Here is a 265,113-nt window from a genome sequence, read left to right on the forward strand (position 1 = left end):
GTGATCTCCGGTGCCAATGCATTCAAGAGTACTTCCTACTTTCTCTTCTATTAAGTTTAGTGTAACTGGATTTATGTTGAGGTCTTTGATCCATTTGGACTTGAGTTTTGTGCATGGTGACAGATATGGATCTATTTGTAATCTTTTACAAGTTGACATCCAGTTATGCCAGCACCATTTGTTGAAGATACTTTCTTTTTTTCATTGTATAGTTTTGGCTTCTTTATCAAAAATCCAGTGTTCATAAGTGTGTGGATTAATGTCAGGGTCTTCAATTCGATTCCATTGGTCTGTATGTCGATTTTTATGCCAGTACCAAGCTGTTTTTATTACTATAGTTCTATAGTAGAGCTTGAGATCAGGGGTGGTGATACATACCTCCAGAGGTTGCTTTACAGGATTCTTTTAGCTACCCTGGGTCTTTTGTTTTTCCATATGAAGTTGAATATTGTTCTTTCCAAGTCTGTGAAGAATTGTGTTGGGGTTTTGATGGGGATTGCATTGAATCTGTAGATTGCTTTTGGTAAGATTGCCATTTTCACCTTTTTTTTTTTTTGGTTTTTTTTTTTTTTTTTTTTTTTTTTTTTTGAGACAGGGTTTCTCTGTAGCTTTGGAGCCTGTCCTCAGGCTGTCCTCGAACTCACAGAGATCCGCCTGCCTCTGCCTCCCGAGTGCTGGGATTACAGGTGTGCATTTTCTTATGTCTTCTTCAATTTCTTTCTTTAGAGACTTAAAGTTCTTACCAAACAGGTCCTTCACTTGTTTAGTTAGTGTTATCCCAAGGTATTTTATATTATTTGTGGCTATTGTAAAGGGTGATGTTTCTCTGATTTCTTTCTCATCCCTTTTACCATTTGTGTATAGGAGGGCTACTGATTTTTTTGAGTTGATCTTGTATCCTGCCACTTTTCTGAAGGAGTTTATCAGCTGTAGGAGTTCCCTGGTAGAATTTTTTGGGTCACTTATGTATACTAACGATCATATCATCTGCAAATAGTGAAAGTTTAACTTCTTCCTTTCCAATTTGTATCCCCTTGATCTCCTTTTGTTGTCTTATTGCTCTAGCTAGAACTTCAAGTACTATATTGAATAAGCATGGAGAGAGTGGACAGCCTTGTCTTGTTCCTGGTTTTAGTGGAATTTCTTTGAGTTTCTCTCTGTTTAATTTGATGGTGGCTGTTGGCTTGCTGTAAACTGCCTTTATTATGTTTAGGAATGTTCCTTGTATTCCTGATCTCTCTAAGACCTTTATCATGAAGGGGTGTTGGATTTTGTCCAAGGCTTTTTCAGCATCTAATGAGATGATCATGTGTTTTTTTTTTTTTCTTTCAGTTTGTTTATATGGTGTATTACATTGACAGATTTTTGTATGTTGAACCATCCTTGCATCCCTGGAATAAAACCCACTTGGTCATGGTGGATAATTTTTTGGATGTGTTCTTGCATTCAGTTTGCCAATATTTTGTTGAGTATTTTTCCATCAATGTTCATGAGGGAGATCGGTCTGTAGTTCTCTTTCTTTGTTGCATCTTTGGGTGGTTTGAGTATCAGGGTAACTGTAGCCACATAAAGAGTTTGGTAATGTTCCTTCTGTTTCTATTGTGTGGAACAATTTGAAGAGTATTGGAATTAGTTCTTTTTTGAAAATCTGGTAGAATTCTGCACTGAAACCATCTGGTCCTGGGCTTTTTTTTTTTTTTTTTTTTTTTTTTTTTTTTTTTTTTGGTTGGGAGACTTTTAATGACTATTTCTATTTCTTTAGGAGTTACTGGTCTATTTAAATAGTTTATCTGGTCTTGATTTAACTTTGGTATGTGGTATCTATTCAGAAAATTGTCCATTTCTTCCAGATTTTCCAATTTTGTGCAGTACAGGTTTTTGAAGTATGACCTGTTGATTCTCTGGATTTCCTCGTTGTCTGTTGTTATGTCTCCCTTTTCACTTCTGATTTTGTTAATTTGGGTGTTCTCTCTTTGCCTTTTGGTTAATTTGGCTAGGGATTTGTCTGTCTTGCTGAATTTTTCAAAGAACCAATTCTTTGTTTCATTGATTCTTTGTATTGTTCTCAATTTGATAATTTTCTGGCATCTATTCCTCCTGGGTGACTTTGCTTCTTCCTGTTCAAGGGCTTTCATGTGTGCTGTCAAGTCACTAGTGTGAGATTTCTCCAACTTCTTTATGTGTGCATTTAGAGCTATGAATTTCCCTCTTAGCACTGCTTTCACAGTGTCCCATAATTTTGGGTGTGTTGTACTTTCATTTTCATTGAATTCTAGGAAATTTTTAATTTCTTTCTTTATTTCTTCCTTGACCTTGTTTAGGGTGGGCATTATTCAGTTTCCATGAGATTGTAGGCTTTCTATAGTTTTTGTTGTTGTTGAAGTCTAACTTTAAGGCACGGTCGTCCAATAAGATACAGGAGGTTATTCCAATGTTTTTGTATCTGTTGAGATTTGCTTTGTGACCAAGCATATGGTCAATTTTAGAGAAGGTTCCATGGGGTGCTGAGAAGAAGGTATATTCTTTTGTGTTAAGATGGAATGTTCTGTAGATAAGTCTTAAGTCCATTTGAGTCATAACATCTGTTAGGTCCTTTATTTCTTTGTTAAGTTTCAGTCTGGTAGATCTGTCTTTTGGTGAGAGTGGAGTGTTGAAATCTCCTACTACTAGTGTGTAGGGTTTGATGTGTGATTTAAGCTTTAGTAATGTTTCCTTTATAAATGTGGGTGCCTTTGTATTTGGGGCATAAATGTTCAGAATCAAGACTTCATCTTGGTGGATTTTTCCTGTGATAAATATGTAATGTCCATCCTGATCTCTTTCCATTGATTTTGGTTTGAAGTCTATTTTATTAGATATTAGGATAGCTACACCAGCTTGCTTCTTAAGTCCATTTGCTTGGAAAGCCTTTTCCCAGCCCTTTACTCTGAGGTAGTGTCTGCCTTTGAAGTTGAGGTGTGTTTCTTTTTATTTTTTCCTGGTCAGTATTTAATTAAAGCTTACTCCAAATGGCTCAAAATTGTGGAACTGGATTTTCTCTTGGTTTTGTACAACAGTGGGAGAGAGGCCTTGGTAGGTTTGAGCCAAAGTGCCCCATGGTGGGTGAGGAGGACACACCATGCAGACATAGTGAGCAGCAGCCAAGGGGGCACGGGGGAAAGTCACTCACACCATGCAGAAATGGCACCCACATGGAAAGTTTCATTGGGAGAAAGAGAGAGAGAGAGAGAAGAAGAAGAAGAAGAAGAAGAAGAGGAGGAGGAGGAGGAGGAGGAGGAGAAAGAGACAAGGGAAGAAAGGAAGGAGGTATGCACTACCTTATGGTAAGAGAGGGAGGGAGAAAGAGAGAAGAGGGAGGGTTTTATTTTTTTTTATTTATTTATTTTTCGAGACAGGGTTTCTCTGTGTAGCTTTGCGCCTTTCCTGGAACTCACTCTGTAGCCCAGGCTGGCCTGGAACTCACAGAGATCTGCCTGGCTCTGCCTTCCAAGTGCTGGGATTAAAGGTGTATGCCACGACCACCTGGCTATTTTTTTTCTTAAAAGGGACTTTACATAGGAGGATGTTGTCAGGATGCTGGGCAGGCCAGGGGCGGGTCTGAATGCTGACTTTCCTCCCTTTTGATTAGTATAAAAAGGTGAGTTATGGATAGCAAGTGTAGGGGGGATGAGGGTGCCAAATTCTCGAGACTGCTTCCTGCTGATTTGGGGACAAAGTGGGGAGGGGCCAGTTGGGAGTCTGGGTCACATACAGCAGGAGGTATGAGTGAAGAAGCATTCAGTTAGCTCTCATCCTGGACACCCCTTGAGGGAGCTGAGAAGGCAGGTTGCTAGGAAAAAAAATAGATTGCTATCACTGGCCTCATGAGTGGGGCTAGCCATGGGAAGAGTGATAACTGCCAGGAAAAATGGGACGGAGACGTGCCCTGGTTGTACAGAACAGGCAAGGGTGAATGAGTGAGACATGAGAGCACATATGTCCTTCATTGGGACATCTTGGAAGACCAGGTTCCAGTGGCTGAGTGGTGCCCACTTGAGACTGAAGAGGTGGTACCAGCCGTGAAGTCCCAGGAGCTTGGGGAAATGGCATGCTAAATCGAGGATGTGTTCCAGGAGTACAGGAGCTGTCACATCTGCTGTTTCTCTGGAGATGGGAAATGCCTCTAACCATCCAGTATTCACCCGGTTGTAGATGTGTTTCTTGTATGCAGCAGAAGGATGGATCCTGTTTTTGTGTCCATTCTGTTAGCCTGTGTCTTTATATAGGTAAGTTGAGACCATTGATATTGATGGATATTTATGACCAGTGATTGTTAATTCCTGTTATTTTTTTGTGGTAGTATTGTGTTGTCCTTCTTTGGTATTTGTTGGTGTAGGATTATCTATTGCCTGAGTTTTCATGGGTGTGTGTAACCTCCTTAGGTTGGATTTTTCCTTCTAGTGCTTTCTGTAAGGCTGGATTTATGGAAAGATATTGTTTAAATCTGGTTTTATCATGGAATATTTTTTTACTCCATCTATGGTGATTGAGAGTTTTGCTGGGTATAATAGTCTGGGTTGGCATCGATGGTCTCTTAGTGTCTGCATAACATTTGTCTAAGACCTTCTGGCTTTCATAGTCTCTATTGAGAAGTCTGGTGTTATTCTGATGAGTTTGCCTTTATATGTTATTTGGTCTTTTTCCTTTGCGGCTCTTAATATTTTTTTGTTTGTTTTTTGTTTTTCTGTATGTTTAGTGTTTTGATTATGTGGCTAGGGGACTTTTTTTTTAAATCCAGTCTATTCGGTGTTCTATAAGCTTCTTGTATCTTGATAGGAATTTCTTTCTTTATGTTAGGAAAGTTTTCTTCTATGATTTTTTTTTTTTTTTTTTTTTTTTGCAGGGGAGCTGAGGATCGAACTCTGGGCCTTGCGCTTGCTAGGCAAGCGCTCTATCACTGAGCTAAATCCCCAGCCCCTTCTTCTGTGATTTTGTTGAATGTATTTTCTGTGTCTTTGAGTTGGTATTCTTCTCCTTCTTCTATCCCTATTATTCTTAAGATTGGTCTTTTCATGGTGTCCCAAATTTCTTGGATGTTTTGTGTTATGACTTTTTTGGCTTAAGTGTTTTGACTGACAAATCTATTTTCTCTATTGTGTCTTCAACGTCAGAGATTCTCTGTTCCATCTCTCGAATTCGGTTGGTTATGCTTGCATCTGTAGTTCCTGTTTGTTTGGTCAGAATTTCTATTTCCAGCATTCCCTCAGCTTGTGTTTCTTTATTGTCTCAATTTCAATTTTCAAATTTTGAACTGTTTCCTTCATCTGTTTAATTACTTTTTCCAATTTTTTGTTCGTTTTTTCTTCCATTTCTTTAAGGGAATTATTTTTCATTTCCTCTTTAAGGGCCTCTATCATCATCTTTTTTTTTTTTTTTTTTTTTTTGGTTTGGTTTTTGAGACAGGGTTTCTCTGTAGCTTTGCGGCTTTCCTGGAACTCACTTTGTAGCCCAGGCTGGCCTCAAACTCACAGAGATCCTCCTGCCTCTGCCTCCCGAGTACTGGGATTAAAGGCGTGCGCCACCACCTCCCAGCCTCTATCATCTTCTTAAAGTCATTTTTAGGATTGATTTCTTCTGTTTCTTCTGCCTTGGTATGTTCGGGTCTTGCAGGTGTAGAATCACTAGGTTGTGATGTTGTCATATAGGTCTTCATGTTGTTGCCTGTGTTTTTGCACTGGCGTCTACTCATCTCTTCCTCTGCTCGGTGCAGGCAGTGTCTGTGTCTGAAGGTGCCTCTCTTGTTCTAATTGATAGTCTTGGTCCACTAGGAGTTCTTGGTCAAATCAGTGTTGTTGGGCTCTGTTTCTCTGGGAGCAGCTTAGTCCAATAGGTGTTAGTGGGTTCTGTCTCTGGGAGCAGTTGTTCCCAATTGGTGCAGGGTGGGCTTATGGCTCCAGTGGTTGTTGGGTTCATAGGGGTTGGGGTTTTGTTTTTTGTTTTTTGTTTTTGTTTTTGTTTTTTGGAGGGGGAGCATGGAAAGGTAGCTTGTCTGGTCCCTGGGACTCCAGTGGTTGGGGCCTAAGGGCTAGAGACCCTGGTCTTCTGGTCCAGAGATGGGGGCTTACATGTTCCCAGTCAGTGTAGGGTGGGCTTGTGATTCTGGTGATCTGGTTTGGTGGCTGGGCCACAACTTCCAAGTTGTTGGGTTTCCCAGGATCGGGAGCTGGGCCCTGGGTTGGCCTTGGGCAGAATGTTCAGTCCAGTCTGGTCAAGTCCCACGGAGACGGCTCCTTCCTTGAGTGCTTGTTTTTATTTTTCAAGACAGGGTTTCTCTGTGTATCCATGGCTGTCCTGTAACTCACTCTATAGACTAGGCTGGCCTCGAACTCAGAGATCACCTACCTCTGCTTCCCAAGTGCTGGGATTAAAGGTGTTCGCAACCAACATCTGAATCATTTCACCTCTTAAAAAATCATTTACATAAAAAGGGGGGTTGAGGTGGGATTTATGCCCCTCCCCTTTAAAATGTTTCTAGAGCTACAAACAAACACTTGCATTACAAAATAGTTGATAAAATATTCCTCCGCATTGTCCAAGGGAGACAGGGCACACTTCAGCCACAATGCCTGGTTAGTCGAACCTGATGCCTGGTTAGTCAAACCTGGCTTCTCTTCCACTTCAGAGGCTGACTCATTTTCAGGCTCTGTTTCCTGTAGGCAGATCTTCTGAAGCTTCCTCCAACCTCTTTTCCCTTTGGCCCCCTCTTTCCTTTCGTTAGCACAGTTTTGTCCTGTGGCCTTTTTGGCTTTGAATTCACCTGGGCAGGGGTGGGTAGGAGGTGTTTCCTTGATTGTTAATAGATGGAGGATGGCCGGGCAGTGGTGGCGCACACCTTTAATCCTAGCACTTGGGAGGCAGAGGCAGGCGGGTTTGTGAGTTCTAGGCCAGCCTGGTCTACAGAGCCAGTTCCAGGACAGCTAGGGCTACACAGAGAAACTCTGTCTCGAAAAACAAACAAACAAAAAACAGATGGAGGATGGCCCAACCCACTGTGAGCAATGTTATCCCTGGGCAGGTGGCCCTGGGCAGCAGAAGAAAAGGAACTGAGTAAGCCTGGGGAGCAGCGCTCCTCCATAGCCTCTGCTTCAGTTCCTGCCTTGGTCATAGACTAACCTGGAGCCAGGTAATCCTTTTCCTCCTCCACGTTGCTTCTGCTTGGGAGTCTATTGTTAACAGAAAGCAACCTAGAGTACTTAGTGTTCGTCTGAATGAGCACCAAATGGGTGCGGTAATCATGCAGGCCAGAAGAGGCCATAAGGTCCTCTGGAATCGAAGTCTCAGACTGTTGTGAGAAGCCATGTTGGTGCCAGGAACCAAACCCAGGTCCTCTGTGAGAGCATCAAGTGATCTTAACTGCAGAGCCATCTCCTCAGACTTTTTTTTCCTTAAGAATTTTCAAATGTAAGCCACCCCAATTAAATGTTTTCCTTTATAAGAAAAACAAATTTTTTTCTGGGTGTTGGTGGCCCATGCCTTTAATCCCAGCGCTCAGGTGGCAGAGCCAGGTGGATCTCTGTGAGTTTGAGGCCAGCCTGGTCTACAGAGTGAGATCCAGGACAGGCTCCAAAACTACACAGAGAAACCCTGTCTCAAAAAAACAAAAAAAAAAAAAAAAAAAGGGTGGGGTGGGGTGAGGTGGGGATTTAGCTCAGTGGTAGAGCGCTTGCCTAGCAAGTGCAAAGCCCTGGGTTCAGTCCCCAGCTCTGGGGTGGAAATAAATAAATAAATAAACAAACAAACAAATAAATAAATAGATAGATAGATAAAAGATTTTTCTTTAACTAGCTGTTGACCAAATTAACAGTTTCTCTGTATAATAGCCTTGGCTGTCCTGGAACTCACTCTGTAGACCAGGCTGTCCTCAAACTCACAGAGATCCGCCTGCCTCTGTCCCACCACCACCCAGCAACATTTTTTTTTCTTTTTAAGAGTGGGAGATTTTGTCCCAATTATGGAAATACATCTCAGAGGAAATACATATGAATGAAAAGGGAATGCTGATTGGGAACCTAGAGATCCAGTATTACTTTAGCTGGCAGGGCTCAAGTTTCCTGACTCCTGAAAACTAGGACCCACAAGTTTGCCTGGGAATCAGCGGCATCATGTGCCTTTTGGTTCCAGTTATGTTGGTTGGTTAGACCAAGACCCAAAATCTTACTGGGAATTGGAGTAGCATCTTTCCCCAGTTCAGAAGATATATTTTTGTCAGGGACAGTTTCCTAACCAGCAAAGGTCAGGACTCACAAATTGCCCTGCCAAGGATTGTGCCTATGGGGAACCATACTGACCCAAGATTTCCTCAGAGGCCTTCATGAAAGGACAAAGGGAACTTTAGCTCTGTGTCCTTGTCCAACAATGGACTTGGCAGGACCAATCTGACCCTGGAGCTAGTGTCTTGTACAGTCAAGGTTGTGGCTTCTGAGACCAACTCTTCCCTCTAGGCTATGGTTATCATTCCTTAGGCAGCTGTGTCTGACGTAACCCCTGGTCTCTTTGTCAACATTGTCTAACTCAGCTCTCTGCTGACGCTGGCCATCTTCCCCTGCAAACAGTATGTATGATAACGTGCTTCTTAATAAGCTTGCTTGGTCATCAGCTATGGAAGACCTCCTGGTCCAAGCTATTGCTTTAGTTTTATTTTTTTGTCTTTTTTATTTTTCGTCCCAAATCCTTCCTCCACTCAACACCTCTTCATTGGTGACCCTCATTCCTACTGGTTTGGGGCACATGCCTTTTTTAAATTTCTTTAATATTATAAAGGGAAGGTTGTCTTTGGATATGGTATTTTTTTTTCCCCATAAGAATCTGGAGTAGTGTCAAGCATGATGTCATACATGTTTTACCACAGAATTTAGGCAGTCAGATCTCTGTGAGTTTGAGGCCATCCTAGTCTACATAGCAAATTCCAGGCCAGCCAGAGCTACACAGAGAAACCCTGTCTTGCAAAAGCAAAAGCAAAAGCAAGCAAGCAAGAAAAAAAGAAAGGAAGGAAGGAAGGAAGGAAGGAAGGAAGGAAGGAAGGAAGGAAGAAAGAAAGGGAAGAATCTGGAATGGGGGCTGGAGAGGGGGCTCAGTGGTTAAGAACACTTGCTGCTTTGCCTGGGGACTAGGGTTCAGTTCTCAGCACCCACACTGGGTAGCTCACAACCATCTGCAACTCTAGCTCCAGGGGATCTGATATATCTGGCCTCTTTGTGCACCTGCACACACATGGATACACACACATACAATTCAAAACAATACAAGTAAATATTAAAAAATAATAATAATCTGGAGTGATAAAGACAAAACCCAAAAAGAGTCATTTACCCTGGTTACAATGTGTTGGAGACACATGACTACAGGGGAATCTGCAGAACCAAGCTGGTACATTATGTAAAAAACAAAAAAACAAACAAACAAAAAAAAAACTGCCTCAAAAGCAGAAAGCCCACCATGAAGGTCTGGTATTACCTCCTTAGTCTGATATAAGAAATGCATTGAGGGGCTGGAGAGGCGCAGAGGCAGGTGGATCCCAAGTTCTAGGCCAGCCAGGACTACACTGAGAAACCTCGTCTTAAAAAAAATAGATAAAAATAAAATTTTATTATGGAAAAATTTAATGTTTAAAAAGTAAAGAGAATAAACTGGGTGGTGGTGCCACACACCTTTAATCCCAGCACTCGGGAGGCAGAGGCAGGCGGATCTCTGTGAGTTTGAGGCCAGCCTGGTCTACAGAGTGAGTTCTAGGACAGTCAGAGCTACACAGAGAAACCTTGTCTTGAAAAACAAAAGAAAACAACAAAACAAAAAAGAGAATAGTGTAATTTAATCTAATATGGCTACCACTCAGAATAACTAATTATATGATTAATTTATTTCATCCACATCCTAATCACCTCTACCTGGATGAGAGCAGCCCAAGACATCGTGATGTATGATTACTGTGTTTGCGTATGTTTGTTATGAAATGACCCTTCTTACATGACAGTGTGTTATTTTTATGAAAATCTCAATGCTTCATTAGCACATATTAATTGCATGTAATAATGGATAGAGAACTATGACATCTTCATACATGTAGATGGCTTTTTACCATAGTCACGCCTTGCCCTCTCTTGCCCTCCCACTGCTATCCTCTCCTTCCCAATCAGTCCCCTTCCACTTCTGTGTGTGTGGCCCCGTGAGTTACTGGTGTTTCTTGCAGGAGCACCGCTGGGGCTATTCGCAGGAGCATGGGTACTTACAGTGGTGAATACTGCTGACGAGAACGTCACCCTTCCCGGGGTGGGGGCCCCTGACTAATTCTTCATTCACCTTTTGACAAGGTCTCACATAAAGCCTAGGCTGGCCTTGAACTTCAGAGCAGACTGCCTCCCTTCTGAGTGCTGGGATTACAGGCTTGCACGCCATGCTGGTTTAGACATTTATATGACGCCAAGAGTCAAACCCAGGGCCTTGTGCGTCCTAGGTCAGAGCGCTATCGACTGAGCTGCATCTCCACACTTTTGTTTGTTTGAAGATTATATCTCTTAAAACCCAAGTTGGCCTTGAACTCTGGATCCTCCTGTGGCCACCTTCCAGGTGCTGTAATTATGGGGGTGTACCGTCATACCTGGCTGCCACTGTCCTGTCACAGGTTTGTTAGCGGCGTTTGCACGTGTCTTCCCTGGGCTTTGTCTCTGCTCCTTTGATGCACATCGACTGTTACTTGCTTGTTTCCAGTCTGTATTCCCTCGCCACTGCCACAGTCTTTATTAGTGGAGCTGAGGTTATTAATCTCCGTCCTTTATGCTTCTCCTTTAATGAGTATTCTAGGTCTTCTGCCTTTCCACATAAGCTCTAGAATTAGTCAATAGCCAAAGTATACTTTTCTGGGTCAATCTGTAGGGTATGTGAAGAACAGTACTGAATCCTCCTACCCATGAACATGGAATATCTTTCCATTGCCATTTACGTTAGGACTTAAGTGTAAGTGGAGAGATCACTGGTCAAGGGAAGGAATCCAATTAATAATTTATCCAAATACTGTGTTTTTATAATAATGAGGTGGTAGGACTAAAAAGAAACTTCTAGATATTTCTCTTTCCTTATGCATCAAAAGTTAGGTTCGGGTTGAGGATTTAGCTTAGTGGTGAGCGCTTGCCTAGGTTCGGTCCTCAGCTCCAAAAAAAAAAAAAAAGTTAGGTTCATGCTTAAAAATATGGGGATGATACAAGAGTCCACAGAGGTGCATGTGTGTGTGTGTGTGTGTGTGTGTGTGTGTGTGTGTGTGTGTGTGTGTAAATTTATGAAGGGGTGCGATGGAAAAACAGACTCACTAATATAAAGCAAGGTAGACAGACATGCTGCTGACCCAGCTTCTGTTCTCCTCAAAGTTGATGGGGACCAACTGCAAGCCACTTTCCGATGCCTGAGCCAGTCTCCTCACCCAAAGAGAGCGAGCTACCCTTTTCTCTCACCTATTGATTGACTGGAATGAATTCCTACAAAGATGAGGATGTTCTTTCTTTGTTTCTTTTCTTTCTTTCCTTTGTTTGCTTGTTTGTTTTTCTGTTTTTGTTTTTGTTTTTTGTTTTTTCAAGACAGGGTTTCTCTGTGTAGCTTTGTGCCTGTAGTGGATCTTGCTCTGTAGACTAGGCTGGCCTCGAACTCAGAGATTAACCTGCCTCCACCTCCCGAGTGCTGGGGTTAAAGGTGGGGCTTCTTTCTAAAACTGGATTACCACATTCTCTTTGTCTGTGAAACAGCCTAAATTATCAGAAATTATTAATGCAGAATTTTAAGTCCTCAAGTTTATCTGCCAATCTTAGTCTTTAATTTTATAGAATAAAGAGGTTTCTCTGAAAAACATCCTTCAGCTACTTAAGGCCAGTGAGAAGGCCTGTGTCTCTCTCTCCTTTTTTTCTGTTGTTGTTTTTTCAAGACAGTTTCTCGGTGTAGCCTTGGCTGTCCTGTCAGTGTGTAGACCAGTGCTAGGATTAAAGGCCCTCACAACCACGGCCCAGCTCATTCTTTGTTTTATAGACAGGGCCTGACTATGACTCTAAGGCTGGCCTGACCTAGGCTCCTCAGCCTTCTAAGTACTGCGAATCAGCTGTAAATCATCTTCTCCATACTCCACAGAAAAACAGGGCTCTGTGGAAAGGAAATGTTTCAAAAAGCCTGTAAGAAAGGTAGTATTCTAATATAGACTAAGCCAAACCCAGCTGTATTCTCCAATATTGGTAATTTATGGATGAACTTAAACCCTCATTTAAGCCAATCTAACTTTTTAAGGACAGTATCACTTGGTGTTCTAAATTCTAGACTAATCTTCTCCCGAAGAGCTCAGATTTGCCCCATGCCGGCTTCTCTGTGATCTCTGTTATCTCCTATATTCTACTACTCTGTCAAAGTCACCAAAAGCTCTCACTCGTTACCGGAATAATCCCACAAGGCAAGTGGCTCGCCTGTCCTCCATTTCTCTACATTCTACTTTGCATCATATATTTGGTGAGGCAGAGGGCGAAGGGAAAGGGAGAGATTTTGTTGTTATTGTTTTTTTTTCTTTTTATTTATTTATTTATTATTTATTTATTTATTTTTGGTTTTTTCGAGACAGGGTTTCTCTGTAGCTTTGGAGCCTGTCCTGGACTAGCTCTGTAGACCAGGCTGGCCTCGAACTCACAGAGATCCACCTGCCTCTGCCTCCCGAGTACCGCCCGGCTTTTTAAAAATATTTTTTAAGATTTATTTATTTATTATGTATACAGCATGTATGACTGCAGGCCAGAAGAGGGCGCCAGATCTCATTACAGATGGTTGTGAGCCACCATGTGGTTGCTGGGAATTGAACTCAGGATCTCTGGAAGAGCAGCCAGTGCTCTTAACCTCTGAACCATCTCTCCAGCCCCGTTGTTGTTTTTCTTTTCTTTTTTTTTTTTTTCCAGAGCTGAGGATCAAACCCAGGGCCTTGCGCTTGCTAGGCAAGCACTCTACCACCAAGCTAAATCCCCAGCCCCGTTGTTGTTTTTCTTAATACACAAGCTAGAATCTTTCAAAAGGGAAACCTCAGCTGAGAAGGTGCTGCCATCAGATTGGCCTGTGGTGAGTCTTTTTTTTTTTTTCCAGTTTTTCAAGACAGGGTTTCTCTGTATAGTTTTGGTGCCTGTCCTGGATCTCTCTCTGTAGACCAGGTTGGCCTCGAACTCACAGAGATCCACCTGGCTCTGCCTCCCAAGTGCTGGGATTAAAGGTGTGCGCCCCCACCTGGCCCTGTGTTGAGTTTTGATGTAGGAGAGCCCAGCTCCCTGTGGCAGCTGTCCTGGGTTATATAAAAAGCAGATGAACAAGCCAAGGGGAGCAAACCAGTAAGCTGCACTCCTCCACAGTTCCTGCTGTGAGTTCCTGCCCTCTCTTCCCCTCCTGAGCCGCTGCAACTGTGAGCTGAAACAAACCCTTTCTTCCCCAAGTTCCTTCTGGTCATGATGTCTGTCTCAGCAATGGAAAGCAAACCAGACCAGACTTGTGCCAGGTTCGTGGGGTATTGCTGTGACAGACGTGACTATATTGTTTTGGGGGAGAATCCTAGGACTTTGGAACTTTGGGACGAAAGGAAATGTCTTGAGTGCTCAGAACATAACCAGCTATGGTAGGAGCCTGGCAAATAGGAAACAATGGAGGCCTGGCCAAATGAAGTTTCAGAGCAAAGCAAAGAGCTGAGGCTCGAACCCAGGGCCTTGCGCTTGCTAGGCAAGTGCTCTACCACTGAGCTAAATCCCCAACCCGAAGCAAAGATTATGAGGGCTGTTACTTGATGTTTTGAATTATGGATATGTAGTTTCTGGCCAGCTGGGATTGAAGAACCAAATCAGCTTTGACCAACAAGAGACCAGCGCCACTGAGGCAAAATCTTCTGGGAAGTTTCTTCCGAGTCGGCACACAGAAGCTGTGGTCCAGGAAGGTCAACGCCGCATCTCAAGCTAACAGCCGAACTTATGAGTGTGTAAGAGTCACCCAGATGGCACTGGTTTTGAAGGCATGAAGGGGTCATGGAGAGCAGCTCAGGTTTGGTGCTGTGTGACAGGGCCGGAGTCCCAGAAGAGGTGCCAGGAGTGGCTATTGGTGAAGGTGCAACCTCAGTTACAGCAGAGAAAGCAGGATATTGTAGATACCGGTGCCTGGGATGACTCCCAGGAAAAGAGCTGCTGTGGAGTGGAACTGGCCTGAGCCTATGAAACGCTGTGTTTGCTGTGGAGGGCAGAGGAGTGGGGCTGCCCAAGCCCTCCGGAGCCCAGAAGATTGTGACCCAGACATTGGCCACTGGGTTTGCTTGTTTGTTTGTTTGGAGGGGGGGTTCTTGTTTGGGGTCTCTGCTTCAGTTCCTGCCACTAGATTTCTGCCTTGAGTTCCTTCTCAGACCTCCCTTCATGATGGACTACAACTGTAAAGCTGAAATAAAACTTTTCTTAACCAATAGAGAACAATATATCGGGGTTGGGGACTTAGCTCAGTGGTAGAGTGCTTGCCTAGCAAGTGCAAGGCCCTGGGTTCAATCCTCAGCTCCACAAAAAAATAAAAATTAAAAAAAAAAAAAGAGAATATATCACAGCAATAGGGAGCAAACTATTGCATACAGCATGTGTGCCTGCATGTATATGTTTGCATTTATGAGCACATATGTGCAGCTATGCACACACATGTGGAAGCCAGAGACTAACGATGGATATCTTCCTTGATGACTATATTTCTAATGATTTATTTCTTACTTCTAGGATTTCATCTAAACTTTCTGCTAAGGACTTACCTGTCTATGTCACCCCATCACTCCCTGTCTTCACACAGTATCATGAAGTCAGTTTCTTCACTGAGGTCAAGATTGGTCTAGCTTTATGCCTCTTAACCTCAGTGATCCCCTCAGACAACCTCTCAGGTCAGGCAATCGTCTTAGTTAGGGTTTCTACTGCTGTGAAGAAACACCATGACCAGGGAAACTCTTATTTAAAAAAAAAAAAAAAAAAAAAAAAAACATTTAATTGGGGTGGCTCGCTTACAGTTCAGAGGTTCAGTCCATTATCATCATTGTGGGAAGCATGGCAGTGTGCAGGCAGACATGGTGCTGGAGGAATAGCTGAGAGTCCTACATCTTGCAGGCAACAGGAAGTCAACTGAGACACTGGCTGGTATCCTGAGCATAGGAAACCTAAAAGCCCACCCCCAAAGTGACACACTTCCTCCAACAAGGCCATGCCCACTCCAGCAAAGCCACACCTCCTAACAGTGCCAATCCCTATGAGACTATGGGGGCCAATTACATCCAAACCACCACAGCAATGAATATCTATCTCCCCTGTCTTGGTAAATGATAGAAACCCTGAGCTGTCTCTTCTATCTGGGATGATTTGCTGGGGATGACTGATAGATAAATAAAGTGCTGATTGGCCAGTCACCAGGCAGGAAGTATAGGCGGGACAAGGAGAGAGGAGAATTCTGGGAAGTGAAAGGCTGAGGCAGAGAGACCACCGTCATGAGAAGCATGATGTAAGATACTGGTAAACCACGAGCCATGTGGCAAGGTATAGATTGATAGAAATGGGTTATTTTACGATATAAGAACTGGATAGCAAGGAGCCTGCCACGCCCATACAGTTTATAATAATATAAGTCTCTGTGTGTTAGCTTGAGTCCAAGCTGCTGTGGGACTGGCGGGTGAGAGAGATTTGTCCTAACCGTGGGCCAGGCAGGACCAGGAAAACTTCAGCTACAATGGTTGGTTTTAATATCAGCTTAATATATGTGGGAAGCCCCACCCCAAATGTGGGTGGCACCTTCAAGTATGGGCTCAGATTTTAAAAGGTAATGAATGGCAAGAGGAAGATTATTCAACCTTTGGTAGCTTGGCTTTTCTCCTTCGTGGAGTTGATTTCTCCAGCTGCTGCTGCTGCTGCTGCTGCTGCTGCTGCTGCTGCTGCTGCTGATTCCTTCACAGATATCAGAACCCACACTTCCAGGCTGCCATCATTGACTAAGACAAGCAGCTCTCCAAGAACCCTCCAGGGTTGTGATGTCAGACTGGGACACTCAGCCTCAAGGCATGAGCAACTACTGGATTTGCAGCCTCCCAGATTTGAAGCAGCCCAGATGTTACTATTTCAATGTAAACTGGCTTAATAAATTCTTCACATGTATGTCTCTACCATATTGGTTCTGTTCCTCTTGAGAACACTAATATACATGATATGCAGTCCCAGTGCCTTGTGCAATGATTTACACTCAGTGGGTGCCTATTAGAAATATGTAGACTAGTCATATGTAGAATATACATGCTTAGGGGCTAGGAGTATTACTCAGCGGCATGGCATGTTTAGCATGCAGAAGGCACTGGGTTCAATTCCTGAGTACACACACACACAGAATATAATGGCCAGATTCCACCAACAGCCTAGGAGAGGAGAGAAAAGAAAACACACACAGTATCTGTGTTCCACAGTTCATTTATGGAATTGGGGCAGGTGATTTAACAACAGATTATAGCATAAGGCTGGGAAAGAACCATTGTTGCTTTCCCTCTGGGGACCCAGTTGTGACAGGGATGCTTCCAAGTTTTCTAAAATAGCCATCTGTTGTTGGGCAAGCTGGGTCTGGAGCTGGAGGTTGGCAGACATACATTCTAGGAGTCCTAGGCATTCCTTGGGCTTCTGGCCAGCGCCTGGGAAGAGTGATGGAGATGGGAAGGGACACAGGGAAGAGGCTTTGTCATTGCAGTGAGGTTGGAAGGAGTCCCTAAGAACACTAATCCTCCTCCCAGGAACAACCCAACCGGACTCACTTCCGCTCAGCACTCACCTCCCCAGAGGCTGACCTGCCAATTTTGTTTAAATTTGAAACCAATATTGCAACTCACTCCCCCCTTTTTTACTGTGCTTGTAGTATTTATGGTCATCTGGCACACTCAGTCATAGCTCATGTCTGGCTAAGTTCTCTGCTTGAGTTGTGCTCCAGGAAGGCAAGGACTTCCGTCTACATTAGTATCCCAACATCTAGAGAAGCCACTGTTCAGAGGTATTCAAAACACATTTAAAAAGCCGGGCAGTGGTGGTGCTCGCCTTTAATCCCAGCACTCAGGAGGCAGAGGCAGGCAGATCTGTGTGAGTTTTAGGTCAGCCTGGTTTGCAGAGTGAGTTCCAGGACAGCCAGGGCTACACAGAGAAACCCTGTCACAAAAAAAAAAAAAAAAAAGAAAGAAAGAAAGAAACTGAAGAAGCTGGCATCGTGGCACACACCTCCTAGCATGGTGGTGCCTAGCTCCTAGTATTTGGAGGTAGAGGTAGGTGGATCTCTCTGAATTCAAGGCCAGCCTGATCCACACAGTGACGTTTCAGGGCAGGCAGAGCTGCAGAGTGAGGCCCAGTCTTAAAAAGAAAACAATAAACTTTGGGGACTGGAAAGATGATTCAGTGGGTAAAAGCACTGGCTGTTCTTGCAGAGAACCGGGGTTCAGCTCCTAGAACTCACAAAGTGGCTAACAACTGCCTGCAACTCCACTTATGGGGATTCCATGTCCTCCTCTGGCCTCTACAGGCATTAATATGCATGCAGTGCACAGACATGCGTATGGGCAAAACACTCATACATATAAAATATGTCTTAAGCTATGACAAAAAAAAAAAAACCTGATTAATCCAGGTGGTGGGACACACCTTTAGTCCCAGAGCTCTGGAGGCAGAGGCAGGTAGAACTCTGTGAGTTTAGGCCAACTTGGTCTATAGAGTGAGATCCAGGACAGCCAAGGCTACACAAGGAAACCCTGTCTTGGAAATACATACATACAGACAGACAGACATACAACTTAAGATGTCTGTCTGTTTGTGGAGGGTTTTAGGTTTATTTATTATTTTATGGGTATGGGTGCTCTGCCTTCGTGTTTGTCTGTGTACCATGTTCAGTCAGTGCCCGTGGAGGCTAACAGAGGGTGATAGATTTGGAACCAGAGTGACAAAATGGTTGTTAGCTGCCATGTAGCGTCTGGGGATTGAAGCCCATCTTCCCAAACAGTGGCCAATGCTCTTAACCTTTGAGGTACCTCTCCAGCCCTGAGGATGGCCTTCTTGAGCCCACTCTCTCCACCTTTCAAGGGCTGGCCTACAGGTATGGATCACATCTGGCTCCCGGGCTCTTTTAAAAATGGGTTGTTGTTCCTGTCTTTAATTACTTATTTGTTTGTTTGTTTTTCATTTTATGAGTGTTTGACTGCAGGTCAGAAGAGGGCTTTGAACTTCTTAGTACTGGAGTTATGGATGGTTGTGAGCCACCCTGCAAGAGCTGGATCCTGAACCCAGGTTCACTGCAAGAACAGTAAGTGCTCTTTTCTGGTTTGTTTGGTTTGGGTTTATTTATTTGGTTGGTTTTTAAGACAGAGTTTCTTTGTATAGCGTTGTTCAGTCTGGCCTTGAACTCAGAGATCTGCCTGCCTCTGCCTCCGGAGTGCTGAGATTAAAGGCTTTAGACATCACCATCCAGTTTGTTTTTAAGACAGGGTCTCAGCCAGGTAGTGGTGGCACATGCCTGTGATCCCAGCACTCAGGCAGGCAGATCTCTGTGAGTTTGAGGCCCACCTGGCCTACAGAGCAAGTTCCAGGACAGCCAGTTACACAGAGAAACCCTGTCTCAAAAAGAACAAACAAACAAAAAAACAAGGTCTCACTATGTAGCCTTGGCTGGCCTGGAACTTAATATGTATACCAGGCTGGCCTCGAACTTTCAGACACCCACTTAAATCTTTGAAAATTTTATTTGAGCCAGGTATGGTGCTGTACATCAGTAATCCTAGTGCTTGGGATGATGAGTCAGGAGGCAAGTGTGAGGGATACACAGTGAGTTCCAGGCTATAGAGCAACTCAAAACAACAAACTTTAAAAAAAAATAAAAAATAAAAAACTGAGACAGGGTCTCATATAGCCCATGTTGGCCTTGAGCACTCTATGTAGCTGAGGGTAAATTTGAACTCGTAATCCTTCTGCCTCCACATTCCCAGTGCTGGGATCACAAGCATAAGCCACTGTACCCCATTTGTGTGGTTCTGGGCCTTGTGCACACCAGGTAAGAACTCTATCAGCTCAGCTATATTCCCAGCCTAAGAAGGCATTGTGTTTTGTGGTTGGTTTCTGTTTGTTTGTTTTGCTGCGTGGGTAAAACCTAAGTCTCTTTCAGAGACCTGAATCACCTCTGTTGTCTAACTCTAACCATTCTTGGTGATCAGCTTACTTTTTAAATGTTTTCAACTACATTGTCCATAGGCGGCTTAGTTAACCTCAATAATTATACTGTCTGCATTTGGGGATAATGGCTAGCTAGAGTTGAATTCCCCGTAAGTATTCAACTATCCACTGACTTCCCTAGGAGAAGAAGAAGGAGAGAAACTCAAGGAAGTGGAGTCCAAGCTAACAGTCACTATCTCCTTCCCTGGGTCCCTTTTATTTTTATTTTTTTTATTTTTTATTTTTTTTTCTGGAGCTGAGGACCGAACCCAGGGCCTTATGCTTGCTAGGCAAGCACTCTACCACTGAGCTAAATCCCCAACCCCCCTGGGTCCCTTTTAATTCTCAGGAGCAGCAAGCAGAAAGACTGTGGTCTCACCCCTGCCCAGTTGAGTCACAGAGCTAACAAACGTAAAAAGAACAGGAATTGGTAAAACTGGGGAAGAAAATGAAATCAACAGAACCAAACAATCAACAAGTTACTCCAAAAGTGAAACCAGGCAACAGGGGTGTTCTGACAGGAGTTAGCACTGCCCTGAGGGAAGCTTAAGCTACTTTGCACCTGCTCTCCTGGCTGGGTCTACTTGGGAAGCCTTCCCCCCAAGACTTACCTGAAGGCAGTTTTGTTGTCTGGATGTTCAAGAAAGTGGCTGGCAGGGAATTTGCTTGAAGATTAATATAACTGGGGGAGGGTTTTGCTGGACAAAGATACACAGCATCATTATCTTCCTCTTTGGCTGAAAACGAGGTGACTAAATCAACATTCATTTTAACAAGGGTTAGCCTGCCCTCCCTGCCCTCTTTCTCCTCCTTTAATTGTAAGATAATGACCCAGGCTGGCCTTGACCCCAAGACCCTCCTGCCTTGGCCTCGAAAACATGGGACTGCAGGTTGAGACTGTCTTTCTGATTAAATCACTGCGCCTGGTCTATGAAAGCAGACACCAGGTACTACCCAAGTAGCAGTAAGATATACAAAGAGAAGATACAGAAAACAGAAATCAGCGGTGGCGCATGCCTTTAATCCCGGCACTCGGGAAGCAGAGGCAGGCAGATCTCTGTGAGTTCAAGGCCAGTCTTGGCTACAGAGTGAGTTCTAGGCAAGGCTCCAATACGACACAGAGGAACCACCCCCCACCCCTGTCTCTAAATAAATAAATAAATACAACAACAACAACAAAATCGGTGAGAGTCACAAGAACCCAAGCTGGCAGGAGGGAAGTCTAAGTCACGTGCTTGATAAGCACAGCATGCTCACCCCTCCACTAGACACTGAGAAGTACACAAAAGACACGTACAACAGCTCCTTAGCTGTTCAGCACCAACTCAGGGAGACAAATTGAATCAAGTGAAACGTTATCTTCAGGCACAATGGTGCACTTCTATAATCCCAGTATCTAGGAGGTGGAGGCAAGAGGATCAGCAGTTCAAGGTCAACCTCTGCTACACAATAAACTCAAGACCAGCCTGGGTATACAGACTCTCTCTGAACAACTAAAAGAATCTGGTGAGCCGAGCGGTGGTGGCTCATGCCTGTAATCCCAGCACTGGGGAGGCAGAGGCAGGTGGAACTCTGTGAGTTCGAGGCCAGCCTGGTCTACAGAGCTAATCCAGGACAGGCCCCAAAGCTACAGAGAAACCCTGTCTTGAAAAAAAAAAAAAAAAGAATCTGGTGAAACAACACAAGGTATAATGAGTCTTCAAACCTGGGTAAACTCGGGAGGCAGAGGCAAGCAATCTCTGTGAGTTCAAGGCCGGTCTGGTCTACAAAGCAAGTTCCAGGACAGCCAGGGCTACACAGAGAAACCCTGTCTTGGAAAACAAAAACCAAACCAAAGCAAAACAAAATACCTAGGTAAAAGTGAGGTTTTTATTGGGGTTATGGGAGAGCATACCCCGCTAAGGCCAAATATGTAAACAAATGTAAAAGTAAGGGTTTAAAGGGGTAGGGAGAGATTATAACGAACACCTGTTTAAGAAGGGCTCTCTAACAGGCCAAGCGTGGCAAACATGGCTGCGACAGGCTTTGCCTTTTACCCTTGCTTGCTTGCTAAACCGTTAGATTACATTCCTAAAGCTATTCCCTTATTTGGCCATTGACTCATTCCTGAGACTAAACACCAAGGTTCAGCAATCAAAATCCATTATTTGGCTACACTGGCTAACATGTCCAATCAGGACTTATTAACTCACCCTAGGACAGACTTCCCCCTCTTCTCCTGAAAAGCCCACTCCTTCAAAACAAACAAAACAACCCAAATGCCTGCTGCTTGCTGCTTGCTGCTTGCTGCTTGCTTTGGCCCAAACAGAGACAGCCTCCCCTCACTTGCTTTTCCCTCTGGGGTAATAAATCTTTATGCTAAGAACTTGGTGACTGGGTGTGTTCTGAGCCAATTCTGAGGGCCCCGGAGTCCTTGCAGAAGCTTCGACAACTCGGAGGAAAGCTTTGAAGGAGCAGAGTAGGAAAGGGAATAACATGAATGTGGGTAAAAAGGCAAGTCTAAGGCTGGAGGGGAGAAACCCTGGGAAACTGGCCAAGTCAGGACAGGAGGAGGCAGAGCCAGAGAAGGGGGCGCTCATCACTGACATAAAGATGGGCCAGAGAAGCCTCTCTGAGTAACCAAATCTGAGAGATTTAAGCTTTCTCTTAATGTAATAACCCTCAACCTTTAAGGTTAGGAAGTTGAGTAAACGAGCTTTGGGCTCATGCCTTTAATCCTAACATCCAGGAGGCAGAGGCCAGCAGGGCTCTCTAAGCACTGGAGCCCTTCCCAGCCTGGTCTACATATCGAGTTCCAGGCCAACTGAACCATATAGTGAGATCCTGTCTTAAAAAGAATAGGAATTGATTGCTAACACTTAAAATTCATATTTCATGGAGTGGAGACACGGCTCAGCAGTTAAGAGAGCACGCTGCTCTTCCGAGGACCTGAGTTGGGTTCCCAGCACCACTTCAGGCAGTCACAACCACCTGTAACTCCAGCTCCAGGTGATCTACACAGCAAGTTCTAGGCCAGCCAAGGCTACACGATGAGACCCTGTCTCAAAAAAAAAAAAAAAAAAAAAAAAAAAAGAAAAGAAAAGAAAAATGGGCTGAAGAGATGGCTCAGAGGTTAAGAACACTGGCTGTTCTTCCAGAGGTCCTGAGTTCAATTCCCAGCACCCATATGGTGGCTCATAACCATCTGTAATGAGATCTGGCTCCCTCTTCTGGCCTGTAGGGATAAATGCAAGCAGAACACTGTATACATAATAAATAAATCTTTTTTAAAAAGATCAAATTGTCCTTTTCATTATACATATTAAATACGAAGAGTTGCACATGTTAAAGTTTTTTGTTTTTCTGAGACAATCTTGCTTTGTAACCAAGCTTGGTACTTTCTATGTACCCTATGGTACCTTTGAACTCAGGACAATCTTCCTGCATCAGCCTCCCAAGTGCTTCTAAGAGTGAGCCACATCTAGCTCCAGAAGAGATTCTAAAACTGGTTACTATGCTATCTTTGGCAAAAACAGTCAAATCAAAAGGAACAACTGACTTTGAGGAACTCCTAATGTTTCACCACAGACATTGGTCCTTCTTATCTACTGAGTAATTGTCACTCTGGGACATTATTCTTTCTCCAGATCCCAGCTGTACTGGTGAGTCAGGCCTCCAGCTTCTCGACACCTCACTTTCTCAGCACTGTGATGACAAGATGGTAAGCACATGAAAAGTAGGTTGAAACCCTGTCACAGGAAAAAGATAAAAGAAAAAGGAGGGGGGGATTGGGGATTTAGCTCAGTGGTAGAGCGCTTGCCTAGCAAATGCAAGGCCCTGGGTTCAATCCTCAGCTCCAAAAGAAAAAAGAAAAAAATGAGTTGGGCCAAAGTCATGTCACAGACAACAAACAGACAATGATGATGTGTCAAAGCCTTCTTAGGTAGACATAGTAGCATGCCCACCTACAATTGAAACACTTGGAAGGCAGTTCTGGGCTAACCTGGTCTACATAGTAAGACTGTCTCAAAAAAAAGGAAGGAAGGAAGGAAGGAAGGAAGGAAGGAAGGAAGGAAAGCAAAGCAAAGCAGAAGGAGACCCACTCTCTTTAGTTGCTGTATACTGGGAGGACATACAGCTGGGCCTAGTGGAGGCCACTGTACTTGGCCAGTATACCATGAGAAGTGGGTACAAGCAAGACTAGCAGCAAGAGAGGAGGAGGACAGACAGACAGATGCCCAGGTTCAGTCCCAGCTCTCCGTGTGGTGATACTTTGTAAAATGTGATTTTATTTGTATATTAATAAAGTTGCCTTGGGGTCGGAGCAAGCCATAGCAGAAGCTGGGCAGTGGTGGTGCACGCCTTTAATCCCAGCATTTGGGAGGCAGAGCTAGGCAGATCTCTGTGTGTTCAAGGACACAGCCAGCATGGCAGACACACACCTTTAATCTCAATACCAACCATAGAAGACCTGGAGGTCTGTACAGACAGGCAGTGACGAGGAGGTCATGTGGCTGGGTTTACAACCAATGAGAAGGCAGAACAGAAAGTCTATATAAAAGAAAGGACACAGGAAGTAGCTCTCTTGCGGAGAGTAAAGACAGAGCAGCAGTGAAGGGTAAGGCTCTCAGCTCCTGCTCTAACCTCTTGGCTTTTAACTCTGCAATTGGCTCTGTGCTTCTTATTAACAAGACGGTTCCATCTGCAGCTCCAGCTTCTGCAGCTCCAGAGCTCTTGCACAACTGCACAAGCTCCTAAATTACCTTGTGTGAAAGGCAGCTCCACTTGGGGTCTGTCATCTGATCTAATCGCGTTTTAGATGAACTAGAGGTTCTGGGGTGAAGTAGGAAATCAAACAGAAATGCCTGTAAGAACAAGCGGCGGCACTACATTTGCACGGAAAGTCAAATTGTTAGCCAGACACTAAAAGGGGGAAAAGCTTTAAAAAAAAAAAAAAAAAAGCGGGGGGGGGGGGGGGGGGGGTTTGGGGATTTAGCTCAGTGGTAGAGCGCTTGCCTAGCAAGCACAAGGCCCTGGGTTTGATCCTCAGCTAAAAAAAAAAAAAAACAAAAAACAAAAAGCCAGTGGTGGTGGTGGTGGCGGCAGCGCACACCTTTAATCGCAGCACTTGGAAGGCAGAGGCAAGTGGTTCTCTGAGTTCAAGTTCTCTGGTCTACATAGCGAGTTCCAGGACAGCCAGAGCTACACAGAGTAACCCTGTCTTGAAATTCCCCTCCTCCCCACCAAGAAAGAAAGAAAAGAAAAAAGAAAAATAAGTTAGCTCCCTATAGCAAAAGAGAAAGAAAGAAAATTGGACCTCCAAGCAATTCCTCAAGCATCTGAAAGATAAAAGGTGGCAGAGCAGAGAGAAGGGCGATGAATGGCGGGCAGAAAAGCTGGGACAGGAGAGGCCGGATGGAGGTAGGGGCCAGTAGCCTAGCACTCACGAAGCCCTGGGTTGATCCCCAGAACCACATAAAATAGGGAAAGTGGCACACGCATGCAATCCCAGTATTTGAGAGGTGGGAGAGGAGGTCAGAGCTCCTTGAATCCTTGGCTACATTTGAAGGCAACGCCACAAGGTGACAGGGCTGTGGAGGGAAGGGGACGTCGAGGAAGCAAGAGCAGCATGGTTGAGGATGGAGTTAGCAAAGCCAACACTACTGACTGAGACCCTCTCTGACAAAGAAGGAAGAGGGAATGGCAAGATGGTTCCGAAGCTACTGGAACCAAGCCTGAGAACGTGAGTTCAATCTCCAGAACCCGCATGGTAGCAGAGAACCAGCTCTGGCAAACTGGCCTCTGACAAGCATACACACACAATGGCACACACTCACTAGCTCTGGAATGCGCACATGAATAACATGTATGTAGTGTAAAAGGATCACGAAAGGATAGGGCTGGCAGTTTAGCTCAGTGGCAGAGCTTTTGCCTAACCTGTGGAAGACTCTGGGTTTGATCCCCAGCACTGAGGGGAGAAAAGACAGGAAAATTAATAACTCACTTATGTATACAGGTGTAGCATTGCTAAGTGCCTACAATGTGTCAGTGGAGCTTGGGAAATGAAGAATTACCTCGGACAGGGTCAAAGGATAAAGAAGAGTCCTCTTGGGTTGGGGATTCAGCTCAGTGGTAGAGCGCTTGCCTAGCAAGCACAAGGCCCTGGGTTCGATCCTCAGCTAAAGGAAAAAAAATAGAATACAAGAAGAGTCCTCTTTTCATGAAACAAACCTGGGGGCAGAGGTGTGACAAGTGTAGGAAAGTTTTCCCCCCTTTTGGAGGCAGGGTTTCACGCAGCTGGCCTTGTGCTTTAACCCTCCTGCCTTCACTGCCCATGTGCCAGGATTACGGGTGTGTGCCACAATCTGCCAAGAAAGATGCCTTCTTCTTGTCCATTTTTCAGAGTGCCTATAAGTCATTTTCACATATGCATACCAAGCTTGGCAATGTCCACACGTCACTGATCTATAAGATGGGAGTCTGCTCTGCTCTGTCAGCTGCCCTTTTTGTTTGTTTTGTTGTTTTTATGTATGGTTATTTTCCAGACAGGGTTTCTCTGTGTGGCCTTGGAGCCTGTCCTGGAACTCATTCTGTAGACCAGGCTGGCCTCGAACTCAGAGATCCGCTTACCTCTGCCTTCCGAGTGCTGGGATTAAAGGCGTGCACCACCACCACCACCACCACCACCACCACCACCACCACCACGTGGCTTACTGCTCTTTTTTTAATCAATCTTTATTTTTTTTATGTCTCTGAGTGTTTCGCCTGAATGTATGCATGTGTGGTATATCATTCCTAGTGCCCTTGAAGGTCAAAGGAGAGGGCCAGAGCCCCTAGAACTGGAATTACAGACCACTGCCAGCTACCATGTGGGTGTTGGATCCTCAATGCTGGGCCTCTGGCCATCTCTCTGATACAAGGTATTGAGATATAGTCCTGGCTGGCCTGGAACTCACTTCGTGTCCTAGGCAGGCTTTGAACCTGTGACCATCTTCTTGCCTCTGCTTCTCACGTGCTGGGACTACAGATATGCAATAACACACACAAAAAAAACACTGCTTTTTTGAGACAGGGCTATGCAACTCAGGCTGCCCTGGATTTTGCAGCAATCTTCAGACTTCTGAGGGCTGGGTTTATAGGTGAAGGTCACCCTGTCTAGCCTCTAATACATGTGTATGTATCATACATATACACACATATATATTTCTTTTGTGTGTTTGTGTATGTACATGTGTGTAGAAGCCAGAGGTCTACATCAGGTATCTTCCTCAATTGCTTTCCACTTTTTTTGTTGTTTTTGTTTTTTGAGACAGGGTTTCTCTGTAGCTTTGGAGGCTGTCCTGGAACTCGCTTTGTAGACCAGGCTGGCCTCGAACTCACAGAGATCCACCTGCCTCTGCCTCCCAAGTGCTGGGATTACAGGCGTGCGCCACCACCGCCAGGCTCCACTTATTTTTATTTATTTTTTAATTTTATGTGTATGGGTGCTTTGCTTGCATGCACACGCATTGTCCATGGAGGTCAGATGAGGGCACTGGATCCTCTGGAACTGGAGTTTACAGACAGTTGTGAGCTGTCATGTGAGTGATGGGAATTCAACCTGTGAACTCTGGAAGAGCAACCAGTGCTCTTAACCATTGAGCCATGTATCCAGTCCCCTCTGCTTTAATTTCTTGGTATTTGTTGGTGGGGGCAGGGTCTTTCTATGTAGCTCTGAGTGTCCTGGAACTCACCATGTAGACCAGCTTGGCCACAAAGCCACAGGGATGCATCTGTATCTGCTTCCTGAGTGCTGGGACTGCGGTCCATTGGCCACCACACCCAGCCTTACTTTATGTGTCTGAGACAGTCTCTCACCAAATCTGGAGCTTATCAATTCAGCTAGGCTGTCTGGCCAGTGAGCTCCAGGAGTCCTATGTACTCTGTACCCCATCTCCACAAGTACTGCAGTTACGGACATATGACACCACACCTGGCTTTTTATATGGCTATGGGGATCCAAACTCAGGTCATGTTTGCACAGCAAGGACTTTATTATCCTCGGAGCCATCTCCCCAGGCCCTCTGCTATCTTTTATAGTGATCCTAAGGAGTAGGTGGTATTAGTAGCATTGTACTTGAGGAGTCCCATGTCAGGAGAATTTGGTCAGGATTGCACAACTATCACATGGCAGGGCTGGAATTATACCTGGGTCCCTAGACTGCAAAGTTCTCTACTTACTGCTGCTCTAGAAACCCTAGAAAAAGAACTCACCAAAGCCAGGTGCAGAGACCATGGCAATCCTCTCAGCAGCTGGGAGGCTGGGCCAGGGCTACTGAAGTTGGAGGCCAGGTTGGACTATAATAGCAAGATTCTCAAAAAAGAAAAGAATGCTGGGTAGTGGGCGTGCACACCTTTAATCCCAACACTCAGGAGGCCGAGGCAGGTGAATGTCTGTGAGTTCAGGGCCAGCCTGGGCTACAGAGTGAGTTCCACAACAGCTAGGTCTACAGAGAAACCCTGTCTCAAAGAACAAACAAACAAAACAGCTGGATGCAGTGGGTCATGCCTGTAATCCCAGCAGTTGGGATGTGGGATGCTCTGGCAAAAGAGTTGCCTAAATTTAAGGACAGACTAGGCTATATGGTGAGTTCCAAGCCAGCTACGGTAGTAAAGTGAGACCTGTCTCCTCCTTCACCCAAAAAACCCCACAAGTACTTTCCACATAACCAAGTAACAGACAAAGCATACACAAAAGCAGAGTCATTTCTGCAAACGCTGAGAAATAGAGAGAGCTGGTTTCTGAGGAAGGGGATGCAGGGCCGAGGACACACCTTTGTCATTAGCAGGATTACTAGTGTGCTGCTCCATCTCAGCAGCAGCAGGTATCGTGCCTGGGAAAGAATCACAGCAACACATGATCAAACAAGATTGCTGTTCCTAAGCTCGACCCAGCAGACTCAAATTGGCTACAGCTGCTCTAATTTTGGGAAGCAGAAGTATAACAGTGTATACCATCTTGGGACTGGAGAGCTGGCTTAGAGGTTAAGAGCATTGTCTATTCTTCCAGATGGTCCTGAGTGCAATTTCCAGCAACCACATGGTGCCCTCTCTTGGTGTGTAAGCATTCATGAAGGCAGAACACTGTATACATAATAAAATAAATCTTTTTTTTTTTTTTTTAAGATTTATTTATTTTGTATACAGTGTTGTCTGTAAGTATGCCTACAGGCCAGAAGAGGGCACCAGATCTCATTACTAGTGGTTGTGAGCCATCACGTGGTTGCTGGGAATTGAACTCAGGACCTCTGGAAGAACAACCAGTGCTCTTAACTGCTGAGCCATCTCTCCAGCCCAAAATAAATCTTAAAAATACAGTGTACATCATCTCATAGTTAATATGGGTGGCTGATTTTTTAAAACTATATCATTAGTTGTATGTATGTCTGGGTGTGCATATGTGAGCTGGAGTTACAGGGGCCTGTGAGCAGCCAGACATCAGTGCTGGGAACTGAACTGAGGTTCTCTGCAAGAGCAGTATACCCTCGTAACCACTCCTGGATATATGTAGTCCAGGCTAACTGAAGCCATCAATATCGCTGTGGTCCTGACGCAGCCTCAGGAGTTCATTACAGGAGTGTGCTACCACACCAGGCAAGTAACTGTGCTTAACTTGATCTGTTTGTTTGTTTGTTTTTTGTTTTTCGAGACAGGGTTCTCTGTGTAGCTTTGCGCCTTTCCTGGAACTCACTCTGTAGACCAGCTGGCCTCGAACTCACAGAGATCCGCCTGGCTCTGCCTCCCGAGTGCTGGGATTACAGGGGTGCGCCACCACCCCCGGCAACTTGATCCTTTTTTACAGTTCCCTACAGCGGACTAATTTGTGTTACTGCTTTTCATTGGAGAAGACAGAACATACCAAATCCAAACTTTAAATCTATCACAAACACATCATGAATCTCCACGTCTTCTAAGTGTTTAACTTCTAGAGTCTTCCCCCACCCACCCACCACATGTGGGGTGCTGTGGCAAGAGGGTTGTCTCCAATTTGAGGCCAGCCCGGTCTCCATGGGGAGTTCCAGGCCAATCACGGGACTCTAGCTCCTTCCTCTGTCTCTAACGAGTTAGAAGATGGGTGGGCAGGATGAGGTGGAAAAAAAAGGCTCAAAACACTACAAGAAACACTCGCGCTAAGACAGGCTATTCGGGGGAAGTGTGAGCGATCCTCCTTCATTCCGGTCTCCCCCTCCCCCTGGTTTTTTTGAGACAGGGTTTCTCTGTGTAGCTTTGCGCCTTTCCTGGAACTCACTCTGTAGCCCAGGCTGGCCTCGAACTCACAGAGATCCACCTGCTTCTGCCTCCCGAGTGCTGGGATTAAAGGCGTGCGCCACCACTGCCTGGCCCTTCATTCCGTCTTACTGCCTAAAATGAAAAGTATTTTTTCTAAGAAGTTAAAAAAAAAAAAAAATGGCTGGAGAGATGGCTCAGTAGTCAAGAGCACCAACTGCTCTTCCAGAGATCCTGAGTTCAATTCCCAGCACCCACATGGTGGCTCACAACCATCTGCAATGAGATCTGGCGCCCTCTCCTGTCTGCATCCTAAATAAATAAATCTTTAAAGAAAAAAAAAAAAAAAATTAGGACTGGCGAGAAAACTCAACAGCTAAGAGCACTAGCTGGCGCTGAAGAGGACTCGGGATCAGTTACCAGCACTCACATGGCAGTTCACAACCATCCTAAACTCTAGTTCCAGGGGATCGGAGTCTCTTCTGGTGTGCCAGGCACGCATATGTGCACATACATAAGTGTAGGCAAAACAATCATAGGCAAAAAAATATTTAAAAATGAGTACATCTGAAAAACACGATTTTTCTTTTCTTTCTAAGAAAAACAGCGAGTCTAGCGGAGGTAAACCACAACTCCCAGGGTGCTCCGGGGCCGACAAGGGCCGTTGCCGCCCCGCCCCGCCCCGTAAGACGACAGCTTCCACTACTTCCACCCCGCCCTGCCTCGACCCTTCCGGCCACGGCCGCCATCCCGAACCTCCATTCCTCCCGGCTGCTAAAGCTGGAATGAAAAGTGGAAAACTGTCCTGCCTTTCTTGACCTTCACGGTCGGGCGAGAACCGATGAACAAAATAAGTTTCGTGACCTCACCTGCAGCACTAATCCAAAGCCTCAACCCCAGCACCCACCCTGTAGTTGGTACGCATGCGCTGTAGAGAGCCAGCGCCTCCTCCTCCTCCTCCTCCTCCTCCTCCCGCTAGTCCTCCACCACCACCCCCCTCCCCGCTCCCGCCTCGTGCCTAGGCGCTTGCGCAGACATTCTGTCCGCACGCGGCCGGGAGCGGCCACACTAGTGCGCAGGCGCCTGCGTCTCCCAGGCCCCCTCATCCGTGCCCTCTCCATCTAACTTGCCTTACCTTTCTTGCGTAGAGGGCGGGGCTCGCACTGTCGATTGGTCTATGTTCGTGCCAATCAATGAGAGGGGCTTCGTGATTGGCGGCACTTGGGAGGGCAGCAGGTTTCTGTGTCAGTCCTGAGGAGGTAGCGTTTTCTTCGCTGCTCTTCTCTCCAGAAGGTTCTGCCGGATCCCCCAGCTCTGGGTGCTCGGCTCTGCTTCGTGCCGCCATGATGGGCCACCGTCCAGTGCTCGTGCTCAGTGAGTTCAGGGAGGCGGTGGTTCCCTCCGCTCCCTCCTCCCCACGCTGGCCGATGTTGCCCAGCCCCGTCCCGCCGTGACTCGGGCCCCCTCGCACCTTCCCATCGCCTTTTCGTCTTGGAAGCGCCTTCTCTGGTTTTCCTCTCCTGCCGTCTCCCGACTTCCCGCTCTCGGGGTCGCCGGCGCTCCGTTCTTCGGCCGCCACCCTCCACGCCCCCCGGCCCCTTCCAGCGCGGTTTCCGGCGTGTAGTTAGGCCTGGCTTCGTGTCTGCGTGGCCCGCCCCTTGGCGGCGTGACTTAGGGCAAATCGCTTGATTCTGCGGTAGCGTCGGTGTTGGGAGGCTGGTGTCGTTTTCCTTTGAGAACCGTGAGTTAAGTTGGTCCGGTAAAGCTGCCTTTGCCGGCGATCGCGGTAGCCTCTTGTCATTGGGCGACCCTCGTTCTGAAAGGACACCCCTGCCTTCCTTTCCCGTGTGGGGAAGGCCGTTCGTCTCTTGTAGAGAGCGCCCGTTCCCTGCCCGTTACGGGGCTATTACAGTGAGGATAACTCGGCCAGACAGACGTAGTGAATAGAAAAACGAGAAGGGGTTCGGGGGCACCCCCACCCCCAAGAGGCAGAATAAGGAGTCCATCCTTGTCTGCTCCAGTAGTCTCCTTCGAGACAAGTTTCCTGACTGGCCCCCAGGCTTTCTCGTCTTTTTCTTATTCTAGCCTGAGATTCCTTGGGAATTGAATTTTCTTTGGGTACATTGTGTTTGGTAGGTTTGCTTTTTTCTGTTTTTATGGGTTTGCGTGTTTTTGCCTGCATGTATGTCTGTGTACCGCATCTGTGACTCAGGCCTGTGGAGGCCAGAAGAGAGCATCACATCCCCCTGGAAGTGAGGTTACGGGCAGTTGTGAGCCACCATGGGGGGCTGGGAATCGAACCTGGATCCTGGCAGAGAAACCATCTTTCCAGCCTCACAATCAGGCTTTCTTGGTCACTAGTCTTTGAGACGCTGTGGCTCCTCTTCCCAGGGGATTGTGAGGGGCATGCACTTGCCTCATTTTTTCTCTCCTACTATTGAGAAAAAAAAATCACTATCCCACTGACTGAGACCCATTCAGGGAACTTTAGGACATGAATCCGTGCTGGAAATAGGTGAGCCTACAAGAAAAGTATTGATCAGGATTCTGAAGTTGAAGTATTTCACGCCATCTCTTAGTGTACCAGGGGCTAAAACAGGAAAGTTTTACATGGGAGTACATGTAAGTAGTTTTGGGGATTTTTGTTTTGCTTTTTAATTTTCTTCATTTCATGTGTGTTTTGCCTGCATGTGTGCCTGCAGACACTATAAGAGGGCATCAGATCCCCTGGAACCGTAGTTGGTTGTGAGCTGCCCTGTTAGTGCTGGAAAGTGAACCAGGGTCCTCTGCAAGAGCCTCCATGCTTTTAACTACTGAGCCATCTTTCCAGCCTCTAAATGTGTTTTTTGAGACGAGGTCTCACTTTGTAGCTCTGGCTGGCCTGGAACTCACTTCATAGACCAGGCTGGCTTTGAATTCACAGAAATCCATCTGTCTTTACAGGGCTGGGATTAAAGGCATGTGCTACTATGCCTAGCCCTAAAGTTTCCTGAGGTATAATTGACAACTGGTTATCAAACAAGGAAACCTTAGTATTATTTTATTTTCAAAAGTTGTTAAATAGGATTGGTGGGATGGCCCAGCAGTAAAAAGGCACCTGTCACCAAGCCTAATAACCGGAGGTCTGTTTTGTTGTTGTTTGTTGCCTCCAACTCAGAGAGTCTCCTGACTGCCCCGAAGTGCTGAAATTAAAGGCATGCTTCCCACACCTGGCAGACATGTGGTAGAAAGAGAAGTAACTCCGAAAGTTGTTTTCTGACCTCCACACTTGTGCACATGACATACACATACATACACAGATTTTTAAAATGAAATGTTTTCTTTTAATTGGGAAATAAATTGCTTGTGTATACTGGTCTATTGACATTTTTTTTTTTTTTTTAATCTGTTCTAGGTCAGAATACAAAGCGTGAATCTGGAAGAAAAGTTCAATCCGGAAATATCAATGCTGCTAAGGTAGCACACATTTTAAGTGTTTATAGAAGTTTGTTCTGGCTGACTCCCTAATTCTGTATTTGTAGATGTAAGCTTCTTATGGGTCTGTGCTTCAGAGTATACAATTAAGCAAAGGAAAAAAAATACCTTGATAGTGGTATGAGGAAGGAGGTTTGTTTTGCCTGCAAGCATGTCTGTATGTGTACCATGTGCATTCCTGGTGCACAAGAAGGCTAGAAGAGGTGGTCAGGTCCCCTGAAACTGTTATGAGCATTACCATGGGAGTGCTAGAACTTGGACCCGGGTCCTCTGGAAGAGCATCTCTCTAGGCCTGCTGCCCTTGAGCTCATAGAGATCTGCTTGCCTCTGTCTCCCACAAGTAAATACCTTCTGAGTGAGTGATATAAGACTTGATTTCAGGTGGCCTGAAGGCCACTGCCAGTGACAGTGTTAAGGCTGGACTCTTAGGACATTAAAACTGTAGTAGGTTGTGCCAGCGTGCGTGCGTGCATGCGTGCGTGCAAAGTCATTTATTGCTGTGTGTGAAGTAGTTACCATCCTAAGTGTCACTGTTAAAACACTGACTCTGACTGGAGAGTTGGCTCAGCACTTAAGAGCATTTGCTCTTATAGAAGAAAGATTTGGTTCTGCTAATTCAGATGGTAGCTCACAACCTCCTGTAACTCTGGTTTCAGGGGATCCAACGTGCTCTTCAGACCTCTGTGGCCATGAGGCATGCATCCAATACACAAACATATGTGTATGCAGGCAAAACACTCATACCTATTAAAAATAAATGTTTAAAGCGCTGGCTTTGAACTGGGCATGGTGGAGCATGCCTTTAATCCCACCACTTGAGAAGCAGAAGCATCTCTGAATTCAAGGCCAGCCAGAGCTACTAGTGAGACCCTGTTGAAAACAAAGACACTGGTTCTGTCTGTTCTCCAAAACACAGTTTTCTGATTATACTTCTTGTTTTGTGTTTCCTTACCAACAGACAATTGCAGACATCATCCGGACATGTTTGGGACCTAAATCTATGATGAAGGTTGGACTATCTTTTATTGGAACTCTGGACTCCAGGTTCTCCTTTTTTGTTATCTATAACACTTTCGCTTTTTCTTAGATGCTTTTGGACCCAATGGGAGGCATCGTGATGACCAATGATGGCAATGCCATTCTTCGAGAGGTGTGTGTGGTTTTGTTTTTTCTCACCTCCTTTTCTAACAGTTTTATAAATACCAAGAGCCTGTTCAGACACGTGTAGATAGCCTTGGCATGGGGTTGTATGCCTCGAATACCAGCACTCTAGAGGCTGAAGTAAAAGTAGGGTCAAGGTCAGCCTAGGTTATAGAGGCAAGAGGTTATACCTCTTGTCTCTGAACTCCAAGGGCTATCAAGGCATGACGGCAGTGTATATGTAACCTCAGTATTTAGGGGATAAAGGTAGGAGGATTGGGAGTTTGAGATCAGTCTGGGGAGTTCAAGGCTTTTGCGTGCTGGGACTATAGATAAGGGCCATTATGCCTGGCTAGTCTAGTATGGTTGGCTTAAAAACAGAAACTCCAGATGTGTTGTATACCTGTTGTCCCAGCATTCAGGAACTGAGGCAAAAGAATTGATAGTTAGAAAACAGCCTGGGCTGTGTATCAGTAACTTGTCTCACAAACAAAACCAGAAGCCTAGGAGATGTACCTCTGTATCCTCTGTATTAGAGTACATCTGTCTCTTGCGGAAGGTCTTAGATTCAGTTCTCAGCTCCAAAAAAGGAGGAGTAGGGAAGCACAACACTTCATTTCCCATGGACTGAGGCTGTGAGTATGAAATCGAGGTATCAGTGGGGCCTGAAGAATAAGGAAGAGTCCCTTATCACTCCTAGCTTTTAATAGTATTTCTTGTTCTTTGCTTTGTAAATTCAGGATCTCTGTTTCTGCGTGTGCTGTTAGAATTCTTGTGTTTCCCATATGTGTTAAAAGAATGATGGGGAGGTTGGGGATTTAGCTCAATGGTAGAGTGCTTACCTAGCAAGCGCCAGGCCCTGGGTTCGATCCTCAGCTCAAAAAAAAAAAAAAAAAAAAGAATGATGGGACTCACCTTAAACCAGTGTGACATTGTTTTAATTTGAATACTTATACAAAGACCGACTTCCATGTAAAGCCACATTCACAGGTCTAAGGCTTTTGTGTCTATCTTCAGAGGACACAATTCATCCATTGTGGTGCTTGCAGTACTAAGCTGAAGAAACTGTTCTATCCTCAAGAAGTTTTAACAGTTGAGTTCTCAGTGACACTTTTTCCTGCAAAAGGAGGACTTGGAAAAGTGATCTGCTTAAGATATTGGAGGGGCAGGCACTGTGTGTCTGTGTACCTGCCCATGGACCAAAAGAGGATATAGAGTCTTGTAGAACATTGGAGCTCAGCCTTTCTAATAACCCTTTACAGTTCTTCATGTTGTGGTGACCCCCAACCATAAAATTTTTTTCATAATTTTGCTGCTTCTTAACTGTAATTTTGCCACTGTTATGAATCATAATGTGGATATCTGATATGCAACCCTGTGAAAGGGGATGAGACTCAGGTTGAAAACTGCTGTAGTTGAAAACTGAGGTAGTTTCAGGTGGTTGTGAGCCCTAACACTGGTGCTCTAGCCCTCGAGTTCTTGTTTTTTGAGACAGGGTCTCAACTATGTAGCCTTGGCTGACCTGGGGCTTGCTATGTATGGGTGGCCTTGAACTAGATTTTAGAGTGATCTACTAACCTTTGCTTGTCACTTTTGGGATTAAAAACATGAGCTAACACACCTGGCCTGGGGCTGTTTTTAATTTTAAAGATACAGTAAAACAAAGGAGGAAGGCAGTCTGTATGGAAATAGTTTAAGAGGTAGGGCCAAACTGAGAGGTCTTTGAGAGCTGGGAAGATGGTTCACTTGCTGCCACGCCTGATGACCTGAGTTTAGTCCCCACCATCCACATGGTAGAAAGAGACAGCCAGTTACCACAAGTTGTCCTCTGTCTTCTACGGGTACAAAGATAAATAAGTCTTTGGATTTTTTGTTATTGTTGGGGTTTTGTTTTGTTATGTTTTTGTTTTAGGTCATTCAGTGGTCTTGGTTCATTTTTCTTTCAGATTCAAGTCCAGCATCCAGCAGCCAAGTCCATGATTGAAATTAGCAGGACCCAGGATGAAGAAGTTGGAGATGGGACCACATCAGTAATTATCCTTGGTAAGAGGAAGGTGGGAGGTTGAAAAAGGAAGTTAGAAATAAAGTATGTTGTATGTAGAGGGGTGTGGGTGATTCAGCAACTCAAAGTTGGCTTTTGGTGCTGGTGTTAGTGAGCTCAGCATCTGTGCTGTGTTTTTAGTGCCAGCAGTTTAGCCATATCCTAAGGTACTGAGTTAGTTCTTATATTATAGCATATGTTTAATTAGATTAAAAAGAGACGGGTAAGCCCATAGGATCAGTCTGATAATTTAAAATATGTCTAATAAATGTTTTCTTTATAAATTGGTATCTAGAAAATGTAAATTTTGGAACAGTATTAACAGCCAAATACATATTGTAGTGAGAATCTGTTTTAGAAAAATATCTTTTAGAAGCATGAGGAAATTAAATTGCTTTCATCTCCTGGTACTTTCAAATGCATTACCATGATGCCTGTGTCCTTTATGCAGCAGGAGAAATGCTGTCTGTGGCCGAGCACTTTCTAGAGCAGCAGATGCACCCAACCGTGGTGATCAGTGCTTACCGAATGGCACTGGATGATATGATCAGCACTCTGAAGAAAATCAGGTATGGAGACAGGACTGGGGGTGGATAGTGTGGGAGACTTGACTGATCTGTTCTTATGCACACACATATCACACACACAAAGACAGTCATCACCTGTGCCTGTGATCCAGTAGAGGAAGGTGGAGACAGGAGGGTTCCTGGGGCTTAGTCTGTTGGAACTGGCAAACTCTGGGTTCATTGAAAGACCAAAGTCTTTAAATAATGATGTGGAGGGTGTTTGAGATGACATGAGGTGTTGATCTCTGTTCTTTACACACACCACATGCACATACCAAGAGAAAAATAATTTTAGGTATATGCTATGTTAGTAGCTGCCATGGAAATTTTGTTGTTTTTTGACACAGGATTTCTCTGTGTAACAGCCATGGCTATTCTGGAACTCATTTTGTAGACCAAGGCTGGCTTTGAACTCACAGAGATCTGCCTGCCTCTGCCTCCCAAGTGCTGGGAAATGTATTTTAGATAGGCCTGTCTTCCTAGATACTAGAATCTACTAAGGAGCATAAGGAGTGAGATGTTCAGTTGTTCAAGATTTACTGTTAAACTATCCTACTATTATACATGAGTACAGCTAATGCAGTGCTCTGTGCTGTGAAGAAAGCAGCCACCAGTTCTCCATTAAATGAAGAGGACCACACCTGGAAATGCTGCTTGAATGTAGAGAACTACTTATTAGTTTATATTTGCTTTGTGCTAATGGTGCATTGAATGAAGTATAAAAGTACATGCTTTTGCTGGGTGGTCATGGTGTACGACTTTATTCCCAGCACTCAGGAGGTAGAGGCAGGTGGATCTCTGAATTCAAGGCCAGCCTGGTCTACAGAGTGAATTCCAGGACAGCCAGGGCTGTTACACAGAGAAACCCTGTCTGAGTGGGTGAGTGAGTACATGCTTTTAATCCCAGCACTTAGGATTCAAAGAGAGACTCTTTCTCAAAAAATACAAAAACAAAGCCAGGTGTGGTATCACATGGGAAGCAGAGGAAGGTGGATCTCTGTTAGTTCAAGACCAGCCTGGTTTACATAGTGAGTTCCAGAACAGCCAGAGCTACATAGTGAGAACTTGTCTCAAAAAAACAAAACAAAAACAGGTAGCAGTGGTATATGTCTTCAGTCCCCGCATTCGGGGGCAGAGGAAGGTGAATCTCAAAGCCAGCTCTAGGACAGCCAGGACTACGAGAGAAACTATCTCCAAAGAAATAACAATAAAACCAAAAACTCGTAACAAAAAAGTGTATGATTTCTAACCCTCACTTAATTTGGAGATTTTAGTTACAAAATGATAGGATTCATAAAACACAGTATTATGAGGGCTGGAGAGATGGCTCAGAGGTTAAGAGCACCGGCTGCTCTTCAAGAGGTCCTGAGTTCATTTCCCAGCAACCACATGGTGGCTCACAACCACCTGTAATGAGTTCTGGTGCCCTCTTCTGGCCTGCAGGGATACGTGTAGACAGAACACTGTATACAATCAATTTAAAAAAAAAAAAAAAAAAGATGAGAAAAAAAAACAGTATTATAAAAAATTATTATTTGGGTAGGTTTTTGTTTGGTTTTTGAAGAAAATCTCATTGGTTAACCTTGGCTGGCTTCTTGAGTGCTGGGAATAAAGGAATCTGCCACCACACTTGCCATAAATGAAATTTTTATTGTTGCTTAAAGTAAAACCAAGGAGCTGGAGAGATTGCTCTTTCAGAGGACTCGAGTTTGGTTCCCAGCACCCATGTCAGGAGGGTTATAACCATCTGTAACTCTAGGTCTCCTTGCTGCCTCATGTGCCTGTGCTTACTTGCGTGTGCATGCACACACAAAAAAAATGCCTTGTGAATGTGTGTGTGTGTCTGTCTGTCTGTCTTTGTCTGTCTTTTTCTCCCAGACAAGGTCTCCCAGGTCTCCTTGGCTGGACTTGTTGCTGCTCCCCCTGCCTTTTATCCACCACCCACACTTTTATTATTTTTAATTTAATTTTATTTTTTTAATTTTATTTATTTATTTATTTATTGGTTTTTTGAGGCAGGGTTTCTCTGTAGCTTTGGAGGCTATCCTGGAACTCACTTTGTAGACCAGGCTGGCTTCGAACTCACAGAGATCCACCTGTCTCTGCCTCCCAAGTGCTGTGATTACAGGTGTGCGCCGCCGCCGCCACCACCACTGCCTGGCTTTTTTTTTTTTTTTTTTTTTTTTTTTTGCACCCACACTTTTAATCCTAGCACTTGGGAGGCAGAGGCAGGTGTATCTCTGTGTTCCAGGCCAGCCTGGTCTACAAAGCTAGTCCAGGACAGGCTCAAGAAAACCATAGAGAAACCCTGTCTCAAACCCCTTCCCCCCCAGAAAAGTATTTCATCCTTTTACAGCTTGTGTTCCATTGTGCCCTCACTAAGGACTCTTCCCCTCCCCCCTTTTAATCATTCTTTAGATTTTTAAGGAGCCGATTGTTTTCATTATGTCTGCATGTGCGTATGAGTGCAGGTATCAGAGGAGACCAGAGGTGTTGAATCGCCCAGAGCTAGAGTTACAGATGGTTCTGTGCTGCCTGATCTGGCAGCTGAGAACTGGACTCAAGTCCTCTAGAAGAACAGCAAGTGCTCTTAACTGCTTAGCCATCTCTCTCTATCCTCCCACCTTTAGATTGATTGATTGATTATGTATGCATCATGTATGCCTGCAGGCCAGAAAAGAGCACCTGATCTCATCACAGGTGGTTGTGAGCCACCATGTGGTTGCTGGGAATTAAACTGAGGACCTCTGGAAGAGCAGTCAGTGCTCTTAACCTCTGAGCCATGTCTCCAGCCCCTAGATTTATTTTTGGGAGTTATAAAACATGGGGTTTGGGGTGTGTTGTAGTGTTAGCCAAGCACTGTATCGCTGACTTTCATCTCCAGCCCCAGAAGCTATTGTTTTGAGACATGGGCTCGAGGTAGCCTAGGTTAGCCTGGAACTTACCTATATAGCACTGAAGAAATTGAACTTCTGATCGCCTGTGTCAGCCTCCTAAGTGCTATTACAGGCATTCACCACACCTGGATTTTGCAATGCTTGGGTTTGAACCTGGGACTATTAATTTTTTGAGACTAGGATCTGTGTTTCTCAGACTCCTGACCCTCTTACATCCCAAGTGCTGGGTTTATAACCTACTTCAGAGATCTGCCTGCATCCCTGGCTACTTCAGAAAACTTTTATCAAGCAGTAACTGCCTGTCTAGAACACTTAGATAATGTTTTTGGAAGCTGTTGTCTCCTCCCTAGAATCTCTGATAATTGTATATCACAATACATGCCTTATAACATATTTTAGGAACTTTAGCAATATATGAAAGCTGAGCAAGATCTCGTCACGTTATTATTGTGTGTATAATATGAGTGGGAGTGTGTATGTTCTACAGAAGTTCCCTCATTCTGTCTCTTGCCTTGTAGTTATACTGTCTGTATACTTGTAGTTATACTCTCTGAGGTCCTGTGTTAAACATTTTATGGTGACTGCTGAAACCATAAAAATGAAACTGTGTCACCTGGGTCTCTTTCTCCAGTACCCCTGTTGATGTCAATAACCGTGATGTAATGCTGAACATCATCAATAGCTCTATTACTACAAAAGTCATCAGTCGGTGGTCCTCTTTGGCATGCAATATAGCCCTAGATGCTGTCAAAACGGTGCAGTTTGAAGAGAATGGCCGAAAGGAAATTGACATCAAGAAGTATGCAAGAGTGGAAAAGGTAAGCTTGAGAGTTAACTATCTGGATGATTACTCCACTTCAGAGGAGGGTGTCTCTAGTTAGAACTAGAAAGGAGAACTGGACTGACTGAGAGTCTGGAAAAGGAAAACCTAAGAGAGTGTCAAGGAAGAATTCGTGAAATCATTTTTGTTGGCTTCCCTGCCTTCTGTACACAGGTTTACAAAGGGTAAGGAAATGCTTTGGTGTGTCCTTATTTGTGTGTGTGGCTATCGATTAGTCACCGGTGAGGATATAAACTTTACAAGTGCTGGAGAAACGGCTCAGCAGTTAAGAGCACTGACATGCAGAGGACCCGTGTGTGATTCCACATCCACATGGTGTCTTCCACCATCCTGAACTCCAGTTCTAGAGGACATGACTCCTCTTTTGCCCTCTGAGGGCACCAGACACACATACTGCACATACACAGAGTGACTGTCACCAGTGGCTGTCTCCTGACAGAAAAGCCAAGACTCTGATGTTCATTCAGTCCACTAGACTGGTGGTCTCATTTGGTCCTCCATCTACTTGGAACCCCAGAGAAAAGGGCTCCGATCCTCAGCATCAGGACAGATGAGCTTGCCGGTGAGCGTGAGAGCAAGCAAGCCCCAAAGCTGCCTTCTTCCACATCCTCTTTTTATGTTGGCTGCCACCAGAGATGTGACCCAGATTTAGAGTGGGTCTTTTCTACCTCAAATGATCCAATCAAGAAAATTCAGCCGGGCGGTGGTGGCGCACACCTTTAATCCCACACTCGGGAGGCAGAGGCAGGTGGATCTCTGTGAGTTGGAGGCCAACCTGGGCTACCAAGTGAGTTCCAGGACAGGCTCCAAAGCTACACAGAAAAACCCTGTTTCAAAAAACCAAACAAACAAACAAGAAAAATCCTTCATAGGTGTGCCAGCTACTTGGGTTTTAGTTGATTCCAGATGTCAAGTTGACAGTCAAGAAATAAAATTTGCAAAAAAAAATACTATCTAACAAATGCTAATAAAACAACACGAAAATATTCATACATTTAAGATCAAATTGTAAGTGCAGTAGCTAGTATACTAGCTTAGAGCCAGCAGATGGAGTCCAAGTCTAAAAATGTGGGAATATCCTAATGAAGATCCTTTCAGATCTTTTGTCAAGACAGTGAATTTCTATGGGTCTTAGCCATCCTTCAAGTTCAAGTGTCATGGCCCAAGATTAGCATACCTTCTAGAACCAAACATAGCTTCAGCCAGGCTTAGTGGCAAGCAGCTCCAATCTCAGCATTTGGTGGATCCACATAGTGGATCTCGGTGAGTTCCAGGACAGCCAGAGAGACTCTTTCTCAAAAGAGCACAAACAAAAACAAGAACATGCTCGCAGCCATTTCACCGTATTCCTCAAGGACCTGGGACTCACTGTGTATCTCAGGCTGGCCTGTCACTGTCTCTGCACTCAGTATTTGTTTTTGAGCTTCATGGAGGAAAGATACCCTGGAATCCTGAAATGGTCATTTGGGAAGGAAGTGTATATGGAGGTGGAGCTGAGGTTTGTGTGTGTTGTTAAGGCTTGGACCCAGGAAAGCAAGTAATGTGTGGTGCGCCCTAGTCCCAGTAAACTCCTTGGTTGTGTAGTAAAGTAAATCTTCTTTGGCTCAGATCCCTGGGGGCATCATTGAAGACTCGTGTGTCCTTCGTGGAGTCATGATTAACAAGGATGTGACCCATCCACGCATGCGCCGCTATATCAAGAACCCTCGTATTGTGCTACTGGATTCTTCTCTGGAGTACAAGAAAGGAGAAAGCCAGGTAAGATTCCCAGCCTTGTGGGGCTTTTTGTTTTTCTGAGACAAGTTCTCTTTACATAGGTCTGGTGTCCTGACACCTGTATTGTAGACCGGGCTGGCCTCAGACTAACAGATCCAGTCATCTGCCTGTCTCCCAAGTACTGGGATGAAAGTGTGTGCGCCACCACCCTGGCCTCCCAGTCTTGTTTTTTAAAGTGGATTCTTGACTACTCATGTAGAAAAGCAACAGTAAAGTTGTGTGCTGACTGCCATTTATTGTCCTTCACACTTGTTACCGCTGCGTTTTCACAGTAGTCCTTGAAAATAGTTCTATATTGCTTTGTTTTTCCAAGGAAGGAATCTGAAGCCCAGAGTTGAGGGGGAATAGTGACACTCTTCCCCCCCACCCCCCCCCCCCAAAAAGTCAATGAGATGAGTGAGGCAGGAAGATCACTTGGTTCAAGACCAACCCAGACAATGTATTTATTCACTTTTCTCTGTATTTGGCTTTGGTTAGGTTTTTGTTGTTTTATGGATTGGGTTAGGAAGGTTTAGACTGTGTTACTGTAGCCTGGGTGGTCTAGAACTTGCTATGTGGGTGGACTGGTAATCTCTGCTTGCCTTGACCTCCTTCCCCCGCCCCTTTTGTTTTGGTTTTGGTTTGGTTTTTCCAGAGAGGGTTTCTAGCCCTGGCTGGCCTCGAACTCACAGGGATCCGCCTGCCTCTGCCTCCCAAGTGCTGGGATTAAAGTGTGCCACCACCCATCGTCCATGACCCACCTCTTCTAATATATCAGGAGCACCTAAAGTCTGTGTTCTTTTTGGTTTTTCAAGACAGGGCTTCTCTGTAGCTCTTGGAGACTGTCCTGGACTAGCTCTGTAGATCCACCTGCCTCTGCCTCCCAAGTGGTGGGATTACAGGCGTGCGCCACCACCGCCTGGCACAAGTCTGTGTTCTTTAACTTACTGCTAAAAGGGCTTTGCAGAGTATAGGGGCTAGTGGGTCTTATTTAAAAATGATTGGAAGACTGGAGAGATGGCTCAGAGCTTAAGAGTGCCTCTTACCAGAGGTCCTGAGTTCAATTCCCAGCACCCACATGGTGGCTCACAGCCATCTGCAATGAGATCTGGTGCCCTCTTCTGTATACATAATAAATAAATAAATAATTTTAAAAATGATTGGAAATAATCATGTTAACTCAGGGAAATGGTTGCTTACACCTGTAGTCCCAGCACTTAGGCTGAGAATGAGATTGGCTTGGGTAGAGAAAGTAAGGCCTTGTCCCAAAAACCCAAAGGTGGGGCAGAGGAATTAAGACCTAAAAGTTATTCGGGCACACTGTTAATAAAGTTACACCTGGTTTGGACGTTCAGATTCCTGATTTCTGGGATCCATGTGAAGGTGGAGGAAGCACAGTAGTTAGGGTGACACTAATTCAAAGTGACACCGATTTCACTGGTCTGGGGTTTTGAAGTTATTTAACGTCTATTGTTTGTGTGCGTGGACGTGCATGCGGAGGTTTAGAGAACGTCCTGTGTCTGTGAGAGCAGTCCAGAAGAGGCTGTTGGAGCGCATGGGCTGGAATTAGAGACAGCTGTGAGCAGGACCTGCTCTTGACTTCCGAGCCATCTCTCCAGCTTTAGCTCTTGCCTTCATTCATAGACTGACATTGAGATCACACGAGAGGAGGATTTCACGCGGATTCTGCAGATGGAAGAAGAGTACATCCAGCAGCTGTGTGATGACATTATCCAGCTGAAGCCTGACGTGGTCATCACAGAGAAGGGCATCTCAGGTGGGGCTCCCTCTGCCTCTCAGATCTGCCTTTGAGGTAGAAGAGGGTGGGTGGGCTTTGTTTGGGTTTGTCCCTCAGGTTGGCAGAGACACATCATGTGCTATATGAATACTTTAGGGATAAAACCAGTTTGGATTCCAGAGTTTGGGCGTCTGGCTGATACTTCTCCACTTGACTTTCAGATTTAGCTCAGCACTACCTCATGCGGGCCAACGTCACAGCCATTCGCAGAGTCCGGAAGACAGACAATAATCGCATTGCTAGGTAAGTAAGCCCGCTAAAGGCAATATTTCTTTGCCTTTTTTTGGGGGGGGGGGGCTTTAAGACAGGGTTTCTCTGTGTAGCTTTGCGCCTTTCCTGGAACTCACTTTGTAGACCAGGCTGGCCTCGAACAGAACCTCCTGGCTCTGTCTCCCGAGTGCTGGGATTAAAGGTGTGCACCACCACCACCAGGCTTCCTTTTTTTTTTAAGCTGCATAGTAGTTACTGCCTGAAATGGTACAAGGATATGATAACTGCTTGTCAAAAGTTATGTTCTCTCAGCCAGTGAGATGGCTCAGTGGTAAAATAATGTCTTTGTTGATGGATTTTGGTTCGATGGCCTGTGACTCCTTCTGAAGACCAGTCTGACTTTGAATTTGCAGTAATCCTCCTTTCTCTCCCCAGTTTTAGGCTCACAGGTGTCTGCTCCCACTCAGGGCTGGTAACCTGTGTTAACTGGCTCTGAATATAGCAGAAGGATTAGTTTTCTGCTAGTGAGTGAAGCTGAATTTCAGTAGTTGTTTCTTCACTGATGTCTGCATTCAAGATATCTTAACTTCATTTCTTGCCATAGTGATATCTGCCCGGTAATTCCAGCACTCAGCAAATGTAGGAGAGTCAAGAATTCAAAGTGATCTTTACAAGCCACTCTTGGCTATGTGACACCCTATCTCTATTTATTTGTTTATTTATTTTAAGATTTTTTTTAAATTTATTATGTATACAGTGTTCTGCCTGCATGTGTCCCTGCAGACCAGAAGAGGGCACCAGATCTCATTACAGATAGTTGTGAGTCACCATGTGGTTGCTGGGAATTGAACTCAGGACCTCTGGAAGAGCAAGCAGTGCTCTTCGCCTCTGAGCTATCTCTCCAGCCCCTCAAAATTTTTAATGTGTCTGTGTGAGTCTAGGTGACCAAGGGGGACAGAAGACCGCATCTGTCCCCTGGAGTTGGAGTTAACAGGCAGTTGTTAGATAATGTATAGGGACTGGGAATGGGACTAGGTCTGGAAGAACTCTTAACCATTGAGCTGTCTTTCTAGCTAGTCTTCCATCTTTTACAGCTGGCCATGGTAATGCACATTTGGAGGCAAAGATGGGCTATTTGAGTTTGAGGCCATCCTGGTCTACATAGTGAGTTCTAGGCCAGAAACTGTGTCAAAAAAGTACTTTAACAAGTCTTTCTCTGTCCCACCAGCTCCCAAATAATGACACAGAGACTTCTTATTAATTATATTTAAAAAGTTTGTTTCTAGCTACTTGTTACTAACTACTAAGGCTTGTTTCTAACTACTTCTTATAACTTAAATTAAATCTACATTTTGCCACCTTGCTTGCGGTTGTTAGCTCTCCTCCTGCACATACTGCTTGTTCTGCACATCCTGGCATCTCTTGTGAGTGCTTAGATTCATCCTCTTCCTCTCACTTCCCTCTGAAGTCCCTCCTAGTCTTCCTGCTTAGCTGTTGGCCATTTAGCTTTTTATTAAACCAATCACAGTGACACATCTTTACACAGTGTAAACAAATACCAACAAAAAGAAAAACATGGTGGCCTCTCCCTCCCCAAATTTTACCCCAGCTGTGCATGCCCTCACTGTATACTCTGGAGTAAATTCTATAATCAGCTGATTACGACCCTAACAATTCAATGTAAGAAGATGAGAGAGAGAGAGAATGAATGAATAAACGAATGAATGAATGTGTATGTGGTTTTCCGAGACAGAGTTTCTCTGTGTAGCTCTAGATGTCCTAGAACTTGATTTGTAAACCAGGCTGACCTCAAATTTAGAGATCTGCCTGCCTCTGTCTCTGGTAGGATTAAAGGTGTGAGCTAACAACCCTATTTATAGGCATTCAGACTCAACTGAATTAAATCTAGAACTCATCATTGTTTGATACATATAATATGTACATGTTAGATGTGTGTGGAATTCATTTGTCGATTGGATCCAGCTGTGCCTGGTTGTACTTGTAACTGGTTGCCATGTGTATGTATAATTTTATTATTAAAGCCTTATTAGTCTAAGAAACTTGGCCTGTGTTCATTTAAAATCTTTTCCATTTGTCAGTCCAAACCACTTTAGTGATTTAGTAATATATTTTATTCTAATCTCTAACCACTGATTGTAGACTACTAGATGGCTAAAAGCATCTGAAATCATATCGTCTCTATCTTCTCCACCAATAGAGCCTGTGGAGCACGGATAGTCAGCCGACCAGAGGAACTGAGAGAAGAAGATGTTGGTACAGGTGCAGGCCTATTGGAAATCAAGAAAATTGGAGATGAGTACTTCACATTCATCACTGAGTGCAAAGACCCAAAGGCCTGCACCATTCTTCTTAGAGGAGCCAGCAAGGAGATACTGTCGGTGAGTGATCCTTGATGTGAGCAAGGAAAGGACATTGTTTCATCCTAGTTTTGTGAGCTTCTCACCAAGTAGCAAACTTAATAAGTCAACTTTAAAAGAAAAAATATTTCAGCAGGGTTTTTTGTTTGTTTGTTTGTTTGGGGGGGGGGGTTCAAGACAGGTTTCTCTGTGTAGCTTTGGCCTATCCTAGAACTCACTCTGTAGCCCAGGCTAGACTCAAATTCACAAGAGAGCTACCTGCCTCCACCTCCCGAGTGCTGGGGTTAAAGGCATGCGCCACCACCGCCGTCTTCAGCAGTTTTTTATTTTGATCCATGATCCTTTGGCCTATGGCTGCATGTCTGAATAAATGTGAAGAGCAGAACCACTCCCTTGATGGTGAGAAGGGGTTCGGGCCCTAGCACCACATAAACCGGGCATGGAGGGGGAGCAGAAGGATGGCTCCCTCCTTCTGCATACAGAATGTGAGGCCAGCCTCATCTTAAGGGCTGGAGGGAGGGAATGAGACAGGCATAGTCTAGAAACAAACTAGCTGGAGGCCTAGTGTGGTACCTCGTGGCTGTGATCCCAGCTGAGGCAGAAGGATCAGTGCAAGTTTGGAAGTGTGAGGCCCTGTCTTGTCTTTTTTAAATGAAAACACAAGTTGGACATAGTGGCAAATACCTTTAATCTCAGCACTTGACAGGCAGAGGCAGGTGGGTCTCTGTGAGTTGAAGGCCAGCCTGGTCCATGAAGCAAGTTTCAAGACAGCCAGAGCTGTTACACAGAGAAACCCTGTCTTGAAAAAAACAATAAATAAAAACAGGCCAGATGTGGTGGTGAATGCTTCTAAGCCCAGCACTCCAGAGGCAGAGACAGGTGGATCTCTGAGTTTGAAGGAAGCCTGGTCTACGAGTTCCAGGCCAGCCAAGACTGCAGAGTAAGACCCTGTCTCAAAACAAAATGAGCTGGAGAGAGGCTTAGTGGTTGAGAGCACTTACTGCTCTTCCAGGGGATCCTCTGGCCTTCAAGGGCACCAGACACACAGTACACATAAACTCCTGTGGACACACATATACACAAGATAAGCAGATCTTAGAAACAAGAGAATAGAAATGACGAGCTGGAGAGATGGCTCAGAGGTTAAGAGCACCGACTGCTCTTCCAGAGGTCCTGAGTTCAATTCCCAGCAACCACATGGTGGCTCACAACCACATGTAATGAGATCTGGTGCCCTCTTCTGGCCAACAGGGATATGTGCAGGCAGAACAGTATATACATAATAATAAATAAATAAATCTATAAAAAAGAGAGAGACTAGAAATGACAGCTGGCTATGGTGGCACAGTCCTTTAATCCCAGCACTCAGGAAGCAGAAGCAGGTGGCTCTCTGGGTTTGTTCAAGGCAGCACGGGTGACATGGGCCCTGTCTGCAACCAGAAGATTCCTACTTAATGGATCAGTGGCTATGAATACCCTTACCACCCTGTGCGGGGTGGGGGGTGTCCCTTTAGCTGGCCTTGAACTTGCTGTGTAGCTGAGGATAACTAACATTCTGGTCCTCCAGCCTTCCTTGCTCTGGTGAAAGGATTATAGGCATGTTACAACACATTGTTTATGTCATACTAAGGGTGCTTTATACCTGCTAGGCTAGCATTCTACCAACTGAGTTACATTCCTAGTTTACGGGTGGTGTGTGCTGTGTGTGTGTGTGTGTGTGTGTGTGTGTGTGTGTGTGTGTGTGTGTGAGAGAGAGAGAGAGAGAGAGAGAGAGAGAGAATATTGCACTTGCGGAGTTCAGTGTGGACTCATACTTGTGGCAGCCCTGCCTCAGCCTCCATTATGCTGTTAAGAGAGTTGAGACACCGACTGGGCATTATAGCTCTTCCTTCCCTTTCCTCCATGTTATGTTTGTTTTTCATGTATGTCGCTGGGCGTATTTCATGGCACTATTATAGAAGTAGACAATTTGGGGAGTCCCAGAAATCAAACTTGGGTGGTCAGGCTTGTTGGCAAGAGCCTTGAGCCAGTAAGCTGTTTCTGCAGCCCCTCCTTAATTAGTTCTAAATTGAAACTATAACCCCATCCCTAGTCTCAGGGGGAGTAACTAACTTTCCCAAGAAACATAATTGGTAAGCAGTAGACAGTTTGCAGTGCACTATGCAGTCTCCTGAAGGATGCAACTAGGGAGTGCGGGATGAGATGCAGATTGTTTCTCTGGTTCAGTACATAAAAACCTAACCTCATAGTTGAGGTGTGCCACCCCTTAATCCTCTTGTAGGCCCCTCCTGTGCTCACATTCTTGAGTTATGCCTTCTAAGAACAGAACTTGTGCCCTTCACCAGTAGGAGTCACAAGGATTGTCCATTGGACACTCCTTTGTGGTTTACTAAAAACTAGTTAGGCAGGAAATAGTTTGATGCTTCTTGATTTCTCCATGAATTATTGAGCTGACTATACCATTTCTCTCCTTCCCCAAGGAAGTAGAACGCAACCTCCAGGATGCCATGCAAGTGTGCCGAAATGTTCTTCTGGACCCTCAGTTGGTGCCTGGTGGTGGAGCCTCAGAGATGGCTGTGGCCCATGCCTTGACAGAAAAATCTAAGGCCATGACTGGCGTGGAACAATGGCCATATAGAGCTGTAGCCCAAGCTTTAGAGGTCATCCCTCGTACCTTGATCCAGAACTGTGGGGCCAGTACCATTCGTCTACTTACCTCCCTTCGGGTGAGTTCTTTCCTATGCTCATACCTTGCCAAGGTAAGGCAAGCCGTGTTTGGCCTAAGGAGATGTTTTTGTTTCCTGCCAGTCTGTGTAAGCACACATATGCTTGTACTCATGCACACATTCACATGGGTGTGGGTTGTATGTAGGCCAGAGTCCACCTTAGGTGTCCTCAGCAGGGCTATCTTACAGCTCGTTCCTTTAAAATCTCAGTCTCCGCCTTGTTTGCTGGTTGTTTCCTGGCGCTAGCTCACTCCATTGTATTCCCTTACTTGTGTTTGTTCCACCTGCAGGCCAAGCACACACAGGAGAGTTGTGAGACCTGGGGTGTGAACGGTGAGACTGGTGCCCTGGTGGACATGAAAGAGCTGGGTATATGGGAGCCGTTGGCTGTGAAGCTGCAGACGTACAAAACCGCAGTGGAGGTAAGACACCTGGGGTGTTCGTGTGCTGTTTCTGTCCTGACAACCAGCTGCTGTGCTTTGTCTGGGCCTTAAAAGGCAAAGTATCCCCCAAGGAATTCCATTTCCCTGCTTACCTTTAGCTTATACAAAAATAGTGTAATGGGGCACAAGCAATATCCCTTGCTCAGGGAGGTTGGCATTGTTCATTCAAGACTCTGGAAGGGAAGATTCCAGATAAAATGGTAATTCTGTGGGAGGAGATACAGCTAAAAGAAAGCACTGTTTTTCCCTTCTCTTCTGACCTCTTTGGACTATTTTTCTCTTAGACTGCAGTTCTGCTTCTGCGGATTGATGACATTGTCTCTGGCCACAAGAAGAAGGGTGATGACCAGAGCCGGCAAAGCAGTGCTCCAGATGCTGGCCAGGAGTGAGTGGTGAGCAAGGTGACTTCAATGTGCAGAACCAGCAGTCTCCCCTTTCCTGAGCCAGAGTTCCAGGAACACTGTGGACATCTTTGTTTGCAAAGGATCAAGTTGAGGGGCAGTCCCCAGTCTGTCCCATCTCAGTTTCCAAAACGCACTGACATTTATCTCTTCTCTATTGTAAGCTTTCCATTTAGTCTGCTTCCAATGATTAAATCTAAGTCATTTGAGATGGTTGTCATGTGTTTTTGTCAATCTTGGGGCACATCTCTACCTCCCAGCAATGCAAGAGGAAGCAGAAAATCTTACTAGGGACAACGAAAATGAATTGAGATCGCTACCTTTTGGGGTGGGGGATGGTTGCTTGGTTGTTCTTTTGTTTTGTTTTTTGAGACAGGTTCTTTGTGTAACAGCCCTGGCTGTCCTAGAACTCACTCTAGACAAGGTTGGCCTCGAACTCACAGATCCACCTGCCTCTGCCTCCCAAGTGCTGGGATTAAAGGAAGGTGCCACCACCCACCAGCTGGGTGGGTTTTTTTTTTAAGCACATATGTCTTGAGGCATGCCTTGTAGCTCATTCCAAATGCTATGAAGTTGATGTGCACACTAACCATCAAAGCTACATAGCAAGTAGACCAGCCTGTACTACACTCTAAGACAAAATCTGCTGAACCAGTAACATTGTTCAGTGGGCAGAAACGCTTGCCACTAAAGAATGACATCTGTTCAGTCCCCAGATACCATAGTGGGTGGCAGAAGAGAGGTGGTTCCCAAAAACTGTCCATTGAACTCCACATGCACAGTGAAACATGCCGGGACCCAACCCCAGCAGTTAACAGGTCCTGAGAGGATGGAAGGAGTTGGTGAAGGAAGGGGTGAGCCAGGCATGATGGTTGGGAGAATCTTGCAGCCAGAGTGCTGCTTTATTAATACAGAATTTAGTAAGCAGAAATAGATTCATGTTCTTCCAAAACATAGGTCATATATAAGTATTGTTTTTGGACATGTGTTTCATTTCCTCTTACCCATCTTTTTTTTTTCTTTTTGGTTTTTCGAGACAGGGTTTCTCTATGTAGCTTTGCGCCTTTTTCCTGGAACTCACTTGGTAGCCCAGGCTGGCCTCTGTACTCACAAGAGATCCACCTGGCTCTGCCTTCCAGTGCTAGGATTAAAGGCGTGCGCCACCACCGCCCGGCTTCTTACCCATCTTTTAATCGTCATTGATAAACTGACATTAACTCCATAACCCAATTTTTAAGAATTAGAGGTGCTGGGCAGTGGTGGTGCCTGCCTTTAATCCCAGCACTGGGAGGCAGAGCCAGACGGATCTCTTGTGAGTTCAGAGGCCAGCCTGGGCTACCAAGTGAGTTCCAGGAAAAAGGCGCAAAGCTACACAGAGAAACCCTGTCTTGAAAAGCAAAAAAAAAAAAAAGAGGCATATGACAGCTTGTTCTCAGGCTTGTAGCTCTGGGTGCTTCAAGGATGCTAGACCAAAACAATTTACAAGGCAGCCCAGGCAGACTGCCGTGTCCCAAGCAGTGACCACAGTGCCAAGAAAGTCCTCAGGCCAAAGCTGCTGCAGTTACTCAAATTCTGACCTGAGGTTTTTATATCTTTATAGAAGTTGTCTATATGTCTAATCCTGGCATTCTGTTCTTTGGTCGAATTACACCATAGTGGCTCTGCTTGTGCTAACTTTTTGAAGAAAGGTCCCGACATCTCATTCTTTTATCATCTTTCCATTCCATACTTTGCTCATCAATATAAGTCTCTGTCTAGGGCAGAGGCGACTTCAGCTAATCTAACTTTGTTGCTGTACATGCCATGTAATTGCCTGAGTGTACAGTGGGAAGAGGTTTGCAATCTGAACTGTGGCCAACTCCTCTAGCCCACTGAATCTTGTTGACTGTTTAAGTTTACTTTGTTTTGGTTATCTTGTTCCTGAGTAAGTAAGTACAGGGACAGTTGTTTCAAAAATGTCTCATGGGGCTGGAGAGATGGCTCAGAGGTTAAGAGCACTGACTGCTCTTCCAGAGGTCGAGTTCAATTCCCAGCACCCACATGGTGGCTCACAACAATCTGTAATGAGATCTGGCACCCTCTTCTGGTCTGCAGGCAAAACATGCAGTATACATAATAAATAAATAAATCTTTAAAAGAAAATGTCTCATAGCCTCATAAAGAGACCTCTGCCTTTTTTGTGTGTGTCACAACCTCCAAGGCATAAAGAAGACCTTCAAGTAGATAAGAATATCTCCCTAAAAGCGGGAGGGGCAGTATGTACAGGACTTTCCTGGGGAAGCTTAGAAGCAGTACTCTTGGGAGAAGGCATAAATGATCCATAAGAAATTTCCCATCAATCCAATATCCTCAAATTGTACAAATATTAAAAATGCCCCAAGTATGTAACAGGTGGAGATAAAAACCAAAGGTGACATGGCAGCCATCATGTGGCTCAGCTCTGCTGGATCTTTGTCAAGCAGCTGTGCTGGCTTTATGACTTCTCCCTGCCTATCATATTCAGATGTGACTGACCTGCATTTACAGACATCACATTAATTAAAAAAGCCAGACATGGTGACCCAGCATTCAGGAAGCTGAGATAGAATGTTGCAGAATATTCCTTTACACTGTGTGAAGATGTGTCACTGTGACTCGTTTAATAAAGAGCAGAATGGTCAATAGCTAGGCTGGAAGGAGTTAGGTGCTTCTGGGAACAGAGAGGTCTCGGGAAGAAGAAAGGCTGGGTCGCCAGCCAGATACAGAGACAGCAGCATGAGCAGTACAGAGAGATGGAACAAGCCACATAACAACACAGATTAAAATAAATGGGTTGTGCCAGGTGGTGGTGGTTGCTGCGGTGGCAGCGCACCTCTTTAATCCCAGCACTCAGGAAGCAGAGGCAGGTGGATCTCTGTGAGCTAGAGGCCAGCCTGGTCTACAAAGTGAGTTTCAGTACAGCCAAGACAGGTAGAGAAACCCTGTCTCAAAAAACCAAAAAAATTAAATAAATGAGTTAACTTATAAGAGCTAGTGGGACAAGCCTAAACTAAGATCAAGCTTTCAAATTTAAATAAGTCTCCATGTCTTTATTTGGACTTAATACAACAGGAATCTTCCGGGTCTAAGGCCAGTCTAGACTACAGAGTGATGCCCTGTCTCAGTGCATAAGAGCTTGCTGCTCTCCAAGAGGAAGCAAGTTCAATTCCTAGCATCACACTGGGTGGCTTATAGCTAACTCAAGCTCCAGGGTAAAGTCCCTTGTTTATCCTCAGATATGCCCACACATGTGGCATGCACACATAAATAAAAACAAAGCCGGCGGTGGTGGTACACACCTTTAATCCCAGCACTCGGGAGGCAGATCCAGGCGGATCTCTGTGATTTCGAGGCCAGCCTGTGGTCTACAGAGTGAAATCCAGGACAGGTACCAAAACAACAATAACAAATAACAATAACAAAACAAAACAAAATAATCTTTAAAACAGGAGATCCTACAGAGCGGTGGTGGTACATGCTGTTAATCCCAGGACTCGGGAGGAAGAAGCAAGAGGATCTTTGAGTTCAAGGCCAGCCAAAGTGACTTCCAGGATAGCCAGAACTGCACAGAGTAACCCCCCAAACCAAACCAAAAACCTTGCTACCAGATTGGGGTATAACTAGCATTCTCAAGTAGGTGGGGTTTTTTTGTTTTTGTTTTTTTTAAACAACGTGTTCTATGTAGCACTGGCAAACCAGAACATTTGGTTCAAATTTGTCTAACAGTTAAGTTGGGGCTGGAGAGATGGTCATGGTCCAGTGGTTAGGAGAAGAGCACTTTTGCTCTTCCAAGGGATCCAGGTTTGTATAGTGAGTTCCAGGATAGCCAGGGCTATGTAGAAAGACCCTGTCTCAAACAAAACAAAACAAAATTAAGCAAAAAGAGCATGCCTTTAGCACATGTTTTGATAAATTGTACTGTTCTCGTAGATTATTATCTGTGGTAACTTCATAATAAAATAGCTCTTCCAGTGAGAAACCTTCGTACTTGGAAATCTAATAAATACTTAATCAAAAAACCCTCTGGGATGTTTTCATTATGTGGTGTGTGTGTATGTGTGTGTGTGTGTGTGTGTGTGTGTGTGTGTGTGTGTGTGTGTGCAAACTTTCAGAAGTTAGTTCTCTCCCACCATGTGGGTCCTTGGGGTTGAACTCAGGTCATCCAACTTGTTTGTCAAGTGCATTTACCTGCTGAGCCAGCTCACAAGCCCCAGAACTTGAATTTCTGGTCTCCTGTCTACCTCTTGAGGGTTGGGATTACAGGCTGGCTTGGACCACCATATCCTGTTTTTATATGGTGCTGGAGAATAAACCCAGGACTTTATGCATGCTATTTAGCCCTTCTAGGTTGTTTTTTTTGTTGTTGTTGTTTTAAAGATTTATTTATTAGCTGGGTGGTAGTGGAACACACCTGTAATCCCAGCACTCGGGAGGCAGAGGCAGGCGGATCTCTGTGAGTTTGAAGCCAGCCTGGTCTACAGAGTGAGATCCAGGAAAGGTGCAAAGCTACACAGAGAAACCCTGTCTTCAGGGGAAAAAAAAAAGATTTATTTATTTATTATGTGTACAGTGTTCTGTTTGCATGTATGCCTGCAGACCAGAGGAGGGCACCAGATCTCATTGCAGATGGTTGTGAGCCACCGTGTGGGTGCTGGGAATTGAACTCAGGATCTCTGGAAGAACAGTCAGTGCTCTTAACCTCCGAGCCATCTCTCCAGCCTCCCACTCCCCTCCTTTTTTTAAAGGTAGTTCTTCATTCTACCTGTAATCCAGGCTGGTCTCAAACTCATGGTGGCACTCTAACCTCAAGACTTCCAAAAGCTGGGGTTACAGAAGCAAGCCACCACTCCAGGCTTTTTTCTGTTTTTTGAGACTACCATACCTGAGAATTCTTTAATTATAATAATAATAATTATTATTATTATTATTATTATTATTATTATTTATTATTACACATTTTATCTTATTCATTTTTTGAAGTCAATGAGTGACAACGCATACCCAAAAATGCATGTGTAAGTCAGGGTATGGCTTTTGGGAATTATTTTTCTCCTTTCATTATTTGGTCCTAGATAGCCAACTCATGTCAAACTTGGGGCAAGCACCTTTTACCCACTGAGTCATCTTGCTGGCCCCCAAAGATTCTTTTTTTTTTCTCTGTGTAGCTTTGTGCCTTTCCTGGAACTCATTCTGTAGCCCAGGCTGGCCTCAAACTCACAGAGATCCGCCTGCCTCTATCTCCCAAGTGCTGGGATTAAAGGCGTGTGCCGCCACCACCCAGCCCCCCAAGGGTTCTTGTTTTGTCTTGTTTTCTGAGACGGGTTTCTCTGTGTATTCTTGGCTGTCCTGGATCAGGCTGTAGAAGAGGCTGGTCTTGAACTCCAGAGATCCTCCTGCCTCTGCTTCCTGCGAGCTGAGATTAAAGGTGTGAGCTACCCTACCACCACCCCCTACCGCCCCCCCCCACCTCCCCAAGGGCTCCTTTAAATCAATCTAATACAACAGTTCCTCTTTACAGAGTAGTTAATGTACAGGTTCCATATGGAATTTACGTCTGGGCATACTCACCACATGGATGGGACTGCAGGGTGTCTGAGGAGAGGCAGGAGTGTGTTTGCACAGCTGGTCTGGAATGCTTTGCAGGCCAACCTGTTAAAGATAACGTACCTACCTTCGGCCTTCCTGATGCTACTCCAACTTGTGTTGACATCTGCGTTAAAGGACGCGGTCTCTTTAAGAACTGGGTTGGTGGCCCGCCCCCTAAAGGGATCAGGAGGAAGGGACTCCTGTGACTGAGGCTCTTCTGCGGATCAGGAGGAAGGGAGTCTTGTGACTGAGGCTCTTCCGCGGAGTTAAAGTTGGTGCAGCTGGATGTGCCGCAGTTGGGGACCTCACTGGGGCTGGGTTCCCTGTGGCCCCACCCCATGGCTCCTTTTGAGTCTTGTGTGTTCAGCTCCATTTGGCATGCTGGGAGAAGAGACCCGCCAGGTAAGGGATCTGGAAATAAAGTAATTGATGATTCCAGAAATACAACCTGTCCACGATGACTGGAATCTGGGGCGACCGACGGGTGGAGGCTAGCGAGGAATCAACCCAGAGAGTGAGCATGGAGCTATGAATGATGGGAAGGATTGTGAAGAGAGCACACGTGACTGGTGATGTCAACCACGGCTCAGCTAGTGTAGTTCAGGAACAGGCAAGTTTGAGGATTTAAAAAGCTTTCTCAGGCCTGAGCTTTGATCTCACCAGGGTCAGGGTAATCCTGAATCTACCCTGTTTCTTCTCAACCCTACATCTGCCCCTGATTCCTTGAGGCCCTCAATTTCCACACATCCTCTTGCCTGGTCCTCAAAGGCCCTTGCATTGCCCAGGACCTGCTGCTTTGCCTGTGATCATCCCTGATCTTGTACTCTCCACCCCACTACCCCATGTTCCAGGTGTCTATGGAGGTTATTTCTGGCTGGCCAACTCCCCAGAACCTGCTTCATATCCGGGCAGTGGGCACCAACTCTACCCTGCACTATGTATGGAGTACCCTAGGGCCTCCAGCTGTGGTGCTGGTGGCCACCAACACCACTCAGAGTGTCCTGAGTGTCAACTGGAGTCTCCTGCTGTCTCCTGATCCTGAGGGAGGTCTGATGGTGCTCCCCAAGGACAGCATCCAGTTTTCGTCTGCTCTTGTCTTCACCAGGGTGAGGGGGGCTGGAAGAGCTCAGAGAGAAGAGCCCAGGGACGGAGTTCATCTACCCCAAGGGAGAGGGGAGGGTTTAGGACAGGGTGGGTGAAGTGGGTGCAATTTGGGGTGGGTTGAGCGAAAGCAATATGCAAGAGAAAGCCAGAGGGAGGCAAGCCCCATTCCACTTCACCCTGTCCCCAGCTGCTTGAGTTTGACAGCACCAGGGTGCCCAAGGGGGCAGCCCAGCCCTCAGGAAAACCATACCCTCCGTACTCCTTGGCTGAGTTCTCCTGGAATGATATCAACAACTCACTGGACCTTGCCACTCTGAGCGCCATTTTTCAAGGCCATCCTGTAGATGACCCTGCTGGAGCATTTGCCAATGGCAGCCTGGCCTTCAAGGTGAGGCTGTGGGTAAGAAACTCAAAAGGCTGATTTAGGGGCTGGAGAGATGGCTCAGCATTTAGCTGGAGAGATGGCTGAGCGTTTAAGAACACTGGCTGTTCTTCCAGAGGTCCTGAGTTCAATTCCCAGCAACCACATGGTGGCTCACAACCATCTGTAATGAGATCTGGTGCCCTCTTCTGGCTGCAATCATGCATGTAGGCAGAATACTGGGTACATAATAAATAAATAAATCTTTAAAAAAAAACAAAAAGGCTGATTTATGCTGGGCGGTGGTGGTGCACTTCTTTAATCCCAGCACTCGGGAGGCAGAGCCAGGAGGATCTCTGTGAGTTCAAGACCAGCCTGGTCTACAGAGCAAGATCTAGGGCAGGCACCAAAACTACACAGAGAAGGTTGGGGATTTAGCTCAGTGGTAGAGCACTTGCCTAGCAAGTACAGGGCCCTGGGTTCGATCCTCAGCTAAAAAAAAAAACTTCACAGAGAAACCCTGTCTTGAAAAACCAAAAAAATGCTGGGCGGTTGTGGTGCACGCCTTTAATCTCAGCATTAGGGAGGCAGAGCCAGGCGGATCTCTGTGAGTTTGAGGCCAACCTGGTATCCAAAGTGAGTTCCAGGAAAAGCACAAAGCTACACAGAGAAACCCTGTCTTGAAAAACAAAAAAAAAAAAAACAAAAAACCAAAAAAAAAAAAAAAAAAAAAGCTGATTTATGAGGATGGGAAGAATGGGAGTGTCCTTCAAGCTCTGATCTCCCCACATGGCTTTCTCCTTCCCAGGTCCAGGCCTTTTCTGGATCTGGCCGACCTGCCCAGCCCCCTCGTCTCCTGCACACAGCGGATGTCTGCCAGCTAGAAGTTACCCTGGCTGGAGCTTCTCCACGTGGAAACCACTCCCTATTTGGCCTAGAGGTAGCCACCTTGGGTATTGGCCCTGACTGCCCCACAGTCCAAGAGCTGCATTCCATCGATGATGAGTATGCACCCGCTGTCTTCCAGGTCAGGTTTCCAGTGGGAGGTAGATGGGTGGGATCCTGTTAGCATCCCAGAAAATCAACCAACCATTTATTAGTTTTCAAAAAGATTTGTCAAAAAGATTTGTTATTGTGTATGTGTGTTTGTGTGTGTGTGTATAAGTTCCTGCGGGAGGCAGGAAGAGGGCATCAGATACCCTGGAGCTGGAATCACAAATGGTTGTGAGCCTCCTGACATGGGTGCTGGAAACTGAATTTGGGTTTTCTCAAGAGCAGCAAACTCGCCGGGCAGTGGTGGCTCTCGCCTGTAATCCCAGCACTTGGGAGGCAGAGGCAGGTGGATCTCTGAGGCCAGCCTGGTCTACAAAGCGAGTTCCAGGACCAGGCTCCAAAGCTACAGAGAAACCCTGTCTCGAAAAAAAACAAAAACAAAAACAAAAAAAAAGAGCAGCAAACTCTCCGTCACTGAGCCGCCATGCCGGCTGCCTCCACTATCCACCCATTTTTTAAAGGGTTTTGTTTGTTTGTTGTTTTGTTTTGTTTACGATAGAGTCTCCCACGATAGCCCTGACTGGCCTTGAACTCTTGAACTCACAGAGTTCTGCCTCCTGAGAGCTGGGATTAGATGCATGCACCACCACATGCACCACCACACGCAGACCCTCATTTATTATTTTAACACTTTCTCTGGCTCCAGACAGTGCTTCATGATCTTCAGAAGGGGTGCTCCTTAACCTGGGGCCCAGAAGGAGCAAGGGCAGAGCGGCAAGGCTCTGTTCGGAGCTTAGTACCGGACGCTCTTACTGGCTTGGACTGCTAGTGGCATGCAGCTGGGAGAGGTGGGGAAACAGAGGCTGGCCCGGGTTGGTCCATCTCACCCTGCCTCCTTCGCCTCTCTCCAGCTGGACCAGTTGTTGTGGGGCTCCTCACCATCTGGCTTCATGCAATGGCGACCAGTGGCTTTCTCGCAGAAGCAGCGGGGCCTAGACTCAGCCCTCTCCTGCCAGTCTTCCTCCCTTCACCCCACCTTGGCGTATCCTCTCCCTCAGTCACCTATTGTCCAAGCGTTCTTTGGGTCCCCAAACAACTTCTGTACCTTCAATCTGACATTTGGGGATCCCACAGGCCCTGGCTACTGGGACCAACACTACCTCTCCTGGTAAGAACCAAGGATTTGGGGAGGTCACAGTGGAGGAGGGCTGAGCCCCTCAGCCTTCCTTCTTAAGCTTGTTTACCTCGTGTTTGTTTGTTGTTTTAAACCTTCTTGCTCTAGGTCAATGCTTCTGGGAGTGGGCATGCCTCCAGTGGATAACTTATCTCCACTAGTCCTTGGAATCATGGCAGTGGCCCTGGGAACCCCAGGGCTCATGTTGCTGGGGGGAGGCCTGTTTCTGCTGCTGTGCCAGAAGCAGCATCCCGAGTACCAGTCCCTAAACTGAAACCCATCCTCCAGAGGGAAGGGCAGGACCACATCCGCCTTGCTGAGCCTCACACTGTCGGAAGGTAGAGGGTCAGTGTTGCGGTCTGCTTTTCTGCAGAATCTCAGAAGCCAGCCTCAACTGCTGGGGCTCCCTGGGTCATGTCCTTCCTACCCTAGGGAGAGGCTGGAATTACTGGTAAGAGGAAGGGCCCTACTGGAGTTTCCCCTTCTGTCATGTACCACTCCCCTTCCCCGTGGATAAAACTTGAAGGTCTGCAATGAGAATGACTGCTTGGCTGCCCTAAGGGGCGTGAAATAGATATTTTTTTCCATTAAAGATTCAAATTTCTTATTTTTAAATGAGATTTATGTATTTTATTATATGTGAGTGTTTTGTCTGCATGTGTGTGTGTGTGTGTGTGTGTGTGTGTGTGTGTGTTACCTGTGGAGGTCAGAAGAGGGCACTAGATCCCCTGGATGGATGGTTGTGAACCACCATATGGGCAATGGGAATTGAATGCCAGAGCAACAAATGGTCTTAACACTGAGCCATCCATCTCTCCAGCCCAGACCATGTTCCTCTTCTTCCCTCCCTCCCTCCCTCTGTCTCTGAGACAGCATTTCTCTGTGTAGCCCTGGCACTCACTCTGTAGACCAGGCTGGCTTCAAACTCAGAGATCCGCCTGCCTCTGCCTCCTGAGTGCTGGGAAAGGCGTGCACCACCATGCTTGGCTGGTTTCAGCAAATGGGAAGACTGAGAGATAGGCTTGGAAGGCAATTTCTATTCGAGGACACATTTTCTCACCAATCCTAGTGGTTTCTCACCAAGGCTCTTGAGAACCATCCTCCACCCCTTGAACTTGATGCTTAGGAGGTGACTTGTGTCTTGAGGGTGTTGGGAGTTAGCAGGAAGAAAGAGCCGTGGGAGGCTGGCAGTGATTTATTACATACTCACACATAGAAGTGGGCAAACAGTCTCTCTGCCATCCCAGCCACTACATGTGAATACATACACACTTCTTCCAGAGGTTTCACCTCTGCACCCCACCTTTTTTATTTTTTATTTTTATTTTTTTTATTATTTTTCCCACCTTTTTAATAATGGACTTCTTGGAAGTTTGAAAAGTGGAAGGTTACAGGGACCCATGTAGGCTGGGAGAGGGAAGACAACAGAGATAACAGTCTTGACTGAGGCAAAAAAGCCTTGAAGCCAGTAGAGCGGTAGAGAGGGCCTTGAACCCAGGCCCCAGAGGAAGGTTTTCACCTAATGTCAAAGATATCAAAGCCCTTATCTGATGTGATACCAACCTCTACTCTTGGGCTTAGGTAGTTTTTCCATCTCCTTGACCTTCCATCTAGACAGCTGGCAAAGACAGTTCAGGTTGGGCTGTGGCGCTGCACCTCTGGCCCACAGGAAGCTGGGGAGCGAGGTAGCCATCCAGCCTTAGCCTTAGTGTGGCATGGTGGGAGGCTGCCCAAGAAGGAAGTGTGCTTCTCCAGTCTCTCCCTTAGGCTCTCGCCCTCCAGGGGTAAAGCAACCGCTAGGGGAGAACTGAGGTATCTGGGCCCCGTTGGATGGGGCCCCTATGGGGCAGTAGCAAGGTTCCTCACATCGAAGGGCCAGGACCTGGGCAAAGACCAGGCTTGCAACTGTTTCAGGGAAGGCCTGGAAGTCCCTGTACAGTCCTAGAGCAACTCAGCCCCATGAGCGTGGTCTGTAGTCAGAGAGGGATCGAACGTGGTCCGGGTAGTCCAAGCGGCTCTCGGAAGCAGTGAGCATGCGCTCCGGCTCCACCACGAACATGTAGTAGAGGTTCCACATCAGCATGGCCAACAACGGCAGGAAAGTCAGTCCGTAGCCAAAGCCTCGGAAGGAACGGCCCACAGCAAAGGTCAACCAGTAGATCAGCCTGTGGGAGCATGACAAGGGTTGTCTACTCTCCAGGGCCCAGCCAATAGGTCAGGAGCAGACAATGGGAGACCAGATGGGAGCGGGTGCCAAGGCCAGTGCTCCTTGGGACTACTGCTAACTACCACAAACACACATACGATTAATATATATGCTCCCAGTGTTTACTTCCCCAATTAATTTCATTTTTAATTAAATGACAATTAAATGTTCATTTACATGATTCAGAATTAAATGAGAATTCAACTTTAATGTTGACCTCCCCTGTCCAGCAGTGGAGCCACACACTTTTAGTACCAGCACTTGGTAGGCAAAGGCCGGCAATCTCTGAATTTGAGGTCAGATTGGTCTACAAAGCTAGTTCCAGGATGGCCAGGGCTACACAGAGAAACCCTGTCTCAAAACAAACAAACAAACAAACAAAACTTGTCTTCCCCTTTTCTGATACTCCACCCTAGGCATCCAGTTCTACAGTTTCTTGAGTCATCTCTATTTTATAGATATTAACAAAAACTTGTCGTGGTCCAGGGCTTCACAAAGGCAGGCGAGTGGTCTACCACTCAACTACAGCCCCAGTGCACACCCACCCCCAGTCCTGCCTTCACCCTCCCAAATGAAGGGTTACAGGCACACTCCCCCAGGGAGCTGGGCCTAAAGCTAAAGCCGTGCATGCCAGGCATACATACACTCTGTTAGCTGAGCTGCACCCTGGTCCAGTGTGTTGTCTGCCCCCCACCACCCCCAGCTGTTCCCTTCCTTTCTGGTTTGTTCATGAGCTAGACTCTCACTGTGCAGCTTTGTATGGCCTCGAACACGTACTGATTCTCCTGCCTCTGCTTCCTGAGTGGTGGCTGGGACCATGCACTCCAGGCTCTGTTCTCATTCTTACCGGCTCCGGAGTGTTTTCTATTTACCCTTTGCAGATAAAGAAACAAAATTCTGCTGGGCGGTGGTGGCACAGGTTCTCAATCCCAGCACTCAGGAGCCAAAGGCAGGCGAATCTGAGTTTGAGGCTATCCTGGTCTACACAGTAAGTTCAAGACAGACGAGCTGTGTAAGGACCCTGTCTCAAACAAAACAAAAGCTCACTTTCAATATCCAGTAGGTTGAGGCAGGAAGACTGCAGAGAGTTTGAGTCCAGACTGATTTACCTAGTTTCAGGCCAATGTGGGCTACAGTTTGGGCTGTCTCTAAAATAAAATAAAATTCACCGATGACTCCAAATGGAATGAAAGAAAAGTAATGAGACTGCCGTGAGCGCACACTGCTTCCGGGTCAAGAGGTCAGAGCCCTTAACCAGGGCTCTCCTCACCGACAAGCAGATTTCCTGCCAGAGAACGAGGGACCAGAGCCATTTAACCCCGAAGAGAAGGCCGTTTGAGTGCAGTAACTGGTCTGTGTAAGGTCGGCATCAGAGAAGTTCATTTATTTGTTCCTTTTCTTTTTGGGGGGGATGGTTTCAAGACAGCGTTTCTGTGTCTGTAGTCCTGGCTGTCCTGGAACTCGTTCTGTAGTCCAGGCTGGCCTCAAACTCAGAGATCTGCCTGCCTCTGCTCATTTTGTTTTTTGAGACAAGGTCTGTTAGGTTGTTCTGACTGGCCCAGAACTCACTATGCAATTCAGGCTGGCTTGAACTCTGGGCAGCTCTCGCTCTCTCTCTCTCTCGTTTATTTATTTTATTTTTTGAGACAGGGTTTCTCTGTGTAGCTTTGTGCTTTTCCTCACTCTGTTGGCCTCGAACTCACAGAGGTCCGCCTGACTCTGCCTCCCAAGTGCTGGGATCACAGGCGTGCGCCACCACCGCCCATCTGGGCAGCTCTCTTACTTCAGTCTTCCAAGCACTGTGATTGCAGGCCTGAGTGGCCACTACATCGCCTTCAGGGCAGTATGTAGCACCGTATAAGGAAGAACTTTCTAGTAATTAGAACTCTTAAACCTGGAAAGGTGGTGATCCCAGCACTTAAGAGGCTGAGACCGGAGGATTGCCAAGAGTTTGTGTCCAGGCTGGATGGTGAGATGGTGACTGTCTCAAGCAAAATAAAACAGAAAACGTCCCACATAGGGGGCTGGAGAGTTGGCTCTTCTTCCAGAGGTCCTGAGTTCAATTCCCAGCAACCACATGGTGCCTCACAACCATCTGAAATGAGATCCCACACCCTCTTCTGGCCTGCAGGCTTACATGCAGGTAGGACACGTATGCATAATAAATAAATTAAATCTTTATTTATTTATTTTTTAAATGTCCCCTATAGCCAACTTTTAAGGCTACTTGAATGGAGTGTCACAGACTAGAGAAGCACCTTCAGTGGGCATACTAAATGGCACCTGAGGTTAGGATGGTCAGTCCTGGGCTTAGACATATGAGGCAGTAGGTTCGATTCTCTGTACCGAGATAAATAACATTCCAAGGCTCCCCACTGGCACACCTCTGAGATCGACTTCTGAAAGGAAGCTGGGAGCTGACCCCCTGCCTGCTACCCAGTGAAGCGCAAGAGACCGGTGGACTCACGGCTGCACGGTGCACATGCAGAAATCCCGACCTCAGATCTCCAGACCTGCAGCCCCCAGGAGGCTCTAACACCTTCGCTTCCCCGCCCTGGCCGGGGCCACCCCCGCCCCCTACTCACCGAGATATTGCGAACAGACCGGTGAGCAGCGGGAGCAGCTTGAGGGTGTCCTGGGGCAGATAGGTGGAAAGGACGGCCAGGTTGAAGAAGTAGAGGATGAAGAGCTGCACGGACTGGGCCACATACTGCCGGTGGATCTCCACTTCCCGCCGCGGCTCTCCAAAGGGCCGGAGGGCGGAGAAGCACAGGAGACTCAGCCCGTACACAAGGAGCCCTGGCAGGGGAGGAGGAGGCACATGGGGTCAGAACAGGCAGGAGGGCTTGGGCAGGGTTTCAGGAAGATGGCTCTTGGGCCAGGACTGCCCAAGAGGACACGAGCGCTCTCTGCAAGAGAGGGAGCGCAGAGCGGCAGGTTTGGGACGCCCTGAGTACCACCCCACCCAAGCCTCTCTAGCCCACTTGCTAGGCAGCCCTCTCCAGGGCCCAGACTCACCCAGCACGATGGGGAAGGTGGCAAAGACCCCACAGCGCAGGGTGTAGATCAAGCGGGAGCTCATGGTGGGCAGCCTCGGGGCATCGAAGGGCAGGAAGGCGTATGCCCCATACAGCAGGCAGGGGAAGAAGATGAGGGCAGCCACCACCGAGGCCACGGCTCTCAGCGCCTCGCGGCCTCCGCAGCTCCCACAGCCCCCACAGGACCGGCCAGGGGGTCTCACCACGGCCTCAGCCCACTTGCACTCTGGAGGCTCAGGGTGGCCCAGGCGGGCTGGCATGCAATTCCTGCGCTCGCCCTGTCCGGCCTCCCGGGGATGCAAGATGGTGCGCTGCTCCTGGGGCTTCCGCTCGATACACTGTAGGTCAATGGGCACGAAGGCCCTAACTGCCTTCCCAAGGAGCAAGCTGGCATCGTCTTTGAGGGGGTCCTCCGACTTAGTGAGTGGTTCCAACTCTAGGGGTTCTGGTTCAATATCTCGCCAGCCTGGGGGATCCGGAAGTGGGACGCTGGCCTGGGGGTCGGTCCCCCAGGGCAAAGTGGCCGCCTCACTTACAGTGCTGTCTGGACCATCCTCGGGCCCCTCTCTGACTAAGGGGGAGCCAACTGAAGACCCCACGGTGAGAGACTCAACTCCAGGGGACTCAGTCCCACCTTCCCCGTCTGGCTGCCGGCCGGGGGGCACCAAAGCCTGCGGTGGGCTCTTCTCTGGACCCTCGGGCCCCGTCATTTCCAGCAGGGCCAGTGTCTCTGGTTCTGGTTCTGTCATTGCGAGGTCAGTTCTGAGGTCTATCCCAAGGTGATACCATCCTAAAGGGTAAGTTCTGTGAAAATACCTTGTCTTCTGGCCCCGGGACAGTTCCTCAAACTGGAACTCACCAGAGCGGCCGGCCTCATGGGACTCTAGAGAGAACAGGGTGGAGGAAGGTCGAGTTGAGACAGAGAAGGCAGCCAAGGAACACTGAATGGAGAAACGCTTTCAAAATAAGTGTCATCCAGCAGGACCGGGCTGAGTCAGGGGCACAAGCCCTGGCAGCTGTGGCCTCAGCCTACGCCCACACCCGCCTTCTGCTCTCTCCACCAAAACCCCCCCCCCGGAATCATGGCCACTCTAGCTTTGGAATGGGAGGGACTCGGCTGAGAACTTTACAACTGAGCATCACCCCAGAGAGAAACTGTCCCTTCACCCTTCCACTTGCCCTTTGCCCCGCAGATCCCCGCCTGGAACTCTCTTGGCAACTGATACCAGTTGCCAGCTACTCAATTCCTCAGTCCCCATTCCAGGAACCAGTCATTTTCTAAACGCCCCCCACTTGCCAGGCTCACCCAACTCAGCCGGGCTGGGCTCCTCTCAGACTTTCAGCTCTAGAGAGGCTGTTCCCAGGCCTTCCTGCGTTTTGCTCCCCACCACCCTCCAGTCCACTGCTTGTGGGCAGACTCTTTCTCTTTGTTCACCCCTAGGCCCCTCCTGGCCCTGCCCTTTGGACCCACCATACCCTCTTACTTTACATCTGCGGAGAGGAGGAGGATCCCAGGAAAGGAACTGCCTAGCTGCTGGCTGGCTCTGCAAGTATTTCCCAGTCTCTCTCCCCTGACCTGTGTCTCCAAACCTGTCTGACCAGAGCAGGTGGGGCTCAGATTAAAGGCACAGGCCCTGCCCTACAGAATCTGCCGACTGGGAGACTGCTGAAGGAGGATGTCATCCGTTTTGAAAGTGAGGGTGTAGCTGGACCCAGAGCTGTGGACTCCAGGTGTTCTGGGGTGTGTGAGAGCTCCCAGTTCAGGAAAGCGTCAGGGGAAAAGTGGGTCTGTATGCCAAAGGGTACTCAGAGTAAGTTGGGAAAAGACAACACTTGCCAGTTTGTTCTTTCTGTAAATGTGTATCTGTTTTAATAATGTGCTGTTCTTGGGGTGCGCACTCCTTTAATCCCAGCGCAGGAGGCAGAAGCAGGCGGATTTCTATGAGTCTGAGGACAGGCTGGTCTAAAAGCCAAGATTCAGGACAGCCAGAGCTACACAGAGAAGAGATCCTGTCTCAAAGACAAAAACAAACAAAATATTCCAACCAACAAGTGCTATTTTGGGCACCGGGACAGGAGAAGAACAAAGTGGCAATCAAGGTTTCTAGCTATGGGGTAATAGGCATCAAACATTCACACTGAGCCTGGGAGTGCTGGGCACGCCTTCAATCCCAGGCCCCAGCACTCAGGAGGCAGAGGCAGGTGGATCTTTGTGAATGAGTAGACCAGCTTGGTCTACAGAGCAAATTCCAGGACAGTTGGGACTACACAGAAACCTTGTCTTGAAAAACAAAACAACAACAATCACTAATCAGTAAGAGAATTTCAGTAAGGAAAAGCCTCTTTAAGGTGACATTGAAGTGGAAACCCAATGGGCGTTCAGGAGTATGACTGTTTGTTGTACAGGAACTGCAAGTCAAAGGCCAACAGACAGAAACGACTTCAGGCTGTTTTAGGAAGAGAAAGGCAGCTTGGTGGCTGGAGCCAGGAGCATATACATATCGCCGTGATAATGTGTATACATACAGGACCCCAAGCACCTTGTTTTTAGGTTTATGGTTAAGAAAGCAATAGGGCTGGCAAGATGGCTTACCAGGTAAGGGTTCTTACTCCCAAGCCTGATTACCTGAATTTGATCCCCAGAAACGACGCCATGGAAGGAGAAAACTGCCTTCCCCGGGTTCTCTGACCACCACAGGTGGAACACATGCCACCACACATGTACACACTTAATAAATGAAAGTAGTGTCTCTGGAGGAATTCCTTAACAAACAAACAAAAACCACGGCTCCTCCCAGGCAGCCATCACCTTCTAGTCCTCCTGCCCACATCCATGCTGGGACACAGTCACAGGCTCTGTGCGTCCGCGTCAACAGCACAGTCACGTCTGGCGAGAACTGGTTTGATGCCCATCTCCACTCTTGAAAATCTTTTCACTGCCCCCCTTCTGCAATCATTTCTGTGCCCTATTTAAAATTATTTTTATTTTATGTGCATTGGTGTTTTGCCCGCCTGTGTGTCTGTATGAGGGCGTCGGTCGGAGCCCCTGGAACTGGAATTACAGATGGTTGGGAGCGGTCATGTGGCTGCTGGGAACCGAACCCGGGTCCTCTGGAAGAGCAGCCAGTGCTCTTAACCTCTGAGCCATCTCTCCGGTCCCTAGCTGTCCTATTTAGAGCTGAGCACGCTACAGTCTTTTTTTTTCCTTCCTTGGAAACTTTAACTTCTTAAAAAATCACATTTTATCATGGGGTGGGGACATGCCGCAGAGCACGTGTGTGGAGCCCAGGACAACCTGCCTGAGTCATTCACCTTACACCATGTGGGCTCCAGGGGTCGAGATTAGGTTGGCCGCAGGCGCCTTGATCCGCTGAGTCACCTCGCCGGCGCGCTCTTTTTAAATTGTGTATTTTATTACTTTTTCGAAGCAGGGTCTCCCTCCTAGGTAGCGGGCTGGGACCTTGCTGCAGGCTGCTGGGCTCCCTAAGTGCTAGGACGAGAAAGCCTGCCCTCGTACGCCCGCTTGCTCTGGCATCTTGGACAACCCAGCTTCCCGTCAAGGACATCGGACAAACCCCGCAGAAGCCATGCCGCCCAGAGCTAGTTTCGGGTAACTTCCCGGGGCGGAACCAATCTTTCGCGAGATTTGGTTGGAGCGGTCACCGGCCCGCAGCGTTGCGGCAGCTATCGCGAGAGTTGATAGGCGGAGGAGGAGCCGTCTCCGGCAGCCGCCTCACAGCGATGGCGGCCGAGCAGGGCCGGCGGCGGTGGCGGCTGCGGCTACGGCTGGAGACGGCAGTGGAGGAACCAGTGGTGGGCGGCGGGGGCCTGTGACCAGGAGGCGCCCCCGGGCCTAGGCACCATGAGCCAAGGCCCCCCTCCAGTGGAGAGCAGCGAGCCAGAAGCAAAGGTCCTCCACACCAAGCGGCTTTACCGGTGAGAGGGCCGGGGCGTGTGTGCAGCCACGGTGGGGAAGCGGGGCCGGCGAGGGGCGGGGCCTGTGGCGGGCCGGCCCGGCGAGGGCGGGGGTGCAGCCTGGGAGCGGGCGGGCGGGCGGGCGGGCCGGGCGGAGCCGAGCGGGCTGGCTGGGGGAGGCTGGGGGAGGTTGGGAGCATGTGGCTGCAGTCGGCCGGGCTTGGCGCGGGGCACTGGAGGAGGGATCCGGTGGGAATAGGAGGCTGGAAGGGTTGGATCGGTGAGAATCGGGGGGTCACAGGTGGATTAAAAACAAGCACACACCGAAGGGAGTGGTGCTCAGAGCCCCGCTGAGGACCGGTGGTTTTCGGGAAACAGCCCTTGACCCCAAAAACAGCCTTGTGTCCTTGATTTGCCCCCTCTCACTGTGTGACCTTGGGCCTCAGTTTCTTCTTCCTTAAAAGGAAGGGCCTGGGGCTGGAGAGGTGGCTCATCGGTTAAGAGCACTGGCTGCCCTTCCGGAGGACCCGGGTTCAATTCCCAGCACCCACATGGCAGCTCATAACTGTGACTCCAATTCCAGGGGATCTGACACCCCGGCGTAGACATACATGCAGGCAAAACACCAGATGCACAAGAAAGAAAAAATAAATCATCTCTTAAAAAGGAAACTTCAGCCGGGCGGTGGTGGCGGCACACGCCTGTAATCCCAGCACTCGGGAGGCAGAGGCAGGTGGATCTCTGTGAGTTCGAGGCCAGCCTGGGCTACAGAGCGAGTTCCAGGAAAGGCGCAAAGCTACACAGAGAAACCGTGTCTCGAGAAAAAAAAAAAAGAAAGAAACTTCAATGTATAGAAAATGGATTTGATCAGAACACACTCTGAAGTTTGGCTTGGGTCTTGTGGACCCTGAATGAGAAAGAAAGCCAGAAGTCTAGTATTCAAGTTCCGCACTGACTCATTCCTTACAGTCTGCGTCCATACTCTTGTGCAGCTCAAGTGGAGCCTAGATCCCAGAGTTGAGTCACAGTAGGATGAAGTATAGAGACCACGATGATGAGTTTTCTAGTGGAAAGTGGGGCTTGTGCTCCCATTTACCTCAGGCCCTGCTGAATGGAGGTGTCTGCCTGAGAAGAGTACCGGCCCTGCCCAGTCTTAGTAGTAAAGAAGCAAGAGCTGGTTGTGTTTGTGTGTCCTGCGTGTTCTGGCCTTGTAAGCCAGAAGGGGAAAGGCAGTACAGGCTCTTACAGAAATCGGAAGGTGATCCCCATCAGCAGCCCCTGGCCTCCCGTTGTGGGGCCCCAAGGAGTAGTCCCCAGGCCGAGGCGTTCCCTGGAGATGGCTTGTGTAACTAGCAGTGCTGCTAGGTGCTGAGCTGCCTGTCAGGCCAGCATGGCCAGTGTCTGTGGTGTGCCTTCCTTGTCTCCAGCCTGGCTGATGGCTCTGGCCAGTCTACGGATTGTGTCAAGTTGGCTTTCTCAAACCTGTGTTTCACAGGACTGACAGATTGAGCTGGTGTGTTTGCAGCACATGCTTATATGTATGTATGTGTGCCTACGGATTATCTGTGATGGTGTTGGTTTTGAGTAGGGTGAACATTTGAGGCAGCCAGTGTATGTGTGTGTAAGGCACTGGTAATGACAGTCCAACTTCTGATAAATGTGTTGTTAGACAGTGGAGCTGTCATTGAACTCAAATAGAGAAACTCTCATAGCTAGCTGTCTAAAAATATGGCACTTTGCTATCTTTTAAGGCTATCTAGAGAAAAAGAAGCAGGAAAAGGGTTGCTGGGAAATCTACAAATACCACTTAAGTTATTAGGCTAGTTAGTTCTGTACTTGTTTTAAAAATATTTTCTTTAGCCGAGCGGTGGTGGCGCATGCCTTTAATCCGTGCACTCAGGAGGCAGAGCCAGGTGGATCTCTGTGAGTTCGAGGCCAGCCTGGTCTACAGAGTAAAATCCAGGACAGGCACCAAAGCTACACAGAGAAACCTTGTCTTCAAAAACAAAAACAAAACCAAAATTTTTCTACCATTATTTGAATGAAGATGACTAATTTCCATGGTTTATCAAAGGGAGATTACAGTGTCTTGAAGAAGCTTATGATATGATAAACAATGGGTGCTAAGGTGCTAAGTGCTCTCAGATTAAGCATTTGTCCTTGGTGCTTTCTAGAGTGTCAGATATTAACTTTCTTTTTTTAAAAATTGAGAATGTAAGGAAATCTCTGGAGACTGCTCATAAAATACAGACACTTGGACTGAGGGTATAGTCTAGTGGAGGCATTGGGTTCAGTATTACAGCAACTCAAAAATAAAACACCTGTACTCTGATTACATCTGTCTGTGAAGGCTCAGGAAGCTTACTTAGGCAGGATAACCACTTGAACTCAGGAGTTTGAGGACAGCAAGATCCTCTGCCCTCCACCTCCCCCCCCCAAAAAAAAAGCAAATAAAAAACTGTCCAATGAACTAAGCTGCTGCCCGTGCATTGAAGTCCAGATTTCAGGAAGGGATTGGCTCTTACCTTGAGGTAGACTGAAAGGTAACTGAATTCTAGAATATTGAGTTGTCAAGCTTGACTGTGAGAAGGCTTTGCTTTCCAACCCACTCCTTCAGCTGAGTGCTGAATCAGTTGGCCCTGTATAGCGCAGCTTTTAGTGGTGTGCAGCTGGGCCATACAGAATCCAAGTTCGCTGTGGTCCACTTTTTGGCCTAAGAACACATCTTGGTTTGGTCTGGAAATCATCAGACTCTGTTTTTGGATTGCCTTTGCGTCCACAGAAGAGCCTAATGTGCTTGCTTCCATAGCTTCGACCTGTCATCCTGTGTTTTAGCCCTTTGGGGCTTTTGGGTATCTGTTGTAGAGTAATGCTCTAATGACTGACTAGCTTCTTAGCTTCTAAAGTCAAACACCTCAGTGTTTAACAAAAAGGAGGGAGATTAATGCTCACTGAACATTTACCAAGCACTGACACGAGTGTTTTATTTATTAACAAAAGTAGGTAATTATCATATTCCCATTTTATAACAGAGTAAACTGAGCCATAAACAAAGCTGGTTATAAATATAGATGAAATTTGAACCAGGGAGTCTGGTTCCAAGCCTATAATCTTTGTGTTATGTTTTTATGTTGAGACAGGTTCTCAACTATTCATCCCCTTGGTTGGCTTGCAACTTACTATGTAGATAGTCATGGCCTTGATACAGCTGCCCCACCTCCTGAGTCCTGGGATCAAAGGCGTTCACCACTATGCCTGGCCTAGCCTACAGTCTTTGATATGTGGTGTTGCTCTGTAGCCTGGGCTGGCCCATACTTGCTGTGTAGCTCAGGCTGTTCTGAAATTCAGAGAGCACAATTGTAGTGCTGGGATCACATGTGCCCACACTCGCTCGGAAGCACTTTTTGTTAGTTTGTTTTTTGTTTTTCAAGACAGACTTTCTCTGTGTAGGCCTGGCTGTCTTGGAACTCCCTCTTATAGACTAGGCTGGCCTTGAACTCTGGAGACCACCTGCCTCTGCCTCCAGAGGGACTGGTGTTGAAGATGTATGCCACATGTTTGTGTGTGAACATACTTTTGCCCTGATACGGGTGCCAGAACCTCTACGGAGGTGACAGGACAACTTCTGGGAGTCAGTTCTACCCTGTGGGTCTCGGGTAGAATTTAGGTCATCAGGTTTCATAGCAAGTGCCTTAACCCTTAGCTGAGCCATCATGCCATGCCACCTTTTCCCTTTGTGAGGTAAAGTCTCATGTGCCTCTCTGCCTCATGAATGCTGTGATTATACATGATTGCTCAATTTTGTTTGTAGGTTTTTTTGCCGTTATTTATTTGTGTATATGTGTACTCTTGGAATGCTTCCCATTAAATTTATGGACTTATATACCACTTGTCTTAGAGTTTCTGTTGCTATGAAGAGACAACCATGACCGTGACAACTCCTTTTTGTTTGTTTGTTTTTGAGACAAGGTTTCTCTGTGTAGTAGCCCTGGCTATCCTGGAACTCACTCTGTAGCCCAGGCTGGCTCAACTCACAGAGATCCACCTGCCTCTGCCTCCCAAGTGCTGGAATTAAAGGTGTGTGCCGCCACCACCTGGCAACCACAGCAACCTTTATAAAGGAAAACATTCAACTGAGGTGTTTGCTTATAGGTTTAGAGGTTTAATCAGTTATCATGGCAGGGAGCTTGGTTGCATGCAGGCAGACATGGTGCTGGAAAAGGAACTGCTGCATGTTGATATGCAGGGAACAGGAAGTAGACTAATGTCACATTGAGCAAAGAAGAGCTCAAAGCTCCTCCCCCCCACAATTGCACACTTCCTCCAACAAGGTCACACCGACTCCAACAAAGCCTCACCTAGTAGTACCACTCCTTATAGTGTTATGGTGACCCGTTACATTCAGCGCCACACCGCTCAAACAAAAAAATCTCACGACAGAATTAGAACTGAAAAAACACTTAGCTTTATAGTTTCTTTCATAAATTGTTACCTGACCTCCATTTTAATGAGTCTTTCTCTGTCCTGCCAGCCAGATCCCAAATAAAGACACAGAGACTTATATTAATTATGAAAGCTTGGCCTGTAGCTTAGTCTTGTTCCTAACTAGGTCTTATATCTTTTTGTTTGTTTGTTTTTTTGTTTTGTTTTGTTTTTTGTTTTTGTTTTGTTTTTCCAGACAGGGTTTCTCTGTAGCTTTGGAGCCTGTCCTGGACTAGCTCTGTAGCCCAGGCTGGCCTCGAACTCACAGAGATCCACCTGTCTCTGCCTGGGATTACAGGCATGCGCCACCACTGCCTGGCTGGTCTTATATCTTGAATTAACCCATATGTTTTAATCTACATTCTACCATGTGTTTTGTTTTGTTTTTTTACCTTTCATTCTGTACCTTTGACTTGTGCATCCCCTGGCATCTCCTGCTTACCTAGATTCCTCTTCCTCTCTCTGTTCTAGGAAGTCTTGTCTATACCTCCTGCCTAGCTATTGGCCATTCATTTCTTTATTAAACCAATCAGAAAGCAGCTTGGCACATCTTTACAATGTAAACAAATATTCCACAACACTCCGTGTTCTCTCATTCCCTTATATTTAGCTTTCCTTGTTCCCTTTTCGTTTTATACCCACAGGTGCATTTGTTTACATATGTATACACGCACGTGCGCACATACACATATGTACTCACATGTGAGTGAGAATATGTGGGAATTTTTTTCTTCCCTAGATTGTGAGCTCACTTAATATTATTAGTCTGAGTCTATTTTCTTGAAAATTTGTTAACTTCATTTTTCTTTATAGCTAAATAGTATTCCATTTTTTTTGTATACTGAACTTTAGTTACCTGTCCATCTATTGGTGGACAGTGAGGCTGATTCTCATTCTTTGTTATAGTGAATAAAGTATCAATAAACATATACATGTATTCATGTGAATGTATGTGTGTATGTATGTGTCGGTGAATGGAGAGATAAAAGCACATAGTATTCTTTTAGAAGGTCTGAGTTTAATTCCTTGGAACCCATAGTTCACAGTTGCCTGTAGCACTACTAGCTCAGGGCATCTGTCACCCTCTGCTGACCTCCAAGGGTATCTGTAAATGTGTGTGTGTGTGTGTGTGTGTGTGTGTGTGTGGTGCATGTGTGTGGATAGTATTTTATTTTGTGGGCTCTTCTATGCATCAAAAGATTTCTAGCAGCATCCAGTAAATGCCAGCAGCACCCCACTCAAGTGGGACGACCGGCCTCTTCATCGTGCCATGTGCCCTTGATTGGGGGCTGCTGTATCAGGATGGAGGCTGTCTTGTTTTGTGGAGCTCAGTCTACAGCCTGCCTTTTCATTTCCTTAACCCTAAGTCTTCCCTTCCCGTTATCTCCCCTTCCTTCTCCTCTGCCTTTGAGCTTTTCTTTAGAATCAGTAACCCAGCACTCAAAGTAAACTGTGTACATGGCTCAGGGGCTCTTTGTTTCCTTGCAGGGCTGTGGTGGAGGCTGTGCATCGGCTAGACCTCATCCTTTGCAACAAAACTGCTTATCAAGAAGTGTTCAAACCAGAGAACATTAGCCTGAGGAACAAGTAAGCTGGAGATCCTCAACTAGAGTCTTACTGTTGTCCCCTCCCCCACTATTAACTGTGCTGGGTATAAATAAGTGTGCGTGACCTTTAACCCCCTGACCTCATGGTACACTACTGACCCATAGGGTCTCTGGCTTTGCTGAGAGAAGAGGTGGGGATCCCTCATTCCATCTGCAGCCTGTACATCCACTGGATTGGTACCATACGAATGGCATTGGAATTGAAGGGATAAAAAGGAAGTGAGATGGGGAAGAGACTCTAGGGAGAATGAAGACTGTTAAAATCCTTGTGACTTCCCGCTGCTGTCTTTTGGGGGCTCCTCTTACTTCCTAGGCTCTAGTTCCCATCCTTGACACTGATGGCTCTTGGGAGGCAGAGATCTGTTGGTGTCGGTAATAGCCCGTGCCTTGCCCTTAGCTCTGTGTGTTCTTTGTCAAGGGGTGGCAGTACCTCATGCTCCCTTACGCCTCCCCAGGTTGCGTGAGCTCTGTGTGAAGCTTATGTTCTTGCATCCGGTAGACTATGGGAGGAAGGCTGAGGAGCTGCTGTGGAGAAAGGTATACTATGAAGTTATCCAACTCATCAAGACTAACAAAAAGGTAAGGGGCCCTAGGACTGGGAACGAAACTTGTCTAAAGATGTGAGTGAGCAAGGAAAGGAGCTAGAAAAGTAGGTCCAGAGCATTGGTGGGGTGGGGGGGGGGAGGGGACGGACCCGGGATGGGGTGAGGACACACGGACAGAAGAGAGGAAAGAGAAAGTTACACATAATTGAAATTGGAGAAGGGAGGGAGCTTATTTTCACATGAGAGGCCCAGAGAGGTTGGTTGATCTAAGGCTGTAGGGGTAACTTTATGGGAAGAGAGATGTGGTTGAGATCCTGGAGCCAAGAACAGAAGCTTATTTCCTCAGTTAGATGAAGATGTTGTGGCAGAGGGAGTGGTTCTCCGGCTTATTTCTTTGCCTTTCCTGATCTCCAGCATATCCACAGCCGGAGCACCTTGGAATGTGCCTACAGGACTCATTTGGTCGCTGGCATTGGCTTCTACCAGCATCTCCTTCTCTATATCCAGTCCCACTACCAGCTTGAACTACAGTGCTGCATTGACTGGACTCATGTCACGGACCCCCTCATAGGTCAGTGAAACCTAAAAGGGCTTGAGGAATAGGTTCTTGTGCCTCATCGTCTTCAAGGTTGGAATAACTAGTGAGCAGCCAGGCAGTGGAACACCTTCAGATGCTTTGTAAAATCAAGTTTATCCAAACAGGCATGAGTTACTTTCATTGAAGGTTTTAAGGAATGAGAGGCCCAGAATTGTGAAGTAATGTGGAGGCTAAGGGAGGGGACCTGGCTGTAGTGTAGATCTGGTTCTAGAAGATGCTATTAACTTTTGTTTTCTTCTTCTAGTTGAGTTCTGCTGGCTCTGTTGCTTTTAGCTTTAGGGAATGTTTTCCAGTATTTGGTTAAAGTTTTTTTTTCCCCCTCACTTTTCTTTATTGAGAAATTTTCTTTCTTTCTTTCTTTTTGGTTTTTCGAGACAGGGTTTCTCTGTGTAGCTTTGCACCTTTCCTGGAACTCACTCTGTAGCCCAGGCTGGCCTCGAACTCACAAAGATCCACCTGCCTCTGCCTCCCGAGTGCTGGGATTAAAGGTGTGCACCACCACCCAGCGAGAAATTTTCTACTCACTTCACATAACACCCACCATTCCTCCCTCCTCCCTCCCCCCACCCCGTGGTTAAAGTTTTAAAATCTTGAGAAATGTTGGGGAAATTGTTGACAGTCTTTCTAGAAGTGCAGCCAACTGAGGTCCTAGCAGCAGTGGCTTTCCTTTTGTGCTCACACTTTCCCCTTTAGAGGCCCTCCCCATCTCTCCTTGTCCTGTGGGTACCCTTCCCTCCTCTAGAGCGTTGCCCCAGCCTTCACTAGGAGTAGACTTTCTGTCGGAGATGCAAGCCATGTCCTTGCTACCACCTGACATGTTCTTGTCAGATGCAGAGCATCCGTGCTTTGTGTTCTTAAAATACTGAGAAACAAAAGGAAGCGCCGGGTAAGGTGCTTGCCACAGAAGCGTAAGGACTGAGTTTGGGTCTCCAGCACCCATGTGTAAACCAGGCAGAGCACTTGCAGATCTGTAACCCTAGTTCTAGGAAGGTCGAGTCAGAAAGACCCTGGGGCTCGCTGTTCAGACAGTCCAGCTGACCTGATGGCCTCAGGCTCGGGTCCTCAAACGGGGTGGAGAGTGGGAGGGCCAGTGGGAGGGCCCTTGCTGCCTGAGTTCCATCCCTGAGATCCACGTTATAGAAGGAGAGAATCAGTTCCTACAAGTTATCCTCTGGCTTCCACATGTGTGCTGCGGCATGCACGCACCCACCTACATACACATATACACATAAAACATAAGAAATGTAATAAAAAATTGTAAAGGTGGTAAGAGTTGAGGAAGATACCCAGTGTCTACATCTGGCCATTACACATACTGTTCTCTCACACACATGTGCATGTGTACACACACATAAGCAAAGAGGACTGACATACTACAGCTCAGTGATAGAGTGCTTGTCTGACTGTGTGAGGCCCTGGGTTCAAGCCCCAATTCCACACAAGATTAGTGTGGAGGCAGTGTCTGTAGGCTTTACTAGAAAGTTAAAGGGTCCATAGCCTCAGAATTTGCTTGAGGCCTTCTGGTCCTCAAACACTACACTTTTTCTCTTTGGTGTTTTCATTCAGTCTTGTAGAAAGTCTGCAGGAACATCAGGAAACGTTTTTTAGAGCAGGATTCCCTAACAGGTGACCTGCAAAGCAGCAGGGCATGAGGCCAGGTGCTCTTTGAAATGTTCTGTTTTGTTTTGAGTCAGGGTCTCACTATGTATCTCTGGCTGCCCTGGAACTCGCTCTGTAGATCAGGCTGGCCTTGAACTCACAGAGATCCACCTGTCTCTGCCTTCTAAGTGCTGGGATTAAAAGCACGTACCACCACGCCCAGCTATGTGTCAGGGTACTCCTGAGTTAAGAAACCCTCAATGTAGCATGCATTTGTGAATCTTACCAAACTTTGTACCTTCACATAGGTTGCTTTGATGTAGTTCTTCCTGTCTCCTCTCCTAATACTGGAGCCTCATCCTTTTCTGTTAGACTTCCTGAGTTGACCTTTCAGATGATCTTCCTCTTGGGCACTGTCCCCTTTTGAGGGTCTTCTTTCTTTTGTGCCTCTATGTGTCTACTTTCTTCTTAATATGTGTCTTCTCAGCTCTATAATACAGTTGCAAGACTAACCTAGCATCTCCTCTTCACTTAGGAGATGTTTCTACCTAGGTGGGTGTAGAAGAATGGACTCATAAATCAATATCTGAGCTGGACGATGGTGGGGCACACCTTTAATCCCAGCACTTGGGAGGCTGAGGCAGGCTGATCTCTGAGTTTGAGGTCAGCCTAGTCTACAAAGTGAGTTCCAGGAAAAATAAAAACAAAACAACAACAAAAAAAAATCAACATCTGTCTCCTCCCCCCCCCCCCCCCCCCGCCACGCCCCATTTCAGGATGCAAGAAGCCAGTATCTGCTTCAGGAAAGGAGATGGATTGGGCACAGATGGCATGCCACCGATGTCTGGTGTACCTGGGGGATTTGTGTAAGAATCTTCACTTTGCATTTTACTCTGCCTTGGGCTGTGGGAAAGGTGCAGACTGCTTCAGTTGTTGGTACCATCTTTTATGTATTGGAGAGCTGAAGAAGCAGTTGGTTACAGAGTTCTGTCTTGCGTGCCTGTGAGCCAGCTCTCTATGGAGAGCTAGGAATGGGGAAATGCCTTTGACATTTGAAGTAGTCAGGATGATCACTATTTCAATAGGTCAGGAAAATTTGTAACTTGGGTCCTTCTCCTTGGAAGCCTTCTGTTATCTCTGTAGGCTCCTAGGTGAATAGGAACTTGAACATCAAGAAGCTCAGAGAGTACTTATGAGTTTTGCTGAGGCTGGAAAGGTGCTGAGTCTCTAGTCCTTGTAGACGTCCATTCCGTATTAGGCTGCTGGTATAGGTATGCTGGGCGCATTACATTTCATTGACCAGAAGTTCTTCTGGCTCTGTCTCCACTGCGCTCCTGGTCTATCTACTTGTGGTCACTAGTATGCACAGAGTTCACTGTTTTACATTAACTGGACCAGTGTCTTCCTATAGAATCAACCAGTTGCATTCTCCTGAAGGAGAAACAGGGGTAAACTACTGCATCTGGACAGGGAATAGGAGGAAATGGTAAAGGTCACCTGCTGGAACCTTAAGAAGTTATTACTAGTAAATAGAGGGGGTTTCAGCCTCAATTTCTTTGTACATACTTGGAGTATGGACACAGATGGATGGACGGGGACACACACACACACACACACACACACACACACACACACACGTACAGGTTCATCCAAGTAAAGATATTTTCCTTACTTTCCGCTCTATATAAAAGGGAGCAATTAATCCTACTTTGTTACAAGTTTAACTTAGCATTTCTTTTTTTTTTTTCTTTTTTTAAAGATTTATTTATTTATTATGTATACAGTGTTCTCTTTGCATGTATGCCTGCAGGCCAGAAGAGGGCGCCAGATCCCATTACAGATGGTTGTGAGCCACCATGTGGTTGCCAGAAATTTAACTCAGGACCTCTGGAAAAGCAGTCAGTGCTCTTAACCTCTGAGCTGTATTTCCAGCCCATTACCTCATTTTTTATATATCCTGCTTGCTCAGCAGTTGGCTGGTATCTCCTGGCTCAGCCCTCCTTCTTCCCATCAGTCTCAATTTGACTTTCCTGCCTAACTTTCTGCCCAGCTACCAGCCTGTCAGCTTTTTTATTAATCAATGAGAGTAATACATAGTCATAATGTAGAAAAGGATTGTTCCACAGCAAATTCTTTACATTTTGAATCGTTAGCAAGGAAGAGAATACTGTGTATAGTCACACAGACTTAGGATTGTGTCAGAGACCTTACAGCCTGTGTGTAAGTTCATGTCCCTGCCTCCCAGGCTCTTTACAACTTTTCAGGGAGGGCTTCTAAAACCTAAAATCATCATTTCCCCCCCCTTTCTCTCTCATATAGCACGTTATCAGAATGAATTGGCTGGTGTGGACACTGAGCTGCTAGCTGAGAGATTTTACTATCAAGCCTTGTCAGTAGCTCCCCAGATTGGTAAGTGTCCTCCTTGGATGTAAACCAGATCATTTCCGAGGTAGGAAGTTCTGTTGGTCATAGAAAGGCCTTGTGCTCACTCCTCCAGGTTCTTGATTTTCCCTTTCTCCTAGTTCACCATGGGTATATAGTCTCCCTTTGTGACACACAGGAGACAAAGGAAGGGGAGAGAAATGGACACGTCTTAACAGAAGAAGGAGAAAATGGTTCCTTTCTCTGTGAGGTCTCTGTAGAAAGAAGAGATCATATATCAGCTTGTCCACCGAAGGGGTAGTGGGAGCAAGGATGAGAGTCAATTACAGGGGTTGATAGAATGCTTGACAAGCCTGCATAAAGGCCCCGTGTTTGATCCCTAGCACTGCAGAAGCCAGGCCTGGTGGTGTACAATTATAATCTCAGTGTTTGAGGCGTTGAATTAGGAAATTCACAAGTTCAAGATCATCCTTGGCTATATACCAATATTGAGACCAGCCTGAGCTACATGAGAGCCTATTTCAAAATATATATACTTTGCCAGGCGGTGGTGGCGCACGCCTTTAATCCCAGCACTTGGGAGGCAGAGCCAGGCGGAACTCTGTGAGTTCGAGGCCAGCCTGGTCTACAGAAGATCCAGGAAAGGCTCCAAAACTACACAGAGAAACCCTGTCTCCAAAAAACAAATATATATATGTGCCATTAAAGACAGAAATGGGGTTCATATGTAGAGTTTAGTAAGAAACTCAGACTTTGAACAAACAAACTGAGCTAGAGGAAAGGAAAAGACTCCATTAAAGAGCCATAGTGTAATTGAAGGGATGCCCCTGGGGGTCAGGTGAATCCCAGAAAACCAAAATGGAATGATGGGAAAAGAAGCTAGTGATTCTTCTGAGGAGGAGACTGATGTGCTGGTCATCTGAGGTTCCAGGGTTGCCTGCTGGCCTAGCTTTTTCCCTGGAGTTCTCTGATGCTTAGTGTTTGTTGATTGGGCCTGGCAGTCGTGACTAGGAGTTGTGGACTTGAACTGCATGAATTCTCTTTGACTCCAGGAATGCCCTTCAACCAGCTGGGCACCCTTGCAGGCAGCAAGTATTACAATGTGGAAGCCATGTATTGCTACTTGCGCTGGTGAGTGTTTGCCGGCTCTTTCCCCAGCCCTGCAGTCTCCCTGCTTCTTCCCCACTCCCCATCTCTGTTTCCTGTCTTTTGCCAGCTTCTGGCTAAACTTGTATGCTAGGTTGAGGGTCTCTTCACTTAGGGGTATGCTGACACAGCCCTGCTGTGTTTTACAGAGCCACATGGATTGATGGGCCCTTGGGACATTAAAATAACGACACTTAGTGTAAATGGGAGATTGTTCTCCTTGTGTCGTTTCCACGTGGGTTTGTTTGAGACAGGGTCTTGCTGTGTACCCGTGGCTGGCGAAGCTGACTCAAACTTGCAATGGTCCTTCTTCTCTGTCTCCAGATTGCTGGATCATAAGTATACATACCAGCCAGGATTGCTGGATTTCTCTAGAAGAAAATGAGTTTAATTCTTTTGTTTTCTTTTTCCTCTTTTTTTTTCTTTTTTTTTTTTTTTTTTTTTTTTTTTTAAGATTTATTTATTTATTATATATACAGTGTTCTGCCTGCATATGTCCTTGCAAGCCAGAAGAGGGCACCAGATCTCATTACAGATGGTTGTGAGCCACCATGTGGTTGCTGGGAATTGAACTCAGGACCTCTGGAAGAGCAGTCGGTGCTCTTAACCACCGACCCATCTCTCCAGCACCTCTTTTGGTTTTTTTGAGACAATGTTTCTCTGTGTAGCTTTGGAGCCTGTCCTAGAACTCACTCTGTAGCCCAGGCTGACCTTGAACTCACAGAGATCTGCCACTTGCCTCTGCCTCCCGAGTGCTGGGATTATTTTTTCTTCTTTTTTAAAGATTTATTTGTTATGTGAAGAGGGCAACAGATCTCATTACGGATGGTTGTAAGCCACCATGTGGGTGCTGGGAATTGAACACAGGACCTCTGGAAGAGCAGCCAGTGCCCTTAACTGCTGAGCAATCTCTCCAGCTCCTGTTTTCTTTATTTTATGTGTATGAGTGTTTTGCATACATGTATGTCTTTACTTTCCTTTTGTATCTGATACACAAAGGTCAGAAGAAGGCATCAGATCCCTGAAACTAGAGTTATAGACGCTTGTGGGAGCTAGGAATTTGAAACAGAAGGAGCAGGAGTTCAGGGCCAGCCTTAGTTACATGTGACTCTGTCTCAAGGGGAAAAAAAACAAAACAAGATAAACATGTCACATAGTGCCAAAGTTGTTGGTTTTGTAGTGAAATAGGTTTGCATTGAAGATTCAGCACTACCATGTGCCAGGTGTGTAAGCACCTTGGGTACTTTGTTCTTTGCAGGCTCTTTTTCTTATCTTGTGTGTAGATAGTATTAGAGTATGCTGTGTGCCTGACCTGGATTAGGTGTTGCAGCATTAACAAAGAATGCAGATAAGTATACTTAGTTGAAGTAAATGCTTATGGGGTGCTGCCTTGTTTGCAAATTGAGATAATATATTTAAGAAATGGTAAGTTAGGGCTGGAGAAATGGCTCAGAGGTTAAGAGCACCGACTACTCTTCCAGAGGTCCTGAGTTCAATTCCCAGCAACCACATGGTGGCTCACAACCATCTGTAATGAGATCTGGTGCCTCTTCTGTATACATAATAAATAAATAAATCTTAAAGAAAAAAAAAAAAGAAATGCTAAGTTAAACTTGTAACAAAGTAGGATTAATTGCTCCCTTTTATATAGAGCAGAAAGTAAGGAAAATATCTTTACTTGGATGAACCTGTGTGTGTGTGTGTGTGCGCGTGCGCGCGTGCGTGCGTCTGTCCCCGTGTGTCCGTGTCTGTGTCCGTCCATCTGTGTCCATACTCCAAGTATGTACAAAGAAATTGAGGCTGAAACCCCTCTATTTACTAGTAATAGCTTCTTAAGGTCCCAGCAGGTGACCTTTACCATTTCCTCCTATTCCCTGTCCAGATGCAGTAGTTTACCCCTGTTTCTCCTTCAGCATCCAGTCAGAGGTGTCCTTCGAGGGAGCCTATGGGAACCTCAAGAGGCTGTATGACAAAGCAACCAAAATGTACCATCAGCTGAAGAGGTCTGAGACTAGGAAGCTCTCCCCCAGCAAAAAGCGGTGAGTGGGGTCTGAGGGGAGGAGACAGTTACGGTGTCTACAGTGGGACCACAGAGACTATAGACCATCCCACATGTACTCTGGGTTCCTCTCATTCCAGATGTAAAGACATTAAGAGGCTGTTGGTGAACTTCATGTACCTACAAAGCCTGTTACAGCCCAAAAGCAGGTGAGTAGAAGGCGTGTGAACAGGATGATGTCAGGCAAGCCGCTGCCTTGGCTGCCCCTTACATGGGTCAAGGAAGCAACACCTGCTGCACTGTGCTTTCTGTGGGAAGGGCTTTCCAGTGGGTCCATCTATGGCGTCCCTCCCTCATTGTTGTGTCTGGGCCCGCCCTGGCTGACACCAAGTGAGCGATACTAGTTGCTGAAATAGTGACTGACTGAATAGACACCCACAGCCTTTCCCGGGGGTTTAACCCTGCTTCCTGTGGAGTCTGAAACACCCTCCTCGGTCATTATTTTGTTTGTTGTTTTTATCAGTTGAAGCAGGGCCCTGCTCACACGGGACAGCTTCAGTTTTATCTTTTGACATTGGTCTGTGTCCCTCCCCTCAAGTCCCCATAGTCTATAGGACCCTTAGTGGTTCCTCTTTGTTTTTTTTGTTTTTTTTTTTTAATTTAATTTTTAAAATAGTCTTACTGGCCTGAAACTCAGTGTGCCTATATGGATCAGTCTGGCCTTGTATTATCGGAAATCTACTTGCCTCTGCCTTCTAAGTGCTGGCATTAAAGCCATGTACTGTCGTGCCTATGTGACTTGTGTGTTTGTTGGATGTGCCAGGGGTTGAGCCCAGGGCTTTATGCATGCTTGGCCAACATGTGAACTACATCCTTAGTCTCTGACTTTCGGGTTGTCAGTTCTGTGCCACCCCACGCCATCACTGACATCGCTTATTCCTCCTTCCTCCCCAAAGCTCCATGGATTCTGAGCTGACCTCACTTTGTCAGTCAGTCCTAGAGGATTTCAACCTCTGTCTCTTCTACCTGCCCTCCTCACCCAACCTTGGCCTAACGAACGAGGATGAGGAAGAATGTGAAAGTGGATATGCTTACCTCCCTGACCTCCTCATCTTTCAGATGGCCATCATCTGCCTTATGGGTGTGCACAGTTTAAAGAGAGCAGGTACTCTTACCACATCCCTCTGCTCCCCACTGCCCTGTTGGCAGTGTGACATGACAAGACTTCCTTCCACAAGTAGTCCCTTCCTTGCATATGTATGGAGAGGGAGGGCCGAGGGAGCCTACTGATGGACCTCCTGTGAAGGAGCAGAGGTGCTTTGGGTTCTTACCTCTCCCTAAACCACCTCCATAGACAGTCATGTTCTCTCCAGGGCCCAGGCCTTTGTATCAGAGCACTTAGGAAGAGTCTGGAAACATTTCTGGCAGAGGTAGTGGGAGAGGCGGTGCTAGATGCCAAGACTCTTGGGTTACCAGGAACAGTCTCAAAGCTCTTGCCCTAGAAGTAGGTGTATCTTCTTGCCCTAGAAGTAGGTGTATCTTCTTGCCCTAGCAAAATAAGCTAGGGCAAGAAGATACACCTACATGAAAAAGTGTGGGGTGAGCTGGTATATTCTAGTTTATGAGAAGGTGGATACTATTCAAGAGACTTGAGAAACCTTTGTCAAGAACTGACCTTGAGGAGCAGTTGAGCCAGTGGATGAGTAGAGAGGGGTTGGACAAGTTGGAGGTCTGGTGCTTACTCCTTTCTCCTGGTTGTAGGATCCAAGCAGTACAGTGCAGCCATTGCCTTCACCCTGGCCCTCTTCTCCCACCTCATTAATCATGTCAACATACGGCTGCAGGCGGAGCTGGAAGAGGGCGAGAACCCTGTCTCGGCTTTCCAGAGTGATGGCACAGGTTTGAGGCTGGAGGGGCTGTGACTGGAAAGTTGCGTGGGTCTTGGGGAATAAGGAGGGAACTGCATGCCTTGTGAAGCTGGTGTGAGAGGGCGTGTTCCAGCTTACAGGTCCTAGTGGTTTTCAGTTCCTCTTCCCTGGCTTTCCCCTTTATGCAGATGAACCAGAGTCAAAAGAACCACTAGAAAAGGAGGAGCCAGAGCCAGAGCCTGAGCCTGCTGTGGTGCCCCAAACTGAGGAGAGTAGAAAGAACCGTAAGCACTCCCGACTCTCTTGTCTTCGTCGCCGTCGCCGCCACCATCCTCCTAAAGCTGGTGATGACAGTGACCTGAGTGAAGGTTTTGAATCAGACTCAAGCCATGACTCTGCCCAGGCCAGTGACGGCTCCGACAGTGGCTCTGATAAGAGCCTGGGAGGCAGGGGCACTGCATTTGATGCAGAGACAGACTCAGAGATGAACAGCCAGGAGTCCCGGTCAGACCTGGAAGACATGGAGGATGAAGAGGGCACAAGGTCTCCAGCTCCGGAGCCTCCTCAGGCCAAATCAGAGGTGCCTGATTCCCTCAACGGCCCTCTGGGCCCCAGTGAGGCAAGCATTGCCAGCAATCTCCAGGCCATGTCCACCCAGATGTTCCAGACGAAGCGCTGCTTCCGACTAGCCCCCACTTTCAGCAACCTGCTCCTGCAGCCCACCACGGAACCCAACAGTGTGGCCAGTCACAGGTCTTGTGTCAACGGAGATGTGGACAAGCCTTTAGAGCCAGGTACCTGAGTCTCTGCCTCCTGCTTGGGTGCACATCTCCATACTATGGTTATGAGAGACCACCTTCTCTTAAAGGAAGCTCACCCTTGGTGCTTTGCTATCAAGAGTCCTTTTCCTGTACACGTACTCATTTCCAGCTTCCAACACAGAGAAGCTACACAGAGAAACCCTGTCTCAAAAAAACCAGAGTGGGGGGAGAAATTTTAAATGAAGTCAGCTGTCATGGCATACACCTTTAATCCCAGTGCGAAGCTCTTGGTTTAAAAATCAGTGGCCTGGTACAGCGGGGCAGGGGTCTGACAGTGACTGAGACTCTAGGTGGGTGGAGTGGGTGGGCCACAGTCTCTGAGAGTACAGGCAGCCTATTGCCAAATGCTGTTCACTGCTTACCCGTTTTCTCTCCTTCACCCCCTCCAGCCTCTGAGGACGGCTCTGAGTCAGAGGGGAGCGAGTCCAGCAGCCGTTCCTGTCGCAATGAGCGCAGCCTTCAGGAGAAGCTGCAGGCCCTGATGGCTGAGGGCCTTCTTCCTGCTGTGAAGGTCTTCCTCGACTGGCTGCGGACCAATCCCGACCTCATCATCGTCTGTGCGCAGGTGTTTACTCCACATCCCACATTGTCAGGTTCCACAAGATTGGAAGGGTGATGAGATCAGAAGGGCCAAGGTAGCCTGTCTGTGGTCTGCCAAGAACCTGATTGGCCTGGCAGGAGTGGGCATGATCTCTTCCATCCAAGAACCTATGTCCAGGGGATGGGGAGGAAGTTGCTTTATTTTTCCAAAGCTGACTTACTTAATAGCTGACATTCTGGGAAATGTTGGGGGCCAGACTCAGTAAACATGAAAGAATACAGAGGAAAGAAAGGCATCAAAGGCTCGGTGGTGGCGCATGTCTTTAATCCCAGCACTCAGGTGGCAGAGGCAGGCAGATCTCAGTGAGTTTGAGGCCAGCCTGGGCTACAGAGCGAGTTCCAGGACAGCCAGGAACACAGAGAAACCTTGTCTCCAAAAACCAAAATCTAGGAAAAAAAATGACAGGGAAGTAGAGGACAGCAACAGATGGGAACGGGGCAGAGTTGGGGCCTTCCCAGGCAAAGGCTGTGGCTTGGGAGAGGCATTCTTAGAGCCGGTCTTGTCAGACTTGCTGCCAGGGGGCTGCCTGGGGCCATGCCTGCACCACCACGGGATTGGAGCATCAGTCTTGAGCTTGCTGCAGTCTGTGCCCAGTGTTATAGTCTTGTTTACTGTGAAGAGCCCTCTGTTCTTTTCTGTGAGTTTCCATTAGGTACATAGAGAAACCAGCTCATGGGTCTTGCTTTCACACTATTTTCTCCAACCTGATCCAATTTCCTAATCCTGTGTGAACTTCCTCTTGTAAATCTGCCTATCAAGTCCCTCTGAGTCTCAGAACACAAGGCCCTGGGTGTGCTACCTGCCTTGCTTTCTTTCCTGTCTTTGTCTGAAGGTATTCTTTTTCTCCCCAGAGCTCTCAAAGTTTGTGGAACCGCCTGTCTGTGTTGCTGAATCTGTTGCCAGCAGCTGGTGAACTCCAGGATTCTGGTGAGTGGGCCCTAGGACTATTCTCTCTCACTGGCCCCATCAAACCTGGTTGGTCCCCCTCTTGTAACTTAGATTTGAGGGTGAGGAGCCTCCCTAGCATGTAGCAAAGCAGTCAGTGTAGTTTCCACATCCACACTGCTCTTGTTGAGCTGGTGGTCTTATGTGCGAGGAGGTATGCTCGTGGGGAAGGAATGGGCTGGTGAGAGCAGAGGAACCAGGCTGTCATGTTACCGTGCGGCCTGTAGGCCGTGAGCGTTGACACCATCACTGGTCAGGTCATCCCTCTACCACCTTCCCACTAGAAAACTTCTGCTGTTCTCCCTGCTGAGACTCACCAAGACCTTCCTTCCCAGATGACTGTCCTTGTTCTCCCCTGCTTCCTCCTCTGGCTCCAGCTCTGCTATCCTAGAGCTCCACCTGCTTGGCCTGCTGTCTCTCTTCCTTCCCTCCATCTACCGTTTGTCCTAGGTCTGTGTCCTGTCTCATCAGCCTGGTAACCCTATAGGAGGTTTGTATTTCCTGTGTGGCCATTCGCCAGGGCAGTGGTCTGATAGTCTCCTTCTGCCTAGGCCTGGCCCTGTGTCCTGAAGTCCAGGGTCTCCTTGAAGGCTGTGAGCTGCCTGACCTCCCTGCCAGCCTGCTGCTCCCAGAGGATATGGCACTGCGGAACCTACCTCCTCTCCGAACTGCTCATAAGCGCTTTAACTTCGATGCAGATCGGCCCCTGCTCAGTGCTTTAGAGGAGGTAAGGGACTTGCTTCCTGCCACGAATGCCAGGCCTTTGACATGCCCTGCAGCAAAGCAGGGTTTCTTGGCTGGGGCAGGACACTCTTTTGTAGACCAGGAACATGCTCCAGGCTCCAGGCTCACTGTGACAGGCGACTTTCCAAAAGTGTGACTAGGAGTATTTCCTTTTCCTTCCTCCCCTCTGCTGAGGGCAGAGCACGTCAGTCAGGACTGGGAGCTTTCCAGCTTCTCTGGGTCAGGCTGGAACTGAACATCTGTCTGACTGGCAGAGCTGGAAAGCACAAACGTCCACTTTGGTCAGCAGCTTTCTCTCTTGAGTCTGTTACCACATAGGCCATCTGGGGGCAGCAAAGGGAAGCCAAACAGACAGGCTACCAAGTTTCCTCAGCTGCCTTCTCCACAACCAGAGAAGCCTGGCTGTACTTGTTTTTATATATATATTTGTTTTGGTTTTTTGAGGGGTTTTTTTTGTTTGTTTTTTTGTTTTTGTTTTTGTTTTCCGAGACAGGGTTTCTCTGTGTAGCTTTGTGCCTCTCCTGGAACTCACCCTGTAGCCCAGGCTGGCCTCGAATTCACAGAGATCCGCCTGCCTCTGCCTCCCGAGTGCTGGGATTAAAGGCGTGTGCCACCACCGCCCGGCTTACTTTTTGTTTTGTTTTGTATTTTGTTTTTGTTTTGAGACAGGGTTTCTCTGTGTAGTTTTGGTGCCTGTCCTGGATCTCACTCTGTAGACCAGGCTGGCCTTGAACTCACAGAGACCCACCTGCCTCTACCTCCCAAGTGCTGGGATTAAAGTCATGCGCCACTACCACCCAGCTCTGTTTTTATATTTTAAGGTAGACCAGATTTTTATCTGAGGGGCATGAAGAAGGGCTTTACTGACCAAAAAAATTGAGAAGTGTGGGGCTGGAGAGATGGCTCAGAGGTTAAGAGCACTGGCTGCTCTTCCAGAGGTCCTGAGTTCAATTCCCAGCACCCACATGGTGGGATCTGGTGCCCTCTTCTGACCTGCAGGCATACATGGAGGTAGAATGTTGTATACTTAGTAAGTAAGTAGACAGAGAGATAAATAAATAAAATAGAGAAGTGTGATCCTAATGTGTGTCTGGTTTTACATGTGAGGTGCAAAGAGCCTTAGGGGAGATGGCTCTAGAACCTGTCTCCTCACTCCTGGGCTGTTGCCTTTTTTTCCTTTTTTGTCCTTTTTGTAGCACTGGGGATCAAACCCGTGGCCCCACACCTGCTGGGCAGGCATTGCACCACTGAGCTACACCCAGCCCCACTCTCTTACTTTCTCGTCAGCCCAAGACCTGGCCCTCTGATCTCCTGGGAGTCTCCTTGCCCTGCTAGCCTCTTCTTTGTTTACAGTTAGTGCTTAGTGGGTCTGTATCTTGGTGCCCTTGCTGCTGCAAGGTGGCTGGCTTAGCAGGGCGGCAAGAGGGTGAGAGTGAGGGTTGTTGGGGAAGCTGCTGAGACTGCCTGCTCAGATTAGCTGGGTCTCCGTTCTCCCCAGTCGGTGGTGCGCATCTGCTACATCCGCAGCTTCGGGCACTTTGTTGCACGACTACAAGGCAGCATCCTGCAGTTCAATCCAGAGGTCGGCATCTTCGTCAGCATCGCTCAGTCTGAGCAAGAGAGCTTGCTACAGCAGGCTCAGGCCCAGTTCCGTATGGTGAGTCAGCCTTCCCTTCCCTTCCCTTCCCTGGGAACTCTTTCCACTGGGCTTCCTGAAGAAGCAGTAAGGAGCTCAGGTGCACAGGTGGTTCTTATCTGAAGAACCAGGAAGCTAGTTCAGTGGCCCAGCAAGGCCTGAGGGATGGAGCTGCTAGGTAGGGCATGAGAGATACTCAAGTACAAGAATACATAAAGCCGGGCGGTGGTGGCGCACGCCTGTAATCCCAGCACTCGGGAGGCAGAGGCAGGTGGATCTCTGTGAGTTCGAGGCCAGCCTGGTCTACAGAGTGAGTTCCAGGACAGGCTCCAAAGCTACAGAGAAACCTTGTCTCGAAACCCCCCCAAAAAATAAAATAAAGAATACATAGAATTGGCTATGCAGGGGTAGGTGAGAAGATGGAGTCATGGTGCCAATCGGCTCCTTGCCTGTTGATGATGCTCAGCAGGTGTTCCCACGCCTTCTTTTCACCAGAGGTTAAAACTGGGGAATGGAACAGAATGTGGAGTTTAAACATGGAGGAACTCTCTTGTTTCAGACGTAGTCCCATCCAGAGAGCAAGCAGTGGCCTGTGATGCTCAGCACAGACACTGAGAATTCACTCTCTGTCGGGCTGGTCAGTTTGTTAGACACTGGGGTTAAGCAGTAAATATGGCGGTCTCTTCATTCGTGGGCCATCCACTCTGTGAGCATTAGTGTGCATCTCTCTGGGCATGTGCATCCCTGGCAGTGTTGTCCTTCCTTTGGAATATGGTTGTCAAGCATGGGGATTAGTCAGCCAACCTCCTCTCTGACCCGGCAGCTTCCTGACCCTCTGAGTCCCATTGCTGTGGGCATTTTGACAGGCTGAAAAAGGGACCATGTTTGCCCAGAAGCTCCCTTCCTTGCTGCCTTAGGAACAAGCACATTTTGTTAAAAGCAAGCTTTTGTGTTAAGGCTTTAGTGTTAACCTGCACAGGAAGACAGAGGTGGGGTCACAAAAATAGTGAGGGAGGTTACACAGCTTTAATATCAAACTGTTGGGACTGGAGAGATGGCTCAGAGGTTAAGAGCACTGGCTGCTCTTCCAGAGGTCCTGAGTTCAGTTCCCAGCAACCAGATGGCAGCTCACAACTGTAACTCCAGTTCCAGGGCATCTGCCACCCTCATACCAATGCACATAAAATAAAGTTTAAAAAAAAAAAAAAAAAAAAAAGGTGGTAAGCTTTTGCCAGGCGGTGGTGGTGGTGGCGCATGCCTTTAACCCCAGCACTCGGGAGGCAGAGGCAGGAGGATCTCTGTGAGTTTCAGGCCAGTCTGGTCTATAGAGTGAGTTCCAGGACAGGCTCCAAAGCTACACAGAGAAACCCTGTCCCAAAAATAAATGAATGAATGAATGACTAAATGAATGAACAAACAAACCAAGACGGTTGGAATTTCTGCGGTCGTTTTCTCTAACTCACAGCTCCCAGAGGTAGGGACAAAGGCCAGTGAGTACCTTCTTGTGTGGTTCTGGATGCTGCAGGCCACACTGCTTCCTGCTCTGCCCCAGTCACTGACTTACCCCAAGTTTGCCATCTCTCGTCACACACTGAGCACTCTGTGTGCTTAAGCTGTGTTGTGAATGCTCTGTCATTTCACCCGCAGCCTTCCTGCAGCATGGGTACCTAGATCTTCACTATGAACAGTTCCAAGACACTACAGTCGGGGACCAGGGCTCTGACGTCTTAGGGAAAACTTGAGTTCTTTGCTTTGTTTCAGTTGTAGACTTCTTAGCCATGTTAGGATTATGGGCATATGCCACCATGCCTGGTGCCAACCATGAGCATTCAAACTGACTGTTCTGTGCTGCTTTGGGGCTTAATTTCTGTGCAGCCCATATGCTCGCCAGGAGCTATTGTCCCATTGCCAAGTGGCTACCAGGCTTAGGAACTCTCTCCCTGGCCCTTCTGAAGAAAGGGTTTCCCTCTGAGGCCAGCAGACCCACATCTGTCTGAGCTGCTGGACTGCTGATGGCGTGCTTTTCTCCTTCCTGCACTCAGGTGATTCTTCACATGCACTGATCCCTCAGGGGAGTTGTACAGTGGCCTTGAGCCCCTTTCTGGATCTTGGAGTTTCACAGTGACAATTAACATAAGCAGTTGGGTTGATAGGCTCAATTCTGCAGTGAAAGGGGAATTTTGTCCACTTCGTGCTCTCCATTTCTATCTTCTGGCTGGCCTGTAAGGATGTGACCTTGTCAACTGGGTTCTTCCTTCCTCCTCTACCAGTGCCCCTCAAGGGGCATGGTTGGCATTTGGGGCAGGGTAGTTCTTATCTGTGCCAGAGTCTGCAGGGTAGGAGTGAGTCAGGCATAGCCCTGGGATAATTGTCAAAACTGAGCCACTGGGATTGGTGTGTACTATTAACTATGGACTGTCCATTCCCACCAGTTCTGTGTGACACCCTATGTGACATTTGGTTACGTCTCTAACAGATCCTTGGCTTTCCACATTTTTTACCTCCCTGACTCGATTGAAGAGAACTAACCAGTCACTTTACAGAGTTGTCTGGTTTGGTTTCATTACAATGACGTCTGAGGACACACTTGGCTCACATAAGAGCCTTCAATGGTGCCCAGTTACCTCACAGGAAAGATGTCTCACCCTTGTCCACATTTGGAGTGAATGAAGGGCTTGAACTTCGTTTTGAAAACAGGAAGCATTCCAGATAAGGTGATGGTGGGCATTGGGCAGTTTTGGAGCTGTTGTGATTCTTGTGAGAGTGCAGGGGTGAACTAGCAGAGCAGAGCAGTGTGGACTAGAGTGTCCTGACAGGGTTGTTCGCAGGCTAAGCCTGTGCTCTTGAGGTAAGGGGAGGATGTTGGTGTCTGGTCAGGATTCACTTGATTTGTGTGCTGAGAGGACAGACATACGCCACTTGAAGCAGTTAGTGATTCACTTACCAAGCAGAAGAAGAAGGCTGGGCAGCAGAAGGAGTGGATAGGGCTGCTGGACACAGACAGGTGCATGTGTGTCCTGGACAGCATGAGCTGGTGGAGAGCAGGCAAGGGGGTGTGGGGCATCCATCCGCTGAGGGGACCAGGCTAGAAGGAGCAGAGAAACCGAGGTTAGAGCCTAGGGCTCAGCAGGCAGTGTCGTGCATGCTAGAAATCCTCAGCTCTCTCCTCTCCATAGGACTACCAGGCATGACCTACCATGGGTCAGTCATGGGTCGTAGAGGGACCAGAAAAGACTCCTTTTCTGTGCCTCCCTCCCCGCCTGGAACAGGAATGCCGGGACTTCCCACAAGCTGTATACCTAGTCCTCTGGACTCCGGACACTGCCCTTCTTCTCACAGCTGTGTTTCCTTGTAGGCAGAGGAGGAGGCTCGGCGGAACAGACTCATGAGAGACATGGCTCAGCTACGATTACAGGTGGGCAGTGTGCACATCCTCCTGGTACTGGTCCATCTGTCCAGTCTCAGATGTTCCCTGCCCTGGCTCTGGACCACTCCTCCAAGAGCTCTTTCTTGGCCTCTGGAATATTCTCCCTGATGCTCAGCCTTCCTTCTGCTTTCTTTGTCTCTTTGCCCCAAGCTGTATCTTCACCCACTTTACCCTCAAGGTCACTGGTAGAAAGACTCCTCTGTCCCAGTAGCAGTAGGAGGAGCCCTGTAAAAGCCGCCTTAACACGGCCTAGTGTCTTCTTACTGTCTCCTCAACCCAGCCCGCTGGGCTCTGTGCACCCCCAGCCACTCAGCCTTTTCTTACCAGCTCGAGGTCTCCCAGCTGGAAGGGAGCCTGCAGCAGCCCAAGGCGCAGTCAGCCATGTCTCCCTACCTCATCCCTGACACCCAGGCCCTCTGCTACCACCTCCCTCTCATCCGCCAGCTGGCTACAAGTGGCCGCTTTATCATCATCATTCCAAGGACAGGTAAGTTTTTCAGGGAGGTTGGGTGCAGATGAGTGTGCTTTGGGATTGAGAAGCCCTTATTTGATGTCCAGTGTACGTGTGGTCTTGGTCCTACCATTTGTGAACTGCAGCCTTAGCATAGGCATCTGTGCTAAACATCACTGCGAAAAGTACGGGTAATGCGAAACCCAAGTGGAAATGCCTGGTGAGTTGTTAAGCACATTGCTGGCTGGCCACATTTTCAAAGAAATGTCCAGAATCTTGTGGGCATCACAATCCTACACACATCTCCCATTCCCTGTAGACATCTCCTGCAGCGTGGTCTGCAGTCTGAGCCTACTGTCTTGTCCTTACCTATTCCCACCCCGCCTGCTAGTGATTGACGGCCTGGATTTGCTGAAGAAGGAGCAGCCAGGGGCCCGGGATGGGATCCGGTACCTGGAGGCAGAGTTTAAAAAAGGAAACAGGTGAGAGCCTAGGTCTGGCTGGGGCCTTTGTGCAACCTGGGGCTGTTATTGAGCCATGCTTAGGAACTCTTGGCTCCCTGCAAGTACAGGGGCCTCATTGGTGCTTCCTGTGCCGCTTCGGGAGGTCTCAGCTGCTAGGACAAGGAGGCTACAAGAGCTGAAAGCCCTGAGGAGCCAGAGCGCTGCAGCCTTAGCATAGGCGTCTGTGCTCTATGTCTCCGAGGCAGAGTTCGGACCGCACCTGCTGGGGGAAAGTAGCAGTCCGGTCCCAGCTCCAGGCCCTGGCTCCTTTGAAGGAGCTGTCATGCTTCAGTTGGAGACTGAAGGAGCAGGCTCCCTATTTGTCCACTAAGAAGGCTGTTTAAGCCACCCAGGGAGAAGCTGGAACTCAGCCCAGACCCCACCCTTCTAGCCTTGGGGATTGAGGGAGCAGGAGAGGAGAGAGCTGCTTCTCTACCCTGCTTCTGGCCTGCCTGGCCAGGAAGCTACACAAGGCTGGTTTGTTTGGAGGTCACCCCCAGAAGCTCTGACTTGAAAGCATCTGCTTCTACTGCCTTCCCAGCTCCTCCCCTGGGAAAAACCAGAAACTCGATGTTATCAGTAGAGAAAGCCAGCCTGGCATCCAAGAAGCTACTTCAAAATGGCTCCAGACAGCCTGAAGGGAGGGACATAGCTACCCTGTCTCCCTGAGCTGACACACCCTGCCCAACTACAATGGCCTGCTTTGTGTGAAGTGCCCTCGCTGTCCCTATCCCCACCTCTGCCATCTCTTTGCAGATACATTCGCTGCCAGAAGGAGGTGGGAAAGAGCTTTGAGCGGCACAAACTGAAGAGGCAGGATGCAGATGCCTGGTAAAGTATCAGCCCTCTCCCCGCAGAAACTGTCAGGAGCTGACTCTGCTAGCCCCTCTGAATTACCCCTACCCCTGGAGCAGGATGGGCCAGCATAACCTACCAGGGCCTCCATAATCTCAGTCACTTTAGCCCGGAGATGTCTTTGCTCAACCTCTTGTCCACACCTCCTAGCATGCACTCCAGGGCCAGCTTCCAGGACCCACTGCCACCAGCTGCCTATTTGCTCTCATCTCTTGACCCTCCCCCAGGCTCTAGCTTGCCTGTCCCACGGAGATTTTTTTTCTTTTTTTTTTTTTTTGGTTTTGGTTTTGGTTTTTTGAGACAGGATTTCTCTGTGTAGCTTTGCGCCTTCCCTGGATCTCACTCTGTAGACCAGGCTGGCCTCGAACTCACAAAGATCCACCTGCCTCTGCCTCCCAAGTGCTGGGATTAAAGGCGTGCGCCATCACCGCCCGGCCTGGAGATTTTTATGTTTAGATTATGGTCATGCCTGGTCTTGTTCCCTTTACCCCACATTCTCAGGACTCTCTATAAGATTCTGGACAGCTGCAGACAGCTAACTCTGGCCCAAGGGGCAGGGGAGGAGGACCCGAGTGGCATGGTGACCATCATCACAGGCCTTCATTTGGACAACCCCAGTGTACTCTCTGGGCCCATGCAGGTAGGTCACTGGTGAGGTGGGGAGTAGGTATTAGAGTCATCTTCAGACACACCCCCGCATGCACACACGCGCACATGCACACTCCAGACAAGCTGCCCCTTTCCCACCATCACCCCTCCCCAGTCCCACTCTGTCGGGTCAGGCCCTCCCTCACCTCCCGCCTCCCTCCGTCATCCCACAGGCTGCGCTGCAGGCCGCTGCCCAGGCCAGTGTGGATGTCAGGAATGTTCTGGACTTCTACAAGCAGTGGAAGGAGATGGGCTGAGAGGCACAGGCCCTGCAGTGGGGCTGACTCCAGATCCCTGTTCTCTCTGCAACCAGGACCTCCACCTGTAGTCACCCACCACACGCAGACTCAAGCAGGCCAACAGGAAGGCAGGCCAGCTGCACTGAGGCTGCGGGGAGGGCCCGGGAGCCAGCTGGGAGGATGGGGCCGTGTTGCTAAGGCGAAATCAGGGAGGTGAGGAGGGCTTGGAGCAGGAGTGGCTTGAGGACCCCTGGCCAGCCTTCCACGGCAACCCCTGTGTCCCCCCCAGGGTGGGGCTGGCACGGGCCTGCATTTCACTGGAGCAGTTCCTGGACTTTGAGAGGAAAGGACACCAGAAGGCCCTGTTCTCACACAAGATACAGGGTGGGTGGGGCTGCGGGTCTGGGCCCCTAGCTCTCAGGAAAGTGTTGGGAGATACTGAGTGTGGGCATAGTTCTCTGCAGACCCTGCCCATCCTCAAGAACCTTCCCCCTTTTCTCCCATGGGGGACAGGGCAGCTCTTTAGCCAGCTGTGGTGGCTCTTAGGGAAGCAGGGCCTGAAATGGCCTACACCGGAGCAGGGGCTGCACACTCCAAGGCCCCACTTCCTTTCTGCTGCTGCCCAGCTTCCAGGCCCACTTAGGATGTGGGCTGGCTGGCTATATGCCAGTGGTCATCCCTTCCCCACCAGTTCCACAGTCACTGTGCTTGGTGCTCTTGGCCGCTGTGCTGAGGTAAGGGGTGCCAAGGAAGGAGTGAGGGCCAAGGCCACCCCTCTCACCATCCAGGGAGAGCTGGAGGAAGGGTGGCAGAGAAGCAAGATCCCTGGAAGCTGCTTACTCGGGGCCTCTGCCCTGAACTACCCTCCTTTGCCCATCCCCAGAACTAGAGCCCTGGTGGGCTAAGCATGGGCTGGCTTTTGGAGTGTCAGTGACACAGGAGCAGAGATCATGAATAGCTCAGGGTCGGACTGGTGCCCTGAGAGCACAGAGCTTAGGGGAGGCTCTGGCCATGGCTACCCCAGGTCCACCCTTCAGCCTGGAAGCTGAGCACAGCTGGGGCTGGGATCTTTTCTGCTCCCCCTCCTTACCCCAACTGGCCTAGCTGCTTTGGCTGTGCTTAGAGGAGCTGGCTTCCTGCCTTCCACTAAGACAGAGGGGCTGGGAAAACCAGGGGACAGTTGGGGTTATCCCATTTCCAATTCTGGCAGACTTGAGACTCAAGCATCACTTAATAAAGACCCCTCCCCCAAGCCCACTCTGTCTGCTGTGCCTTCTGTACAGGAGTCTTGCTGTGGGTTAGGAATGGGGAGGGGGGTGGAACCTGATGTGTTTAGAAGTACTCTACTGTTTGAGAGTGATAGCCTTTTCAGTGGGAAATCACTGCACACCTTGAAAAGGAGATCTCTTAAGTGCTTGGCCAACTGAGACTAAGGCCCAAATAAGAGTCTGCTTTGACGGGGCTGAAGAGATGACTTAGTGGCCAAAAGCACTTGTTTCTTGCAGAGGACCCAAGTTCAAGTCCTCCATGGTGGCTCACAGCCATCCATAACCCCAGTTCCAGGGGATCTGATGTCATCCACTTGGGGCTTCCACAGGCACCAGGCACACACATGGTGTGGGTTCATCTAGGCAAAACAGTCAAACTCACACAAAATGGACCTTGAACAGAAGATTTTACTGACATATAGTTATACTTAACGTTTCACCAACACTGTCACCCTTAAGTCTCTTTCAGCCCCCAGCCCCGGGTTGCACTTAACTTAAACAGGAGCAGGAGACTGCAAGTCTTAAGCATTTAGATTTACGCAAAGATAGGACATATTGCCAGAACTTTTTAAGCGTACAAGTGGTTTGGTTTGGCTTTTTAAGACGGTTTGGTTTCTCTGTGTAGCACTGGCTGTTCGGGAACTCTCTGTAAGCCAGGCTGGCCTCGAACTCAGAGATCCTCCTGCTTCTGCCTCCCAAGTGCTGGGATTAAAGATGTGTGCCACTATCCTGGCCAGTGTTTTGTTTTTTGTTTATGTTTTTTTTTTATTTTCGAGACAGGGTTTCTCTGTGGACAGTCTTGGCTGTCCTGAAACTCTGTAGCCCAGGCTGGGCTCCAACTCGCAGAGATCCACCTGCCTCTGCCTCCCAAGTGTTAGGATTAAAAGCGTGTGCCAGGGTTGGGGATTTAGCTCAGTGGTAGAGCTTGCAAGCACAAGGCCCTGGGTTTGGTCCTCAGCTCTGGGAAAAAATAAAAAAAGATGTGTGCCACCACTGACCTGCCAGTGTTCTTTTTTTGGAATAGTTTTTACCCAGGGTCTTGCCCACCCGGCAGAATTGTGTTCTTCCGGATAAGAGCAAAGATGACTTAATAGCAGACCTGGACCCTGGACTCAGGGGTGCTTGTGACCCTTCGGTTGCCCTAAGCTTCCTTGTAAGAGGTTTGCCTTAGGTGGCCCATAAACCACTGTCTGTTTGTCATGAAACTGCCTAATGGCTTGTCCCCCTTGGTGAGTAAACATTTACATCCTAGCACCCACTTATCTTAACAGGCCTTGTTAGATGCTACTTACCTTTGGGGTACTTTGGAGGTAGTGCTCCGCTAGCTAAATTCCAATCATGTGACTTAACGTCTCCTAATCTATTAGTCCTTTGTAACATCACTACCACTGAACTGTATCACCAACACTTGTGGCTTCTAAATTGCTGTACAACCAACCTGGCCTTGGACTTGGGTAGTTCCTTCCGTTCTGGGATAGCCAGAAGCATCACCATTCCTGGTTTACAGATCAGTGTGAAGAAATCTACTGCCTGGGCCTAGTTTGGTGTCTTCCATGGGGAATAAGCAATGAGAGTTGAAGCTAAGGTTCTTTATACCTAACGCCACTGGATTGGCAACTCGAGTGTGAGCAGCAGAAAATATTAGAAAGATTTAGAGTGTGGAGATAAACTGATAGAAAATAAAGGGTAGCCTCGAGAGGGCCTGGAACCTATTCCAACGGGCCCTTAGATCTCAGCCCTAAGGTATTTATAGAAATGCCAAGGGGTGGAGCAAAAGACCCCGCCCCCCCAGCACACAAGTGCAGACCATCTCCACACCTGCACTCAGGCCAGGCCCCAGGTCCGATCATCGTCTCCGCAGTCCTGCTGGGTAAAGTCAAGCAAGAACCTCAAAACGGGCTCCACATTGCAGTGTCGGGGTAAATCGGGTTCGTGTGCCCTTCCCAGATAGGCCAACATTCACCAAGGGCAAAGCAGGGATGCCTTCTGAGATGCAGCTGAAATTGGTTTTGGAATGTCCTGCCTAGCAACCTCAGATCCCGGGGAACTTGGATCAGGTGTCCTGGTCAGAGGGTAGATCCCAGCTTGGGCCCCTGGCCTGGTGAAGACAGCTCAGTAAAGTGGGCCCCGACACACGCTGAAGGGCTGGCGGTGTGTAGGAGGCCAAGTGAGCTGCCTGCTAATGGGGCTGGGCCACCCCGTGCTACTCCAAGACTGGCAGACAAGGCTAAGATTGTTCCCCAGCCTCCCTCTGTCTCCCATCCTGCCGGGCCTGGCCCACATCCCCAGCCACTCTTCTCCCTGTCAGGCTGACTGGCAGGAACCAGAGACTGCCTGTGGAGTCCGGTCAGCTCCCATCTGAGGAAATGGAGATGAAGCATCGGCCCAACCCCACATTCCTCTCTGCAGCAGAGATCTCCAGATGCTTTGCCGAGGGCTGACGGACCCCTCCCAGGACAGGGGGGTTGCAGTCAGGACAGGCGCTCTCCTACACCGCCTCTACATTTGGGATGAAGGGCCTGGGGACCAGGTTTGTGTTGTCACGCTGGGCCAGGTCCTCAGCATCGAGCTCAGAGGACAGACCAACGCAGTGAAGTCCCCTAGACGTCGCTCCGGGACGGGCGGGGCTGGCGGCAGGAAGAGAGGGTGGACTTGCTGGGAAGTTTAGCCAAGGGCCGGAGGAAGGGTCCCGTGGGTCTCGTCCGTGGCCCCGCCCACTCATCAGCCCCGCCCCCGCCGGTGCCAAGGAATGTGCTGCGCCAGGCGACTGCGAGGCGGGCCGAGCCGAGGCCACCCGACGCGGCGCACAGGTCTGGGCCGAGGGGCGCGGGACCCAGGAGGGGCAGGGGTCCCAAGTGGCCTCACGGGCACGAGTGGTGTCCTCCGAGAAGAGAAGGGCACCCCTCATTCCTTGCCCTGCTTAATTAAACAGTTTCCCCGAGGGCACTAATTTTGTCTGCAGGTCTCCGTCCTCTGCCGGGGTGTGGGTGGGGGGTCCTACAGTCAGGGTTCTAACAGGGGGCCGTTCGCTGCGGGGTGCCCTTGCTGCACGCCAGCAGAGGCTGAGGACCTCTCCTGCAGGACTGGATGCCCCAGGCTAGGGCCAGGGAGGAAAAGGGAAACAGTTGTGGCCAGCACCAGCTGCCACCCGTGTAGGAGCCCATCTTGGGCTCAGTGGCTGACTCTACCCCGAATCCAGTCGTAGGAACCTGTGGATGGGTGCCAATCCCTGACCCGCCCCTGTTCTGTCTCCAGGTCAACGGGGAGGAACCTGGCCACCATGCTCAGTCTCAAGCTGCCTCAACTTCTTCGAGTCCACCAGGTCCCCCGGGTGAGGGTCCCCAACCCATCAACCTTGTCTCTCCCCAAAGGACTCATTGGGGCAGAGCTTTTTCTCTTGTTAGCTACTAGGGAAGTCCCTCCTGCGAGCTAACTTTGTTATCTTTCTGTTGCGGTATAGAACCTGCAACCCCTCCCCAAATGTCCCTCCATCCAGAGTCCCCTTCTGCAGAACACCCTGTGTGTGTGTATCCCCCATCCTATCTGACCCCAGGATAGTTCCGGGGTTTGGAAGGCTGTGGTAAGAAAGGAGTTGGAATTGAGTTTAGCTTGGGACCACTGTGATCTCCAGCGCATCTTCTGTCCTGTTTCCAGACATTTTTGTTTTTATTTTTCGAGACAGGGTTTCTCTGTGTAGCCTGGCTATCCTGGAACTCACTCTGTAGCCCAGGCTGGCCTCGAACTCACAGAGATCTGCCTGCCTCTGTCTCCCGAGTGCTGGGATTAAAGGTGTGCACCAGGCTACCAGACACTTTTCATGCAGCGGAAAGGCCTGCACCTTGACTCCTCTGCTCTCTCCCCCACCATCCCCAGGTGTTTTGGGAAGACAGCATCTTGTCTGGCTACCGACGCCCCACAAGCTCGGCCTTAGACTGTGTCCTCAGCTCCTTCCAGATGACCAATGAGACGGTCAACATCTGGACTCACTTCCTGCCCACCTGGTGAGCGAAGGCTCTGCCTTAGGTTTTGATGGGGTGCCCAGCGGGCAGGGACTGGGCAGGGACTGGGCAGGCACTGCGGCCCCAGCGCCTGAGCAGGTGCCCGGCACAGGTACTTTCTGTGGCGCCTCCTGGCGTTGGGCAGCCCGGGCTTCCGCGCAGAGCCGTACCACCTGCCCTTGCTGGTCTTCCTTCTGCCCGCCTGCCTCTACCCCTTCGCATCCTGCTGCGCGCACACCTTCAGCTCCATGTCGCCCCGTGCGCGCCACATCTGCTACTTCCTGGACTACGGGGCGCTCAGCCTCTATAGCCTGGGTGAGCTGAGGGCAGTGGGTGATGGTGGGGCGCAGAGGGCGAGCCCGCAGGCCTCAGCTCTCACCTCGCCGCAGGCTGCGCCTTCCCCTATGCCGCCTACTCCATGCCGACCTCCTGGCTGCACGGCCGCCTGCACCAGTTCTTCGTGCCCACTGCTGCGTTCAACTCTTTCCTGTGCACCGGTCTCTCCTGCTACTCGCGGTGGGTTCTGGACCTCCCCAGTGTCGGAAATGGTAGGCAGGCAGGGCTGTGGCTCAGGGTTACTACACAGCTTGAGCCACCCCAGTACCCTATCCAGTGTGCTGTCCTGGAAAGGCCCTTGTCTTTATGGCCACATAACAGATGTGTCATTTACACGGGGGCTGGCGGGGGGGGGGGGGGGGGGGGCACAGGACCCTGTGCCCTGAGGGCCTTCTCGTTTTTATTATTTTCTGTTTATTGTGTGCTTACCATACCTGCTGAGTTATCTCACCAGCCCGTTCCTTCCCCTCTCCCTTCACTTATTCTTTTTCCTTGCTTCTTCTTTTTCTAGACAGGGTTCTTCTGAGTAGCTCTGGCCGTCCTGGAACTGACTCAGTAGCCCAGGCTGGCCTCGAACTCAGTGCTTTCCCCCTGTCTCTGCCTCCCAAGTGCTGAGACTTAAGGCTGCCCGCACCACCACCGCCTTCAGACAGTGTCTTCAACTCTATGGCTGACCCTCCTGCCTCTACCTCCCAGTGCTGGGCTTACAGGCATGCCTCACGCACCTGCTTCCTGATGCTCTCTTAGCCACTGAGGTCCTTCACCCACTTTGACCCAAGACAACTTCTTACCTGTACTCACCCCAGAGATGGAGACCAACCCGCTTTTCTTGTCTGTCAGGTTCCCAGAGCTAGAAAGGCCCAGGTTCAGCAAGGCTCTGCGCACGGCCGCCTTTCTCTACCCCTTCCTGTTCGACAACCTCCCTCTGTTCTACAGGGTAAGGGTACCAGGGCCCTGCTCTGCCTGCCGTCTTGGCCTTAGGGTGTTCCGGGCCTCTCTCCTCAGCTCTCTGCCTCCTCTCCAGGCGCAGGCCCCTGGTGCCCACCGCCTCGGCATCCCTGCCCCCATCAGATCTTAGATCTTAGCTGTACCCCTTGTTTCTTCTCCCGGGGACGCTCCCAAGCGGCTCTCTTTTCTTTCCCCAGCTGCAGCTGTGCTGGGGCAGGGCCCACAGCTGTGGGCAAGAGGCACTGAGCGCCAGCCACGTCTACCACCTCCTCTGTGCTCTGCTCACGGGCTTCCTTTTTGCAGCCCGTCTGCCAGAGCGCCTGGCACCTGGCCGCTTCGACTATATTGGTGAGCACGAGCCTGGCTCAGGCTGGCCTGGCAGAGCAGGGAGGCTGCTGCCCCAAGTGCAGAGTGAGGTGGGGACATGGGGGTATCCTCGCCTGAGGGTGGGTGAGAAAGCCAAGAAGGCTACCCCGGCCCCTCCCCCAGCCCTCAGTAATCACAGAATTTAGGGCTTTACGCAACTCAGTCCAGTCGCTCTTCCAGAACCTTTAGGGGTCTGGTTTTCTTCCCAGGCCCAACGGACAGGTGACTACCCCGGGTTATAGGTGAATCTGGTCAAAACTGGGGTGGGTCTGTGCTTAACCAGTCCATCCCCACCTTCAGGCCATAGCCACCAGCTGTTCCATATCTGTGCAGTGCTGGGCACCCATTTCCAGCTGGAGGCAGTGCTGGTTGATATGGGATCCCGCAGAGCTTGGCTGGCCATGCAAGAACCCAGCCTTGGTCTGGAGGCCACCATGGCCACCTTGAGCCTGGCGGTGACTGGGAACCTGCTCATCATCGCTGCCTTCACAGCCTCTCTGCCTCGGATCCCCGAAACCTGTCCCCTGCTGCAGGGTGACCCGCTAGAAGCGGGTCTCCAGGCTAAACAGGAGTGAGGCCCGTCTCCGGGGCTGTCATGGAGGGAGGCAGAGGCCGGGCCTCATTGCTGTGGAGGAGCCCTGACAGGGGCCTGAGAAGGCAGAGGCTGTTCTGAGCCTGAACGGAGTGGCTGAAGAGAAGTCGGGACTGACTCGTGGGAGAACAGGACCCAAGAGGCGAGCGAAGGCCAGGAAGTGGAGACGGGTGCCCAGGCCCGAGCAGAGCTGGCAGGGTGGACCCTCATGTGGCCTCTGCCCTGAAATCTGCTCACCTCAGGTCATCCTGAGTGCTTGTGAGCCATCCGGACCACATACCGCCCTGCCAGATGGTGGCCCTTGTCAGCAACTGTGTGTCCACACACCAGCTGCCTGTCTTGCTCACCACTGTGACCAGGCTTCGCTGCTTCATGTGTTTGGATGTCCCCGGTGATATAATGGTTATGGTGGAGTCGCTGAGGGGAGGGGGCTGCTGGACTTTAGATGACACCTCCAGTGTTACCCATAACAAATAAACTGGACTGTAGCTTTCTGGGATTGAGTGTGAAGCCTCCCCACACCTCTACCCCCACCACAGTGGACAGACGCGAGCCTGCTTCCTCCTCTGGACTTTATTCTGGAGCAGCTGTGCCACCCAGGGTAGGGAGAGGGAACAGGGAGAGTGGAGTCCTGGAGAGTAGCCAAAGCCGAGGCTGCCATCTGGCCCCAGGGCAACCCGTGCCCTAAGCAGTGGTGCCGTAGAAGCGGTTGTAGGCGTCCTGGAAGCCGATGTGGTCCGCTAGCTCATCACAACTGGGGTTGAACTCACACACCTCCCTCTTGGGCTCCAGAGGATCTGGGTATGGGGCTGGGGCTCTGAGAAACACCATACAGCTGCGTCAACCAACATGGGGGACACGCACCTCCTTCCCACTGTACAAGAGGCTCCAGGGCCCGGGGCATTGGAGGATCAGTCTGCAATGTGCAGTCCTCGCAGTTCACAGACTACCTCCCCCCTGCCAATAAGGAAAGTGAACAGCTCTGGCCAGGTACTCCTTCCCACTTACCCAGGCCCATGACCCAGGTAACGGCGGAGCCTATTCACTACTTTGCTGCCCTCTTGCTTGGACACGAAGGCTGTGGAGCAGAGGGACAGGGTCAGGTGATTCTGGGTTTGGGAGGGAAGGTGGGGGCAGCCAGGCAGAAAGCAGGGGGAGCTGAGGGTCTAGAAGACAGGGGGCAGGGCGGGGCTGAGGCTCCAGGCGTCCTACCAGTACCTTTGTCAGACTCAGAGGCACTGGGCTTTGCATCTGTAAAGGAAACAGCGTGCAGTTAGCTCTGTTCCATCCCCCTCTGCCTCCACGGTGCTTTGTCCCTTCCCCCTGCCTTCCCAGAGCAGATCCCGGGATCTTCAGGGGTGGGGTTTCCCACAGAAATGAACAAGGACACACACCTGCTGGGCCAGAGAGGCAGAACGCAGCCAGGGCCAGGAGCGTGAGCAGAGAGAGGGTCCTCATGGCGTCTGCCAGTTCTGCACCAGGATGCTGAATGGGACTTCTCGGCTCTGAGCCCTTCAGCCTCCAGTACCATTTATATCCACTGCCTGTGCCCCAATGTGCGCAGGCGGGGCAGGGGATGCTGCCAGGACTAATTGGGGGTCATGTGCCCTGGCTCAGCAGGTCAAACCCAAAGGATGCTGTGGTTGAGGATTGCAGCTGCCTGGGCAAGGCCCTGCGAGTGGAGTGTGGGCCACAATCAGAGGATGCCAGACTCGGAGACTGCCCTCGACCCCCACCCCCGGTGCCCCACCTCCCTAGTCTCTGTTTTCTTCCTCGGCCTCAGCTGGAACACTGGCTGGGCCCTATGAGTACTTAGAGATGGCGCAGAGGTCTAAAATAGGTTTGGGACGAACTGGGCTCCAGATCTTATAGCCTGTGATTTTCAGTGTGTGCCACGAGGGCAGGCTCCAAACCCTGGGGAAGGAGTGGTCAGTAATGTCCTCATTTGCCCAGTGCAGGGCAAGGGCAGCTCAGCTCAGCTCAGCAGGGAAAGGGTCCGATAGTGTGCTGGTTAGTTTTATGGCGACTTGAGACGAAGCCTCAATTGAGACAATGCCTCCGTAAGATCTGGCTATCAGGCATTTTCTTAGTGACTGATGGGGGAGGCCCAGCCCATGGTGGGTAGTGCCATCCCTGGGCTGCTGGTGTAAGAAAGTGGGCTGAGCAAGCCACGTGGAGCAAAGCAGTAAGCTTCAGCCCTCCATGGCCTCTGCATCAGCTCTGCCTCCAGACTCCTGCCCTGACGTCCTTCATGAACAGTGATATGCAAGTGTAAGCCAAATAACCCCCTTCCTCAAGTTGCTTTGCCCTACTGTTTCATCACAGCAATTAGCAACCTTAACTAGGACAGGTAGCATGGGGCCAAGGGCCCAAAGCCCAGACCTAGGCTGACAAAGGTAAGGACGGCCTCTTCCATTCTGGCAGTGCGGAACACAGACCAGGGAGGTTGACCCTGCAAGGTGTACAGGGGTGGGATGCAAGTCTGGGTCCTGACCCTGTGGTCCCCGTCCTGCTGGGGTAGTGTCAACCTCAGACAGGGCCTGCTCCTGTGCCAGGTGATAGAGACAGAGGGACAGCATCCTAGCCTAAGGCCTGTCTCCCATGAGGGCCACCACTGTCTCCCAGCTTGGGCGGGGCTGGGGTAGAGAATGAGAAAGTGACCTGATTGACCTTTTTGGTTTTTCGAGATAGTCTCGGGATGTAGATCAGGCTGGCCTCAAACTCAGAGATCTGCCTGCCTCTGCCTCCAGAGTGCTGGGATTAAAGACCTGCTACACCCTACACCTCTCCCTGACCTGTCTTTGGTCACCTAGCCACCAGCTTGAATTCAGAATGGTGACAGCTGACAGCACAGGATGACTCTGGCCAGGAAAGCAGGAAGCAGAGCACCCACAGGCATAAACTCTGGAGCTTTCTGGATAGTGGCTGGAAGAAGTGGTGCCCAGGCTGTTATGGGGAGAGGGGCAGTGCAGGCAGACCACGGTGGGGTCTTCTGTCCTCAGGGTTCCTCAGACAGATCACAAGCAGCCCTTGGGTTAAGGTGGGGCTCTCGGCCAGGAGAGAAGAATGTCTGCCCCACCCTAGGGAAGACTGGCCTCCCAATGGGCCCTGGCTGAGGAAGAGTGTGGTGGGAGAAACAAGCTTAAGTGTTTAGTTGTGCTAGAGGCCTCCTCACATTCTCTGTGCCCACAGGGCAGCACAGGGCAGCACTGGCTACAGTGACAGCTCATCCTGACCTGGGAAACCCAATGGTCCTGGGTCCTGCTGCCATCCTGCACGGGGTGATCAAAACAAGCCACTCCCTAGCCTGCAGTCTTCCAGTCCTCAGACTGATTGATGTCTTGACTGCAGACAGAGCTCAGGAGCCCAGAAGTGGTCCTGACCCCAGGCGGCTGTCGAGGAAGCATCCTCACAGATTACAGTGCAGTAGAGGAAGTTTATTTACAGATGTGGGGAGAACATGGCAAGTGCCCTTGGGCTGGCCAGCAAGGCGGCAATCAGTGTATACTGAAAACACTATCCCTGTCCAGTCCAGGGAGGGCTGGGGAACCAGAAGGAGGGTGTGGGGGCAATGCTTGCTGGCTGCAACTCCGGAGACAAAGCCTGGTATCTGATGCCCAGGGTGGGATGGCGGCGGTAGGAATCTGAAGGTAGTATGTGCGTGACCCCACCAGAACCTAAGCAGTGGGGATGGGGAGCTGGCTCCACAGGCCTTCCACAAGACCATGACTGCTCTCTGCTCTTGGGGCTCAGTGGCTCCTCACTCAGGTGCCCTCAGCACTGACAGCAGCTCCTTCTGCTCTCTGTGAAGAGCCTGAAACCAAAGAAGAGAAGAGATGTGTGGGGTGTGAGAAAAGCACACCCCATGTGCCAGGCCCCTTCCCAGCCCAGGTCCCCTAGAACAGCGTGGCTGGGTCTGCGGCTCACTGTTCATAGCGGGAAGTCCCTGCCACCCAGTAGGTATTCCTGGGTATCTGGATGCCCTGGCCACCTCTGCTGGGCCTCTCCAGAGCAGAATCCATGTGTAACAAGGACTCCCAAGTGGCTCCAGCTCCTTTGCCTTCACTGGAGAAGTTCTTTCCCCCTAGGCTGAAAGTGGACCCCAGGACATGCTGGGTAGTGCTCAATCACTGAGCACTGAGACAGTAAAGCGAGTCTGAAGCTCCCACCTATGGTCCAGCTGCTGCACTTCAGACAAGGCCAGGATGGAATCGGGGCTAGAGCTATGGGAGCAGAGCTGACAGGTTCAGGGACCATGGTTTGGACAATTTGTTGTTATCCAGGGAGACAGGCATGCTAAGGAGTCTCCTAAGGATGGAGGGGTTGGGGATCCAGCAAGGTGGCTCCAAGTACCTAAGGACCAAGCACTGGGAGACTGGAGGGATGGGGACAGGTCTTCCACCTGCAGCTACCTGTCTGAGACTAGAGCAGGCTACAGAAGAGCACACCAGAAGGAACCTGGGCACCATGATCCTCAGAAAGTGGCTGTCCACTGTCCACTGTATTAGGCACAGACTGGGCAGCTCCATAGCAGATGAAGAGGACCCAGAAGTAACAGTGACACTCGGGCCTTCCTGAGACATCTAGAACCGAATCTGAAGCCATTAAGAAGCGATTGCACGCCTGTAACCCCAGCACTCGGGAGGCAGAGGCAGGTGGATCTCGGGTTCGAGGCCAGCCTGGTCTACAGAGTTAGTCAGGACAGCCAGGGCTGTTGCACAGAGAAACCCTGTCTCAACACAACAACAACAAAGCAGTCTCACTACTCGGCACACCTGCCGCTTGCACTACCCAGCTCCACTGCCTCCAAGTCCCTTGGGACCAATTTCAGAAGCTGGCTCTTCTCTCAAAGGACACACACTTCCTGGCACATGTTTCCGAGCACCAGAGGCTCTGGAGCCTTTTTATCTACTTATCGTTTACATGTGTGTATTGTCCAGAAGAGGGTGTCAGATCCCTTGGAACTGGAGGTATGACAGTTGTGAGCCACCTTGTGAGTGCTGGAACGCCAACCCTGTTCTGGGGTCCTTCGGATGTGTGCTGTTAAGGACACCGCTGTGCCTGCACGCAGCAGAGGCTGAACCACTGGCCTCAGAGGGTGGACTCCACTCAGACAGAGGCCTAGGCTCTGCCCTCTGCTTGCATTCACTCAGCAGCTGCACAGGATCATGTGCTGTGGCTGGACTTCAGCACGAGTACTGAGCCGCAAACCTCGCATGTCCCACCAAAGGTGCTGTGGGCACAGCCCACTCCCCATGGGATCCCCAGGGGCCCCGAGACAGGAGACAACTTGCAAAGCACAGCACTTGCCTGCCATGCCTGCTGGAGAGCCTGGACTTGCTGCTGCAGTTCCTCCACCTGCCTGCGCCCCGCCAGGACGGTATTGGCCAGTTCCTGGTTCTTAGCCTCCTGTTTCCGAACTCGGCGGCATAGGGTGTCCCTTTGCTGCAGGAAGTAGGGTGCCATGACACTGCACAGGTCTTTCTCTGGGATTCCACTGGGTCGCCTGGGGAGAGGAACACATTATGATGATATTTTATTTGTGCTGAAATGTGATTTTATTTATATGTTAAAAAAATAAACTTGCCTGGGGATCAGAGCTAAGAGCAAGCCATTTAGCAGAAGTCCGGCTATGGTGGCACACACCCTTAATCTGATCACATGGCAGGCAGTCTCTGTGTGGTCAAGGACACAGGCAAGCGGTGACCCAAACCTTTAATCCCAGTACCAACCATAGAAACCTAGAGGTCTATATAGACAGGTAGTGATGAGGAGGTCATGTGGTTGGGTTTAGAGCCAATGAGAAGGTAGAACAGAAAGACAATAAAAAGACAGGTCACGGCCTGCAGTGGTGGTGGCACACACCTTTAATCCCAGCCCTCAGGAGACAGAGCCAGGCGGATCTCTGTGAGTTCCAGGCAAGCCTGGGCTACAGAGTGAGACCCAGGACAGGCACCAAAACTACATGGAGAAACCCTGTCTTGAAAAACCAAAACAAGGGGTTGGGGATTTAGCTCAGTGGTAGAGCACTTGCCTAGCAAGCGCAAGGCCCTGGGTTTGGCCCTCAGCTCTGGAAAATAAAATAACAAAAAAAAAAAAAAAAAGGCAGGTCACACAGGAGACGGTCTCTCTCAGGGGAAGGAAGGACGGCAGCGACTGGTAAGCTAAAGGCTATTCGCTAGTGCTCTGATCTCTTGGGCTTTTAACTCTGTACTTGGCTCTGTGTTTCTTATTTAATAAGACCGTTTAGGACAGGGAGGGAGGAATGTAAGTGTACAGGAGGTTCTGCCTCTAAACCTAACCAGTAACTGTCCTACTTTGAGTCCTGAGCTAGGCTAGGACTCTTCGGGATACCTTCTACCTCCCCAATCCGCTCCCGATGGGAACTGTGGCTCCGGCCCTTAGCCTCCCTGCCTCCAGGCACCCCTCCAGGCCTCCTCCCTCAGTTCCCCATACAGCCTGCTTCTCCACACACTCACCCATCTCCAGCACCCTAGAATTCACAGTGGCTCTCCAGACCTTGCCTCTGTCCTTACGACCATGAGTCCATGCTGGTCCATTTCCCCAACAGACTATGAGTTTGGGAGATCTGGGGGAGGCAGGATGACCTTTCCTAGATTGGGTGGCTCCTCAGAGAGGGCCCAGCCTCTTAGAGGTCCTGTGAGAGCTAGTAAGTGATTTAGGGAGCAAGATTAGTCAATGAGCAAAGACTGCTGCAGATTCTTCTACAGATTCCTTCAGTTATAAAATTTCAGCTGTCCTCTGACCCTACACATGTCCGTGGGATACACCCCCAAAGAATAAATGTAATTTTAAAATTTGAGAGGTGCGGGCTGGGAGCCGCTGTGCTGGTTATTTGGGCACTCTCTGGGCTGAGAGAGCCAGAGGTCCCTCAGCCAAGCATCCACTTGGTACTTCCCCTGGATGGCGGCCACCTCCCTGACAGCTCCTCACAGGGAGAAGGGCCAGACACTCTAGTCCCAGGCCCAAGTCACATGCTGACCTCAGCCTCACCTCCCCACCTGCTTGTCCATCCTGAACCATGCCCTAATCAATTCTTTTTTTTTGGGGGGGGGGCATTCAAGACAGGGGTTCTCTGTGTAGCTTTTTCAAGTTTCTTCAGCTGACCTTGAACTTACTGGGGGCTGCAGAGATGGCTCAGGGGTTAAGAGCACTTACTGCTCTTCCAGAGGTCCTGAGTTCAATTCCCAGCAACCACATGGTGGCTCACAGCCATTGTAATGAGATCTGGTGCCCTCTTCTGACATGTATACATAATAAATAAATAAATCTTAAAAAGAAAAAGAATGTATTTAAGTGGATGGAGTTTTGCCTGCATATATGTATGTGCGCTGCATGAGTGCTGGCGGGGCCAGAATGAGCAGCTACACGGGTGCTGGGCACCAAACCCTGGTGCTCTGGAACAGCAGCCAGTATTCATGATCACTGAGCCATCTCTACAGCTGCCAGGTGAGGGAACTCAGTGAGATCCTGTATCAAAATAAAATGTAGAAAGAGGGCTAAGGCCCTAGAACTCTGCCTAGCCTGCCCAAGGCCCTACGTTCAGCACCTAATACTATAGAATAATAGAAAAGGTATATGCCAACTGTAGCCTGGGAGCTGTAGGTAGGCAAGGGGAGGGAGTGGAAGGCTCCTGGAGCCCAGGCCACTCTGGTCATGACCGTCCCCTGCCCTCCTCACCCCAGGCACCACTTCTCTGTCCAGCACACGGCAGACCAGACAGCCATGCTGTCCGATGCAGTGCCCGCTGCCAAGGGCAGCTTGTTCACGACTGAACACACTGAGAGACAGCCCATGCTTCCGAAGTATTGCACAAACAAATGAATGAAAGCCACGTGACTGGTCACCTAAAGGTCCACAGGGCCAAAGCTGACCTGGCCCTGGAGCCCCCACTTCTGCTGGCTCCTGTAAGGTCCCGGGGCTCCCAGGAAGCCTCGAACGGTCCCGTTTCAGAGGCCAGGAGGCCAGGAACTCAGACATGGGTGAGAACTGGTCTTCTTCCAGACACTGAAGCACCCTGCTCAAGTACCCTCTACCTGTTCTCACCAGGCTGGCTCTCCGTGGTCTTTGCCTTCTTCTACGATCTTATCCAGGGAGTTGAGGACAGCTTCCAGGTTCCCTTCCTCTTTTATTTCTGAGATCTCCTCCTGGGCAGAAGAGAAGGGCGAGCTGTGAGGACTTCATGCACACTCTCAGTGGAAACGTGCTGAGCTGCTAACAGCACTGAGGAAGACTTTGGCTAATTTCTATCACTCTCCTGGATAATCTAACTTCTCTACAACGTGTGGTTTTTAGAATTAACACAAGGAAATAGAAAATAGCAAACACTGACCCAGAAACTGCGTGTAAGGAGGGGTAGCAGATGCCTTTGATCCTGGCAGTCCAGAGCAGAGGCACACATGTCTCTGTGAGTTCAAGGCCAGCCAGGGCCTTGTCTCCCTCTTGTCTCCGTGCCAGCAGGCACCTGTTTAAAAACCGTCCTGGAGCGACGGCACAGCGGCTGACTTCCTAGGAGCACCATGGGACTCTTTTTTCCTTTTTGAGAAGGCTCTCACTGGGTGGCCCTGGTGGCCTTGAACTTATTCTGTAGCCCAGGCTGGCCCCTAACTCACAAAAATCCACCTGCCTCTGCCTCCCGAGTCCTGGAATTAAAGGTGCGCGCCACCACACTGGGCAATCATCCCAGTAACTGAGACATGAGTGGAGTGGAGCTCTGTCCTTTGGGGCATTCCTAATACTTACTACTCAGTTTATGAATCAAGGGCCTCTTCAGAAGCTGGGCGTGCAAAAGTGGGTGAGGCCCATCCGGCCCTGGCTGAGCTCGCACTGCCTCGGCTGGCAACTTACAAACACAGTTATATTACAGGACGAGGGGAGAAGGCGGCGTCTAAGACACACGGTGTTTGGAGGGGAAGGGTGCACTGGATGACAGTTAGGAGCTGAGCAGACAGGGACTGCCATCTTGAGGGAGCTGAATACAGAGTGAACGCTAAGCAAAAAGGACTTTCTGGCCACTGTACCACTCACCCGGATGGATGTCTGTAACTGCGCCACAAACTTGTCATAGACACTCCGCGTCACCCCAGGATCCACCTGGTGGAAGTGTCGGTAACAGTTGGTGAATCTCTCGAAGCTGTCAGGAAGGAGACAAGCAAACCTGGGGTGAGCAGCCCCGCAGCCAGTCACCTCTGTGTTTATCATTGACACCCAGGTAATGGCTGTGGGTACAATGTCCTCCAGTGACAGCTGGCTGCTTCTACTCCAAACTAGGGCTCTGGTAGCATTTACAAATGGGTTATGGCAGACACTCAGACACCTACCCTTGGAGGAGATCTCCCTCCCTGGCCAGCTTACCCCTCTCTAAGTCAGCCCAGCAGTGAGAGGCGCTCTCGTGACTGAGCAGACATTTCTGCACCTCGGTTCTTCCTGGTGGATAGATATGAAGGAAAGCCTAATGCTGTGGCAGAAGCTGCCGTAGCTTGAACAACGTAATCCAACAGTTTGAGCCACGTCCTGAGCACGTCCAGAACAGGCCTGTGATGACTGGGGGCTCTGGTTAGAGCAGCCTGGGCTAGGTGTCTGCAGGGACGGCCTCAAATGAGGCCTAACTGGACCGCCCTCCTTGGCTGTTAGCGTCTTTTCTTTCTTTCTTTCTTCTCTACCTGATTTCCCTTCTTTCTTCTTCAGTTTCTCTTGGATTACTAAGCATGGTTAGTCTTGTTGGTAGCTGTGCGAATGTTTGCTGAGCCAAATGAGAAGTCCTGCTGGAACTGCCCTTTAGTGGGTGTTTTGGCCTGTCTTGGCCATGTGCAGCTGTGTCTTCATAGACCATACTCAGGAAAAGTGGGTGGTGGGTGGGGCGGTATTGTTTGCTGTGCTTTTATTGAAAGGTTGAAAGATGTGAAGAAAAAAACAAAAACAAAACAAATGGGTTATGGGGCTGGAGATGTAGTTCAGTTGGAAGAGTGCTTGCCTAACATGCATGAAGCCAAGTTTGACTACCAGTACTGCATAAACTGGGCTGCAGGAACACTTTTCTAATCTCAGCACTTGGAAGATGAAGGCCAGAGGTCAGGAGTTCAAGGTCAACCTCAGCTACACAGTAAATTCAAGACCAGCCTAAGTCACATTACATGAGACCCGGCTGAAATAAACAAACAGTAAAAATAGAAGCAGGTTGTTGTGGTGATTTGAATGATGTCTTAGTGTCCTATTGCTGTGAATAGACACCATGACCAATACAAGTCCTCGAAAAGAAAGTATTTAACTTGGGGCTCATGGTTCCAGAGGGTAGTAGAACCCATGACCATCATGGTGGGAAGCAGACAGCAGAGAAAGACACTGGCCTGGCATGGGCTTCTGAAACCTCAAAGCTGCTGTAATCCCAACATTCAGGAGGCAGAGGCAGGCAGAATTTGAGGCCCAGCATGGACTACATAGTGAGGCCCAGGACAGCCAGGGCTACACAGAGAAACCCTGTCTCAAAAACTATGCCCCACAAAACCCTCCAAGTCTACCCCCAAGGCCACACCCTTTAGTCCTTCCCAAAAGTTTCGATAACCGGGGACAAAGCACTCCAACACAGAGGACTATAGAGGCTACGATCATTCAAACCACCAGATGAGCATGACTCCCACAGGCTCCTATGTCTTGATACTTGGTCCCTAGTTGGTGAACTGTGTGAGAAGGATTAGGAGGTGTGACCTTTGTTGGAGGAGGTGTGTCACTAGGGGTGGGCTTTGAGGTTTTAAAAGTCCACACCAAAGCCAGTGGTGGCGGCACACATCTTTAATCCCAGCACTCGGGAGGCAGAGGTAGGTGGATCTCTCTGAGTTCGAGGCCAATGTGGGCTACAGAGTGCGTTCCAGGAAAGGTGCAAAGCTACACAGAGAAACCCTGTCTCAAAAAACAAAACAATAAAAAAAGAGCCAGTGGGGTTGGGGATTTATCTCAGTGGTAGAGTGCTTGCCTAGCAAGCGCAAGGCCCTGGGTTCGATCCTCAGCTCAAAAAAAAAAAAAAAAAAAAAGAGCCAGCTTGCTTTTCTGGTGCAGAGCTGGCTGGCCTCCTGTGCACACTGAGAAGAAGGTCAAGGCCGAGGACTGTTCTGCTGTGAGGACAGAGGAGCCATGGGGGCTTGAGCAGAAGGGCTCTGCCAGCCAAGCAGACCTGAGGCCTAGCGGGGAGAGGCAGCGAGGAGTGGGGCAGGCCTGCAGCCGTAGCTCCATCCCAGTTGTCTAGTTTGTGTAGATTCCATACTGCTTGGTCGCCAACACTGTTGTGGGGCATCCAGGATCCAGCACTTTTCCACAGGGACGTTACAGCGTTTATAAGACACCATAATTTTATGTTTGGCCAATACATGGCATGGGCGTTTCCTAAAACATCACTTTCTTCCCTGAGTGTAGTTGTCAAGAAATCCACAGGGCATTCAAGCCATTCCCACACTGGCACTGGCCGAGGAAATCACCCAACATCATCTTCTGACCTCCCTGTGCGCGGCACTCGATCGCTCTATCTATCTATCATCTATCTATATCTATCTATCTATCTATCTATCTATCTATCTATCTATCTATCTAGTATCTTCCTGTGCTGTTAGTGCTGGTCTGACTACCTTCCTTTCTAGTTCACCTACCTGGGACTCTGCTGTAGAAAAGTGTCCCTTCTTATGAAGTGTGCACATTTCTGGGGTTCTTCACATTTACAGAAGAGTTCTTAAGTGACCCTTGTGGGCAGTCTGCCTCACCCCTCCCTGGGCCCGGTCCACTACTGGAGCTGAGGAGCAACGCCCAGCTTGACCCGGAGGCCGGAGTAGGCTGTGGAAAGGAACAGGATCTCTGGTATAAGCCACAATTACTCCCATTTCAATTTCAGCCTCCTTGGGCTGTATCATGTGTCTCGCCTCACATTCCTCCAGAGCCACAGGCTGAATGGCTGTGGAGACCAGGACCAAAACAAGATGCCCAGAACTCTGCTGTGGGCTGTGGGTTGGAAGGGTTCCCAGCATCTGTCCTTTGCATTGTCCTTTTGATATCTGAGCACAGTCACTCACGCATCCTAAGACATGTTCACCCTGGGATGGTGGGAGTCTGTCACACTGCTCACTGCCACTCCAGTGAGCATCTGTGTTTGCTGATGCCTCTCCCACCTACAGGCAGCCGCAGGAGGGCTATACCCACTGTCTAGTGGGCTACCAATTTACAGCCAACACGCAGAGACTCAGTATACCTCGAAGGAAAATGGTCTGAGAGAGAGACAGACAGACTGTGACTGTAGCTAAGTAACAGCGGGCTTACCATGCTTGAGGCCCTGGCTTCAATGCCCTCCACTGGGGAGAGCGACAGGGAAGGCAGGCCAGAGTTCTCCAGCTAAGGCAGGAAGCCACTGGGAATACAGAGTGCTCTTTGAGTGTGCATGCATGTGTGATGGAGGAGGGTGTCTCCTTCTATCACTCTGTCCTTCCCCCCTTTCTTTGAAATTTTATTATTTTCATTTTATATGGATGAGTGTTTTGTTTACACCATTGTTTACACATGTCTGTGCACCATATATGTGCCTGTTGCATAGAGATCAGAAGAGGGCACTGGATCCCCTGGAACTGGAGTTACAGATGGTTGTGAACTGCCACGTGGGTGCTGGGAATCAGACTTGAGTCCTTTGTAAGAGCAACAAGCCACCTCTCCAGCCCATCTGTTTGTTTGTTTTTAAAGATTTATTTATTTATTTATTTATTATGTATACAATATTCTTCCTGAATGTTGCCTACAGGCCAGAAGAGGGCACTGGATCTCATTACAGATGGCTCGAGCCACCATGTGGTTACTGGGAATTGAACTCAGGACCTCTGGAAGAGCAGCCACTGCTCTTAACCTCTGAGCCATCTCTCCAGCCCCGTTTGGTTTTTTTATAGAGTTTCACTATGTAGCCCACTCTGGTTTCAAACTTCTGGGCTCTAGTTGTGATGCGGCACGCAGGAGGCCTTGTGGGCTGGGCCAAGGTGCCCTGGTGGATATGGGAGACATGCCATGCAGGTGCAGTGGTGGGCTGCAGCGTGGAGTGGAAGAAGGTTACCCACACCATGGAGACACATGTCCAGGTGGAAAGTTTATAATAAAGGGAGAGGAAGGGGGAGACTGGGAGGGGGAGGAGGAGGGGGAGTTTTTTCTTTCTTAAGGAGACTTTCCGTAAGATGACATCAGGACACTGGGTGGGTCCCCAAGGGGAGGGTCCCCAAGGGGAGAGTCCCCAAGGGGAGAGTCCCCAAGGGACGGTTCAGAATAATAACACCAGTGATCCTCTGGCTCAGCCTGAAGAGCGGGAACTGTAGGCAATGTTGCAGGATGCATCCAACATGTCTTCACTTCAGTTAGGAGTGATTGCCTGGTATGCACAAAACCCTAGGTTCAACCCAGGACCACATAATGCAGCTGCTGGGACAGGCATACAATCCCATCCCTCAGGATCTAGAAGCTAGATCAGGAGTTCAGGCTTATCCTCTGCTACACAGGAGTTTGAGGCCAATCTGGGATAAATGCTATCCTTTTAAAAGAGAGGCAGACAACCAGGCACAACAGTATACACCTATGGAAAAATTATTGGGTGGTGCACACCTTTGATCCCAGCAATTAGGAGGCAGAAACAGGGGATCATGCAAATCGGAGGCCAGCCTGGTCTTAGTGAGTTCCAAGACAGTCAGGACTGTAAAGAGACCCTGTCTCAAAGCAAAACAACAACATCGGAATGCAACTTAATTTAAAATCCCCACTACTAGGGTTGGGGATATATCTCAGTTGGCAGAGTGCTCACAAAGCCCTGGGTTCCATCTCCTGTCCCACATCAAACAAAGCATGATAGCACAAGTCTGTAACCCCAGCATTCAGGAAGCGGAGGCAGGAGGATTATTCAGGCCAGCCTGGGCTGTATGATATGATACTCATTCTGAAAACAAAATAAAACCCAAAACATATCCATAACCTCATCACATAATAGGCAGAAGTAGGAGGATCATGAGTTCAAGGCCAGCCAGGGCTACAAAGTAACAACCTGTCTCAAAGCAACACCAACAAAGAAACCCATAAACTAAGTTTTAAAGCTAACTTAAGCTTTCTAGGTTACCAGGAAACTGGAGGTGGGATCCAAGGCCTCGAGCTTCCAAAGCTACTAACCAGAGTCCTCTTAATACACAATAGCTTTCTGAATTTCATTATCATAGGTTCATTTTTTCTTTTAAAATTTCTAGATAAAAGTAGCTATGCACAGTTGAGGCAGGAGTTTGAGGGCAGTCTCAGCAACACAGCAAAGCCTCCCTCTTCTTTCCTTTGCTTCTGGTAATGCTGGGGGTTAAACTCGGGGACCTTGTATATGCTAAGCAAGTGTTCTTCCCTCCAGCTGTATCTCCAGCCCTTGAAAGCCTGTGTCTTAAGAGAAAGCATCTAGCTGGCCATGGTGGTATACACCTTTAATCCCAGCAATCAGGAGGCAGAGGCAGGTGGATCTTTGTGAGTTCGAGGCCAGCCTGGTTTATAGAGCTAGTCCAGGCTCCAAAACTACAGAGAAACCCTGTCTCGAAAAACCAAAAAAAAAACAAAAAAACAAAAAACCCAAACCTAAAGAACAACAACAAAGAAAAAGAAAAAAGAAAAAACAGATTTTCAGTTACATAGTGAGTTTGAAGCTAGACTGTATTATATAGCAACATACTGTTTAAAAAAAAAAAAAAAGGGCCAAGTGTGGGATGTCTTTCTGTATGCTGTGAATATGTGTTGCTCCCACTGGCTAATAAATAAAGGTGTTTTGACCTATGGGAAAGCAGCTTAGAGGCAGGCAGGGAATCCAAGCAGAGATATGGGAAAAAGAAGGGCAGAGTCGAGGGAGACACCAGCCATCACCAAAGGAGCAACAAGATGCCAGCAAACCGGTAATGCCATGGCCACGTGGCAACATACATATAGAAATGGGCTAAATTAAGTTAAAAGAGCTAGCTAAAGTAAGCTGACCCACAATCCATACAGTTTTTAAGTAATATAAGCCTGTGTGTGCTTGCTTGGGACTGAGCAGCTGCAGGACTGGGCAGGACACAGGAAAACTTCCAACTGCACCAAGGGCTACAGAGATGGCTCAGAGGTTAAAAGCATTGGTTGCTCTTCTAGAGGTCCTGAGTTCAATTCCCAGCAACCACATGGTGGCTCACAGCCACCTATAATGAGATTTGGTGGTCTCTTCTGGTGTGCAGGCATACATGCAGGTAGAACACTGCATACACAATACATCTTTAAAAAAAAAACAACCCAGTATTAGGGCTGGAGAGATGGCTCAGCCGATAAAAGCTAGGCTCACAACCAAAAAAACAGAATTAAAAAACAAATAAGTAGGGGCTAGAGAGATGGCTCAGTGGTTTAAAAGCATGGACTGCTCTTCCAAAGGACCCAGATTCAATTCCCACCACCGACATGACAGCTCACACAACTCTCTGTAACTCCACCTCCCAGGATCTGACACTCTCACACAGACACATATGCAGGCAAAACACCAAGACACATAAAATATAAATAGATAGATAGATAGATAGATGGACAGACAGACAGACAAGAAAGAAGTAAAAGGCTGGTTGTGGTGTGCATGCCTTTAATAACCCAGCATAGGCATGCAGATCTCTATGAGCCCCAGTTCAGCTAGGGCTCTGTCTCAAAACAAACAAACAAACATCAATAAATATATGGAAACTCCTGAGGTGACGACAGTGGCCAATTTTAACCCAGCATTTTCTCTCAATTGGCATGTACCATCTGAACTCACTGAAGTGGCATTTCATTTTCTGAAGACCCAAGATAGGGACTGGGCTGGAGCTCAGTGGTGGGGCATGAGGTGCAGGGCTTAATGCCCAGTAACAGAAAAAGAAAACAAAGGATTCGCTGCAAAAGAGCTAAGGCTTTTCTTTACAAAAATTTAACTCCAGAGGCTGGGGAGATGGCTCAGCCAGTAACATGCTTGCCATACACACAGGTAAGAATATGTTTGATACCCAGTACCCATGTAAAAAGCCCGGGCTCCAGAGCCGAGCCAAGTGTGGTGGCTGATGCCTGTAATCCCAGCACTTTTAAGAGGCAGAGGCAGAGGCAGAGGCAGAAGGATCGTTTACAATTCAAGGCTAGTCTGAGTTCCAGGCTATCCCGGGTGATAGAAGGCTAGTCTGAGTTCCAGGCTATCCCGGGTGATAGAGAGACCATGTAATAAAAAAAGAAACGGGGGGGGGGGTATAGTGGGGGATCTGGACTTGTTAGCATGCACTCATTGTAGAGACTGGAGAAAGCTAGTCATTTGTCAACCTGGTTTTCTGTGTGTTTTGTTTTTGTTTTGAGACAAGGTCTCTCTATACAACACTAGTTGTCCTCCGGTTCTCTATGCAGATGCCCAAATACAACCTTATTGTTTTGTACATTCACCCAAAAGTGAAAGAGGCCCAGACAAGAAACACATAACACTGTTGGGCAGTATCACAAGTGTGCACAGTGCCAAGAGAGCCAAGAGGGCCAGAAGCTGTGTGTGGTGGTACACACCTGCAGCCCTCTATCCGGATGTAGAAGCAGAAAGAGCCATAGTGAGTTCTAGGCCAGCATGGGCCAAATGAGACGTCGTTTCAAAAAAACAAAACCAAAAAGCACAAAAAGCCAGGCTTGGCGGCTTATGCTACCATGCACGCATAGTGGGCTTCCCGATTCAACAGTTCCATAGTTTGTCCACCAGAGGGCAGCAGCGACCGGCGCAAAAGAAGCAGGGATCTGAAAACAATGAAGCTGGGTTATAAAATAGTCTGTCCAGGCCACCTGCAGTTACAGCTGCCTTGATCCCTTAGAAGGGATTCTCCAGTTGGTGATGTAGAGCAGTTGCCTAGAGTGTACCAAGCCATGAGTTCACCTCTCAGAACTGAGTAAAACCAGGCATGATGGCATACACCCTGTAGATCGTAATAATCCCAGCATCTGGGAGGCAGAAGATCAGAAGTACAAGGCCAGTCTGAAATACACAAGACCCAGTCTCAAAAACAAACAATCACTAACCAACCAAATACAAACAACTACTGAGCTCTAACAGCATAACAACAGAGCAGGCCAACCTCACTAACACAAATCCAAAGCACAATTCCAACTGTGGAATGAGAAACCACGTACACCTGAGCTTGGTACCCAGCACCCATATAAAAATCCCAGAGATCAGGAGGTTGAGATGATTAGATTCTTGGGGACTGATGGTCTGCCACCTAGTCTAATGGTCAAGCCCCAGGGTAGTGAGCAATCATGTTTCAAAAATGTCTGAATGGGTAAAGATAATTGCTGTCAAGACCGATGTCCTTCCTGAGTTTGACCCCTGGGATTCACACGGTAGAAAGAGAGGGCTGACTCCTAAAAGTTATCCTCTGACTCCCCCCCACCCCCACGGAGGAACAGACAAGCCTTTAGTGAATAAGCTTGGGATATCAGGTATTATAAGGTGGATGGCAGACTGATGGGGCTCCATGTACAGAAGAACAGATGTGCTGAGGCCCAGTCAGAGTGACTCCAGGGCAGTGCACTGCGTACACATGTGTGCAAAGATGCAGTAATCAGGAGACATTCAGAGGACTGACTGGTACCTGGCCTCACAAGAACCTTGCGGGGAGGTTCCATTACTGTCATCTCCAATGCTCAGATGAGCAAGAACTAGCAAACAAAGGCTTGTCCAAAGTCACTCGGCTGGGACATGATATAGCCAACTGGAATGTACACTCCACCGTTCAAGGAAGGGAGGGGCCTGAATCACAGTCACCTGGACTGACTCATGCCAGAGGGACTATAAAAGGGCCAAAGGGCTTGAAGCAGGGACCCAGACTGGCCTCCATCTACACTTGAAGACGCTTGCCTCAATCAAGGGTAGATTTAGGAGGCATGACTGAAATGATAGCCTGAAGATGGCAGAGACAGTGAAGACAGAGTAAAGTGGGTGGTCTGGAAACACATGAAGAGAGGGAGGGATCAGGCCAGGCCAGAGCACACTCTACACTGATGTAAAAGAGCCTGGTGTGATGGTATGTGTTTATAACACCAGCACTAGGGAGCTAGGGGAACTCACTGGCCACACAGTTGAGTCTAACTAACAAGCCTCCTGTCATGGTGATGAGGGACCCTGTCTCAAAGAACATGGTGGAAAGTTCCTGAGGAAAGCCACTAGAGGTTGCTGGCCTCTGGTCTCCACATCCACGCACACCCACAAGAACACACCCACTTTACCCTGCATGTGGCGGCTCACACTTGTCTTTTCAGCAGTGGGTGGACTGAGGGGGGCAGCAATGAGTTCCAGCCTGTGCCAGCCTCATGGTGAGTTTCAGGCTAGTCTGAGCAATGGAATGAAAGTTGTCTCCAAACAAACACAAACTAACTCAAGGGGCCAGGACCAGTTGTTTTTCCCAGTGGCCAGTTTTCTAAGACCTCTGCCCATATTATCCCACCATCCTGTGTTGACTCATGTCTGGCTTCAATCAGATCCTCCAAGTACATCCAATCTGGTAGCCAATCAGGGTCCTACCCTGCCATAAGCAGGAACCGTTCTCAATATTTTCAGTCAAACAGTCCCCTGACACCACAGTTGCCAACCATATGTCATGAGCCAATCACAAAATGATTCCTGTATCAGTAAGGGTCTATTCCCAATCTTCAAAGTATACTTAACCACAGCTGGAATTCCCCTAAGCAGGCTTAAAAGGGACTGCCTTACTCTCCCCTGGGTTGATGCCATTTTGGGTGGACCCCAGCATGCTGGTTTTTCTGTCTTGAGAACAAAGCTGCTTCCTGTAATGGCATATTGGGTGTCTCTGGTCATGGAGTGATCTAAGAACCCGACACAAACCACTCAGAACCCTTAGTGACTGACATAAATACAGAAACAATTTCTGTGTGACAACTTCTGTCATAGATATAAGCACTTTGCCCTTGAAATTGAAGACAACAGCTTGGAAGCATTGGGAGGAAGGGCAGCCAAGAACCCAAATATCTATTATGTCTACAGTGTTCTGCCTGCATGTATGCCTGCAGGCCAGAAGAGGGCGCCAGATCTCATTTCAGATGGTTGTGAGCCACCATGTGGGTGCTGGGAAATGAACTCAGGACCTCTGGAAGAGCAGCCTGTGCTTTTAACCTCTGAGCCATCTCTCCAGCCCCCTGTATCCATCTTTTAATTCTGGAGCCCAGCATTCAGGAGGCTGAAGTAGGAGGATTCTGAGTTTGAGTCAGCCTGGGCTACACAGCAAGCCTGTCTCAAAAATAGAGTCTGTAAACGGCTTGTACTGGCAGAAATTCTCTAATCTCCAACTCCACTGCTCCCGAGTAGTTTCATTAATAAACTTTCCTTTCAAAAAAGAAGTAACATTTACTGAGCCCTTTCTATACGGAGGCCAACTGAAGGGCCTACTTAACCAAAGAGGAGAATGTTCTCCTGAGAAACAACAGGGAAAGTGACAGGTCTGAGGACTTGCATTCGCATGCAGTGTGTGCAAGGCACTCCAGGCTCAGGCCTGAGGTTAAAGCTGTAGGCACAGCAGGAAGTGAGGCAGCGCCAGAGCAGCAGGACATGATGAGACCATGTGGACTGGAGTGTGGAGAGAAGACCAAAGCCGGAAGATGGTGTGGAGTCTGATGTCGCATCCAATAACTGCCCGGGTGGCAAGGCTGGAAAGGAGATTAGAAATGCAACAAGGAGCAGCATAAACCCCCAAAGAGGGCTGGAGGGTGGTTAGACAGCCACACTCCCAGACATGTAAAGGACCCAGGAAGAGAAGAGGGTAATCCACATGGAGCCTGACTGCTCTGTGGGACACTAAATGGAGATTTCCAGTAGTAAGTTGTTAGAGACAGAGGTCTGCCATTCAGGTGACGACTTGGGCTCATTATCCCAGAACCATCTCTTGAGTATCCACATGTGCTAGTCACTGCTCTGAGCGTCAGGGAGAATGAACACTGTAAGCCAGACCACACACTGTATGCAAGGAAGGTGGACTGTCACAGTCTGAACAGCAAATGACCCCTAAAAAGGGCCATGTATTGAAAGCTCCAGGCTTTGCTACTCAAAGGTGGTGGAAGGTCTATGGGGTAAACCCAGTAGAAGAAAGTTAGCTCATTGGGGCTGGATGGCTGAAGGGGATATTGGGACTGTGGCCCCTTCTTCTTTCCGGCTGCTAAGAGTTAAACTGTTTCTGTGTTTGAAAAAAAACCAAAGCAATTGTGGACTGCTAAACTGTGAGTGAGAATAAACCCTTCTTATTCAGGTGTCTCAGGCTTTTATTACAGAGACAGAAAGCTAACACAACCACAGGACATGTGAAGCAACAGGATGCTGAGTCCTGGGCGCTGTGGTCATGGGTTTCTGATTGTCTTTGCTGAGGGGTTTTCTGACAGCACATTGGTGGACATCATCTCTTTTTTGGAGCTGAGGACCGAACCCAGGGCCTTGCACTTGCTAGGCAAGTGCTCTACCACTGAGCTAAATCCCCAACCCGACATCATCTTCTTTAGAGGTTGAAAAGCTTTCGGATTCTGCTAACTCCTTTAGATTCCAACTGTTGAGACACAGTAGTATCTATGAGTCCAGGAATCTCTTTTATTTTTATAGTAGCCAAGTTGAGAACACTCAGATTAGCATCCACAAAGCATCTGCAAACATACTTGTACTTCTTCCTCTCCAGGTCTCCTCAGTCTATAACAAAAACGCCTCTGATTCAGCAAGTGCACCCTGCTGTGGGGTCAAAGACATCTTGCTTCATGGGAAAACCTTGACATTCCTAACACCGACTGGGATCACATAACCTTTCCACTCCTCACCCCTGCCTCCAGTCCACAACAGCCGGGTTTACAAGTGTGTACCACCACGCCCAATTTTGACTTTGTCTTTATATCAATACCATGCCTATTCCACAAGGGCAGGGACCTTGTTGGTCTGTCGCTGCTGTATATCCAGCAACAGTTTAGGCACCATCACTGGTCAATGATTATTTGTACTATAAACAACTTGAGGACCTATAGCCAACTACTAGGTCCTTGAGAAGACCAGAGTTTGGAAAACTAAACAAGAATGGGACACTGGTTGGAAACATAGTGAGAGTGTGTGATGCACATAAAATATTTACAAATGGAAAGATGACGCAGCCATTAAGAACACTGGTTGCTCTTGCAGAGGACCCAGGTTTGGTTCTCAATAGGGAGGCTTACAATCATCAATACTTGAGGCCCTCCTCTAGCCTCCGAGGGTACCAGGAACACATGTGGTGCACATACAAATACAGGCAAACAACTCATACCTTCAAAAAATTAAATCTTTCTCACGATTTTACTCTCCCTCTGATCATATACTGTAGGCAACAACATCTCTACCATGAAGATTTCATTTCCCCAGGGCCTATACACATAAACTTTATTTTTCAAAAATCTAGTTCTTTGCCAGGCGGTGGTGGCACACGCCTTTAATCCCAACACTCAGGAGGCAGAGCCAAGCAGATTTCAGTCAGTTTGCGGCCAGCCTGGTCTACAGAGCAAGTTCCAGGACAGCCAGGGTTACATAGAGAAACCCTGTCTCAAAAACCAAAACCAAAACCAAAACCAAATCTATTTCTTTCCCATCTTTCAAATTCCAGTTCCATTATCACTTCTTCAGAGTAGATTCCTCTTATCTTACCCAGTACTTTGTACCGTATCACCCATTCACTTATCTGTTCATTATGTTACCAAGCCCTGTGATTATATCATATCTGTAGCACCAAATACAGAAAAGGCACAAAGATATCTATTAGGAAGAAAGCATGGCTATTTTTTTTTTTTCAAGACAGGGTTTCTCTGTAGCACGAATTGTTAGAAGGTCTTATTAATAAAATCAAACCTGAAGCCAGGTATTGGGGTGAATGCTGGAAGATCAGAGAAACAGAACCAACCACAGCCACCTCACCTCAGCAGTTCCTCAGCTGATCCTGTTTCCTCAGACTGGAAACCTCTGAGTCCTCATCCAAATGGATCTCAGCTGACTGCTGCTCTAAAGCCTAAAAGTTTAACCAGCTCTAGTTCCTCATCCTCACGACTTATATACCTTTCTGCTTCCTGCCATCACTTCCTGGGATTAAAGGCTCTTGTTACCACACCTGGCTGTTTCCAGTGTGGCTTAGAACTCACAGAGATCCAGACAGATCTCTGCCTCTGAAATGCTAGGATTAAAGGCGCGCGCCTTTAATGTGTATGTGTGTATGTGTATGTGTGTGTGTGTGTGTGTGAGTGTGTGAGTGTGTGTGTGTGTGTGAGTGTGTATGTGTGTGTACCACCATTTTCTGGCCTCTGTATCTAGTGGCTGTTCTGTTCTCTGACCCCAGATAAGTTTATTAGGGTGCACAATATTTTGGGGAACACAATATCACCACATTTCTCTGTGTAGCTTTGTTCCTTTCCTGGAACTCATTCTGAAGCCCAGGCTGGCCTCGAACTCACAGAGATCCATCTGTCTCTGCCTCCTGAGTGCTGGGATTACAGGCGTGCGCCACCACCGCCCAGTTTAAGTCTTTCTTTTTCAAGACTTGTTTTTATATGTGTGTCTACCTGCCACAGGTGTGCTGGTGCTGGAGGCCTGAAGCGGATGTCAGACCCTGGAGCTAGGGGTTACAGGCAATTAATTATAAGTCGCTAGGCCTGAGTGCTAGGAACTGAACTTAGGTCCTTTGGAAGAGCAGCAAGTACTCTTAACCACTGAGCCATTTTTCAAACCCAAGATTTCTCTTATAAATTAGGTCCATGGGAGTGGGGGTGGGGTATGTGTGCACATGTGAGGGTGGGGTAGGTCTCCCAACAGTTCTGAAGAGGTTTCAGATCCCCTGGAGCTGGAATCATAAGTAGATGTGAGCTCTTTGACCTGGTGGCCGGGTCTCCAACTCTAGAACTCTGCAAGCACTGGACATGCTCTTCACTGCTGAGCCATCCCTACAGCCCCTCAAGGTTAAAAAACGTTTTAAAAAGGGCTGGAGACGCGCTCAGTGGTGAAGTAGTTGCTTCAGATTCAATCCCTAGCACGCGCGCGCACACACACACACACACACACACACACACACATTGTAAGCTAAGCTGCCCGGACTGCAGAAAAAGGTGGTCTCTTTGGTTTTTGGTATTTCACTTTGTTATCCAGGCTCCCTCAGCCTCCAGGATGGCTGTGATTACAGGTGATGTGCCAGGCCTCAAAGATGGGAATGCCCAGGGTTGGAGATATGACTCAGCGGGTAACAGCACTTTTTGATATTACAGAGGACCCACATGGTAGGTTCACAGCCACCTGTAGTTCCGGTTCCAGGGGATGTGATACCCTACTCAGACCTCTGTGGGCATCAAGCATGTGTGTGGTGTGCATACATGCAAACAAAATACCCATACCTAACATGAACAAATCTACTTAACATTTTTTTAAAAAGGGAGTGTTATTCTTCCCCAATTCTCTCCCCTCACTGCTAGATTGAAGAATGAACCACTGACTACTGAGCTGAACCACCTGCCCGGTTTTCAATTTTGAGATAGGGTCTGGTTAAATTGTCCCGGCTGTCCTTAAACTCACAATCCTCGCGAGTAAATGGGATTATGAAAGTGGGCCACCACGCCTCACAAATGGAAATCATTGAGGTCATTGGATCATAGAAGACCCGTGGTGGGTGCAAGGGTATCAGCATCCGGGGCGCCAGCGTGGTGGGATGAGGGGCAAAACTCTCGCTTTAAAACTGTCCGATGGTCGGGCGGTGGTGGCACACTCCTGTAATCCCAGCACTCGGGAGGCAGAGGCAGGTGGATCTCTGCGAGTTCGAGGCCAGCCTGGTCTACAGAGTGAGTTCCTTAAAAAATAAAAAAATAAAAAAATAAACCTATCCGAAGAAGGGTTGGGGATTTAGCTTAGTGGTAGAGCGCTTGCCTAGCTCCTCAGCTCCAGGAAAAAAACAAAAAACCTGTCCGATGAAATGAGAAAGTCGGCAGTTCCTCCTTGGGACTCTACGCTGGCCCCAGCCTCCCGCGGCGCCTTCCACTTCGGCCACCGGCGCTCTGCGCACACGGGCGCCCCGCGGCTGCGCCGGGAACCAGAGGACCCTCCAGGACGCCCCGCGCTGCGCCGGGGACCAGAGGACCCTCCAGGACGCCCCGCGCTGCGCCGGGACCAGAGGACCCTCCAGGACGCCCCGCGCTGCGCCGGGGACCAGAGGACCCTCCAGGACGCCCCGCGCTGCGCCGGGACCAGAGGACCCTCCAGGACGCCCCGCGCTGCGCCGGGACCAGAGGACCCTCCAGGACGCCCCGCGGCTGCGCCGGGGACCAGAGGACCCTCCAGGACGCCCCGCGCTGCGCCGGGGACCAGAGGACCCTCCAGGACGCCCCGCGGCTGCGCACGGAACCAGAGGACCCTCCAGGACGCCCCGCGCTGCGCCGGGGACCAGAGGACCCTCCAGGACGCCCCGCGCTGCGCCGGGGACCAGAGGACCCTCCAGGACGCCCCGCGCTGCGCCGGGGACCAGAGGACCCTCCAGGACGCCCCGCGCTGCGCCGGGGACCAGAGGACCCTCCAGGACGCCCCGCGCTGCGCCGGGGACCAGAGGACCCTCCAGGACGCCCCGCGCTGCGCCGGGGACCAGAGGACCCTCCAGGACGCCCCGCGCTGCGCCGGGGACCAGAGGACCCTCCAGGACGCCCCGCGCTGCGCCGGGGACCAGAGGACCCTCCAGGACGCCCCGCGCTGCGCCGCCTGGCGGGGGGTAGAGAACCCGACCTCCGCAGGCTAAGCCGGGGGAGAATCCGGGTGCAAGGCTTTCGAGGAGCCGCCGGGATCACGTGACTGAACCAACCCGATCTCGCGGGATTTACCATCCCGAGGACAAGCCCTACCGCCACCACTTCTCGCTCCTATTGGTCTCCACCTACCTCTTGGGGGCGACCAGTTTCTGGAGAAAAGTGTCCACTATGGTGTCGAGGAGCTTCACCCTGGAGATGGTCGTGTCGACTGGCACAGATTCCGGAGATGAAGCCTCAGGCTCCCTTTCCACGGCCTCATTACCATGGCTCACCTCAGCCATGTTGAAATCGAACCGCCAAAATGAATCGTCCCTGCAGCCCCTCCCACCAGGACCTCTGATTGGAGGCAAGGGAGTGCCCATCACTAGACCGGATGGGGCGGGGCAACTGCCAGAGGAGGCGGGTCTGAAGACACGTAGAACCTCGGGTAATTTAGTTCCCGGCTGGGAAAACATTCTCAAGCTGAAGTTTAGGGGCTCAATAAAAACTTTTAATTACATTTCAAAAATTTCATACAGTGCAACAGTGAATATTCGCAGCTGATATCCTCAAGAGTCCATTTCATCAAATGCTTAAGTTTTCTTCCCCATGTCCCTCCAGTTTTCCTGTCTTTTCTAGATTCTAAATTAGGTTATGGACCAAAGGGCTAAAATTTCTGTTTGCTCCCCAGTTTTGGAAAAACGCGCGCACGCTGGCCCGTCCTAGTCCCTGACGTTGGGGGAAAGCAGGGGTCAGGATGGGGGAGGTGCCTTTACTTTACATGTATTGTTCTTCAAGCGGAAAGAAGGAACGAGAAGACAGGAGGATTTATACACTGCACAGGCAAATGAAGTCAGGAGGAAGAAATAACCTAAGGGATGAGAAGCAAGAACCTCCTGTGCTGTCCACACTCTGCCCCAGTAAGGAAGGGCCAAAGAGGAAAGACAATTGGGGCAAAAGTCATGATAGTCTTCCTTGGGGGTCTCCTTGCTTCCATTGTGTTGACAATTCTTAATGTAGAGGTGAGGAGCAGGAAGATTCAAAATGATCTGTGGGCTCCACCCTTCAGACGATCAGGGACAAAACTGGAGGGCTCTCTCAATAAAGTGCAGGAAGTGGGGGGCCTGGCAGCATACTGTACAGCCAGGACTCAGGAGGTGGAGGACGATCGATCAGGAGTTCAAGGGCATCCTCTGCTACAGAGTGAATCAAACCCAGCCTGTCTCAAAACAACGACTATGCTGAGACAAAAGAAAAGGGTTCCAAAGGAAACAAATGCAGACTGCCAGGAGAACGGGTCTAGTGAGGACGGAAGAATGGAGCAGCAGTAGAACCACAAGGCTTCAGTTAGCTAGCACCTTCCAAATTGGCACCATGGCATTTCCCAAGGCATGGGCCACTAGAAAAGGTTGAAAGCATCACCCAGGCCATCAGCTTCCCATTCCACATGCTGTGCCTCTCTCTCTGCCTCCAGCACAGGCTTGGAGGCAGAGAAGAAGCTCCTGAAGGAGCTTCACAGATTTTGGCAGTATGAGGCTGTGGGCCTGGCCTTGGGTGCCTTCCTGACTGTTCTTTTTTCTGTTGCCAGCACAAGGTACCATGACTGGATGACACGTCACAACCACAGACAAGAAAAACAAGGAGAGTTCCTATTTCCAGAGTCCCATTGAGACCTGTTGTTCATCTGAGTGACAGGTATGTGGGTGACATCGCTGCCTGGGGCTCAGAACCTCCTCTGCTGCCTCCGGGGCTTGGCTCAGCTGGCCTGAGGAGATAACAGTGAGGAACACACACCCTCTCATTACTTTCCAAGCCTGGGGCTCTTTCAACCTGGCTTCAGGGCAACGTTCCAGGTCCAGTATCTTCCAGAAAGTCTGATCCACTGAGAACTGTGCCCTCCACTGTAGTCTCCTGGGCCATTGGAGGCCAACAGCCCATTCTTGTCTTCAGGTTCCCAGACCTGAAGGGACGGGGAAGGGATAAAGAATTTGGATCGATGTCACAGTTTTCCACTTCTTCACGGAGTGGGTTCCAGTCGCGGGCCTGATGCTGTCAGGATTAGTTGCCTGGTTCACAGATGTCCAACTATGAACACCAAGTAAAGCCTTGACGTTCCTCCTAGTGACTCTTGCAGAGTGTTTGCTGCTCCTACTTGTACCCCAAAGGCAAAGCAGAGTAGTCCAGCGGACAACTCAGTCCCAAATTTAAAGTAAGCAAGCATAAAAAATATATCTTGGGCAGTTGCTTAGAGCCTTGGCTTAAAGACTCTATGGGGAAAAAGCAGGGGACAAACAAAGTCTATAGCAGCTCTTCTCCAGGCCTGAAGGATGACCACAGAAAGGGGCACCAGTGAGGGGCTAACAGGTCCCGTGGAGGTCGATCTTCAGGCTGTGACCAAGTACAAGGACCTAGTGAGGGGCCCAGATCTGCAGGAGAAATAAAATTACCGGGAACAGGGAAGCCAGGCACGGAACCTCTTCAGCAAGAGCAATCCAAAGTTTCTTCTCTTGTCCCAGATAGGCCACCTGGCTGGGAGCAGGATGGGTATGTGGTGGTGGCATTCACAAGGGTACTATCCTCCTTGCTCTACCCTGGCCCAGAAGAATGTGTGAAACCATAGGCTCTCTGACCACCACTGGCTACCAGTGTCTTGAGTCCACCAGCTCTGGCCGGAGGCTGAGTTTCTTGAGGCTCTCGTAGCCCACCACAATGACGATGGTGGAGGGTGTAGCCGAGATGATTCGGGCGGAGAGGCCCTTCATGAGGCCCCAGGGCCCCTCTTCTGCCATCAGCTGTCTGAAGGTCAGGATGATAGAGCTCTTGCCTTCCACCTGGAAAAGTCACCACAGTGAGACGCTACCAACTGTCTTGGGTCACAACTGCTCTGCTCACCCACACTGTATTTCGGGCTCAAGTAGGGACTCCAAGGGCTAGACTCTGCTTCTGGGGACAGCACAGTGACTTCCTCTAAGCTCTGGTGACAGACAACCTGAGTTTACTTAACCCTTCCTACAGGCAGACCTCTGTAAATCTGAGGCCAACCTGGACTATACAGTGAGTTGCAGGCCAGTCAGAACTCTATGATGAAACCTTGTCTCAAACAACAGACTGCCAATAGCGTTGTCTGGTAAAAGCATGCTCACTAAGTCCCAGCTTTCCCTGTCTCAAGCAAACTATCGGCTGTGAGTCTTTAGACTAGGTGCCTCTCTCTGTCTCAGGAGGCTGCCTTCATTGCCCGGTAAGGGCCTCAGGCAGCTCTACCCATCCATGGCTGGCTCTGGTCATCAGTCCCTCTCGGCTTCAGGGCCAGAAGCCTCCACTCTGTCCAGGGTTGTCACCCAGCCAGTAGCCAGGACAAGGATGTTTGCCCCCCTTTCTCAACAGTTCTATCTCCTACCCTTCCTCCCAAATTAGAGCTATAGAGGCCAGGTCGGAGCACTTCTGCCAACACAAGACAGACTGCTTATTCAGACCCTCCCTGTCAGTGCATCTTCCCAAGGTGATCCCAGCCGCGTCTGCCATGGCCCCTACTCTACCCTGCCTTCCTCAGCATCTCCTCCACACCTCTTTTCCCCTCCAGCATCTCATCTCATCTCTTTGCTTCCACAACCTCCGTTAGCCGTGTCAAAGGCATTTTCAGCTTGGCCTAGACTCTGGCCCAGCAGCCCACAAGGCAGAGACCTGCTTTTCCTAGGACTGCCTCCTAAAATCCCAGCAAGGATAAGGACAGAATGGGGCCAGCCTTGGTGCTCCAGGATAAAGACACTGGAGGATGCATCTGCATCCCAATCAAATGCCAGTGTATTTGTCTTCAAATGTTGGAGGAAGCAGCACTCTTTCCTAGGGACAAAAAATCTGTCTCTGCTGCCCCTCTTTGGATACAATAGTGATACAAAAATACTTTGCCCCAAACTGTTAAGCTTCCTTTCCTTCCTTCCTATCCTCACCACATCCCAGTGATCCTTCTCTAATACATCTTTTCTTGATTCTCTACCTTGCATCCTCAGTTACCCGAGTTACACATTAACAGCCCCCTTACTTTACACCTAAGACTTGATACAGCAAACTTACCCTTTGCATATCATGTATCATATTCAGATCCCATGTCATGGTGCTAGCTGCTTGTCTTCAGAGCTGACTTTAGACAGGGATTACAGTTTCTGGGCAGCACCATGAGTTGTCAGGGTTTTGAATGAGTCTACACAGTACAACTATTTAAAAACAGTCTCAGGCCAGCAACATGGCTCACTGCTTACCATCAAGCCTAATGACATGAGTTCAATCCCCTGGAACTCACATGGTGGAAAAAGAAACCAACTACTGCAAGTTAACCTTTGACCTCTACATGTATATTATAGTGTGTATGTGCGCGCGTGCGCACACACACACAATCAAAAAACAAACAAACAAAAACCCCCAAAAGATTCACAGCTGGCATAATGGCATGCCCCTTGAATCCCAGTACTTGAGGGTGAGGGTGGGGAAAATCAAGAGTTCAAGGTCATCCTCAGCTACAGAGTAAGTTTGAAGCCAGCCTTGCTGAACTCTGAGAATTTGTCTCAAAATCAACACAAGGCCAAATACGGAGGCACCTTCCTGTAAGCTCAGCACTCAGGAGATCAGGAATTCAAGGGCAGCATGAGCTATAACTTTGAGGTCAGACTGGACTACATGACACTCTGTCTCAAAAACAAAACCAGAAAGAGCTGGGGAGCTCAGTTGGTTCAGGACTTGCTTGGCAAGGCCAGCACTTCTAAAAGCAGGTATGACAGTACACACCTCTAACCCAGTACTCTAGAGGAGAAGGGTCAGGGGTTCAAGGCCATCATCAGGGCTAGTTATAGAGCTCAAATCCAGCCTGGTGTACACGAGAACCTGTCTTAAGGGTAGGGGAAAAAAAGGACCGGCAAGATGGCTCAATGGGTAAAGGCTCCTGCCAGGCCTGAAGACCCGAGTTTGATTCCCAGGGCCACAGGATGCTAGTAAAGGACTCGCCCACTCACACAAGTTTTCTTCTAGCTTCTGCTCATTCCATGTCAATCTCATGTACACATGCATGCACACACAATAAATAAATGTAGTAGTCTTGAACGGAAAGGGACATTTTTGTCTCTCTTCCCATTTTTCTCAAGGGTCCTCCTCCTCCTCACTCCTCCCAGATCTCAACATTAGAGACCACCTCTTTGATTTCAGTCTCTCATTCTCTGTGAATTCAGAGCCTAGTGGGAAAATCAGAGACTTTGGAAGTTAATATGAAACAATAATTCTAATCACCACAGGCTGCAAGGAGGGTAGCTTAGGAGCTAGGCTAAGAGAGTATGGAACAGATTTCAACTGACAGCTAGAAGAAAGCAGAAAGAGTTCCCAGAGACCGGGCAGCTAATGGGTGCAGACATACGAGGTGCAGACAGGGTAAGGAAAACAGTGTGGACACATTCAAGCGCTCAGCTGGTATCTGACAGATAAGCACAGGAAGGGACTTGGATGGTCGTAAGGCTGACTAGACATCAGGGTCATGGCACACTGAGGTCACAGGGACACTGGAGGCCTACAGCTCTTGCTTCTAATCTCGGAGTCAGGGTAGGGAGGTGACTGGGGAGGAGGCCAGTGTTACCTGCACACGGGTTCGGATGACATCCATGGGGTTGGTGAGGACGGAGGCAGTGGCTGCAGCCAGGGGCCCAGAGATGGCTTGGAAGACAATGTGGGGGCACTCCTGAGGACACAGGTGCGACAGCCGCTCTGGAATCCAGGGAGAGACAACGCCTCAAGATACAAGGTACGTCCCCCGCCCTCACAATGCCTTTACAGCCAAGACAAGCCCACAGTCCTCTACCATCTCGGACCTTTACGCTATCTCTTTTGCTTCTCTGCGTCTACCTGCACCCACCAAAAATTCATAGTGTATATCTCTGGAGCTTTTCAGATGCCATTTTGGACATATCATCCATTTTAAAAGGACAAGACTTAGAAAGGGATTTAAAAAACTCTTTGTAGGGCAGGAGAGATGGCTCAGAGGTTAAGAACACTGGCTGCTCTTCCAGAGGTCCTGAGTTCAATTCCCAGCAACCACATGGTGGCTCACAACCATCTTTAATGAGATCTGACGCCCTCTTTCAGCATGCAGGCAGAACACTGTATACATAATAAATAAATCTTAAAAAAAAACAAAAAACAAAACCTCTTTGCTTGGTGACTCCTTTCATCTGATAGACAGAAAATCATTTCTGATGTAAAAACAAAAGCACATACTGCACGTTTCCGTATGTGGCATTCTAGTAGGTAACACTTGAAACCACGTGATCAGCCAGGCAGGGCACGGCAGCTCCAGCCTGTCATCTGAGCACCCGGAGACTGAGGCGGGATTGCTATTGGCTTGTTACCACATGGCTGCAGAGAGAACCCCAGGCCAGCTCCAGCTTGAGGGTGAGTGAGGCCCTGTCTCAAATTATTAAAAAATGTGACGCTGATACACAGTGGTCTCTAAGGAAGGGACCGGGTGACTGGCATTTACATACTGCAAACCTTTTCCTTTCAGAGTTCTTTACCTTTAGGAGGTTGGGGGAAGACAAGGTATCATGGACCCAGGCTGGCCTGGAACTCAGTATGAGGGTGAGGATGAGCTCTGAACCTCCTGTCATCACCTCCAAGTACCGGGATTATAGACATGTGGCTCCACAGCCGGTCTACACGGTGCCGGAGATGGCTCCCAGGACTTCAACATGGCAGGCAAGCACTCTACCCATTCAGCCACATTCCTAGCCCTTCAAAATTCATTTGGAAATTTTATGTAAATATTTTTACAAATATAAACAATTAATATTAAAATAGGAAGTCTTACCCTACAGTGAGGACCAGCTTATTCCAAGAAAGAAAAATGGCCAGTCGTGATGGAGCATGTCTTTAATCCCAGTGTTTGGGAGGCAGAGACTGGCAGATCCCTGAGTTCAAGGCCAGTTTCAGGACATCCAGGGCTGCACAGAGAAATGGTCTCAAAAAACCAAAGCAAACAAACAAAAGCTGCAGCCAGGTATGGTGATGCACTTAAAAGACAAAGGCTGGAGGGCCAAGGGTGGGGGCTGGGGTGGGGTCTAAGGTCATCTTCAACTACAGAGTGAGTTCCAGGTCAACTCAGACTACACGAGACTCTGTCTCAAGAAAATCAAAAGGGGTTCAATTAGCAGAGTGCTCTCCTAGCATGCATGGAGCCTAGGGTGTACAGAGCCTAGCATGCATGAAGTTCTGGGTTTGGTCCCCAGCACATAAAACCAGGCATGGTGGCATATGCTAATTCCAGGAGGATCAGAAGTTCAAGGCTACATGAGTCTATTTAAATTAAAAAAAAAAAAAAAAAAAAAAAAAGCCAGGCTTAGTGATGCATGCTTGTAATTTTTATGAGGCCAACCATGTCTCCCAGAATAAGAACAATAACACCAAGGCCTGTTTTCTCATAGTGCCACTGGGAAGTGTGCCTGCAAATAAATTCTCTGCCTTACTCTCTTTTGAGGTAAAAGACAGAGTTCATTTATTTAGTCAACAAAGATTCAGTGAGTAGCATGGGTTGACCACCCTGGATCCTGAGGGCAGGACGGAGAATAAAAGCGCCCAGATTCTGGCCCTCAGGAGGTACACATTCTAGTAGGAAAGAAGGGACACTAGACAAAGAAAAGGAGGACCCAAAGCCCTGCAGAAGGTGAGACTACAGCTCAGATCAAGTGGCAGAGGAAGGCAGGGGATGCCAACAGAAGCAAGCTGACTGTAGACCCGGCCCAGGGACCACCTGGTGGTGGGTCTACGCCACATGTGCCCGGGGCCAAGAGCTTTCCGAGGACAGCAGCTATCAAAGACCAGGCAGCAGCATGCCTGAGGGGCGCAGGGGCAGCAGGACCAGGGACTCAGAGCAGTGAGTGAGACTCGGTAAGTCACCAAAGGCCCTGAGGATTCTAGAATTCAGGCTAAAACAGGAGGTCACAGCCTCATAATCTCCAAGATTTCCTCCCAAGGCTTTCTCTTCTACGGCCAGTCACCAGTCCTTAGAAGTCTTTCTCAGGTGCCCGGTGCTGGTGGTTTGTGGCTAGGGAGGTTAGGGTTAGAGGAGAGGGGGAGGGCAGGGCTGGCAGAGGCAGAGGCTTCAGCCTCAGTCGACATGGCAGAGTTCCAGAAGCCTGACAGGGCCACCTCTTCCCCAGTCCCTAACTGGGCTTCTCCCCAAAGTCAAGCATGTCAACAGAAACGGTGATCTGGAGTCTGTCTCCGGGCGCCCTTTTTCTCCCGAGGAAGGCATTTTGCAATCATTAGACTGTAGCACCAAAATCGTGTATGCACGGGCCCAGACATGCACGCTGCACAGGATCCAGATTCCAGCTCTAGTCCTGTACACTCTAGTACAACACTAGCTCCTGGAGCTCACAGAGAGGATGGAGAGTTAAAAGGGCAAGACAGGGTCCATGTCTTTCTTCCCTCTTCTTTATTTGTTCAACGATGTTTACCGAGCATCCTAATCAACAGGCAGAGCAAGTCCAGACTGACTCTGTTCGACTATCTTCTGGCTAAGTGACTTTGACCCCAGTAATAAATGAATATTTATTTAATGTTTGCTAAATGCCAGGCATTATAATAAACACTAGACCCATGGAGAGAAAGAAGAGCCACGCATGTGGTGCACACCTTTAATCCCAGCACCTGGGAGACTCTACATAGCAAGTTCCTGGCCAGGGGGTCTCAAAAACAAACAAACAAACAAATAAATAAAAACAGAGAAATATTGTCATGGATCTTCAGATTCTAATTAAGGAGCTAGAAAATAGAGATAGTTCTCGCTGGGCGCGGTGGCACACATCTTTAATCCCAGCACTCGGGAAACAGAGGCAGGCAAATCTCTGTAAATTCAAGGCCAGCCTGTACTACATCATGGGTTCCTGGACAGCCAGGGCTAGGAACAACCTGTAGCAAAAAACAGCAAAAAAGGGTTGTTTTTTTGTTTGTTTGTTTGTTTTTTAACGAAGGTGACATTGAAGCCTGAAGTATGAGAAGCCAGTCACCTAAAGAATAGAGGAAAAGGTGCCCCCGGCAGAGAGTGCTACCACTGAGTGGCAGGCCCAGCTTTGTAACTAGAACTTAAGAGACTAGTCCATCAGGAACATGGGTAATGTACAGAGGCAGGAGGATCACAAATACAAGGCCTGCAAGGACTACAGAACAAGTCCAACCCAGTAGCTTAGTGAGATGCTGTCTCACCATCAAAAGCATGAACAGGCCAGGTGGCAGTGGCACACGCCTTTCTTTAATCCCAGCACTCAGGAGGCAGAGCCAGGTGGATCTCTGTGAGTTCGAGACCAGCCTGGTCTACAGAGTGAGATCCAGGACAGACACTAAAACTATACTGAGAAACCCTGTCTCGAAAAACCAAAAAAAAAAAAAAAAAAAAGCATGAACAGGGGCTGGTAGAGTTCCCTAGCATAGATGAAACATCAGCTCTGATCCCTAGTGCTACATAAACCACATGTGCTCAAGCCTTTAATCCCAGCACCCAGGAGGTAGAGGGAGGAGGATTTGAAATTCAAGGTCAGGCAGCCTACTGATCTATCAGACAAGCTAGGGCTATAAAATGAGGCTTTATCTCATAAAGAAAAGAAAAAAAAGGTCATCTTCAAGTACATAGTTAGTCTGAGGCCATCGTAGGATACACAGTGAGACTGTGTCAAAAACAAGCTGGGCATGGTGACACATGCCTGTCATCCCAGCTCGTGGATGGAAGGTGGAGGTTTAAAGTCATTCTTGGCTGCAGAGCAAGTTTAAGGCCAGATTGGATAATATGAGACCTTGATTCAAATACAAAAGCACTAGGTGGGTAGAGGCAGCAGGATCAGTCAGTGGTTTAAGGCCAGCCTGAAGTACGTAAGTCCCAATCAAAAAACAGAACAAAAACAAAAACAACACACACAAACTTCAAGAACAAACACAAAATTAGCTAAGTGTGGTGGTGTAAGCCTGTAATTCCAGCAGCAGAGGAGACAAAGGCAGGACCTTACCAAACAATAAAATTTAAGCTGGGCATCCCCTCCTGTACCCTAGTACTTTAGAGATTGAAGCAATAAAACTCCTGAGAGTTCAAGGTCAGCCTGAGCTACATACTGAGTTTCAGGCTACCTTGGGCTGTAGAATAAGACCCTATTTTAAAAACAATCAAGGGGCTGGAGATGGCCTAGTGGTTAAGAACACTGACTGTTCTTCCAGAGGACTTGGGTTCAATTCCCAGCACCCACATGGCAGCTCACGACTGTCTGTAACTCCAGTTTCAAGGAACCGACACCCTTACACAGGCAAAACACCAATGCACAATAAATAAATTAATTAATTAGGAAAAAAATCAATAGTTTTTAAAGAGCCATTGATGCAGTTCAATGGCCAAGCAGCTACTTATGTGTAAGGGTGCATGAAGCCTCGTGCTCAGTCCCTGGTACTACAGCCAGAGCCTTCAGTGCACAGAGCCCCACAGTTAGAATGTCGGCTGAGACCTCTGGACAGCTTTGGCTGACAATGCTATAGAACGTGGGTATACAGGGAAACATAACTCTAAGTATTCATAAGTCAAGTGAGGCCAAAGGCCAGAGGCAGACTCTAGAGAAAACACCCTCCTAGAACTTGCTTTTCTACAGTGCTAGGGGTTAAACCTCAGGACTCATGCATGCTAGCCAAGCTCTCTCTTCAACTGAGCTACGTGCCCAGCTTTCCTAAGTGCCTGCTGAGGAAATCCTAGCACTTGTGGAGCAATGCTGTTAGCTCTACAGTGTTGTTCTATGGTGAGTTCAAAGCCAGTCTAGGTTAAACATGGAGACCCTGTCTCACAAAAACAGAAGAAAAAACACTGATTGCCAGAATGTACTCCCAAAGGGTAAGGGTGATAGATAGTACAGGGTTCATTTTACCACAAAGTCGAGATGAAATACTGTGGTAAGTAGAAGAAACAGAGCTAGCAAAACTAGGGTTCAGCTGGTTTTGCCAGCATGCGCCTGTGACCCCAGCACTCAGTGGAGCTAATGGACCCCCTCTATACTCATCTCCACTTTAAAACCACGCAGAAACAACAGTATCCCTGCCCCACCAGTAAGAGCTCCCTTCTCAGGCCTGCTTACCTGCATAGAAGTGGTAAAAGGGCCACCACACAGCACTGTTTGGGATATATGTCAGCAGTGAGGCCACATAGCCTCGGTAGAAGCCTCGAAGCCCATCAGCCCGCAGAATTTGCCTGATGATGTCCTTAGTCTGGCCAAAGGCAATTAGCCCTTGTCCCTCCAAGTTCCCACGAACTTGGAAGCGACCCATTTTCTCACCCTTGCGCTGCATCATCAGGTGCTGGGAGACAACATCAATGGGCACCGTGATGCTCTGGGCCACGAGGGAGGCAGAGCCCCCGGCTACCAGTGATTTGACTGTGTTACTCTGGCTGTAGTCAGCTACAAATTTCCGGGTCAGCTCATAAGTGGTGACATAGCACTGGCCAGAGAAGAGCGTGAAGGTGTTGACCAGAAAACCCCGGTAGAGGCCAGCCACTCCATCTGCTCGGAGGATCTTGACGAAGGCATCAAAGGTCCCATGGTAGAGGCTCTTGCCCTTCTGAACCTGCAGCCGAGTGCGGATGAGGGTGAATGGGTACATGCTAACCCGGATCATCATGGTCATTGCCACACCAAACACATAGAACTTCTTCTTGTCTAGGTGTTCCCACTCGATGATCTGGATGTTTCGCTTGTCCTCCATTGTGCCAGAAGACCTGGGATTTGGGCAGGCAGGGGGATGTGAGGAAGATCAGAACTCCATTTCTTTTCCCCCCTGCCTAGGCTTCAAAGTCACCTTCTCAGGCTGTATCTCTTAGGACCCTCACCTCAGCAAAGCCTAGCCTTCAAACAGCCTGATTCTGTCCGTACACAACCCAGGGCAGCCCCTCTACACTTCTGTCCTGACCAATCTTCCCAACTCAGAGTCCTTCCTCCAAAAATCATTCCTCACCACATGACAAAGCTAGGCCACCCTCACCTTAGCCTCTACTCAGCTTGTAGGACCGTCCATTCTGAATTTTGTCTCTGCCTAGGTCTCGGCATCAGAGTCCTGAACACGGATCATTCTCTGTCTTACTTGCCAGAGCATGCTTAGGATGCTGTGGGCAATCCATCTACCTGGAATCAAGGCCTACATGGCTAATGGGATGTCACAAAGTGACACAGAGGAGGCTCCTGGTTCCTCTGAAGAAGCAACCACCTTTTCATTTCCAGTGTGAGTCACCTTACTAACATTTGCTGCCTGCTTACCTCAATTCTGCCCCCTAAACTGGCTGCTCTGACCACCCCTGCCCTACCGTCACCATAATTTATGTTTTCTCTAGTCTATATTAGAAGAAAGGGGAGGAAAGATTACAGGCAGGGATTTCACACTACGAGGCGTTCCCCAACCACCTCCCCACTCTCCAGGGATGGAGTCTAAAAGTCAGGTTCAGGCCAAAGGTCGGAGTCCTCTTTGGCCATTAGCTAACCCCAGAAAGAGTAAAGAACCACCTGAGCTGGTTTCCCTTCAGAGTCTAGAAAGCGACAGGACCTGCTGGAATCGGGGCTGCCAACCCTAGGTGTGCAAACCACAAACAACAACAGAAGATCCCTGGAACTTGAGCAAACTGAAGGCTGTGTAATAGGTCCAATGCAGCCAGCTCTGAGTCATACAGCTGCTCAGCAAGGAGACAAGACAGAAGCCAAGATCTCTACTCCACTACGCCTCCGGTGCCATGCCAGTTGAAGAGATCAACACAGGTCCAGTGACTGCCTGCTCTCTCAGCTTTACTCCAGAGAGAGCTGGGGCTGTGCTGAGCTGATTGGCTGAGCAGGCATGTGGTCATCAGAAGATAAACAGCAGGGCTCAAGCTGGGGCCTCCTGCCGGGCATGCACAAACTGCATGCAGTACAGGGCAGAAGGGCAGAGCAATGAAGGATTCTGTTCCAAGACCTGGTCTCATGGGCACCTTCTTCACCTCTGAAGATAAGGCCCCCTGTGCAGGCATTTCTAGTGAGCAATCCTAAGGCAGGACCCACCGCTCCATGTCCCCTCTGGCCTTCATCTGTCACATGTGTCAGTCACTCTAATTGCTCTGGAGGGAGCCACTAAAGGTCATGACTCAACCAATAAAACACCACATTAGAGGACTAAGGGGGTGTTACACCCTTGGAAAAGAAGAAGTTTCTCCCCTAAAAGCAGGATCTCAGCTTGCTCACTGTCATCTAACTCGCAGACGTCCCGCTGAAATATGTTTCTCCTGTTTCATCTGCTGCAAAATCCTCTTGGCAGAAATCTGAACACAAACATTCTTCAGCCTTTCTTTCTCCTGGTTCTGCCAGTCCAACTTCTTTGTGGCCCTCTGTCAAACCCTTGTTTGTGTGCTTGACAACAACTCTGGACTCTCTGGCCCCTTTACAACTAACTGTGCATGGGGCTAGGGATGTAGCTCAGTTGACAGAGTGGCTGCCTCGCACGTGCTAGGCCCTAAATTCAGTCCCCAGCATGGCATAAAAAAACAGGTGTGGAGCTGGAGAGATGGCTCAGCGGTTAAGAGCACTGGCTGTTCTTCCAGATTCCAGAGGTCCTGAGTTCCATTCCCAGCAACCACATGGTGGCTCACAACCATCTGTAATGAGATCTGGTGCCCTCTTCTGGCCTGCAACCATGCATGTAGGCAGAACACTGTATACATAATAAATAAATAAATCTTAAAAAAAAAACAAAAAAAAACCAGGTGTGATGGCCCATGCCGACAGTCCCAGCATTTGGGAGGCAGAGGCAGAGGTTAATGACAAGTCTACAATCATCTTTGATTATATAGCAAGTCCAAAGCCAGTCAGGGTTACAAGAATCCCTGGTTTAAACACAAAACGAAACACTGTGAATTATTAAGTCCTTTCTGTGCATCCCAACGGGTAGCCCAGATTAGGAAGCATTTTATACTTGAGGTTGCCAAATGAAACGGAGGACAAACCAGTATGCACTCTGTCACTTCCACTCAGCTCACATCATAAAATTCACTAGACTTTTCACTTGGCTTGGCCGTTGCTGCGGGTTTTGCTGTTTGTTTTGTATGGGTCTCACGGGGCCCATGCTGGCCTTGAACACTCCTGTCTTTACCACTTCCTAAATGCTGGGATTACAGATGGGAGCCACCACATCCTTGTCCAGTTTATTCGGCACTGGGCTCCTGCGTGCTATGCAAACAAACATTCTACCAACTGAGCCAGATCATCAGCCCTTGGAGCTCCTAACTGTGAAAGGATTTTGTTCACAGTAAAGTATTTCTCACTGCACAAAGTGCTATTGATCAGTGATGCGCTAAGTCCTCGACACCCACGGTGATCCACAGATCAGCAGCTTGGGCATTACCTGGAGTTGCCTATACAAGAGCAGAGTCAGGTGTGGTAGCACATGCTTGCCACTTCAACACAAGGGGGCTGAGGCAAGAGAAACGGGAGTTCAAAGTCAGCCTGGGTCACACAGCACGACCCTGCCTTGCTGGGGGAAGGGGAGTTCAGGCCATACCTTACACCTGCTGATTAAGAAATAACACTGACAGCTCTAGGTGGTTTACATGTGCGTCCAAGTGTAGGGAGCGCTGCTTTAATTACTAGAGATTGCCAGTTTTATGAGAATTATAACTATTCTTGGAGTCCAAGATCCCTAGGACTAGGTTAGAAGCCCTCTGACTCACACAATAATGACCAATTGGTCCATTCCGATCTTTTCCGTCGACCACTCCCACCACGTCAGGTTACTTGGTGCTGGTCAACTCCCGACCAGACACCCAGGGGGTTGCAGTTCTTAGAAACGAATACTAACCAGCTCCCTCCCTCCCTTCTGCCCTCTGGGCCACACCAGGCTCTGCATTCGGAGCTGTCACCCACTCGAACGTGAACGCTCTATCCTGGAACACCTGTCCCGCTCACTATTCATTGCCCTTCCCTGGGTCCTGGCGATGTTCCCTCCCACTTGGGAGGCAGCCTCCCCCCTCCGGCACGGTGAGATTCCCACCCAGTCTTCCTTGGTCTTCAATATAGGTTTCCACGTGATCCCTCATCACAGACACCACATGACAATCCCCTCCACATACTCCACGTGACACCCTCCTTTATGCACCTTCGGTCCGGCTCTGGCACGGCCAACTCAGGGTCCTTGGGTATGCCCCTTGCCATGCTTCTCTAGACGTCAGCCTCTCATGCTCCAATGCCAGGCAGAGATGCCTCGCCGGACTTGCCTTTCGTGGCCAAAACTGCAGGGCGGCTTCCCATGGCGATGTAGCCCCGCAGAGCAGACATCCGCTGCCTCCTCGACAAGTCGGTCCTTAGGTACCTCTGATCCCTCAAGGCACCCTAGCACCGCTGTCGCTTACCTTCTCAGACCCCGGCGGTTCGGCCGCGCCTGAGAAATCCAGGCCTGAACTTCTAGAACGCAGTCCGCGCACTACCCTCCATTCCCAGCGGCAGCCAGACTCGGTTTGCATCTTCCTCCATCTCGCCTGGGATCCTGGTACTGCCGGAACCGGAAACCGGGATGCTGTCATTCCCGCCCACTGTGAAGTAGCTGTAATTCCACCAATGGCATTCTCAGCCTTTGAGCCTCCCTCTAGGAGCGCCTCTTCGGCCATCTTGGATTAGGGAAGTAGCCACGCCTACTTTAGCTTCCATATGCCCTCAAGTCTGCCACGCGTGCGTGTCCCGCTAGGGACCTTCGTAATTGGCTGACACCAAGAGTCAGAAGTAGCTGCTCCCTCCTTCTCTCCCTTTCCCTTTCTTTTTCTTCCTCCCTTTCTTCTCGTTTCTTTTTTCTTCTCTTTTTTTATTTTCCTTTCTTTCTTGCTATGCAGGCCTGTCTGACCTCCCACTTGTTAATCCCCCTGCCTCAGCTTTCCAAGTGCTGCGATCACAGACCTGCGTCTCCGCGCCCGGTTGCCGGAGCTCTTCTTGACAACACAGTTAAAATGAGGCACCTTTTAGAGTATGATTTTCAGCAGAGAGAGGAAGGGAATCTAATCGTTAATTTTCCGTACCTAGTCTCATTTTTGGAGCCCAAACAGAAGAGGTCAAAGTGCAGCGGGCACCGGTGTAGGAACTCAAACTGGAGAAACGAACTGACTCCAGCTCTGGGTGTGGTTTCACCCATTCGCAGGTTTAAAAGTCGTTTGTTTATTCTATACTTTGATTCTATGCTGGTTAGTGGGTTGTTTTGTTTTGTTTTGTTTTTTATTTGTTTTGTTTTGTTTATTCTTTTGTCAACCTGATACCGGCTAGACTCATCTGGGAAGAGGGAATGGCAACTGAGTAATCGCTTTCAGTGGACTGGCCTGTAAGCCAGTAGGTTTGGCGTCTTATTGGTTAATGATTAATGTGGAAAGGCAGTCCACTGTGGGTTGTGCTGCCCTTGGGCAGGCTGAATGTGAGCCTAAGGAGAAAGGCGTCATGTAGTCGCGCAGTCTCTGCTTCAGTTCTGGCCTCCTGGTTCCTGCCTTGAGTCTCTGCTTTTAAGTTCCTTTCATTATGAACTATAACTTTTATAACATGGTGGCTCACAACCATCTGTAATGAGATCTGGTGCCCTCTTCTGGCATGTAGGCAGAACACTGTATATACAATAAATAAATATATCTGGGGAAAAAAGATTAAGAAAACCCTGGTTGTATGTGCTTGCATATGCCTTTAGTTCCAGCACTTAGGAGGCAAAGGCAGAAGGATCCCTGCCAGTTCAAAGCCAGCCTAGTCTACATAGTGAGTTCCAGGACAGCCAGGACTACAAAGTGGTGAGACCTTGTCTCAAAAAACCAAAACAGAAAAAGAAAGAAAGAAACCCTTTCCCAAGTTATTTTTGGTTTTCATTTTCGAGACAAGGTTTCTCTGTGTAGTCCTGGTTGTCCTAGAGCTCACTGAAATCCTCTTGCCTCTGCCTCCCAAGGGTTGGGATTACAGGCGTGCACTGCCACCGCCAGGCCCAAGTTGCTTTTGGTCATGATGTTTATCACAATAGAAAGCAAACTAGGACACTGTCTTCCATTTTTATTTTTGTTTTGGAATTCACTGATACATAAAGATTCGGGATATGAATATTAATTAATGGTACCATGTGAATTTGTTTTGTTTTGAGCTGGGGTCTCACACTTGTAGCCCAAGCTATTTTGAGACTTTTTGTGGTCCTAGGGTGACCTCAGACTTACAGCAGTGGTCCTGCCTCATTTTTGCATGTTCTGGGATCACAGGCATGAGCCACCATGATGACCTTTGACATTTTGTGGGGGAGGGGGGGGTTATGAGACAGAGTTTCTCTGTGTAATAGGCGTGGCTGTCCTGGAACTTGTTCTGTAGACTAGGCTGGCCTTGACCTCAGAGATCTACCTTCCTCTGCTTCCCAAGTGCTGGGAATAAAGGCATGGGCATGCACCACCACCACCCGGCAACCTTGAATTTTTTAATACACTTTGTTTGTTTGTTTGTTTTTATTTTTGTTTTTCCAGACAGGGTTTCAAAACCACCACTGCCCGGCTATACACTTTTTTTGAGATTGTAGTGTAATCACATCATTTCATCCCTCTGGCTTCCTTGCCCCTGCCCCACCCCTCCCGTGTTCCCACCTTGTTCTCATTCAAATCCATTGACTCTTTTTCTTTAAGTGTGTGTGTATAAAACACCTGCTCAGGCTGGAGAGATGGCTCAGTGTTTAAGAGCACTGGCTGCTCTTCCAGTGGACCAGGTTCAATTCCCAGCACCACATGGCAGCTCACAACTGTCTGTAACCCGACACTCTTACACAGCAAAACATTACTAATGCAGATTAAAAAAAAAAAAAAAGTTTATAAAAAGCTGGGTGGTGGTGGCGGTGGTGGCGGCGGCGGCGGCGGCGGCGGCGGCGGCGGCGGCGGCGGCGCACACACTTTTAGTCCCAGCACTTGGGAAGCAGAGGCAGGCGGATCTCTGTGAGTTCAAGGCCAGCCTGCTCTACAGAGCAAGATCCAGGTCAGGCACCAAAACTACACAGAGAAACCCTGCCTCGAAAAAACAAAACAAACAACAAACGAAATATTTGCTCAGTCCATATAATGTTACTCGTATATATGTCTTTGGGGCTGACCATTTGTATAGGATAATCAGTTGTGTGCGCTTCTTTGGGAAGACTGAACTTTATGATTCTGAACCCAGAGTCTCACTCTGTAGTCAAGGGTGACCTCAAACAAGCTGATCTTACCTCAAGTGCCTTCCTTCACGGCTGCACTGTTCACATCAAAATCCTTCACACTTTATGTTACCTGGGAGTACTAGCCTGGAATCACCTCCTATTCCTAATCTCAGGCAGGGGTGTGGTCAGGCAAGGGTTGGTCAGGCAGTATCTACAAGCAGAACAGAGTGCTGCAGAGACAGCCTCACTGTCCACAGTGCTGGGGCATCTTCTTTAACCAGCTGGTCCCTTGTGATTGGCAGTGGCTGTGATGATGACTCAGCCGGTTACGTCAAGAAGGGGCGTGGTTTGTCACACAGGGACTCCAGCAGGTGTCCTCATGCCCACCTGGCCTGGATTGCTGTTTTGTTTGTGTACTTTCTGTCTTTCATGTGCTACGAAGGCCAGAGTGGGATTTTTTTCTTTTGTTTTTCAAGACAGGGTTTCTCTGTGTAGCTTTGGAGCCTGTCCTGGAACTCACTCTGTAGCCCAGGCTGACCTTGAACTCACAGAGATCCACTTGGTTCTGCCTCCCAGAGTGCTGGGATTAAAGGTGTGCGCCACCCCCCCACCCCCGGGATGTTTTTTTTTTTAATCAGTGTGTTCAAGCCATTTGCTCATTGGTACGTACTCTGCACCTTACAATGCTGGTGGCATTCTAGTAGATCCTGTGGCTAAGTGATGAATAGATTTCCAAGATGGGAGAGCTCCCGGCACCAAAGCAGCATTGTGTCAACAGGCTTTGGGATACTAATGCCGTGTGGGGCACTAGAAAAGTACCTTTGGAAGACAGTGGTTGGAGTAGGAGACACTGCACACATAAAACAACCTCACCACTAGCTCACCAAGGCCAGCTGTCTGTTCAGTGTGAATCACAAAGCAGCAGGACTTCAGGGAAGGCCCAGGGGAGTAGCAGGTAGGCTCGGGGCTCAGTGGCAAAGGAGCCGGAAGCAAAACGCACCATCCCTAAGGCTCTTTTCATTTTATTCTAAATTAAAGGAAAAGCTGGTTGGGCTCTGAGACAGGATCGTGTTCAGAAAGCTCCTCTTATTCTAGCGTGTGTTCGTGCGTGCGTGCGTGTGTGTGTGTGTGTGTGTGTGTGTGTGTGTGTGTGTGTTTTTGTTCGCGCGTCCAGGCCCCCCCTTAGTGAGGAGGTATTGGGAGTTGATAGCTGATAGCTACAGGTGGAGGAAGAATCATATTCAAATTCTTTCTCTCCCTTTCTCTCTCTTTTTAAAACACATTTCCCGTGTTCCAGTGGATGACCACATAACTGTAAACACATGGGCAGCACTAACTGAACTTAGCAGGTTATCAAAAAAGAGGACATGGGGTTGAGAGGGGGCCATACTGGGAACAATTTAGGAAAAGCTGGGGAGAGAAATGGGGGTAGATAGATATTGTATAAAATTCTCAAGAATAAAGAAAATTAACAAGAAAACAGTTTAGCTCTGTGGTTGGCTTGAATACATTGATTAAAAAAAAAAAAAAAGCCGGGTGGTGGTGGCGCACGCCTGTAATCCCAGCACTCGGAAGGCAGAGGCAGGTGGATCTCTGTGAGTTCGAGGCCAGCCTGGTCTACCAAGTGAGTTCTAGGAAAGGCGCAAAGCTACACAGAGAAACCCTGTCTCAAAAAACCAAAAAAAAAGAAAGAAAGAAAAAACAACAACGATGACCAAAAAAACTCCAAATCACCAATAATGTGTTGGCTAAGAAACTCCATCTTGCCAGGTGGTGGTGGCCATGCCTTTAATCTCAGCAGAGGCAGGCAGATCAAAGCCACCCTGGTTTATAGAGTGAGTTTCAGGACAGCTAGGGCTACACAGAGAAACCCTGTCTCAAACTACACCCCCTCCAAAAATGAAACTCCATTTTATGCTAGACATCCATCTTAGCACCCAATAGCCATTTGTCTCTGACTCCAGTCCCTGGAAGGTAAGTTCCCAGTAACCCTGACTCAATGACCCCCCAACCCCAAAAATGTACAGCCGTGACCATCTACTTGGGATATGACTAACTGCTTGTTTCTGTAACTTGCTTACGCAGATACCCAAAGACTGTTTTGAGTCACCTTAACCCATCACTTGGCAGAACATAACAGTTTTTGTTTGCTTGCATAGACACTGAAGTTTTTCTCCTTTAAAAATTCTTCTTTCAAGCCGGGCAGTGGTGGCACACGCCTTTAATCCCAGCACTCAGAAGGCAGAGGCAGGCGGATCTCTGTGAGTTCGAGGCCAGCCTGGTCTACAGAGTAAGTTCCAGGAAAGGCGCAAAGCTACACAGAGAAACCCTGTCTGGGGGGGGGGGGGGGGGGGGGGGGGACTTTCTTTCAACCTCCTTCTCACTGCACTCTCAAATTTGGCTCAGAGGTTTTTCATCCTCCTAGCAGCTAATCAATAAATCTTTTAATTATAATTGGATTGAGTCTGTGCCATGGACTTCATGGTCTTTTCCCAAGGGCCCCAAACTCCAGAACACTTCCCCCTGCTGTCATTTAAAGAAGAGCAGGCCCAGCTTTGTATTCTCCACTTTTTACTCTGTCTTTCATCTGTCTGTCTGTCTATCTGTTGTTTGAGTCTATATCCGTGCCTGCCTGTGAATTTTAGTCAGGCGAAGAAGGGCTTTGCTTTGTCTTCACTGAACAGCATAGGAAGCATCACACGGGGAAGGAACGGGATACTTTATAGAAATCTTTAACAGATTTTATAAGAGAGTAAGTCACAGGCTCCAACTGACCCAGATAACAACGACTACCACAAACATCAACATCTGAATGTTGTGTGAAACATTCATGATGGACCTTCATTTTATAAGATTGCTTTCAACCTCTATTTTTGCTGTATTCAGCAAATGATTATTAGAACACACACATTACTCTGGGTCAGGGACATGGAAGACTACATAATTTAAGATTACAGCCACATATTAGCTCAGGGTGTAAATGTTGATTACATGGGAATCCAAGGCAAATGAGGTTGATTGTGACATTCTTCTCTTAAAGGTAGGTTAAACCAACAGGCTGAGTACACAGCAGGATATCCATGTTAAGTCTTAAGTGACTTCAAGGTGTATTATTAACTTTGACTGTGAGGTCCAGATTATTTGAAGATGTGTTACATTTGTTTATACTGTGGAACATTTGTTTAATGATACAAGATGTGTTGCATTCTTTTATGTTGTATTTGTTTAATTCTATGAAGCTGTGTTACTTTGCCTGTCTAAATACCTGATGGTTTAATAAAGAGCTGAACGGCCAATAGATAAGTGGGGCTGGTATGCAGAGAGAATAAATAGGAGAAATCTGGGAAGAGGGGAGCAAGATCAAGGAACAAAAAAAGGAGAGGACACAAGGGTCCTGCAACAGAAGAAGGAAAAGAAAAGATATACAGAAATAGAGAAAGGCCAGAGACAAAAGGTAGACAGGATAATTTAAGAGAAGCTGGCTAGAAATAAGCCAAGCTATGGCCGGGCATCATAAGAAAGAATAAGACTCTGTTTATTTGGGAGCTGGATGGCGGGCCCCTAAAGAGCCAAAGAGTAAAAAAGATCCAACAACAAAATACTCCATTCTCTTAGAAGAGATATTTTTGCCATAATGTATCACCACATAGCTCCTCTTGCCAGGGGTGCTGGTGAAAGTCTGTAATCCTGGCTACTTGGGAGGCCGAGACAGGATTACAAGTTCAGGGCCTGCAGGAGTTACAGAGTGAGTTCAATGACATATCGGGCAGGTAAGACCCTGCCTCAGAAGTATGAAAATTGACTGGCAACAGTTCAGTGTAGTTGGAGATCTTCTCTCCAGGTGCCACCAAGACCCCACAGTCCCACAACCCATGTATAAAATAATCACTCAGATGCTTATATTACTTATAAGCGGTATGGCCATGGCAGGCTTCTTGTTATCTAGTTCTTTTATCTTAAATTCATCCACTTCTATTAGTCTATACTTTGCCACTTGGTTCATGGCTTACCTGTACCTTACATCTTCTTTGTCATGCCGGTGGCTGGCAGCGTCTCTCTACCCCAGCCTTCCACCTCCCAGAATTCTCTTCTCTCTTGTCCCGCCTATACTTCCTGCCTGGCCACTGGCCAAACAGCATTTTATTTATACAGAGCGATATCCACAACAGTTCAGTGTTGTTCGAATCTAAGATGGTCTAATAATAAAAAACCCAGAGCCAAATATCAGGGTGAAAGCTGAAAGATCAGAGAAGCAGAGCAAGCCACAGCCAACCTCATCTCGCCAACTCCTCAGCCGATCCTGTTTCCACGAATCCTCAGATGGAAATCCTCTGAGTCCTCACCGGAAAGGGCCTCAGCTGAACTGCCTTAGTTCCTGTTTCCTCACACCTTACATACCTTTCTCTGCCCAGCCATGTCACTTCCTGGGATTAAAGGCATGTGTGTTTCCCAGTACTAAGTTTAAAGATGTGTGCCACCACTGCCTGACTTCGAGTGTGGCCTTGAACTCACAGAGATCCAGAGGGATCTCTGCCTCCCGAGTGATAGGATTAAGGGTGTGTGCCACCACTGCCTGACCTCTATGTCTAATCTAGTAGCTGGCTCTGTCCTCTGATCCTCAGGCAAGCTTTATTAGGGTACACCATATATCCCCACAGTTCAGTGGTAGAGCACTTGCCTAGCATGCATCATGAGACCTAGATTGAATGTAACTAGAGAGAGAGAAGATTAACAAGCATGGTAGCTCACATATGTGAGCAGCACCTAGACATGGAAGCAGGTATTTGTCATGGGTTTGAGGACAGCCTGGGTCACACTCAAAAGGCACAGCAGGATGGGAGTTTGTTTCTGGTGGTTGGGTAGCATCAGATTCTGTGTTCTTGGCCTCTTATTCAAAGAACTGAAAACAGGAGGTGGAGAGATGGCTCAGCAGTTAATGCTTATGGCTGATTCGGAAGACCTGAGTTTGGTTCCCAACAGCACCCCATTGGGTAAGTCACAATCTCCTGTAACTCTAGCCCCTAGAGACTTGATATCTTCTCCTGGACTCCTTGGGCACCTGTACCCAGAAAGGTATATACCCAAACATAGACATACATAGACACATAATTAAAAATAAAAAAATTAAAGGGGGCTGGAGAGAGGACTCATCAGTGAAAAGTACTTGTTCTCACAGAGGACTCCAGTTACATTCTCCACACCCACATGAGAGCTCACAACAGTCCAGAACTGCAGTTCCAAGAAATCCAGTGCCAGCCAGGTGGTTGTGGTGGTGGTGGTGGTAGCGGCGGCAGCAGCGCATGCCTTTAATCCCAGCACTTGGGAGGCAGAGGCAGGTGGTTGTTCTCTGTGAGTTCGAGGCCCGCCTGGTCCTGACTTTCTTGGGCACCAGGCATGCACATTGTGCACAGACATACATGTAAGCAAAACATTTACATACAAAAATTAACAAATCTAAAAGTAAAAATGACCAAAAAAATTGCAGATCTGGGGAGATGGCTGGTGTTAAAGAGTGTGTTGCGGGTTGGGGTTTAGCTCAGTGGTAGAGCGCTTGCCTAGCAAGTGCAAGGCCCTGGGTTCGATCCTCAGCTCCCTAGAACTGGGTTTAACAAGCAGTTGGGAGCCTCTCGACATGTGTGCTATAAGCCACACTTGGCTTTTCTGTAAGATCAGTACATTCAAATAACTTCAGGGAAAAGGTAAAGCTGGCCTGGGGAGGTGGCTCCAGGTCAGTTCCCAGAATCCACATGGTGGCTCTCAACTACTTGTAACATCAGTGCCAAGAGATCTTACGCCCTCTTCTGGCCTCTTCAGGCACCAGGCACGCAGGTGGTGCACATACATACATGCAGACAAAACATTCATGCACATACAATAAAGAATTTTAAATCTTAAAAACCTACAATGAGGCACCCTAACTCAGCCACCTAATGGCTCTGAGAAATAGGAAAAAAATAACAAGTGTTAGCAAAAACAGCCTCTGTGTGTGTAGAAATTGGAGCCCTTGTGCCCCATGGGTAGGAGTGTGAAGTGGTAAGGAACATATGGTTGTCCTTCCAAAAGCAAACAGAATTGCCTCTGTATGATCCACTAGGGCTGTTTCTGGGTGATCAAAAGAATTGGGAGCATTTATATTTCTGTGTTCATAGCAGCACTGATCACAGAAGCTGAAACATGAGAGCAGTCCCAGCATCATGGACAATGAATAGAAAAGCAAAGTGTTCTGTATCATCATGAGGGAAGAAAGGGGGATGAAAGGGGTGCTGTGAATGTGTGATGCTCTGATTGGTTGATAAATAAAGCTGTTTGGCCAATGGTGGGGCAGAATAAGGTGAGGCGGGACATTCCAACTAGAGAGGGAGGAAGGAGAAAGGCAGAACAGAGGAGCCGCTGCCAGCTGCCACCAAGATGTAAGATGTGCTGGGTGGTGGTGGTGGTGACAGTGGTGGTGGCTGCGGCAATGGCGGTGCCAGCACACGCCTTTAATCCCAGCACTTGGAACGCAGAGGCAGGCAGATCTCTGTGAGTTTGAGGCCAACCTGGACTACAAAGTGAGTTCCAGGAAAGGTGCAAAGCTACACAGAGAAACTGTGTCTCAAAAAACCAAAAAAAAAAAAAAAAAGAAAAAAGAAAAAAAAAGAAAGAAAGAAAAAGAAAAAGTAAGTTGTAGAGTATTGGTAAGCCACAAGCCACATGACAAAGTATAGATTTAAGAGCTAGCTATGGAGAAGCCTGAGCCATTAGACCATATAGTTTAAAAATAATATTATCCTCTGTGTGTTTATTTGGGTCTCAGCAGCTGCAGACCAAGCAGGACACAGGAAAACTTCCAGCTACAAAAGGGTTAATTAGGCACGACTCTCCAAACACAGAATGGATAAAGGATGGATGGATGAATATACAGATCCATTGGTAGACAGACAGACAGGTGATGGATGGGGTTAGAGAAATTGGCTCACATGAACACGGAAGCTGAGGCGTCCCATGGATGCAGGTAGAGTGGTCCAGTGCCCGTCCTAAAACCTCAGGATCAAGAGGTTATTGGTGTGACTTTCCACTTGAGTGGAAGAAGAGGGCACTGGTGTGAATCCTGGAGTCTGGAAAGATGGCTGGACAATGCCTGCCACATTAAGGGTGGCTCCTTCTTAGCCAGCTTGCTGTCTGCTCTAGAAACAGCCTCACAGACACTCACAGAGGTGATGTTCTAGGTATTACCTAGCCCAGCCTGGAATTAGCCACCACAGGAGATGGTTCAAGAAGCCTCTGAGTGAGTGGCAGAAAGGGGGTCAGCAGAGTGAGGGCCAGCTGGAGCGTGGAGGGACACTGGTCTCTAGGGAGGATCGTGATGCTGGAAAGTACGACTATTTCCTTGTCCACTTCATCAATCAACAGCTGCAGAAATCGGGGTCAAGTCAGAAGGAATGCCCAAGATTCCGTACGGCACAGGAAGGGAAGCCTGGAAGCCTGGGAGCCCAGCCTCAACACGTGCCCTCCCCAGGTTCCTGGTTCTAGAGTCTTGGGAGCAGCAAGACTAGCCTGGAAAGGGCCAGGGTGGAGTATGCAGGGCCTTTGGCTAGGTGCCTTTTGAGTGTGCGGGAGAAAAAGGAGTTTGTAGGGAGAAAAGAAATAAAAGAAGCCAAATTGCTCCAATTAAAAAAAAAAAAAACAAACAAAAAAACAAACAGGGCTGGAGAGACGGCTCAACAGTTAAGAGCACCGGCTGCTCTTCCAGAGGGCCTGAGTTCAATTCCCAGCAACCACATGTTGGCTCACAACCATTTGTAATGAGATCTGGTGCCCTCTTCCTGCCTGCAGACATACATGTAGGCAGAACACTGCATACATAATAAATAAATTAAAAAACAAACAAACAAACAGCTGAAACATGCCTTTAACCCCAGCAGAGGCAGACAGATGTCTGTGAGTTTGAGGCCAGCCTGGGCTACAGAGTGAGTTCCAGAACAGCCAGGTCTACATAGAGGCTACATAGAGACCCTGTCTCAAAAAACAAAACAAAACAACCAGGGGCTGGAGCTATGGCTCCGTGTCAAGAGCACTTGCTGCTCTGGCTGAGGACCAGAGTTCAGTTCCCAGCACCCATGTCCTGTAGGTCACAACTGCCTGCAACTGCAGTTCCAGGGCATCTGACACCTTGTTCTGGCCTGCTACACACATAGACACATACAAACAAATCTAAAACCAACACCAATCCCTGGTCAGAAAGAAGAGTCTTTGCATACTTCTGTTACTGCAGCAGCATTATTCAAAATAATCAAAGGAAAAGCAACCCAGATCCATATCTGCGGATAAATGGAGACAGAGAAGAGAGTAGCTACATACAATGGAATATTATTTAGTCTTCAAAAAGGAACCCTGGGGCTGGAGAGTTGGCTTAGTGGTTAAGAGCACTTGTTCTTATCAAGGCTCCAGGTTCAATTCCCAGCACTCACATAAAGGTTCACCACTTCCTCAGGCACCAAGCTTGCATGTGGTGCATAGACATATGTGCAGACAAACACTCATATGAGTAAAATAAATCTAACCAAAAAAAAAAGTAAAACAATAAGACTCCTGAGTAGTCGAGCTAGCTTAGTAGATCAACGTGCTTGCTGCCCAGCCTGACAATTGGACGTTTGTCCCAAGGACACACGTGAGGGGAGGAAGGAACTGACTCCATGTGCCATGGCACAGGCATGCCCCACTCCCTGCTGCACCCGTAAAATAAACAACATTTAATTGAAAAAGAAAAAGCAGCAGCAGGGTGGTAAGTGCCAGGGAGCGTGTGTGTGTGTGTGTGTGTGTGTGTGTGTGTGTGTGTGTGTGTGTGCGTGTGTGAAGCATTGCTGTATTGTTTGTCTGTGTGTTTCTTAACTTTATGCTCACTGGTGTTTTACCTGCATACACGTCTGTGTGAGGTTGTCAGAAGCCCTGGAACTGGATTTATAGACAGGTGTGAGCTGCCATGTGTGTTCTGGGAACTGAACCCCGGTCCTCTGGAAGAACAGCCAGTGCTCTCAACTGCTGAGCCAGCTCTCCAGGCCCCACAATTAAAAATGACAATTTTGGGGGCTGGAGAGATAGCTCAGAGGTTAAGAGCGCCTACTGTTCTTCCAGAGGTTCTGAGTTCAATTCCCAGCAACTACATGGTGGCTCACAACCATCTGTAATGAGATCTGGCACCCTCTTCTGTGTACATAATAAACAAACAAATAAATAAATAAATAAATAAATCTTTAAAAAAGATGGGGTTGGGGATTTAGCTCAGTGGTAGACCTAGCAAGTGCAAGGCCCTGGGTTTGATCCTCAGCTCAAAAAATAAGAAAAAAGAAAAGAAAAGAAAAAGAAAAAAAAAGTGACAATTTTTTTTTTTTTTTTTTGAGACAGGGTTTCTCTGTGTAGTTTTGGTGCCTTTCCTGGAACTTGCTCTGTAGACCAGGCTGGCCTTGAACTCACGGAGATCCACCTGGCTCTGCCTCCCAAGTGCTGGGATTAAAGGCGTGCGCCACCAACGTCTGTCTTAAAAAAATGACAAATTTTCGTATTACATTTATTCATTTATGTATGTGGACATATAGGTAACACAGCATATGTGTAGAGCTCAGATTCCAGTTTACCATGTGGGTCCCAGGGACTGAACTCAGGTCTAACAGGCTTGATGGCAAGGGCCTTCACACTGAGCCATCTCATTGGCTCTAAAACCTATTAAAAAACTCTATAGTAGAAGATTGGTGAGGAAGGTGTGGTGGCTGTAGTGGTGGCTGAGCAGAGGTCAAAGCTTATCTGCTGTTAAGGGCAGAATAGGCGATCTGAAAGAGGTCATGGAGCAGGGAGGAGAGGTCAGGGAGCAGGGAGGTGAGGTCATGGAGAGAGAGGAGAGGTCATGGAGAGGGAGATGAGGTCATGGAGCAGGGAGGAGAGGTCATGGAGCAGGGAGGAGAGGTCATGGAGAGGGAGATGAGGTCATGGAGCAGGGAGGTGAGGTCATGGAGCAGGGAGGTGAGGTCATGGAGCAGGGAGATGAGGCCATGGAGCAGGGAGATGAGGTCATGGAGAGGGAGATGAGGTCATGGAGCAGGGAGGTGAGGTCATGGAGCAGGGAGGAGAGGTTATGGAGAGGGAGGAGAGGTCATGGAGCAGGGAGATGAGGTCATGGAGAGAGAGGTGAGGTCATGGAGCAGGGAGATGAGGTCATGGAGAGAGAGGTGAGGTCAAGGAGCAGGGAAGTGAGGTCATGGAGCAGGGAGGTGAGGTCATGGAGCAGGGAGGTGAGGTCATGGAGAGGGAGATGAGGTCATGGAGCAGGGAGGTGAGGTCATGGAGCAGGGAGGTGAGGTCATGGAGCAGGGAGATGAGGCCATGGAGCAGGGAGATGAGGTCATGGAGAGGGAGATGAGGTCATGGAGCAGGGAGGTGAGGTCATGGAGCAGGGAGGAGAGGTTATGGAGAGGGAGGAGAGGTCATGGAGCAGGGAGATGAGGTCATGGAGAGAGAGGTGAGGTCATGGAGCAGGGAGATGAGGTCATGGAGAGAGAGGTGAGGTCAAGGAGCAGGGAAGTGAGGTCATGGAGCAGGGAGGTGAGGTCATGGAGCAGGGAGGTGAGGTCATGGAGCAGGGAGGTAAGGTCATGGAGCAGGGGGGTGGGGAGGGCTACATCCCAGGGGATTCAAGAGAACTAGGGAAGGGACAGGGGAGGCTATAGGACCCTCTTTGGTGGTCAGTATCATCGGAGGGGAAACCAAGTACAGACTGATGATAGAGCTATGGGGAAGGCTGGTGGTGTCTCCATTTTGGTGTTTTGAGACATTCTTCTAACCCAGGTCGGCCTCAGTCTTACTATGTAGCCAAGGCTAGTTTTCAGCTCCTGGTTCTCTTGCCTCTGCCTCCTGAGTGCTGGGATCACAGGTGGGTACCCCTAAACCCATGGGTACCCCTAGACCCGTGTGTTCAGTTTTTCATGGTGTGTGCACACCTGTAGTCAGGAGGAGGGAGCCAGTTAGGTGAGGTAGAAACTTGCTGGGAGTCACACTATAGAACAGCGGGACAGGCGTTAGCTGCAGGCCAATGTATGGCTTCCTGGTAGAGGGAGGAAAAGGCAGCGTGGGGTGTGGTTAGAGCCTGTCCTGTCGGCTGTGCAGAGGGATGTGGCCAGGGTAGGGGTGGCTGTGGAGTAAACTCTGCTGCTGGGGACAGAGCTGAGCTAGAGTCACGAAGAGCGTGGGAGTGCTGGGCACAGCAGGTGTGGCTGTCACAGTGTCTAGCAGCCCTAGCCCTGCCTGGAGCACAGGGAGGAGTTGGCTGGGGCAGGCTGGGGCTGGCAGGCAGGAGCGACAGCGTGCCACCCCAAAACCCAGTCCTCCGCACGGGCTGTCCTGGTGGGGACTTGGCCACAACAAAAACAGCGCATCATAAGCTTTGTTTAAAGCTTATATCTTTTTTAATAAAAAATAAATCGTCTGTGACAAGCAGTTTTCTGAGTCAAAACACAGGGACGAGGAAGGAAGAATTCAAGGGGTCAGCCACACTAGACAAGTGAACAAGGCTCAGATTATGCCTGTCATTCTAGCCAGGCCAGAGACATAACAACCAGTCCAAACTGAAGCAAGGAGGAAGGTGGTCAAACTTCAGAAAAGACTTCCCAAACAGTAGGGCATGATTGGTAAGGGAAGTACAATCTTGGAGACCCTAGGACAATGGGGGGTGGTGGTGCTCAAAACAGCAGCTGCTTCCAGAGTGGCATCTTCCAGGATGGCGTTGCAGGAACAGCCTCCAGCTTGCTCAGATGCTCGGGTCTGTCAGCACAGAATCCTGGACAGCCACACCTTTCAGGGTCTCCTGGAGCTCTTGGGGTTGGTTGACCAAAACTGAAGAATCCTGTCTGGCTCTTCCTGTCCCAGCACAGATGCAGGTGTGGAGACAGGCCATGTGCTTACGGAAAAGAGTCCCATAGGGGAGGCCCTCCTGAGTGCTGTGAGGCTCTCCTGGGTGCTGTAGGTGATACACAGTAACAGGAGAGCCTCCCACCCTAACCACAGCGCACTGTACCGGACCCAGGCAGCATGGCCAGGGGCTTGCTCTGCTCAGCTCCCATCTGTGCCCCTGGATTAAGCCACTTCAGTGCCTAGATGGTTGTTGTCAGCATCGACATCACTGCCAGAGGTCCTGTAGTCCTTGGAGGGCTGGAGATGCTGTTCCCTGCTCAACGGGGCCTTTTCCCTGGGGGGTAGTGTCCCACAGCCCTGAACCTTGCCCCTAGCCCGGAGTGCTCCCAGCGGGGAGGCAAGGAGGAGAGTGAGTGTTCCTAAGAGCACGATGGCCAGAAGGACAGTGACAATGAGAAAATGGGGCCAGTAGGACCGCTGAGCAGCCAGGGAAACTCCACCCCCGACCCTGGTCAGCGGGACTTGCACTCGTTCCCGGGGAACACCGGCGAGCTCAGGATCCAGGGCCAGGGGCTGGTCTTGGCTGTCCACCCAGTAGGAGACCACAGGGTATGAGTAGCCGTTCTCAGTGGCCACACACTGGTACAGGCCCCCAACACCATCCTGAGGCAGCAGCAGGAGGGAGCCATTGTAGACAGTCGAGGAGGCTTCTGGGACGGTGGCCCTGCCGTGACTCCAGTGGTAAGCCGCCAGTGCTGACAGCTGGGGGCAGGGCAGCTCCAGGATGGAGTTGGGCACTGCCAGGACTTCTTTAACTGCAGGGCAGCAAAGAAGCGACATGTTCAGGGGGAGGGGGCAGGAAGGAGGGAGAGACAACCTTACTCACATCTGGTCCCACTCTGTGTCCCCAGGCTGGACTTGAACTCTTGGCAATCCTGATGTCTAGGAGTACTGGTATGGACCACCGTGCCTGTCTGTCCTCTGATTCTATTCCAACTCCCAAACTCAAGGCTCACCCCTTCTCCATCTCCAAGCTAGACTCCAAACTAGCCCCCAGTCTTTCTCCCATCTAATGTCTAACCAGGTCCAACCTTTAGCTGAAACCAGCCAAGATCTGGCCTGCTCAGCATGTTGTTGGTGGCTGTAGACAAGCCTCCAGTATTCCTAATTCCAACCCAGACACCAGAACCACGTCCACCTCAACCTGGATCCAATCAGGGATTTAGTGCTCAGCCTAGGCAGGGGCTGCAGAAGCCACTGGGGCATAAAAGCCAGCCCTGCCCAAAGCCCCCGTGCCTTGGCACCTCCTCCAGCCCTGCCCAAAGCCCCTGTGCCTTGGCACCTCCTCCAGCCCTGCCCAAAGCCCCTGTGCCTTGGCACCTCCTCCAGCCCTGCCCAAAGCCCCCGTGCCTTGGCACCTCCTCCAGCCCCACACTCACTAAGTTGAGGGGGGCTCTGGCGCCGGGGGCTCCTGGCCATGGGACCGCGGGTGCATGCCCATTCTGGGTTGCCTCGCTCCATGTCCTGCTTCCAGGAATTCCTGAGAAGACAAGGCAAGCAAACTCAGCTCTTGAAAGACGGAAGTGGGAGGAGGGCTGGGGAGGAGGGGCTGGGGAGGAGGGCTGGGGAGGGAGTGGGGAGGGGGTGGGGAGGGAGTGGGGAGGGGGGGGGGGGGGGGGGGGGAGGAGGAAGGATTAAAGGAAGAAGGTGGGCTAGGAAGGCCAGGGAGAAGAAAACAAGGGCTGCTTCACAACTGCCCTGCGAAAGGCCACCTGCGAGAACAGGATGCAGAGGAGTGGTATCTGGGAGTGAATGTGTTGGTGCCCCTTCATGGGGGAAGAATAGTAGCAGAACTGTGTAAGGGGAGCCTTGGCAGACTGTCTTCAGCCACCATCCAGGACCAACACTCACAGGGTGGAGCTGGAGCCAGACAGAAGGCTGCAGGTTCTTGACTCAAGGTCCCAGGCACAGTGGGGGTCCCTGGCAAGGACACATTCCACACAACTCTTATAGACATTGCAGTTGGCCCGGGGAACTCTCCAGACGCCTCCTGAGAAGCCTGCGAACACTGCACCCTGGGAGAGAGATGGAGAGGGTCAGAAGTGTCAGCACCCTGGCCCAGGCTCCCCAGGTCATCCCCACAGAAAGACCATAATCTTGTTGGGGGTCTCTTCTCACTTGGGTGGGGGCCAGCTGCAGGTTTCGGACAGGCTCAGGCTCAGGGCTCAGCTGGATCTCCTCCACAAGGTAAGCACTGCTGCTCTCAGGTACCACAGCCTTGTGCAAGGACCCCGTGGCTGGGAAGACAAAGAGAGGGCGGAACTTCTCCTAACTGCCCTCACACACCTCCCCAGCAAGCCAGGCACAGAGCATCCAGGCCACTCAGTCCCTCTGCGGCCCAGGAATGGAGGGCTGTGATAACCAGCTTTCTTTCTGTGGGGTGTGTGTGTGTGTGTGTGTGTGTGTGTGTGTGTGTGTGTATGTGTGTGTATGTATGTGTGATGTATGTACCTGCCAGATGTGCAACCACACATGCACATGGAAGACAGAAGTCAAAGTTGCTGTTTTATTCAGCCACTCTACTAGGTTTGCTGAGACAGGATATCTCTTGAACTTGGAGCCAGTCTAGACAGCCCAGCAACAGGGACCCCCCATCTGCGCCCCACACTACCACCCCACATGCCGGGGTTATAGGTACCCAGTGCAGCACCCAGTTGTTCATGGGTTCTGAGTCTCTGAGTTCAGGTCCTCACAACTAAGTCATCCATTTCCCCAATCTCTTTCTGTCTTCTTTTTTTTTAAATTAGGGTAAGTGAAGGGTTAAATCCAGGGCCTCTCACATGGAAGCAAATGCTCTCCCCTTGAGCTACATTCCCAGCCCTCTTTTTTCCTTTTGAGGCAGGGTCTTACTCTGTATCCCAGGCTGGACTAACATACAAAATCCTCCTGCCTCAGCCTCTCAAGTAACTAGGGTAACAGGTTTACAACGCCAAGCCCTGCTTCTGCTGGCACCCAGAAATCTGAGGCAGGAGAATTATGAGTTCCAGGCCAGCCTGGACTATAGAATGAGACCCCGTCTCAAACAAAAACAAAAACAACAGCAAAAGTAACAACAAAAAGGACAGGCATGGTTATCCATGCTTTTAACTCCAGCACTCAGGAGGCAGAGGCAGTTCTTGGCCAGCCTGGTCTACATAGTGAGTGTCAGGCTGGCCAAGGGTTACATAGTGAGACCCAGTCTCAAAAATAAAATAAAATGCCAGGCGGTGGTAACACACCCAGCACTCGGGAGGCAGAGGCAGGCGGATCTCTGTGAGTTCGAGGCCAGCCTGATCTACAGAGTGAGTTCCAGGACAGGCAGAGCTGTCACACAGAGAAACCCTGTTTTGAAAAGCCAAAATAAATAAATAGAATAATTTACAAAGCTGTTACTCCACTGAGTAACAGAATGAGACACTATCACTAAAGAAGGCAGACTCCCCTGGCAGATCCACCTCACTCTGCTCTACCTGGTTATCTAATCTTGTCGCTAAAGCTCCAAGCAGTGTTCTCATTCCGAACAGTACGGTCTGTCTCCACCCACTCCACAAGCATGGGAGTTTTTGTGTCTTTCCTATTGTATGCTCAGCAGAGGTGCAGCCGAGACATGCCTTCCCAGTGCAGCCTGGAAGAGTGAATGGAGGCAGCGGCTTGCTCCCAGGAAAGCGCCCTGCCCTCAGTTTCTGGGCAACCTAGCCACACCCCCCAGCTCACTGTCCCTCTCTTTCCAGAACCACTGTCAGATCCACCCCTCTCTCCTGGACCCACCCTCGTTCTAGGCTCCTGACCCTGATCCTCCTGCCTCCTAGAGGACACAGGCTTTCAGAGAGCGGCTCCCTGGATCTCCCAGCCCAGCCCCATGTTCCGTTCAGAGCTTGACCTGCCAAGTGTCTCCACTCTTGATCTCTCTCCACTGGGTCCTTTGAATCTTTTCTATCTATTCAAAAATGATGGGGCTGAGAACATCCCCAGATGGTAGAGTGCTTGCCCGTAGTGCATGAAACCCTGAGTTTGATCCCCATACCACATAAAACCAGGCTTGAGGCTTGGTAGTGTATTCCTGTAATCCCAGCACTGGCGAGGTAGAGGCAGGTGGATCAGAAGTTCAGGGTCAGCCTTAGTTAGCTACATAGTGAGTTTGAGACCAGCAAGGGCAGCATATGACTCTCAAAAACAAACAAACAAGTAAATAAATAAAATAAGGGCCTGGCTCCCACCTTCCCCAGGGCACCCTTGATGGCCCTTCAGACACACTTCCTAGTCTACCCACTCATTCCTCCTGCGTCTGGTATGGTTCCTCCCAGAAGGCAGGCAGCTCTAAGACCAGAGAAGGTCCAGGGTGTTTTCCCCAGCAGACTGAAAGCTCAGAAAGGCTAGAGACTGGATGGGTCAGCTACTCCACTGGGTCTCCAGAGTCCAGCAGGGGGCTGGCACCCTAAACATCTGTTAAAGGAATGAACTGAACATGTGGATGAACTCCAAGGCTTCCTGCCTCAGTCTGGGTGCAGTCCCTGCTCTGCTCTTCCCAGGTCTATTTCTGGAACCCCATACTCACATGTGCCCAGGTACATGACCACATGGCTGCTTCCATCAAGACCCTGAGCCGATTCCACTGCAAGCTGTGTGTACTCCACACCAGACTTCACCAGCAGGGGCCTTCCTACAACGTGCTCGTCCATCAGAAAATGGTCCTTCATGAAGGTCAAGGCTTTGTCGGAGGACGGGCCCATGGAGCACTGGGGGAGGAAGGAAGCAGATTGTCCGCCAGACTTTCCTTTCAGCTCATGCACGGCTGCACGTGTACACACACACACACACACACACACACACACACACACACACACACTACCCTCCTCTGCCCTCTTCCCTCAGGGCGCTCCTCAGTTCAAGGTGTGGGGAAAACTCAGGCCCAGTGCCCCTGGGCTCTCTGTCAGGCTGAAATGCCCTAAAACACATGAAAAGTAGCCAGCACAGGCCGAGTAGGCCCTGAGGACTGGGTTAGCTGTTTCCACTGCCCTGCTCTCCGGTGCCTGCACCAATGCCAGCACGGAGCAGGCAAACAGCCAGCTTTGCTGTCTGTGGTCCCAGGCACGGCACAGGCAGTGCTGAGTCAGTGACAGAATGGAGGTGTGACAGACAAGGGCGGTGTGGCAGTTCTGCGTGAACTTGCTTCGTGACGTGGGGGAGTTCCTCCTCCAGTCTGAGCCTCTTCTTTCCACTCATACTGGAGGGTGTTGGACCGGCTGTTCTTTGGAGGCCCTGTCAACTGAAGCGCATCTTTGCTCAAGATAATTGTCCTCCCTATCCAAGAGCATCATCCTGAAGCCAGTCCCACTGTCACCTACAAGCTGTGGAGTGTAGTTACTACAAGGTGTAGTAACACAAGGTAATTCACCCCTTTGAGCCGCAAATCCCTCCACCGGAAAGTGAGGTGACATCTACATCCCATTTGTGCACCAGCAAAGGATACATGTACCTATTCTTGCCTCCTGCTACAGAGATGTTTTTAAAGCTATTTTAAAAAGATTCCGTTTTATTACTCTTTCTTTAGGTGTGGATGTGTGCACATGAGTGCAGGTGCCTGTGGAGGCCATAGGCATCAGACGCCCTAGAGCTGACTGATATGGGTGCTAGGATCCAAATTCAGGTCCTCTGCAAAAACAGTAAGCACTCTTAACCACTGAGTCACCTCTCCAGACTCTCCCACAGTTTTTAAAATTCCAGGCATGGTGTGGCTCTATAGCCCAGACTGGCCTCAAACTCTCAATCTGCCTCAGTCTTCTGAGTACTGGAATTACAGGTGTGAGCCACCACATTTTATGTAAGCAAGTGCACGGCCAAGGAACATCACATTTGTAGGCAAAACTACAAGAAAACAAGAAAGACAGAAACTAAACCACACAAGAGAAAAAAAAAAGAAAGGAAGACAAACCCAGGAGGAAGCCAGGTGCGACGGCTCACACCATCACCCCAGCACACTCCAGCCTGACAGAGAAGGTCTGCTGTGAGTTCAAGCCAGTTATGCTACAGAGTAAGGCATGCCCCCCAACCCCCACACGCACGCACGCACAACTAGATGAACTACATCACAGAAACATCACGAGGATCTAGACTAGACCACTCCATCAGACAAGTTAATTGCAAGACAAGGGGGCGGGGCAGGAGAGGGCTCAGATTGAGAAGGTTTGTGCTGTGTGGCTCACTCTTTTTTTTTTGTTTTTTTTCGAGACAGGGTTTCTCTGTAGCTTTGGAGCCTGTCCTGGAACTCACTCTGTAGACCAGGCTGGCCTCGAACTCACAGAGATCCGCCTGGCTCTGTCTCCCTAGTGCTGGGATTAAAGGCGTGTGCTGCCGCCGCCACCGCCACCGCCACCGCCACCGCCACCGCCGCCGCCGCCGCCGCTGCCGCCACCACCACCACCCAGTGAGTGGCTCACTCTTAACACCAGCTCCAGGGGATCTGACACCTCTTCTGGCCTCTGTAGGCTTCTGCACATATGTGACATACACATAAACACACATATACATACACATAAACAAAAAGAAATTGTCTAGCTATAAAAATAAATCTTAAAAAGAAAATAAAGTATAAATGATAAGAGACTTAAAAAAAAATAACAATTTAAGGCAGAGCCAGGCAGATCTCTGTGAGTTCGAGGCCAGCCTGATCTACAAAGCAAGATCCAGGACAGGCACCAAAACTACACAGAGAAATCCTGCCTCGAAAAAACAAACAAACAAACAAACAAACAAACAAAAAGCTGGGTGGTGGTGGCTGCAGCAGTGGCGGCGGCACACGCCTTTAATCCCAGCACTTGGGAGGCAGAGGCAGGCAGATCTCTGTGAGTTCGAGGTCAGCCTGGTGTACAGAACAAGTTCCAAGACAGCCAGGGCCACACAGAGAAATCTTGTCTGGAAAATCGATGTGGGGAGGGGGGGAGGGAAATCTATCACAATTTATAGATCATATTTGGATCTTGAGTCAAGTAAACAAACCACATTTTTAAATTTTGGGAGCTGGGTAGCCAGGTGGTGGTGGCACACACCTTTAATCCCAACACTCTAGAGGCAGAGGCAAGCAGATCTCTGAGTTCGAGGCCAGCCTGGCCTACAGGATGACATCCAGGACAGCCAGGGCTACAGAGAGAAACCCTGTCTGAAAAAAAAAGAGGGGTGGGAGTCTGGGAAATGGCTTAATCAATAGATGCACAAGCATAAGGAGCCCAGTTTGGGTCCCCAGATCCTCCTAAAAGCCAGGTGCAGTGTGTGCCTGTAACCCCATGCTGGGAAGTGGAGACAAGAGGGTCTCCAGGGCTTGATGGACAGCCAATCTAGCCAATCAATGAGCTCCAGGTTCAGTGCGAGCTCAGTCTCAAAAAAAAAAAAAAAAAAACAAGATGGGGGGAAAAAAACCAAGGAAGGCTGGGCATAGGAGACCTAGCTTATGGAAAGCAGAAGCAGACAGATCTCTGTGAGTTCAAGGTCAACCTGGTTTAAATGGTGAGTTCTAGGCCAGCCAGGACAGCACAGTAAAAGAAAGAAAAAATGAGAGGAAGATGTTCAAAGAATTAGGAAGAAGAACAACAACATCTGGCCTATAACACGCGCACGCACACACACACACACACACACACACACATACACACATGCTCACACACACTCACACACATACACATGCTCACACACACACACACTCAGACACATACACACATGCTCACACACATATGCTCACACATACACACTCAGACACACACAACACACACATGCACACACACAACACACACATGCTCTCACACACACACACACTCAGACACACACAACACACACACATGCTCACACACATGCACACACACCAAAACCCCTTTATGATATCTGTGACACTCTTAGACTAATTGAAGTCTAAGCTGTGAATGATGGCACACGCCTGTCATCCCAACACTTGAAAGACAGAGGAAAGAGAATAGTAATTTTGAAGCCAGACTGAGTTACATAGCAAAAACTATTTCAAAAAATGAAATTAAAATAAGGGAGCTGGAGAGATGGCTCGGTGGTGATGAGTACTTAACTGCTCTTACGGAGGCTCTGAGTTCAGTCGCCAGCACCTACATGGTGGCTCACAACATCTGTAACTCCAGTTCCAGGGGATCCAGTGCCCACGTCTGGACTCCTCAGGCTCCCTCTGAAACTGTAAGCAAGCCCCCCACTTAAATGCTTTCTTTCATTATTTCCTTGGCCATGATGTCTCCTCACAACCATAAACAATGACTGAGCTAACAAGGATAAGAAAGTTTCTCAGAACTGAAGAAAATAATTGAGATTTGGGGGCTAGAGTGGTCCACTGGGTTTCCAGTTCAACACAGAGGCCATGGAAGCTCAATGGGAATATGTGGGCACCGGGACTGGCCAGTTGAGCAGTTGAGGTGCTGGCTGCCAAGCCTGAGGGTGGCCTGTGCTCTCTCCCTGGAAGGGAAGGAGGGAGGAGACTCCTGTAAGATGCTCTCTGACCCCTCACACAAAATAAGCAAACAATCAAACAAATACATAATTTAAACATTTAGAATACAGTGAGAGAAAACAAGTTACATCCAAAGGGTTAGGTGCCCAAACAGCTTATCACATTTCCAAAGCAGCTCTGGAATACAGGCAACAGAGTGAGCCTTGCCTGGCGGCGGTGGCACACACCCTTAACCCCAGCACTCAGGAGGCAGAGGCAGGGGATCTCCATGAGTTCGAGGCCAGCCTGGTCTACAGAGTGAGTTCCAGGACAGCCAGAGCGACACAGAGAAACCCTGTCTCAAAAAACAGAGAGATTAAAAAAAGCAAGAAAGAAAAACAGAGAGAAGAGAAGAGAAGAGAAGAGAAGAGAAGAGAAGAGAAGAGAAGAGAAGAGACAAGAAAGGAAGATGGAAAAGGAAAGAAGAGGCAGGCATGGGATGCATGTAAGAAACAGAAGACAGGTCTCTGGAGAGTGGCCAAGGGACTCTCCAGGAAGAGGAGGAAGGGATGCAGAGGTGCTGCAGAGCCGAGGTCAGCAATGTAAGCTGCAGCCAATAGGCCTTCCTGGAGAGTAGACCTGTCTAAAGAGCCGACATCTGACCTCGGGAGATTCAGAAGGAGGTTGAAATGAATCTAAGAGCTTAGAAAAAGCAAGCAAAATAGACTAGGATAACTACTAGCCCCAGGAAAACAAAAAAGTATACAAGAAGGAAACTGCCTGGCTCAGCTGTGAATACGTCATACATATTAATCCTGCCCAAATGATGATGATGGTAGATGGCTCAGGAGGTCAATCCGACAATGGCAGAAGGAAATCAGGTCCCCTAACCTTCACACAGATGCCATGGCACACATGCACCCACACACGTATTCACAGACAACAAATAAATAAATATATTAATTTTTAAAAAGTTACGTGGGGTGTGGGGTGTGGCTCAGTATTGGGAAACTTGCCTGGCACATGTGAGGCCCTGGGTTTGATTCTCAGAACTAAAAAGGAAAAGCCTTCCTGCTAATGCTCACACAGAGGTTAGGGATAACACATTGGAAAGGAAGGGAACGGAAAGCCGATTTGCAGAATTTGCTAATTTCCAAGGTGCACACTGCCTTTAAAAATGATTTCAAGCTACCAATGTTATGACACTGAGGACGAGTTTGAAAAGAGATATGCAAGAGAAAGCCGGGAGCGTGGTGCATGCCTGTAATCCAGGCACTTGGGATGGAAGTGGGAGGTGAGTTTGAGGCCAGCCTTGGACGGGAGTGGTGGTTCAGCACCAATCCAGTAGATGTCTTTGATTTTGTGTTTATTTGCCTGTTCTGATATCTTTGAGATAGAATCTTGCTGTGTAGCCTGAGCTTGCCTTGAATTTGCATTGATCCCCTGCCTCCGCTTCCTCTGGAGTACCAATATTACAGGCAGGCACCACTACACTCAGCCTATTTGAGTCTTTAAATATGTACACATACAATTCAGATGAAAAAATTACAGGAATAAATGCAGGTAAAAAGCAGACATGGGGCTGGAGAGATGGCTCAGAGGTTAAGAGCTCTGGCTGTTCTTCCAGAGGTCCTGAGTTCAATTCCCAGCAACCACATGGTGGCTCACTACTATCTGTAATGCGATCTGGTGCCCTCTTCTGGCCTGCAGGCATACATGCAGACAGAACACTGTATACATAATAAATAAATAAATCTTAAAAAAAAAAAAAAAAAAAAGCAGACATGGTGGCACATGCCTGGAATCTAGGCATTTGGGAGGTGGAGGCAGGTTATCAGGAGTTCAAGGCCAGCCTGGGGTACTTGAGACCCAGCCTGAAAACAATAAAATGTGGTGAAGCTGCCCAAGACTGTGCTTGGCACCCAGCCCACGTGCGCTTAATTCTTTGCTGATACAGCCAGGTATTTGGTGTTCACTTAGCACTGGAAAGAGGCGGTCCTTTGCAACTGTTCTGAATGTAGGACGGTATTGAACATCTGTGGCATAGGGGCTGGTGCGTGGGCATTTGCCATGCCATGATGTGGTGCTTTCACATGCATTCCAGGAGGTTCTGGGAGGAGTAGGTGCTACTCACGCTGCCTGGCCTCGGGTTGGCCTCCGGGCCCCTGTAAGTGGTCCATCGGGAAGTTTCCTTGTTCAGCTCCTTGAACTTTCCTTTAAAGACTCGCTCAATGTCCGCAAGGGAGAAGGCACAGACCGCTGAGCTCCTGGTCTCACCGACCTGCCTGAAGACAGCCGGAGAGGACACTCACTGTGGCTTCCTCTCCTTGACAGCCACTGCCCCTCCAGCCCAGGCAGAGCTCAGCAGAATCCCAGCAGGCCTGGAGGGCAGGAGGCAGGCCAGCTTCTGGGGGTTTGTTTTCCCTTGCTTATGATAAGGACCTGGGAGCCCCATGGGGTTCCCTGGCTCTGGACTGAGGCCTGGCTAGACGCCCATCACAGGATCTGAAATATGATTGTTCCTAATGAGGATTAATTGGGGCATAGGCCCTGGGGTGGCCCCTGCCTGTCCTGCCTAGGCTGGGCTGTGCCCACAGGAAAAGTGGTAGAACCTGCTTCGGGCTGGATTCACATGCAGCCTTCTTTAAGGCCCTTGGAGTCTTGGTTCTCAGACTCTCTTTAACACACTGGGGGCTCAGCTCTGCACTTCACTGATACCAGACCCTGCACACAAGAAACTTTTTCTCCCTGGCACATTGTTGGCAGATGCCTAAACATGGTGATGCCAGACCATTAGGAAATCAGTTTACCTTTCCTGGTCTGGGAGCAAGGATTTCCTGTTTTTTCAGTCATAGTGGTCTTGGCCCTGGCCTTTAGAAATCGGGAGGAGATGAATCTGTGCCTAGTATTACAATAGCATTTGTGCCATACAGATCTTCCCCGTACCCGCTGGTAATTTCTCTTTACTTCCATTTCCTGACCTAATTGGTGGGTTGTTTGTTTGTTCTCTGGTAGCCAAGGCTGTCCTCACTACGTAGCTGAGAATGACCTTGAGTGTCTGATCCTCCAGCCTTTTCTTCTCATGGGTCTCTTGTACCACCAACTCTGACTTAGGTGATGCTGGGGATCCAACCCAGGGCTTTGTGCACCCTAGGCGAGAGCTTTAACGACTGAGCTACACTCCCAGCCCTTGTTTATTTTTTAGACATTAGTCCTTGAACTAATCCTCCTTCCTCGTCACCATGTCTAATTTATTTTATCAATGTTTTGTCTTGTTTAAGACAAGCTCTCTCTGTGTAGTCCAGACTGGCTTCCAATTCTTTATCTTCTTGCCTCTACCTTCCAAGTGCTGAGATCACAGGCATGCACCAGTCACGCTGGGTATTTCGCTGATTTTTAGTGTCTACCTTCTGTAAGCTTCCTTCCATCCTTTTTGGAACCAGGCAGAATAAAGCCAGTCTCTGAACTTTGTTTCTCTCTATGCATGAAAGACCGTAGGATCCCTGCAGTCAAATGCCTTAGGAAGGCTCAAATGCCTTCCTATGTAACATGCAGAGTGTAAAGCAGGCTTTCATGGGCTCCCACCTCCCTTGGATCCCCGAGTGCAGTCCTCCTCCTCCCTGCCCGGCTGCTCACCACTGGGAGGTAAAGACTGCATAGATGCGGGAATCTGAGGGAGAATCGGCGGGCAGCAGGACTGCGTGGCGGATGATGTTGAATGGCAGCTGACCTGGCTGGGCGCAGAGCAATTGGGCCTTCAGGAAGGTGGTCCACTTCTTCTGCAGCAGCTTTTCCCCACCCACGTCGTTCTAGAGAAACCGGTAGAGTCATGGGGTAGCCTTTTAGCCGGTGGACCCGCCCCACCCAGCTTTCCCTGCTCCCACTGGCTCCCTGGCAGCCAGCCCTCCACCAGACCGAAGGGCAGACCTTGCAGACTTGAGCCACCCTGGATGTGTACAGCTCCTCAAAGAACTCAAATTCGCTGGCTGTCTCCTCGAAGAAAAAATAGACGACCTGTGTAGATGGAATGGCTGCCACGAAGGAGGCATCCGCTGTGGAGGCAGGACAGATAGGTTTAAGGACTGAACATCAGGATGCTTGGGGTTCCCTTGGTGACAGGGCTCCGAGGACCAGGACAGAAGTCTCCCATCCCACAGCCTGCTGAGACACGTGTACTCTTTCCCTTTTGAGATGAGATCTCACTATAGCTCTGGCTGGCCTGAAACTCCCTGTGTAAACCAGGTTGGCTTCCCTTCAGAGATCCACCTGCTGCTGCCTCTGCCTCCCAAACGCTGGGATTAAAGTCGTGCACCACCCCAGCCGACTTCGTGTACTTCTTTAATTAATTTTTACCAAACGGAGCTGAGTGAATTCAAGCAAATCACAGACCCAGGGTCAGGAAGGGGGCCCCAACTCTTGTTGACTGGAATCAGGGCCTTACGGTGCAGCCAGCGTAGGAAGACATCAGTCTTGAGAACAGGCTGGGATCCCAGCGTGCGCATCAGGATGGGCTCGCTGCCCAGGAAGTTGTTCATGGTGCCAGAATAGAGCATCCCATCTAGGACCGGGGAGAGGGAGGAGAAGCAGGTGTATCAGGGGAGGCTGCCTGCCCTGCTCAGATATGCCTTCCTTCTATCTGTACTCTCTTGCAGAACCCCAAAGCACAGCTCATATTGCCCCCGCCACACACACACACACACACACACACACACACACACACACACACACAGAGCAGGCACCCTTCTTAGATCCCTCTGGCCACAGGCAATGGCCTGTGACGCCTTTTGTACTGAGCATTTACCAGCCTTTTTCTGGCCCTTCCTCAAACACCAACCCCAGAATATGACTGTCTGGTGCTCACGCATCTTGGTCCCTGCTTATCTTTTAAGTCTGCTTAAAAGGCAATGGCCATCTCCTGTAGGAAGCCAGGGTGGGAAGTCTGTGATGGTCTATGTCCGGGCAGAGGTACACAACATCTTTGTCACAGCCCCTTCAGTACCCAGCTCAGTGTTTAACACATCAGGAGAGGCATCTGCCCATGAGCAGTGGTCAGACAAGTGGCTGAACCTCAGGGGTCACCTGGTGACTTACTAGACCACTAAGCCTTAGCATCTTCCCAATATTTCCTTGCACCCCTTTGGGGACAGTTTCAGGAGGGACTAATGGCTAGGCTTCCTGGTTCTCCCTCTGATCCTGCCCTCCAAAGCTCCTGGTTCCCTCGGTCCTTTTCTTTGGAAACTATCATGTCCCACTTTTCCCAGAGGGGCTAGAAAAGGCAAGTTTTAGTATGGTCTGGCAAGCCTGATACTCACCGACCAAGACAGCTGTGTGTTTGTGAACAGGGTCAAAGGGGCTTTGGCCCTTCCCATCCATGATCTTGTCCTTTAAGATGGGCAGCAGGGAGGAATCTTCGAGTTCCTAGAGTGGGGAGGGGAGAGGCTGGGAGCCCAGAATGCCAGGGCCGCACATCTCATGGAGCATGAGGGAGAGAGTAAAAGGAACGGAGGGGGACATTGGTCTGGGGCCAGGAATCTTACACGGGTCCTCGGGGACCAGAGCTTCCCAAAGGCACTGAGAGGAGGCTGGGGTGGGTGTGAGCAGACGTGATGGGGGCCTGTGAGCAAGTGGGGCCTCAGGGGACTCACAAGAAAGGCACATGCAGGGCTGAAGGCAAAGGTCCCACAGGTGTAGAGGTGGGTGGCGTTGAAGGAGACCAGGACACGGATGAAGTTGAAACACTGCGTCTAGCGGGAAGCAGAGAGATCAAATTGCCAGGCCTCCCACCCCAAACTCCTGGAGTCTTAGAGGCTGCTCCCCCATTCCCAGTGCAGAGAAGGGCTGAGATCAGCCCTGAGGAGCTTGACGTGATCCAGGCAAAAATCACAGGAGCAGGCCCTCGTGTGCCCACCCCTCGGGTCACCGGGGAGGGCCGAGGCACACCAGGGCTCCGTAGCCAGGGTCCCTGAGAGCTCACACTCCGCTAACCTCGTTGCTCTTCTTCTTCAAGGTGCATTCGCTCTTTTTCCTCTCACTGGCTGGCCAGGGTATCTGAAGTGGAGAGTTAGGAGGGGGAAATAAAATGAAGTCTCTGGTGTTCGTGTACGCCACCATCCCCTCTCCAGCTCGGGCGTAAAAACACCAGCAAGGTAGTTAGTGGTGTTCAGTAGGCAGTCATATGCCAATTTAATTAGGACTATAACTTCCATAATATTAGGGTTCATCAGGACATGGCTCCGTGGTAGAAGCAGAGAGATCTGAGTTCAAATCTAGGCTCTGCCACCAACGGACTGTGCACTCTGGCTTAGTTTCACAGCCCACTGGTGGTTGCAGGTAGATGGCATGTTTAAGTGCCTGGCATACACAGCAGTGGTTATAAACCACACATTTCCTGGGGGAACGTTCAGCTCCTGAGCCGCCCCTTAGGAGGAGCTCCGTAGGAGGGGTGCAGATATCAACCCAGGGCCTTCCTCACTCCAGACAACGTGCTCGGCCACCGGACTACATTTCTAGTCCTGCTCCCTTCCCCTCACATCGCTATCATCGGGGTTGATAGTACTAGCACCAAAGGTTTCTCTAGTAGGTCGATGCACATCAAATTATTTGAGTCACTGATTTGAGTCAATGTTTTTCTGCTCTGCCAGTGACTTCCGCATCAGCCTTTTCGGCAGCTGACGCTGCTCGATTGGTATTCACGGCCTCCATGAACCAGTGAGACCACAGCAGCGTTTCCATCCTAGCTGATTCAGAGAGCAGCAGGTGGCTGTTCACATGAAGCAGCGCTGGCCCAGGGCAGCTGCTGTCCTCACTTCCAGCCAGGCCCTTTGTCTCTGGCCTCCTCACCATGTTCCTCAGCCTGGGGATTCCTGGGTTCTGGATATTCAAGGCCAGGATGGCCTCTCGAGCCCCCACATACAGAGTGTCGCCATCGGCACTCAGGAGCAGCGCGTCAAAGTCTTGGAGGCCTTTTTGGTGGAAGAAGCTGAGGGCCCTGTGCCCATCTCCTGTTGGGAGGCAGTGATAAGGAGAGGATGAGGAGGAACTGAGAACAACTGCTGATCCCTGAGACAGAGATGGGGGAGGGGTGGCGGGCCTCAGGGGCGGGACCAGCTCTTCTACTGGCAGCCCCCCCTTTTTCCCCTGAACCCCCAACAGCAGGAGCCTGAACTTTGTGTGTTGAGCCCCCAGAAGAGTGTGTGCCAAAGACAAGGTGGTGACAGCCTGGGGCTGGTGGAGAGCAGAGAAGCCTGCTCAAGACACAGACAGGAAAGGGAATGAGGTTAGAAGATGCATGCTCAGGTTTGAGGGGGCTGCCGTGAGGCAGGATGGGAGAGAACAGCTGACAGGTCGACACAGGAAGGGGTTCTCAACCACAGGCAGCAGAGGTAACAATCGGTCATCTGTTTCAAGACTTGTCACAGCTACAGATTCCTGCCACCCCACCCCCCACCCCATTTCCCTCCCTTGCTCTGTTACAGGAATCCCCCACCACTAGCAACACCGCTGTCGTGACTAGAAAGGCCATGAATGTTCTCTCTCTTTCTGAGCCTCATCAGTGTGGGCATGCCTGAATGCCACCTGGACAGGCTAAGTATGTTGGTTACTAGGGCCCGTTCACTACCTAGTGAGATGGTGTGTGTGCACTTACACACATGTGTGAATGCATGAGCCCCTGCCACACTGGCACTCCAGCCAGAAGGAGTGAGCGCTTCAGCTCCTCCTTCATGAGCACATTTGGACTTTTGGGTTAGTCAGAGGGCAGCTTGGTTGTTACCGTGTTGGTCTCAAGAAATCTTAGGACCAAGAGGAATCGAAAGACCAGATGGGAAAGGTCCTGCACAGGCTGCCCTGCCCTGCACTCTGTGCTCCTCGCCCCGAGGCCTCATCTTGCTTCCCCTTGAAGCCCAGGCTTGCTTATGCTTATCCTTCCATCCCACCCAGGGATGCCTCTCTCCACTAACACCACACCTCCTTTGCCATTCTGCCTCCGGAGGCTGCTAAGCTGCAAACTGAACTGCCTAACTTCTGCGCGGGTGGTGTGTGGAGTGTGTGTGTGTGTGTGTGTGTGTGTGTGTGTGTGTGTGTGTGTGTGCAGCGCTTCCCTTGGGGCATTTCCTAGAACAAGAGGGTTCAGAAGCCCTACAGCCCTAGCAGGAAATCACTGAGACTGGGCGTCAGGCTCCAGCCAACCCCCAGGTGAGCTGCCCAGGGCATAACCTGGCCTGGTGTGTGATCTCTGGGGTTGGTTTGGGGTCACCAGCTCCATAGACAGTTTGGCCTGGGCTTTGGCTTTGGGACACCTGGAGCTGTGAAAGCAGTCAGGAATTTAGTGTCCTGCTTGGTGACAGTGCCACTTGAGGAGGAAAAGAAAAATCAGACATAGCAGGAGGGCACCCGTGGCCCTGTCTCCCCTTCTTCCGGGCCCTCCACTGCTCCTTGGTGTCTCTGTTTGTCCATCCCATTACCCTCCCTCTGACAGCCCCTTCTCCTTCCTTAACCCCTTCGTCTTTACACTGACTTCCACACCTCCCAGTTACCGGACACTTACCTGAATGGTATTTGACTCTGGGCATGGGCCCCTGGCCACCAGTGCCCGCAGCAGGTCCTAGTGACAGCAGCAGGAGCAGTCTGAAGAAGAAAACTCCCAGGAGACTCCAGGGGTCCTGGCCCAGGCATAGTAGGGCCATGGCCAGACAGAAACTGTCTCCAGATGACTCTGGGGGAAACAGGCACTTTCTGGGTAAGCAGTGCTTACCACACCCTTCCTGAGGGCCAATAAGAGAGCCCCAGGGGGGCAGAAGTTCCTCTCTGGAAGGGCCCTCAGAGTCTCACTTCCATCCCACTCCGAGCCTTGACATTGCCTCCCCCTGCCTCTAGATAGGGGCCCTGGCGTGGCCCATGCTGTGTCTCTGGTCCCTCCTATTAAAAGTCCCCCTTGTCATTTCTCACCTGACACACAGTAAAGCACCTTTCCATTCTTGCCTCTTAGCATCTCCTGCCCCCATGGTCCAGAGCCCTGATCATTCCTGGCCCTGGACAAAGGGCTTCTGGGGACTAGTTCCTGCATCCAAAGGGGAGATCCCCAGGCTGGCCTGTCACTCAGCTGTGCCTACACCTTGTGCCTGCTACTCACCCCAACCCAGGCAAGCAGCCCACTCTTTTCCAGCCCCCAGGGGCTCTGACTCTTGCTGAATTGGGCCTATCTAGCCTTCTTCTTTGAAGCAGGGGCATGTCAGTTTATCTACTAGTTTGAAGGTCTGCATTTCCCGGGAATGGCCTGGGCAGGAGTCACTGGCAGACTCCCAACCTCTAGAGCCCCCCCCCACACCCCCTCCCACGCAGCGCCTCTGCTGTCTGCCTCCCTGGAGCCCTGCATCACCCTCCCCCATGACCTCCAAATGCAAATCGCCCACCTCATCTCACAATCTCACATACCCTTGAGCCAGCCACACTGAGAAGTCCCGAGTTCAAACCCTGAAGCATCCAAGGCAAAGGAGGGGGTCCAGGTAAAGACAGAAGGCTCAGCCTGGCTGGAATGGGAGCGCGGCCCTCCAGGCACCCATCCTGCGAGAGCCAGTGTGGGTTCCAGGCCAGGGAAACCAGAATTTCTACCTCGAGTTGTGACAGATCCTGGCTTGGGCGGAAGTTGGTGATGGTGGATCAGGGCGGGGATTGGGGGGAGGGGGAGGCTCACAGGCTTTGTAGGAGACACACCTCCCTCCCTGCGCTTAGTCTATGCAGAAATTAAGAGCTTCTTCTAGGCCACTGCAGTGATGTCCCTGGCTCTCTAGCACATCACGTCCATTCTAACCAGCCTAAGTTGTGGTCTCTCCTCTTGCTCAAGACAGCTCAGGATGACGCTGCTGTCTTTCATATTCCTCTTTTCGTTGACCCTGTAGTGGGGTTCCCACACTACTGAGGAACAGCTATGGGGCCCTAACCTTCTGACCTCACACATCCTTCAAAGATAAAACATTTCAAGCCAGGCATGATGGCGCACACCTTTAATCCCAGCACTCAGGAAGCAGAGGCAGATGGATCTCTGTGAGCTCGAGGCCAGCCTGGTCTACAGAGTGAGTTCCAGGACAGCCAGAGCTACACAGAGAAACCCTGTCTCAAAAACAAACACACAAACAACAACAGCAACAACAACAAACGCCCCACATTTGTATCAGGTTTGTATCTATGGCATGGTGAGGACACTCTCCTGTAATCGACGCCCGCCACTGTTAGGGCAGTTTCAGGCCAATGGGAAATTTGAAAAGTTTCCCATTTGAGCTCATGCTTCATAGGATACACTTTGGAGATGAGACACTCAGCTGGAGTGGTGGCTGGTTCTTCCTCCCCAAAGGCTCCAGGAAAGACCTCATAACGCGGGGTTAATGAGGCGCCAAGGGCCCCTAGGCCAATAAAGAGTGGTTGGGCTCCTGCCCACTCACCCAGGTCAGCTGACTTCAGGATGAAGAGCACAATGACCCAGGCTGCTCTACCTCCAGTTAGTACCCCATCTCCACCCTAACACATCCCTCACTGCCGGGGTAGACCTCCCTGGAGGAGAACCTTCACCCTCCCAGTTCCAGCTCCCAGGGTAGAAGCATTCCTTGGTAGAGCCCACTTACCCCTTCCCTTCACACTTCTGCTCCCATCCTCTGCTATGGCCCAGGAGCTGGGCTCACACAGACCCCTCCTGAGGACTCTTCCTGTCAAAATTGGCTACGACTCACCCAAACCCTGATGTTGATGGTCAGGTTCCTCCAAACTCTCTGTTCTCCTGACATGTCTTCTGAGGCTCCTTGACCTCCAGCTCAGTCTTGGGAAGCCACCACCCCAGGACCTCTCTTTGGGAACAGATTGGCCTATCTGGGTCATGGGGAGGAGCCGTGATAGGGGAAGCCAGAGGAGCAGCTACAGCGCCATGCTCTCTCCCCTATTTCTGTCCCTGGGTCTCCCCACAAGACCCAGTGTTCTCCCTCTCCCACCAGACCATGTGAGGAGTTGGCCGTGGGGCTTCAGACCCCCCAGCTTTCACAGGCAGGTTCCACTATAATCTTCTTACCCAGAGAAGGGAAGTGAGACCAGGATGCTGTCCAGCCATCTACCTCAGACCTGTCTATTCTGAAGCTCGCTCTACAGGGCTGGCTCCCATCTCCTGCCCTAGTGGATTAACTCAGAACTGATCAATGGATGGAGCAAGCTTCAGGGTGGGAGCCTCAGGGGCTCCCTCTCTTCCAGCTGAGAAACAATCACCCTGGGATGATTCCTGACTCAGAAGGAACAGAAACCACCCCAAAGAGAGGCCAGCTGATGTCAACCTCAGCCCAGGTACTTCCTGTCCCTGGGTACCACCCACTCTCTGCTCATGGCGCCTTTCAGGTCAAGCTCAGAGGAGAGGCAGGTGGGAGAAAGGCACCCTTGGACCTCACACAGTTACAGTCATCAGAAGAGGCCACGCTTGGTAGACTCACCTACGGCTGCTGTCTTGAGAGTCCTAATCGGTTTTTTGTTGTTGTTGTTGTTTTAAGGGGACTACATTTTCATTCACACTGGGCCCCACAAATTATGTAGCAAGCAGGTTCTGCTCACAGGAAGCCCCGAGCTGGCAAGCCACACACCCTCCTTTGCTACACAAATGAGGAAACCAAGGCCAGTGACCGGAAGCATCTGAGCCAGGGTTGGCATCAGGCAGCAGGCAGTCTCTAGAGGGAAATGCCATTTTCACTGTCCCATTCCTGTCCTCCCAACCTGATTCTCCATCAGGCCTGGAGCTCAGCCTGGGGAATCCCCAGGCACACGTCAGCCCCTGGAAATCACAGCATTAAACTTAAGCGCCCCATGTCAGATTCCAGTCCCCCCGCAAGTTCTCCCCACAACCCCTAGACCATAAAGAAGAGTAGCCCCTTCCTGTGGGATTTGATCACCAAAAGTAGAGATGGGACGCAGGGGTGAGGAGGGAAGGATGTTGAAGGGTTGATCCTCATGCTACCCCTCACCGCTCTGGAGCCCCTGCCTTGTACAGATGTCTCATTGAGAGAGTCAGTACAGAAACCAGCCCTGGCTTCACCAGTGACTGGCAGGTCTCGTTTCCCCAGCCTCCTTCTCCTCCTAGCCTTAGGGGCAGCCCTCAGGAGAGCAGGGTCTTGGGGAAATATCCTTTTCCTGCTCTGCTTTCAACCCATGGCCCTGCCTTTCTCTTATGATTATAGCCAGTCAATCAACTTACATAGATAAGTACAGTGTGTGTGTGTGTGTGTGTGTGTGTGTGTGTGTGTGTGTGTGTACTAACGGTGTCCCCAGTCTGTGTCCCTAGTACCCCCCACCGCTTCCTGTCCCTGCAGGTCTCCAGCGTTCTTACCACCCACCCCATTCCATCCACCTAACCCCTTACCCAGTCCTCCTGGGTTCCCTCTCCCAGTCTGGCTAGCGCTGGAAGCTGCGTTGAGCATTACACACAATGGTCTGACTTCTCCGTCTGCCCCTCCTCAGGGCAGAGTCAGCGCCAGACAATGGCCCGCCCCTCTCTTCCGCACTGTCTGTCGGCTCTCCCGCTTCTTACCTGGAGCCCGGGATGCCGCTGCGCTTCCCTCCCCGTGGAATGCCAGGCGGCTTGGCTTTCCGGTCTCCCAGTGCCTCCTTCCCGCCACCCTCCCACCCCCATCCCCAACCCCATCCCACCTCACTGGTCCTTAGTCACCATGGCGACCGCATCTCTAAGTGGGAGGGACTAGAATCTCCCCATATTCTTCCTCCTCCTCCTCTCCTGTCCCACTGTGCCCCACTTCTGTGGCTCCTGGATTCTCATATGTGTAGGCAGGACTCCAGATGTGACAAGAGGGTCTAACCCCCAGGTCTCTGCTCAGCTCCTTTGCCCACCCTCAGGCAGGCCTCAGTGTGCAGGTATTGGGTTAGGAGACCACTGAGGCAATCTCCTTTATGGCCAGTTTCTCTTCATCTCCAGCTTTCCTAAGTACTATGAATGCATAAGGAAGATGCACCTGGATGCTAGCCAGTCACCTACAACTGGAGTTTACCAATGAGGATGTATACAAACACATCTACAGATGCAGGGGCCTCCACCAAGACGCTGAGGAAACCATCTTCATTGGTATCCCGACCTTTGGGGGAGGGGCCACTTTTCTCAGGTCCAGGTCCTGCATTCCTTTCCTGAGCCACCTTACAAAGAAAATGGTGTCTCCAGATGCCCTCAACTAACCCCCGCTGGGACTCAAGGTCTGTGTTGTGAGCGATGGATAAGAGGCAGACTTCAGAAAGAACTTCCCGAAAGTCTAGCAGTAAATAGGAACAGAAGATTAGGAACAACTCTGACCTGGATTCTTTCTCTTTTGGAAAACAACAAAGGCAAGCAGAGGTTTGAGTGAGCTGTAGAAGCCGCTCTGCTCCTAAGTAACCCTGTCACCAGAACTACCCTTGTCCCCACAGGACCTCAACTTCTTCAAGAAAGGGAGGAAGTCACTCAGAGAGACCCTGCAGGCTGGCTTCCTAGGAGTTCAGGACTGCCCATTGGGCACCATGGGCCTAAGAAACAGGGTCTTTGGGTGCCAGCCTGGCAGTCTATAACTTACTGTGTGATCCCAGGTTGGGCCCTTGTCCTCTCTGACTCCCTTAAATAAAAGAAGGGCCCTTCAAGCCACCTGCGAGCACCCGGCTCTTCGACAAACTTCACAGTATGTTTAGGAAAAAGGAAGTAAGTGTCCTGGAGGGGCCTGGCGGGGCAGAAGGCTTTACAGGCCAATCCTGGTTCCCTTTTGGGTCTAGGTTGAGATGGGGGTGAGCATTTCCTTTCAGGGTGGGATAAAGAGAATGTGCCGTGTGCTGAGGGTGGACATGGACTCAGCAGGGCCATGCTCAGGCTACTGCTTCTGAACCTCCAACCTTGGCTGTCCCCGAATTCTAGTCCATGAGCTCCGGGAGTTCACGAAATGAAGCGGGGTGGATTAGAGGCTGATGCAGAAGAACTCATCTCCATGGAGGCCCTTGACTCCCGGCCACCATCACCTTCGCCCCTGGGGGAGTTGAGCTCAGTCTTTGTGGCAGGATTGGAAGGGACTGCCTCCCAGAGTGACCCAAGAAAAGGGGGTACCCACAGGTCTCCTTGGCTCCATGGTGTTCCTGTCTTCCCTGCCTTACCCTGGAGCTAAGCTCTCCAAACATCAGAACAGGGCTTTTGGCTCCTGTGTGGCCGTGGCTGGAGAGGGAACCGACCGAATGACCTAACACCTACCCGGTCGGCTCTCTTGTTTCCAACTCTCAGGAGGAAAGGAAAAAGCCATCGGCTCTGCTACTGCGAAGGCAGTCAGTTTCCTCTGATTCCTAGCCTCGGTTTTCCCATCTGTGGGAAGATGGGGAGCCAGTATTGTTGACTGTGAGAGGGACAGCGAGTGGCTAGTGGAGGTTAGCAAATTAAGGTCCCTGGGGAAATGAGATTGGGAGGGAGACCCAGGCAGACTGTGGCTCAAGAGTCATCCCTAAAGATGCCTGGGTATGCCCTGCCCCCCAAAGAGGCAGAAGAGGCATACCTCACCCCACCATGATACACTACAGCTGGCATTCAGACACTCCATGTCAAGGCATATCCCACTCCCCCCACCCCAGGGGTCATGGTTCCCTCCCCGACCTCTTTTACACCTTACCCCCAGCGGTACAGACTCTAACCCCGGCCTCCGAGACTTCCAGTAGAGTCTGTACCCGGCAGGGCAGAGCAAGGGCAGCCATGGTAGGGGAGAGGGCCTGCCAGCCCCCTCCTGTGCCCCAGTTCCCAGGCAGCTCTTAAAGAGACCAGGAAGAATTAGCCACAGGCAGCTTAAGGGGTGAATGTAGAGGAAAGGAGACAGCAGGGCCTGGGGTGCAGGGCGAGAGCCTGACACCACCCCGCTGTCCCTGAAAGCCCCCAGACTTCTCCGACAGCCCTATTCCTCACTCCATGAGGACTGCCATGCTGGCCACCCAGCTCCGACCACTGCCTCCCACATCCAGGCCCTTGTTCCCCTTGGGCTCCTGCCCACTTCCTCCCCTCCCCCATATTCATGCCACCTCAGTCTCTAGTGAGGGATGCCAGCTGGCACCGACTGGAACGAGGTATGGAGAGCAAACCCAAGAAGAGGAAAGACCTGGGACCGAGCTGTAGGGGGAGGGGCCGTCCCCCCACGGTCAGTCTGGAGCTGGTGTAGGCATTCAGTGGGCTCCCAGGTCTTCTCTTCTCTGTCCCTCAGGCAGAGAGAGGGGAGAAACCAGGCTTCCTACTTCTGATGACTATCAGTGCTGTGACAAGAAAGGAAAAGTGAAATATGGTGCAGCGGTTCGAGCCTGCAATCCCAGCTCTTGGGATGGAGAAGCGGAAAGATTAGGAGCTGAGGGCAAGTTTGTAAGTGGCACACACCCTTAGTTCTAGCAGATATAGGTGGATCTTTGTGAGTTCGAGGCTAGCCTAGTCTACATAGTGAGCTCCAGGACAGCCAAAGTTGCCTGGTGAGACACTCTTTCACGACATATAAACAAACAAAACATACAACAAACAAAAAGGATGTTCTAGGCCAGCCTGGGCTACGGAAGATCTCATCTCAGAAAGAGAAGGCCGGGGAGACGGCTCAGTTGGGAGAGTGATTGCCATGCAAGCATGGTTCCCTGGCACCCACATAAAAACATCAGGGGGAGCAATGCACCCCTATAATCCCAGTTCTGGGGAGGAGGGGGCAGAAAGATCCCTGGGTCTTGCTGGCCAGCCAATCTTGCCCAGTTGCTGAGCTCTGGATTCACCTGTCTAAAAAATAAAGCAGGGAATGGGGCTGGAGAGAGACGGCTCTGGGGGCTCTTCCAGAGGACACAGGCTGGATTCCCCGCACGACAAACGGTTACTCCAGTCCTAGGGGAAATCTGAGGCCCTCTCCTGGCTGCCACAGGCATCGCGTGCACATGGTGCACAGACATACAAATAGGCCAAACACTCACACACAGTAAAAAAACGTAAAGAACAAAGAAAGATAGCAGGCAAAGAGAGAGAGCCCATATCTGTCCTCTGCCTGGGTGGTTAATTCTGGAACAGGTTTCACACTTCCTGCCTGAGGAAACAGTTGTAGTACCCGAATACCCTGGTCCATTCTGAGCCTGTCTTTCTTTAGTTCCTGTTGGCCTCTGTCTCTGACCTGGCATGACTCTGTTTCCCTCACCCAGTTCACACCCAGCCCAGAGATCCCCATCCTCTGCAAACCCCTCCATAATTGCCCCACTGAACTTGGAATTGCCACAGCATTCTCTGGGAGTCAGGAGCCCTGAGGGATTTCAGCTAGACTCCCTTTCTACTGCATCCTTGCTGCCTCGCTTGGAAGGAGCAGTAGCAACCAGCCTACCAGAGCGCTAGCACCCTCTCTCTCTCTCTCTCTCTCTCTCTCTCTCTCTCTCTCTCTCTCTTCTCTCTCTCTTTCTTTCTGTTGTTTATACAAAGTTTCTCTATATGGCCTGGCTGTCCTGGAATTCACTATGTAGACCAGGCTGGCCTCAAACTCACAGAGATCTGCCTACCTCACCCTCCTGAGTGCTGGGGTTGAAGGCTGGCATGACTATGCCCAGCCACAGGCAGGTTTTTGTGCTTGGCTTTGCCTACCATTGTCAGAACTGGGGCTTTTATACTGTGCACTTCGAGGAGACATGGAGGGCATTGGGCAAAGCAGTTGCCAGGCCAACCTGCTGCCCAGTGAAGAGTAAACTGCACAGAGGAGGGCTAGGGTCCAGTTTAGGAAACTGGGGTGCTGATTTAGGTGGGACAGTGGCAAGAATAAACTGTAGTCCACATGGGTTTAAAAAATAAGAACAGGCTTTTGAGTGTTGGCCTTTTCACTTCGCCAGCCCATTCCCATTCTTGGGAGCATTTCCTCTTTCTCCATAAGCTGTCTCTATGTCTATGAATTTGAAAAGAAAGACTTCAATAACGACCTAGAGTTGGGCACGATGGCACAAGCCTACAGGTCCCAGCGGCCAGGAGGTTGGAGTAAGAGGATCAGTTGAGCTTACGAGACCATTCTTGGCAACAGAGAGGAACCAAATCTAAAAGGTGGAAGGAGGGGCTGGAGAGGTGGCTCAGTGGTTAAAAGCACCGGCTGCTCTTCCAGAGGCCCTGGGTTTGATTCGCAGCACCCACATGGTGGCTCACAACTGCCTGTAACTCCAGTTCCAGGGGATCCCATACCTTCTGTCCTCCTCAGGCACCAGGCATGCATGTGGTACACACACATACAAGCACCCGTACACTCAAAATATAAAAGTAATAAATCTTAGAAAAATAAAGGGTGAAGGATAGACTAAAACAAGGAAGGAAGGAAGGAAATACTTGGTAAAATACCTTCTTCAAATCCTAAGACCCTGAGCTCAGGATCTAGAAGTGTTTGCTTCATAAACATGGGGACCTGACCTCCAACTTCTCAATCCACATAAGAATACCAGGTGTAGTGGTGCGTGCTCCTAATCCCAATGCTGGGGAGGCAGGGGGAGGGGCTGGGCTCATTGACCTGCTAATCTAGACTAATTGGCGAGCTCTAGACCAATGACAGACCTTGTCTCAAAGGAGGTGAACACTGCCTTCCTGAGGATGACACCTGAGGTTGTCCCCTGGCTTTATTGTGCACACACACACACTTAGTTCCCAACACACACACACACACACACACACACACACTTAGTTCCCAGTACATACACACACACACACACACACACACACACACACACTTAATTCCCAGCACACACACACACACACACACACACACACTTAGTTCCCAGCACACACACACACACACACACACACACACACACACTTAGTTCCCAGCATATACACACACACACACTTAATTCCCAGCACACGCACACACACACACACATAGTTCCCAGTACATACACACACACACAATCACTTAATTCCCAGCACACACACACACACACACACACACACACACACACTTAGTTCCCAGCACACACACACACACACACACACACACACACACACCACACACACACACACACACACACACACACACACACACACACACACACTTAGTTCCCAGCACAGAAAAGAGTACATACTGATCTTATGGAGGACCCAAGTTTGGATCACAGTACCCACAACTGGTGGTTCACACCATGTGCCACACCAGCTCCAGGGATCTGACGCCCTCCTCTGGTTTCTACAGGAACCTGCGTACATATGTGCATACATACTTGCATATATACACATAAATAAAAATAAAATAAATATTTCTTATAGCCAGATGGTGGTGGCACAGGTCTTTAATCCCAGCACTCAGAAGGAAGAGGCAGGCAGATTTCTGAGTTCAAGGCTAGCCTGGTCTACAGAGCAAGTTCCAGGATAGTCAGGGCTGTTACACAGAGAAACCCTATCTTGAAAAACAAAACAAGCTGGGCGGTGGTGTCGCACGCCTGTAATCCCAGCACTCGGAAGGAAGAGGCAGGTGGATCTCTGTGAGTTTGAGGCCAACCTGGTCTACAAAACGAGTTCCAGGACGGCCTCCAAAGCTACAGAGAAACCCTGTCTCAAAAAACCAAAAAAAATAAAATAAAAATAAAAATAAAAATAAAAAAAATAATAATAATAATTAAATAAATATCTTGGGGTTGGGGATTTAGCTCAGTGGTAGAACACTTGCCAAGCAATCGCAAGGCCCTGGGTTCAGTCCTCAGCTCTGACAAAAAAAAAAAAAGAAAGAAAGAAAGAAAGAAAGAAAGAAAGAAAGAAAGAAAAACAAAACAAAAACAACAACAGCAAAGTACAGATTGGTTTTCCTACGGAGCTGATGTGGGGTAGAGGAGGCAGCAGAGTCAAGGATGGCTCCTGGGTTCCGAGCCTGGGTAACTGGACAGAGGGTGGTGCCATTGGTGCTCCTGGGGAAGATTATGAGAACATTTGGAAGCTGGTGATCACCTAGGATCGTGAACATTTAACACTTCTATATTTGTTCAGATTTTTCTTGGGTGGGGGAGTATCTCCTGTAGCCCATGCTAGCCTCACACTTGCCACATAGCCAAAGATGACCTTAAAACTCCTGATCTGCTCCATCTCTCAAGTACTGGGATGGCTGGTGGAAGCCATTTGGTCACATTAACTTTAAGACGCCACTGGACCTTCAAGTGGACGATCTAGGTCTCCAAGTGAGGACTAAAGGGAAGGGATGGCCTGAGAGTTACTGCAGCATGGGTGATATTGAAAGCCACTAGCTTAGGGGAAGGCTCTCGGCTTTGAGTGTAGACAGAAAATAGCCTGGGATGCCCCCAAGGCCCAATGGTCCCAGGAGAGAGGGGTAATCAGTGAAGTTGTCTAGGAAGGATGCATCACCTGGGACAAGAAGGTCAAGTAACTTGAGGACTGAGATGCGGTCATTGGGTTTACAGTGTGGGCTATTGAGACATTGGGGACCTTGGCAAGAGCATCCTCTGGTGTAGCACAGGAAACATGGCAGCATCTGTGAGTGAGGATGGAGAGTCTGAAGAGAGGGGGTCCAGGGATATGGATGCCTGAGCTGGTAACAGCAGGGTCAAGAGAGTACAGTCATGACTTTGGAAAATCGGTCAGCTAGCTGGGTGTGGTGGTGCACACCTTTAGTGCCAGCACATGGGAGGCAGGGGTAGGTGAATCTTTGTGAATCTGAGGCCAGCCTGGTCTACAGAGTGAGTTTCAGGCCAGCCAGGGCCACATAATGAGACTGTTTCAAAAAAGAAAAAAGAAATTCAGCAGCAGAATTGTCAGGATTCTGTCCCACGAATTTACCCGACATAGACATATGTATTCATATGTATATGTGAGTATCAGAAGCAGAGAGAGAGAATGTAATGAATCTGTCAAATTCTTCCTTAACATCTGTGTTTACCTCATAGCTTGCATAGATCACTGCAGCTGTAAAATCTTAGTTGATCCTAGATGGAAATGTTCTTTTCCCCCACTTTTTGGTTTTTCAAGACAGGGTTTGTATAACAGCCCTGGCTATCCTGGAACTCACTTTGTAGACCAGGCTGGCCTCGAACTCAGAGTGATCCACTGCCTCTGCCTCCCGAGTGCTGGGATTAAAGGCGTGTGCCACCACCAGCTGGGAAATTTTCTTTTTCGTGATGAGAAGTGTCATGCAGAGACTCAGGGCTGGTCAGCTCCTAAGACTAAGCAACTGATACTGTGAAGTAGTTGTTGTGTAATGAACAGTCTTCCTGAGGAAACGTGAAAACATGTCTACTCACCCCAAATAGAGCATCAAAGACAGGTCAAAGTATGGATACCACCAAAGTCCAACTTGGAGAACAGATGAGCTTTACTGGAGGTTTCAGGGTTCCTTACAAGAGCAAACAGACCATGGCAGCATGGTCAAAATCTGGGAACCTGAAACACGCTCACAGCCAGCCTGCAGTGCAGCATCTTAGAGATGGTTCCTCCACACAACTCAGCTGGTCTGAGGCTCTCCCTGGCAGTTTTGCTGGTTTCGGAGCTTAGCCTACCTGAGAGAGTCTCTCAGCAGACCTCACTGCTTATATATGCTTGGGGAGATGAAGGATTTAGGGAATCTGGTCAGCTTCAGGGACTGTCTGAAGCCACTGAATTGCTAACTTCTGGAGTTTATGGGACTGGATATAACTCAAAGGCTTTGATGTGTATTAATATCTTCCAAATGGAAACATTTCCATCCTGGAGGGAGGCCAGCTAAAACTCAGGAAATCCCTAAAATTTACAAGATTCATGAGACTCCCTCCTAGAGATTATGTAACAAGACGAGCCCTCTCCAACTTAGGCAGCTGTCTGCAAGTCATTGCAGAGAGCTAGAGGGATGCAATTCTCATGAGCTGTCACCTGGGTTGTGACCCAGGTGCCTCAGTTACCCATGCTCCTGTAAATAACCCCAATAAACCTATTGACTGGACAAGCTGGACCTTGTTGGAGTCATTTGTTTGATCTGTTGTTGATTCCCTGTCTGGAGAGAGTAGATCTCTCCAGGGGAGGGGGGGATTACACAATGTGCTGTAAGACCAAAAAAACCCAGCCCAGCACGATAATCCATGAAAGTTGTATCCCCCTGGATCCCTTTTCTTAGGCAGCTATGTGGATCTGCCAGTCCCCTCTGCCCAGCTGCTGTTACTGCTTACATCACCTCAGGAAGAGGCCTTGTCAATCTTGTACGATTCGGGTGCTTCCTAGGACTTGTGAATTTGTTTTACTTCCTGGGTCTTAATGAGCTTTCAGGAGGGAATGTTTCACGTCTGAGTAAGTAGCTACCGGCAGCCCACTTATATTCCTCCACCTCTTACATGCTTTCTTCCTCTGTTTTCAGAATGTTCCCTGAGCCTTTTGACAGGTGATATAGATGTCCAATTATTATCTTCCATCTGTTGCTGAGTATTGGGGAGCTCATCACAGTAGCAGACGCTTAGTCCCAGGAGTCTCTGTAGGACACCTCTCATTCTAAGGAAAAAAAAGTTTCCTGGAGCTAGAGAGATGGCTCAGTGGTTAAGAGCACTTGCTGCTCTTCCAGAGGACCTGGATTAGATTCCTAGCACCCACTTACCAGCTCACAGCTCTAGCCCCAGAAATCCAACAGGCTCTTCTGACTTCTGAGGATACCAGGCACACATGTAAAGTACACACATACATTTAGGCAAAACATCTATACACATAAGACAAATAATTTTTTTTTGTTGTTTTGTTTTTTGAGACAGGATTTCTCTGTGTAGCTTTGGGCCACTCCTGGAACTTGCTTTGTAGACCAGGCTGGCCTGGAACTCACAGAGATCTGCTTGCCTCTGCCTCCCAAGTGCTGGGATTAAAGGCGTGCGCCACCACCGCCCAGCTAAATTCTAGCAAGCGCTTTTTTTTTCTGAGCTGAGGACGGAACCTAGGGCCTTGTGCTTGCTAGGCAAGTGCTCTACCACTGAGCTAAATCCCCAATGATAAATAATTTTTTAAAAATTAAATTAAAATTAAAAAAAAGCTGGGTAGTGATAGCACACACCTTTAGTCCCAGCACTCAGGAGGCAGAGGCAGGAGGATCTCTATGAGTTTGAATCCAGCCTAGTTGACAGAGTAAGCTCTAGGACAGCCAAGGCTACACAGAGAAATCATGTCTTAACAAAACAATTAACAAACCAAACCAAAACAAAACAAAATAAAACTCTCAGAAAAATAAAAAAGAAAGAAAAGAGGCTGACAGCAGCAGTAATCTATGAAGACAAATATCGAGAGGCATTTTGATTTTTTTATTCTTTTGTATATGAGTATTACCTGCATATATGTCTGCAACCAATAGGTATGACAATGATGTTATGATCCTTTGGACCTCAGGGGCCTCCTCAGCCAGCTGCTCATAGGGACGTAGCCCACCCCAGGTACCACTAGTGCTGGAATTTTTACCCAACAACCTTATGTTTCCTAGCAGTGGCCTTTCCCATTCACACAGTGTGCCTTCATTCGAACTCCTTAACTGTTGCTGCCACTGTCCTTCCAAATGCTTTAACAAATTCATAAGACACTAAAGAGGTACAGTTACATAAAGAAATGTTTTGCTAGGCATGGTGATGCACACTTTTGATCCCAGCACTCGGGAGGCAGAGGCAGGCAGATCTCTGTGAGTTTGAAGCCAGCCTGGTCTGCATAATGAGTTCCAGGACAGCCAGGGCTACACTGTGAGGCCCTTTCTAAAAAAGAAAAAAAAATTTTTTTTTTTGAGACAGAGCTTCTCTGTGTAGCCCTGGCTGTCAAACTCACTCTGCAGACCAGGCTGGCTTCAAACTCACAGAGATCTGCCTGCCTCTGCCTCCCGAGTGCTGGGATCAAAAGTGTGCATCACCATACCCATCAAGAAAGAAATGTTTCAACAGAGAGTGAGCAGGTGCTCACCATCATGTATTCCAAAATTGTGCCAGTTAGTCTTCTCCAGCTAAGGGTATGAGAGAGAGAGAGAGAGAGAGAGAGAGAGAGAGAGAGAGAGAGAGAACTGACTGCTCTTCAGAAGACCTGGGTTCAGTTCCCAGCACCCACATGGCAGCTCACAGCTGTCTGTAACCTCAGTTTCAGGGGATCTGATACCCTCACAAGGACATACATGCAGGCAAAACACCAATGCTCATAAGAAAAGAAAAGAAAGAAAGGAATTTTTTTTTTTTTTTTGGAGACAGGGTTTCTCTGTGTAGCTTTGGTGCCTGTACTGGAACTTGCTCTATAGACCAGGCTGGCCTCAAACTCACAGAGATCCTCCTACCTCTGCCTCCTAAATGCTGGGATTAAAGGCGTGTGCCACTGCCCAGCAAAAGAAAATATTTTTAATAATACACTTAAGGCCAGGAGGTGGTGGGTGTATGCCTTTAATCCCACCACTCCGGAGGCAGAGGCAGGCAGATCTCTGTGAATTCAAGGCCAGCCTGGTCTATGGAGCTAGTTCTGTGACAGCTAGGGCTGTCACAGAGAAACCTCGTCTTAAAAAAAAAAAAAATCCACTTGAAAGAAAGAAATATATTAGCAAGATTCTCTATGGAACAAAACAATCTCATCATTTGACTCAGTTGTTTCATTAAAAACAGCATTGTTAGGGTTGGAGAGATGGCTCAGTGGTTAGAAGCAATTGTTGCTCTTACAGGGGCCCCGAGTTCTGTTCCTACAGTTCTCAGTACCTACGTAAAATGGCTGGAAATTGCCTATAACTCCAGTTCCAAGGGATACAAGGCCTCTTCTGGTATCTGCACACACACATCCATATAAATAAAAATAAAAGTAAATCTTTAAAAAAAAAAGAAAGGAAAAAAAAAGCAGTTCTGGGTACAGCATGGATGGGAGACACTAGTTCACTGAGCGTCCATAATCCATGGACATTTTCCTCAAGCCGTGTGGCCTTCTCATCCTGCTACAAGGCCACTGCACGTCTCCCCTCTCTGATGGTGTCCACGCGGCTCGGCTCAGCTCAGGCGCACAGGCCTAATCCAGCCCGCTGGGCTTGTAGGTGGAGGCCCCGGTTCTGTCTGGGCCCCTGACTCTGTAGCCCTTTACTTTCCAACAGCGACACCTGGTGGTCGAAAGGGGCTTCGTCAAGCAGACAATCTTCATGCCCAGTACGCTTTCTTCAAAGAATCACTTCTATTTTATTTTATATCATCATCTGGATTTTATTATTATTATTATTTTTACGTGTACAGATGCTTTGCCTGTGTGTCTTTAAACATACTGTATGTATTTTGTGTGCACAGAGGCCAGATCAGGGCTTCAGATCCCTTGAAGCTTTAGTTTTACAGATCATTGTAAGGGCCTGAACCTGGGTCCTCTGGAAGAGGGGTACTCACTCTTAACCACTAGGGCACCTCCAACCCATAAGCTTTTTTGTTTGTTTTTCTTTTCTTTTTTAGTTTTTCAAGGCAGGGTTTCTCTATGTGGCCCTGGCTGTCCTGGAACTCACACTATAGACCAGGCTGAACTCAAGAGATTTGCCTGCTTCTGCCTCCTAAGTGCTGGGGTTGAAGGCATGCACCCCCACACTTAGCTCATACACTTTCTCGCAGGGAAGAAACATATGGACTGCATACACTGGGGTGATAGTGGTCCAGCCCTAACAGCTAGCCCTTTTTTAGTGTTTTAAGATTCCTTTTATTTTCAATCGTGTGTAGGTGTGTACAGAGGAGTGCAGATGCTGGAGGAGATCCGAGGCATCGGACCTCCTGGTACTGAGTTACAGTGCTGGAAATCGAATTAAGTCCTCTGCAAGACCTGTATTGGCTTCCTTTCCTCCCATCCATCCCTTCAGCCCCCAACCTAAGTCTTTACTTTTTATTTAGTGTGTGTTTGTGATGCATGTGTGGGGTGCAGGCATACCACAGTGCCTGTGTGGAGGTCAGATGACACTGTGGAGTTGGGTCCCTTTTTCCACCTTTACATGGGCTCCAGTGACGGCACGCAGGTGGTCAGGCTTGTGTGTCAAATGCGTTGCCCACTGACTGTCTGGATGGCTCATGGTTAATCATTTTTACCTTCACTGCTATCTTTTTTTTTTAAGATGTATTTATTTTATTTTTTTGTGTATGAGTGTTTTGCCTGCATGTGTGATCGGGGCCCTCAGAGGTCTGAAGAAGGCATCAGGTGCCCTGGAAGTGGAGTTATGGAGGATTGTAAGCCACCTTGTGGGTTCTGGAAACCCAGGTCCTCTTTACAAACAGCACATGCTCTAACTGCTGACGTCTCTCCAGCCCTGCACTGTTTCCTCTTACTCACCTGTGAACTGCCGTGCAAACTGTCAAGCCATCCCAAACTCACAGCATTTGACTCTTTCTTTCTTTTTTTGTTTTTCGTTTTTGTTTTTTTTTTTCTCTGTGTAGTTTTGGTTCCTGTCCTGGATCTCACTCTGTAGAACAGGCTGGCCTCGAACTCATAGAGATCCATCTGCCTCTGCCTCCCAAGTGCTGGGATTAAAGGCGTGCGCGGCCGCCTGGCTCATTTGACTCTTTCTTACTCCCTCCCATTGGACCTCTGGCTTGCCACATTTCCCTCTGGGTGAGCCACACACCCTCGTCTGAGTGGCCCTTCTTTAATCCCTCTGATTGCTGTAGCACCTGTAGCTTTTCTTTTTGCAAGGCATGGAGACACACAGCTTTACTTCCAACACTCAGGAGGCAGAGGCAAGTGGAACTCAGTGAGTTCCAGGCCAGCCAGGGCTACTGCCACACAGTAACATCCCGTCTCCAAAAAGAAAGAAAGAAATGAACTGCTGTGGAATAATCCTTTTCTACATTATGAATATGCTTTACTCTCATTGGTTAATAAAAAGCCGACAGGCCGGTAGCTGGGCAGGAAGTTAAGCGGGAAAGCCAAACTGAGACTGATGGGAAGAAGGAGGACTGAGTCAGGAGAGGCTCTGAGTCAGAGCCAGTCAGCCGCTGAGCAAGCAGGACGTTAAAAAATGAGGTAACAAACCATGAGCCAGGTGGCAAAGCATAAATAGAAATATGGGTTAATTTAGATATGAGTTAGTTAGTAACAAGCCTGAGCTATCGGCTGAGCAGTTGTAATTAATATAAGCCTCTGAGTGATTATCTGGGACCGGGTGGTCCGGACAGGGAAATGTCCATTTACAACAAACAACTGGGGCTGGTGTCATGGCTCAGAGGGTCACAGCAAAGCCTCCAAAGCCTGTCCCTCCTCTGCTGTCTTCCAGTCTGATCTTCATGGGGAGCTCAGTAATAACTGCTCTCTCAGTGGCTCATGGGAGCCAATCCATTAGGGACTGATTTGCCTCATGCTGCCTCAGTTTGGGGTCCTTTGTCTTAAGAATGGGTGGTACCTTTGAACTTCTCTACTTCTACAGCGCTCAGGCTGGTCCCATCTACATCCATATCCTGCATCTTCGAGGCATGGGTCAAGGGAGCTCCCATTGCTTGTTTAAGTTCGAGCAATTCAGATGCAGAGACCTCCAGATTATCGCAGTTTCCTGTACTGGGTCACTATCAGTGCCCCATCTGCATGCTGAATCATGAATTGTCTCTTACTCTGTATCAAAGGTAAGGCCTGAGAAGTTTTAACAAACGGTTGTTACCTGTTCTCTCTTCCTCATCATATAAGTTATGTTACTGTTGCTGTGATAAGACACTATGACCAAAAGCATCTTGGGAAGGGAAGGTTTTATTTGGCTTACATTTTCATGTCATGATCCATCAGTGGGGAAGTCAGGGCTGGAACTCAAGTGGGAATCTGGAGGGAGGAACGGAAGCAGAAACCATGGAGGAACACTGTTCGCCGGCTTGCTCCTCAGGGCTCGCTTACTTGGCTTTCTTCTAAAACCCAGGACCACTTTCCCCAGGGATGGCACCACCCAGAGTGGGCTGAACTGACCTGAACCTGCAGGAATAAAGGTCCCTGAGTGGTGAGGTGTTGAGTGGGAGGACTGGAGATATGAAATAAAGAAGACAAAAGCAATAGCTGGGACCAGGAGGTCTCCCACAGCTGATGACTTATGCCAAGCAAGCTTATTAAGAAGCATAGCATCTTATATACTATTTTCAGGGGAAGACGGCCAGCGTCGGCAGAGAGCTCAATGTTGGCAAAGAGACCAGGGGATACCTCAGACACAGCTGCCTAAGGACTGATAACCACAGTCCAGGGGGACGAGTCTGGTCCCTGGAAACCTTGACTCCTACAAAGCACCAACCGGCTCCAGCATCAGGCTTTGCCGAGTCCATACCTGGACAAGGACACAGAACTGAAGTTCTCCTTGATCAGAGCCTCTGAGAAAGTCTTGAATCAGTCTGGATCCCCACAACTGACCCTCCCACATCAATCATTAATCTACAAAATGTACCATACAATTGCCTCCAAGCCCATCTAATGGAGGCCTTTTCTCAAGTGAAGTTCTGGTCCCATATAACTCCACACTGTGTCAAGCTGACGAAAACCAGCGAGGACACTCAGTATCTGGCTGTTTCTGAGTTCCTAGTTTGAAGTCCCAGGAAAGGCTGTTCAGCACAAGTTTAGTTTACATTCTCTGCCCCTTGCATCCTGCTGGCTGTGAGAAATGAGATGCAGCATCTCGTGTTGCCCTCTTTCCCTGTGTTTCCTGTCACATCAGAGGCTAATGCAGGGGACAGCATCCGCATGTCTCTTTCCTGTTGTAAACCCTCCCTACACAGGGAGTACATTAATGTCTTAACCTGGGAATGTAGATGTCTTTTTTCTTTTCTTCTCTCTTTTATATTTGTTTTATTTTATTTGTGTGTGTGTGTGTGTGTGTGTGTGCCTGAGTGTAGGTATGTGCACCACATGTATGCAGGAGACTGCAGATGTCAGAAGAGGGTATCAGATCCCCTGGAACTTGAACAATAGGTAATTGTGTTCCATCCACCATGTGGGTGCTGGGAACTGAACCCAGGTCTTCTACAAGAGCTGTAAGTACTCTTAACCACTGAGCTATATATACAGCCCTGTTTCTGTTTTCTTTTAAAGATGTTTTATTATTTTAAGTGCATGCGCACGTGTGTGTGTGTGTGTGTGTGTGTGTGTGTGTGTGTGTGTGTGTCAGATCCCCGGAGCTAGACTTACAGGCTATTGTGACAAGATGATGTGAGTGCTGGGATTTTTTTCTAATTTGCTTTCTGTCTTAGTCAGTGTTCTATTGTCTGTCTCGAACAACAAAAACCAAACAAACAAACCAAAGGATTTCCACAGCAGCTCTGACTGTCCTAGAACTTGCTTTATAGCTTCTGTCTTAGTCAGGGTTTCTACTGCTGTGAAGAGACACCATGACCACGGCAGCTCTTATAAAAGAAAAAACATTTAATTGGGGTGGCTTACCCCAATTAATTTTCAGAAGTTTAGTCCATTATCACAGTGGTGCAACATGGTGGCATGCAGGCAGACATGGTATTGGAGAAGAGCTAAGAGTCCCGCCTCTTGACCTGCAGGTAACAGGAAGTGGTCTGACTGCCTCACTGAGCATAGATTAAGCAAAGAAGACCTCAAAGTTCACCCCAACAGTGACACTCCAATAGGAGTGTTGGGCTTCCTCCATCAAGGCCACACCCACTCCAACAAGGCCACACCTCCTAATAGGACCACTTCCTATGAGCTTATGGGGGCCAATTACATTCAAACTAACACACATTCTGTCTTAGTTAGGGTTTCTATTGCTGTGGAGAGACACTCTGACTACGGCAACTCTTATAAAAGAGACTATTTAATTGGGGCTGGCTTACAGTTTAGAAGGTTAGCCCATTATTGTCATGGCAGGGAGCATGGTGGCATGCAGGCAGACATGGAACTGGAGAGGGAGCTGAGAGTTCTACGTGTGGATCAGCAGGCAGCAGGAAGAGAGAGAGAGACACTGGGCCTGGTGTGAGCATTTCAAACCTCAAAGCTCAACCCCAGTGACACACTTCCTCCAACAAGGCCACACCTCCCAATAGCACCGCTCCCTGTGGGCCATTTTCGTTTAAACGACCACACTGTCTACCACTATGATAAGCACCATGAGCCAAAGCATCTTCAGAAGGGAAGGGTTTATTTGGCTTACAGGTACAGTCCATTATTGGGGAAGCCAAGGCAGGAACTGAAGCAGAGACCATGAAGAACGCTGATACTGGCTTACTCCTCAAGGCTTGCCCAGTCTGCTTTCTCGTCCCACCGACACCACTTGCCAATGGTCGGTACCCACTACAGTGAGCGGGCCCTTCCATATCAATCAGAAATCAAGAAAATGCCCCACAGGCTTGCCTACAGGCCAATATAATAGATGCAGTTTCTCAAGTAAGGTTCCCTCCCTCCAGACATGACCAGGTTTGTGTCAATCTGACAAAAACCAACAGCAGAGAACAAACCTGGGTCTTCTGCTACAGCAGTACACACTCTTAATCACCCAGCCACCTATCCACCTTGTTTTTTGAGTAACATAGCATATCTTATCATTCACAACTGTTGCCAAGGCCTGTGGCAATCCCGTCCCATACATCACTTTTAGGAGGGTAATACATTCTCTCGTCTACTAATGGTTTGGGGGCATCCCTAAAGTCATGTGTCCCCATTTATCAAGGAGGCATATTAAGTACAGAACAATTGCATTATGGGATACCTCCCCTACACACACAGCAATGCTCCCTGTATTACAGCTTGACCTGGGCTGCTTGTCCTATGACCCCACTCAGGGAGCATGTGACTACAGCAAACAGACACACCACTCCATACCACACAAGGAAAGGGAACATAATCGGAATGCTTCCAAGGATGACCCACCCTTACAGGGTTCAGCCACAGCTTCCTGTAGGACACACAGAGGTCTTTGTGCTCACAGATAAGCTCTAGGGAACCTGGAATGTTAAACACACCGGGGTTGTTCCTTCAAGGGAAGGAATGCATAACCTTTTTTTTCCCCCAGAAGGCTGGGAATAGACATGGTTAGTGATCCAGTGACCTTTGCTCTGTCTGTGTGGCTAGAGATTTTTCCTGCACCAGATCCTCCCACAGACCCTTATGGTCAATTTTTCTCAGTCAGTCTATAGAAACTATCTTCATGGACCTTACAAAGAGTTTCAATGTAGTCCTAGCTAATCTGTATTTACTTACTTTGTTCCTCAAGGAGATTCAGGTATGCATTGTTGTCAACTTGGGATTGAGTTAATTATCAGCAAAGTAAGTTTTCACCAAATCGTGCTGTGCTTAAATATGCCTAAAATAGGGGCTGGAGAGATGGCTCAGAGGTTAAGAGCACTGAATGCTCTTCCAGAGGTCCTGAATTCAATTCCCAGCACCCACATGGTGGCTCACAAACCATCTGCAATGAGATCTGGCACCCTCTTCTGTATACATAATAAATAAAAGAAATCTTTAAAAAATATGCCTAAAATAAACTACTTGGAGTTACACTAGAAGTTTGAGCCAACCCCAGCTACAGAGCTGTGTTGAACCTAACTACCTTTTTTATTTATTTTATTTTTTTGTTTTTGTTTTTGTTTTTGTTTTTTGAGACAGGGTTTCTCTTTGTAGCTTTGTGCCTTTCCTGGAACTCACTTTGTAGACCAGGCTGGCCTTGAACTCACAGAGATCCACCTGGCTCTGCCTCCCAAGTGCTGGGATTACAGGCATGCGGCACCACTGCCCAGCTCCTAATTACCTTCTTGCCTCCCATGCATCATTATCCTGCTAGCCAGGTGGTTGCAGAGACCCCCTAGCTGCCTGTCACAGCACTCACTGCAGGGCTCTGCAGCCATCTCTCCACAATCTGTTGTGTCAATTATGCTGTGTGGCTTTTCCTGGAGCGACACAAATGAACGACATAAACAAGCATCCGTTCACCCCAGATGTATCAACAAGGACAGACCAAAGAAGAGGCCAGGCACAGTGGCATATCTATAATCCTAATAATTGAGAGGCAGAGGCAGGTGGATCTCTGTGAGTTCAAGGCTAAGCTGCCCTACATAACAAGGTCAGGCCAACACAGGCTACAAAGTGAAACTTTGTCTCAAAAAAAGAAAAAGAAAGAAAGAAGTTACTCTGCCCAAATCTAATTTAGTGAACCAGATTATTGAGATTACTTACAGGACTAGGGATGAGAGTTACTTACAGGAGCATGGGTGATTCAAAGGTATCTGCATAAGCTAAAAGGCACCCCCAGCTGGGGAGGGGACTCAGGACAGTTGCATGCCTAGAACTCCATGCACAACTTGCAGGCAGCATGGCATGTCTGCAAGTCTCCGCTGCCCAGCTGCTGTCACTATTACTGATAGTGCTTTGCGAATCTTTTAAGTTTCAGGAGCTTCCTGAGACCTACAAGCTTGGTTTACTTCCTGAGCCTTATTTCATTTACTTCCTCAGTAGTAAGAAGCCTCCCTCTAGGAGGGTATGTTTCAGTCTAGAAAAAATAGCTGAACAACAGTTAATTAGTTTGATAATTGTTTTACGATGATTACATATCTTAAATACCTTGCATGTCATAAGTATATGTAATTATTGTCTGTCAATTATGCCGTAATAAAGTTGGGGGCACTTCTAAAACAAGCATCCTTTATGAAATGTTTGCATGTGTGTAGTTTGAGATAGATACACTCCAGAGGGGAAAACTCTCTCTTAATATGAAAAACAAATAAGCTCCATCATGGTGGCACATGACAATAATCCCAGAACTCAGGAGACTGAGGCAAGAGGATCACCATGAGTTCCAGGCCAGCCTTTGATACAGAGTGAGGCCCTGTCTCACAGAACCAACTGTATAGATTACTTATCTTGTGGCTTTGACAAAACACCTGATAAAAACAACGGAAGGCAAGCCTGGCCCGGTGGCGAACGCCTTTAGTCCAGCACTCGGGAGGCAGAGGCAGATGGATCTCTGAGTTCAAAGCCAGCCTGGTCTACAGAGCGAGATCCAGGACAGCCAGGGCTACACAGAGAAACCCTGTTTTGAAAAACAGAACAAACAACAGAGAAACAAAACGCCAACAACTTAAAGAAGGAACGGTTCGTTTGAGCTCAGAGTTTGGCAGGCAATGTACAATGACAATCAGGGTAGGAGGAATGCCTGATAAGAAACTTCCCATCCGAAGCCAGACTTTCTTTTTGGGTGGAACTAAGTCCCCCCGGGGCAGAGAGCTGACTGCTGACAGCTGCCAATACAACAGCAGACTCCAAGGAAACAGAAAACCTGGCTGAACAGAGTCCAATTCACGGAAGCAGCAGGCAGAAGCCTGCACAGACAAACAGAGCAAATGTCCACAGCCGGAAACTTCAAGTTTGATAGCTCTTCTCTGATTGGTCCTGAGTCTCATCTTATTTGCATACCCCATTCCACCAATCAGGGCTCCGATGGTTTCTCCATAAATTCGGGCACACCTGCAGCTTCAAGATGCTTTCTCCTCTGAACCTTACAGAGACATGGAGACTTCACAGTCCAGTCCTCACCTCACAGACACCCAAGCTTCAAGACTTGCCAAATCCGTCCAACTTCCAGGACTCAACCAATAGCTCAGTGAGTCCTCCAGAGGGACTCATTCCTGCTTCAGCCACCAGACCTAAGACTCCAACCTCAAACATGTCAGAGACAAGGAAACCCGCTGCCCCCTCAGTCTCCATGCTCTGAGAGGGACTCTCTCAGCTGGCACCCAAAGCCCTCTGAGAAATTCGATCTGTAATATTCCCTCAGTTGGCGCACGCCCCCTCTTGGCTGGCATACCTGAGCCATACGTGGAGCTGGGACACCATTAGCCTCCTTCAGTTAGCATCTTGTAGCATCAGTTCTTTTGTTTTGTTTTGTTTTGTTTTGTTGTTTGTTTTTCGAGACAGATTTTTCTCTGTGTAGCTTTGGAGCCTGTCCTGGATCTCACTCTGTAGACCAAGCTGGCCTCGAACTCACAGAGATCTGCCTGGCTCTGCCTCCGGAGAGCTGGGATTAAAGGTGTATGCCACTGCCGCCTGGCTCAGTTCTTATTTTCCCATTGATTTTACTTCTGTTGGTTTTGGGGTGTGTATTTTTGTTTTGATTTTGTTATTGTTGTTGACAGGGTCTTACTACTTAACCTAGGCTTGCCTGGAATTCTTAGAGATTCTCCTGCTTCTGCCTCCAAGTGCTAGAATTAAACCGTGTGGGATCATGCCCCACACTTATTTTCCCATGGACATTGTTTTTCCTGCATGGCAAAAAGTGACAAAAATTCTGGCATTGGAAAGACTTCTTGGGGAGTGTGATCTCTTCTAATAGCAATCACAGGGCTCCGTTTTCTTATTGTCAGCAGCCTTTACATGTTCTTACCTGGTTTTTCTTGGACTTTACTTAACGGAATGCTTTAGAGATGTGGAGATGTGTGTAGCTGCATATCCCAAGAAGCATTTTTGTTTGTTTTTTAGTGCTGGGGATGAAACCTGTGGTGGTAAATCTTTTCTCTTTTTCTTTATTTTCTTTCTTTCTTTCTTTTTTTTTTGAGACAGGGTTTCTCTGTGCAGCTTTGCGCCTTTCCTGGAACTCTCTTTGTAGACCAGGCTGGCCTCGAACTCACAGAGATCCACCTGCCTTTGCCTCCCAAGTGTTAGGATTAAAGGCGTGCACCACTACCACCCGGCTGTTTTCTTTCTTTCTTTTTTTTTCTTTTTTCTTTTGTGTGTGTATTCCTGGCTGTCCTAGAACTTGCTCTGTAGACCAGGCTGGCCTCGAACTCAGAGAGATCTGCCTGCCTCTGCCTCCCAAGTGTTGGACCTGAAAGCGTGTGCCATCACACCCAGTATGATGATCTCCATTGTCAACCTACCTGCGTTTGGAGTGACCTGAGACACCTCGGGTATGTCTGGGATGGGGTGGTTCTAGAGATGTTTGAGGCTGGAAGACCAACCCCAGGAAGGCAGCCCCTCCTAAACTGAACAGAAAGGGAAAGGACAGGGGTGGGGTGGGGGTGGATGGGTGGGGGTTGAGGCGGTAGCTCAGAAGAGTGCTTGCCGAGCATGCACAAAGCCCTAGGTTCAACCCCAACATCCTGTGACCTGGTGTGGAATCCCAACACTCAGGAAATAGAGGCGGGAGGTCATCCTCATCCACACAGCGAGTTCTCAAGGCTAGCCTGAGATACATGAGACTATTTAAAATAAAATAAGGGGAGGAGACAGAGGAGTGCCAGCCATGCTTTCTTTCTGCTTTCTGACCCAAAGTGATCCACTGCCTCAACCTTCTACGGTCACATCTTACTGCGGTGAGGGACTGCACCCTCAGGTTGAACCCAGGACACAGACAGATGGCTCAGCAGATAAGGGCACTTGCCACCAAGCCCAATGGCGGGCATTTGATTTCCAGAGCCTACACAGTAGAAAGAGAGAATTGACTCCCACACGGCCTTCTCTGGCCTCCACATTTGTGCTGTGGTGCTTCCTGAAATAAATAATAAATGTTAAAACAAAAACAAATAAACCAACCAACCAACCTGTGAGGGGCTGGAGAGATGGCTCACAGCTAAGAGGCTGCTTTTCCAGAGGCCTCAGGTTTGATGCCCAGGACCCACATGGCAGCTCACAATTGTGTATAACTCTGTTCCTGGGGATCCAACTCCCTCTTCTGATGTCTAAGGGCACCAAGCACACAAGTGGTGACGGACATATATTCGGGCAAAACACTTCAACAAAAAATACATTTTAAAAGGAACAGAACTTGTAAAGCCGAAAATGAGCCTTCCTTCCCTTAACTTGCTTCCTCTGTGTCCTGCTTCGGTTTTGGTTTTTAAGGCGGTCTTCTCGGGTAGCCAGGCTGGCATCAAACTGCCATGTAGCTGACGATGCCCATCAAGTCCTGCCTCCACCTCCCAAGATCACAGCCATGTGGCATTCTGCATACCCAGCCCTGAAATGGCCGCTGTTCAAGTGAGTAACCTGGAACCAGTCACTTCTGTCCTGCCCAGGAAGCATTAGTGATATCTGCCAGCAGGAACTTATGTAATGTGTATGAATACTTGAAAATTGAAAAGTAAATATACATAAAATGCTGAAATGATAATTACTGGGTTGTTTTTTTTTTTCATTTTTCTACTCTCTATCATGGCCAAGTATCATATGAACAGACGGAAAAAAATGAATGAATTGTTGTGAGGTGTTTTTTGTTTTGTTTTTGTTTGTTTGTTTTGAGTCAGGGTCTCATGTGACCTGGCATCAAACTGGTATCAAACTCGGTATGCCCCAGAGAATGATCTGGAACTCCTGCTTATGCCTCCCAAGTGCTGGGATTCTAGATGTGAGCCACTATGCCTGTTTATATTTTAAAATCGTGTTTACAAATTTTGAACTAACACTGCAAAATGCTTATCCCTGTTGACTGAGAAAAGCAAAGTCAAATTTAAGCCACAGTGAGCCAGACGTAGCGGTGCGGGCCTGTGGTCCCACCCCTTGGGAAGTAGAGGCTGAAGCATTGGGAGTTCAGGACCAGACTCTGCTGTCTGAGAGTTTGGGGGCAACATGAAACCCCACCCAGAAAAAAATTACACCACAATGGAACCAGGCATGGGGGTGCACGCCTGTCAGCCCTCACAGACTGAGGCAAGAGGATGGCAGTCCACTGCCAGCCTGTCTCAAAATGGACAACTGGGCTTCCTGGCTACATATCAGTAACCAACCTAGAGGAGCAGGAGTTCAAGGTCATCTTCAGCTACACACCCAGCCTTAAGCCAGCCTGAGCTGCATGGGACCCTGTCTTGGAAACAATCACTACTTGGAAATATAGACATTGATTAAAAAAAAAAAAAATCACTACCCCAAACTACAAACCAGACAGAAAAGAAATAAAAGCGCCGAGGGAGCCGGTTAGTGGTGGCGCACTCCTTTAATCCCAGCGCTTGGGAGGCAGAGCCAGGCGGATCTCTGTGAGTTCGAGGCCAGCCTGGGCTACAGAGAGAGATCCAGGAAAGGCGCAAAAGCTACATAGAGAAACCTGTCTCAAAAAACCAAAACCAAACCAAAACAAACCAAAACAAAAAAGCACTGAGTGGCTTTCAATGCATGGTTGACAAGGATTTCTTTACAAAAGACTTACTTACTTTTATTTATGTGTATGTTTATCTTCATGAATTTGTGAGCAACACATTCATGAAGGTGTGCATAGTCCAGAGTACATTTTATTTGTAAAGAGAAAAAAAACAAACACAGAAAAAAAATTGTGTGTCAGATTTATAAGTATGTATTGCATTATTTTTCTTTTCCTTTTTTGTTTTTGTTTTGGGGGGAGGGTGTTTTTTGTTTTTGATTTTGTTTGTTTGTTTGTTTGTTTTGAGACAGGGTTCTCTGTGTAACAGCTCTGGCTGTCCTGAAACTCATTCTGTAGACCAGTCTGGCCTTGAACTCACAGAGATCTGCCTGCCTTGGTGTTGTCAGTGCTGAGATTAAAGGCATGTGCCTTTTTTAAAAAAATTAATTAATTTTTATTTCATATGCATTGGTTTTTTTGCCATTGTGTGTCTGAATAAGGGTGTTGGATCCCCTGCAACTGGAGTTACAGACAGCTGTGAGCTGCATGTGGGTGCAGAGAATTGAACCCGGGTCCTCTGGAAGAGCAGCCAGTGCAAACTTTAGCCATTGAACCATCTCTCCAGCCCCACATTATTTTTCTTAAAGATATTCATTAGTGTGTATGTGTGTGTGTGTGTGTGTGTGTGTGTGTGTGTGTGTATGTGGGGTGTGTGTGTGTGTGTGTATGTGGGGGTGTGTGGGGGTGTGTGTATGTAGGGTGTGTGTATGTGTGTGTGTGTGGTGTGGTGTGTGTGTGTGGTGTGGTGTATGTGTGTATGTGTGGTGTGTGTGTGTATGTGGGGTGTGTGTGTGTATGTGTGGTGTGTGTGTGTATGTGTGGTGTGTGTGTGTGGTGTGGTGTGTGTGTGTATGTGGGGTGTGTGTGTGTATGTGTGGTGTGTGTGTGTATGTGTGGTGTGTGTGTGTGTATGTGGGGTGTGTGTATGTGTGTGTGTGTGGTGTGGTGTGTGTGTGTATGTGGGGTGTGTGTATGTGTGTGTGTGTGTGTTGTGGGGTGTGCGTATGTGTGTGTGTATGTGGGGGGGTGGTTTGTGTGTGTGTGTGGTGTGGTGTGTGTGTGTATGTGTGGTGTGTGTGTGTGGTGTGGTGTGTGTGTGTGGGGGGTGTGTGTGTGTGTGTATGTGTGGTGTGTGTGTGTGTGGTGTGGTGTGTGTGTGTATGTGTGGTGTGTGTGTGTGTGGTGTGGTGTGTGTGTGTATGTGGGGTGTGTGTATGTGTGTGTGTGGTGTGGTGTATGTGTGTGGTGTGGTTTGTGTGTGTGTGTATGTGTGGTGTGTGTGTGTGGTGTGGTGTGTGTGTGTATGTGTGGTGTGTGTGTGTGGTGTGGTGTGTGTGTGTATGTGGGGTGTGTGTATGTGTGTGTGTGTGGTGTGGTGTGTGTGTGTGTGTGTATGTGTGGTGTGTGTGTGTGTATGTGGGGTGTGTGTGTGTGTGTGTGTGTATGTGTGGTGTGTGTGGTGTGTGTGTGTGTGTGTATGTGGGGTGTGGTTTGTGTGTGTGTGTGGTGTGGTGTGTGTGTGTATGTGTGGTGTGTGTGTGTATGTGGGGTGTGTGTATGTGTATATGTGTGGTGTGTGTGTGTGGTGTGGTGTGTGTGTGTATGTGGGGTGTGTGTATGTGTGTGTGTGTGGTGTGGTGTGTGTGTGTGTGTGTGTGTGTGGTGTGTGTGTGTGTGTGTGTGGTGTGTATGTGGGGTGTGTGTGTGTGTGTGTGTGTATGTGTGGTGTGTGTGTGTGTGTATGTGTGGTGTGTGTGTGTGTGTGTGTGCGCTCCTTTGGAGGGCAGAGAACAACTTTCAGGAGTCTCTCTTTCACGACGTGGGCTCCAGATATCAAACTCAGGTAGTTAGGTAGGCATCAAGCGCCCTCACCCTCGGCGCCATCTCGCCAGCCCTGTATTACATTTTTTACGAAAATACGGACAAAGTATTCCTTTGAAGCCTGAATGCTGAGTTGTGTGTACCTCGTGAAAAACCAAGAGCATGAAGACACTAAGTGCGGATTCTACCCTCAAGGAGAGTTTGCCACGGTATGTTAGCACTTGCCTTAATGGCCCTCAGCCCAGTAGCTGGCTCTGAGGCCTGTGGGTGCAGCTCCCGACCACACGGTGGCGGTAAAGCCCCAGGCTTTCTTCATCTGCAGCCTGCTCCGTTTCGCCACCAGCTCGGAGCCCTGCCCCACCCCCTCCTGCGCGCACTGATACCTCGCGGGGTGGCTCCTGGCGCCCCCAGGTGCTCTGGACGGAAAGTGCATGTGCACATCCTGTAACAGTGGACTAGGAGCTGTTCTCCCGTCGAGCCCCGCTATCTGCTGGAGCCTTGCTGCCAAAGCCCAGGGCTGGCGGAGGATGCCCACCCAGGCTGGATCCTCACCAGCCCCTTCCCTTCCCCTGAGGCTGAGGCCCTCAGCCGAAGAGATGCCAAGGACTTGCTGCGTGATTCCAGAGCCCTTTCTCCTTTCATTAATTTCTTCTTCTCCCGTCCCTAAATTTTAAATTTCTTTTCTTTCAATTCCAAACATGCTTTTTTTCCCCCGTTCTTTTTTAGATTTTTGAGACAGGGTTTCTCTGTGTAACTGTCCTGACTGTTCTGGAACTCACTCTGTAGCCCAGGCTGGCCTCAAACTCAGAGATCCACCTGCCTCTGCCTCCCAGGTGCTAGGATTAAAGGCGTGTGCCGCCAATGTCTGAGTCTTTTTCTTGAAAAAAAAAATTGTTTGTTTGTTTATTTCAGGGACAGGGTTTCACAGTGTAGTCCTGGCTGGCCTCAAACTCTATCAATCTTCCCGCTCATGCCCTAAATGTCGGGATTACAGGCCTAAGGACCACATCCTGTTCTTTTTCTTTCCTTTTTCCATGCTGGGGATGGACCAGAGCAGCCAGGATGCTAAGCAAGTGCTCCCGCCTACAAGTGGCACGATGGCATTCTCAATGAATTTGAGACTTGTAAAATTACATTTGTTTACTGTTGGTGGAGGCATGGCGTGGCAGTTTCCTTTGAGATTAAAACCTCTCATCTTGGGGCTGGGGAAATGGCTCAGCAGTGAAGAAGAGCTCAGACTTCTCTTGCAGAGGACCTGAGTTGATTCCCCACATCCAGCTGCCTGTTAAGTTCAACCTAAGGGATCCAACAAGCTCTTCTGGCCTCACGTAGGAGCATGTGTACTCACATATATGCACATGCACACAGGTGCACATATACACAGCACACACATCAAAATAAAAATACTTATTAAAAAAACTTTAATCTTGGAGGAAGGCTTATTAAGACACAGGATGTTAGGACTGGGCATGGTGACTCACGCTTTTGATTCCAGCACTAGGGAGGCAGAGGCAGACAGATCTCTGTGAGTTCAAGGCCAGCCTGGTCTACATTGGGGAGTTCCAGGACAGCCAGAGCTACACAGTGAGACATTGTCTCAAAAAGGAGGTGGGGATAAAACAGCAGAATGTTCAGCTTGTCCAACAGAAGGTGAAACATTCCATCTTGCATGGGTGGGGAGACCCACTTGTTAGGCTCAGGAAGTGTTGGGATTATCTTTTTGTACACCAGGTGAAGATGTATCTCTGTCCTTCCTCACCTGCCTAAAACACCTTCTTATTGGCTTAATAAAGAGTTAAATGTTGGGGTTGGGGATTTAGCTCAGTGGTAGAGCACTTGCCTAGCAAGCGCAAGGCCCTGGGTTCGATCCTCAGCTCCAAAAACAAACAAACAAACAAACAAACAAACTAGTTAAATGTTCAATAGCAAGGCAGGAGAGGATAGGTGGGACTTCCAGGGAGACACAGGAACTCTGGGGAAGAATCTGAGGCACTGGACATTGGCCAGGCAGACACAGAGGAAGTCAGATGTACGATACTGAAGAGAGGTAAAAAGCCATGTGGCAGAACAGAGATTAATGTAAACAGTTTAAGTGCTAGTTAGGAACAAGCCTAAGCTAAGGCCAAGCCTTAATACTTAATAAGAAGTCTCCATGTCATTATTTGGGAGCTGGCAGTACAAGAAAGACTCAATACATTTGCCTCAATATGAGGATGTGAACAACTCAATAGCTTCAGGAAGTCCCCAAAGCTGACCAGATTCACTAGGCTCCTCCCTCCTCAAGTATATATAAGCAGTAAGGACTACTCAGAGACTCAGTCAAACTAAGCTGCCTAGAAGCAGAGACCAGCTAAGCTGGAAGAGGCTTGGGCCAACTGAGCCACCTAGAAAGGGCATTTCCAGTCTGTGCAGCTGCCTGCAGGGTGTGCAGTGTGCTCCAGGTTTCTGGCTTCTATGAGCTGTCATCCATGCTGAGCTGGGCTTTGGTGAGGCAGCCATCTTTGATTCATTAACTCCTCACCCACACTCTGTCAGTTACCCCAACAAAGCTCACTGGTTCACCAAGTTGGGCTTTGTGGTTCATTAATTTTGACTTTTTGTCATGTCTCTATCTGGGGTCAGTAGTCATTGTTCAGTCTCCCAAAGAATGGTATCACAGATCAGGCATGCACATGGAGGTCAGAGGACAGTGTTCAGGAATTAGTTCTCTCCTTTCCACTACTACACCTTAGGGATGGAACTTAGCTGAGCAGTGCCTTCACCTGTGAAGCCATCTCACTGGCCCTCAACACCACCACCTCCTGCTTTTTAAAACATTTATTTATTATGTATACAGCATGTATCCCTGCAGGCCAGAAGAGGGCACCAGATCTCATTTCAGATGGTTGTGAGCCACCATGTGGTTGCTGGGAATTAAACTCAGGACCTCTGGAAGAGCAGCCAGTGCTCTTAACCTCTGAGCCACCTCTCCAGCCCCCCTGCTTTTTTATTAAAGACAGGGTCTCTTCTATGTAGCCCTGGTTGCTGGAACTTGCTATATATAACAGGCTGGCCTGGAACTCAGAGATCTCCCTGCCTCCACCTCTGGAATGCTGAGATTAAAGGCGTGCAACACCACCCCTGGCTCAATCATTTCTTTAAAAGGGTTTAATTAGGGTACATGGGGGGTGCATATATGAGGCAGCTGTCCTTGGAGACCGGAGACATGTTGGATGTTCTAGAGCTGGAGTTCCAGGCAGTTATGAGCCACCAGATAGGAGTGCTGTGAATCAAACTCAGCATTACAAGCTCTTAACCTCTGAGCCATCTCTTCAGCCCTCAATCACTTTTGACTGAACGCTCAGCTCTTCTACATGGAAACACTAACATTTTGTTTTTGAAAAGGGTCTCATGTATTCCAGGATAGCCTCGAACTCACCACACCTCAGCCCTTTTTCCTTTTTCCTTTTTTTTTCTTTCTCCTCTTTGTGACAGAATTCTTAGATGGCCTGGAACTCACTATGTAGACCAGGCTGGCCTTGAACTTGCGGCAGTCCTCCTGCCTTTACCTCCCGGGTCCTGAAATTACAGGTGTGAGTCACACCTGGCTTTTTTTTCCCCTGTGAGAGTATCTCAGACTACCAAGGCAATCACAGCATCCAGAGTGCTGGGACTAGAGGTGTGGCTTTTCACAAGGGATGCTTTGCTGCTCTCTACCCAGCCACTTTGCCCTCCGTCTGTGTCCCTGTGTCTTCTGATTCACACTTGAGGGCCCCGTTTAGAGGGTGCTGGATCAGTGCTGGGCAGATGAAGGTAAGGAAGGGAATGCCTCTCCTTTACACCGCATGTGCTAGTCTTCAGAGAAGTCCCCTCCAATACCCAGCATGCATCTTCACATCTTCCTGTGGCTCTAGATGAGGGGGAGGCTGGGTAGCATTGAATATGTGGTGACTTGTGGCACCTGTGTGTGCATGTGTCTGCCCCTGGAAACACACATGACACCCAACAAAGAGACAGTACGGCATCCAGGATGGAAACAACTAGTGTATTGATTTGGAGGGAGAGCAGAGGTGCAGATGGGAAATGGGGTGAAGGGCTCCTTAGTGTTTACCGCCCCCATCAATCACCACACCCTCTACTCCCCTGCGGCAGCGCCCCAGCAGGCTCTCAGCCTTCCTAGCAGCCTACTTTCTCACTCTTCCCTACACCCCGCTTGATTTTGCCTTCCAGCGACGGGACAAGGCCCACCAGGCTCTAAAGCTGGCAAAAGGTGGGCTCAAACTGACCTTCCCTCCTCCTTCCACCTCATTTCCATCTCTTGTCTAAATAAAATATAGAAAAAGCAAGCATGGCGGAGGAGCCTGGGAGAATCCACTGACCCCAGGCTGCGGGGGATGGGGCAGGGAGAGGGTGAGGCAGGCAGAGGAGCCTCAGCCAAGTGTAGTGGACCCAGGAGGGGCTTGACCTCTCTGGGCCATCCCCTCTGCACCCCACTTCTCTGTAGCTGGCATGGCAGTGGGCCAGCTGTCTGGAGGAAGCTGGTGAAGAGAACTCCACACCTGCCTCTCAGGCACCATGTCACGGGGGTCCTGGGATGAGCGCAAGGCCAAGGCAGCAGGACAAAAACTAGGCTCTATAAAGGCAGTCCTTTCCCTGGGCTTCTGGGAGAAGCCCTTTGGTTTTAAGGCAGATACAGGAAAGAAGGGGAAGGACTTAGAATCGAGATAGAGACTTTTTTTTTGGTTGTGTTTTTCCTTCAGTATAAAACCACTGTAGAAAATAACTTCTCTTAGAAAAAAAAAAAAAAATAGAAGGCAAAAAAAAAAACCCCAAGGCAGGGAATAAATGTTTCTTTGGCTTCCGGCCTGCTCCCATAAGGTGCAGAGCAGGAGGTGGGCAGGAGGTGAGGAGGGAGCAGGCGGCCTCTGACCCCACCCCTGCCCGGCAGGTCCCAGATTACATGATGCTGCAGTTCTGGGAGCTCTAAGAGAGAAGAGAAGGCGGGTGTGAGCTTTGGCTGGCCCTTCCTCTCCCTCCCTGACCCAAAGTGGGGGGGTGTCTCCCCAACCCTCACACTGGCTCTGGCCCTGCCCTCCAGTCTGGGGTTCAGACAGGAGGGGCAGGGTGCAAGGGGGGCTGCAAGGAGGAGGGTCCCACTCCCCTGGGCTGCCCTGCCCTGCTGCTGCTCAGTGAGCAGTGTCCTGCTGTAGGGGTAGAGGCAAAGAGGTGACTCACCTGGGTCCGGGGACTGGAGTTGCCCAGGAGGTAGGAGCGGGTGACTAGGCTGTCCCCGAAGCTGCCACCCCCACTGCCCCCCACACTGCGGTAGCTTCGAGTGACCGTGACACTGGAGGCGGAAGAGCCAGAGGAGATGGATCCGCCCACCTGGGCTCCTGAGCCACTGGCAGCCTTGTCGGCAGGCTGCCCACAAGTCCCACACAGCACGGTGCGGGAGCGCAGGTTGTACTCAGCGGGGTCCCCCGAGCTGCTGCAGTGGGAGCCCTGGGAAGGGAGATAAGGCTCAGGAGGGACAGCGCGCCTGGGACTGACTGCGGGGACCAGCACCCAGGCTCTGGGCTCCTGGAGCTTCCTGGCCATTGGGCAGGAAGGTGGCATCTGTACCCAGACAGCCAGAGTGAATAGGGACTTGGGAGGCCTGTGGCTGGGAGGAGGGACCTGACAGGGGAAAACGGCCAGGAAGGCTTTGAGATGGAGAGGCGTGGCTTTCACTCTCTCCAGAATCCTAGAAACTCAGGGGGGGGGGGGGGGAATTGGGAGGGAGACCAAAGATGGAGATATCTGGGGGGGAGGGAGGAAGGAGAGAAAGCAGTGTTGCAGGAAGTCAGGGAAACAGGAGAAGCATGCAACAAGGAGGAAGAGACAAGAGAGGTGCATGCAATGGGAGTGGGGAAGAGCGGGGCTGGGGGCATCTCTGTCCTCCCATCCCCTTCCCCGGAGAACATTCCAGATCCTTGCCCACTGCCACCGTGGAATAGTCCATGGAATCAGAAAGTTCCCGCTCCCTTCCTTACCAGACACCTGGATTCCCTGTGCAAGGCAGAGGGAGGAGAGAGAAGAAAGGCCAGGGCAGCAAATGGCATTCCAAAACATTCTTTAATGAAAAGACTTTGGCATGGAGGTGAGAGAGCTGCCCTAGGCTGGCAGGGCTACCCATGTGGGCTGGGTCTCAGCGGCGGCTGCCACTCACGTGGTGGTGATGGAGCAGATCGTCTCCATCCTCATCCTCATCGTCCTCAACCACGGTCACTGAGCGTACCAGCTTGCGCATGGCCACTTCCTATGGGGACATAGGCCCAGGTCGAGAGTCAGGGGGTGAGGCTGTGCAGCCTGTCTACCCATAGTACCTTCCCAGAACCTTCCTACCTGGAACCGTCCCAGGCTCTGCTCTTTAACTGCCCTGACCTCTGATGCTGGAGCTCAGGAATGTGCTTATAGACACATACAGGAAGGAAACCACTGGGAGCTCAGTGTTCTTTAGCCTGGAGTCTGTGGCTAGCAGCATGTACTGGCTGACTTCGACCCATCATCCTACTGGGGAGACTTCTAGCTTGCTTACTGGTTGGGCACTTGGGCTCAGGAAAGTGATCCTAAATGGTCAGGTTGCATTGGGTTGGGGGTGGCTGGCTCCCATTATGGCCACCAAGGGGGCGCCTACTCCAGCAAGAGGCTAGTGGTAACATACTCACTTCTCCAGTGGAGTTGATGAGGGCAGTACGGAGGCTGTTCCCACAGCCCCAGGTATTCTGTGCCTTCCACACCAAGTCCGTAGGGGGGCTATGAGTGGCCCCAGCTCCCGCAGCCCAGATCTGGGAAGAGACAGTTTAGGAAGAGTACTTATTCTTAACGTTCCTCTCCAGAGGCCAACTTCTCCACTCCTGGGTCCCAAACACCCTCACACTCACCGTCACCACCTGCCCGGCCTTTAGAGTGAACTTTGGTGGGAAGCGATATGCCATCAAGGGATCGTCACCATTCTGACGCTTGATCTGCCAGTTGCCCATGGACTGGTCCTGCCGGAAGATGGGGAGGCTCAACCTGGCGCTTGGCTTATCTCACGCAAGAGCCCAGGGAGGCTAGGTGCCATCGTGTACACCTGTAGGCTGAGGCCTCATCTCAAAGAGGGAAGGGAGGAAGGATGGGAGGGAGGGAGGGAGGAAGGGAGGGAGGGAGGGAGGAAGGAAGGAAGGAAGGAAGGAAGGAAGGAAGGAAGGAAGGAAGGAAACAGAAAAAAGGCAGGCCACCATCTCCGGCACTCAGACCCACTAACAGCCAATCCCTAAGGGTCATATGTGGCTGTGTGAACGTGGACGCTGTGACACACACACTGCTATCTTTCATCCTCCCAACAATGTAGAGATGTAGGACTGCCACACACTCCAAATTCCCGGGCAGAGAGCCGATGCTCCGTGAGAACCAGTGTCCCCTAGCCTTTGGATACCAGACCCTGGTCCAGGGGCCCACCTCGTTGGACTTGTTGCGCAGGCGCACAAACTTTCCCTCCTCGTCTACTTCCTCCACAGCCACACGCCCGCTGGTGCGAGCGTGCTGTGAGAAGCTGCTCCGGCTCTCGGCAGACTCCAGCTTGCGCTTTTTGGTGACGCTGCCCCCACCCTGCGATTGGGATGAGTGAGAGGAGGTGCGGCCACGGCTGCGCTGCGAGGTAGGGCTGGGGGACAGGCGCAGCCTACGAAGGTGGAGACAAGGTAAGAAGGAAGGGGTTAGTCATGGTAGGTGCCGGCCAGAGGCTCCCGCCAACGTCTCCTGACCCTTCCTGGCTCACCTCTCCTCCTCGCCCTCCAGCAGCTTTCTATAGGCATGGATCTCCATGTCCAGGGCCAGCTTGATGTCCAGCAATTCCTGGTACTCATCCAGCTGCTGCTGCATCCTCGCCCGCATCTCGGCCATCTCTCGCTCTTTCTCAGCCAGCAGCCGCCGGCTAGTGTCCCGCTCCCGGGCCAGCGAGTCCTCCAGGTCACGCAGCTTTGCCTCCTTGGCTGCCAACTGGGGTGAGTGGGAAAGGCAAGGGCCAAAAATAATGAAGAGGGAGGGCCACTCAGGATCTGGAGGCGCTTATTAGAAACACCATGGCGGGGCTGGAGAGAGGGCTCAGCGGTTAAGAGCACCGGCTGCTCTTCCAGAGGACCCGGGTTCAGTTCCCAGCACCCACATGGTAGCTCACAACTGTCTGTAACTCCAGTTACAGGAAACCTGACACCCTTACACAGACATACATGCAAATAAAAATAAGTAAATTTTTAAAAATCACCATGGCCTTATCCAGTGACCAGGAAGCTCTTCCTAACATCTAACTGACATCTCTCATCACAAATAGCACAGCCGTCTAAAATAACATTTCACAGTGTGTTGGGACAGATCTGTGAACAGCGAGGACAACAATGGTCCACCATTTTCCATTCTTTTTTAAAATTTTACTTTAAGGATTTCTTTTTATTTTTTGTTTGTTTTTGGTTTGGGTTTTGTTGTTGTTTTGCTCTGATTTTTTTTTTGTTTGTTTTGTTTTTGTTTTTTGCAACCAGCCTGGCCTTGAACTCAGAGATCCTCCTCTTTATGCCTCCCAAGTGCTGGGATTAAAATTGTGTCACCACCACCTGGCTTTTTTTGAGACAGGGTTTCTCTGTGTAGCTCTGCCTGTCCTGGATCTCCCTCTGTAGCCCAGGCTGGCCTTGAACTCACAGAGATCCGCCTGCCTCTGCCTCCTGGGTGCTGGGATTAAAGGCGTGCACCACCACTGCCCAGCCTTCTTTTCTTCTTTTGAGACAGGGTCTTATGTAGTCTAGGCTGGTCTCAAACTTGCTATATTGAGGATGACCCTGAATCTCTGACACTTCAGCCTGGGATGAAAGGCATGGACCCCCATGCCAGGTTCTCTGTAGTGCTGGGGACAGAGCCAGGGCTTCATGCATGATAAGCAAACACTACAAGCCCAGCCACAGGCAATCTCCATTTTCAAATCGGAAATGAGGCTGGGAATGTAACTCAGGGATAAAGCACCTGTGTATCATGCACCAGGCCTCGGGTTCAGTCCCCAGCATGTACAAAATAAACAGGAAGAACCTTTCATACACAGATGGTAAACCAGAGGCCCCGAGGATCAAGGCAGGCTCAGGGGGTACTGGAAACCCAGGCAGGTGTCAGACTCCAAACACAGTGTGTAGTGCTGGGGTCCCTCTTCCCCCTACTCCCCTCTTTCCCGTGCCTGGTGGAAAGGGTAAACGGGGCATCACCTGCTTCTGGAGCTGGCTGAGCTGGGCCGAGAGGCTGTCGATGCGGATCCGAGACTGCTGGAGCTCCTCATGGGCAGCCCCCACGAGGTTGCTGTTTCTCTCAGCAGACTGCCTGGCGTTATCCAGCTGCAGGGAGCAGACGGTATTAGAACAGGGACCTGGGGGGACAGAGCTAGGGACCTGAGGACAGGGTCACAGCTGCAGCCTCAGGTCCTGGCTCAAGCTCCCTGCTACCATCCACCCAAGGCACACCCAGCGTGGGTAGGAGAGGCTGCTGGGCAGCACCAGGGGGAGGATGGGGTGAGGCCAGCACCTTGGCAGAGTATGTCTTCTCTAGCTCCTTCTTATACTGCTCCACCTGGTCCTCATGCTGGGCCCGCAGCTCCTGCAAGGCATCTGCCAGCCGGCTCTCAAACTCACGCTGCTTCCCATTATCAATCTCCACCAGCCGGGTCTCATGCCTGCGCTTGGTCTCACGCAGCTCCTGAAAGGGTTCAAAACACAGGAATGCACATCAGAATGGTTCCTTAGAAGCTGAGACCCAGAAGCCCTTGCCCGCTGTCTGACCTTAACCCTACAGGCCATGGGCAGCCTTCCATTAGCCTGGGAGCTGGGTGCATACCACTAGTACAGGGCTTCAGGCAGGTGTGCTTGGCATACAGGTGATGCCTGGCCCCTAGCCCGATGCTGCTCATCGGCTCTCAGGCCCACACAGTGTGGTGCTCACCTCACTGTAGATATTCTTCTGAAAGTCAAGTTCCTCCTTCAGGGTCTGCAGCCTGTTCTCAGCATCCACTCGCCGCAGCATCTCATCCTGAAGTTGCTTCTTAGCCTCACCTAGGGCTGCCTCAAGCTGAGAGGAAGAAAGCCCAGGTCATGGAGAGGGTGCTCAGGACATGCCAAAGAAGCCAAGTAATAGCTGTCCCCAGGGAGAATGGGTCTAGAGGCAGGGAAGGCCTTCAGTGCCCGTTACAGGGAAAATGTCCACATTCTCCAAGTAACTACTCATGGTAGCCATGGCACTAAGAAATCACGGATGCGGGCCAGTGAGATGGTTCAGCGGGTCAGGGTGCTTGCCAGCCTCAGGGCAGAACCTAAGTTTTATCCCTAGAGCCCATGTGACAGACGGAGAGAACGGATCCCTGCAAGTTGTCCTTTTATCTTAACATGTGTGCTGTGGCATGTAGGGGCCCACAAAATAAAAGATTAAAAACAAAATCTTCAACATCAATAATAAGCTCTCCTACTTAGCATCTCCCTTTCTCTAACAGCAGTTAGGGGTCAGAAGGTCAGACACAAAGCATACTGGGGAAGAGCCTGGGAAGGCCTGAGACTCAAAGCTACGTCAGTGAGTCTGGGAGGGCCGTGAGCGGCTGCAGGGGGGCGGGGGCACACGTGCAAAGGCACCATCTTCAGGTCAGAGAGACTGGTACTGTGGAAGCTGGAGTGCTGTGGCGGGGAGGGAGCAGGACCAACAGGCAGGAGCAGACCGGGAGATACCCTCATCTGCCCTGGAAAGAGTTCCCAGAGGAAGCACAAGCCATGCCATCCAAAGTGCCAGACCCTCTGCAGGCCTGGAAGAGCTGGCTGCGCAGGGAAGGGCCCAGCTTGGGCTCTGAAGTCAGCCAGCTGGTTTCTCCTGTGTTTTATGGTGCCATGGGGGTGAGAAAAGGACCCAGAAGGAGAACAGCTTGTCATGGGCTCCAGGCCTGGCCCACCCGAAGCAGGCAAGTGAAACCGCCACAGCACTGGCTTCTTCTGTCCTGCTCCTTCTCGTGTAAGATGAGAAATCAGAGGATCAGAGAGTTCTTTGAAAGGGGTGGACACTGCACACACAAAGCAATACTGACCCACACCTAGGTATAATTAGCCATCAGTGCTCTGTTTGGCCTCAGTGGACAGCTTTCCCCTGAAGAGGTTAGGCTGTCTAGAGGAGACTGGAGGGGAGAGACCCAGAGCTATGCATAGTACACTGTGCAGTTAAACAGAACTGGTTTGTGGACTGCTCTGAGTTCACCGTGCTAGGCTCCTTGGCGGCCAAAGAGGTTGACCAATGGTCCTAGACCAGCTAAGTGATGCTGGACAGGTGAATGGCCTTGGGACTGAGTGACAGGTCAGACCAGACACCTCCCAAGGGCAGGTTAAGGAAGAAGAGTCAGTATGCATTCATCAGGTTGGGTCACTGGGGTCACAAGCAGGCCTACCTTGGCTACCTGCCCCCGCAGATCATGGAGCTCGCCCTCTAGTGTTCGCTTCTCACTGAGAGCAGTGCTCAGGGCAGCTTCCTTAGAGTTGAGAAGCGCCTCCAAGTCCTTGAGCCGGGCCTGGGCAGCCAGCAAGTCACCCTCCTTCTTGGTATTGCTAGGAAAGAGAAGAGTAGGTTTCAGGATCCCGTTTGGCTAGGACAGGACCTCTCTGTGGTCCTCCCAACTGTCAGAAGAGGGCATCCTTACATTAGGTTTGTTTGCGTCCACGGGCTTCTGGGACCGGGTTCTTACCTCCCCAAGATTTCCCAAAGCCCCTTCTTGCTTCTCTACCCTTCCCATGACTCAGGGCCCAGGAACGTGCCTGGGGCCAAGGGCAAAGCTAGATCTCATGATATAAATGCCTGGCGTTCTCCCCCCTCCCATTCCCTCTAAAATAGACAGGGCACCTTTGTCTCCTACCCCTTCCCACACAGGGCCTTAACCTTTTCCTCCCCTGGACTCCACCCAGCTCCCCATTCAGCTCGCTTCCCTCCCTCGGAGCAAACAGACTGGGAGTGTCTTGGCCACACACACACCCCAAAGCCCCAACACCTCTCAGTTTGAGTTTCAAACTGGTCTAAACCCTTTTGCCCATGCAGGACTTTGGGAAAAGGAAGTCTGGCTAGGGAAGCCAGGGACAAGGACAAGGACAAGGAGGCACAGTATTAGACCTTTCCCTTCTTGGGACTTAATCTTAAGACCCCTGATCCTGGCAAGGCAGAGGGCCAGCCTGCTCCATCAGAGACCTGACAGAAAGAAGGCTAAGCCCTTCTCACTCCAGATGTGGACCCTTGGATCCCAGGTCCATGGGGCTCCAGTCTGGAGGCACATCCTATCCCTAGCTTTAGCAAGACTAGCACCCGAGGCTGCCTCTGCCTCCCCCACATTCCTGATGCTTTCTGCTAGTGAGAGAGAACCAGAGAGGCCCTCATTTCCTGAAAAATCTCTGGAAAGCCTGAGAACTTTCCAGACATAATCCCAAGTACCAAAGAGGGTGGGGAGCAGTAAACCCAGAGAAGACCCAAGGCTCTGTTGCTAGCAGCCATCTGAAGCACTATCGGTTCTCCTCAGGAGCCTGCCACAGCAGCAGAAACACCAGGGGCTGAGGAGATGGTTCTGGGCCCTGCAAGCATGAGGAACTGTTTGGATGTCAGCCACATAGAGCGTATATGGAACCCCAGCGTTTCTACAGGGTGATGGGAGGCTGGGAGAACATTCCTGGAAGCTTGTAGCTCAATTACCCTGATTATGCAGTCGCAAAGGAGAAACCGTGTTTCAAACCAGGTGAAAGGGGAAGGGCCTCCTCTGACCTCCACCCCCACCTCCCCTAGGCCAGCACTCATTCGCATCACATCGTATATCCCCCAAGATTAAAAAGGAAAAAGATGGGCAAATGTGGCCGGGGACCCACTCCAGGAAGAGCAGCCCTGCCAACATTTTTCTCCTGCCACAAAACTGCTAAAGCAGCCGGGTGGTGGTGGCGCACACTCCTTTAATCCCAGCACTCGGGAGGCAGAGGCAGGTGGATCTCTTGAGTTTGAGGCCAGCCTGGTCTCCAAAGTGAGTTCCAGGAAAGGCGCAAAGCTACACAGAGAAACCCTGTCTGGAAAAACAAAAACAAAAACACAAAACAAAAACAACTACTAAGCAATAACAGGCCTAGCAATTCACCCTGGAGCAGGAGAGAAAGGCTAGACCTGCAGAAGCTGCAGAGGGAGGAGCCACGCAGGACATTTCAAAGAGTCACACCCTCCACCTAGGCTCCACTGGTCTGGGAAGAGTATGAAGTCCCCCAGGCTGCTCCCCAGGCGATATGCTGCTGGTTCCATCCACAATGCAAAACTAATTATTTAATGCAATAGTGTCTTTCTCCTGCAGAGGCCCTTCCAGAACCAGAGACTATTTCTCCTCCTCCATCTTAGCACGAAAAGCTAAAAATAAAGTCAAAACCCAGCTCAGGTTTTGGCTGCCATCCGGCCCAGCCCTGGCGAGAAGCACAGCCCCAACTTTCCATGACTTCAGAACTTTTCCAAGCTGAGGCAGCTGCAGGGGAGGAAAGAAAATGAAGAAAAAAACACAGGCGAAGCAAGCTGCAGACAGAGAATCCGAGCTCCCTGGGCCAGCTCCAAGGCTGGGGGGGGGGCAAGGAGGGGGCTCCCCAGAGGGGCCTCGCCACCCTAAAGGCCACTTGATGGGCTGCTGCTGGTGATGTAGGGGGACTCAGAGTTTAGAGAACCAGCTCAGAGTCACTCGGCCTCCTCTTTTCAGAGATGAGGAGACTGAGGCACAGGCAGCTGCCTCAGTAGATGGCAGCCAGCTGCAAGGGCAGGCATTCTCATCCATGCTTGCTGATCTCAGACTCTTTCTCCCTCTACCTCACAGCCTTCCTCAGGCACTGGTGTAGAGAGCATGAAGAAATAAGCCAGGAGAGGGAAGAAAGCAGATCCCACTCAACAAATCCATCCCTGATGGGCCTGAGGATGCTTTCTGAACATGCCTCAAGGCCAGTTCCTAGTCCAGCCTCCGTGGACACTAGAGGGGGAATTCCCAGGGCTCCCCTTGTCCTTGGCTATACTGGGAGGTGGTGCAATGGCCCTATCCTCCAGAAGTGTATGGGTTGGGATTTTAGGATAATATAGCCATGTGTCATATAACAATGGGTTGCGTTGAAGCAGTTATTAGCTTCATCATTATGCAAATATCACTGTGTGCTCACAAAAGATGATAGCTTTTGGGACCCTCATCATACGTGACCCGTCACCGACGGAAACATTGTTGGGTAGCACGTAACTGCAACAGCAACTATATCTAATGAACTTACTATATGCCAGGCACTGCTCTAGCCGTGACAGCATTAACTTGGCTAACCTGCACGCTGCCCTCGGAGACAGGCGCCATTACCACTGTGACTACAGGAAAGGAAGGCAGCGAGAGTCCAGCGGGGTCTGAGTTCCTCTCTGTGCCCATCCAGCACATGCCTTCCATGAAACCAAGGACTATCCCTTTCCTTCCAGCGCTAAGCCAGCACTGAAGAGACTCCATCAAAGGCCTAAGACACACCCTGTAGCTGAGGGAACCTCAAGCAGCTAGAATCGGGGAAGAGCTTTTGTGGTTTTCTCCGTCAGGCCTGGGGAGCCCCATCTGGGGGAAGAAGCAGGCCGCTATCGCCCATGAGCTCATGACTCAGACCTTTGGAGCTCAGTAGATGGAGAACCACAGCATCCCCTAAGAAATGTGGGGGGAAGGGGCCAGAACCCACACCCTTCTCTAATCTCTTTTTCTTTTGTATTTTTTTGAGACAGGGTTTCTCTGTCTAGCTCTGGCTATCCTGGAGCTCACTCCATAGACAAAGCTGGCCTCCAACTCAGAGATCTATCTGCCTCCAAAGGCTGGGATTCGTGTGCCATCCGGGCCCAGCTAATCTCTCTCTCTCTTTTTAATTAAAACATTTTTTTCTTTTAGAGCTATGTTTTAAGCCTGGCACGGTGGTGTGCAACTTTAGTTCACAGCACTTGGGAATCAGAGGCCGGCATTGCAGTGAGTTCAAGGCCACAAGGCCATCTTGGTACACCTAGAGAGTTCCAGGCCTGCCAGAACTACATAGTGAGGAACTATTCCCCGAGGTGGGGGGTGGGGTGGGAAGAACTGGGTGGTGGAGCACACCTTTCATACTAGCACTCACTTGGAGGCAGGGAGAGGCAGGTGGATCTCTGAGTTCCAGGACAGCCAGGGCTACACAGAAAAACCCTGTCTCAAAAACAAAACAAAAAAAGAAAAGAAAAAGAAAGCATATTTTATGGATAGCAACACAATTTACATGTTTAAATAACACCGTAACAGAATTACGTCATTTAAAATAGATTAACAAGAGAGAGAAAGTTTGAGTTCCATGGCTGTCCTCTACCAAATACTATTTCCTTCCTAGGAGAGGAGGGGCCTCTGCCTGGGCAGGCCACGAAGACAGGACAGAGGGGACAGGACTGGGCCTCTGCAGCTCCGGAGAGGTCCAGCTCCAGCCCACTGGGCGTGGTGGTGGGAAAGCTGGGTTTGTGCTGGGTTGGTACGGAGGACTGGGTGGGGCCGACCAGGGGAGCTGGAAAGGGATAGGAACCTGGGCTCGTCGGTGACTCATGCCCAGACCCACAATACCAGGGCAGGGGATGGGAAGGTGTCCAGTGCTCTCAGGGGCCGTGAGACCTGCCCGCCTGTGTCCTGTTGCAGGCCTGGTGTCACGGGTGCTCTGCGTGAGCAAAGGAGTGGTTGCATCCCCGCTGCCTCCAGGGGCCAGGGGCAAGAAGGGCTGGGCATCCGGTTTAACTCATCCCCGTGGGCAATCCTGGCTCCAAGAGGGGCGTGGGGGAGGGGGCGGAGCAGTCAGGAATAAGGTAAGTGGGAGGCGGACGGGGTGGGGTGGGGGGCGAGCTGGGGTCCCCGGCTGCTTTAGGGAAGCCAGACGGCAGTAGCAGCGGGGCAGGATGGGCACCGGGCCAGACGCTGACCCGCCCACTGAGTCATCCTCCTCCGCCACCTCAGACGCCAGATATGGAAGCCGCGCGGCCTGTTTGGCCTGGTTGCCGGGAGCAACGGCCGAGGCCCGGAGGGAGTGGCCTGCATTTCCTCCCCTGTCCTGGGGGAGGGACCAGCCGCCGGCCTCGACACCGGGCTAAAAATAAGGAGCGGGAGGGGACGAGGGACGGCCCGCGCCCCGCCGCCCGCAGCCAGCCTCACCGGCCCTCGGCGTTCCCCATGGCTGGACCCGAGAGAGCGAGGGAGGAGTTCCGGGGAGATCCGGGGACCCCTGTGGCTGGGCAGGGTCCTGAGGCGCTGCTCCCAGATGCCCCTGGGCTGCAACCCTACCTGGCTAACTTCCGGCCCCAGCCTGCCCCAGCCCCTGCGCGACCTAGACCCTGACGGGTTTATTTACTATTTGGTTTTGTTCACGGCAGGGTCTCCGGTGTCTAAGCCGCCTCGAATTTGCTAAGTAGTCAAGGATGACCTTAAATTCCTGATCCTCCTGCCTCCGCCTTCCGAGTGCTGGGATGACGTGTGGTTGATGGGGCGCTGTGGATCAAATCCAAACCCTTAAATTCTTGCAAGCTACACTCCCAGGCTCTGGTTTTGTTTTTTGTTTTGTTTTTGTTTTTGTTTTTCCAATAACAACGCAGCGTTCTTTATCTTAATTATGTAGACATGAATGATGCATGCACTGCATGTTAAGCAGAGAAAGGGTTCTGTATCTAACCCTCCACAGCCACCCCGCCCATTCTCTACACCTCCACTGAGCTCCATGTCAGCTCAGGTTTTACCTGTGGGATCTTTGGCTTTTTCTCAACGTCCCTTGATACCTTAGAGCTCAGGTGCTCAGGGCTTCTAGACTGGCCTTCCGACTGATTTCTGCACTTTCCGACTTAGAAAGCCAAGAGAGGCCAGGGCCAGACACTAAAAATCTACCCACCAGGGCACTCACAACAGACAGAGGCTAGCAAAGAAAACCACATGGGGCTGGGGGGTCATTTCCTGGTTTCAAGTCCCAACATTAAAAGAGAAGGGAAAAGAAGGTTTGGGAGGATGAGGCAGGGGGATTACTGGAAAGAAAGGGAGGAGAAAGAAAAGGAGATGCTGGGGTACAAGTGGACTGCTGAGTGGCAGATACAGGCCGTTCAGAAGGTGCGATCTCTGTGTCCTGGGAGACCCCAGTCAAAAGGACAAAGGCCTAATGAAATAGACCACCCTTGACCACCTTCAAACATCACCTTCAAACGCCTTTAATTCCAGCACTAGGGAGGCAGAGGCAGGCAGATCTCTGTGAGTTTGAGGCCGGCCTGGGCTACAGATCCAGGACAGCCAGGGCTACACAGAGAAACCCTGTCTAAAAAAAATTTTTTTAGGGTTGGGGATTTAGCTCAGTGGTAGAGGACTTGCCTAGCAAGTGCAAGGCCCTGTGTTCCATCCTCAGCTCAAAAAAAAAATTTTTTTTTTAATTAAAAGAGAGAGAGAGAGAGAGAGAGAGAGAGAAGCACATGGTAAGCACCACAGCATGTATCCCACACCTCTCCACGCAGGCACATGTGCCCGCAGCTGGCAAAGCTCAGCTTCCTCATGCTTCTTGTGGACTGCTAAACAGGCCTGGGATCTGAGGCCTCTCAGATCCACTTCCAGAGCAGCCAGAATCTCAGTTGCTCTTCCCAAAGACAAAGCAAGTCTTAATTCCAGGAGGAGGGAGAGTCTGGTAGGGTTCTGGTGCCCAGAGCAGGGCAGGAGGCCTGTAGACATGTTCAGACGCCACTCCAGCAGAGGCAGTGGGCCTGGCAGGGGGCCAGGCCTGAGTCACAGCTGCTGGGTGTATCAACGTGGCACTGTGCTAAAGAGAAGCCCGGAGCCAGAGGCCAGCGCTGTACAGGGGTCCTAGACACCCACAACCAGCTTCTTCACAACCACGTCCTTCCCTTCAGGGCCCTGCCCAACTTCACTGTTCATCCTTCTAGTCTACCATCCCAGAAGCCAAGCTTGTATTGACACAAAATGTCAGGGTGGGGACAGGCAAAAGAGAGAGAGCAGAAAGGTAAGGGGGATGGCCTAAGAAGACAGAGGAAGGGTGGGGACCTGAGGGATTCCTCATAAGATGTCACTCAGCAGGGACTTCTGGGGACTTAATAGCCCTCCATGGGTAGCACACACTTATTAACCCTGACTGTCCCAGGAAGAGAGCCTGAGCCACACCCCAAGTCAGGAGAGCAAGCAGAGGAAAGCTTTGGATGTTGGGTCTCACTGCTACACCTGGAAAGATGCACCATGTTCTCCCGGCTGGCAGCCATAGAGCTTCTTCGGGGAGAAAAGGGAGTCTTCCCATTTCCAAAAACCTCCTCACCGCCATTCACTACATCCCAAAGGCCTACCCAGCCTCTAACTCTCTGAGCTGACCCTAAAGAGATTCTATGTGTCCCCACCAAACCAGACACTGTTCTTCTTGCTGTGGCTTGATGGAATACTCAAGGAAAGCCCACCTTAGCACCTTCTTTACTGGCTGGATAAGCTCTGGGACTCCCTTCCACTCTGAACCCTGGACTCAACCATGACTCAGCTCCCCAACCTGGGCCCAGGATCCTAGCCAGAATCATTCCTGGTTTCAGCAGGCAGGATTCTGCCTTCCTCTCCTATAACTAGACAGTAAGGTATTGAGACCCCCGTGCTCCCAAATATTGTTCCCTTTCTTACAGGATTTGTAAGGGCCAAGACCTACTCACAGCCCCACTTCTGGCTGGAGACAGCAATGAGTGGCAGGTGAGCAGGTAAAGTCACTGTGCGCCACCCACAGGCTCCTGGCATGTGATATCTGACCCTGGCAGCTGAAGAGGTCAGTCCTGTCTTTCCCAGGAGCCTCCCTTCCAGTCCCCCGAACTGGTCAGTCGATGCCAGGGACAGACTATGTCCTGCTACATGATAGGGCCCTTTCTATTGTCCTAAAGGTAGACAGACTGACATGAACTTTATTTTCTCAACAGCAGTGGAAACAAAGCCGTGCAGAGACAGTAATGTCACAATAATTAACCATTTCTAACAAGCTCTCTTTGAGAGACAGGAAGGAGACTAGTGGTTTTAATCCCACCGCTGTGGGAAATAGTTCTATAAAAAACTGCACTGGCGTTAACTCTACTCCAGTTGATTGTGCTTGGTTTTATGGCTGCTCATGTGGTATTCAGAGGACTTTCCTTCCCTTTATGGGTTGCTGAACTACTTTGAAACCCAAGGTACGTCTGGAGCTCTGTGCTAACTCCCTTTCTTTCGTTGTTAGGGAAACACGGGAGGGGAGTTGATGAATTCAAGGTTACACAGCAGTTTAGAGACAAAGGTAAACCTAGAATTACAGATACTGAGGGCCACAGCTGTCTTAACTGTGACCTCACCCTATCTGTCATCCTGGTGGAACACCTTCCTGGGAAACAGCAGATCCTGCACTCCTCCAGTGTCTACACTAGTGTTTGGCTGTGACCCTTCAGTACATTCCCGGCCGGGGCCAAGGAGGGGAGCACAGAAGAGACTCTGCCTAGTGTCTGGATCTCCAGACAGCCTCACGTCTAGCTGCTACAGCTGTCAGAGCTGGGCAGGGCTGGGAGGAGGAGGGTGTGAGGAGAGGGCACAGCTGTAGGTGGAGGCATCTACCCCCAGTTGTCTGTCTTCTCAGCTGTCCCTGGCTTCAGCCTTGACAATGAGACATTGAGCTGCATGGAGGAGGACCATGAACCTCGTGAGGCCAGGGGAAGGCAACGGGGACCCCAGTGAGGAATGGCTTTTCTGTTTCCAGGTTTGTTTAGCTGCACCTCTTCTTTCCTTATAATCAGAATGTGGACGGGGGCACCTAGGGCCCAGGGGCCCTCAAGGACACCAGACTCAATCAGTGTGACAGTCCCTCCAAAGTTCCTTCCAACTTGGGCAGCCAAGTCCTACCCCAAGCCTCAAGACTGAAGGTATAATCTCCAGGCTCCCAGGGTTGAACTGTTTGTTGATGCTGAGCTTAGCAGGGTTCTGGGTCTTTCCAGATACAGATTGAGGCAAATGTGTCATTGGCCTCAGAGCAGGATCTCTAGGCAGCAGAAATGAGCCTCAGTTAGATTTCCAACCTGTTTTTCACGCTAAAGTTTTAATAGAGTAGCCACTGGGAAGTCAGACACTCACATCCTGACCTTTCACCCCTGGGAGTATGGGACAAACCTCTGCCTTTGTTCTTGTGACCACAGCCTCCAGAGAGTGCATCTCCCTGCTTCTCTGCACTGGGGTCACAGAAGCCTGCTAGTCCAGGGGGCATCTAACATGAAGGCCTTATGGGGGCAAGAGGTGCTTCTGTGTTATGGGTCTAGAATTGTCCCCATTTCTGACCCAGGCTCACTCCAACAGTTTCTCATAGAAGGCACACTCAGATCACACTCTGGGTCTCTATATAGCCCAGACTAGCCTTGAATTCACCATATTCCTTCTGCCTCTGCCTCTCAAGCTCTGGGAATTACAAGCTTGTGTACCACACCTGACTAGTGCTAGAGACTGAACATAGGGCCCCAAGCATGTTAAACAAGTGCTCCACCACTGAGCCTGTACAACAATATACGTGTGTGTGTGTGTGTGTGTGTGTGTGTGTGTGTGTGTGTGTGTGTAGGGATGGGACACAGGGCCTGGGTGTGCTAGGTAGGCACAGAGCCACAGAGCCACACCCTAGCCCTTTTGCCATTCTAATTTCATATGCAGTGCCTGTTCCAGATTCTACCAGTCTTTTTTAAACAAAAAATTTCAAAATGTGCATGTGCGCACATGCACACACGAGTGTGTGTGTGTGTGTGTGTGTGTGTGTGTGTGTGTGTGTTGACTATGATATATTGTGTGGTTGCCCACAGACCTGTGGCAACCAGAAGACGGTATCAGATCCCCTTTTAGCTGGAGTCGCAGGCAGCTGTAAGTTGCCCTTGGGAACTGAACACAATGGTTCAGAGTACTTGTTCTTGCAGAGTTCCCGGCACCCACAACCATCTGTAACTCCTCTTTCAGAGAATCTGAGCCTCTTCTGACCTCTACAGGCATCGTCCACGCAAGTGGTACACATGCATAAACACAGGCAGGATACTCGTGCACATACAAATTGTAAAGACTTGAAGGAAAACAAGAGAACTGAGGGCCTGTGAGATGACTCAGTGAGTAAGAGCACTTTCCACCAAGCCTGACAGCCTAGTTTCCTGGGGCCTGCGTAGCAGGAGAGACCCCGCACACTGTCCTCTGGCCTCGTTTGTGTCGTTCCTCACAAAGAGGAGAGAACAGAGCGCTGTGCACTAGGCAAGGGGCCGTGGGTTGGGAGGAACTACAGAAACTACAGGAACTACAGCCCGCATCCTCTCTTTCGTCTGGCTTTGCTCTTGCGCTTTGTTTAGGCCCTGACTAACCTTGTAAGCTAGGCTAGCCTAACCTAAACTTACAGTGAGCCTCCGCCTCCTGAGTGCTAGGATTACTATCAGAGGTTCCAAGGAAAGGACTATCAAGGAGGTTTAATGGGTAGGAGTGCTTGATGTCAAGCCCGATGGCGTGAGTCCGATCCCCAAACCCCACATTAAGAACCAAATTCCTGTCGGGCAGTGGTGGCGCACGCCTTTAACCCCAGCACTCGGGAGGCAGAGGCAGGTGGATCTCTGTGAGTACGAGGCCAGCCTGGTCTACAAAGCAAGTTCCAGGACGGCCTCCAAAGCTACAGAGAAACCCTGTCTCGAAAAACCACACACACACACAAAAACCCACACACACAAAAGAACCAAATTTCCCAAGTTGCGCTCTGCCATGCACACGGTGGCACATGTGCATGTACATACTCTCACATACACTTAAATAAACCTAAAGAGGGAGGCGGGAAAGGGACCCCAGGATGCTGTGGGGAGAAGACAGAGATGTAGACATCCAGGCCCCTCTCCTTCCCTTTTAAGATATCTGTGGTCTACACCCGTCTCCTGCTATGTCTCGTGAAGCCACTGGGTAGGAGGGGCTGCATCTGACTCATGGCCGCAGCTGTCCTGTGGGGAGTAAGGCTTATCCAACTCTGAGTCTGGAACTGGTGAGCCTTCCCCAAGCTTCCAGCTGTCCCCTCCTCCCAGCTTAGGTGTCTAAACCTCTTGAGAAGAGGGAGAAAGAGAGCCTTGTTTGTTTCCTTTCTTTCTTTTTCCTCCCCTTGGAACTTAAAATCCAGCTGGAAAAGAAGGGGCCTATGGGTGTGGTGAGAGACCCAAGTTGGGTTGTGCCAAAGACTGTCACAGGGTCTCACAAACAGCTGTCTCTAACTCCAAGCATGACTCTGAACTCTGAGCTCTGAATGGTGGGAAGGCTTGGACAATTCCTTTCTTCCTCCCCAAACTTCATTCAGGCCCGTTCTCTATCAGCCTGAGTTCAACAGCCACAAGAAGGAGTAGCAGCCATAGGTCTTCCTACCACAGACACAGAAGGGCAAACATCCCATCTCAGGTCCCTTCGCCTCCCCTCCGCCCCACCAGCCTGGACTCAGGTGTGTACACCCACCCATCCGCCTTCCCGGAAGCCCCGCCTCCTCAGTTAGGATCAGTAGAGCAGAGGCAGGAGACTAAATATAACCAGTGCACACATCACCCGGCCCCTACCCTATGTGTACACACCGCCTGGTGTCCCAGGCCTGGACAGCTGCACTTGGAGGCTGAGGAGGCACAACCAGATGAACGAGACGAGACTATAGACTCCACTGGCCCTGTTTCCGATCAATGCAGACCTCGGATCTGCCACACAAGTTCTTCCCAGGGATCGGCAAGAGCTTTGCTGGCTGATTTAACTAGTTTAGACCACTGACTAGTTAACTCTCGAATTTGCCTCTTACATTTCTCAGTAAGTTGTTCATATCTCTGACAGGAAAAAAAAAAAGATAGGTAATTCCTTTTCGCAGAAAGAAAGGCTGGACCCATCTGCTCACACAACTTCCGTTCACACCTGAGGAAGCGACGACAGGTTTGCCATACTCATACCTGGGGCTGGGATCCAGTGATGACTAACCACAGATACACGCTGAGTTTGGGGAGAAGATAATGCAAAAGGAAAGGAGAGGAAGAGAGTTCAAAGCTACCGGCCCTTTAGGTATCTGAATCGTTTGCAGTGAGTGCTCGGTGGCTTGGGTCTACAACATAGAGGAAAGGTCCGCAGAGCACAGAACCAAGTGGGAGTCTGGGAGGAAGAACACTAAACTTCCCAGGCTTTGGAAGGCCTGTTTAGAAAGAAGGTGGAGTCAAGTAGGGTGGGGTAGGTAGGGTGGGGCAGGGATGGGTGAGGCGGGAGTAGCCTGAAGCTCCCTAACGGCTGGATTTCAAAAATGTCATTGTATTCCAGCAGTTTAATAAGGCCAGATCAAGACATCAGCAGCAGAGAGGATGGGCCAGAGTGAAGTCTGGTTTGGCTAGGAAAATAAAAGTAGCTCACTGGCCGAGGAGGAAAGGGCAGAGCTTCCAAACCTCTAAGTCACCAAGCAGAGAGGGCCTGGAGTGGGGGGCTGGAGACCCAGGCATAACAGTATTTCCTGAGCCACTGGCCTCTGTGCCCAGCCTCCCTCCCCACCCTCCCTTGCATTCCTGGGCCAGGCAGGCCAAGGGCTGTGGGATCTGCGGGGGAGCAGATCTCCTGGTGTGCTTCTGGTGGGCCTGAGAGTCAAGGGAAAGTCCCAGACATTCCTAACTCCTAGAAAGAACCAAGAGAAGGCCGTGCTAACACACCAAGGAGGTTATGCTACCTTGGTGGCCCCTCCATAGGACGGCTGGACAAACGTCAGTGTGGGAGGTATGTTTTACTGGACACCATGTGTTCAGAACCACGTTGGGCAAAACTGGCAAAGTGCCAAACCAGCCAAGAAAGTTCTACTAAAACCCTTTCACCCATTCCGACGTGTCCCGGGTGTCCTGGAGTTCCAAGGCCCGGTAGAGCCAGTTCTGCTTTGCTGGAGCCCATCCCCCCCAGGCTCCAAATGGCTGTAAAATCCCACCTTGACAGAATGAGGCCCTGTCACCAACCCTACTTGGCCCCTATACCCCCACCACTCTTCATACCCCCCACCCTCTCCCAGGGACCCCTCCCTTCTGTGTCCTGTCTTGACTATTCCCCTTGGCACTGCCAGTCACCCGCGGGAGGCAGTTCCGGGGAGGGAGGGGACTAGATGGCCAGTTACCGGCGCTTCTGCCTCTGGTGCCGGCCTGGCCTCACTCACCGAGCCTTCAGCTCCTTGAACTCCTCACGCACTTTGCTCAGCTCCAGCTGCAGGCGGGCGCGCTCCTTGGCCACCGAGTCGAGGGTCTTGCGGGCATCCCCCAGCTCGGCCTCGTAGGCCGCCTTGATGCCGGACACCTCTCGGCTGACCACCTCCTCCGACTCGGTGATGCGAAGGCGCAGCCCCGCGTTCTCGGTCTCCAGGGAGCGCACGCGATCGATGTACACGGCCAGACGGTCATTGAGCTCCTGCAGGTCCTCCTTCTCCTGCAGTCGGGTGATCCGGGTGGGCGACAGCGGAGTAGAGCTGGCCTGCGCCCCACTGCGGGTGGCGCGCCGCTGCGACGGGGTCTCCATGGCCGGCAGGGTGGCAGTGCTGCCCACTGGGCAGGGGTCCCGGGAAGGGCGCGGGACTTGGACAGAAGGACAGAAGGCTGCTCGGGGGCACAGCGAGCCGGCGGCTGGCTCTAAGCTCGCTCCTGGCAGGCGTGGAGATCTGGGCTGGGCGCCGGCGCACCTCGGGATCTGGGTTGGCTGGTGTCGAAGCTGAGCCTGCGTTCCCGCGAACACTGAGTCACTGACAGCCGGGCAGAGGCTCTAATAGGCCGTCCTCTCCAGGGGGTGGATCCACTGTTCTTAAAGGAGCCATCCCAGACCCAAAGGGGCGGGGGCAGGTATGGTGAGGAGGGGCCAGGACTGCCAAGCCTCACCCTCTCCAGAACACCCCTTTCTGGCCTCGGGCTTCACAGTATGGGTTCCTGCCTGCTCAACTCTTTCGGCTCCAAGCTTGCCTTTGGCCTTCAGGGGTAAAGGGCAGAGCCAAGGAATGAGAGTGGGTGGGCGAAGGGTAGTGGTGAGGGACGGGAGAAGTAGGTGCAAAGTGAGGGAGAGAGGCAGGCATCGCCACGGAGCCAGGAAATTGGGGGGTGGTGGTGTAGGGCTAAGGCCCATCGGTGATTCATTGCAGTGGTCCCCCCCCCCCAGTAGTAATAGTGAGTCACCTCTCCCCCGCGCACAGGGGCGGTCCATTCAGGGCTTCTTTTCAGTATACCAGGAGTGGACCGGCAAGGGACCGTCTGGATTCTTAAGTGGCTGAGGAATTACTTTATGCCCTCAAGTTTGGGGCAAAGATCAAGGACCTTTTTTACCTACCTACCTCCCCTATATTCCTGACTTTAAAACCAAGCATTGGGTTTTAGATCGAAGCAATCCGCCTCAGTCCCCCAGAGAAGGCCAAGAATAGAAGTCAGGAGCTGGCCCCTCCCATCTCCTGCTCCTGTCCTTTGAACCCAGACAGTTGGAAAAAGGCTGCTGAAATCCCTCCATTTCAGCCCCTTTCAGCAGCTTGCCCCACCCAACCAATTCCAAGACTGTACTTATTTCTTTCCAGGACTGTACTTATTTTAATGGATAATTTAAAACAGATACCAGGGCTGTACGTGCATTCATCACATGGCCAGGACACCAGGTTCCAGATTTTTGTGGCTGCAAGAAGGGCCTGCAATGAGGAACGGGGTGGGGAGTGGGGTAGTTACCGCAAGGTTTCCATCCTGATCCCATTCTGAGAGAGCAGTGGGAACCAGAACAGCAAAGCTACCCCCCTCAGCCAGTTCTGGGAGGGCCCAGACTAGACCATCTCCCAGAATAGTTACCCTGATCCCCAGGTTCCTTGCCCCAGCTTCTTCAGCCTCCATCAGAGACTCCTCTGATCAGCTGTCTAGTCCTCTCCTGTAACCCAGGTACACTAGCCTTGCCTGCCACCCTCTTCTGCAATGGTGTCTTCCCGTTTATTCTACCAGGAGGCACTAAGGCCATTGATTAAGCTGCCAGTTCCTGGAGTTCCAGGGTATCAGGGCTGGGCAGGTTCTGGGCCATGAGCTTGAGTTGGAACTCTGGGAGAGTTCTTTTCTTTCTATTTATTTATTTGGTTTGGGGTTGTAGACACGGGTTTCTCTGTGTAGCCCTGGCTGTCCTGGAACTCGCTCTGCAGACCAGGCTGGCCTCGAACTCAAGAGATCTGCCTGCCTCTGCCTCCTGAGTGATTAAAGGCATGCGCCAGGCTCAGGGAGAGTTCTTATTCCTGTCAGGGAGACTGGGCAGTGTGGTGAGGACCCAGGATGTACCTAGGGGTCCGGGAACATAGTTTCCTTTCCCTGTGGCCCTCTCCCTCAGGGTGTGGCACTGCCACTCAACTTCCCAGACAAAACAGCAGCAAAAAAAAGCTTCTTCTGCTTCTCCCACTCCTATTTCCTAAACTAGAAGCAGAGGCGAGTGGGTGAGCCAGCGAAACGTGAGGGCTGGGGCTCAGGCTGTTCCCACTGTCTCAGCCCTCCCCTCCCCCTCCCTCCCCCTCCAGCGTGCCTTCTCTTCCTGGCTTCCCCAACAAAACCACACTTAACCCTTCGTATCCTACCAGTCCCCATTCTGCAGAGAAGATAGAGAAGAGGGTTTTCACCCCAAACTGTACTCTGAGCTCTTAGCCGAGGATCTGTGTCACTACTACAATCAAGATGGCCTCAGTCCTAAACCTGAACTTCAGAGACGTCGTTGTCCTGAGTGTCCCATCCTAACTCTGTGTCCCAAAGCCCTGAGTCTGCTCTGGAAGGTAACCAGCTCTCAATCCTCTGATGTGTCACCTAAGCTCTGCACCTGCCTTCCCTGGTCCTCAATTGTCACATGGGCAAAGCGGCCACCAAAGACCTGGGGACTGGGCTTCCAGGGCATGGAGTTCTCCAAACAATGCTACAGGGCAGCAGCATTCCCCGCTTGGTGTCAAGGGAGCCTCCCACTGACAGAGGAGGGTGGGGAGAGTCAAAACCAAGAAGAGCCAGAGCACTAAAGGGAGGCAGAGGCAGGCGGGTCTCTGAGTCTGGTCTGCAGAGGAGTTCCAGGACAGTTAGTGCTGTTACACAGAGAAACCCTGTCTAGAAAAAGAAAACCAAAAAAGAAAACAAACAAACAAACAAAAAAAAAAAAAAAAAAAAAAAAAAAACAAAAAAAAAAAAAAAAAAAAAAAAACAAACAAACAAAAAAACAAGAACTCTCAGTTAAAGAGCCTGGAACTCAAAACTGGATAATGAATTCCACATGGAACCCAGAAGTCTGGGAGCTGAAGCATTATTGGAATCTAACAATGGAGTCTAAAGGATTGTTTGCCACTTGCCATCAGGACCAACGGTCTTTTGTTGTTGTTGTTTGTTTTTTTGAGACAGGGTTTCTCTGTGTAGTCCTGGTGTCTGTCCTGGAACTCACTCTGTAGACCAGGCTGGCCTCAAACTCACAGAGATCCGCCTGCCTCTGCCTCCCGAGTGCTGGGATTAAAGGTGTGTGCCACCACCGCCCAGCTTCAGGACCAATGGTCTCACGAGGGTGCTGGCCTCCTTCTGTAACTCCTTCTGAGAGTGCTGGGAGGGACAGAAGGGACCCAGCCCTGGTCATCTCTGTATTGGGACATGAGAGGTGCTTGGTGTCCTTTCAGAAACAAATGCACCTGGCCCTGCCACTTGCAGGGTTAGAGAGAGACTAAGTCATTTAGCCTAGTTCCTGCATCTGTAAATGAATCTATTCTGGCAGTGTGGGTGACACACTGAAGGAACAGTCCTTGCTAGAGGTAGGGTTAGGGCAACTACACACGTGCCTCAAGTGTAGATGAGGATTTACTCATTCAACGAACATTTACTGAGGACCTACTATGTGCCATTTTTTTTTTTCTAGGTACTAGGGACATAGCAATGAATAAAACATATTTTTTAAAAATGGGCCTGGAGAGATGGCTCAGAGGTTAAGAGCACTGCCTGCTCTTCCAGAGGTTTGAGTTCAATTCCCAGTACCCCCATGGTGGCTCACAACCATCTGTAATGAGATCTGGCGCCCTCTTCTGTATACATAATAAACAAATAAATAAATCTTTAAAAAAAAATGGGACTGGGGAGCCAAGTGTGGTGGTATGCACCTTTAATCCCAGCATTTAGGAGGCAGAGGCAGGAGGGTCTCTGTGAGTTTCAGGGTAGCCTGATTTACATAATGAGCTCCAAGACAGCCTGGGCTACACAGTGAGACCCTGCCTCCAAGTAGATAGACAGAGAGATAGATAGGTAGATAGATAGATAGATAGATAGATAGATAGATAGATAGATAGATAGATGGACTAAAATAAAACAGAATGGGCTAAAAGTATAGCTCAGCAGTAAAGCACTTGTGTAACATGTGCAAGACCCATAATTCCATCCCTAGTACCACACACATACCTGTAACATAGACACACACATTTATGTATACAGATACTCATGCATGTGCACAGACACATATACACATACATGTGCAGATACACACACACACACACACACACACACACACACACACACACACAGCACCACCACCACCAACCACACAAATAAACAAAACCAAAACAAACAGTTGAAAACTCCTGCCCTCTTGGAGCTGACACTATGACAGTCTAGGAGATAAGCTGGTACCTAACAAAGGACAGAATTCCAGTCCACTACAACAAGGTAGTGAGTGTCATGAGCATAAAAATACCAAGCAAGCCAGGCGTGGTGGCTCACACCTTTAATCCCAGCACTTGGGAGGAACTCACTCTGTAGACCAGGCTGGCCTGGAACTCCCAGAGATCTGCCTGCCTCTGTCTCCCAAATGCTGGGTTAAAGGTATGCGCCACCACTGCCTGGCCTGTTGTTTTGGGACAGGACCCTGGTTGGCCTCAAGCTCACAGAGATTTATCTGCCTACTGAATGCTGAGATTAAAGCCCCATTACACCCGGCTCCTATCATTTTTTTCTTTTTTTAGAATTAACTGTGTGTCTGTGTTCACTACGTATGTGTGGCCACCCATGCCACAGCATGAATAGAAAGGTCAGAGGACAACTCTGTGGAGTAGGTTCTCTTCTGCCTTCACGTGTGTTCTGGGAACTGAGCTCAGGTCATCAGGCTTGTGTGGCTGGCACCTTTCCTTGTCTTCTAGCCAGCCCCTCTATAATTCTATTTATGTTGTTATACACATTCCTAACACGGACCACCAAATAACTGCATGGGTTGGAAATCCACACCCTATGCTTCATGTGAGTCTGCCATTCTCCTGATCAGACAGCAAGGTAGGCAGCAGCGGGTCAGCTCAGACCCTCCGCCTTGTCCAGACCTAGGGCATGCTCTTCTGCCTTCTGCTTGAGTGGGAGGTTCAGGGGCAGGGACTGGGGCCAGAGAAATTCTGTGCTCAGGCCAGAAACGAGCAGCCGCAGAGGCTGTGACCTGACCCGGTGGAGGGGAGAGGCAGGAAGGTGTGAATGAAGGGCCAGGACGAAAGAAGTCGGGGTGGGGCCTGACGCTGACGCGGAGTCCCAAGGAGAGGATTCTAGCTAACAGGGCTTAAGTGGAAGTGAGTAGGAAAGCACTCAGAACAGAGGCAGGGCAGGGGTACATAGAGAGACCCGGGGAAGAGATAGATGTGCCCCACTGGGCGGAATGGGCTCAGCAGACAGAAGGGTCCCAGAGGTGTGCTAAGGACTAAGGCAGGGAGTGTTTATGGATGCCTCCTGCTACTTGGTAACCAGGTATTTGCATGTCTTGGATAGCTCAGCGAAGTCGATACATTATTAGTTCTGTTTTGCAGAGGAGAGAAGTGAAACCCGGACGTTTAGGTTAAGTGTAACACAGGGCTTCCCAGCCTGGCACCACGGGTGTTTCCAGCCGGATACTTCTCTATCCTGGGAAAGACTGTGCACGGTGAGGTATTTGCAGCATCTCAGAATCTTACTGACTGAATGCCAATAGAACTCCTGTCCCCAGTTAGGACAATCAGAAAACACCTTCAGACGTTGCCAAATACCCCTAGGGGAGGGCCAAATCACCTTCATCTAAGAATCACCTGTCTCATGTCATATGGTTAGTAGCAAAACTGGAATCTTAATACAGGTTAGTCTGGCTCCAAAGGCTGAGATTTTAATATTTGGCTATGCTCCTGGGTAGGAGACACAAGAGGGAGAGGCATCAGGAGGAACCTCGGACCACTGAGGGGCAGTTTCGCCCCGTCACAGGGTGGGAAGGGCTGACTCTGGAGCGAAGAGGTGATGGGATTTAGAAACCTAGGACGGGGCTTGGAAATCCCTTCAGAATGAGTTCCTGAGGGCTGTCCTTGACTTATTTTTCCTTGATTACAGGGTATATGTGACCAAACACTGCTGAAGTGATGAATCATGTGTATAGGGGTGATAACTATCACCCCTAAGGTGGGAGACCTCACCCATTCTTTAAGTGGCTGCATGTGGCAAGCTCCCGGCTAGGGGCCATGTAGAGGTGACTGATCTCATCTTCACTTTGACCTTATGAAGTAGGCATTAGTATCTGTACTTGGTATGCCAGGAGCCCTAAACTCTTGAGAGGTTGAGAAATTGGCAGGAAAAAGCAGGACTTGTTCCCACCGGGACTCAGGAGTGATGAAAACTTCTAGCTGATTGGGGCAGAGGTGGGTCGGGGCAAGAATGGTCCCTGGGAGAAGCGACTGACAGCTATTTGTAAAGCCTGCAGATCTCTTATTTAAAATGAAGTCTCATCAAAACACCAATAGGTTAAGCAACAGAAGCAGAAGCCTCACTAGTTGGCCATTCAGGTTGGCCCTGTACCTCCCTTCAGATGTCCCCCAAACCCCGGAAATAGGCCCTTATCTTCATAATTGGGCTCCTGCAGCCCAGCATAGTGTAATCCTAGTATTTGGGCGGAGAATGCAGAAAGGCTGGAAGTTCAAAGTCGTCCTTGGCTACATAGCAAGTCTGAGGCCAGCATGAACTAACTACATGAGGTTTAAATGAGACTATCATTCTTTTCTTTCTTTCTTTCTTTCTTTTTTTTGGTTTTTCAAGACAGGGTTTCTCTGTGAAGCCCTGGCTGTTCTGAAACTCACTCTGTAGACAAGGCTGGCCTTAAACTCACAGAGGTTGGCCTGCACCTCCCTGCTGAAGACTATCTTAAAAAAAAGAAAGAAAGAAAGAAAGAAAGAAAGAAAGAAAGAAAGAAAGGTTGGTGGTGTTCACACACTTTTAATCCCAGCCAGCACTCAGAAAGTAGAGACAGAAGGATCTCTGAGTTCAAGGCCAGCCTGGTCTATAGGTTGAGTTCCAGGACAGCTTAGGCTACACAGAAAAACCCTGTCTCGAAAATACACATACATACATACATACATACATACATACATACATACATACACACACACACACACACACAAATAACAAAAGTTGGCATCTGAGAGCTGAGGATCAAAAGACTTGACCTGGGTAAGCCAGAGTCCCCAAGATAGGCTCTGCTCCTGTACCACACGACCTTAGCGGAGAGGGCAGCTGGCTGGGGCCTGTCCACACCAGGCTGGCACTGTCCTTCCTATGAAATTGGAGGCAGCTGATCCCACTGCTCCAGCCAGGAGGGTAGGTGCAGCCGGAAGAGAGGGGCCAATCCACTCACACCTCACACCTGGGCAGGTCTCTAGATTGGCAACCCTTTCACAATCAAAAAAAAAAAAAAAAAAAAAATCTCTCTGAGGAGCACAAGCAAGTACCATTATCCCCATATTACAGATAAAAGAACAGGAGGCTTGGCCAGGTTAACTGATTTGCTCAAGGCCACATAGCTAACAGGTGACATAAGAAAGCCCCAAACACTAGGCAGGAACCCAACCCAACAGCAAACTGGAGTGTGCCCAGGAGCTAGCTCCTACCTAGGAGGCCATCGCGGCGGCGTTCCAAACCACCTCCCCCGCCCTCCACCTGGGTGCCTGGAGTTCTCCGGACTGTCTCCACACTCACCACTCTACACAATACACACCAGACTAGACCCAACAAAGATCAGGCTGGGGCCTGCGGGCCTGCCTCTGCAGCACCAGCTGGGGACCGGGGAGGGCGGGGGAGATCGGAACGGAAAGGGCAGGCCGGGGGCGGGGCACGTGGCTGCCCGTCCTCCAGCCGCTGGGTCGGGGTGGGCATCCCGGCCGCTCCTCGGCGGGCCGCTCCCTCCCCAGCCCGCGGCTGCAGTGCAGAAGGCGGGCGGGTGACGCACGCTACTGCGTGTGGGCGGCCGCACATAAGCCTGTGTGTATCTGTGTGTGTGGTTGCTGGGGCCTCCCCGGCCTCCTAAATGGGGGTTTCCTTTCCCTGTTGCCAGGGAAACAAACAGAAGCGCCACAACTGCAGGATGCCCGCAGGAGAAAAGGGTCGGTTCACCGCAACCCCCTAACATTTCCAGGAAGTGGGGGTTGGGGGGGGGGGGAATCCTTGTCTAGGTGACCAAAATGTTTGTGAGGCATAGAACGAGGGCAGGGTGAACAATCGCCCCGTTCTTCCCAGGACTGAGGGGCTTCCTAGGAAAAGGAACGTTTAATGCTAATCTTGGGATGGCCGGTCAGTTTACCTATAAAGCACACGATTTTTAGGAGACGCCCTCTTCAAGCAATACAACCTGGCGGGCGTGGTTGGCGCCTTTAATCCCAGCACTCTGGAGGCAGAGACAGGTGGATCTCTGAGTTCGAGGCCGCCCTGGTTTACAGAGTGAGTTTCAGGGCAGCCAGAGCTACACAGAGAAAACCAAAAAAAAAAATAAACACAACCTGGCTGGGCATGGTGGGGCACGTCCTCGAATCCCAGAACTCCAGGCAGAGGCAGGTGGATCTAGGCCAGCCTAAACTACATAGTGAGGGGGCGGGGGAGAGGAGAGGAGAGGGAGGGAGCGCAAAGCAAGCAAGCAAGCCAATCAAAGACTGGCATGATGGCTCACCCCAGCAGGCGGGAGGCTGAGGAAGGAACATCAGAAGTTGAAGGAGGTGCTCAGCCACATGTCCAAATGAAGTCAGCTTAGGTTACATGAGTGAGACCCTGTTTTGTGTTTATTGTTTTAAGGTGTGTGTGTTAGGGAGGGGCTGGAGAGATGGCTCAGCAGTTAAGAGCACTGGCTGCTCTGGGAGATGTCCTGGGTTTGGTTCCCAGCACCCATGTGATAGCTCACAACCATTCATAACTCTAGTTCAGGAATCTGTTGCCCTCTTCTGACATCCACAAGTATGGGGCACCCATGTACAGGCAAACCATTCATACACATAAAATAAATAAATCTTTTAAAAAATGTTTAAAGGAGGAAGAATAAGAAAAGAAAGACACCAGGCAGTGGTGGTGCATGCCTTTAATCCCAGCACTAGGAAGTCAGACCCAGGCAGATTTCTGTGAGTTCAAGACCAGCCTGGTCTACAGAGCAAGTTCCTAGGACAGGCACCAAAGCTACACAGAGAAACCCTGAGTCGAAAAACCAAAAAAAGAAAAAAGAAAAAGAAAACAAAACACAAACACAAAAAAAGAAGGAAAGGAAGACAGACAAGAAGGGCGGTGGTGACGCACACCACACCTTTATCCCAGCACTCGGGAGGCAGAGGCAGGTGGATGTCTGAATTCTAGGCCAGCCTGGGCTACAGAGCAAGTTCTAGGACACCCAAGGCTACACAGAGAAACCCTGTTTCTGGAAAAAAAAAAAAAAAAGAAAGAAAAAGAAAAAAGAAAAGAAAGAAAACAACTTTTTTGGCTTTGTTTGCTGTTGTTTGTTTGTGGGAATAAAGGCGTGCACCACCACTGCCCTGTCATCTGTGCTGTTTGAGTTTCATGCTGACATAGGACCTTGTGGGAACACTGGTGGGCTCCTCAGGGTACCTCTGCAACTGTCTCCAGCTCCCGAACTCTCAAGGTTCCTGGAACGCAGGAACGTTCGAGTGTGGGACTCCCTGAAGACAGGGAAGAGAAGTTGCTGAGGGAGAGGGCACTAGGTCCCTATGAGATCAGCAGGTTGGGGTGGGGGGCGCGGGACTGACTGTTTGAGCAACATTCACTCCTAGAAGACAGAAAGAGCTTCAGTCTTGCAGCAAACCCTTCCCTTCGAGACCTTCATTGGGAAGCTCCCCAGATTGCCCTGACCACTGTCCCTAAACCAGCCCACGGGTTAGAGGAATACCCACTGGCCACCTTTGTCCAGGAAGCTTTAAAAGCACAGGGTACCCTCGATTATTTTGGCCTAAAGTGCTTTTTAACACAATGGCAGATAAAGAGGGAAACAGTGAAGAGGTTCAGACCCTAACTGAGATCAGCTCTAAGTGAAAACAGGCTCCCCTTCCAGCCATGACCACCAGGCTCAAGAAGACATGAGGTGGCCCTTTGCCTCTGATGCCCTCAAGCCTACCACAGAGGAGATAAAAATGGTACTGGCTTCCTGATGGGGAACTCCCGGGCTAGATGGGGCCCAATGCCTCTCTTCTTTCCCAGGAGTTTAATGGAGTTGAGGGACATCTCGAGGCAGACATACTTCCTGTTGGAGGACGGAAGCCCGGGGCCTAGTGAGCACAGCACTGTCAGAGGAACCACACTCAGGTGAGTGTCCAGAGGGACGTGCAGGGCCAGAGAACCCCGACTTGACTGAGTAAGCCCTTGCTCAGTCTCTTAGAGGATGGAGATGTGAGGAAGCAGATGGTGGATCAGAGAGAACTGAGCACAGGCCAGAGGGGAAGAATGGTCAGGGTGGGAAGTGAAGGCTGCGCGCAGCAGGCTATGAGGGAGGGCCAGAACCACAGCTGGGGGGCAGGCTCAGACCCTGGAGTGGAGAGCTGGGTAGAGAGGCCCTGGAATTGAGGAGAGGGGCAACTACGCTGGCTGACGCCAGCACATCAACCCCAGATCTTGATGGGGCAAATATTTACTCTATGACAACAGTTGCTAGGCAGACAGGAAGGAGGATGGAGGCCAATAGCTGGAGGCTCTTTCAGGCTCCTCCCCATCCCTCATTAAAAAAAAAAAAAAAAGCTTGGAAGGTGAACCATGGGCTTTCCTCTGTCCCTCATCCCAATACTGGAGGCTCAGCTATCCCCTAATGTACCAAGTATCAGCTGGCAACAGGCAGAAGAGCTGGGCAAGGGGAAAATCTAACCTTTGTGCTGCAGGGCTTCTCCGAGCCCCTGACAGCTCTGGGGAGCGGAAACTGTAATGAGCACCCCTTCTCAATCTGCTGTTTAGGCAGGACAGGGGGGGGCGCTGCCAGGAGGCTGGGATTCGGTGAGGGAGGGGATGCTGAGGGTGAAGTCAAGATTTTTGGGGGACCGGTGGGGCGGGAGGAGGGAGAAAGGCTCCATTAGAGGCTTCCATAGGGTGGGGGTCCTGAGGTCTGGGAGAAAGAGGGGGGAAAGACAGAAAGACGGGAGGGAAGGACAGGGTGTGTCCAATGGAGCCAGATGTAGCCCATGTGATGTGGCCTGTCGCTGGCATGGGTACAGCAGGGGCAGGATGTGCCATGCAGCTGGGAAGGGTTAGTCAGACACTGGGCGGCAGTGGGGGGGGGGGGCAGGGGGGTTAGGAGAGAGTGGCAGCTAATCTAGGACCCCTGAGGAAGCGTCTAAGGACAGTCACCACGGGGCTCAGGGTCTGAAAACCGGGCTGCACCCTTCCTGAACCTTCTTGAGAAGATCGCCACCTTCTTACTCACCTCAGGTCACACACACCGCCCGCATTTCTCCTGCTGAACTCTATACAAAATGGAACTCCTGACTTCTCTCCCTGGGCGGTGGGATGAGGCCCTGGCACAGGGTGTGTTGAGGCCTATGAGGCCCAGGACCCAGAGGGACCCGCTGCAGACACTCTTCTGGGCCTACTTCTTCAGGGTGAGGCCACGTGTTCTCAGCCTCAGTACCCGGCTTTCTGCAGAGATGGCAGGAAGCGTTGGTAGGAAGGGACTGGGAAGAAAACTCCTGAGGCTAAGACTTGGTGGTCTTTAAGGTTTGGAGGTCTGGACAGAGCGACCCCAGGGGCAAAGCCCCCAACTCTCCTTTCAATCCCCATGTGTCTACCCAGAAGCAGGGATAAAATGGGTAATCAGCAGAAGAGAGACTAAAACCAGACCACAGGAGGGACTTCCCAGAACCCTCACCACAGCACAGATCTACAAAGGGAGGGAAAGGAGAGGATCCCAGGCCACAAAGCAGAGCTCAGAAGTAGGTACACACAGTAGTTAGGATTAAGTCTAAAGAAACGGAACACAGGCTGGGTGTGGTGGCACAGGCCTCTAAAACCAGCCCTTGAGAATCAGAGGTGTGCCGATCACTGTAGTTCAAGGTCATGCTGCTCTAGGCCTTGAGCTCCGAGAGAGAGAGAGAGAGAGAGAGAGAGAGAGAGAGAGAGAGAGAGAGAACTTGGAGGCGCTGCTGAAAGGCAAATCCCAGCTGGCAACCAAAAGCCTGTTGTTCTCCAAACTCCCATTGGAAAATTTGAAAACTGCACATAAAGACGTGACTCACTATCCCCTCCCCAGGGGCCCCCTTTCCTGCTTTCTGCGATTTCTCTCCCAAGAGTTAATTCATGGCTCATTTTCATATGAACCAACGCCTGAAGAGGAAGGGCAAAGGCTTGGCTACAGGAGCCTGCAGAGGGGCTGGAAGTGGGGGTGTAGCCTAGGCTGGCAGGCTAGGGTGTGGCAACTGGCTGCCGTGGGAGGCCTTGGGGCTGCCAGGGAGTGGAACTGTGGCAGTGACTTCCCAAGTAGGTGCTGGAGGGTAGACTGAGTTGGACTTCATTTGTACCACAACCAGCTACAGCAAAGGGCTTGGCCAGCCCAGCGGCAGGACAAGCATGAAGCCTGCACTATTCCGGCTCCAGATAAGGTAGGCCTGAGCTGGTGTGCTGTCCTAACTCAGGGGTCAACAGTATGTCAAAACACCCTGCTACCCGAGAAGGCTCACTCTTGCCCCCTCAGAACTCACTCACAACAAGTTGGGAGCAGAAAGTAGCCCCAGACTTGCTTACCGCTACTGCTCCAAAACAGTGTCATGGAGCAAGTATCAATAAGCCAAACAGGCTTGCCCCAACAGGGGATCCCAGAGGCTAAGGAAATGGGAGGCTTGGCACTGCCCAGAACTAACTCAGTGCCCTTCCTCTCTTTTGAACTCTTTGAGGAGGCTCCATGGGTTCCCAAGCTCAGCGCTGGCTCCTCCTCAGTGTCCTACATAAATTTTAATTTTATTTTATTGGTACTAGAGACAGAGCTCAGAGCCTCACATATGTTTTTGGTTTTTGTTTTGTTTTGAAACAGGTTCCCTTTATGTAGCCCTGACTGTCTTGGGGTAGACCAGACTATGGGGACCAGACTAACCTCCAGTGCACAGAGCTCTGGCTGACTCTGCCTACAGAATGCTGGGATCGAAGGTGTGCATCACACCTGATATTTGTTTTGTCTTGAGACATAGACTCCTATAACTCAAGATGGCCTTGGACTTGCTAAGTAGCTGAAGACAACCTTGAACCCTACACCTCCTGCCCTTCCTACCCCTGTCTTCCAAGTGTTGTGATCACAGACATGCGCCACCGTTCCTGACTTCAGATGGAGTGTTCTTAGAGACAGGGTCTCCAACTTGTGGCGATTCTCTTACTTCAGCCTCCCAAGAGCTGATATTACAGGCACGTGCCACTATGCCTGGTCCAGATGGAGTCCGTTATGTGTCCCCATGCAACTCTGACCCAGCTCTGCCCCCTCAGCCCCATCCCCCCATCTCTCTGGGCCAAGGACCCCCAAGTCATGTGGTTCTTCCTCCAAGCTCCTCTCGCCCTCCGCAGCATCCTCAGCTTCCCGGTTTTGATCCCATCGGCCTCACCTGGGTAATGTTCCCTTCTCCTTGCCTCCACCCTTGCCTCTGCCCTCCTTTTTATTTTGTTTTTTTTTTTTTTCTTGAACGTCTGCTAAAGAAAAACTCATTCATGTTTCTACAAGACTAGCCATCAGTAGATTCTCCCTGTGTCAGGATGCAGTCCAAATTCCTTGAGCTGGCTTGCAAAGCTCTGCCTTGCACCAATAGAGTTAGCACTTGCCCAGTGAATGCCAACAATCCCCGTTGCCGCTCGTGTTTCAACCCAAGCCAACATTCAGGATTAGGCGCATACTTTGCCATAGATCAACCCCTACCCATTATCCAAGGATCACAACGTCTAAGTTCAGAGCCTCCATGAGGCTTCCAACATCCCTTGTCCCCTTGTCCCAGGCCAGTAAAGCTACCTGTTCATGCCCCTTTCCCTAGTGGAGTTCCTCCTTGAGGGTTGAGGCCAGGCAGACCTGCCTCTCCCACCTGTGTTCCCAGAGCCTGGTATAACGTGTGGTCCACAGACGGGATTCTGCACGCACGCACGCACGCACGCACGCACACCTGAGCTCAGCGTCCTCACAAGGCAGTGCCCTCTCCTTTTCCCACACACCCTACTCTTCAAATTTCAGCTTCAGCCCTGTTTTGTCCACCTCCCTTCACTGCTGTTCTTCCCTGAACTCTGCCCTTACACCCCATCCTAGCCTCTCTCCACACCCAGTCCAGGGGTGCTCACAATAGCAACAGCTACAAGAGCCATTCTGTGTCGGGGCTTGTCCTAGGTGCTCCCAATCCCCAGCAGAAAAAGTTCAAATCCAAATCCATCCGGAGGTTGGCCTAAGAACCTAACTTGTCTGATGATTCAGGACTGTGTTCTGTAGGCACACACCACCACGATAGCTCCATAGTCACTGTGGGTAAAGGAGATGGGGTATAATGTTTATCAAGGGAATGAGCAATCTAATTGCCTACTTTTATAGCAAGTCTTATTACCAGTAAAACATAATCTCAGGGCAGCCTTGGGAAGGGAGCATGACACAGGAGTGAGGGAGAGGGAGAGGGACCTGCTTCTGGCCAAGCAGCTGGTTATGAGTTCCTGTCCAAACTGTAGCAGAGGGGTCCTTCACAGGACAGGACAGAGAGGAGCTGTGGCAGGCTTGGGGGTCTTTCTGGACCATCCAGTGTCTTCAATCTTCACTGATCATCAAAACTGCTTGAAGAGAGTTGAGGGTTATAATTCAGTTGATGGAGTGATTGCCTAGCATGCATGAAGCCCGTCGACTCCTGGTTCTAAATAAACTTTTTGTGGTGGTTCATGTCTGTAACTCCAGCACTCAGGAGGTGTGGGAAGAAGTTCAAGGTCAAAGCTGCCGGTGTAAAGAGGTAAAGCTCAGTGTAAAGTACCTGTTTACCACACACACACACACACACACACACCCCAGTGGCCAAGATCTTGTATATTTTGGTTCAGTAATTAGGGTGAGGCAGGAGGACTTTTTGGTACACAGCAGTTTTACCTGTCACTCTAAAGAGGTGGAGTGGGAATTATAACATTCAAGTTCCAGAATGTTCCCCCTGCCAGACACTGTTGTAAATGATGTATGTCTGCTTGGACCCCTACTCAGAAGGGGTGTCATCAGCTCCATAGTTCAGGTGAGCAAACAAGCCACAGTAGGAATGCAGAAAGTCTAAGGATAACTGAGAAAGGAATTATTTATTGAGGAATTATATTGAGGAGAACCACTCACCAACCCAGGGGAAGGCAAATCGGTCGCAGAGTCCTGGGAGGCTGAGAACTGGTCCCACACTGCTTTCCCGCCTCATGAGTCATTCTCCACCATCCAAAAATGCTAGAGCGGGAAGGGGTCCGGCGTATGTGCTCTTCAGGTCTCAGCTAGTCAAGAGGCCACACCCAAGGTCAAAGGTGAAACAAATACCCATTACACAAAAGGCCCAGTATCACAGAACCAACGAATGGGACTGGGCTTCAAGTCTCACACTCTCCACCTTCACCCCATAGCCATCAAACCTAGGAGACCAGCGTGGGAGCCAGACCCAGACCCCAGGCTCCTCTGAACAGTCAGGATGTGTGTCAGTGAGTAAATGGGGCTCAGAGAGGCGCAGGCAGAGGCAGGTTTATGGCTCCAGCTCCACGGCTGCATGGAAGGGGCCGGGCAGTGGGACCACCTCCCCTGGGGCCACTCTTCTAACTCTGCATCTCCCCACAGGTCTCTGTCCAGCAGGGACTGAGTTACCCACCTCCCAGTGCTAATTGACATAGCATCCTAATTGCCCATCACAAGGAGTCCATTAAGCCCAATTATGGAAGCCAGTTCTAATTAGTGCTCAGCTTCCACAGCCTCTGGGTACCCCTGGGGTCTGCAGGAATCTGCCACCCACCTCCCCTCCATCGGCAGGAGGACTGCCGGTGTAGAGTGTCGTGAAGTCCGTACACCTTTGGTGCTCTGGAGGGACAGCGGTTGGAGACACTTGGTTCCATCTTTATAAGCCCCAAAAGGTGTCTACTGGTTGGACAAGGTGAGCCTTGCCTTCCACGACAAGCAATCAGTTCCAGTACTTCACAAGTACTTTCGTCCATCCCATTGGGCCTCCCTGAGAGCCTGGAAACGGGTCCTTTTCACTAAGCTTGAAGGTGATCTGAACTCTTTAACTATAGATCTTATGCTACCATGTCACCTAATGTGATCCCTGGCTCTCTGTTCCCGAGCCCTTTCTTCGGACAGGAATCTAGTTCATTTTTCCATGAATTCTCTGTGACCTTCAAGCCTTGTTTCCTTTCTGTGGGCCCCAGTTGCCGGGAAACAAACAAACAAACAAAAAACAAAGATATCAAAACATTTCAGAGGCAGAAGCAGGAGGATTGCTGTAACTTTGGGGCCAGCCTAGTCTACATAATGAGTTATAAACCAGCCAGGGCTACGTAGTGAGCCTCTAAAATAAAGGGCCTGGGAGACAGCTCAGTGGATAAAGGCACGGCCAGGGTTAGAACTGGTGAGCTGAGTCCCAACCAGAAACCAAAGTGGAAGGGAAAAAACCCAACTCCACAGCTCTGTCATTCACACAGGCACTGTAGCATGCACCCACTCTGCCACATCCCCCCCCCCCCAACACACACATCATGGACACAATAATGATAAAATGAAACAACACTTTAAACCAGCCTCAAGCCTATTAATCCCAGTACTGAAGAGGCTGATGAATGAGGACCACAGGAGGTTGAGACCAGCCTGGTCTATAGCGTGATACACTGACTCACACAAAAATAAAAACAAACAAACAACAAGAGAGGCAGAGATTAAGATACTTGGTGCCAAACCCTATGACCTGGGCTGGATCCCTGGGGCACACAGTGGAAGGAGGGAACTGACTCCCACAAAGAGTGTGCTCTGATGTCCACACAGCACTGTGGTATGTGTTCCTCCCAGCAACAAACAAATGTTTGTTTGTTTTTGTTTTTAGAGACAGGGTTTCTCTGTGTAGCCCTAGCTGTCCTGGGACTCTCTCTGTAGACCAGGCTGGCCTTGAACTCACAGAGATCCGCCTGCCTCTGCGTCCTGAGTGCTGGGATCAAAGGCTGTGCCACCACCACCTGGCATTTGTTTTTTTAAGTAAAACAAAAAGTCACGAGTGTGCCACTGTCTCCCAGCTATAATATTTTAAAGGTTCTTCCTACCTGCATCAGTTCTGACAGGGAAGCGGGGACTGAGGGTCTAGCCTTCTCTCCATGGAGACCTGGGGTGGGATGGGGATACTCATTTTGTCCTGAAACGGTGGAGGCCCCTCTGCTGAACAAGAATGAAAGTATCGGGGTGGACGGGAGGAGGGGAGAGGGGGGAATCTGTGGTTGGTATTCTGACAACCGCTAGGGGAGACGGGGACTCCCCGTGCAACCAAGGACGGGGCGGTTGGTAGGCATACGGACAGAATGACCCCTCTCCCTTACCGTTAGTCCTGGTCCACCAGGACAGAGAGTGTGGGACAAGGGATTTGGGTTGGGCCAGAATTGGGGTCTGCTCTCTTGGGATGGAAAAAGGTGGGCTTACGCCAGGCCGTGGAGTTTGCCTGCCTCCCTCAAGATGGCGCTCATGGGTAGAGGCCAGAGGACAATTGTCAACTGGTTTTCTCTTCCCGCTTTATGTGGCTTCTAGGGTTGGGGACTCGGGTCTCCATTCACACATCTTGTCGGCCTCTTGTTTCGTTTTAATGTGCATTGGTGTCCTGCTTGTGTGCTACATGCATGAGTTACAGATGGTTGTGGTGAGCCACCTGGGTGCTGGGAACTGAACCTGAGTTCTTCGGAAGAACTCTTAACCACTAAACCAGCCCTCCAGCCCTCCCCCCTCTTTTTAAATGTGATCTTAGAGATAGTTTGTTCAGTACATTTCTTTTAATAAAAAAACGTCATTTATTTTATGTGTATGAGTCTTTTGCCTGCATGTATGTATGTGTACCATGTGTGTGCCTGGCTATTTTTACAGTCCCTTGTCTTGTTTTTAATTTTTTTTTTTTATTTTTGTTTTTTGAGACAGGGTTTCTCTGTGTCGCTCTGGCTGTCCTAGAACTTACTCTGTAGACCAGGCTGGCCTTGAACTCAGAGATCCCCCTGCCTTTGCTTCCCAACTGCTGGGATTAAAGGCATGTACCACAATGGCCAGGCTTATAATTTTAATTTTTTTAAGGTTTATTTCATGTGTCTTTGTCAGCATGTAGGTTAGTCAGTGCACCGTGTTGAATCCCCTGGAACTGGAGTTACAGACCACTGCTGTGAGCCACCATGTGGGTGCTGGGACTTGAACTGAGGTCCTTTGGAAGAACAGCAAGTGCTCTTGACCATTCAGCCACCTCTCCAGCCCACCTCACTGCCCATTTTGATTTGTGAGACAGGGTCTCACTGTGTAGCTCTGGCTGGTCTAGAACTCATTATATAGACCAAGCTTGCAGCCACACTCCTGTTTCTGCCTAATTTTTAAAAAATAACAGTTTCCAGCCTAGTTCTCTTATTTTGCAGGTGTGCCAAATGGGGTCCTCCAGAGGGAGTTGTGTTCACACAGGACAATAAGCAAGTGGGGTGGAGAGCCCTGGAGTCCTTCTCTGTGTCCAGCTCTTGGTCATCCTTTTAACCGCCAAGCTCTGTTCACCTTTGTCTGCTTTCTGGATTTTCCTAAATGTGGTATGAGTCACACTGCCCTGGGCTCTATGCCCAGCTTTACCATTCACGTCCTCACAATGTCAGTATGGACAGTTCCTCCCTGTCCAGTGGGACAGTAATTCTATTTTTATTTATTTAATGTATTTATTTGGTATTTGGTCTTTCCAAGACTGGGTTTCTCTGTGTAGCCCTGGCTATCCTTGAACTTGCTCTGTGGACCAGGCTTGCCCCAAACTCAGTTATCTGCCTGCCTCTGCCTCCTGAGTGCTATGATCAAAGGTATGCAAGACAGTAATTCTAAAAAGCGGTGACCTGTGGGCTGTGGTGTGGGTGGCATGCACAGCCCCGGGCCGCTGCCCTGCCTCAGTTCCTCCAACCTTCAATCCTTTGCCAGTACCGGCGTGGGGAAGAATGCCGGAGCCACAGGACATCCGGTCCCGTCGGTCCCCAGCACCAGATCCCTGTACAGCTTTCCTTTCCTGTGATGAGTCACACTGTACATGGGCACTAGAGACCCAGGAGTCCCCACTTTGCCACAAACAGTACCGCTGCCATGGAAACGGGGCCTCCCCTTTCCTCTTTCGCTGACTGATTTCACCACATCATCTCCCACAAAGTGTCTGTTTCCTAGATCTCAGCTTTTGACTCACAGATTGACTTAAGTGCCTCTCATTTCATGTCCCCAAGAGAGCTTGTCTCTTCGGGTCTCTCAAGGTCTGTCTGTGCCCCTTATTCTCCGATGACACTTCACCTTTTTTGTTGTTGTTTGTTTTTTCGAGACAGGGTTTCTCTGTGTAGCTCTAGCTGGCATGCCTGCCTCTGCCTCCCGAGTGCTGGGATTAAAGGCGTGCGCCACCACCACCCTGCTGGGATGACACTTCTCCAGCAGTATCCTTTCTTTTTCTGGGCATCCCGTATCTGCTCTCAAGACCCCATCATTCCAGAGCAAGTTGAGAACCCTTAGCATGAGAAGCACAAACACAAGGGAGTTGGCCGGGGGAACAAACTGACAGGGGCTGGCGCCACCTGCCGGCAGGGTTGGGAGAGGCGCCACCTTCTTCGGGAGCCTCGTGGTTTTCAGGGAGTCATCCCAAGTGGCGGTTCATCACTCCATTCGTTCATGGAACAGTGAGTACCCACCCTATCCTCGTGGAGAGCTCTTGCTAAGCTGAGGGGGGTCAGGGAGGGCAGATACTTGCCTACTGAGGGCTGACACCGAGGTGTGAATACTATCCAACTCAGGGCTAGCGAGAGGCTGGTTGAGTAATGGCCTAGACCTGGGACTCCCACGAGTTGTCCTGTTACCACACGTGCAGGTAGGCACCCATACACACACACAAAATAAATAAATGAGCGGGGGAAAAAATGTATCTTAAGTAGTCAATATAGACAGGCCTGGCAGCTCACACCTGTAATCCCAGCATTTGGGAAGCTGAAGGAAAGAGGATCATTATGAGTTTGAGGACACCTGGGTTATAGAATACGACCCTGTTTCAACAACAAGACAAAACAAAACACACCAACATTTATTAAGCCCTTTGTCTTTTTTTCTGTGTAGCCCTGGCTGTCCTGGAGCTCACTATGTCAACCGGGCTGGCCTCGAACTCAGAGATTGGCCTGCCTCCGTCTCCGGAGCGCTAGGATAAATACATGTGCTATGGCCACCCGACCCACCATGCCTCTTACTAAACACTTTCTGTGTATTTGGCACCTTCAGTACTTTGCATGTTGCTTCCCAATGGCCACAATAACTCCCCCCCACCCACCCCCAACAACTGCTATCCTATTTTCACTTTATAGACATGGAACTCAGGCTCAGAGACGCAGAGCGGAGTGTTCATCGGTGGTGAACAGGTACCCTCCAACCTGTAAGTCCTGCTTGAACAGCCAGGAAGAAATGAAGGGAGAAGAAAAGAAATAGTGGGCTATGTGGACAGCGGAAGGACAGGTGAGCGAGCAAAGTTAGGGAAGGAATGAGGCACTCGGAGGGGAGACAGACTGACATGAGCAGGGTCAGAGGTCAGAAGTCAAGGGAGTTAGAAACTGAGCCTAAACTCCAGCCTTACATAACAGGGTAGACAAGTCGGCCACAGAACACAGCATCCGAAGTTGTTGGTCAGTATCTGTGTGCCTAGCTTTGAACATCAGGACTTGGGCCAACCAGTCAACAGCGAATGCTGCCCGAGCCCTGGAGCTGCCTGGAAGAGCATATGCGGCTTACAGACACAAGTGGAGAGGCACCAAGCAGCCTCTCTAACTTCTGGAACTGTGTGCAGGAAGCAACCTGGCATCCAACGCTTGAGCTCCTGGGGAGACTGCAGCTGGGGGAGTAGAGAAGAGCACAGGACCTAGAAATCACCCAGAGTCCGTCTCTGCTGGAACACCTCCGTGTGGAGCTGGAGCTGGAAGGCTCGTGTGTGCTAGCGTGTGTGCTAGCGTGTGTGCTAGCGACAGCCCATGGCTCACATAGCAGTCATAGGGAGAGACTTCATTTTGGGAACTGGCAATTGCTACAAATCGGGGCTTCTTCCCGTCCTGGTTGCTAACACTTGTCAGAATCCCAGACTCCAGAACACCGGAGGATGTCCCACGCTCCTCTTATCCTCAGTTCACAGGAGGGAAAAATAAGGTCCAGGGCTGTGCATTCCTCGCCTCAAGACCCTGTCTCAAGAACAAGGAGCACCTGCTGTTCAGGCCTGAGGACCTGAGTTCAGATTTCTAGCACATGGTAAAAGCATGCATGCCCGTAACTCCAGTACTGTGTGAGCAGAGACAACATCGCTGGTGCTTGCTGGCTCCAGCCTAGTTCAGGGCCAGGGAGAAACCCTGTCGTCAGGAAATACGGTAGAGGCATAGAACAGGACACTGGATATCCCCTCTGGCCCCCATGTTGTACACACTCACCCACAAACATCAACACCCCCCCTCTGTGGCCAAAGGATGGCAAGTGACTTATTCAGAATCACGATTCTTTCTTTTATTCATTCATTGATTCACAAACACATTTGTCAACATTACCTGCCGTGTGCCAGACTTTAGACACACCTGGGGGATGTCCCAAAACAACTTTCATGCTGGTGTGGCATGCAGAACATGTAAACTGGTTTTTAACATACGAGCTGAGTGCAAAGGAAGTTGTTGGTCAGTATCTGTGTGCTTCGGGAGGTGTACATGGTCAGGTCATCCCAGAGCACGTGCTCCCCAGTGAGGTCTGAAAGGAAAAGCAAGCCATGCATACTTTGTGTCAGCATCCTTTACCTGCCAGGGATGAGGGGAAGGGAATGCTCTGACATCACTTCCGAGTCATCAGCCAAAGAGAATGAGAACCGTGGATGGCATTCGCAGTTTGGGAGCTCCAGATTAGGTGCTGCAGAGCAGGGGGACCCAGGACATTACATGGCAAATTGCATGCAGACAGTACCCCCTTGCTGGCCGGAGGACCGAGGGCCAGGGGTGGAGGTGCTGGAATGGGAGGTATGGTGGGAAGCAGCAGTTGAACATCTGGCAGTGGGTATGTGCCGGGGGATGTTCAAGGAGAGATGAACGTGTCCAGCTGCTGTACAGCGAGTGTCTATGCACCAGATGCTGGGATCACAGGAGTGCACCAGACCTAACCTCGGCTTTCCAGGAGTTTCCAGTGTACTGAAGGAGCAAACGAAAGCAGTTACTATACAGTGTGGCAAATGGACACGCAGAAGTGACAGGGGAGGTTTATGGGAGGTGTCATCCAAGTCAAGTTCTGTCCTGCAAGACGAACAAGCATTACACAGAAGGTAGAGTGAGGACAGGGACAGCTGGTCCAGCTGGACAAGAACCAGGCCACAAAGGACATTCTAACCGCATACAAGGGGGCTGGATGGACAGACGGCAACAGAGAACATTCAAGTAGCATTTTAGGGCTTTTTTTGTTTGTTTGTTTTTAAATATTTTTGACAGGATCTCATGTATCCTCCTCAAGGTTGGTATATAGGTGCAACTACTCTTGAACTCCTGATTCCTGCCTCCACCTCTCAAGTGTTGAAATTATAGATTACACTACCATGCACACTAGGAAATTTCTTCTATTTTAAATGTATGGTTGTTTTGTCTGCATGTATGTCCATGCAGCACACATGTGCCTGGTGCCCACAGGGGCCAGAACAGGGCTTTGGATCCTCTGAAATTGAAGCTTATGAGCCATCATGTAGGTGCTGGGAATTGAACTCAGGTCTTCTGGAAGAACAGCCAGTGCTTTTAAGCACTGAACCATCTCTCCAGCCTGGCAGGAAATAGTCTGATGTTTAGTTTAGGCCTTGTCGAGGCACTGGGTACAAGTCATGGGAAAGGCAGAAATCCCAGATGGCTTGGTTTTCGGGCTTGAGCAACCAGGTGGGTGGTGATGTCATTTACTGGATGTTAGGAAAGGTAGGGGTGGAGGACCTTTTGGGGACAGAGCCAGAATTAAAAAGTTGGGGCTCTTAGTTCCTAAGCCAGTGCCTGTTCACCCCGTAGGGCTGCTGGGAGAAGTGTGAAGGATTCCAGACAAAGAAAATGGTAGTGTGGGAAGGAGAGTACCAAAAAGAAACAAGCCAACAGTAACACTAGCAGCCACCCTGCTGCTTTGCAGCCACCAGAGAAATGCCCCAGTGACCCTGGTTTCTCAGGCAGGGGGTGTGGAACATGCCAATAATCTCAGCACTTTTGGGGTGGGTCCAGGAAGATCAGGACTTTGATGTCGTCTTTAGCTATATAGAAAGTTCAAGGCCAGATGGGGCTACAGCACTTTTCAAAATAAAACAAAATGAGCCTAGTATGGTGGTGTACATCTTTAATCTTAGCACTCCACAGGAGCCAGAGGCAGGCAAATCTCTGAGCTGGAGGCCAGCCTTGTCTACATAGCAAGTTCCAGGCCAGCCAGGACTGCACAGTGAGACTCTGTCCCAAAAACAAACAATAGAACCCTCCCCAAAAACAAACCACTTCAAATCCTTTTGCCTCCATCCCCTGCTTTATTTCCTTCATAGTGACTGTCATTACCAGAAGGACACCATGTGCTTATTCACACGCTGCCACCTACCCAACCCCCTAGAGAACGCTGGCTTCACCCCAGGGCTGGTTTCACCCTCATCCTCCAGTGTCTGCCCAGTGCCTAGAACAATGTGCGCACCATAATGTTCAATTAGTGTTCACTGGATGAAATCTTCCAATCTTTCATTGGGCAGTTACTTCTCTGCAGACTCAGCCAGCTGGACTCAGACGCCTGTGTCCTTCACAACTGTCCTGAACAGTATCTCCAAGGGACTCAAGAAGGCACTGGACAGGAAGGCAGCGTAAGCTGCTGGAAGGTCTCTGCCACCTAGGGTTTCCATTCTGAATCTGGAATAGACTGCTATCAAGATCTCCTGCCTTCCACCTGTGGGATGTCCTGCCCAAAATGGAGGGGCAGGTGGGGGCTTGAGACCAAATGAGTTGTGCAGGGCAGAGCACAGACCAATGGTTCCACAGGCAGGCGGCACCTGGGTCCTGGCCCGCCTGACCACGGGGAGGCAGAGGTGACTTCCTGCAGCGCCCCCTGGTGGCCACCCATACTCAATGCTTCCCAGAATGGGTGAAAGTGAGCAACTTTGCTTGGCAGCAGCAAGCCTGGCTGGCCACCTCCCACACAAGCTCCAGGAACTCTCTCCCAACTCTCTCCCTCCCAGTGACCCTCACTCCTCTAGTGGTTCCAACAGACCCACCTCAGCCTGGAAGTATCCCCAAACTGCTCCAGCTTTAAATGTCCTCTGAGGTCTCCAAGCACTGAACGCCACTGCCCACCTCTGGGGGCCCAGGGCCGGAGTCAGACAACTCTAATTTTGAACAGTGGAATTTCCACGTACCAGCTGTGCAACCTGGGAAGGTTACTTTCCATCTCTGAGCCTCAGATCTCTTGATGTCAAGCACGATAGAAATTACAGTTCTAAGCTGGGCAGTGGTGGTGCATGCCTTCAATCCCAGCACCCAGGAGGCAGAGGCAGGTGGATCTCTGTGAGTTCGAGGCCAACCTGGTCTACAGAGCGAGTTCCAGGGCAGGCTCCAAAGTGACAGAGAAACCTTGTCTTGAAAAACAAATAAACAACAAAAAAAGAAATTACAGTTCCATGGAATTATGAAGATGGAATAATATCAAAGGTCAGGTTAGGTGGCCCAATACACTAAATCCCTGGGACCTTCACAACAGGAGAGCAACTCTGACTTCCAGGTTCAGGATAAATACTGTACATGCACACATTAAATACATGTAATAAAATAACAACAGAAGATTAAACACAAAGTTTGAAGAATCTAAGAAAAGAACCTTCAGGAAACGGAAGGTCCTTTCTGACCCCCTTTCTGACTTCCTCTGTCCTTTTCTGAAAAGGAAGCAGACCGGTATAGGAGGCAGAAGAAAGTCCCAGAACCCGAGTCTCTGGGCTGCATGTCCTCTGCAAAGGAGAAGGGTCAGACTTCACATGCTTTCCACGCCTGCTCTGACCTCCTGCACATGACAGTCTACACTACACATTGCGGCCCACAAGTCACCCTGGCCCAAACCCCTCCTCACATCTACCCTAGCGCTCTACCCCAGGGAGGAAAAGTCCTCACAGGGAGCCATGTTTACTGCCTCCCAGTCCCAGGAGGGCAACTAATCCCCTCCCTCACCCAGCCCGAAACCAGAGCTGGCGCCACTGGGTGGGGAATCTAAGGGCCAACTGTCACAGCTCCAGTATCTCTACCTCCTGAATGCTGGGGCCCAGACTGGAGTCCCAGAGGGGCCTTGTTAGCCAGCTGTCCTGGGGGCCCAGGCTCCACCCCAGGCCCTTGTTGTTGCTATCCCAGGGGGAGTCAGATAGTGCAGGCGATCTGGCAGTGAGGAGCAGACATGTTGTCTGTTCAGGCCCAAGCATGGGGGCAGCGCAGGGCTTGGAGATCAGGCAGAGAGACTGAGGGGCCAGTCACCTCCCCTTCCTGCCAAGTTTGGTGCTCTTCAAGCCCCAGAGGTGGTTTTGCCCTCACACTTATCCTCTTTGGCCATGTAGGCCAGTTCCTATGTTTCCATGAGAGCAGGGATCAAGTATGAGATCACTTTCACACCGTGTGCAGAAATTTGCCCAATATATTCTCATTAGTTGAAATAAGTTGTGGGCAGGCAAGAAGGCTCACAGGTAAAGAAGCTTACCACCAAGTCTGAGGACCTGAGTTTAACCCCTGGAACTTCCTCAAGTTGTTCTTGGTCTCTTGCATATGTGCTGGGGTGCACCACACACACACACAAAAACAAAAACAAAACAAAACAAAACAACAACAACAACAAAAAAAAAAAAACCCATAAATACTGAAAAACTGTTCTAAAGAAATGAACACACTGAGGGCATTCCAGCCTAAGGGGGGGAAATTGACCGCACATTTTCGGCAAGAAAGTCAGAGACTAGACATCCAGGTGTATTTCCACCAAGAGGTATTAAGAAAGGAAGATGGAGCTGGAGAGATGGCTCAGAGGTTAAGAGCACTGACTGCTCTTCCAGAGGTCGTGAGTTCAATTCCCAGCACCCACATGGTGGCTCACAACCATCTGTAATGAAATCTGGCGCCCTCTTCTGTATACATAATAAATAAGTAAATCTTTAAAAAAGAAAGAAAGGAAGAAGGGTGCAAATATGTAATACCAGTACTTAGGAGGTGGAGACTGGATTAATTCTAGCAGGGAGGCAGGTGGATCTCTGTGAGTTCCAGGACCACCAAGGCTATACAGAGAAACCCTGTCTCGAAAAATGAAACAAAATAAAAAAGGTCATCAGGATGGCTCAATGGATAAAGGGGCTTGCTGCCAAACCTAACAACCTGAGTTCAATCCCTGGGACTCACATGGTGGAGGGAGACAGAATCTGTTCCCACACGTTCTCTGACCTTCATGTGTGTGTTGTAGCATGTGCATACCCATTATATATAAATGAAACAAAACTGAGTAAAAATAAGGAGGAAAGTGGAAACCTCACAGGGCATGGGAGGGAGGCTGAACTGAGGCAGCCTGTGAGGAGTAGGGCAACAGGGAGGGGCAGGGGGTAAACTGAGGCTAGCCTGCTTGGCGCGGCTTGGTGACAGCCTCCTGTGTCTCCCTCCCTCTCCAGGCCCTCAGGTGTTAGATTGTGGTGCTTACTATGTAGACAGCCAAGAACGGGCACTCAAAACTGCTCAGAGTAGCCGGGCAGTCGTGGCACACGCCTTTAATCCCAGCACTCGAGAGGCAGAGGCAAGCAGGTCTCTGTGAGTTCGAGTCCAGCCTGGTCTTTGGACAGGCTCCAAAGCTAGAGAGAGAAACCCTGTGCTCTCTTGTGTCTTGGAGGATGTCTGGAGTCAGAGCATGATCTTTTGTGTGTGGGTGTGTGTGTGCTAAGAAACCCTGAGGATTGATGCATCCCTGATGCATGGGGGGCTCCAGTGGGGAAATGTGGGTCCAGTGGGGTGCCACCTTACCCACTCCACCTTCAGTCTGCCCTTGCCCCCTAGCAGCCATCCTGTCCCCACTCAAGATTCTGCCCTTTGTTTTCTTCCCTGACCAAATCCCCAAGGCTTTTTTGGTCATTAACCTCCCACCTTAATTGGCTTAGTGAGGAGGAGAGCAGAGACAGGGCAAACTCTGGGGGGAATCTTGTTTCAGTGAGGGCAGGAAAGCTCAAAACAGCTGCTGGCTCCACTATCACCTGGCCCCCAGCAGGAACTTTCCCCTATAGCAACTCCCATGTTCCCAGGCACTAGTCCAGGCTCCCGGGACAGGAATCAGAAGGGCCACTCTGCAGTTCCCTCCGAGCATCCAGTCCCACAAAATGTGTGGATAAGCTCTTCGACTCCCCGCAGGGGCACCCCCTCCCCTACTCAGCTTCCCAGGGACCTCAGCCCAAGATTCTCCACGCCAGAAAGGGAAAAGCCTGCCTGCTGGGCATAAGCCATCAGCCCCTCCCACCACTCAGCACTCTGCTCAGACTCCTGCCCTCCTCCGGATGGGCGAACTCACTCTTTCCAAAAACCAGTTTAGGGAACTGGGCCTAAACTTAGCCCTCCCGGCCTCACTGGGCTCTGTCTGTGAGGTTACCTCAATCCACTGCCTATCTTTACGCAAAACCTAATTACATGACTAATTCAGATTTCTGTTTCCCAAAGCATTCCAGAAAAAAAAAAGTCATCCTACACACCGGGACATACCCACTGACTGCTATCCAGTTTGGAGAAGGTGGCTCTTCGAGTCTGACCTCAAGACCTCTCCTCGCGGTCCCATCCCTTCTCTTGGATAAAAGAAGTGTTGAGGATACAGGGTAGAGCAGAAGAAAAGACTGCAGTACAATCTAACTCCCTCTCAACTCTGTCAAGTCCTAAAAACTTATTTCTGATCTCTTCCAACAGATTTCTAGGTTCAAAAGGGGTGAATTACGGGTTGATACAAGTCAGAGGCGAGCGAAAACAGAGTGACAGTCCCTAGGGACAAAGGACCTCCTCACTGTATTCGTGGCTCGGGAATGAAGGAAATCTGGGTTCCCGATCCACCAAAGTTCAAGGCCCCAAACTAAGTCTCACGAAGCTTGGGCTCCCTGCTCAGCCCCCACCCCACCCTCTCGCTCCGCGCCTCCTCTTCTTCACCCGGGTCACTGCACGGACCACGGGGGCGCGAACTAACTCACCTCCCAAGCCGCGGTCTCTGAGATGCCGGAACTGGGGGGCTGGAGGAGGGGGTGGTTTACTTAAGAGATGAGGGGTCCCCACCCCAGCCCGACGCCCCTTCCCGGCCCCCACGCAGCCCAGAGACCTGCTCCTCCCACCATAGCGGCCGCGGGCTTTGTCTGCTCCGCGAGCGCTCTCCCGGAGGCCTGAGCCTGTGGACTCCGCGATCGCGCGGGGAGGAGGGAGGAGGACACCGCAGCCACGCGGCCGCTCCGCCCCGGCCCTCATTACCATAAGAAAAAGGCCCGGGACCCGCGGGGCCGGGGGACGACGTCTTTTCCACGCCCGCTCCCTTCCCGCATACCGCCGGCTCCTGGAAAACTCCCGGACCACGACTCCCAGTCCACCCGAGGCTTTGCCCGTGAGCGGTAGGCAGAGCCCGAGGGGCGCATCCCCTTCCTTGCCCGAATTCGTCCCCGCGCCCGAGGGCGGGAAACTACAACTCCCGGCATGCCCCGGGCGCCCCCGGCGCGCCCCCCTCCCGTCAGTTCCATGCTGCTCCATCCAGTTCATTTAAAACAAAAGAGTTTGAGCGCTGGAAGGGGCTGGGCTCTATTGGGGGCCACTGAGCGACGCTCCGGGACTGGGGCTCGGTGCGGGAGCCTAAGGGGGCGTCTGCTCGGCGGAGGGTAGAGACTCCGAGGCGGAGGGGTGGGGGCCAGGGCCCGCAGCCCCCCACCCCACCCCGTCACCCCGGAGGAGAGGAGATCTGCTTTCTTGGTTTTGCTTCTTTTCCCCCACCCCCACCCGGGGGCTGGGGCGAGGGGAGTCAGGTTACAGGGTGCTTGGGGAGGGGGGCTTAGGGGTGGGTCTATCTTTCTATCTCGCTTTCTTCCCCCCTCCCCAGCTCTTTGTTCCCCCTCCCCACACACCCCCTCCCCTCCTCTCCCCTCCCCTCCTCTCTCCTCTTCTCCCTTCCACCACCTCTCTCTCTCCCTCTCTCTCTCTCCCCCAGCTTTTGTTTCGCCATGCCTAGTCTAGTGGTATCTGGAATAATGGAAAGAAATGGGGGCTTTGGAGAGCTAGGATGTTTCGGGGGAAGCGCTAAGGACCGAGGGCTGCTGGAAGACGAGCGCGCCCTTCAGCTGGCTCTTGATCAACTCTGCCTCCTGGGTTTGGGGGAGCCCCCCGCCCCCACGGCGGGCGAGGACGGGGGAGGTGGGGGGGGCGGCGCCCCCGCGCAGCCGGCCGCCCCCCCGCAGCCGGCCCCGCCGCCGCCGCCCGCCGCGGCCCCGGCCGCCCCGAGCGCGGCCCCCGCGGCGCAGACGCCCCAGCCCCCCACCGCCCCCAAAGGGGCGAACGACGCCAAGCTCTGCGCGCTCTACAAAGAGGCCGAGCTGCGCCTGAAGGGCAGCAGCAACACCACGGAGTGCGTCCCCGTGCCCACCTCCGAGCACGTGGCCGAGATCGTGGGCAGGCAAGGTAAGCGGGCGTCCCGGCACCGCCAGGGCTGGAGTGGGGGCTTGCCGTCCCCGGCGCTGAAAGTTCACCGCTTCCCTCTTTGCCCGCCTCTGGCTCTGTCCCTTCCCGACAAAGGGGGCCCCGCCCCCTGCCCAGATTCCAAGTGCCACAAAGTTCCCTGCTACCCCTGGTCGGGACGGTTCTCGGGACCCTTCCTCCCCTGGGGCTCCGCCCGTAGACAAAGAAATATCCTGGAACTGGGAAAGGAAAGGGGAGGGGGAGCTGCCTCCCAGTCCCGGGGTCTGTGCGGAGGGGGTGTCGGCTCCGGGCTGGAAGGACTGACGGAATGTGCAATTACTTGGAAGTCTCTACTCTGGTGTCTGCTTGTAGACCGGGGAGAGGGCACTCCTGGGACCTTCTGCCGCTGGAGTTGGGGACTCTGAGGGAGACCCGGTCCGTGAAGCCCGACTGAGGATCTGTCTCTTTGTTGGGCAGAGTGTAGGAATGAAAGGGGGTGTGGCCCAGGGGAGGGTCCCAGTCTGGGGAGAGGTGATGAGGGAGCCCTTGGCAGAGAGGGGTCCTGGGGTCGCCTGCAGGCCCTTGTGTGAGCCCTTGTGTTTGGGGAGGGTGTCTCTGAGGAGGTACCAGCCCTGGCGTGGGCCTCTCCTTCTCGGTCTTGCTTTTGTTCTGGGCTGGCCACGGCCTGGAGCCAGGGGTCTGAAGAGGAGTCTCTGAGTGAACGCGTGGGACAGGGCAGGAGGGGCATGTCGGTGAAGGAGCAGAGAAACCTCCACTCGGAAATTTGGGGGTGGGTGCGTGTCTCGGTGTGCTGGGAGAGGTGTTGGATTAAGCCAATGGAGTATGTTACCACACCCTCCTCAGCCCAGCATCCCTGGATGGGTGGGAGTGTTGGTAAGTACCCAAATTGAGCAGCCTGGATCTTGGGGACCCTTCCCCTCCTAGCTTCTCGAGGGAGGGGGGCGGGATTTGGATATTGCAAAGGGGCCGGGCTGAGAGGTAGGGTGGGGGAGGAGCTGTCCCACCGTGGGGAACAATGGAGGGTCTGCATTCCGCGGGAGCAGAGGAGGAGGCCGGTTCCTGGCGGTGGAGGGGAGACAGGCTGGGGCCCCTACTCTGTATCCCACTTCATCCACCCTAGTATTGGGGCTGGAGGATTTGGAAGGGAGAGCTGAGTGGAGGAGGGGAGCTTGCCACTCCCCTGCACAGCGCCCCCTCCCTCAATCTCTTGGGGTGTCTGGTTTAGAAAGTTGGATTTCCCCTCCTTGTCAGAGACACTGGGGATCCAGAGCCTGGAATTGGGTGGGGATATGAATATCTCTACTTGGGTGAGGTCTTGGAAGGCACCAGAATTTAATGGGGTCCTTTACTCTTTCTGCCTCCTTATCAAATGTGTCTGTCCATCATTAAAGTAGAATTCCTCCTATTCAGAGCACACATGTCCGCCCTTCCCCATTCCAGAAGTCCACAGAAGTCCTCCCCTTCCCCCTGCTGCTGCAGTTTTCCTGTTTCTCTGACTCCAGCCTCCTGGAGATGCTGCAGGGTTGCAGATCCCAAGAGGATGAGGCGCTGGGTTCTCCACCGCCCCGCTCTGGCTTTTCTCCTCCGTCTTCTACCAGGGCCTGTGCTCCCACACTCCCCCACCCTCAAAGATACCTAGCTCCCACTGAAGTTTTGGGATCCAGAACTTGAGAGCCAGCGCTTAGGTGCCCTTCAGATGGCATGTAAGTAGAGTTGGCAGAACTGTGCTCTGGGCCTCCAAGCCTCACAAATGCACCATCCGCTGTGTTCAAGTAGGACTTCTTGACTGCCAACAGGTCTGAAAAGAAGAGGAGGGGTCAAATTTCCCTTCCTAATACAATTGAAAGATGTGTCCTAACCCGCCGTGCCCCTCCAATCCATTAGGGTTAGAAAAGACACTGTCTGGAGTGGAGAAGGAGGAGAAAGAAAAACAGGCTCCCACAGAGGCCTGCAGTTGAGGGTTGGGGCAGAGTCAGAAGAGTGGGCACTTGACTTTGGATTGGTAGTGTGTTGAGGAGGTGAGGAAGGACACACAGCAGAGAGATGTGCCTGGGAGTCCAGGGAGTTTGTGAGAATGAGGCAAAGGCCTTGCTGTGTTTCATCTACAGTCTGTGTGCTGGGGAGGACAGAGATAGGAGAGAGCCCGTGCACATGGGAGGGGTATTCTGCTCACCCTGAAAGACTGCTTGGATGGATGCGCTCTGCCCACCGCTTTAGTACCCTTTAAGTACATGTCCTCACGCTCCCGTCTGGAGGAGGGGTGAGAGGCTCTGAGGCTCCCTGAAGGCAGGCAGGTTCACCCAGCCATTCAGGTCTCCAGCCTTTCCCGACAGGTAGCCCAGCCCTCCTTCTTGCCCCCTCCTCTTCTCTTTGTCTCACTTTTCTTTCTCTTCCTACCTCTCTCCCCAAGCTCCCAGCTCTAACCTGATACTCCTTCAAAGCAGGAGCGTGCATGGCTCCAGAAATGCCCAGTTCTCTCAGCCTCATCCAGTACATCCCAGCCCTGCTCTCGGGCAGAGAACAAGAGTACCGGTCCTCTGGAGGACACCGTCTTCTGCTTCCTCTCCCATGACATTCTGTCCTTGGCCCCCACCCCATCCTCTCCTCTCCCCCAACTCCCACCCTGAGTCAGGCTCTGCAAACTCTTGATGATGTGGAGAATCGCAGAGATTGTGGGGCAGAGGCATGGGGAGGTCACAGCAGACGGTGGCCCATGTCCCTGGGTGAGCTAGAGGACAGACTCTTTTAATGAATGGAGGTCACATGAGTAGACTGTGGGTTAACGAGTGCATTGGAGTTTTGAGCCAAGATCAGGAGAGGTGACTGAGAGGTTGGTAACTTGGACGGAAGGGAAGGGCAGAGATGCTCAGGGAAGAGTTTGTGAGCAGGTTTTGGGTTAGCCGCTTTTCTGAAAGGTTCTGAAGGGGGTCGTGTTGGAGGAGTGTATTTGGAAAGCCCTGAATGGCACGCAAGAGAAACTAGTGCATCGATTGATTGGTCAAGTGGGGTGGGCTGTGTGTGTGTGTGTGGTTATGAGAGTGTCACTGGAGCAGCTGAAGGGTTCCTGGGAGGCTGGGATTCTGGAGACGATCCCAGTACCCTGTCCTGTGAATTTCTTTCTCCTCTGTTCAGGCTGCAAGATTAAGGCTCTGAGAGCCAAGACCAATACCTACATCAAGACTCCTGTGCGAGGTGAGGAGCCGGTGTTCATGGTGACTGGAAGGCGGGAAGACGTGGCCACAGCCCGGCGGGAAATCATCTCAGCCGCTGAGCACTTCTCCATGATAAGAGCCTCACGAAACAAGTCTGGCGCCGCCTTTGGTGTGGCCCCTGCTCTGCCGGGCCAGGTGACCATCCGCGTTCGAGTGCCCTACCGTGTGGTGGGACTGGTGGTGGGCCCCAAAGGAGCGACCATCAAACGCATCCAGCAGCAGACCAACACATACATCATCACCCCCAGCCGGGACCGCGACCCGGTGTTCGAGATCACCGGCGCCCCGGGCAACGTGGAACGCGCGCGGGAGGAGATCGAGACGCACATCGCGGTGCGCACCGGCAAGATCCTCGAGTACAACAGCGACGGCGACTTCCTGGCTGGCAGCCCCGACGCCGCGCTGGACAGCCGCTACTCCGACGCCTGGCGGGTGCATGCTCCCGGCTGCAAGCCGCTTTCCACCTTCCGGCAGAACAGCCTGGGCTGCATCGGCGAGTGCGGCGTGGACTCGGCCTTCGAGGCCCCGCGCCTAGGCGATCAGGGCGGGGACTTCGGCTACGGCGGATATCTGTTTCCGGGCTACGGCGTGGGCAAGCAGGACGTGTACTACGGCGTGGCGGAGACTAGCCCCCCGCTGTGGGCGGGCCAAGAGAACGCCACGCCCACCTCGGTGCTCTTTTCCTCCTCCTCCTCCTCCTCTTCTTCAGCCAAGGCTCGGGCGGGCCCACCTGGCGCACACCGCTCTCCAGCCACCTCCGCGGGGCCGGAGCAGCTGGCCGGGCTCCCTCGGCGGCCGCCTGGAGAGCCGCTGCAGGGTTTCTCTAAACTGGGGGCGGGAGGGCTGCGGAGCCCAGGCGGCGGGCGGGACTGCATGGTGTGCTTTGAGAGCGAAGTGACAGCCGCCCTGGTGCCCTGTGGACACAACCTTTTCTGCATGGAGTGCGCAGTCCGCATCTGCGAGAGGACGGACCCAGAGTGTCCCGTCTGCCACATCACCGCCACGCAAGCCATCCGAATATTCTCCTAAGCTCCCTGCCCCTGGTCTCCTGGCCCCCGCTGCCCAGGGTGCCACCCTGGACCTGTGTAGGGCCTTTTGGGAAAATCAGTGACTATAGGGCAAGGTGCTTAGAAATATTCGCTCGCTGGGGTGGGGAAGGGAGGCAAGAGTGGCTGGGGGTGGGCAGCCACTTTCAGAACCTCTGGCTACCCTTTGGGAGGGGGCCAGACCGTATGTTTTACTAGGAGTTACAACTCTGATACCTCAACACACCTTAAATCTGGAAGCAGCTAAGAGAAGCTTTTGTTTAGCCTCAAGTGGCCACCAGGACATCCTGACCTTTCCCTTCTCCCCAACCGTGTGTCATTTTGCCCCTTCCTCTGTGGGGGGTAAGAGAACACAGGAGGGGGAGAATTGCCAGCCTGTAACTAGAGGTGGTCTTAGTGATCCCCCCGCCCCCCTGGTCCTCACCTCCCACCTCCTAACATGACCCTTTACCCCTTCCCCACTCATACCCTGAGTTCCCAACAGTGAGGGAGAAGGAGGCCTATTAAAGGTCTGGGCAGATATTCTGGGGTGGAGGAGGGTGTCAGTCAATCAAGGGCTCACAACTCACCTGTCTTACAAAGCTGGGCTAGGGAGATCTGGAAAGAAGGGCTTCTCTTTCCCTTCAACTTTTTGCTTGGCTTTCCCCTGACTTCTCTTCTGGGTTTGCCCTTCACCTTTTCCTGTTTCTTCAGCCCCCCTTCCCTGCTGTCGCTTCCAGCCTCTCTCTCCTCTCTGCCCTTCCTTCCCCCTTCCTAGCCCAGCTTTGGGGATACCATCCTGTCTGGAGAACATTTTGATAGCGCCCCCCTTCCTCTTCATGTACTAGACAGCCCTGTCCCTCACTCCTCCAAAGAATCCGTTCCAATTCTTGATGGAATGTAGCCGTACACTCAGTGACAGTTTGAGAGAGGAAACTAATAATGGGGGTACATAAAGGGTTGAAGCCCCACCTTTATCATCTATGGGCATTATACTTAGGGAATACTACTTCTGGATCTTCTGTCCAAAGGAAGGGAAAATGGGAGGCAGGAAAAGTCCTGGGGCAGGAGAAATGTGGCTGGAAGGGCTCCCCTCCCCCTCACCTGCAGTGGCCTACCCCCTGACCTCTCTGCACCTAGCTGAACCATTAATTGAATCCTTATTAGCCACAAATCATGAAGTCTCTGTCTTAGCCGCCGGCTGAGGAGAGAGGCCAGATCTTTGGTGAGGGTCAAGCCAGGGCAAAGCAGGACTGAGGTGCAGCAGGGCCTGTTGCAAGAGTCAGGTGTTGTGACAGGCCTGGCACCTCTCTGCTGCTCCTTTGCTCACTTTGCTGTCTGTCAACAGCCTCCTACCCTCCTGGTTCCGCGGGCCGGCCCAGGGGAGGATGGGTGATGTGGAGGCCCGGGAAACGCTTGTATATAGTCGGGTGGGACTACTCTGAGCTCTTGTAGTTCAGAATCCTATTCTTCCTGGATGGAGAAAGGATGTGGGGTGAAGGCACAGAGGGAGGTCCCCTCTCTCCTTTGCCTGTTGTGAATTAACTTGCCTCTCCTCAGCCTTCCCCTCCAGACCACCAGCCTGGGAGGGGAGAGGAAGGAGGTCACAGCCCAGAAAGCTGGCCTGTGGCAGCTTTCCCTCCTTTTCACCAATGTGAGCCATCTTGAGATGTCTGTACAATAGAAACCAAACCAAATGGGCACCCTGGGTTGCCCGGGGGCAGGGCGTGGGAGGGGGTGGGAAGAAGGGATGTCTGTCTGTCAGTCCCCTCCCCCTCTCCACTCCTTACCCACAAAGGCAAAAGACTGTTAGCACTAGGGGCTCCCAGACCCAGTCCCACCCTTGCTGAGTGAGCCTTCCTAGAGACAAGCGCCAAACGCAACCGTGAGCAAGCGACCAACCAGAAACTGAGGGAGTGAGATGGGCGACCAACAGGAGAGGAAGAGAATAGCAAAAAAGAAAACAAAGCAGTTCTTTATAATTTAATATTCTATTTTAATAAAGGCATTTATTACCGTATAAATGTAGCAAAGAACCTGGGCTAATATGAAAAAAGACTTTTTATTAGGTAATTTATTATATGAAAAGGATATTTTATTTTATGATAAAGTGATCCTTTAAAAAAAAAAACTTTAGAAGGTTTAGAATATATGTAGGGAGAGAAGAAAAAAATACATTTGTATTCAGAGTTAAATCTTAAAAAAGTTTTTAATATATGTTCGGGTTTATGTTCTTTTTTTTTCCCCCACCTTTTTTTGGGGAGAAATGTCATTTGCTTTTCTTGGGGGAGCATCCTGGGATGGATGGTGGAGAGGGGATGGGGGAGTTGGTCCCT

At 49.8% G+C, this 265,113-nt stretch overlaps 12 protein-coding genes and 1 long non-coding RNA gene across 26 annotated transcripts; 5 read left to right on the forward strand and 8 right to left on the reverse strand.

Annotated features, from left to right (window-relative positions):
• Nucleotides 1-16,475: 16,475 nt before the first annotated feature.
• Tsacc (TSSK6 activating cochaperone) lies at nucleotides 16,476-31,190 on the reverse strand. 2 transcript variants are annotated; one of them, XM_036190346.1, is made up of 4 exons: nucleotides 30,637-31,190; nucleotides 28,049-28,108; nucleotides 19,868-19,993; nucleotides 16,476-16,708 (listed from the first exon to the last, which is right to left on the reverse strand). In XM_036190346.1, exons 2-4 carry the CDS (start codon nucleotides 28,083-28,085, stop codon nucleotides 16,491-16,493), a joined length of 381 nt encoding a protein of 126 aa, XP_036046239.1. In that variant the 5' UTR covers nucleotides 28,086-28,108; nucleotides 30,637-31,190; the 3' UTR covers nucleotides 16,476-16,490. The 2 variants fall into 2 exon arrangements, with proteins under 2 accessions (XP_036046239.1, XP_036046240.1); XM_036190347.1 differs by lacking the exon at nucleotides 30,637-31,190 and adding an exon at nucleotides 30,371-30,425.
• Cct3 (chaperonin containing TCP1 subunit 3) lies at nucleotides 30,728-50,380 on the forward strand. The gene is made up of 14 exons (XM_036190345.1): nucleotides 30,728-30,875; nucleotides 32,896-32,957; nucleotides 33,934-33,984; nucleotides 34,063-34,125; nucleotides 36,062-36,158; nucleotides 36,608-36,725; nucleotides 40,251-40,437; nucleotides 42,069-42,218; nucleotides 43,860-43,992; nucleotides 44,175-44,256; nucleotides 46,442-46,622; nucleotides 49,082-49,327; nucleotides 49,618-49,749; nucleotides 50,055-50,380. Exons 1-14 carry the CDS (start codon nucleotides 30,845-30,847, stop codon nucleotides 50,157-50,159), a joined length of 1,638 nt encoding a protein of 545 aa, XP_036046238.1. The 5' UTR covers nucleotides 30,728-30,844; the 3' UTR covers nucleotides 50,160-50,380.
• A 5,567-nt stretch (nucleotides 50,381-55,947) lies between these two features.
• Nucleotides 55,948-60,022, forward strand: LOC118585659 (glycosylated lysosomal membrane protein). 2 transcript variants are annotated; one of them, XM_036190461.1, is made up of 6 exons: nucleotides 55,948-56,177; nucleotides 56,627-56,881; nucleotides 57,067-57,267; nucleotides 58,049-58,267; nucleotides 59,145-59,401; nucleotides 59,516-60,022. In XM_036190461.1, the coding sequence occupies exons 1-6, from the start codon at nucleotides 56,061-56,063 to the stop codon at nucleotides 59,679-59,681; spliced, it is 1,215 nt and encodes a 404-aa protein (XP_036046354.1). In that variant the 5' UTR covers nucleotides 55,948-56,060; the 3' UTR covers nucleotides 59,682-60,022. The 2 variants fall into 2 exon arrangements, with proteins under 2 accessions (XP_036046354.1, XP_036046355.1); XM_036190462.1 differs by having other exon boundaries at nucleotides 58,049-58,180.
• A 576-nt stretch (nucleotides 60,023-60,598) lies between these two features.
• On the reverse strand, nucleotides 60,599-67,660 carry Tmem79 (transmembrane protein 79). Its single transcript, XM_036190079.1, has 4 exons — nucleotides 67,461-67,660; nucleotides 64,632-65,534; nucleotides 64,199-64,412; nucleotides 60,599-61,572 (listed from the first exon to the last, which is right to left on the reverse strand). The coding sequence occupies exons 1-4, from the start codon at nucleotides 67,480-67,482 to the stop codon at nucleotides 61,359-61,361; spliced, it is 1,353 nt and encodes a 450-aa protein (XP_036045972.1). The 5' UTR covers nucleotides 67,483-67,660; the 3' UTR covers nucleotides 60,599-61,358.
• Nucleotides 67,661-68,340: 680 nt separating this feature from the next.
• Smg5 (SMG5 nonsense mediated mRNA decay factor) lies at nucleotides 68,341-96,919 on the forward strand. The gene is made up of 22 exons (XM_036190078.1): nucleotides 68,341-68,587; nucleotides 74,537-74,635; nucleotides 75,111-75,234; nucleotides 75,615-75,771; nucleotides 78,174-78,263; nucleotides 79,717-79,806; nucleotides 80,832-80,910; nucleotides 82,839-82,964; nucleotides 83,065-83,133; nucleotides 83,881-84,089; nucleotides 84,686-84,823; nucleotides 84,981-85,586; nucleotides 86,003-86,178; nucleotides 87,066-87,141; nucleotides 87,711-87,886; nucleotides 89,402-89,560; nucleotides 92,895-92,954; nucleotides 93,294-93,453; nucleotides 93,809-93,899; nucleotides 94,677-94,751; nucleotides 95,277-95,415; nucleotides 95,597-96,919. The coding sequence occupies exons 1-22, from the start codon at nucleotides 68,514-68,516 to the stop codon at nucleotides 95,678-95,680; spliced, it is 3,057 nt and encodes a 1,018-aa protein (XP_036045971.1). The 5' UTR covers nucleotides 68,341-68,513; the 3' UTR covers nucleotides 95,681-96,919.
• A 2,261-nt stretch (nucleotides 96,920-99,180) lies between these two features.
• On the forward strand, nucleotides 99,181-103,669 carry Paqr6 (progestin and adipoQ receptor family member 6). 3 transcript variants are annotated; one of them, XM_036190221.1, is made up of 8 exons: nucleotides 99,181-99,460; nucleotides 100,186-100,261; nucleotides 100,804-100,931; nucleotides 101,173-101,243; nucleotides 101,318-101,444; nucleotides 102,105-102,201; nucleotides 102,410-102,560; nucleotides 102,879-103,669. In XM_036190221.1, the coding sequence occupies exons 1-8, from the start codon at nucleotides 99,441-99,443 to the stop codon at nucleotides 103,151-103,153; spliced, it is 945 nt and encodes a 314-aa protein (XP_036046114.1). In that variant the 5' UTR covers nucleotides 99,181-99,440; the 3' UTR covers nucleotides 103,154-103,669. The 3 variants fall into 3 exon arrangements, with proteins under 3 accessions (XP_036046114.1, XP_036046111.1, XP_036046112.1); XM_036190218.1 differs by having other exon boundaries at nucleotides 99,183-99,460; nucleotides 101,041-101,243; XM_036190219.1 differs by lacking the exon at nucleotides 99,181-99,460 and adding an exon at nucleotides 99,476-99,740 and having other exon boundaries at nucleotides 101,041-101,243.
• A 67-nt stretch (nucleotides 103,670-103,736) lies between these two features.
• LOC118586036 (bone gamma-carboxyglutamate protein) lies at nucleotides 103,737-104,819 on the reverse strand. The gene is made up of 4 exons (XM_036191111.1): nucleotides 104,565-104,819; nucleotides 104,389-104,421; nucleotides 104,179-104,248; nucleotides 103,737-103,987 (listed from the first exon to the last, which is right to left on the reverse strand). Exons 1-4 carry the CDS (start codon nucleotides 104,626-104,628, stop codon nucleotides 103,855-103,857), a joined length of 300 nt encoding a protein of 99 aa, XP_036047004.1. The 5' UTR covers nucleotides 104,629-104,819; the 3' UTR covers nucleotides 103,737-103,854.
• Nucleotides 104,820-106,597: 1,778 nt separating this feature from the next.
• On the reverse strand, nucleotides 106,598-128,478 carry LOC118585410 (polyamine-modulated factor 1-like). Its single transcript, XM_036189945.1, has 5 exons — nucleotides 128,140-128,478; nucleotides 112,219-112,324; nucleotides 111,238-111,338; nucleotides 108,481-108,676; nucleotides 106,598-106,984 (listed from the first exon to the last, which is right to left on the reverse strand). Exons 1-5 carry the CDS (start codon nucleotides 128,463-128,465, stop codon nucleotides 106,931-106,933), a joined length of 783 nt encoding a protein of 260 aa, XP_036045838.1. The 5' UTR covers nucleotides 128,466-128,478; the 3' UTR covers nucleotides 106,598-106,930.
• On the reverse strand, nucleotides 128,479-143,551 carry Slc25a44 (solute carrier family 25 member 44). 3 transcript variants are annotated; one of them, XM_036189943.1, is made up of 4 exons: nucleotides 143,408-143,551; nucleotides 139,125-139,762; nucleotides 133,604-133,731; nucleotides 128,479-130,820 (listed from the first exon to the last, which is right to left on the reverse strand). In XM_036189943.1, the coding sequence occupies exons 2-4, from the start codon at nucleotides 139,747-139,749 to the stop codon at nucleotides 130,629-130,631; spliced, it is 945 nt and encodes a 314-aa protein (XP_036045836.1). In that variant the 5' UTR covers nucleotides 139,750-139,762; nucleotides 143,408-143,551; the 3' UTR covers nucleotides 128,479-130,628. The 3 variants fall into 3 exon arrangements, with proteins under 3 accessions (XP_036045836.1, XP_036045835.1, XP_036045837.1); XM_036189942.1 differs by having other exon boundaries at nucleotides 143,155-143,551; XM_036189944.1 differs by lacking the exon at nucleotides 133,604-133,731 and having other exon boundaries at nucleotides 143,155-143,551.
• A 14,039-nt stretch (nucleotides 143,552-157,590) lies between these two features.
• Nucleotides 157,591-181,292, reverse strand: Sema4a (semaphorin 4A). 7 transcript variants are annotated; one of them, XM_036190332.1, is made up of 16 exons: nucleotides 181,177-181,292; nucleotides 180,768-180,875; nucleotides 175,077-175,244; nucleotides 173,372-173,532; nucleotides 172,517-172,579; nucleotides 172,177-172,275; nucleotides 171,844-171,949; nucleotides 170,973-171,089; nucleotides 170,459-170,583; nucleotides 170,168-170,340; nucleotides 168,666-168,816; nucleotides 162,653-162,833; nucleotides 160,237-160,355; nucleotides 159,970-160,133; nucleotides 159,498-159,598; nucleotides 157,591-158,873 (listed from the first exon to the last, which is right to left on the reverse strand). In XM_036190332.1, exons 1-16 carry the CDS (start codon nucleotides 181,256-181,258, stop codon nucleotides 158,281-158,283), a joined length of 2,511 nt encoding a protein of 836 aa, XP_036046225.1. In that variant the 5' UTR covers nucleotides 181,259-181,292; the 3' UTR covers nucleotides 157,591-158,280. The 7 variants fall into 7 exon arrangements, with proteins under 7 accessions (XP_036046225.1, XP_036046226.1, XP_036046230.1 ...); XM_036190333.1 differs by lacking the exon at nucleotides 180,768-180,875 and having other exon boundaries at nucleotides 181,177-181,291; XM_036190337.1 differs by lacking the exons at nucleotides 180,768-180,875; nucleotides 181,177-181,292 and adding an exon at nucleotides 179,082-179,159.
• Nucleotides 181,293-208,349: 27,057 nt separating this feature from the next.
• On the reverse strand, nucleotides 208,350-230,060 carry Lmna (lamin A/C). 2 transcript variants are annotated; one of them, XM_036190916.1, is made up of 13 exons: nucleotides 230,000-230,060; nucleotides 228,573-229,201; nucleotides 215,792-215,948; nucleotides 214,315-214,440; nucleotides 213,901-214,071; nucleotides 213,588-213,713; nucleotides 212,123-212,343; nucleotides 211,804-212,026; nucleotides 211,245-211,352; nucleotides 211,029-211,148; nucleotides 210,530-210,619; nucleotides 209,557-209,823; nucleotides 208,350-209,304 (listed from the first exon to the last, which is right to left on the reverse strand). In XM_036190916.1, exons 2-13 carry the CDS (start codon nucleotides 228,926-228,928, stop codon nucleotides 209,278-209,280), a joined length of 1,992 nt encoding a protein of 663 aa, XP_036046809.1. In that variant the 5' UTR covers nucleotides 228,929-229,201; nucleotides 230,000-230,060; the 3' UTR covers nucleotides 208,350-209,277. The 2 variants fall into 2 exon arrangements, with proteins under 2 accessions (XP_036046809.1, XP_036046808.1); XM_036190915.1 differs by lacking the exons at nucleotides 208,350-209,304; nucleotides 230,000-230,060 and having other exon boundaries at nucleotides 209,316-209,823.
• A 20,309-nt stretch (nucleotides 230,061-250,369) lies between these two features.
• LOC118586005 lies at nucleotides 250,370-262,352 on the reverse strand. Its single transcript, XR_004945269.1, has 3 exons — nucleotides 261,714-262,352; nucleotides 260,176-260,338; nucleotides 250,370-251,031 (listed from the first exon to the last, which is right to left on the reverse strand). It is a non-coding gene; the product is annotated as an uncharacterized LOC118586005 (long non-coding RNA).
• Nucleotides 258,024-262,908, forward strand: Mex3a (mex-3 RNA binding family member A). Its single transcript, XM_036191058.1, has 2 exons — nucleotides 258,024-258,522; nucleotides 261,673-262,908. The coding sequence occupies exons 1-2, from the start codon at nucleotides 258,069-258,071 to the stop codon at nucleotides 262,779-262,781; spliced, it is 1,563 nt and encodes a 520-aa protein (XP_036046951.1). The 5' UTR covers nucleotides 258,024-258,068; the 3' UTR covers nucleotides 262,782-262,908.
• The last annotated feature ends 2,205 nt before the right edge of the window (nucleotides 262,909-265,113 follow it).

Source organism: Onychomys torridus, chromosome 6, assembly GCF_903995425.1.
Source record: "Onychomys torridus chromosome 6, mOncTor1.1, whole genome shotgun sequence".
Taxonomy (NCBI): Eukaryota; Metazoa; Chordata; class Mammalia; order Rodentia; family Cricetidae; genus Onychomys; species Onychomys torridus.

What these genes read in the sequence shown, in the direction of transcription:
- Paqr6 (XM_036190218.1), top strand. Translation starts at nt 99,441, where the DNA reads ATGAAGGGCCTGGGGACCAG. An exon ending in GAGTCCACCAGGTCCCCCGG is followed by an intron (nt 100,262 to 100,803) that starts GTGAGGGTCCCC and finishes CACCATCCCCAG; the next exon opens with GTGTTTTGGGAAGACAGCAT. An exon ending in GCTCAGCCTCTATAGCCTGG is followed by an intron (nt 101,244 to 101,317) that starts GTGAGCTGAGGG and finishes ACCTCGCCGCAG; the next exon opens with GCTGCGCCTTCCCCTATGCC.
- Tsacc (XM_036190346.1), bottom strand. Translation starts at nt 28,085, where the DNA reads ATGGAGCAGCACACTAGTAATCCTGCTAATGACAAAG. An exon ending in TAATCCTGCTAATGACAAAG is followed by an intron (nt 19,994 to 28,048) that starts GTGTGTCCTCGG and finishes CCTCGTTTTCAG; the next exon opens with CCAAAGAGGAAGATAATGAT. An exon ending in GACAACAAAACTGCCTTCAG is followed by an intron (nt 16,709 to 19,867) that starts GTAAGTCTTGGG and finishes CACTCTTCCCAG; the next exon opens with GCGCTGGCCAGAAGCCCAAG.
- Tmem79 (XM_036190079.1), bottom strand. Translation starts at nt 67,482, where the DNA reads ATGTGGGCAGGAGGACTAGAAG. An exon ending in GTGGGCAGGAGGACTAGAAG is followed by an intron (nt 65,535 to 67,460) that starts GTGATGGCTGCC and finishes TGTTCTCTCTAG; the next exon opens with AGTCCCATGAGGCCGGCCGC. An exon ending in GGTCTGTTCGCAATATCTCG is followed by an intron (nt 61,573 to 64,198) that starts GTGAGTAGGGGG and finishes ATGCTCCCACAG; the next exon opens with GCTGATCTACTGGTTGACCT.
- Cct3 (XM_036190345.1), top strand. Translation starts at nt 30,845, where the DNA reads ATGATGGGCCACCGTCCAGTGCTCGTGCTCA. An exon ending in CACATCAGTAATTATCCTTG is followed by an intron (nt 36,159 to 36,607) that starts GTAAGAGGAAGG and finishes TCCTTTATGCAG; the next exon opens with CAGGAGAAATGCTGTCTGTG. An exon ending in ACAAGAAAGGAGAAAGCCAG is followed by an intron (nt 42,219 to 43,859) that starts GTAAGATTCCCA and finishes CTTCATTCATAG; the next exon opens with ACTGACATTGAGATCACACG.
- LOC118585659 (XM_036190461.1), top strand. Translation starts at nt 56,061, where the DNA reads ATGTGCCGCAGTTGGGGACCTCACTGGGGCTGGGTTCCCTGTGGCCCC. An exon ending in TGGGAGAAGAGACCCGCCAG is followed by an intron (nt 56,178 to 56,626) that starts GTAAGGGATCTG and finishes CCCATGTTCCAG; the next exon opens with GTGTCTATGGAGGTTATTTC. An exon ending in GACCAACACTACCTCTCCTG is followed by an intron (nt 59,402 to 59,515) that starts GTAAGAACCAAG and finishes TTCTTGCTCTAG; the next exon opens with GTCAATGCTTCTGGGAGTGG.
- Sema4a (XM_036190332.1), bottom strand. Translation starts at nt 181,258, where the DNA reads ATGGCTGCCCTTGCTCTGCCCTGCCGGGTACAGACTCTACTGGAAGTC. An exon ending in GCAGTCTTTACCTCCCAGTG is followed by an intron (nt 168,817 to 170,167) that starts GTGAGCAGCCGG and finishes GGCTGTCTTCAG; the next exon opens with GCAGGTCGGTGAGACCAGGA. An exon ending in TGCAGCTGGCCCCCACCCAA is followed by an intron (nt 160,134 to 160,236) that starts GTGAGAAGAGAC and finishes TCTCTCTCCCAG; the next exon opens with GGTGCAGTGTTCGCAGGCTT.
- Slc25a44 (XM_036189942.1), bottom strand. Translation starts at nt 143,210, where the DNA reads ATGGCAAGGGGCATACCCAAGGACCCTGAGTTGGCCGTGCCAGAGCCG. An exon ending in GTGCCAGAGCCGGACCGAAG is followed by an intron (nt 139,763 to 143,154) that starts GTGCATAAAGGA and finishes CCCAAATCCCAG; the next exon opens with GTCTTCTGGCACAATGGAGG. An exon ending in CTTTTACCACTTCTATGCAG is followed by an intron (nt 133,732 to 139,124) that starts GTAAGCAGGCCT and finishes CCTGGATTCCAG; the next exon opens with AGCGGCTGTCGCACCTGTGT.
- LOC118586036 (XM_036191111.1), bottom strand. Translation starts at nt 104,628, where the DNA reads ATGAGGACCCTCTCTCTGCTCACGCTCCTGGCCCTGGCTGCGTTCTGC. An exon ending in CTGCCTCTCTGGCCCAGCAG is followed by an intron (nt 104,422 to 104,564) that starts GTGTGTGTCCTT and finishes TTTCCTTTACAG; the next exon opens with ATGCAAAGCCCAGTGCCTCT. An exon ending in TGCCTCTGAGTCTGACAAAG is followed by an intron (nt 104,249 to 104,388) that starts GTACTGGTAGGA and finishes TCTGCTCCACAG; the next exon opens with CCTTCGTGTCCAAGCAAGAG.
- Mex3a (XM_036191058.1), top strand. Translation starts at nt 258,069, where the DNA reads ATGCCTAGTCTAGTGGTATCTGGAATAATGGAAAGAAATGGGGGCTTT. An exon ending in CGAGATCGTGGGCAGGCAAG is followed by an intron (nt 258,523 to 261,672) that starts GTAAGCGGGCGT and finishes TCCTCTGTTCAG; the next exon opens with GCTGCAAGATTAAGGCTCTG.
- Smg5 (XM_036190078.1), top strand. Translation starts at nt 68,514, where the DNA reads ATGAGCCAAGGCCCCCCTCCAGTGGAGAGCAGCGAGCCAGAAGCAAAG. An exon ending in TGTCACGGACCCCCTCATAG is followed by an intron (nt 75,772 to 78,173) that starts GTCAGTGAAACC and finishes GCCCCATTTCAG; the next exon opens with GATGCAAGAAGCCAGTATCT. An exon ending in CATCATCATTCCAAGGACAG is followed by an intron (nt 93,454 to 93,808) that starts GTAAGTTTTTCA and finishes CCCGCCTGCTAG; the next exon opens with TGATTGACGGCCTGGATTTG.
- Lmna (XM_036190915.1), bottom strand. Translation starts at nt 228,928, where the DNA reads ATGGAGACCCCGTCGCAGCGGCGCGCCACCCGCAGTGGGGCGCAGGCC. An exon ending in AGAAGACATACTCTGCCAAG is followed by an intron (nt 213,714 to 213,900) that starts GTGCTGGCCTCA and finishes TGCTCCCTGCAG; the next exon opens with CTGGATAACGCCAGGCAGTC. An exon ending in TGCGCAACAAGTCCAACGAG is followed by an intron (nt 211,353 to 211,803) that starts GTGGGCCCCTGG and finishes ATCTTCCGGCAG; the next exon opens with GACCAGTCCATGGGCAACTG.
- LOC118585410 (XM_036189945.1), bottom strand. Translation starts at nt 128,465, where the DNA reads ATGTTTTCCCAGCCGGGAACTAAATTACCCGAGGTTCTACGTGTCTTC. An exon ending in AGTTACAGACATCCATCCGG is followed by an intron (nt 111,339 to 112,218) that starts GTGAGTGGTACA and finishes TCTTCTGCCCAG; the next exon opens with GAGGAGATCTCAGAAATAAA. An exon ending in GACCACGGAGAGCCAGCCTG is followed by an intron (nt 108,677 to 111,237) that starts GTGAGAACAGGT and finishes TCCTCTCCCCAG; the next exon opens with GCGACCCAGTGGAATCCCAG.